At 29.4% G+C, this 288,358-nt stretch overlaps 7 protein-coding genes across 7 annotated transcripts in view; 2 read left to right on the top strand and 5 right to left on the bottom strand.

Annotated features, from left to right (window-relative positions):
* Positions 1–53,441: 53,441 nt before the first annotated feature.
* LOC113385504 lies at positions 53,442–101,767 on the bottom strand. Its single transcript, XM_026623358.1, has 19 exons — positions 101,732–101,767; positions 73,709–73,766; positions 71,349–71,534; positions 70,870–71,129; positions 70,494–70,618; positions 69,923–70,052; positions 69,034–69,219; positions 68,558–68,826; positions 68,219–68,335; positions 67,937–68,094; positions 67,556–67,678; positions 65,423–65,631; positions 64,103–64,205; positions 63,038–63,172; positions 62,757–62,926; positions 61,293–61,555; positions 60,700–60,803; positions 59,188–60,538; positions 53,442–59,094 (listed from the first exon to the last, which is right to left on the bottom strand). Exons 1-19 carry the CDS (start codon positions 101,765–101,767, stop codon positions 53,442–53,444), a joined length of 9,636 nt encoding a protein of 3,211 aa, XP_026479143.1.
* Positions 101,768–103,351: 1,584 nt separating this feature from the next.
* LOC113385505 lies at positions 103,352–193,918 on the top strand. The gene is made up of 6 exons (XM_026623360.1): positions 103,352–103,824; positions 104,017–104,697; positions 104,752–105,038; positions 105,852–106,117; positions 106,187–106,442; positions 193,854–193,918. The coding sequence occupies exons 1-6, from the start codon at positions 103,352–103,354 to the stop codon at positions 193,916–193,918; spliced, it is 2,028 nt and encodes a 675-aa protein (XP_026479145.1).
* A 1,436-nt stretch (positions 193,919–195,354) lies between these two features.
* LOC113385506 (zinc finger protein 260-like) lies at positions 195,355–197,336 on the bottom strand. The gene has a single exon (XM_026623361.1). The coding sequence runs from the start codon at positions 197,143–197,145 to the stop codon at positions 195,355–195,357; it is 1,791 nt and encodes a 596-aa protein (XP_026479146.1). The 5' UTR covers positions 197,146–197,336.
* Positions 197,337–198,760: 1,424 nt separating this feature from the next.
* Positions 198,761–201,590, top strand: LOC113385002 (DNA-(apurinic or apyrimidinic site) lyase-like). Its single transcript, XM_026622800.1, has 7 exons — positions 198,761–198,954; positions 199,191–199,296; positions 199,360–199,854; positions 200,165–200,355; positions 200,688–200,856; positions 200,945–201,317; positions 201,396–201,590. Exons 1-7 carry the CDS (start codon positions 198,937–198,939, stop codon positions 201,550–201,552), a joined length of 1,509 nt encoding a protein of 502 aa, XP_026478585.1. The 5' UTR covers positions 198,761–198,936; the 3' UTR covers positions 201,553–201,590.
* Positions 201,591–209,969: 8,379 nt separating this feature from the next.
* LOC113385507 lies at positions 209,970–218,842 on the bottom strand. The gene is made up of 4 exons (XM_026623362.1): positions 218,596–218,842; positions 216,634–218,274; positions 211,883–212,074; positions 209,970–210,236 (listed from the first exon to the last, which is right to left on the bottom strand). The coding sequence occupies exons 1-4, from the start codon at positions 218,668–218,670 to the stop codon at positions 209,970–209,972; spliced, it is 2,175 nt and encodes a 724-aa protein (XP_026479147.1). The 5' UTR covers positions 218,671–218,842.
* A 15,471-nt stretch (positions 218,843–234,313) lies between these two features.
* Positions 234,314–235,225, bottom strand: LOC113385508. The gene has a single exon (XM_026623363.1). It carries the CDS (start codon positions 235,223–235,225, stop codon positions 234,314–234,316), a length of 912 nt encoding a protein of 303 aa, XP_026479148.1.
* A 21,723-nt stretch (positions 235,226–256,948) lies between these two features.
* The window catches only part of LOC113384651 (inositol hexakisphosphate and diphosphoinositol-pentakisphosphate kinase), a 70,413-nt gene continuing 39,003 nt past the window's right edge, over positions 256,949–288,358 (bottom strand). The window contains exons 12-29 of the mRNA XM_026622401.1: positions 277,101–277,216; positions 275,328–275,468; positions 275,011–275,245; positions 272,016–272,224; positions 271,408–271,634; positions 271,208–271,344; positions 270,983–271,097; positions 270,761–270,888; positions 270,560–270,677; positions 270,152–270,259; positions 269,745–269,836; positions 269,586–269,670; positions 268,648–268,723; positions 264,017–264,265; positions 259,331–259,540; positions 258,113–258,269; positions 257,894–258,018; positions 256,949–257,148 (exon numbers count right to left, since the gene is read on the bottom strand). Of these exons, the coding sequence (XP_026478186.1) occupies positions 257,024–257,148; positions 257,894–258,018; positions 258,113–258,269; positions 259,331–259,540; positions 264,017–264,265; positions 268,648–268,723; positions 269,586–269,670; positions 269,745–269,836; positions 270,152–270,259; positions 270,560–270,677; positions 270,761–270,888; positions 270,983–271,097; positions 271,208–271,344; positions 271,408–271,634; positions 272,016–272,224; positions 275,011–275,245; positions 275,328–275,468; positions 277,101–277,216 (2,653 nt within the window). The 3' untranslated portion in view covers positions 256,949–257,023. The remainder of the gene's footprint in view (positions 257,149–257,893; positions 258,019–258,112; positions 258,270–259,330; positions 259,541–264,016; positions 264,266–268,647; positions 268,724–269,585; positions 269,671–269,744; positions 269,837–270,151; positions 270,260–270,559; positions 270,678–270,760; positions 270,889–270,982; positions 271,098–271,207; positions 271,345–271,407; positions 271,635–272,015; positions 272,225–275,010; positions 275,246–275,327; positions 275,469–277,100; positions 277,217–288,358) is intronic.

Below are 288,358 nucleotides of genomic sequence, written 5' to 3' on the forward strand. Positions count from 1 at the left end.
TTCACGGCGAGACCGATTTCAGGAATTTAAAAGCCATTTGATGTAACTCGATGAGGACTATTTGTGCGACGATCTGCCAAGCCGTTTCTTTGTAATTTGAAAATGAGTGTTAAACTTTTCAACCACATTTAAGCTCATACTGCCGAATCGATTTTAAAAAATCAAAAACTGTTCGAAAGATATTAGTTGGGAATGATACTGATTAGTTTTAGGTGAAAATCTACCGATCCGTTTTCTTGTAATTAACTTTTGAAAAAAAATTTAAGTCGATTTTTATGGAACTTTTTTTTTGCGATATATACCATGGTCTTATAGAACTTACTAAATTATTACGACCTTACGACAAGTAGCTTAAGTTTAACAATTTATCAAAGTTTGAGAAAATGAGTAGTTTTTTTTGACGTTAGTTAAAATTAAAATTAGGCGTTTTACTTGGTATAATGATAGATTACCTGGTCTTATTAAACATACTAAACTATTGAAGTTCTACGGAAACTGGTTTAAATATAAAAATTGTTAATTTTGGAAAATTTGCTTTTAGAAAATACTCCGAGTTAACGTGTTCGTTCGTTTTCAGTTATGTGTTATAAATCCACTCGGAATACTTTTAATCACTCCTAAATTAATTTATTTTTTATTGATTAAGTAGATTATTTTACACATATCGGGAAGTTCATGTAACTTGTCTCAAGGCAAAATACCAAAACCAACTAGTTACATAAGCGATTGACTTCAAACTTTGATATAAAATGTTGAAAAATTCATAGCATTAATGCTAACTGGACTCACTCGTGTGTGGCTGGTGCGACTCGATCAGAATCAGAGGTCCCCGGTTCGCAGTAGACTCGTTCGTTTTTACTTGGAAATATATAGATAGTGATATGTTTTCATGAGCAAATAGTCCTCATCCGGCATCAATAAGAATATTCACCCTGATACAAAAATATGTAATAAATAGAATAATAAATGTTAAATGTGATAATAAAATTTATCACACAGAGATGAGACAACTGTTTGGGTTGCCATCTGTAAAACTGATGTAGTCAAACTGGCCCAAAAGCTTACATAAACATTTAGGTTATGATTTGTATTAAAAAAAAAAAACTAATTGTTGTCGTAAATTTGTAATCGCAGTAATAGATTTTATTTATACAATTTTGATTTTGATAAACTTTCTTTGTTTTGAAATTTAGATCTGGCATAAACCTATGTACAAAAACGCCAAATTCAGGTGGTGGCTTATTTGGCAAACAATGCTAATTAATTTCCTTTTTTTATACAGTTTAGATGCACTAAACTTGATCTATTATCATGTAGTTGTGTATACAATCAAATCGATAACAAAAAAAATCATGTCCCTCGAAACTCGATAGTAAATTTTTTCTATCGTCTGAAAAATCTCAAGATATTCACCTATTTTTAACAAAGCTTTGTTATTCTGTCTTTCATGTAACAATAACTTATATCATTGTTGTTTGATTGCTATTTAAGGAATAAAAAAAAATATAATCATTTACAATATTGGGCTCGCCCGTAGGTAAGCGGTTAAGAGCGACGGGACTTGTTTCAGAGGTCCCGGGTTTGATACCCACTTCGAGCAGTCTGTTGTCAGGCAGCAGTGACAACGATTTTCACTTGAAAATATAGATAGCAATATGTTTCCAAGTGAAAATAGCCCTTGCCCGGCATTGCTGCACCAATAAAATGTCAGCCCTATTAGATTAATTCTAATAATAAAAAATCATTAAATATGGATGGATTAACCATTGGGTCACCATCTAAAAAAACGAAGTAAGAAGAAGTTTCAGCCCAACAGCTCATAGGACGTAAGGTTCTGATTGCTGTTCAATAATAATAATACAAAAAATTACAATATTAAAAACATTACCTCACACTATTAAATACAGTCACAATATTAAAAGCATTATTCTTATAGTTAATGTGAATTGCATTTCATGATATTATTGTTAAACTTTATTGTTATCGTTTATGTTTCGTTATTCACTATAATTATTTTAATTAGTATAATTTGTGTAGCTGCAATAATTCTAATCCTATACCCAAAATATATGATCAGTAAATAATAAATATAAAGGTCAACATCAGGATTTTGGTAAAGATGACAAAGCGTACAATAAAATTAGAAGCTGTGATTTGTATATGTATTATAATAAAATTGCAAGTCTTCCAAATGAACAATAATATATATATATTTATATAAACAATAGTAAAACTCATCTGAAAATCGGAACTCCGCATGCCGATCCACGAGTTCATATGCAAACAATCAATTAAATGCAACAGCTCGATTTTTCTTTAAAAAGTCAACTATAGCTGTACTTCCATCATGATATAGAACAAGGGCGAGCAACCTTTTTAGCCCACGGGCCAATTTACATTTTCAAATTTTTTGGCGGGCCGCACGTAATTTATATATATATACCAGCTGACCCGGCAAACGTTTAGCCACAGGAAATATTTTTAGAAAATCATTAGTATTAGTAATGACTTCTTCAAATATTTATATATTCAGAATACCAATTCTGAATGTATAAATATTATTACATTGATAATTTACCCACAGCAACGCTAAAATACTAACATTCATATTGTAATTATGTTGTATTCTGAAAAAAAAAATCCAGTCCTCTCAAAAACAGTTTTATCTCCTGATTTTAAAATTAAATTTCTAATTTTTTTGCTGAAATAGCTCCTTTTGTGAGACATTCAAAATTTATGTACTTCTTATGTACATCGGGAAATATTTGTACAATAGGATTAGCTTGCAAATCAGTTAGTTTTATCGGAGGTAACCATTTTGTTGCCATTTTTAAAATGTTGCAGCGGATGATGTGGATAAGTTTAAGCTTTTTTATAAGCTCAGAAAAATCTTGATCGAATTTCAATTAAAAACATTCACAAAAAAGGCGATAATAGTTAGTTGATCAATTACCGAGCTATACAAAAAATGTTCATTATAAAATAATAAAAATTTGGAGTTGTATGTAGTTTTTTCCATTTTGCATTAAAGAACAAAATTTAAAAAAAATTGTTATGGCCGTACAAGCCATGATGAAAATAAATTGTTTTTTTTTAATAAAATTGAAGCTTTTTCATAAACTCTGATAAAAGTCTGATCTAAAATTAAGTCAAAAGATTTATTGACTGAGTGCGGGAATAATGTATTTGCAACACAATTACAAAATTGCCACAAGAAGAGAACAAAAATATAAAATTGAACAAAGTATATATTTTATATAATAAGTGTTTATAAATATTAATATAAAATGAAAACAAATAATATTGAAAAGAAAAACAATTTTACTTGATACCTCTAATAAAAAAAATGGCACTGCATTTTTTACATAAGTTGGTCAATATCAGCCGTTTTTTTAGATTTTGTTCTTTATTTTAATTTTTTTAATGCGGAACGTAGCAACGCGTATGCAGCTTTGACATGTTTTACTCAGTTTTGATAGGTGCTAATTTTCTATGAATTTTATGGTTGAAATTAACACAGGTCCACAAAAAAGAGTTGTCTGAATTGGGTGTGTGACATATATATGTCTTCCAATGTACCTTTTACCGCTGAAGATAAATCTATAGTCAAAATTGGGGCACAAAAAATTGAAAAACATTTAAAAACTGGCACAATCTTTGTTCTAGATTTTTTTCTAAATGAATTAATTATTTTCCAGCGACTTTTCTTTTGTGGACTTGTGTAATTGTTCGCGCACATATGTACTTCCAAAAAAGAATTTGAATCGTAATTTGATTTACCTTTTTTTCAACAGCGAAAATTTCTCAGGGCTGACATAAGATTTATAAAAAAAATTCGATGTTCACTGAAAAAATGAATTTTTTAAATCTGTAAGGTTAAATGGCGAAGAAAACATTTACATGAAAACAGCTGTCTTGTTAGCTTTGAACATTTAGAATCACAATTAAAATTTGTTCATATTTTCTTTTTTTCAATATGAAAAGTGAAACACAAGATTCTGCAAAAGATATTCTGTATTACCAAAGAACGAAAAGTTATAACAAAGGAAATTATAATTATTATTTCATAGAAATTATAATTATTATTTTTATAGAAATTATAATTATTATTTCATATCCAAAAACAATTGTAATTCGCTATTTGAGTCGTCTACTCCTTAAAGCATTGCATCACTATGGAGATAACGTACTTTATTGAAAATCGACATGTTTACGAACTAAATTGCCAGAAAGTCTTTAAATTTACAATAATTTAACCCTTGCGACTTTATAAGATTTACTTATTTAAATATTTTAAATTTAGAAATGCGTTGTTGCTATGTTCTCGGACAAGTTCCCATTTTTTTGCAATATTGAAGCTTGTTAAACAATATGTAAATAAATTAATATATATTTCATCAGGAAATTCTATTTCCTAGAACAACAGTTTTTACCAGAATTTGTCTGACGAAAAAATTAGCTTCTACAGCCGTATTTGATAAAATATCTAGAAAAATAATCAGTTGTTGAGAAATGCTTGGCGGGCCGCAGAAAAACACTCGGCGGGCCGCATGCGGCCCGCGGGCCGCGGGTTGCTCATCCTTGATATATAACATATATTTCTAAATACACATTTCTAAAAATCTCACTTTTTACACTAATAGTGATATTAATTCCCGCCATGTCACAAATTACTTCGGTAATACTTGACACTTAAAACGCTCAAGAACCACGTACCTTCCCGCCGGTTGAATTTAGACTGAAGTTTGGACAAATATTTTTGTATTAAATCAACTAGTGTCGATAACTTAGAAAACTACAATTAATTATAACAATGCAACATTGATGCCAAACTCAAGGTCTCAGAAACATTTTATTCACATTTAACCCTCTATAATTGTAATTGTCTAAAGATCAAAAATTTAAGTAAACAAACACGGAGTGGTAAATATATTGTTAGAGATTAATATTGATAATAACTTGCGTTGACTAATTTTTTGATACAATCGTCTAAGCCGTTTTTTTAACTTCCCACAGGGTAGTTATAGTAATGGGCCGAAAATCGAAAATATTTTTTTTCGCATTTCTCGACGTTTTGAAGGCTTCTGAACATTCTGGCATACATCAGAAAAAATGGATGAGTGTGTGTGTGTGTGTGTTTTGTGTGTCCGGGCGCACGGATCAACCGATGTAAATGGTTAAAAAAATATTCGACTCCTATTGATAGGGAGATATAACAATTAGTTTTTGGCAAAGGCAGGTCCAGCCATTAAGGAGATAAAGAGCAAAGAGTGCAGAAAACAGAAATCGAAATTTTGAGAGAACGGAGCATCCGAATTGAATGATCTAAAAATCATTCAATTGGTAATGGTTGGGAGAAATGGTTATTAGTTTTTGGCAAAGACAGGCGCAGCTATTTCGAAGATACAAAGATAAATATACAAAAAATAGCAGTTTTTGAGAGAAATAAGCATCCGAATTGAATGATTTAAAAAAAATCAGCTTGTGTTGACAAAACAATTGCTTTTGGAAAAAAAAATTTTCGTCAATTTTTTTTTGTATATTGAAAATGATTAAGATTTCAATTTTAATTCTGGATAACGTTTCATAGCTCACTTATATACTTTAAATAAATAACTTTAACTTTGTAATTCAGTTTATATGATTCTTACAAATAAGAATGTTAGACAAATGTTACAGTATTTATAATAATCTATTTGAAAACATTTAATATTAATTGAACATTTCGTTACGGCATAGAAAATTCCAGCAATTTGCCTTAAGGCACGATGCCATACACCACTAGTTTTAATTTTTACAAAAGTAAAAAATTTTATTCGGAAAGTCTTGAATCGATTTTGAACATTCAAACAATATTCGAAATCTTTTGGAAATCGTGATAACTAGTCTTTAACAGAGATAGGCCAGGCTATTTCTTGTTGTTTATTTTGTTTATTTATTGTTTATTTCTTATTTTAATATATTGGTAAAATATTTACCTCGACGAATTTAATGAATTTTTGTATGGCAAACGAGTGCATGGTTTTAATGAAAATGCTAAAATATTATAGCCCTATAAAAAGTAGTTCAATTGTAAGAACTAATATAAATTTGAATTAATCAGCTGCGCATTTAGATATTTTCAATAATGTGCAATGAACAAATAGAATGATCTGCAATAAGTTTCACACATTATGTTGCTCTATACGAATTCGGTATTCTTATAAATCTAGAATAGACACATGTCTATTATTTACACATGTCGAAAAGTCCATGCAAGTTGCCTCAGGGAAAAATGCCACTTACAGCTAGTTTACTAGCATTTTTTAGTGTTTCTATAATACGAAACATATCGAAGGTGCATTTAAATGATGGTATAAATAAATTAGCATTAAAATAGATATAGAGTACGGAATGAAACGTGATAATTTCTTGTCCAAAATCACTTTCGGTTTGAATTTTTTTACAAAAATTCCATAAAACATTTGGTTTTGAAAATATTTTCAGAAGCTGTACAAAAACCAATCTGTAAGGAAATAGTTACATTCATGTTTCAAGACTTCCTGAACAATTTGACATTTAAAAAGTTATAGAATTCGCAAAAAAACTCGAAAATATTTTTTTTTTATATACCATTACGTTTCAAAGGTTTCTGAACATTTTGGCATACCTTAGAAAAAATCGATTTGTGTGCATGTGTGTAGTACGTGTGTGTGCGTATTCGAATATGTGTATGAGCGGATACAATTTTTCGCCGACAATTTCGAAAGGACCGCTTAACAGATTTGAATGATTCAGAAAAGATTCGCTTCGTACTAAACACGTAATGGATTAATTTATGTGGAAGACAGGTCCAGCTATCTTGGAAGTACGTGCAAAGAGTACAAAACTGGTCATGTAGTTTTTGAGAGAACGGATCATTGTTTAGAATAACTCAAAAAATATTTTGTTTGTGTTGACGGTATGCAAAAAATAATTAGTTAAGTTAAATAATTAGACGAAGAATCCGGCTGTATTGAAATTTTGAAAAATTATAAACATATTTTAATTTTCGAAATTATTTTCTAAATTTCAAATACTTTTATATTATTTTTATTAAGTTTTGTAGTTGTATACACTGTACTGAGAGTCAAACTGAGACTCAAAACTTACGACAGATTTATTAATTATTTTTAGACGACTTAGTTTTTTTATTTAGATGGATGTCTGTGTAAAATCGTTTTGTTCATAATTGTATATAATAAAAATAATTATTATATAATTTTAATAAAAAAATCTTTATTAAAAATAAATATATCCACATACATAAATAACATGTATTAAAGTATTTTGTATGGCTAATCCGTGATACCAATGGTCAATTTAAGTACATACAAATAAATTCCAAATTACTTATGATTTCGATTAAAAACTAAAAATATCATAATAAAAAATATTGCTTAAAATTAATATTATTTTCTCATCTAAAATATATTTTAATATACCTTTGGCTCCAATTAGTGCCTTGAACGTTGCCTATGATAATAGACGTGTTCATGATATATGAAATTTTCTTATTTATGAAATTATATACATATGTAATCTTATGTTGTTTAATGATAGATGAATTAAAATGAACTACGATCTTAATTATTGACTATAGTAGGTTATACTCTAAATGCATATATATTCAAAATAATAGTTGTTTAAATAATATTAAACAGAGGGGACAATTTTTCGGTAAAATTTAGCGTTTCCAAAATAACACCATAAGGGCCGTTCAAGTATTACGTAAGCACTATAGGGGGGCGGGGGGTTGTTGATTTGCTTATTTTGGGTTGTCATTGGGGGCAGGTGAGTCTGGATGATGATTACGTGATAGGTAGTGTTTTTATTTTTTTACATTAATACAAAATGTTTACGTAAGCATGGGGGTAGGGGGTAATAGCTTCGCTTACTTTTGACAAGAAGGATGGGGGGGGTGAATAATTGTAATAAATCTGCTTACGTAGTACTTGAACGATCTCATATTGCCATTTTCTTTATATAAAATGGTACTAAAAACTGTCGAAACGATATGTGTTTTCTGTGAAGGAGAATGTTGTCATAACTGCATCTTTATGATGTGCATTCAACACATCTGTGAACTTAGGTTTTATATGTAAAACGCCATTTTGACATTCTTAGTACCATTTTATATAAACAAAGCGTTGCCATAACAACGGTATGTTATGGTCCATTTAACCGAAGAATTGGCCCGGCAATCGGAATAAAATCATTCTGATGTACGAACCTTACCGAATGATTACATGCGTTTGCGGATAGAGGACGGCATGTGTTTACATTGATGTAATTCAGTCGAAAAATGTATGAAATGAAGGAAATTCTTATGAATCTTATGGTAAAATTATAGAAATCTATGTAAATATCATTCTGGCAAAATATTATATCTGTTTGAGTAACATATCGTACATACAAACTTCGAGCAATATTTATTTTGAACAACTGAAACGCTAATGACACACGTTACGTTATATTTGTTTGTTTTGTGAAGAAAATTAAATTAAGATTAACAAATTTCAATAACTACAAATATTATAAAAGACAAAATTTACAGGGTGTCCCAGAACTCAATGCCAAGCCGAAACAGAATTAATTTAAAAGCTTTGAACAAACAAAAATTAATTTTATATTAACAAAATATTTTGGAAAATTTATTAAGCCCATAGTCTGAGTCAATAATATAAAATAACTATGCGAATTTCAATTAATTATTATAATTTGTAATTCAAAAGTAAAATAACTTATATCTAAAAAAGAGTGTTAGTAACGAAAATAACTATAATGAAATAAATAAAATAAAAAAAATATCTCACGTAGTTGTGAGCTTTTAAGTGCAACTCAGAGCTTTGGTCAAACTGTGACTATTTATCGATTATTGCGATAAATTTTGTTCATTTAAGCTTCGGATCCTGACTCTGGTTCTAAAAATGTTATTAACGATTACAGATTCAAACATTAAATAAACAAAAATTATAAAAATTAACCATAATAATCCAAAAATTATCAAAGTTTTACCCAAGCTCTAGGTTGCACGCGAAAGCTCATAAGTTTCAAACTACTTTGATTTTCTTTTTTTATAATAGTTCCTATCAATAAAATCACTCTGTATATTTCGTCTTTTTAATGTGGTAATTTAAAGTTTTCGATTTAAGTTAATTTTTTTTCAATATTAAAACATTTTGTTCACAAAACACACAAAAAGACTTTAAAGTAGTGTTAACAAAATTAATTCTGACTTTTATGAAATAGTAAATTATTTTTCTTATAAAACACACAAAAGGCTTTTAAAGTAGTTTCGAACAAATTAATTCGAATTTTTATAAGAAAATATGTTTTTAACAAAACACACTAAAAGACTGTAAAGTAGTGTTGATCAAATTAGTTCAGATTTTCATAAAAAGTGAATCGCAAAGTGAAAGTCAGCTCACAAAATACTTTTTTTATGAGATTTTTATGAAAAAGTGAACTATGTTACTCACAAAACACTCCAAAAGTCTTTGAAGTAATAGTGGAGTAAATTAGCTCCAATTAAGATTAAGTGTGTCATAACCTTTTATATATAAACAAAAAAGTGTATCAAAAATGTCTAATAAAATCATCATTAAATTGCAAAGTATTGATTTTTAATGAAATTTGCCTATCAACAAATTCAAATTATATCAAAACATTAATAAAAGTGTTGAAAGCACTACCGTCAAATTGAACAAAGAAATTGTTTATGGATATTCTCCCCAAATATATAATTAGTTAAGTTGTTGAATATAATTTTTGATATCAAAATGTTTAAAAAATGTAGTCTAACAAAATAGCAAAATTTTAATATGCAAAAACTTAATACGTACGTTTAATACTCTACTGAAAAAAATTAATATGTCCGTATTAGATATACTTGGAAGCATTTTTAATAAAAAAATGTCTAGTAGAATTCAGAGTAATGTTAAAAAAATTAAATAGGTTCTTATAAAAAGTAAAATTATTTTGCACACAAAAAATCTTCAATCACATTTTCAAAATAATTGTTCAGTTACAAAGGTTCGATACGTGTATGAGTTTTATCTAATAAATTTGTTTTCAAATTCATTCTGCTCACATAAGTAATAAAAAACATGCAACATTCACTCTCATTTTCTCGGTAAATTAATCCTTACAACCTAATCCTGCAGCCCAATTACAAATTCCTCCAACTGGATCGTAGCTTAATCCTTTAGGACATGTGTATTGCCAACCGACCAAAGGACCTGTTGGAGGATAATAAATCGTGAATATATTGCTTGGAAAAAATATATATATAAGTACTATATTTAGTATTTTTATAATTTTGTTGTTTTGTGATATTGTTATCAATAATATTCTTATTTTTGTCATGATTTACTGCTCAGCTTACATCGAGGTGGTAGAGTATTTACTTACTGATCATAAAAACTCGACAAAAGTGGTAACATAAAAGATCATGAATTAGTTTTACTGATAAAATAGGAAAATAAATTTGTAAAGTTATTAAAGTTTGTATAAAGTATAGGTTTATCGTTACTAATATTTGTATAAAGCACAGCTAAAGTTACTAAAGTTTGTATAAAGTTATCAATGCATAACAGTTATAGTTTTCGGTTTGTAGATCTAGTTTTTCCAATAGATCCAAGTAGATCCAAGTTCCAATTGAATCAATTAGCAAAGAATTATCAATTATTTACCTCTTTGCATCCTGGAGCAGACCACAAATCTCCTGCAACTGGCTGGATGAGGAAACGTCCCCTGGTCGAGACATTCCAGAGCACCAGTTGAATGGACAAGTACTCCATTTCTCAACCCTTTGAATTGTGGTTGAGAATGTTCAAAACGAATTGGATGTATATCTGGATAATCATAATCGTAAACTGGACGCCTGGTAAAATATTTAATTAATTGAATTAATTTTGTAAAAATTGAGTGATTATGTCATAGATGCGCATGTACGATCTTATAAATTATATTGTTCTTTGTGGTGTAAGAATGAATTTTGGTGTGTTGTGATACGGTAATACTCCAGATTATATAAAATTAAGTATAAACATATTGTAATGCCCAAGAATGTATTAGTAAATCGTATTAAAATATATTATATCTATCGATTGGAATACAAAAAAAAAAAAATTTTATTCACAATTGTTTAATGATATTACTTAAACTTGAGAAAATATTTAAAACTCGGGGTAAGTGAAAGTTTTGCTTAAGACCGATATGTGTAAATCGACTCAAGGGCCAATTCGGCTAAAACTCGATATAATACTTGTATTTGAATTACGTAGTTATGCACTCTATTAAAACTCTCCTTCTCCTTCGTTAATTCAGGTTGTTGGGTTATAATTTAACCCTTGCAGCTGTGGATTGTATTCAACACTGATTTGTTGTTATATTATGTATTTTTTGCAGTTCTTATTACAATCACGGATTTGTCACTAAGTTATGATAAAAGAAGATATATTGATTTATTATTTATTAAACATGTTGTTTCGCGGACTTCACTTTTAAAAGTAAACAATTAGCTCCATCAAAACACTCTGCTACCCCCTCTACCAGGAATAGCAACCATTCCATGTAAAAGCTCAATGCCATGAGGGTTGTCACTTTCATGGCCAATATAATAAAACGAAAATACGTCCGAACAATACTAATTTCAAGTATATGGGATGAATGCAAATTAGAAGGATGTAGTTATAATAACATTCATTTTTTCGCGATTATTTGTACTAAATACTTAGCGTTTTGTCAGTTTTTACTGCCAATTTATAGGAAAAAAGGTACGTAACATAGCGTTGTTATGGCAACACAATGTTACGGTCTATTCAATCGAAATATTGGTTCCTTCATCACTGATACTTCATATTTTGCAACTTTGACGACACAATTTTTTTTTACAATAACTAACCAATGCGATTTGCAAATAATAACTTTGAATCAAACCTATATATATAGTATATATGTAATTGTTTTAAATAAATTTGGCTCATTTAATGCATTTCATTCTACCTCCATTCTATAAATGTAGTTTAGGTAAATACTTGGTAAGTATCAACAGTGTTCAGAACAAAGATAAAAAATATACTGTATATGCTATATGGTATAAAAGCGTTTCAATAAAATATTTAAAATAATTAACAAATATAATTAATACACTCTACATAACCCTATAATATTTTGCGTTGTTCGTTTAGACAAAGTTTATTTAGAATCTTCAACAATTAATCACAAAGAAACATTCCGGCCGATCTTTACCCAAAATTAATCAGCACAATTGCAAACGCAATTTTTTCTACTAATTTTTCAATGACTTGATTCTTAATTATATATAATCATTACAATCAATCAAATCGAATACAAATTTCAGAATGAGTAATCAAAATTCTATAGATGCGACTTACATTTATAGCATATAATTTCAAGATGAGATAATGTGATGAAAATATAGGTGCAAAATTTGTTTGTCGTGTATAATGATGGACATTTAACATATTTGCATATGTTATATTTTTTCATATTAGTAAAGATTTAGTCATTTTAGTGACAAACATTTAGTTAGATGATGTCATCACATTTTTTTTTTAAATACTATCAGGTCAGCCTGATGAACAAAATTTCTTAAAAATGGTTTTGATGTATGATGATTAACAAATTATTGTATCTAGGCTACTGAATAAAATTAAATAATATTCAATTATGAAAATTATGTAACATTACATACCAAAAAATGTTAAAACACATTGCTTGTTAACAGCATTTTCAAATCATATGTAAATTGATATATATTTTTCATCAGAAAATTCTTAGTCATTTTTACATTGTATTAAAGTAAGCATACGTACCTTTCCAAAACCAAGTTCATTAATCATTATTTCTTTTTCATAACATACATAAAGTTATTAATTCCAAGTCATCCACCCAAAATAGTTAGTAGTGTTAAATATTACTCACTGAGCTATATACCTCGGTGTGCTGGGTGTTAGTGAAAAAGGTTGGGGTTCTCTGTAATAAATACTCGATTCCAGTGGCGTCCTCATTATTGGCCTAGCAGTTGTTGAAAACTTTAAGACGGCTAAAAGAGAAATGGATTTTTCAAATCGGTAGAATTTATTTGAAAGTAATTAATCTAAATATAAATAAATAAATAATTAAATTTTTATGTACGCAAATGGAGTAAAAAAGATATATTTTTTGAAAAAAAAATTAAACGTAATATAATTTATGCATAATCTGCGTTACTCTTTACATACGCAATGAAGACATTTGCATTATAAAAAATATATTTTAATTTGAAAAAATAAATATGCGTATTAATAGAGTTTTAAGTATAAAATAATTAATTGATATACAGAAAATGAGAGACATATTTTCGGGATAAAGTAAATTATATTTACACAGGTAGTGGTAGTCACAAGCACAACCTGTCAAAAAGCTATGTCTTTGCTGTTTGTTCGACGGTTTAGATAACCTAACCTCCAAATGGCAGAAATGGCAATTAACTATGTTCTCAAAAATGCAAAATGTATTGTCACTTATAATAGCAATAGTGTGAAGTCGAATTGAAAATGGCAGTCATATTCTGAAGTTTGTGCCATTTTGAGGTTAGTTTTTAGAAGTTAATGTTGTGTAAAACGCTTTATCAAATAGCAAAGTAGTTAGTTAGTTTTTTATTAGTTTGTTACTGCCAACTAATGTGATTATCTGTTAACATAACATAACTATTTTATCCCGAGAATTGGTTTCTCATTTTCGATAAAAAAACAGGTAACATAACAATTATTTTATCCGAAAATTGGACCCTGAGTTTGAAAAACAAATGCATCGATGTCTGTAATAAGCAATTGTGTGGTTGGCTGTAACAATAAATTTTATAAAACAGTTTCATGAAAATGTTCTTCAAAAAGTGATATTTGTCTCAAATTTAATTTTGGAGCCTAGTTAATAGTTTAAAAGTATTTGCTTACTGGGAAGATTATAATTATTTTAAGAACTTTCTTTTAAAAGAACGCGACTTTAAAACTTGAACAATTTTGAGTGGAAGTAACAAATTAATCGATATAGACAATAAAATGAGTTTGAAAAATGCGTCGACAATCATCATAAAGTTCCTTAGCAATGTGCTTTAGAAAAGTATATACGAGTATTTCTCTAAATAAGTTTATTTCAAAATTAATTTAAACCACCAGTAAATTATTTAATTGTTTGCTTTCTGTGAATATTTTAATTGTTTTGATAATTTTTCTTTGACAAATTTTGATACTCATACTATAACGTGAATTTAAAAGTGTATGTATTGATGAATTTGATAATCAATCGTGTAGTTTCATTCGTTAATGTCATTGTCTTAGAAAAATGGTATATTTCTTTCAAAAAGTTTAATTTTAACCAGTATAGTTAATTGTTTATATATTTGTTTATGATTATGCTATAAATTCAAATTTAATAGAAAGCGATCATGCATATAATTATGAAAAAATGCATATTATAAAAATCTTTGTTTTTTTTTAGTTTTACAGCTTTTTCTGAAAAAACCTTAGCATTACTGAGCCTGTTTTCACCTAACATCAATAAGTTTTGCACATAAACATAATTTTTCTGTGGAATGTCAAAGTTAAAAACATGTCGTATTATGCAAAGATATCAAATTATTTTATTAACTTAAGTAAATTAAGTTCTTAAAATTCTATTATTCTTCAAAGCTTTAAAGAATTTAAAGCTTTCTGTGAACATTTCAAATTTTTGATACAAAAATTTTCACTAATTTTCCTTATGGCACGATGCCATACACCATTAGTTTTAAATTTTATTGCAACCTTAATATATAAATCTGCAAAAAATATATCTGTAGTATATGCATATTATATATGAAATCGAAAGACGCTACATAAGCATATTTTAAATAAAACGATAATAACATAACAACGAAGAATTCAGAAAACCAATTTGAGTTTGCATAAGTTTAAATTTACGGCTCAGTTTCATAGAACTGTTAAAAGGGTCATTACACCCTCTTAGTCGTATGAGCAACCTAAGTAAATATGTGCATCAGAAACACGTTAGAAAAAAAGAAGAAATATAAACTATGCACTCTATATGCAATTATCATAGGTATGTTAACAAATTCAATATTACCTGGAATGTTAGCAGGTTCTTGTATACCATAATTCACTCGGTTAATTTTGCTGTAGCTCGGTGTGGTCAGTACACTGTCTTCAAGGAATTTACTTGGAGGTAATGGGGCATGAACAAGTCGTCTTATGGCCATCGCTATTACTCCTTCGGCGCTGTCAATATCTAATAAATGGTAAAATCTCAGTATTATGAAAATTGTATATTTTATTTGCAAACCTATTCTTATCAACATCTCTCAGTTAATTGCAAAATCTCGGAATATAAATATCTTTGTGTTTTCAAGTTTTCAACTACAGTAATGGCAATAGTATATAAAGTTAGGTAGGAAAGCTAGGGGCTTTTTGTAACAAAGGTAAGTAGTAATAATTGTTTTTCAATAGGATCTTAATTGATATTAAAATATATATTTGTCTCGATCGGACATATAAAGTAGTAAAGTATACAAAAAATATATTTGAAATAACAAATACCATAAAAATGTAAATATATCTTTATTTTTACACAGAAATACTAAGTTTTAAGTGATACCTTTATTATTCTTTTATCCTTTTATATATTATTTTTGGGTCTACATGTATATGTTTTTTCGCTTCTAATTTTTGCATAATTTTCTTCGAAATTTTTCTTTACTTCTTGAAAACTCGGGACAAAAGATTTAAAACCGAGACAAATATTGCTTCTAGAAAAACACTGGACTGGGACGTATGATCACCATACTATAAATGATATTTATAAATTGTTATAAGTATCAAGCAGTGCCAAATACAGCTTATGGAACATGTAATATCTATAACTATCTATAAATATATGTATGTAAATATATAAATATATATGTATCTACGTCATTTTTGGCAGGTAATATAAAATTGTGCTATCACATTGCATTGTTATTATCAATTAATTTTAAATTTTATATTCCTTATTTCATTTCAACTTTATCACGATATCACGATAACGTGTAATAATTTTTGAGATTTCTATATTTTTTAAATTGCTATATTGATTAATATAAAAAAATACACCTGGTGCTAGTTGTAATAAAATCTTGGGGCAAGTTGTAACATGTTACGATAAGCCCCAAGAGATTATGTATGTAACCAAAAGCTCCAAGAAAGTTTTAAATCAAATCGAAATTATAAACGAATCAACTTCGAGTTGAAAAAATTTTTGATGTAGTACCGGAAAAATCGGTTGCATTTACAATAGAAAAACTAGTAGGGCGCATGGCATCGTGCCTTAAAGCAAATTGCTGGAACTTCCCGTACCAAAATTTTTCTTTTAAAGATTAACATTTTTGATAAAAATTTTCTCTGAAAAATTAGATTTTTGGGAAAATTTATTTTTTTGAAAAAAAGACTTTTTGAAAAAAAAGTATATTTTGAAATATTTTGGAAATTCTGAACTTTTTGTCAAAGCAATCGTACTGCTTTAACTGCATAGAGACAAAATATCGAAGCGCGTAAGCGCCGCGCCACCATCTAACTGAAATATCTGATAATTTGGTGTGCATTTGTCTAATGATCATTTTTGACTGCCAGATGGCATTTTTTTTTTACTTTTTTCACTAGATCTTCGAAACCGCTAGACCTGCCTTCATGAAAGTTCGATCAGTTCTTCATCTTGTTAATACAAGAATTATTCAAATCGGACGGTCCGTTCTCTTAAAAACTAAGTTACCGTTTCTGGCACTTTTTGCCTCGTATCTTCAGAACGGCTAGACCTGCCTTCGCCAAAAACTAATCAGCACGTCTTCTTATCAATACGAATCAAATGTTTTTTTTAATTATTCAAATCGGTTGATCGGTGTTCCCGAAATCGTCGACGAAAATTTGTATCCGCACACACACACACTGAGATATAACAAATTTTTGCTAATAAACGCTTTTATACAACCACATGGTCGCCTTTCTAATTGAGATATTTTAGGAATGCCTAGAGGTATATTGCAGCTTGACATTATGCAAGACAGGTGCCAAACTTTGAACATTAGATTGAAGCCCCATAACCATGAACTTTTGCTTTAAAAAATAAAAAAAATATTTTTTTGTTATTTTACATCAATCAGAACTATCACATGTTTCATAAGCTGTAATTGCACTTTTTAATACTAATAACAATATCATCTTAAAATTATCGATTGCGCTACTTGTATTTTTTTTATATTTGAATTACTTGCGCACGCCCATAGCTCAATGCCGTATGTCCACATTGGGATAATTATTGTTTTATATATCAAAGGAGTTTGTTTTCATAGCACATATTTGAACTCCTGCCAATTAGCCAATACAACTTCTTCTCCATCTGTTTTCTTTTCATTTTGAAATGAGATTTCAAAATGAATTGATATTTCAGCAATGCCCAGAGGTATATTGCTGTTTGACATCAAGCAAAACGGATGCCTGAGACCGGTATCAAACTTTGAACATTTGATTGAAACCCCATAGCCACAAACTTTTGCTTTATCACTTAACGACTACTTGTTTTACTATCACTAATTACAAAAAATATCATTATATACCTTCACCTCTTTGCCTTAATAAATTATCCAGCGTGTCATCGGGTCTGAGTTTTTGTTTTCTGATGTCGCTCTCCGAATCCTCGATGGACTCCGCCTCCCTAAGACTGGTCAGCGCTTGCTGGTCGTGAACCGGGGTCGTCAGGGTAATCGCGGGTGGTGTCACGCTCACCTGGGGAATCAGCGTGGTTTCCGGAACAATGGATGTTGTTGGAAGACGCTTGCGGAATTGTACTTTACGTGGAGGTGCTAGAATTAATCTGCGTATTTAGTAATAATATTCTCTTTAATATTCTATGTAGGTTTGATAGCACATAAATTATCTGTTTACTAAATTGACCATTCGGCTCGAATAGATCGAAAAGTATGTTGTTAAGAGATAGATTAAAAGTGTGTAAGAAGTCCGTGATCTACCGAGATGCTGCCGAACTCTATTAAAACACTTGCACTTTATTTATATTGTCGAAGGACCAGATATACTTAGACAGTGGCTATATCAGACCGAATAAAAGAATAATAATAAATGTTTAATTATTGTATATTTGAATGAAAGATTAAGATTTATAGATGATATGTTAGATGATTGCTTTGAATGTTGATTTAAGACTTGTTGCTTAGTTGAGTATTAGTTTAAGACTGACGTTAACTAGATGATATTGAAGTTAATACTAACTATAAAGATTTTACAATTTTATATATTTTTCTGATTGGCCCATTTTGTGGAATTAACGACATTCCCTTACAATTTTGGATCCAATCAGTGGCTGTTACATTCATCAACCGATCAGGTATTGGTCGGTGATTGCATGATACGTAGAATTAAAACAGGGTACAGGTAATCCGAGTTTCTTAGAAATATAGATTAATTGCAGGATGATATATTTAGGGACAGGTGATTAAGTTTCTTAGAAAAGTGGATTAATAGTATGATGATAGATTTAGGGACAGGATGCGTGACATAGAAAAAGATTATTTTATAGTTCTAAATTATATAATAAGGGATGAGGGTTTATTATCGCTATCCTGTCTGACGGTAATAAAATATATAATTAGACCAGGGTTGAGTAAGGCGTTAACATTATCTATCACTTGTTTTATATTAAAAATCTATATCAGATTCAATTTTCAGTCCATTTAGAGCGCCTATAGGTATGTCTGACTGACTTTTCAATTGTGAATACGTATGTATTTATTTAACTATTGTTCGTAAAATATATGGTTTGTGCTGATTGCTGTTCATAAATAAACTAGTTGAAAGTTGCATTTAGCCTTGAAGCAAGTTGCATGGACTTTCCGAAATGTGTAAGAATTGACCTAATCAACCGAAATTGAGATTTATATATTTAGATGAAATTTTCAACTATTTATTTCGAAAATGAAGTTATCGCTATCAATTAAATCTAAACGATTTCTAATAGAATTTTCTCAAACACATTCAAATTATCTGTAATTATATTAATTATATTACAGAGACTAGTGCTTGTATGTCCTAAAAATGTAGCTCATTATTTTAAATTTTAATAAATTGATAATGTTTGACTCATCACATTCCGAAAGCAATTTTTGACACAAATTTTGACTATAATGTTTTTTTCAATCTTTGGTGGATTTTTAAAATTAAACTACTTTTCGTAAAAACGTAAAATTTTAGTATATTCTTCAAGACTATAATATCTTTAACCATAAGAAGTTTCATCAAAACAATTTTTTCTGCAGTTAATTACGAGTTTACGACTCGTCCGATCTTTGTCCAAAACTAACAGACACGGCTCTCAAATAATATCTTTCGAATAGTTTTTGAATTTTTAAAATCGATTCAGAATTTTTGGCTAAAACGTGGACAGAAAATTTTTCACTTTTCTGCTAATTACAAAAAACGGCTCAGCCGATCGTATCAATAATCAAACCGACGCGGGTGCTTATCAAGTTTCATTGAATGATTTTTAAGTTTTTAATATCGACTCAACTGTTTTTGAGAATACGTTGGTTTATGGTAAAAAATATGTTCACATACACGCACACACATGCACATACTTTTTTCAAATTTGGTCTCATTCGATTCAGAATGGCTTGAACCGTCGAGAAAATATAGATTTAGCGAATCAAATTCTTTGGTGAAAACAAACTTCTACAGCGGGAAGTTAATAATTAAAGAAACTAATTTAATTTAATTAATTTTAAATTGTTAATTTGCTAGTTTTATTTATTATTTATATATTTCAATTCGTTTTTCGTGCACCAAAAACGATGTTTACTATAATGTATAATTTATACGACGTTTTTGAAGCTCAAATTTTGCATTAACTGCATATTTGAAAATTAAATAGAATTAAATTGTGCAGTATTGCCATAAATTTATCAAAGTGATTTTAAATTTTCTGAATTTAGATTTGAAACTATATCATGCTAACATAATTATTTCTGTGTAGCTTTGAATATAATTTTTTAGAAATCTCTTATATACAGGATGATATTTAAAATAGAATTTGTTTTCAAGGAAAATATCAATGTTTTTTATAATAAAGGATATTTTATAAGAATAAAATTATCATTCCATAGATTTTAATAATTTTTTGTGGCTATTCAAAAGCTCAAGATAATATTTACCTTCCGTAGGACTGGCAACGTTATTGGAAAGCGCAGTTGTGGTTTCCTGACTGACTGTTGTTGAGGTAGATTGCTTTCTTCTGAATAAGTTTCTTCGTCTGTAAATTAAAATAATTTATAAATTATCGTTAAGATAAAAATTCTAATTGATAACCTTGTTTCACAAATTTGTCTGGACAAAACTTTTAGCTTAATTGTAACATAACGTAACGTAACATAACGTAATTGATTGATTGATTGAGGAGACGTGCTGATTAGTTTTTGGCAGAGGCAAGTCTAGCCGGTTCGAAGATACGGGGCAAAAAGTGCCAAAAACGTTCACTTAGTTTTTAGGAGAACAAAGTGTCCGATTTTAATAATTCAAAAAAAATTTCTTGTATTAAAAAGATGAACAACTGATTGAGTTTTTGGGAAAGTAGATCTAGCGGTTTAGGAGATCTAGTAGAAAAAGTAAAAAAAGCCATTTGGCGAGCAAAAATGATCATGAGACATATGCACATCAAAGTTTATAAAGTGTAACGAGCAATGCAAATTCTGTATGTTAGTTATCATATAAAAAAATATTTAGTCAGATTCGTAACAGACTTGTTTTTTAACTTTTCTTAGGGTAAAATCAAAAAGTCCAAAAATAGCAATTGTTGAGAGAAACACCATTTGAGTAGAATATTTAAAAAAAATCGATTTATTTAGATGAAGAGTCGTGCTGATTAGTTTTTGGCAAAGGCAGGTCCAGCCATTTCAGAGATATGGAGAAAAATGTGTAAAGAATATCAGTTTTTGAGAGAACGGAGTATCCGATTAGAATGAGTCAAAAACATGTTTTTCGTGTTGACGGTGTAAAGAAATTATTAGTTCGGCAAATTTTAAAATTTAAAAAATTTCAAAATTTTCAAAAAAAATATTTATTTTTCATTTTTAAAATATTTAAAAATTTACATAATAGTAAAAAAAATGCATATTATCAATAAAAAAATTAATTTCTTAACATCAGGTTTTATTAACATTTTTGAAAACACATAATCTTGAAATAACTTTGAAAAACGAAATAATTTTGAAAAACAAATATTGTGAAAAAAAAAATTTTTTTGCTGAGTAAAATACCAAAAACAATGATTTTTTGCAATTTTTGTATGGGAGACCTCTAAGGGAAGGTCTCAGAGGTTGAACGATGGGCATGGATGATTCGGCCTTTCGATGTTAGCGGGGCATGGGTCATACATTTGAACGCGATTGGGGCACTCTAAATAGGCCGAAACGGCATTTTTCAAAACATACAGATTTTTTCTAAAGATTTTAGTAATTATTTTTAAATTCCATTATATAGTATAATAATAATTTTAATTTAGCTTTAAAATGTTTAACTTATATGATCTATTATATGACCAATTATTTGAAAATATTCAAAACAATTGTTAGTACTTTTTGATCAATTCTTATTTATTGTGGATTAGTTTTAATCATCTAGGTTTCAGTTACATTTAGCAAATTGCCTTAAGGCACAATGCCATGCACCACTAGTTTCAAAATAAATTAACAATTAATGCAACTAATAATTCAACATAATTAGTAAACAATCAAAAATTGTCATCATTTGTCACTCACCTGTTAGTCAGTGTGCTTTTGTTCTGCTCGCTCTTGCTGCCGAAGTCGCTTCCATCTCGACTTCGCGATGTGCTCGAAGTTATATAGGTAGGCGACGCGCTCGAGCCAGCTTCAGTAGTCAATCGGTACCTGAGGAGAAAAGTGCATGTGTTAATAATTAATAATTAATAAAAGTTTAAATTAAAATGTATAATATATAAATTTTGATTAAACCTTGATCCTTAACATCTGTAATAAAACTACAAGTTAATTGATATAACCTATAATTAATAATAATAAATAAAAATTTAATTAATATAATACATAAATTATTTATTCAAGGTATGATATTCTTTTTAAATTTTGACATATTGCAGTATTTATTGTTTATTTTTTTAAAAAAATATTTTTTTAATAAACATTATAATGTAAAAAAATATTTTCGAGTTAAAAAAAATATTTTTTATTACATTACAATGTTTTTTAATTAGAATATAAAATATTTAGATATATTTCCAAAAAAAAATTATATACTGAAAAAATGTGTTTGTGTTTTCAAAAATTCTGGATATACTTCGAATTTGTGAGAAAATGTTCAAGAAAATTCCAGGAATAAGTACCGCGTGCAAGTATTATGGATAAATCTGGTATCAATAAAATAGTTTGAAATAGTAATAATACATTCAAGGCTATATATATATATATATATATATATATATATATATACGGGCAGTCCCAGAACTCAACGTCAAACCTTAACAAAGCTTGAAAAGAAATTAAGAGCTTTTAAGTGCATTCTAAAGCTTTGATGAAATTGTGATCATTATTCTTTTTTGGTTATGTTTTATTGATTTTTTGCTTTTTTAAATGTTGGAATCATAACCTAACATGAATATTTACATACTGTACATATTTTCTGAAATTTACTGTGTAATAGATCTACATGATACAAAGTAACATCATGTATTATACGGCATATGATACAAGGCCTTAATTGATGATTGCTATTTGAAAATGAATAAATTGTAAAATAAAATTTGTAACTTTTTTTATTTTGTTTCAGTTAACTTTTTGTGATAAAAGAACTTCATAATGTAAAAAAATACATGCTTAAATTGTTGTAATTATTTAATTAGAAATATTTATATATATATATATATATATATATATATATCGTATATGTAGTCAATTCAAGTACATCCCTAATAATTTTTTTTTTAAACTCAGAGTTGCAAGTTTTGAAATACCTGATATATTACGTATAGCTCGTGTAATCTTTGCATAATATTCCAATAAATCTGGCTACAAAAGATGACACAGAATAAAAAATTATCAAAACGAAATCTGATATTTGCGTAATCCGAAATTCTTCGACATTCGACATTCAACATTTGTTATTCCTAAGTATTAGTAGTTTTTGAGAAACTGGTTTTAAAATTTGTCGATTCGAATGCATTGCAGCACATTTTATGGAGATTTTGTGAATATTTATGTGTGAGGTGTCCGATCACGATTTATTGTTGGTTTTATGTGACGCGCATTTTACGTTTTAGGAAGTTTTTCGTGTGGGATTTGTTGAATTCTAATAGAATTTTCTTCCATAGAAATAGAAAGTCACGTTTGTGAAGAAAAGGAAGGTCGTAAATGATTGAATAGGATGAATATTTTTAGTTATATATATATATATATACGAGGTGTGTTCAAAAAGTACCCGGAATTACTAATAATTAAATTTCGCGGGTCTGGAGTGCCTGATTGTCAAAATTTTTTTTTATTGTGTTGGTATACATGCCCCTAAAGTATGATGAAATTTTCAGCTATATTCACTGTTTACTTTGTCTGTGGTAGTCGCTAAGGTTCGACGTGTTTTTCTGAGCTCGGCGATTTTTACAATGGAAGAATTGAAAAGTCAAAGAATTTGTATTAAATTTTGCGTAAAAAATGAAATAAAGTGTTGCAAAGTGCAAAAATTCACCAGATATGGCTCCGTGTGACTTTTTCCTATTCCCAAAGTTGAAGAGACCCATGAAAGGACGGCGGTTTTCCTCGATTGAAGAAAATCGCTGAGAGTGCTCAAGGACATATCAAAAAGTGAATATCAAGGGTGCTTCGAAAATTGGAAAAAACGCTGGCATAAGTGTATTATATCTGGGGGGGACTACTTTGAAGGGGACCACATTAATGTAGACGAATAAATAAATATTTTTTTGAAAAAACGAAAATTCCGGGTACTTTTTGAACAGACCTCGTATATATATATATATATATATATATATATATAACTGTCCTTAAAATTGACATTTTCGAATTTCCTTGCTCCCAGGGGCTCAAATGGTTCCAAATTGATAAAAAACAATTCTCTGAAAGTTTTAGTTCTTAATATTAACGTTTAGATAGAGCGCAATACAATCAAACTTCGTATGAAAAGAGCACAGAAAAAATTTTGAAAATTAAAAAAAAAAGTTTTAGGTTTATCTTAGCGATAAATGAATGAGTTTTATTCATTCATTTGGTCGCTAAATTACATCTAAAAAACATTTTTCAATTTTTTTTAAATTTTTCCATGTTATTTCCATACAAAACTTTGATTGCATTGTGCTCTATCTAAACGTTAATATTAAGAGCTAAAACTTTCAGAGTATTGTTTTTTATCTATTTGGAACCATTTGAGCCCCTGGGAGCAAGAAAATTCGAAAATGACCATTTTAAGGACCACCCTAATATATATGCGTGCGTGTGTGAAGTATTAATATTAAATCGACTTGAATTCACTTTTAAATTAAATATACTATAAATCGGGTACAAATGTTATAATTTTAGTACATTTTCTATAAAACATCACAAAAATCAAATTAAATTTTCTTAATTAAATAATAATAACTATTTTATTATGTATTTTTTACCATTATTAAGTTTTTCACTATTAATACACGTTTTTTCAGTTAATACAATAATTTAAAAACCAAAAAATTAACTAAAACAAAATAAAATAAAAGTTATTAATTTTATTCTGATATAATTTTTACTAAAAATTTAGTAACGTTTTATGCATTGTTCGAATCAGAATCATCAGTTATGACTTTGTATCGTATGCCACATAATACATGATTTTACTTTGTATCATCAAGTTTCAGATAATATATACTTTATGTAAACTACCTGCTCCTTAGCTTCGTAGACCTTCTGGAAGAGACCTCTACGCTTTCGGAGGTCACCTTGGGTGACTCTATGGTTACGGTTGTGCCGGTGGATGGCGCAGAAGTAGAGAGGACTGCAGGTCGCTTGCGCTCGGAGGAACGAAATCGATCCTTTGTCTGAAACAAGAGTAATTATTATATAAAACTTTATTATAAATGAATATGTATATTTTATGAAAATCGATATATTTCACAAATAAGACTTCAGTCATTACAAGGAATTTTATTTTTTCATTATAAATAGATTAATATATTTTATAAAATTTGATTAATGTTCGATAAATAGGCTGGATGAATCGGTTGTCGTTGAATACAATTTTCACATCACTCTAGCCATTCTCAAGAATTTTAATTTATATTAGAAATAGAAATGCATATTTTATAAAATTTGATAAACGTTTGATACATAGGCTGAACGAGCCGGTTATGGTAGATTTTTTTTAAAAATAACTTCAGTTATTCTAGAGAATTATCTTATTTTAATATAAATAAAAATATAAATTATATAAAATTCAATAGATTCTATAAATAGTCAATATGAACCAATCGTAGTGGAATTAATTTGTAAAATCCTCTCAGTCATTCCAAAGAATTTTAATATTTTATTATAAATAAAAATGTAGATAGATGAATCTGTAGTAGAAGGGATTTTTAAAATTAATCCATTATATTATATAGAATTTTAATATTTTATTACAAATAAAAGTGATTATATTATATAAAAATCAATAGATTCGATAAATAAGCTTGATGAACCGATTGTGATAGATTTTTTTTTTAAATGACTCCAGTCATTCTAAACAATTTTCTTATTTTGTTGTAAATAAAAATGTAGATTATATAAAATTTAATATGTTCTATAATAAATAGGCAAGATGAACCGATTGTGGTGAAATAAATTTTTAAAATCCCTTCAGTCATTCCAAAGAATTTCAATATTTTTTTATAAATAAAAATGTAGATTATATAAAATCAATAGTTTCGAAAAACAGGCTAGATAAATCGGTTGTGGTAGAAGAAGTTTTCAAACTCACTCCAGTCATTATATAAAATTTTAATATTTTATTATAAACAAAAGTGATTATATTATAGAAAAATCAATAGGTACGATAAATAGACTTGATAATTCGATAGATAGATAGATAGGCTAAATAAATCGATTGTGGTTGCACAAAATTTTAAAACCATTTTAGTCATTCTATAGAGTTTTCTAAATATCGAAATATCCCTGCGTACTTATTTTGTTACTGATAATGATATTTCAAGAAATTAAAAACATTGTGAAGGAATATTATTCTAAGTATTATTATTTTCATTGATTTAATGAATTGTAGATATTAATTCATGAAATTTGTTTTAATATTAGATTTATTAATTAACGTAATTGTCACTTTTTTAATAGCCTATCATTTATAGTAGTTTAACAAACCACTAGTAATATATCCTATAAACTTTATACAGTTGCAAATATATATTGAAATTTTTGTTTATCAACAAATTACAGTTAAATTTATTTATTAATCGATAAACTATTGTTATATTAATATTGAATTTTATATTGTTAATACGCTATAAATATTATAATATATCATGTTTTTGCTTCTGTCGTTATTATTTCAAAATATTTTAAACTAGTACGAAATTGTTCGAGCAAATTTTATTTTAATGAAAAGTTTCAGTTAATAAAATAGTTAGTTGACAGATATACCAAAATCATAGAACTCTAAAACAAATCCTGATTAATTTACTCTTAATGTTGATGAGGTTTTACATTACTAAAGATTGTAATGGCATAATTGAATGTAACTTCAATTAGAAAATCAATAACTAACAGAAATATTCCTTAGTAATGATTTTGTCTAAACAAAATTTCGTAAAATATAATATTTTAAATCTATGAAAAATTAAACAAAATGACTAAAGAATAATACATAATCATATAGATTATCTATATATACATCTTATGAATGTTGAGTTATCAACAATTATTATGAAAAAATTACTACAATTTTGGACAATATAAGCTCGAAAAGTTTACGAAGATAAAAATCAAAATCGACGTTTTTGAAAATGCATAGTATCACTGTAAAAATATATTTGAACGTATATTGAAGTTTATTTAATTACTTTTAAATGAGTGAAAACTTACTTATTTTTTGTTATATCAATAAAAAATTTAAATTATCATCAGTTGAAAAATATTTTCTCTTCACCAATTGTTTAAATTATTCATCCAAAGTATTATTTATACATAATTATTGACAAAATTTAAAATTATACCTTTAAAACCGGACATCAGCAAGTAATTACATGTATGTTGTGTAAGAAATATTATCGAAAGTCTGTAAGAGCACGCATGCCAAACAAATGAACTTTAACCGCATTTATGAATACAATTTACAAGTCATGCAGAAGTTTTTATGGTCCTGATTGCTCTTTGAAAAATGAGCATAATTATTAATAGAGCCGGACAGAAAAAAACATAAGTCAAAGTTTACGAAAGATTGTTATTAATTACTTTAAAAAACTGATTATCGTACGCTCGTTAGATTTTTTGAATAGTAACAGCGGGTGGTCTAAGCGTTTGATATTTTTCATATGGAATATTTTACTATATTACTTTTTGTTAAATATTGTAATATGAATTACTACTAATTGCTTTCATATATTACACCTACCTTCTAGTTTTTAATGATATTTTCATATTTTAAATCATATATTTTAATACGATTTATTTTTATTTGCTCATAAAAATGATAAATGCTACTAAAATAATTCATGAAGCAAGTTGAAATTTATATAGAGAATTCATACTATCAATTAAATTAAATTTAAATTTGCATTAGAACGATTTCTATCCAAACTAAGTTTTGCTTAGTTAGAACAAAAATACACTTTGTATTATATCAAAAAACATTTTTACATTCCTTTAATAGATATTTCTTCAATGATTACAAAATTTAAAAAATATGGTAAATTTAAATATTTAGTAGTAGCAGTATGAAATAGTTAAAGTAAATAAAGTTGAATTCTAGTTAAATTATAATTTAAAGCACAGGTATTGTAAATATTTAAGATTTATCACGAAGTTAAAATATTATTCCTTCTACAAATTGTATGAATAAACTACTTTCTAACTTCCCGTAGGATAAGTTATAGTAACCGGAAAAAAACGAAAATATATTTTTAGCATATCTTCACGTTTTGTGAGTTTCTGAACATACTGGCGTACCTAAGAAAAATGGATGTTTGTGTGTGTGCGGATACAAATTTTTCTTGATTTCGGGAACACGGAACAACCAATTTGAATAATACACTAATTAGCACGTCTGCCTATCAATAGGAATCGAATGTTTTTTAAACCATTTAAATCGGATGATTCGTGCGCCCGAAAACGTGGACGAAAAATTGTATTCATACATTCATAAACACACACATCCATTTTGTCTGAGGTATGCCAAAATGTTCAGAAACCCTCAAAACGTGAAGAAATGTAAAAATTTACCCTACAGAAAGATAAAAAAATAAAAATTTTCAAAGAAGAAATGTTTTCAAAACAATATTAAGTTTCTAAAAAGTCTAATTTTTTCGAAGATTTCAAAAAAAAATATTTTTGATGCCATGCACCACTAGTTCAATTATAAATAAATATTAAAATATCTTCTCATTACCGATTCGGTCCCAAAAATATACATACACTCACAATAATCGTGTTATGACGTGTATTTTTTACCTTTGAAGCGACTTTCGCGTTATTTTTTGTCAAAAGTCGATTGCACAATGCCAATCAGAATTTATGAATGCGGTTAGCCTCACGCCGTGGGCGTTCGTTATTCATATGGATATGAATGTGAATAAATTTTGTATGCTCAAAAAAACGAAAAAAAGATCCATACAAGATTACTGAATAACTAACATTCAAAAAAATATTCGGGATTGACAAATAGGTTAAGGTGAACTAATGTTTTTGTAGAGACACAATTTGGATTTGGTTTTTATGATAAAACTGTCATAAGTTTTGGGGATAGTTATCTTTAGATACTCAGGATAAAGAGTGGTTTTCTCTAATTTTTTATTAACTCAGAATAAAATAATTTTGTAGTAATTGAATTAAAACTATTCGTTATATAAATGTATATAGACAGTACCCAAACTGATGGTGACCCCGAAGTCGTGACTAAATATTTAGAGATAAATAAATTTACCTAATATGTTTAATCAAAAACATAAAATAGAATGCATTGAATTGCTGCTACATGCACTATACGAGTATGTGGTAATCGATATTACATTACATTATATAATATATAAGTAGGATGTATGAAAATACAAGAAAGAGTAAAAAGACGCTAGTACTGCTTTAGTATTTAATCGTTATTATTTTTATAATTCAGTTTACTATTTTTATTGTTTATATATTTTTATTATCTTTATTTAAATATTTGATTAAATTATTATTCCATAATCAAGAATCTAGTTTTTGAACGCCTTCCTTACTTACAAGCTTGTAATTAGAATTAAAAATCAAATATAGTTATTCATAATTAAATATATGAAGAATGAATTGTATCAGATTTGCAAGCGAAATTCAATAAGAAGTTGTGATGGCATTTTTCCTTGGGGTCAGTTGCATAAACTTCCTTAGCTACCTGTATACCTGTCACCCTGACTTCCAATATATTTGTCTACCTTTCTACTTTATCTTTGTCTTCCCTGCTTGTCTACCTAGACATAGACCACATGTCTATGCATCTATTTTTCTATCTGTCTACCTGGAAACCTATCTAACTTCCTATATATCTATCTGTCTACTTGATTACCTGTCTACCTGACTTTATGTCCATCTCTTTGTATATCCATCTGTCTATATATTTACTTATCTAGCTGTCTACCTGTCTACTTCTCTATTTGTAGAGATATAACTATATATTTATCCATCTATTCACCTGATTGACTGTCTACATATCTATTTAACTACCTAAATACCATTTACCTATCTATTTGTCTACCTGTCTTTCTGTCTTTCTATCTACCTATCTACAAAAAATTCTGTTTGTATTTGAACTCATAATAATGATTTTGACTACCAAATGTCAATATTTTAACTTTTTTTCCTACAACTTCAAAACTACTGTACTTGCTAAAATCTAAAAAAATAATTCATTGCGTCAATACAAGTAAAATGTTGTTTGAATCATTCGAATCAGATGCTCCTGTTAATTTTATGCTAAGTATCTCCAAAACGGTTAGACCTGTCTTATCCAGAATCAGGCCCACATGACTATCAAGGGGAATCAAATCTTTTTTTAACAAAAATTTGTGTTCACACAAAACACATACTACATGCACAAATACACAAACTCGTCAATTTTTTATGAGGTATTTTAATATGTTCAGAAGGCTTTGAAATTTAAAGATATGCAATATACTTTCACTTTCGATTTTTTGCTTTTATTATAATTTAAGGGAAGTTAATATCAACTTATCCAATTTGCCTAAAAATTGTTTATAAAACCAAGCCTATGCAATGACAATAAATGTAGTTTATTACTAGTGCATCCATGTGTGCGATTTTCTTCGATTGATGCAATTTCATTCAATATCATACGCAGTATTCAAATTAAAAATCTATATTGAGCAAGTTGTGTATAAATTACAACATTTTCAAGTCAAGTCCCATATTGCATTAATCGAACAACTTTCGGTTTCATTTTTAAGAATTGACATATTTCAGACTTGGACGTTAAACTTAATTGCAATGCCTATATATGTAAAGGAATGGTAGCAAAATGATTAAAAAGCAAGTAATCGAAAATAAAATGTCAGTAGTGTAAAATGAATATTGCTGTTTATTTTGCATCTCTATAAAAAACTGAATCTTTAAGTTTAAAGTAAACGTCGAAATGTTGTTTTGTTTCTTTAGAATTACTAAAAAAGTGCAACATTTTTCTTCCACGATTTTGCAAATGATCCTAAAAATCCAAAAACTCGTTCAAATGGTATGAGTTGGGAATCGTGCAGATTAAGTATTTCAAAATTAAGATAAACAAAAAATATCTCATATAGATTTTATAACCTAGATTCTTTAGAAAGACTCCATAACATAGTGCTTGGTACGAAGAAGATTCTATATTTATCTCAAAGCATCATCATCGATAATAATTACTAAGGCATGTCTTGTCATACACTTTCAATTTCACCCACGTAAAGAATTAATTTTATTGATATGCAACATGTTTACGATTAGAATTTTATTTCTTTATCAATTATTCATAAGATGTTATTGTTTTTATTAGAGATAAACCATGATCTTTTAGTAATACATCGCATATCTAATAGATAATTGCATATAATTAAATATTACGTTGTTTTTTATACCAACTTACGAAGACTTTTACAAGTAAATCTTAACCGAAATTATATCATGAAGGAGCAATGTTACGAAGGCTGCACCGAATATGTTTGTAAAATTATATTTTCTTAAATAAATAATTAAATAACTATAAGTCATTAAATAGTAATTGAACTTTTTGTTACAGTTATTTGGTGCTCATTTGTATTAGACTTATAATTATAAAATCGTTAGATGTATTGAAGTTTTTTTGCGAACATTCTTTCACTTTCTTAAAAGTAAACATCTGCAATTTTCAATGTCGTAAGAAATAATAATTTCTGTTAAAAGATATATTTCTGTTAAAAAAAAAATTATTGTTAGACGAATATAAAAAAAGTAAATCGTGTATTATAGTGGCAAATAAAAAAACAATTTTTGTATGTTATAAAAAGTAATGTTTCATAATGGATAAAGGACCAATGTTTTTTCAATGGTTATTTGATTTAATTTTGAAGGACCAAATTTGTTATAAACACTTTAATTCGTAAATTTATGTTTTTATTTTTATATACCCCCTAATACTCCTCCTATATATAATATAGTTGTTTACCCCCTAATATATTTTAAATTTTGGGAACAATATCCTCGGTTTTGTTCCTTTTTAATGCGAAATTGAAAAATACATACAACTCTAAATTTTCATATTTCTACTTATCTCATAATAGTAATTTTAGTAGTCCAATCGTTTTTCATGTAACTTGATAATTGATCAATTCAAATTATCATCTATATTTTTTATTAACATTTTGGTCAATATTTTTCTTAACTTATGGAAAAGCTTAATTTTTTTTTCATATATATACCACAAACTTCGTAATTTAAATCAGATATTTATTCTTAAAATCATCTAGAAATATATTTTAAAATGTTAACCGGGTCATCTAATATATATATATATATATATATATGGCGCTAGTGGGCCATATATTATTAATTAATTAATTCTTGAATGAAATCGCAATAATTTTATTTCAACTCGATAATGACTGTTTATTAATGTCTCAATTGATAAAGATGTTGATATTACATTAAATCAAATCTAAATTTCGATCACGAGAAAACGCTCATTGGCAAAAAACTCGATACAATATTTTCGATCGCTTTAAAAAGCGCGACAATAAAATTTGATCGTATAAAAACAATCAGATCGTTATAGCTTGCTTGATGCCAGATCCGAATCAACGTAGCCCAATATAATTTAGTTTTGTCATCAACTGACGTTATTCAACTGACATCTGTCATATGGTGTTCATTCCGCCATTGTCATCAATTGACGTCCTTCAACTTCATATGGTGTTCATTCCGCCATATAACTCCCCTTCAAAAGAAAAAGAGGTATCCGGTAGAAATAAATGAATTTGATTATTAAAGTTTGAAGGAGACTTTTTTAGGCTTCATCTTTTTTGGAGGGTCAATCGATAACTCCAAGTTATGTGATTTAAATTCTTGAGATGAGCTTGGTTGACTGTTATCTATTTTAACTGTGTATGCTGGTTTTAGTCTGTCAACCGATATGTTCTTATCAGTACCATCCATAGAAATTTTGAACACTTTGTCTGAAATTCTTTCTATAATTTCATATGGTCCACTATATGGAGGCTCAAGTGGTTTTCTAATATGATCAGATCTTACAAATACATGAGTGCATGTATTTATGTCCTTAAGCACAAACATATTGGCTTTATTATGATGAGCTGTGGCTGTAGGTTTAATATCCCGCATTATTCTTCTGTGGTAGTCCAGAAATGCTTGTGGATCGGATGACAGTTCTTTAGTTGTGAAAAACTCGCCTGGTAGTCTTAATGTGGTTCCATAAACCATCTCAGCAGGAGATGCTTTAAGGTCTTCTTTGTATGAAGAACGTAAACCTAGTAAGACTACAGGTAATACTTCGATCCAAGGCTCAGGAGAGCACATTAAAGCTGCTTTCAGAGTTCTATGCCAGCGTTCAACTAGACCATTGGACTGAGGGTGATATGCCGTTGTCCGTATTTTCTTAGCACCTATTGCATTCATTAGTGATTTGAATATAGCTGATTCAAACTGGCATCCTTGGTCGGATGTTATCACACATGGTGTACCAAATCTTGATATCCAGTTTGAAAATAGGGCTTGGACAATCGTGTCTGCAGAAATGTCCTTTAGAGGAACAGCTTCTGGCCACCTTGTAAATCTGTCGATGATTGTTAGGCAATAAGGATATCCATTAATATTAGGCAATTTGATTATGTCAATGTGAATATGCGAAAATCTGTTTTCAGGAATAGGAATATGGATAGGAGTGAGGTGATTATGTTTATGAATTTTGGATTTTTGGCAAGGAATGCATTGACGTGCCCACATGGTGACGTCTTTACCAATCCCAGGCCACACATACCTTCTTCGCAACTCCCTTGAAGTAATCCTTATGCTTGGGTGTGCATTTCCATGTACAATGTCAAAAGCAATTCTGCGAAGACTTTGTGGAAGGTAGGGCTTCACACAATTATCTTGCCTGTTGCAATAAACTGGATACCCCCCTAATGTCAATTTTTGAAGATTAATAGAGGTGTTGCCGTTCAATATAGTTTGCATTTCAACGTCCTTACTCTGTTCTTGCGAAATTTCCTCTTCGGTTAGCTTTGATGGCATTTGAATGGCATTGATCCTGGACAACGCATCAGCAACAACGTTCTGATCACCCTTCACATATATAATATCAGTGGAAAACTGTGATATGTATTCTAGCTGCCGTCGCTGACGATCTGATGCTTTCTCCAGTTTTTGTTGAAATGCGTGTGTGATTGGCTTGTGGTCTGTCTTGATTATAAAGTGCCTTCCTTCTAATAGATATTCAAAATACTTTAAAGCCGCAAAGATGGCTAGTAGCTCGCGATCGTAAGTTGAATATCGCTGTTCAGTAGCTGTGAGCTTTCTGGAAAAGAAACCTATAGGGTGCCATGCACCATTTTCTTCCTGCTCCAGAGTTGCTCCAATGGCTGTTGTGGATGCATCTGTAATTAAATTAATATTTGCTATACTTGAAGGAAAATGAAGAAGAGTTGCATTTGCTAGAGCTTCCTTCAGCTTGCTAAATGCTGATAATGAATTGTCATTCCATTCAATTTTAGTCTTGTCGTTTTTAACTGAGGACTTCACATACTCATAAAGAGGTGCTTGTATATTTGCTGCCTTGGGTATTGATTTACGATAATAGTTTACCATTCCCAAAAATCTTCTGAGTTCTATAACTGTCGAAGGTTTTGGATAATTAATAATTTTCTCTACTCGGTCTGGTGAAGGAGAATATCCTGCAGCACTCAGTTTGTAACCGAGGAAGTTAACTTCATCTTTTCCAAAGGCACATTTCTCTAAGTTTATTGTAAGAGAATATTCCTGTAGCCTCTCAAAAACCAATTGAAGATGACGACGGTGCTCATTCATATCAGTCGACATTACCAGGATGTCGTCTATATAAATGAAAACAAAATTAAAATCTTGGAATATGTGATTGATGAACCTCTGGAATGTCTGGGCAGCGTTTTTGAGTCCAAATGGCATACGTAGATACTCGAAGAGTCCCCATGGTGTGATAATTGCAGTCTTTTGTATATCCTCTTCATGCATGGGTACTTGGTGGTAAGCTTTACTAAATCTATTGTAGAAAATACTTCTTTTTGATGAAGATTATTGAATACATCTTGTATTAATGGTGGAGGATACCTGTCGGGCAGCGTGTTTGCGTTCAGCCTCCTGTAGTCTCCACACATTCTGAATGTGCCATTCTTTTTGGGAACCATGTGAATAGGGCTTGCCCATGGACTGTTGGAAGGCCTCAAAATGCCCCTATTCAGGAGATCTTGTATCTCGGACCTGGCTGCAACAGCCTTTTCTCCGAAGATCTTCCTGAATCTGGAAGCTAATGGTGGACCTGTTGTGGTTATCCTGTGGGCAAAAAGAGATGATTTATTATTGGTGGTTACCTGTGGCTTTGTTATTGCGATGTATTGTGCCAGTAAATCCTTGAAGGGCTCTGCCGGGTTGACAGTGGAGATGTTAACTTGCTGTGCCTTGAGTACCTTTCCATCAGAGGTAAGGCCTGTAGTCGAATCAATCAATCTTCTACCCTTCAAGTCTATTAATAAATTGTAGTTGCTTAGGAAATCAGCTCCTATTATGGCTGTGGCTACATCGGCAACAACAAACTGCCAGCTAAAGCTTCTGCGTAAAGATAAATCCAGCTCCAGAGTTCTCTTTCCATACGTGGATATTCTGCTAGAGTTTGCTGCAAATAGAACTAACTCTTCCTTAGGATGACCATCGGCAAACTTCTGAGCTGGTAAAATGGATATAACTGATCCTGAATCTATAAGAAATTGGATTGCCGTCTTTCTGTCTGATATATGAAGACGGAGCTCAGAGCAGACAGAATTTACTTCACCGTCATGGCAAGCTCCACTTAATGACGGTGAAGTAAGTTTTTTGACTGGTTTAGAGATTTAAGCAGGCAGGGCTCTTCACACTTTGTGGCCTTCTCCCCATATCTGTAATGATAGTAGCAAACCGATCCACGTGAAGGTGTCCTGGACCTATGTCGAGAACCACTTCTAGAACTTGACTGATTGAGTTGTTCACTTCTTGATCTTGACTGGTTGAGTTGTGATTCTTGCTGATCATTTCTCTGTCTTTCAGTGTTCAACATTGCCTTTAGTTCCTTGATTTCCTGGACGCATGACATAAGAAGAGTTTCGTGGCGGTCCAGTCTCTGTTCTACTGAAGACTTGTGTGTTGTGGACATCACATGTGATGTGGGGCTACAGTGATCGACTAAAATATCGGCAACTTCCGCCAGGGCTTCCGGACCAAGATGGCGAGAAACTATTAATTGTGGCCGAATATGGTGTGGCAGGCGTTCTGACCACAATTTAATTATGATGTCTTCACTGACCTCTCCCTTAGCCAAATTCATCATTTCTCGTAGGAGCTGTGATGGTTTCTTCTCTCCTAGAGTTAAGTTTTTTAATAGCTTGTCAATTTGCTTACCTCTAGATTCAGACATTCTGCTTAATATAGTGTTTTTGATATATTCGTATTTGCCTGTCATTGGTGGATTACGGAGGACATCCTGGATGAGGCGCAGTGTCTCGAAGTCTAGGGCTTTGAGTACTGCTGTGTACTTAGTATTGTCACTCCTGATCCTAGCAGACTGAAACTCATGTTCAATAACTAAAAACCATAAGTCTGGAGAATCTCCATTGAATGGAGTGAGACGGTGATTGTTAAATGCTGCTATATTGTATTGATCAGCATAACTGTCATGTTCATGTTCAGAAACACGAGGACTGCTCGTGTTAAAGATCGCCTCGTGATCCAGATCGATCAGAGATCTGTTGAGCGCTGTTTCGTCATTGACGGACGTAGATCGAGTCGACATGTTGATAAAAATTGGTATAATTTACCTTTATTAATTTACTTGTATTTGACAAGTGTTTTTCTTTCTCCGTCTGACGTCACCAATTATGGGTACTAAGACGTTGAGAATGTCTCTTGCTTAATGATTTCACTTACACGTTCGGAGTCACCAATTATGGCGCTAGTGGGCCATATATTATTAATTAATTAATTCTTGAATGAAATCGCAATAATTTTATTTCAACTCGATAATGACTGTTTATTAATGTCTCAATTGATAAAGATGTTGATATTACATTAAATCAAATCTAAATTTCGATCACGAGAAAACGCTCATTGGCAAAAAACTCGATACAATATTTTCGATCGCTTTAAAAAGCGCGACAATAAAATTCGATCGTATAAAAACAATCAGATCGTTATAGCTTGCTTGATGCCAGATCCGAATCAACGTAGCCCAATATAATTTAGTTTTGTCATCAACTGACGTTATTCAACTGACATCTGTCATATGGTGTTCATTCCGCCATTGTCATCAATTGACGTCCTTCAACTTCATATGGTGTTCATTCCGCCATATATATATATATATACTATATAGTTGAGATCTTGAATATATAGAATTATTACAGAGTTTACATAAATAAATAGATAAGTAAAAACTAGAAGATGAATTACGCATGTACAAAACGTATTGAGATAACTTTCTCGGTAAACGTTTCGAATATAACATACAAATAAGCTATTGAAAATTTTCTATTTTCACCTATTACCTCGAAGAAGTCGTTATGTAAGGTGACTGTGAATATTAATTTTATATTTGGTTACATCGACCACATGATAAATGTATTGATAGCTGATAGATGATCAGATTTATTAATCACTATATTGCGGTAATTATAAAGATCTTGCTTTTTACTCAAAACAAATCTACACGATGCCCAAAACTTATATCTATCATATAAACCATATAATATCTGTAATTGTATTAATTAAACTTAATTTATTTTTAAAAACGTTTCATTTTAATTCGTGTTCTAAGAATTATTTTCATTTTATGTAAGTGGAGCGTCAAGGGTAAAATGTACAAAAAACAGAATTTTTATAATTAAACCACATGTTTAGACAAGTGAGTCCCAAAATGATTCATATCGACCTCCGTGTTTTCTTGAGGTCACATGTTAGTCACAAAATACCATAACAAAATATATTTACTTATATTATATTATCTATAATAAAAAGTCATATACAATATTCATAAGTGGACAAAACAGTAAAAAAATATATATAGTACGTTTGTATGCTGACTATTGAAAGGCTTATACTTGGCAATATTATTTGAGACAGTTATAGTATTTCTGGACACTAAAGATCAAAGTTTAAAAAAAGTTTTAATAATTATAATTCTATTTCTACTTTTTAGTAGCAAAGAGGTTTAATCTTAAGTGTATGAACTTAACATATATTTTTCTTTAACTGTTTTATATGGCCCTTTAGTACACGTAGATATTTATAAAAAAAAACTCGACGTCGGGTAAATAGAAGGCAAAGACCAAGGGGTCCACAACATGAAAAAGTTTGGAAAATTTTAGTTTAGAGTCTAAACTTTAGATCATAAACTCTATTACTGTGCAAAGTTTCCTTAAAATTACAAAAAATAATAGGTTGCTAAAAAATATCCGACCAATCTTTCCTAAAACAAACAGTAACTGATATTTTTCAAAGAGTTTTTGACTTCAAAAAATTTATTAAGTATTTTTGACAAAAAAATTTGCATCATGTGCAAATAATTTTTAAGGGCTCAGAATCGTTATCGATAGTTGGCTTCCAAACTTTTGAAATCGATGACAAATCAACAATAGAATATCAAATTATCGCTTGATTACACCTGTTTAAAAACCTATTTTGAAACACATATTTTTTACAATTTTGCTGTCAAATGAGTAAGATTGACTTGAATAGTCAAGAAAACTTAAAAACAAATATATTACAATATTAACAAATCGATTTTTCTGACAAAAACATAGACTACTCCATAAGAGAGTGAACGAAACTTTTATCACTTATTTGAATAAAATTTACGATGTCATTGCAAACTGAAATTTAATGTAGCTTATAAATTTATTATATTATTGATACAGTAACCTATAATTTTCAATAATTATTATTGTGATTACCTATAATTATAGACTCGCTATGCAAAACAGCGTACAAAAAATGCAAACATTTCCTTTAACGTTGACTTAATGTTGATGATTTATAACGGTTATTATGGTTACGAGGTAATATAAAATTAATTAATTACTCGGTAATAATTAATAATCCTGAAAGTGACGTAAGGTGCTGCAAGTTGTTACTTGTAACAAGTCGCATAGTTTCCTATTGACGTAATTTTTTTTTAAATTAACTGTAAAATAAATGCTCAAATGATCTAGGTGTAGGTGGCATTTTATCTTGATGAATCGATCAACAAAAATGAAATCTGTAAAGTTATGAAAAGACAGGGATAAAATATATAAATATAAATCTACCTGTAAATATAATAAATAAACTAAATCTATAGACAGCAATAGTGTAATTAAAAGTTATTATTAAATGATTAAGAGATCAATGTGTTTTGAGACGGCCAGACTTCACAAACTTGAAACATTTTTGGCAACCGTGGAAAAGGTTTGACGATAATCACCAAAAATTATGCAACACAATTTCAATTGGTATTTTTCAAATGAACTCTGAATTTTTTTATGGGTTTATAAATTTTAGTAGAAGAGTTTTGCAGCTCTGACTAATTAAGGTACTTGATGATAATACCCAAAAATTTATATTGTACTGAAAGTAACTTCTTGGAACATTGTCTAAAGAAGATCTGCTTTCAAGCAAAGTACCTTGAGTATAAGCCCTATTGTATAATCAAAAGAGATGGAAAACAGGTTCCAAGAAAAACCACCTTCCCTTTTCGATTTGAGATTGATTACAAAATTTCCCGAAGTGAATGTATATAAAATCCGTCATCTCGTGCCGATTGCAAAAACAAGTATCATTAAAATGCGATGTAGGCATAAGATGGCTCATCTTCAGAAATAAATAAGTAACTTGTTCTGGAACTGGTTTGGCCCGAGGTCTTCACATATGAAAACAAGAAAAAAATATTCACAAAGATACTCAACTTCTCCACGAATGTTTTTCTTATTTTATGAATGTGTGAAAGCTAAATGTCAAACGATAATGGTAACCGCTCATTAAAGCATTATATTGCGTAAACACGGTAGCATTTTTATATTTGCTCAATTGATTAGTGAAAAATTTGCATTTTAAAAATACGGTATGTGGTTATATGTCCATTAGAAATCTTAGTGACAGTGAAAATAAATATTGCTAATTTGCTGTTTATTTGTATTGCTTGTGGAATTGTTCAGTGAATATTTGGTATTCAGATTTGAGTTTGTAGTAGACATGTTCCAAACCAATTGATCAAGGAGTCTCAACAAAAAAACTATACTTCTCTTCATGGAATTAAATCGTAATTATTCTTTCCTATTCCAACTTACACTTTTTTAAGTATAATTTAGGATATAGTGTATATCGATTGTCATTAAGTAAATCAAAAACGGCTTCTAAGTCATATACACCCTTTTCCAAAAAAAGTGATACAAATATTTTCTGCCCAAGAATTCAATTTGAGACAGATAAAAAAATGCACAAAATTATAACATAGCAATTTGGAGATTTCGATTAGTAAATAAGATTAAAAATGAGGATTCTTGATAAATATAGAAATACTTGGTGTAAGTGGCATTTTGCTTTTTGGCAATATTAATCCTATAAAATCCTATTAATCAATAAAAATAAATTGAAGAAACAACTTTTAAAATTGTGGCGATAAAAGTTTGAAAGAGGGCCCTGCTGTTCAGATTTTGACATTTTTTATATTATTAATTTTAAACTTAAAAAATAAGATTCAAAATTCAGCTATTAAGGTAAAATATTCAACTGTACATTTCAAAAATTACATTTCATGCATTTGCATAAAATTAACAATTACGATTTTCGAATGATGTTTTCAAACATACATATGTAATTGTACAAATTCAAATAATTTGTTTAACACATTTTTTTAACCTAATGTGTGTTCTAAATATCTCGAGTATAAACGTCAACTGTAATCAGTAGCTGCTTCAAAACACGGAACATACATATGCTTTGGCATTTGATGAGAATCGCTTAAGCGGGAGGCGCAATTTCAAACTTTGATGAATATTTATAATTCAACCGCTTGTCTATAATATTTTAGTACGTTATTTCAGACTTCAAAATCTATCGTCGTACAAAGTTTCATCAAAATCGTCAAAAGTTTTTTTTTTAACATTTAATTACGACCCGGACAATCCCAACCTAACGACCCGGACGCAAAAACTTACCAACGCGATTTCTAACCAATATATTTCGGACAGTTTTTGGTTTTTATAAATCGGTTCAAGATTGTATGCTATATGATTCGATATATCAATTTTACACTTTTTACACTCAGCTAATTACAAAGAAACGGCTTGGCCGATCGTCACCCAAAAATGGCAAACGTTGGTATTCATCGGAATACATTGAATGTCTTTTAAATTTTTGCTGGAAATCACTAATCACAATAGAAAATAAACTACTAATATACAAGACAATTATTAAGCCAATATGGTCCTACGGCCTACAACTATGGGGTGCGGCTAGTAAATCGAATATAACTATTTTAAGGTTCCAAAATAAAATTTTGAAAGAAATCGTGAACGCTCCAAAATACGTTCCCAATTGGTTGATACATCAAGATCTCAGAATTCGAACTATAGAAGAAGAAATTAATCTTTACTGCACCAGATACAAAGCTCGTCTAAGTCGTCATCCAAACGAATTAGCGTTAGATCTGCTCAAGCCTTTACCACCAAAGCGTTTCAAAAAAAGAATCTGCAATGATTTACTACAAAATATCACATAACATCTAGGAAGGTGCTATCGCAGAATAGCGATCCTTCTCACGCAGTCAAATAATATATACCTGTAACAATATATAGCTGAATGCACTTTGTATAGCTTCCTATGAAAAATAAATAAAAAAAAATATGAAATCGGTCCAGTCGACACACAAAAATTGGCACACATACACAAGACATATACATGTTTTTTTCCAAATTTGGTCTCATTCAAATCAAAACGACTCGAAACGTCGAGAAAACATAACATTAGGAGATCGGATTTTTTTGGCGAAAACAAACTTCTCCATCGGAAAGTTACAAAATAATAAAAAATTAAATTTTAATATATCATTTATCCAGAAATGTCCTTGACAATTGGTTTTCATGATAAATATTTCACCGATGATTTTATCTTCGATCTTCTGCGTCGGCAACGAAATGCCATTGAGATATATATATATACGAGTATACGAGTTCCCGTCGTCCGTCCTTCGCGTGCAAATGCTCATTTCAATTTCAAGGTAAATCCATTATTAAACTATAAGACTCACTTCCCACATCAACAAGTGAAAACATAATCGTATACTGAAGAAGATATAATACTACATCAACAATGAAAAGTTATTAATTATTTATTAACGGCTTTGTATAACGGAATTGTTTCGAGTTGCGAATAATTTATAAACTTGTCAGTCATTAGTCATACAAGTGGTGACGCTAATATAATCGTCCAAAAATTAAATTTTGTTTTCAATTTATCTGTTGTCTGTTGAAACTAAAAGCATGTTTTCTAAACACTTACGAATACATTTTGTAGCATTTAAATTTTGTTTGTAAATAATTTCGGTAGTCGATTTATGTGCATTTTCAACTTCCCGTAGAGTAAGTTATAGCAATCGCAAAAAATCAAAAATATTTTTTTTGCATATCTTTACGTTCCTAAGATTTCTGAACATTTTGGCATACCCTTAAAAACATTTGTGTGTGTGGGGGGGGGGGACTGCGTATACACATTTTTGTCAACGATTTCGGAAACACGGATCAAGTATATGAAAAATTCTGAAAATATTCTATATATTGATGGGGTAAAGTGTTGTATAGTTCTTAGCACAGACAGGTCTAGCCGCTCCGAAGATATTGGGCAAAAAGTGCCAAAAATTCAGATTTCAAAATTCTTAGTATTTGAGAGAAAGATGCGTCCAGTTTGAATGATTCAAAAAATATTTTGAATTTATTTTAGTTTGAATCATCAAACCAGTGCTTTTGATAACTAAGCGGTCAAAATTGATCATTAGACTTGTGCACATCAAATTATCAGCTATTTTATAGAGATTTTAATAATATGATTTTCAACTTTTAATAATATGATTTGAAACTTTTTAAATTATAACTTTTTGGTACAGTAAGTTCCAGACATTTGTCTTTAGATACGATGCCATGCACCACTTGTTCTGATTTTTTTTTTAAATACTGAAGATATACACAAATGCTGAAGTTGGAAAATTTTATAGCATAAAAATATTTATAATCGTTAATTTATAATAGGAGAAAAAAGTATAATATTCAGCTATTCATTATATTAAATATTTTATCACCGCTATATTTATCGTAGAAAACTCTGTGAAATTTAATGATGCCAAAGTTTCAAAACGCCAATATTATTTGTTTTTTTTAACTTGATCAAAATTATAAAGCTATTTATTGCTATTTAATTATATTTTATTAAACAAGATTGCAAACTTTGCCATAAATATCGTTTTTGTAATTTAATTCTAAAAGAAGAAGTTATAATTTTTTCAAACATATTTAAGGGGATCAATAATTGTGTGAAACCGTTATATATTTTCAGTAAGTATCAGTAAATTATATAGATAATAAACATATTTTTTATCATAAATTGTGAGAAAATAATGGTAAAATGCATATGGTAAATATCAATGTCACAGGTAAGTGAAAAATCAGGACAAACTATTAAAAATCTACAGGAACTAGTGGAACAAAACTCAAGTTTCATATAACTTTTTTTAATAAAAATGTCAGACATTTATCATATTTAGGTTATATTAAAAAGATTGGAATTTGGAATCAACGTTGTAAACTCATAAAAGAGGTATTATGTATATACTTTTATAAAATTCGTTTTGATCATTAATTAATAGTAATCACTAATTAATAGAACATCAAAATTAGGTGTGATTACAAGCAAAATTTTCTTATTCGTTCGTCATTTAATACATCTCTATGAGTTATTTCAAGAACAAAAAAATAATACTGTTATTGTATATAAAAATAATAATAAAATAATCTACTATAATAATACTATAGCCACTATAATATGGAACGATTTAGTGTATTTCACTAAATAATATCGCATTTCTACTGATAAATTGGAAGTAGAAAGTAGAAATAAGTTTTCCGAAAATAAATATTTTAAGCTTATATTACTTATTATACTGGCGTTATTTTGAACTGAGTAAAGTACAATAAATTAACTATGTATTAGCGTTGAAAACATGTAAAATAAATTAAAAGTGAATAAAAAATGCAAAAAATCTCTTAATTTACTTTAGGTAATAATATCTGGCGTACACAATACCAGTAATAAAGGTAAGTGATCACCAATTTGTTTCAACTAAATATTAATATAATACAAGTTAATATTGGAAATCAAGAATTAATGAGTATCTTGGTAATTCATTTTTTTCTAATTTTCATATAATGTTTTAAAATTTGATCTAAAAAATATTTTGTCAAGCACCATATATATATATATATATATATATATATATATATATATATATATATATACTTCTTAGCCTTATATAGCATTTTCATATTTATGCATTTTTTTACCAATTGTAATTACTAATAAAGTTTTGTTATTTTTTGTTTATTATATTAATTCGTATTTTCTCTCAATTGCAATCTGTTCCCCAAAACAACGATTTTTAAATTAATTTTATATTATAATTTCGTAATTATTTTCAAACAATTTATTTGGCATTTATATCTACCATATTACATGTATCCATTTTTATGAATGTTTTGAAAGAACAATAAAATTAGAAACATGAGGACAAAGTGAGAGACAACAATGTTTGTTATACACATTCAAATAGTGAATGCAATATTGCATATGAAATACAATCCGCTGCACAAAGACTTTTAATTCTATATTTTACATTCTAAATTTTAATAATAATGAATAGGCTTTGACATATTTACTGCCTCATGAACATGACGTTATGTCAAAGCAAAACATGACGTAGTATTCCAAGACAATTTAGTACTAAATTGTTGTTGCAAAATTTAATGATTTATATTCGTCCTTAGTGAATTTAAAGTGATTAATGTAATTTTAGAACCGCTAATTAGTGTCAATACCAAGTTCAAAGCAATGTTCTGCTCTGACAATCAATAATTCAATGAAAGTTGTTTATATCCTGCTTCTTTAATTTTATAGGCTAGTGAACTTCAATGTACACTTATAAATGGAAATGGTTTAAGTAAAAAAGTATTTCAATTTTTTTAATTCTGCTTCAAAGTTTCCCAACACCAGAATGCTTTATCTGAATCTAGCAGAAATTCTGAGAAACTTTATTTATTAACTTCCCGTAGGGTAAGTTATAGTAATCGCAAAAAAATCGAAAATGAAAATTTTTATATATCTTTACGTTTCAGAGGTTTCTGAACATTTTGGCATACCTTAGAAAAAATGGATGTATGTGTGTGTGTGTGTGTGTGTGTGTGTGTGTATGTATGTATGTGTGTGTATGTATGTGCGGATACAAATTTTCGTCGACGATTTCGGGAACACGGATCAACCGATTTGAATAATTCAAAAAGCATTCGATTCGTATTGATAAGGAGACGTGCTGATTAGTTTTTGGCGAAGGCAGGTCTAGCCGTTCCGAAGATACGGGGCAAAAAGTGCCGAAAACGGTAACTCAGTTTTTAAGAGAACGGAGCGTCCGATTTTAATAATTCAAAAAACATTTTACTTGTATTGACAAGGTGAAGAATTGATCAAATTTTCATGGAGGCAGGTCTAGCGGTTTCGGAGATCTAACGAAAAAAGTAAAAAAAAATGCCATTTCGCGGTCAAAAATGATCATTAGACATATGCACATCAAATTATCAGATATTTTATAGAGATTTTAACAATAAGTATGAATTTTGTTTACATTCCTATGGGTTCCGTACCAATGTTTATCCGTTAGACAGCGACGCGGCGCTTACGCGCTTTATATTTTGTTTCTATGCAGTTGCGGCAGTACGATTGCTTTGAAAAAAAGTTCAGATCTTCCAAAATATGTCAAAATAAAGAAAACATTTTTTTTTCAAAAAAAAAAAAAAAATTAAAAAATTTTTTTTAGAATTTTTTTTTTTTTTAATTTTTTTTTCAAGAAAAAGTAATTCTTTGTCCAATTTATAGTTTCTCAAAAATCTTATTTTTGCAAAGTAAAATTTTTTCAAAAATGTTAATCGTTTTTAAAAAAATAATAATTTTTGGTACGGGAAGTTCCAGCAATTTGCCTTAAGGCACGATGCCCTAATTGCCTTAAGACAGAATTCCACTTACAGCTAGTTTATTGGAATAAAATCCAAAAAATTGAGAATTTCTTTATTTGTTTGTATAAATTCAAAAGCTTTGAGAATTTTGCTATGGAATCCAATATTTTGAAATTTTTTATATTTGTTCCTACAACACTAAAGAGTTTTATTTAAATCTAGCAAAAATTCTGAGAATCCTTATCTATTGAAACAGAATCCATAAATTTCAAAATTTCTTTATTTGCTTGTATAAACAAATGTTTGTTTCGAGAATTTTATTTGTTTGTTGCTATGGGATCCAAAATTTTGAGAATATTTTATATTTGTTCCTACAACCCTAGAGAGTTTTATTTGAAACTAGCAAAAATTCTGAGAAACTTTATTTATTAGAAAAGAATAAAAAATTTGAGAATTTCTTTATTTGCTTGTATAGAATCAACAGCTTCGAGAAAGTTTTTATTTGTTGCTAGTGATAGAATCCAAAATATTGAGAATTTTTATATTTGTTCTTACAACACTAGACGGTTGATCCGAATATAGCAAAAATTATGATAAACTTTATTTATTGGAATAAATTTGTGCATTTTCTTGTTTGTATAGAATCAAAAGCTTTTTAGATTTTTTTAACTTCCCGAAGGAGAAGATTATGTTTTCATAAAAAAATCCGAATCGCTAATATCATGTTTTCCCGACGTTTCAAGCCATTATGAATTGAATGAGACCAAATTTAGAAAAAGTATGTGTGTATGGGAGTATGTGTGTGCGTGTGCGTGAATAAATTTTTGTTGTTGTCATAGAATCCTTCATTTTTTAAAAAAATATGTTGGTATGAAATCCAAAATTTTTGTGAATTTGTTTATTCAAAATTTTGAGATTTTCTATATGCTAGTATAGAATCCAAAATTTTGTTATGGTAGCAACACATTATGATTGAAAGGTCTGTGAAATAACTGGTACTTCAATAAAAATGTTTATACTCTTAAAGTATAAAATTAAATTAATTCTTCTTCAATTTCTATAATATTATGTCCCATTTACAGACAATTGTTACACAGTACCTTATAATATAACTATATTACAAAAGGTGAAAGTTAATTTGGATTCATTTAAATTTAATAGCTTGTTCTGACGCCAATTCAATTTGCCATTAGCGATTTGTGGATATAAAGCATTTGCACCAAGGACGAGTTTTAAATTATTATTGAATGAAATTTTATTTCATCAACTTTTATAATGGTTTGACATAAATTGTAACAATTTCTTGATAAAAGATACTGGAAAGTAGTAGTTAGTATTTCGTAAATTTATTATGTAAGGGAGCTAAAGACTTTCTGTAACGCGGGTAACTGGTAAAAGGCGTTTTTCAATAGGATCTTAAACTATATTGAAAATGTCTCCTTTGGACATGTAAACCATCCTGCATTATATTGTTATAGCTACAGCCAAAGAAACAGAACTCTGCAGGTCCGTCATTTCTGACAGGTAATATAAAACTGAACTATCATAAAATTTAGATTTGCGTTTTATTATCGACTAAAATTAAATTTTATACATCTTACTTCAATTCAATTTTATCTATATTTGATGTGCAACAAATTTTGTGGTTGCTAAATTGTATAAATAGTTATCTTGATTAATGTAAAAAAAATAATTATTATATTATGATCAATTTAAAAAACTTGGGGTTAGTTGAAACAAAACCTTGGTACTAGTTATAACATACAATAATTATATACAGATTCAAGTGAAGAAAATAGGATGGAATGTATAGTTACAGGAGACACTATAGCTTTTATTGGTATTATGATATTAATTGTAGTTTACGTTGATATATGATTAAAATTTATATCCTAGCAGACATTATATATTTTATTTGTATTAATTACAATTTCATTGATTATGAAAAAACATACTTAGAACAAGTGAATTTTCTTAAAAAATGTGTAAATAATAAACTATCATGGGCATTATTGTCATTTTTATATGCTCTGGTAAATATTACAACTAGCCCCAAATACGAAGTAAATTGTAACACCGTAATTTTTCTAGAAATTTATTATTTGTAAATTAATGGAGTTGTAGAATTATTAACTTGCCGAAAGAGAAGTTTATGTTTTCGTCCAGAATTCAGATTTGCTAATTATATGTTTTCTCGACATTGAAAATTTTATCTAAATATCTAAATCCCAATTTTGATTGATTAAGTCAATTATTACACCTATCGGAAAGTTTTTGCGATTTGTGTTAGGGCAAAATGCTACTTTTATTAACTTCCCGTGGGGTAAGTTATAGTAATCGCCAAAAAATCGAAAATGAAAATTTTTATATATCTTGACGTTTCAGATGTTTCTGAACATTTCTGAAAAAAATGGATGTGTGTGTGTGTGCGGATACAAATTTTCGTCGACGATTTGGGGAACAAGATTCATCCGATTTTAATTATTCAAAAAGCAATCGATTTCCATTAATAAGGAGACGTGCTGATTAGTTTTTCGCAAATGCAGGTCTAGCCGTTTCGAAGATACGAGACAAAAAGTGCCAAAAACGATAGCTAAGTTTTTAAGAGAACGGAGCGTCCGATTTTAATAGTTCAGATAACATTTTACTTGTATTGACAAGATGAAAAACTGATTAAATTTTTAAAGACAGGTCTAGTGTTAAATGATTACACATCAGATTACCAGATATTTTATGGAGATTTTAATAATAGGCTTAAATTTTGTTTACATTTCTATTGTGTTTGTATTGTATTTCATAACATGGTTTATTCGTTAGACGTCGACGCGGCGCATACGCGCTTCTATATTTCGTCTCTATCCAGTTAAAGCAGTGTTGTTTTGAAAAAAGTTCAAAATTTCCAAAATATTTCAATTTCAATATAAAGTTTTTTTTTTTTTTAAAGTTTTTTTTTCTAAAATAATTTATGGTACGGGAAATTCCAGCAATTTGCCTTAAGGCACGATGCCATGCATCACTAATCTATTTTCTACTTGATACGGTGGAAAAATAGTTACAGTAACGATCAATTTTTATATAATACAAATATAATCACTGGACCTCAAGATATATTTATTATAAAAAACTGTTACAACATGCCCATAGCTTCCCTACTATAATAATGACTTAATTGGTAAATTATTCATAACTTTTTAACCAAGAAATTAATCATTTCTCTGAAATTTTATATTGTCCAGACATTCAAATCTTACGTTATTAATATATGGTAAATCTTTTCCCTAATATGAATTGTAATGATTGAAAAATACTTTGTGTAAGTAGTTATTATAAGTTAAAAAAATTACTTGAATTTCAGGGTTAACGACATTGTTACTTATCAAATATCTGACAACCTTGCACTCAATTTTTATACAACAAACACCTTGCACTCAATTTTTATACTGAATCAGCTACAAATTAATACATTTGACAACGATACATACGTTTCGTTTCGGTTCTACTACTAAAGAAAATATTCAGATATAAGAAATCGGCATAATTATGAATATTTAATTATATGATCAATTCACAACCATGTAAATTTAAGTTTGATTATTGTTAATTTAATTGTTGATAAAGCCATAAAATGAATATGTACCTTCAGCAACACTATTAATCTCAACAAAAAAGCAATAACTTTATAATGATTCATTTGTCGATAATAAATTGCATATTATCATTGTTCATCATATAATTAGCACCTTTTATATTTGCTAAATGAAAATTTCATTTAATGGAGTCATAAAATAGTCAAATTATAATATACGATACAAAAACGTATCCGCATCAAGAAAGTAATATTTGTTTCGAAATTTCTGTTTTTCTTGCGCCAATAAAATGGAAAGGAAATTGTATGCATATAATACATATTGGATAAGATGAAAGTCTTACAGATGCAAATTGTTAACAAATCACCGGTAATGCGATTCTTGGTAATAGAATAATAATGAAAATTTTTAAAATTGTAAGTATTGTAATTGTATTTTTATACAGATATAAATTAAGAATCAAGGTTTTTGTCCAAAAAAACACATGAGTGGTGCCATGATTGGTTTTCTCCAACATGATATGATAATTGTATTTAATCTTAATATACTTAGTATATATTAATAATCAGTATTCAGCATTTTCTAGTAAGTCATTCAATAATGACAATGACAAATATTTTAGATAAACAATTTTCTAATATCCAAATGATTCTATTCCATGTATATCTTTAAACATACAAAAATATCTAAATAAGAATGAATTTTAGATAATTTAAAAAAAAAATTCAACATGATCTTGACCCAACAAGGTTTACCGTGATTTTTGAAACTAATTTTTGTAAAACTCCAAAGATAGATATTGCTTATATACAAACAATAGATTTTAGTATCATTATTAAGGTATTATTAATTTAGAAAGCATTATCATAAATGTTGGATGTTATTTTGGTGCCAATGTACTGAAGAAAATTCGATTATTTTATACAAATTTTGATTGAATTTTAAATTTTCATGATCGAATATCCATATTTTATGTAGATAAATATTAGATATTTATCTGATAATCACACATAAATATTTAGTGTACATTATTTTAAAAGAGCTCGTTAATTAATTTTACTCAAAGTTAAAAATATCATTACCCAATAAATACCCAATCATGTCCAATAAATTTAACGATTACTATAAAATAAATAAATGGAGGTACCTTCATTTTTAATGTTATTCATCTCATTTTTTATTTCTTTACTTCTTAATGTTACACTTGTAACATTCTATCGTAAACTAATAAGGATAATTTACAGACGATTATCGTAAAAAACATTTTAGATTTTTTATGTTTATCAATATATAAGATATCAATTATCCAAAAATCGAAAATGAGAATTTTTACATATCTTTACGTCTCATGGTTTATCCACATTATGCCGTAACTTGAACAAAATAGATCTATGTATATGTGTGTGTGAATAAAATTTTTCGTCCACGATTTCGGAAGCGCGGATCAACCGATTTGAATTATACCTTATTTAAAAAATACTGAAAAATAGCCGAAAAAAGTTTTTTTCAGACTCCTCGAGCATGTAGAAACTTCAAATAAGAATCAGATGAGTTGTCATATGTGGGTAAGAATAGCGACTGGAAAACTAAATGATTCAAACACCATTCGATTCGTACTGACGAGGATACGTGCCGATTAGATTTTTCACAAAAGCAGGTCTTGCCGTTTGAGAGGTACGGAGCAAAAATTGCAAATACCAGCAGTTTTTGAGAGAATGGATCATCTGATTAGAATGAATCAAAAGAGCATTTGACTTGTGTTGACAGTGTTTTCATTAGTTTAGATTGTTCGGGAAGACAAGAAAAATCTTTTTATTTCAAAATTTCAGAAAATTTCAAAAATTCATGAAAAATATAGTTTCTAAAGCTCATTTATGAACTTAAACTTAATAATTTTTTTTGCAATTCAGTTCATATAACTCTCAAAAATAAATAAATGATTAAGAATGAATTTTTCATTCATGACTAAAGAATGTTTCATTTAGATAAGAAAAGTTCGAGCAATTTGTCTTAAAGCACAATGCCCACTAGTTAAAATTAAGTTTAGAATATTTCCAAATGATATTCACAGACACACTCATTCAAATACTATTAGCTTACAAAACCATGAAAAATTAAACCATTAAAAATTAGACGGCAGATAAAACAACATATCTGTATATACATTGACTATTCTCCATCATAATATTAATTATAAATTGTTGTAGCACCATTTGCATGTAAATATTATATAATCATATATCACCTGCAAAATGTATGCATATAAAGTTGATTATAATTTATATTATTTGTGATTATTATGATATCAACAAATTAATGAAAATTTAAATTATGATGTTTCATTTTCGACAATTCGATCAATTTACATGATAAAGATGATGGAATGATCGTGCATCATGATTATATACAACAAACTTCTAATTTCAATTGATCTGTTTATTCTAATAACAACATCGAAACTTATAAACTAATGATAATAACATTTTAAAAATACTTGTCAAGTTTCTGAGATAGCTGAAATACACAAGTGTAAAACATACAGGTAATATCTTATAGAAATAATATTTATTAGATAGAAATCTTAGAACTAATGTTAGTAACTTATTTGACTATATGTACAAACATGCTAGAAAATCTGTTAAGGTTTATTCTAAAATATAGAAAATTGTAGTGGCAATTGCCAAATCTTTTGTTAATTCCAGATTTAATTTTGCATTTTTTTTTTGGACTGTATGGTAATATTTTGTTAGAGAACTGATCCAAAGGCATTAGACAAGGAATTAATTAGAACAACAAGTATATACAAGACAAAATATTCTATGTATTTTTTTATCTGCAATAAATCATTTTATATCTGGGATATATATAAAAAAGTACATTTTCGTACAAAATGGTTTTAAACTTTTAAATTAGTTGAGGTGTGACAGCTACAGGAAGAATCAATTGCATTATACCGTTTTAATGACGTCTATATGAAAACAATACAACAATACTGCATACAATACTTATTATGTTGTATGAATATATTAAATTAATTATCTGTATCTTGAATATAAATTGTTAGGATATTCGATATTTCATCACTAGTATGTGTCGAAAAAGCGATTCAAATCAGTTCCAAACATGATAACCGAAAGTCAATCCTTAACTTAATTTGAATAACAAAAAATTGAATAACTTTGTTTTTCCGCTTTTAAATGATTTTCGATCAATAAATCAATTATATCCCAATCTATTATAACGACGCTTTTTGGAATATATAAAATAGCAGTACGATTATATAATGTTAGATGCAAATAAGTCCAAATATTTTCAGTAAATGTTGAATTTTATACCGAATACTTGTCGTTAAATATGGCCAGCACGAAGACTAGTAAATTATTTCGAATTAAATACTTAACTAAATTTAGAAAAAATATATCAAATAATTTTCATTTTCTTTAAATTTAAAACAAAATGATCTCGAGAGCCAATAAACTTATATAATTGCCAGTCATATCTTATATAATACTTGTTCTAAAATAATAGTGTTAATTTAATTCATTTCAGCTACGTGTTAGCAGTATTTATTACCGTTTTAACAATTTTGCTCTGTGAAGTCACCACAGAAGGTCCAGCATTTACCTCAACAGACCTCACCACAGGCTGGTGGTCATTCAGAACTGTAAAGGCAACCTTTTCTACTCCTTGATTATCCTTTACTGTAGAAAATTGTTTTCCAGGATCCACCACATGCTTTTTAAGATGCTTCCTTAATATTCTCATAGAACTTTGAGTTTCGCTATAACTAGTTTCCTTATGAACAATTGGTCTTGGTGATATCAAAGTCACATGACTGTCGACATCAATATTTAGCTCAGGGTCACTCAAAGTTCGCACTTGAGCTTGCACTTTTTCAATTTTTACGGGAGGTCCTTTTTGTAAAAGAACTTTATCCAAGTTGAATATGGATATGACAATAGGCGAACTATCTGGAGGTGTCACCTCCTTGACTGATCCAACTGATTCAATATTTCTTTGTTCTTGTGAAGATTTTGTAACTGTTTCATACGTGGGTGTAGTGTATGCTTGCGTAGTTGATGGAACATATACAGGCATAGGACTTGAAGATTTTTTACCTTTAACGGACTTTCCATATGCTAATTCCTCGTTTTTAAAGAGGCCTTCTAATGTTATAGTAGATCTTTCGGTACTAGATGTGAAAGGTTCAACAAACAGATGATTGCTTATATAGTTTTGCTTATTGAAGTCAATTGCTCGAGCTTTTTCTGAAGAGTTTTCATAATAAGTAGTATCAGTTGCTGGAAAATCTGTTGTTACAGTTTCACCATTGACCACTTTTATGAGAGTCAAGCGATTAATTTCCGTACGTTTATCAAGCTTAGGCATTTGTTCAGATTGCAAATCTGTAGAACTTACTAGAACTACTGGCTTGGACTCATAAGTAATATTGCTTAATTTTAATTTTTCTTCTTTAGATTTAACTTCTGAAATTAAGTTGATTTCTACAAGTTTTTCCAATTTTTCCGTAGTTGCATCTTCATCCGTAGTTTGAACTTCTGTAGATGAATCAATTGCAAAAATATGGTGTGGATAAGTTGATAAGTCTTCGATATCAGACGTTTCAGTAGATGTATTTTGAGAACTAGCTGAACTCTTAGAAATTGTAATATTAAACTCATTATATTCAGATACAGTATTTGTTTGTTCATGTATACTTATTTGGAAAGGATTCTCTGTCTGTGAATGGTCTTGACTTGTATATTTAATTAAATTATTGTCCAAAGAACTATTTTCAACACGTATAATAAATTCAGGACTTGCATTAATTTCCGAACTGGCAATTGTCGGAGCTTGTGTCGTTATTGGTTTTGCTGTTAGCGGTTTTTTGTGGCTGTCAAATATCTTTTTATTTCTAGCATTTAATGCATCAATATTCAAGTCTTCCAAACCAGTATCAACTGGAAGTTCAGTAGTTGTTGTTGTTATTACATATTTCCTAGTATATGCTCTACTTGCTGGATGAATAAATTCAGTTGTCCGGCTCAATAACGGAGAGGGTTCTGTATGCAAATCTACGGTATATTTTGGTACAGGTGTAGTTCTTAGACTTGCAGGATGTACAAACTCTTTTGTTGATGGTCGATTGTAATATCTAGATGTTGTTGGTTTTGGTGTATATAGAGGCACGTCATTTTTCTTGCCTAGTGATATTGGAAAACGTAATATAGGTTGATCATCTTCTTCTAAGCTCTTACTTTGTTCTTCATTGTATTCTTCCACAGACTCATCGTCATATGTATCTTCATACAAATCATCAGAGATTGGATTATCGAAAAATTTGTTATGTGGTTCTTGACTATCATCAACGTAGTCATCAATATTTAATTCTTTTGGACGTACGGTGCTGGTACGTTCGAGTAAAGTATAAATTAAAGGCCTATTTTTTACTTGGGATACTTCATCCTCGTAATACTCATCATCAACTTCCTCATCATCAGGCTTAGGTGAAAATCCAGTTCGTCCAAACTTTCGATCTTTAGCAGTAAAGAGTCTAATCGGTGGGACAGTAACTGGTTCAATACCTGGAAATTCTTCAATATTTACTGTTTTAATATCCTCAGGAATTGTTTGGGGTTTATCCGCATATTTGAAGTACTTTCTTTGATAATTACGAGTTTGTTTAGATAGACTTGCTGTTGTAGATGGTTGAGCAGTAGTTGTCACCCGTTTTGGAGGTTTATAAGCAGGTTTCCTTACTGCTAGCAAACGATTAATATACTGCGGTGTTGAAGGCGTAACTTCTGTGGTAGAAGACGTTGTTGTTATCTCATATTGATAAGTAGTCGGTTCTTCTAACATTTCTGTGGTATCAGACTCTATTTCATTTGCGTTATCAGTAGTTTCTACAACTTCTTCGTCAATGTCTGATATTGTAGTAATCTCTACATCATCCGTTTCCTCGTCTGTGACGCGTCTGGTAACCGGAACAACGACTGGATGTAGCTTCATTTGGTATATAGAGGCTCTGTCTAAACCGGTTAGTATAGACTTTCCATTAAATGTTTCATCATCACTTACTTTAGAATTCTGTTCTAATTCAGATCCTTCTTCAGAATCTTTGAAACGGATTATAATATCATTATCGGATTCTTTCTCTAAACTTGTGTCAGTATTATTTACATCATCGAATTTGATAATAACGTCATCTTCTATCGCTTTGGGTTTATATTTTCGTATAATTTTTCGGTATTTAGGTTTTTCTGTGAGTGGCAACTCTTCATTATTTGCAGAATTCTCTGTTGTTGAAGAGGGTCGCCGTAAAATGACTTTACGTCTTCTGGTTGTATTATTGTCTGAAAAATTGTTATTCTCAATATCATCAGTTTTCTCGTTAACATTTAGATTATGCGAAGGGCGAATTCTACGTATTATCTTTTTCCTTCTTTGTGATCTATTATCAGAATTATTTTCTTCTGAATCTATAACTTTGTTATCCCCAGAAAATGACGAGTTATCAAGATTATGTACTTTTCGTGCCTGTAATGTAAGATTTATATCATCATCAGTAATTGTGGAATTATGTTCGGCTTCTGTTTTATTGGTTAATAGCTCAACACCAATGGTGTCAGTGTTGTTAACTATTAATTCCACATTATCTAAAGATGTTAAATTCATTATTAAACCACTATTAGTATCATGCTCCATATCTCCATCTAACGATACTGTTAAATTAGTCTGATCTACAGATTCTTCTAAACCTTTTTCTTCTAATAAAATACTACTATTATCTTCTTTGATAGTTTCAGTTACATTTTTGCTAATTGTATTTCTACCAATTCCAAACTTTTGTCTATTTATATTTCTACTACCTAAATACGTTTTCTGTACATTACTTAGTAAAGAATTTCTCGTTCTTTCCAATGTATTATTTATTTTTGATGAGTAATTATTATCTCCTCTGTATATAGCAGGAGTAGGCCTATTGGTTCTACTTAACTTAAGCCTAAAATTATTATTACGCAAAGCGTTCGATTCCTTCGCATCATTTGTTGAAAAACTTGCTTTATTTTGTTCTTGTAAATCGAAAAGTGTTGGCAGTAATTTACGTTTTTCCTCATCTTTATCTGCACCAGATGATTTAATATCCGTAATTCCTTTTCTCTGATTATTAAATCTTTGTCTAAATCCTAAAACTCTAGGTGTTGTCAAATTTATAGCAGTTGTTGTTTCTGTAGAATTTAGATTTGTACCATTGTCAATAGGTTCAGTACTTGCAATGTTAATCAAGCTATCATTATTGATTTTGGTTGTCAATGTAATATTTTCTGTTACTACAATTTCGGAATCATCATTTTCGGAATCTTCTAAATTAGTAATTTCTGTAGGAGTGCCTATATTCAAGCTGTCTTCAGTTGCCAGTTCTTCGCTCGTATTTGCATCAGTGGAATCTCCGGTTTCATTTTTTTCTGATTCCTCTATAAAACCGTTTGTAATATTTTTGTCCATAAGTGATTCTGTATTCACTTCCAAATTTAATAAAGATTCATCGTATTCGGTAGAAATTGTTGATTCTGTAAGTAGATCGCTCTGAGAAACCATTTCAGTAATATCCTTAAGCTCAATACTCTGTTCTTCTTCTAAACTAGCAATATTCTCGTTAGACTTATTACTATCGTTTTCAATATCTTTGGATACTTCACTTTCCAATTCTTCATCAAGTGCTTCACCGGAATATTCAGCATCCTCTGCGGATTCAATTTTTTCTACGTTTGTTATGTTCTTATCAGTTTTGCTAGAAGACGGATTTCTATTTCTGAGCAAATAGTTTCTTGGTCGCGTATTATAAGAGCGATTATTTGTGAGATCTTTTTCAACAGTCAGAGTATTTTTGTAAGTGGTCTTACCACGACTACGTATTCTATTAGGATTCGTAGATAATTTTTCTGTGGTTGAAGATGATTCGGTTGTAGGTCTTCCTCTTCTACGAATGTTAGATAATACGGTTGTAGAAAACTGAGTAGTAGTTTCGATGTGATCTTGATTTTGTTCAAAACCCAAATTCATGTCTTCAGTAGTAGCATAATTTGAAGATGTTTCAATATCCTCGAATAAACTTTGGTCTGAAGAATTTTCTTGAACAAGTTGAGTGATAAGTTCTTCAGATTCTGATACTTGACTGATATTACTATGTGATGTTGAGTTTTCTTCATCTGAATTCTTGTCCGTTACATTTTCAATATTTTCTGACACTTCATCTGTCGTAGTTTGTTCTAATGTGTCATGATCTTCATGTGATGATAAGTCAAATAATGTACTCTCATAAGAAAGTGTGGTAATGTCTACAGAGATGCTTGGCGGCGTCATACCATTTTGCTCGTCATGTTCTTCAGAAGGAGATTTGTAGTAGCTGTTTGCAGAGTTTTCTATAATTTCTTCATCATCAGTTGAAAAATCAGCAGTTGTTGATTCTGTTCTCAAACTATTTTCAGGTTTTTTGTTCCTAGCTATAGGAGTGTGTTTTCTCCTTAGTGTAGATACTGAATCTAGACGTATATTACTGTCAGTATCAGAACGTTCTGAAGTCGGAGCAGTAGTAAATGGTCTACCTTTACTAAATTTATTTTTTAACTCAGCTGAATTACGGTCTGCTGCAGAATCCAAGTTTTCTGTCTTTTCTGAAGAATCAATATTCTGAGATCCATTCTGTCTATATTTATATCGTAGAGGCCTCTCAACATTTTTGTTGTAATCAAATCCCACTATAACTGTCCCTGGCCTAAATCGTCCAGCGTTGACATATTTTTCCTCTTCATTATTTTGCTCTTTAAAATTAATATTGATATTATTATTTGAAACTAATCGATTTCTATTCCGATTAGATATGAATGCTTCCGAATCTTCTGATGGAATTTCAATCGATGTAGAAACTCGATCACCACGACCAAAATTTCTTGTTTTAAGTACTTTTATCCGAAGCCTATTTTCGGGCTGGTTGTTCTCATTCTGGTCGAATGTGAAGTCTCTGGCTCCAGAATTTGTTGCCGTATCATTATTAGATTCGGCTTTGGTTCTGAATCTTCGTCTATTTAAACCAGAAATAACAGTTTTGTTATCATCGCTGACATATTCTGTAAGAGATGCACCAGCATCTGAATCTGCTGCAGCCACAGTTGGTTTAATTCTTCTTATAATTTTATATCTATTACCGGTTTTAAGATTGATATCATTTGCTGCTTTAGTATTAGGCGAATTATCAACATTTGTATTAAGTTTTATATTATCAGTATTATACTCAGAAATATTTTGATTAGAATGTTCCACATCAACTGATTTTGAAGAAACTTCTTCGGTGGTATTAAAATTTTCAGAAGATTCTTGTTCTTCGGGAGAAACTTCAGCACTTAAATTTAATTTATTTTCTAATTTTGTAGATACATTTTCATCATCTTTTTGCAAAGTTATTGTATTTTCTGTTGTCGTCGACTGACTTTTGTAAAGTCGTGCTTTGAATCCAACATTTCGGGACGTTGTGGATGAAACTACGCTGTCCGAATTGTAATCCTCAATAGATTTATCATTTCTCAATTTTGAATCTTTATCATATCCATAGTCAACTGTATTAGGTTTAACGGTACTAAATTTACCTAAGAAAAATGGTTTAATTGGTTTTCTGAAGCCATTGTTACTAGCAGATACTTCCACATTAGAAATTGAGTTTGGTGTAGTTGATCGTACAAAGCTTTTTGGACGACTTTCAATACGTGATCTACTATTCTCATCTTTAGTAAAATCTGTTTTATCATTCTCGATATCAGGAACTGGTGTGGAAGGTCGCGTACGCTTGGCAAAATTACGACCGCGGTGATTTGGGTTGAAAGAACTATGCTTACCACCAAAATCGAATGACGTCAAGGAAGATAAATCTGTTAAAAATTGTGGTCTGTGTTTACGTTCAATTTGTTCGGCTGGCTTATATGTTTGTTCTTCAGAATAATCAATTTCTGAAGGGGTAGTTAATCTGGGACGGAATCTTCGTGCTGGTGTTACCCTAGTAACCGTACTGCTATAGGTGGATTCATCATTTGGATTTTCTGTGGTTGCACGTAATCTAAAACGCCCGCGTGATCTAACCCTAGTAATTTTGGTATCACCTTCAACGTTTTGCAAATTTTCTGTTACGTTAGACTGTTCTACTTCTGCACTACCATTATCTACATTATTATTTCTAAATCTATTACTACTATCTCTGAAACTTACCTGTGACTGATACAACCGCTTCGTGAATGGATATGGCCGTTGAGTTGATTTTGATGGTGTTGTAGCATCTTGCGTTGTTGTTCTGGCGGTAGATGTGACTTGTGAATAGCCTGATTTTGAAGTCAGACCTCCAAGTCTTGTAACAATGGTAACTGGAATATTCTCAGGCTTGGTCGTCAAGGATGGGGTTGTCTGCTCTATTGCTGCTGGAGTTTCGCTGGATATGATGTTTATAGTAGTTTTTGGAGGTACTAAGGTAGTAACTTCTGGACTACTAGAAGGCAGAGAAGTTGTGGCATCTAAAGCAACAGTGCTTTGTATATCATCATTTGATAAAACTGTTAAGGCTTGTGGAATTGGACGCAAACGCTCAACGGATTTTATACCTGAAATAAAATTATAGAAATCAAATATTATCTAACATTTATTAAACTTTTAAATTAGAAACAATAATGAACCGTGTTAGTTTTTAGGATTAACGCAATATGAGAATTTTAAAAAATTTTGTCATACCTGCCACTAGTTGTAGAAATGATGGACTCATCACCAAAATCTTTCTCATTTCCTATATGCGATATATCTAATTCTTCTAAAGTATCTTCTCTTGCAACAGGTTCATACTTAATCGTTGTTGATGGTATATACACAGGCCTAAAAATGCAATTTTATAAATTAATAAACAATATTATAATAGCATTGATTACAAAATGGACACCATCATCTGAAAAAACCATGACACTGTGCAATGCCGTTGTTTATTCATGTCTGCTGAATTAAGAGAATTGATTTCGTAATCTTACATTGAAAGTGAACGAATATAATATCTACATTTCCAAATATTTCAAATCTGTGCAAAAATTCACAGTTATATTTAGAATAGAAACTTAGAATGCCAATCATTTTTAGACTATTTTCTATTTCTAAATGAATGTTACACAAAAGCTTACAGATCACAATTGTTGAAAACTATTTTCCTTTATTGTGGTACTACACAAAAGGTATTAAATTTTGGAATCTAATGTTTTTATTTATAACATAATTGCCTCATTGGATATAAGTGATATCGAAGCAAGATAATCAATAAATGCTTGTACATTATATTATTACAACCATCCATATTAGTAGATTTGTTTGGTTTACCTTCTGGATATCGTTGGGACATATTCCGTAGTTGTTGTTGGAGCTTCTATAATTACTTTAGTAGTCGTAGTTGATTTGGGTCTGGTGGTTATTTCTACTACATTCTCTTCAGTTGTGGGTCTGGCCCTCCTGATATTCACATATTGTTGAGTACCATGCGAAGGTGCTTGTGTTGACCTGCGAGGTTGCTCTTGTGTATGTTCTTCGGAAAAGTCATCCACAAAGCTAATGCTATCGCCGGCTAGTACTTCCTGGGAATATTTCTAAGTAAAACAAAGTAATCATTACAGATAATATTTAGAATATAAATTTAAAATAAATTGCGATATTTTTGTTTAATATTCAACTATACGAGACATTAAATTCTATCACCAATGAACAATATTTATAATAATTATTACTGATGTAGTCAGTTTATACATTTTTTCACATTAATCAAATATTTTCTGTTGTATATTCTGAATATTTATTATATTTTTGGTGGCAAGTTTGTGTTTACGCCAAAAAATCCTATTGAATAAATTTATGTTTTCTCGACGTTTCAAGTCATTACGAATCATAATTGAAAAAAAAACTTACGATTTCTCAAAAACATTTGCATAGATTTCAAAAATTCAAAAGCAGTCGATAAAACTATATAGACACGCATTGATTTGCTTTTGTCCAAAAATCCTGAACAGATTTTACAAACTTAAATACCGGTCTAAAGACTTCAATTGAGAATCATACCTATTTTTTTGTAATTATCTGAAAAATTTGCTTTGACGACTTCGGTGGAATTGGTATAATGGAGTTCGTGGTCTTAACATACGAGGTGTGTTCAAAAAGTACCCGGAATTACTAATAATTAAATTTCGCGGGTCTGGAGTGTCTGATTGTCAAATTTTTTATTGTGTTGGTATACATGCCCCTAAAGTATGATGAAATTTTCAGCTATATTCACTGTTTACTTTGTCTGTGGTAGTCGCTAAGGTTCGACGTGTTTTTCTGAGCTCGGCGATTTTTACAATGGAAGAATTGAAAAAGTCAAAGAATTTGTATTAAATTTTGCGTAAAAAATGAAATAAAGTGTTGCAAAGTGCAAAAATTCACCAGATATGGCTCCGTGTGACTTTTTCCTATTCCCAAAGTTGAAGAGACCCATGAAAGGACGGCGGTTTTCCTCGATTGAAGAAAATCGCCGAGAGTGCTCAAGGACATATCAAAAAGTGAATATCAAGGGTGCTTCGAAAATTGGAAAAAACGCTGGCATAAGTGTATTATATCTGGGGGAGACTACTTTGAAGGGGACCACATTAATGTAGACGAATAAATAAATATTTTTTTGAAAAAACGAAAATTCCGGGTACTTTTTGAACAGACCTCGTATTTAAGCATTTTATAAAAAAATTATGTATTTATCAAATTTCATAACTGAATCCTTATAAGAAAAGATCAATGTAGATATAAATTAAGAATACTTACCACAGATGAATCCTCATCAGGTTCTTGACCATGTGGTCTATTACGTTGTATTGTAACGTATTGAGGTCGACCTCGGCTAGAACTTCTACCTTCCTCCTCCTTGGAATCGCCACCAGAAAATTGTGGAACTTTTCTATTAAATGACGTATACCTAAGATAATTGATCAGTTAGTTTTATGAACTGTATTTGATTGCCAGGAAATTTAAAAAATAATATCACAGCTAGTTAATATTTTACTTGTTATTTGCAGATCCTCTGTTTGCAGCATCGGCACCTTTTCTGTGAGTCGCTTTGCTGAGTACTCGTTCATACAAAGATCGGCTAATCGTAGCCGGAGTTGTTGATGATCCAGAACTGCTTTCGGATTGAAGACCATCGATGCCATCTAACTGTTTTTCCAATTTTTCAATACCACCTGAATATATAAATACATTTTTATTTATATAAAATATTTGTTATAAATATGTGGCGCGCACATCGAACAGCGCGCACAGTTTTGTGTCGTGTGAATCGAAGTCATGAGAAATATATTTGTCAATCAGAAGGTAAGTTGCGCTGGTAAGATTTCAGTTGAACTAGTGGTGCATGGCATCGTGCAATAAGTCAAATTGCTGGAACTTCCCTGCCCAAAAATTAAAATTTTTAAAAATCATTTATTTTTCTTTTAGAACGCTGAGAAAAATCCATATTTGAGATTTTTTAAATTTTTCAAAACAATATTTTATTGGATCTCCTAAACACCTAGAGCTGCCTTCCCAAAAATTCAGTTCTTCATTTCGTCAATACAAATAAAATGTGTTTTTGAATCATACAAATCTGACACTTGTTCTTAAAAAAAATCAGTTACCATTTTTGGCACTTTTTGCCCCGTATCTCTGAAACGGTTCGACCTGCCTTTGCTAAAAATCAGCATGTCTCCTCATCAATACGTATCGAACGTTTTTTTAATTATTCCAATCGGTTGACCCGTGTTTTCGTCGACGAAAATTTGTATCCGCACACACGCACGCATGCATACACATACACATACATACACACACATACATTTATTTTTTCTAAGGTATGCCAAAATATTCAGAAACCTTAGGAACGTAATGATATACATATGAAAAAAAATCTATTTTTTGCGCTTACTATAACGCTTACCCTACGGGAAGTAAAAATATGGGTTTATTTTAAAAAATTGAAGAGTTTTGTCACTACATTTTACTTCTTTGTTGACAAACAGTTGTCAATTCAGGATGTATATTCAATATTTTCATTGAGCTATTAAAATAATGATCAACATCAATAAATAAGTTTTTATGTAAACTATAATTTTTATAAGTTAAAATTAAATACGCACCGACTTTCCGAATGAGATCTATCAATTCTTTAATCACTCTAGGATCTTCTTCTGAATCTAATGTATGATCTTTTTCATCACTCACATCTTCATATTCGTACTCCTAAAAATAAAAAAATAATATACAATATAACCCTTAAAGTAAATATCCAGTTTAATTATTTCTGTTCATGGTTTCATATTTTTTATTGTTACTATTGTATATATATCCACATTAATTTATAATTTTGAATCCATTGGAATTTTACAGAAAATTGTTTCAAAATTACGTTAGTAAATTAAACACCAAAAAAGTCAAACAAAAATGTATTTTAAACCAAAAATATGGAAAGGAACAAATTTTATTAATTTACTAAAATTTATTAATTAATAATTTTATTAATTCACTAAAATTTTATTAATTAATAGTGAGTTATTATGATTATAATTTATACTTTAAGTAAGTGCAATCTGAGTTAATTTTTATGAAAGTATTATAATTTTATTTCTTCATATTAAATGTTATAGCATTTTATGTTATTTTAATATTTATATTAAGAAAATAAATAAAATATTTTTAATATTTTGCAGTCAAATTATTTAGAACTATTTAAGTCTGCTGGAAGCTATTGGGGAAGTACGAATTTGAATTCAACTACAATAGATACTAAGCTATTGGGGAAGTACGAATTTGAATTCAACTACAATAGGTACTAATTAAACTGCTAATAAGTATTATAATTCAAAAAATATGGAAATATAAATTAAACACATTAAATCTGTAATTCATAGATCAATTCATTGCTCATAAATTCACAGTTCGATAAAATATATACATAGTAGATATCAACGTCAAGACAAAACTGAGTGTTATTACTGTTCGTAGATATCATGAAAAATATCAGAATTTAAATTTATTTTAAAAAAATAATGTATACCATGTTATTTGAAAATTATTTGCTTTCAAGTGTAACCTAAGTCTTTGGCAAGACAGATGCAATTTTTCAGATATTGTAGTCATTTTTTAGTAATTTTGTACACTTAAGCTCTGGATCCGTAATCGTAAATAATAATTCTAGAACCCTAGTCAAAATTTATGACACAATTACACCAAGGTTTTTAGAAGTATGACTATTTGTTAAACCATGAATTGAAAATTTTGAAAATTGAACCTGTTTGAAAACCTTCAAAAAATTGTGTTGTAGTATGCTAGCCAATTCGCATTTAATCAGGATTAAAAATTAATAGTTTTATAAAAAAATCAAGCAAAATGATAAAAACCTAATAACATGATTTAAAAAATGTAATATATAAATATATATTATATTTTTATGTTATTACCTCATATTCTGGAGCACTGGTAGTAGTGGTCGTAGTGCGTGCCGTTGTCCTTAATGTGACCCGAGAGATTCTAGGAGGTTTTGTGCTTGGTTTTTGGGTTGTGGTTGTGGTTGTACTACTACTAACCTCTGCTGGAGGATCTTTCTTAGTTTTACAATGTACATTTCTGGCGTAATCACATGAATCTGCAGCTTTGTTGAACAAGAGACCTAAGACAAAAAGAACAATAGTATTAAGATACAACTAGCTGTAAGAGGAATTCTGTCTTAAGGCAATTAAGGCATCGTGCCTTAAGGCAAATTGCTGGAACTTCCCGTACCAAAAATTATTATTTTTTTAAAAACGATTAACATTTTTGAAAAAAAAATTACTTCAAAAAATTAGATTTTTGATTTTTGACAAAAAATTACTTTTTTCGAAAACGAAATTTTTTTGAAAAGAAAAATGTTTTCTTCATTTTGACATATTTTGGAAATTCTGAACTTTTTTTCAAAGCAATCGTATTGCTTTATCTGCATAGAGACGAAATGTCAAAGCACGCAAGTGCCGCGCCGCCGTCTAACGGATAAGCATTGGTACGGAACCCATAGAAATGTAAAAAAAATTATACTTATTGTTAAAATCTCTATAAAATATCTGATAATTTGATGTGCATATGTTTAATGATCATTTTTGACCGCCAAATGGCATTTTTTTTACTTTTATCATTAGATCTCCAAAACCGCTAGACCTGCCTTTATGAAAGTTTGATCAATTCTTCATCTTCGCTCCGTTCTCTTAAAAACTGAGTTACCATTTTCGGCAAGTTTGCCCCGTATCGTCGGAACGGCTAGACCTGCCTTCGCCAAAAACTAATCAGTACGTCTCCTTATCAATACGAATCGAATGTTTTTTGAATTGGTCAAATCGGTTGATCCGTGTTCCCGAAATCGTCGACGAAAATTTGTATCCGCACATACATACACACACGTACATACACACACACACACATACATCCATTTTTTCTAAAGTATGCCAAAATGTTCAGAAACCTTTGAAACGTAAAGATATATAAAAATTTTCATTTTCGATTATTTTGCGATTACTATAACTTGCCCTTCGGGAAGTTAATGATATAAGATATTTCCAAATACAAAAATACAAAACTCAATACAGGTGTGAGTCTGTTATTATAATCGATTGAGTACAAGTCTATTAGAAATGCAAAATAATTTTAAAATATTCAAAAATATCCAATATTTGTAGCAAAACGCTTGATGGCAGATAATGAAAAAAAAATTCACTGCTAAGAAATAATGCATAATTCCTAATACACCCAGGCCTCGTTATACGGCCGCTCTTTATACGGCCTTTCGCTATAACGGCCCTCTTTAATTAAGGAACGTTTTCGATATACGGCCTAAAATGTTTCGCTATAACGGCTTTTTTTTCTCTATGTCGGTATATTGCGCAATCTCGGTTTTGAAGATTTAAAAGGATCTGATGTGCTGGATCTACTTGCAGCTGATAGGGAACCCCTTTCATATGAGGTACTCATTCAGTTGCAAGCAGAGTCGACAATTGATGAAGATACAGAACCTGTTGTATCCAAACAGCGCAAATCATGTCGAGCGCTTTTTCATATTTTGAACAAGGAATAAACATCTTCCTTGAAAACGATCCTGACATCGAACGTAGCGCTTATGTGTATCGAGGAATTAACTCAGCCATTAACTGTTATAAATCACTAAAGGAAGATATAGACAAGAAGGCAAAACAAACAAGACAAATTTTTCAACCCACCAGCGCAAAATAATGGTGACAGTGATCTGTAGGTTTTAGTTGTTTCATTTTTATTTGAAAATTATGTAATGTTTTTGAAGTTTTTTATTTTATGTAAAATTTATGTTCTTGTAAGATATGTTTATAATTTAAACAAAATAAAAAAATAAAATGCATTTTGATTGATAAACCATATTATATATTTATTAAATTTGGAACCGATCCCATTGAATTTGTATGAATACGTATTAGAATAATTGATTCGTTATACGGCTTTTCGCTTTACGGCCAAGTTTTGCGGAACGTATCTAGGCCGTAAAGCGAGGCCCCAGTGTATTATTATTTATTATTTAAAGCATGTTTCAAAATTACCTGAAGGACAAGAAAATTGATGCGCTACAATTCCAAGATTTGATGGTCCACTGTCTAAACACCAGAAATATTTTTTGCAATCTCTTGGGTGAGGGAAGAAACCTTCGTCTTCACATTTGAAATCTGAGAACAAAATCACATAACTTACTCTTTTTGCACTAGATTAATATTTTGTAAAATTAAGAATATAAATAAATGTACTTAGTATATTAAATCTCAATAAATGTAATCTTATTAATTATTAAATTAATTAATTGATGGATAGTAAAAAAAACTTCCACACTAAATTACTGGTGAATAAAAAAATTATAGTAATTTCAAATAAAAGCATTGCTCTAATCTAAGCTAAAAATATTAATATTAAAAACAATTCATATTTACCGCTTCCTGGATCTGGTGTAGTTGGTGGTGCTGGAGTCGTAGTTCTTCCTCCAATATACAAAGAACTTCCACTTTCGTCTGACAATACTACTGGTTCTTCTGTTGTTGATGTCGTAGTAGATGTCTTACGACGAGAGCTGATTCGCCGATTTGTTGGTCTGATAAAACCAAAATTATTTACAAATATTAAAAATGTAAGTCGATACTCAATATTATAATATAAAAAATCAAGTTTATACAGTCATGGAAAAAATAGATTTTGAATCAAAGTTTTGGTTTTACCTTGCTGTTACCGCTGTCGATTTAACGCTGGAAGATGTTTTAACTTGAGGTCTTCTCCTTGTAGATGGTTTCTTAGTTGGATTACGAACTGGAGCATCTACATCGTTACCCTTAATACTGAAAAATAAATGTAAATGATTAATATATGAAAAACTAAAATATTATTACTTTATAATATAAAGAATTAAATATGTAGATCTATATGTGTGTAGTATGAACTGAGCATAAAAATACCGAATATGATAAAAAATAACTCACACAAAATAAACTCTTTCGATCTATTATTAGAATGTGTCAGGTTATGCGATTGATATAATATAATTAGAATTCTGGCCTTACCCACTCAATCCTTCTAATAATGATTCTTTAGCAGCTTCTATGAGAGGGTATGGTTTGCCATGGCAAGTTCCTCTAAAATCATCATTGTCTATTGCCCAAAACATAATTCCACCAAGTCCTTGTTCTACAACATATTGAGCCTTCTTACGCACCATTGCTTCATCATCGTAACCTACCCATTGGTCACCACGATAGGCGTATGGACCCATCGCGTCCTGGTTGGGTTGAACCACTGTCCAGGAGTCGTCACTTTTTAGACTTTCGCAAATCTTAATAGAGTAAAGAATGCGTAAACTATATAATTGCATTATGAATTAATTATAATATTTCAAATGAAATATTTTAAACAAGATTTATTATTTTCTATTTAATTGCAAATCATGTGTCCAGTAGATTGGTTAGAAAAATAAGTTTACGATATTTGATAACTAGTAACTGATCTTAGAAATATAGCAAATGTAATAAATTGTAATTACCTCGTAATAGGCCAAGTATCCCTTCTCCCTGGTGGCATCACCTTGTTCACCAGGACCATCTGATGGAGCACCAATTTCGTTTGCTTCTGGGTTTATCAAAGTATAAGATCGTCCATAAGTTGGTATTCCCAATACTAACTTATGTCTTTCGGCACCAGCTGCTAAGTAGTGCTTTATTGTATGATGCTGAAAAATAATATTTCTTGAATACTTGTCAATGTAAATCGTGATATATTGACGTAAAATAAACCATATTGATTATTTCAAACAGAAATCGTACAGAAATTAGTAACTTGAACCAGTAACTTAAACCAGTCTTGATTATTTATCTTGTCACATTCAAACTTTATTATCTCCAAAATAGTCAATTATTAAATTTGACTTAAGTTCTTAGTCACATTACTTAGTTCCATAACAGAAATGAAGTATTCCTCAAAATATTAATTGAAAAGTAAATATTATTATCGGCTCCAAAATATGCATATGTTTTTGGCTCATAGATCTCAAATTGTCCGATTCATATAAATAAAGTGTTAAATAAAAATTTTCAGGATTGGATAATTTACAATTTAAATGCTAAATATTAAAACATAACCCTTGCGCTATGTTTTAGTTCCATCTATTGATACAATATAATATGAAAAGGGCGTTAAAAAATAATTCTTCCTCCAAAGTTTCTGACATCGAAAGCCTTTTTGAAAACTGACTAAATTCAAAACAAATAGTTTACAATGAAACTTGAAAAAATAATGGTACAATAAGGCATTTTATATCATAAACTAAAAATAATTTTAAAACATACAAAGTAATGATATATTTATAACTATAATAATTATTGGTCAATTAGTTTAACAATAATTTTCATATTCATATTATTAGGTCTACTTACAATATTGAGTTCAGCATCATAATTATATTCAGATTCTTCTTCCAAAGAATATAGAGGAGCATGGTGATTAACGGCTGGTTCAAATGATGAGTGATAATCATATGTCAATAAATTCATCCAGTCCAAATATCTGAAACGAAAAAATATAGATAATTATATTTCTACACAAAAATTTATTGCCCCTTGCATATAAAATATAATTAAAATTTAAGGGACAAATTATTAACTAGCACATATTTTTCAACACATAGACCAAAATTATTACACCGGCATTACATGCATTTTACAAATTTCGATCGAGCTTGAAAATTTTTCAAAGTGTATTTTTGCATCAAAATCTCATAAACAAAAAATGTGATAAAGTTTTTGAGACTTCTATATTTTTAATGCTTCCTTGTTCCTGCAAAATCTCAAAGCATTTATTAAATTAATAAGAAATAGCATTCGACTAATTCTTGTCCCCAATAGTTTTTTTAATGATTTATCAAAGGTTACTATATTCATATATTTTTAATTGTTCAATAGTTACAAATAAGATATTGAGTAAAGTATGTATTGAATTTTTACTTACTTATTTAGTTTTGGTACATCATAACCTTTGTCGACATATTCCAAACCTGCTGGAACTGCCATTGTTAAGAGCAAACGGGTCCTTCCAGTTTTTGAAGATTCTTTCTCAAATTCTTCACGAAGTTCCTATAAAATAATAAATAAAATCAAAATGTTAAAATACAAAGCAGTATAGATGGATCAAATACTATCCTGATAAGGTATAAGTAGACTTATTTTCAACACACAATCAGAAATAATTAACAATTAGAATAAAGAACTTCAGGTGATTAATAATAGTAATAAAACATAAATCTATGATCTGAAAGCTGATCAGCAGATTATGGTTTCTCATACAAGACTGTAATAACATTTAGAATATGGCTAGGTATCTATACCTGAACAAATTGAGCATAATTATCGCGATCTCTAGGTTTGCCTCCATCTCTGAAACTAGGATATTCCCAATCCAGATCGAGACCATCAAATTTGTTTTGTCTTAAGAATTTCACAGCGTTTTTGACAAAAATGCCTCTTCTCGTCGCATTGGCCACCATTGGCGAAAACCTCGTGGATCCCTCGTTCCATCCGCCGAGGGCGAGCATCGTCTTCAAATTCTTGTTGTATGTCTTCAAACCCACGAATTTCGCATATCCACCTGGGTAATAAAAATAATAATTAACAATGGTAAAAACTTCAAATTATGTACATCAAAAATAATTTCGATTAGTCTAGAAATTCCAATGCAATATTGAAAATCTCAGATAATTGTTAATCAAATTCACAATATTCTTCATTCTAGTATTATAGCATTACATTTTACCAATTAATTAAAAATGATTAAGTGTATAATTCTTTTACTTTTGCCAATTGTTACCTTTTTCAACATCCTGATATTTATCAAATGGCTTCAGCGTGTTCTCCTTAGTAAATCCGCCGAACGCGTAGATCAAATGCGTACACAGGTACGGATTTATGTTAAGTGGGTTGAAGGTGGCCGTACCGGGCCTATACACACTCCAGTTGGTGTAGTAGCATACCACACGGGGCTCGTGTTGTACACCTGGACAGAAAAAATAAATATTAAATATTTTACAAACATGGAATTCATAAGATAAAATTTTATTCCCTTGTAAAAACAGTTAGTGCCTAAATATTTGGAAAAGTTTCGTTATAACTTTGTCTCTAATATTAGTATTTTTTATGTGCTGAAGACAAATCGAGAAGATAAAGTGAACAGACGAGAAAACAAATGAATAAGTCCTAATTAGGGTTTATACAAAAACCGATATTTCTGGGAACCATTGCAGACTGATAAGATATCAAATGCTATGATTTCAAGAACCAAAACGCTTGCCGACTAGCGACTAGCCCTAGTCCTAATAAAAGTGAGCGAGGAAAGGGCACTACTGAGCACAAACCTGAAAAGAAGAGGAAACTGGATCGGACCAGTTCTGCAAAAAGAGTGCCTCCTGCATTAGTGAAGCCGTAGTTTGGAAAAAATGGGGAATAAAAATAGTGGAAATGGGAATGATAGACGACGAAGGATGAGGGAATCATTTATTTGTGGTGTCTCTCTTACAATTAACCTGCCTTCGGGCAGACTACCATTTATTATTATTATCATTAGTATTTACAAAGATCCTAATAGTAGAAAAAATAACAAATTGTCATATGTGGACAAAATGACATACTGCCCTTATTTAAAAATTGGATAGTTTTAGTATCATTTCTGCAACACGTCTTCAAAAAAGTTTTTTTCATTAATTTCTGGAACCTATTTATTGTTGTTTGTTATTATTTCTATTAAAATCAATGAATTCATGCCAGCACTAGTAAATTAGATGAATTTTATTACTAGTGTCATATTACAGGTGTTTTAGTTTTTTTCTTATTATTTACACTTTCGGACAAAATGACATATTTATCTATACAAGAAGCAGTACAGGATGGTTTATTCGAGACCAAGGAAACAGAAAATTGATGTCTACCAGAGGTGACTGATTTTTAATTTCTACTCTAACTATTTGTTAAACCAGACCAAAGTATTCATGGGAAAAAAGAAGAGCATTTGTTGGAAAATACTCTTTTCTGATTTTAAGCCCGTCGAATATGATGATTTGTTCCTTCGGGCTTATGTTATATTTGATGATGATCCAAAAAGTACTAAACGATTCATTTACAAAATTCCTTATTAAAAATTAGTATCTCTGTATGTCTTCACCTTATATGTCATTATGTCCATAGTATATGGGCAAAAGTATTTCTACAATAAGTTTCACCAATTTTTAATATATATTATTAGTTCCTAATAAGATAACTATATCACAGATAGTCAATGAATCTTAGTTGAGTAAAAACGATTGAGACTGTTTATAATATTATTAAAAAAATAAAACACCATGTCATTTTGTTGGTACTTCCCCTATTTATACCTTGCTGTATTAGATAAATAACAATATTATTTTCATGTTTTTAAATATTTTAATATACTATATTAAAATATATGTAGCAGTTTTGGAATTATAGTAAATTATAGTCGACTTTAATCGCAATTCCGCATTCAAAGCATTTTAAAATTGAACTTGGGTTTTTCTTACTAATATTTAAGAGCAAATGCAATTCTGATAAATCAATATAAATCATTGTACCATTATACACATTTGTATTAATAATAAGTATATAGCATTTATAAACTATTACAACTTTATTTAAACTTTTGATCTCCAGTTATAGCACAAGAAAAAATATGATAAAAATACAAATTCCTGTAGCTAACTTACAAATGCTTTGTTTGTATGATATATTACTTTCAGTAATATATAATATATTTATTTAATTCATAAATAAGTTAATATTAAACATATCAATATTGTACTATTGAGAGTTTACTAAAAGAAATTCTTTTTCGAATATTCACAATTATTTAAAAACTAGTTTGAGAAAATAAGCATTTTTTGTATTAGCATATAAATTTATAAACTTAGCAAAAAATGTCGCATTATAATTTAAAATACCATATGAATTGCAAACTTAAGTCATTCACCTTATTTTAATTCATTGTGATTAATAATTATCAATGTCAAATTATAAAAAATTATATCATTCATTAAATTCCAATTAATAATACTAAAATATAAATTCATTTATAAGTAATTTCTATGTAAATATTTTGATGATCTATAAAGAGGTTATTTGAATATTTCGATAGCTATATGTTAAATGCTGGAGACTCACCTGATACAGCCGACAGTGATAATAAAGCTCCTAGGAGCCATATACACACCCCGAGCCACTAAAATAAATGAAAAATAAATTAATATCAATTAAGAAAATATGTAAATAATAGATAATAATTTGTGAATGAATAAGATTCATTTTAATGCTCAGAATAACTTGCTAGTATAATTTCAGAATAATTTGCTAGTAAAATTTTTGCGAAGCTTCTCGCTCCAAAAAAAGGCCTTTTTAACACTTTTTTTTTAAATAGCTGCCATTTTTTTCCTTCTTGCTTTTTTTCTTTCATTTTGGTAGGGGGGCTGGATTCAAACTTCTTCTTGAACGTAATTTCTTTTTTTTTTTGTTTCGGGCGATGCGCAACGGATTTATCTGTGGCACCGCAAAAGAGATCGATTTTGCAAAGCCGACTTTGGCGCCCCCTGGTTAAAAAATGACGGCAAGAAAAAGATAATTTTGTAATATTCTATGAATTTGTAATTTTTGTTTAAGAAAACAGCATGTTTCTATGATATATACACTTCGAGAAAAACAAAAACAAAAACCTTGCATTTTTTGTAAAAAAAACGAACAACCCCCTTAAATATATTTAGTATTTTATTTTATTATGTTGCATTATGTCTGTATTCTGCAGCTCTCGAAGGAGGTTCCAGGGGGTAAAGCATAGACATAGGTGGATCGACCTTCCAAAGTTAGTTAGGGTCGGTCATACATTTGGATGCGATTAGGGCTCTCTAAATTGTTCCGAATGGAATTTTTCAAAATTCAACTCCTGGAATTCCTTTTAAAGACATGGTTTCTTCGGCAAAGTATCTTATTTTGATCTCTAGTATCCAAAAATCATATATGCCTAAGTCATTTCAAATCCACTTGAAACTATTCTGTGGGCTAGGATATGTAATAAAATAAATGAATAAATAAATAAATAATGAATAACTTTGTTTAGACTTTACGTACGAATTATCAAGTCAAAAGCTGTTCTTATGATAAAGTTGTAATTTGACATTTGTGAATTTTGGAGGTTAGGTTTTATGTGTAAAACAAATGATTGCATAGCAAACACCTAGATTTTTGACACTGGTGACTACAAACTCATACAATTATAGACCTGTAACGAAACATTTATGTTTGACCCCTAAATGACATTAAATTATGCCTCTTTTATGTTTGTTTTTATCATAATATCGTATCTTATAAATTAAATCGAAGAACAACAATAGTGCACATCGTTAATTACCTAACAAATTAAAATTTCATTCAGCGATCCATTCAAATTCAAATTTAAATTCAAATTCTAATCGTGTTACCAGATGGCGGATAATATTTCGCAACAAACAAAAGAACAATGAACGATGGTACTGTACTCATACGTTACCCACATGTATCAGATAGTTTAAAATTACAAAATCGCCATAAAATACATGTAACTCATAATAAAATAAGAAACCGTTGTTTCTTATTTCTCGAAGGAAGTGCAATTAACGAATGCAAGCGGCGATTTCCGTTACGACCTTGAACGGAAACGGATACAGAAACAATGGCGGTGACAATGGTGACAAATGTGCCGCCAACTTCAAATCGTTGGTGATATATGGTCTTTATAGTCAGTGACAAGGTCCGAATTAAGATGAGGTGCGAAGGTTTTTTTATGAACAATGTGTCATTTTTTCTCGCGTTCGTGTAAAATTCTAAACAGTTGAGGAATTTGCATTGACATTCCGTGTATTTTAATATGAGGTTTTATTTTAAACGATAGAGAGGTCGGGTTTTTTAAAGTTTCTGAAGACGAAGTTTATGATTTTGCCAAAAAATCCGTAGTGTAAATTTACTATAAGAAATATAATATTCCAAGAGTGTTAATACATCATTATAGTGTAGAATAGATATTTATTACTGAACATGTTATAAACATTTTAAGTATCTAGAAATGTTTTTTACATATATCTTTATATGCATCAATCACAACAATAATAAAGAGTAAATAAGGGTCAATATTTTTATGTAAGTGAAAAGCTATGGATAATATTGAAACCCACTATGAGAAACACTGACAAAATGATACATTTGGAAAAATGACCCAGTGAACCAATTTAAAAATTAAGTAATATTAGTAACGTTTCCACGATCGTATAACTTGAAATAAGTTCTAATCATAATCATGACAGATGTAGAGCGTCATTGTCACAGTTTTGTTGCAGGAATCAGTTAAATGTGTATCGCGCCTTTAAGTGCATATTGTTGTTTTTTCATATTTCTTTGGGAACTCATTGATTGTTATTTGTAATTAGTTTTTTATAATTATTGAACTTATGCCAGTACTAGTAATATCGATCAGTTTTCTATGAATTTATCAGTTGTTTAATGGAGTTTTGATTATTTATTAATTTTAAAGGTAATTCTTTCGACGACTAAGTTATGACTTCTTTCCTTTAGGCTTTAGCGTCATTTGTGCTAATGCCCGAAGGAGCACCATATGATTTTTATTGTGAACTGCTATATTCTGTTTGTAGTATATGGATCAAATGGTTTTTGGATTTATTTTGTAATATAAACTATAATTCTTACTTAATTAAAACATTGTGTTAATGGTAGTCAACGAATCTAAGATGAGTAAAAACGTTGTAGAATGATTATAGTATCATTAAACAGGTATATATATATATATATATATATATATATATATATATATATATATATATATATCGAAGTAATTATGTCAGTGCTTGCCCTACTAGATATAGTCCTTTTTTATTTTCATAGGATCGAAATTTAAAAATATTGCTTAAGCAAATTCTGTTTACTAGCGTTTCAAGTCATTCTAAATCGTTTGACTCTACTAATAAGATTAATGGAAGATGTATATTTGTGTATGTGCGTACTAGGTTGAGAACAAGTAAACCAAAATTTGATCTTTCTTTGACGTTCTTTCAAAAATGATCGCTGCAATTTCACATCTTTTTTTTAAGTTATCGGATGGAAATCGTGCTGTTTAGTTTTTGATAATGATCATAAAGGCGGTTTCATTGTAATAAATTGTTAGAAAACTAGACTATGCAAATTTGCCATAAAAAAGTCGTGATTTTAACATTGTTTAATTGATTAAGTTATAATTATTTATCAAAATAAATAAAAAAACAAGAGCATACCTTGTGTATGTATCTGGCGTGACATTAAAACTAAAATAGCAGTTTTAGCAAATTTGTATAAAATTAAAAAAAATTACAAAAATTAACTAATTAATTAAAAATTACAAAAAGTAAAAGGTCCTATAGCAAACTATAAAGTACTGCTGCTATAAATCTACTTATAATCAATTCAATTCATATATTAACTGATTAAGATATCAAGTTACATGATACAATTTGCATAAAAGCTACGCCACTAAACATAGTTTTTTAAACAAAAATCGGAGCTACTAGGACTATATAGTCAGTTTTTATGATACTTCTTAATTTCTTTAGATAATAATTGGTTGTCGTTGGTGTTATATATATATATATATATATATATATATATATATATATATTTGAATTAAAAATAAACCTACTAATTGCAAATTTTTTTATAAATATTATAAATTATACTTTAACTTGCTACAGAATTGTTAGGAATGACTATTCCACTTGAAATTGAATACATTATAAATACCATAGAAGTCTACATATCAAGGTTCAATTGAAGGAATTGTATTGAAATCTAACATTGTACAATTGCAATGTATCTTTCACCATTTCCTGATATTTCCTCGCTCGATTTTAATAGCTCCGGGTTTCATAATGAGTAGCGGCTTTTTTCAATAAGTGTCCTTTATGTTCGAAAGCGCCAAGTTGTGCAAATAACAAGAATTAGTAATACCTGCACATACTGAATGGTAATGTGCTGAATTAGCATCTAGAAACAACACTTGCATTCTACGTAGGCGAAATGCATACGAGTTCGCATGCATTCCTGAAGATCTTACTTGAATGCTAAGTGGACTGAGACAGACCCTAGTGCGAGGGCCTCCGGACTAAAAAGATAATTGTAGTAAAACAAAATTGTATATTATATTATGAACTAATGGTGGCATGGCATCGTGCCTTAAGGCAAATTGCTGGAACTTCCCGTATTTTTTTTATCTTAAAAATTTTTTCAAAACTATGAGAAATCAGGTATTTTAGAATTTGGATTCTTCTTTTAAATTTAACCAAATTATTGAAATTATTTTGTGGATAAATGGCAAATGCAAAATTGGAAGTTTTGGGTTTTTTGTGCTATTTAAAACAATTAAATATTCAAAAAAAATCTATAAAAAAACATTATCCGTTATATATATTACAAAATAATTGTTAATATGAATAATACGGAATTTATAAAAATGTTAATTTCCTAGTATTATTAAACCAAATAAAATTTTTAGACAAATTGCAAATACTAAAAGTCATAGATAGTTACTAGGTAGACAATAAATAATATTTTTTTGTGTTGTTTTGAACATTATGATAAACCAATTAAAATTTTTTACAAACAAATCATCATGAGTTTTATATATACATCCATATAATAAAAGTCAAAATAATTACTGAATGTCCTAAGTGTAATATATTGCAATTAAAATATATAAAAAAATTGAAAAAAGTTGTATATATTACGCTTTTTGAAAAATATATAATTTGAACCCAAATTTTTTTTTAGCTAAGAATGATTAATTTTCAGAATTGATCTAGAAAAGTAAACTAAACACTTCCTTATTTTCCGATTTTCTTCTTTACCACTAATTGTTGTTTTCTCTATAATTTGATATGATTGTTTGCAATGCGATGCATGCAAAAAATGCGGGCGCACGCCTTAGGGGGCGCCAAAACGAGATTCGGGATTGAAATTTATAATGTTTTTTTTCAATATCATTCAGAAAATATATAATTTCTTTGCATCTTTTACTAATCTTGGACAATATTTTTTAAATTTAACTTTAAAACCCTTCGGTCTTTACTATATCAATTAGAAGTTTACGATGGAATTTTAGATATTTTAAATGATGAAAAATTAAATTAATATTTAATAATGAGAAGATAGAAGTTTTTTGCTCTCTATGATTTGCTCAATAGAATAAGCCGCAAAAAATCTCCAAAATAAATAAGTAAATTGTTTCAAAAACCAAATATTAATTTTACACATGCGTTAGAAATAAAAGAAAATTTAAAAATTTTCTTGCAAGCAATAATGAACATACTGAAATTTTTTGATGTCCAAAAAAGTTTGGATTGGAAATAAGAATTTAAAAATAGTTCGGAAGTGCGACAACGATAGAAAAGGCACTAAAATTGATTCTGAGCACCCGCAAATCGCCTAGATGATGATCTTAACATTAAAAATCAATGTATTTTATGCGCATTTAGATTATATCAATTTTTTGTGTACTAAATCCAGATTTATTAAAAATTAGTTTAAAAAAATAACGTAAATTCTTATATAATTTTAATAATAGACTGTTCAAAAAGTTAAAACAAAAAGGGGGAGGGGCGATAGGAAAAAATTGGCATGCGGGCACTGAGTACCCCAGGACCGGCTCTGGTTATATGTGTGTTTATGTTATACCAAATTGAATTGACAAATAGAGTATAATTTTACAAATACAATATAAATTACAAAATTTTAAGTTTTAATTTGAAAAAATATCTGATTTTTTTTTATTGGAAAGTGGAAAAAATGCTATTTTGAACAATTTAATATGCCAAGGAAAAGTTTCTGTAAAAAAATATCACAATTTATATTAAAATGTTTGTATATAACATATGACTATTTTTTCTCACATAAATGCTATATTGAAAAAAATAAAAATGATCCATAAATAATGAAAATTAATCCACAAATTTTAATTGGATTCTTACAGTTCCTCAGGGTTATTTTTTGCTTTGTTGAGGGGTTCAAAATTGCATTATAAAATCAATTAATTTGATTTTTATATTTTTACTTTTCTACTTTAATAAATAAAATAAATAAATTGCTGGAACTTCCCGTACCGTAACGAAATGATCGAGGAATTTTAAATGTTTTAAATTAGATTATTATAAATATTGTAACACTGTCGAATATTTATATGAATTATAAAAACTAAATTGGAAAGTTGAAATTATTTGTTTAAAGTATATTAGAACAGAATTAAAATAAAAATCAATTATTTTCGATATACAAAAAAAATAATTTTTGGAATTTTTTTTTCCAAAATCAATTATTGTGTTAAAACAAGCAGAACGTTTTTGGAATAATTCAAATCGGACGCTTAGTTCTCTCAAAAACTGCCATTTTTTGCTTATTTAGCTCTGTATCTCCGAAACCACTGGACCTGCCTTTGCCAAAAACTAATCAGCAAATCTCCCTATCAATAGGAATCGAATGTTTTTTGAACCATTCAAGTCGGTTGATCCGTGCGCCCGAAAACGTGGACGAAAAATTGTATCCATACATACATACACACTCACAAACACACATCCTTATTTTCTGAGGTATGTCAAAATGTTCAGAAACCTTCAAAACGTTGAGAAATGTAAAAATTTTCAATTTCGATTTTCGACCCATTCCAATAACTTACCCTACGGGAAGTTAATAAATAAATTTAATTAATAAATAAATAGGTCTAAGTTATATTGAAATTGTTAAAATTATATACAAGTGCTTCAACAAAATATTATTTTTAACACAAACTACAAAATTTAAAATACAAGTTCACGTCTAATTGAATCTTAGATCCGCGATGAAAATTAATTGCTTTGAAAAGTTCTAAATGAAAATTTGTATTAATTGTATGTGCGTCGTTTCTCAAAAAATTATTTCTTTTAAAACATGCTAAAAGTAAAAAAAAGTTAAATTATGACCATTTTTAGCACGAGCTATAAATAACTTTAAATGACAGAATAATTAACTTCCCGTAGGGCAAGTTATAGTAATCGCAAAAAAATCAAAAATGAAAATTTTTATATATCTTTACGTTTCAGAGGTTTCTGAACATTTTGGCATACCTTAGAAAACTAGTGGGGCGCATGATCCCGATTCCCGAAATCGTCGACGAAAATTTGTATCTGAACACACACAAATGCACGCACACACACACATACACACACATACATCAATTTTCTCTAAGGTATGCCAATATATTCAGAAACCTTTGAAACGTAAAGTTATATAAAAATTTTCATTTTCGATTTTTGTGCGATTACTATAACTTACCCTACGGAAAGTTAATTAAAAATAAATCAATTTATCACCTCCAGAACATTAACAATCGTCATTTCATTTCGAATCAAATTTCAAAAAAAAAAAATAGTTGCCAAATTTCCACAAAATTGAAAAAGCTCCAGCATAGTCACAGTCTAAACGCATTTGCAAATAATTCTGTGCGATATTTTCACTTATACTGTGCTCAGCTTGGCGGCATTTTCACATTTTTCAATAATTTTCACAAAATTGGAAAAGTGCTCCAGTACACAAACAGTCTAAACGCACTTGGGTAAACATTTGTACCAGAGTGGCGCTTAGACTGTGCTTAGCTTGGGTGATTTTTTGAATTTTTAGTCCAAAATTACAAAAAAATTTTTTTGAAAAAAAATTAGAATCAAAAAATTTTTTTTTCCAAAATCAATTGTTTTGTTGAAAAAAGCAGAAAGTTCTTTGAATCATTTAAATCGGACGCTTAGTTCTCTCAAAAACAGCCATTTTTTTTAAATTTAGCTCTGTAACTCCGAAACCTCTGGGCCTACCTTTGCCAAAAACTAATCAGCACATCTCCCTATCAATAGGAATCGAATGTTTTTTAAACCATTCAAATCGGTTGATCCGTTCTCTCAAAAATTCGCTTTCTATTTTTTGCACTCTTTGCTCCATATCTCCGTAACGGCTAGACCTGCCTTTGCCAAAAACTAATCAGCACATCTCCCTATCAATAGGAATCGAATGTTTTTTAAACCATTCAAATCGGTTGATCCGTGCGCCCGAAAACGTGGACGAAAAAAAGCGGACATACAAAACACACACACACACACACACACACACACACGCACACATCCATTTTTTCTGAAGTATGCCAAAATGTTCAAAAACCTTCAAAACGTCGAGAAATGTAAAAATTTTTGATTTCGATTTTTGGACGATTACTATAACTTACCCTACGGGAAGTTAAAAATGGATGTATGTGTGTGTGTGTGTGTGTATGTATGTATGTATGTATGTATGTAAGAATGTATGTATGTGTGTGTATGTATGTGCGGATACAAATTTTCGTCGACGATTTCGGGAACACGGATCAACCGATTTGAATAATTCAAGAAACATTCGATTTGTATTGATAAGGAGACGTGCTGATTAGTTTTTGGCGAAGGCAGGTCCAGCCGTTCCGAAGATACGGGGCAAAAAGTACCGAAAACGGTAACTCAGTTTTTAAGAGAACGGAGCGTCCGATTTGAATAATTCAAAAAACATTTCACTTGTATTGACAAGATGAAGAATCGATAAAATTTTCATGAAGGTAGGTCTAGCGGTTTCGGAGATATGGAGAAAAAAGTAAAAAAATGAGCCATTTGGCGGTCAAAAATGATCATTAGACATATGCACATCAAATAATCAGATATTTTATAGAGATTTTAACAATAAGTATACATTTTGTTAACATTCCTATAGGTTCCGTACCAATGCTTATGCGTTAGACATTGACGCGGGGCTTACGCGCTTTATATTTTGTCCCTATGCAGTTTAAGCAGTACGATTGCTTTGAAAAGAAAGTTCAGATCTTCCACGATATGTCAAAATAAAGAAAAAAATTTTTTTTTTCAAAAAAAAAAATATTAAAAAAAAAAAAATATTTTTTTTTAAAAATTTTTTGTTCAAAAAAAGTAATTTTTTGTCCAATTTATAGTTTCTCAAAAATCTTATTTTTTAAAGTAATTTTTATTCAAAAATGATAATCGTTTTTAAAAAAATAATAATTTTTGGTACGGGAAGTTCCAGCAATTTGCCTTAAGGCACGATGCTTTAATTGCCTTAAGACAGAATTCCACTTACAGCTAGTTAAATTTAATTTTCTTCCAGCTAACTGGTAAATTAACAAAATTATGGCTGATCAAAAAAAGTGGCATAACCTTAACCGGTCTTTCCTAATGTTTTTCAAACCATTAAATTTTCAATAGTAAACTAGCTGTAAGTGAAATTCTGTCTTAAGGCAATTAGGGCATCGTGCCTTAAGGCAAATTGCTGGAACTTCCCGTACCAAAAATTATTATTTTTTTTTAAAACGATTAATTTTTACATTTCTATGGGTTCCGTACCAATGCTTATGCGTTAGACGGCGGCGCGGCACTTGCGAGCTTTGACATTTTGTCTCTACGGAGCTCAAGCAGTGCGATTGCTTTGAAAAAAGTTCAGAATTTCCAAAATATGTCAAAATGAAGAAAATTTCAAATAAATTTTTTTTTTCAAAAAAAAGTAATTTTTTATCAAATTTATAGTTTCTCAAAAATCTATTTTTTTCGAAGTAATTTTTTTTCAAAAATGTTAATCGTTTTTAAAAAAATAATAATTTTTGGTACGGGAAGTTCGAGCAATTTGCCTTAAGGCACGATGCCCTAATTGCCTTAAGACAGAATTCCACTTACAGCTAGTTTTTATATTACATTTGGTTTTCGTGGTATTACAATTTTTGTCTTTCCAATAATCCATATATGACACAAACGCATATATGTGATAGACAAACAAGATCAATTTCAAATTAACAAATTAGTACTCAAATTCAAATAAACTGACCTTTTTTCAGTTATCTTTATTACCACTTATATATCTCTTGATATGTCACTACAGCACTCCAACAATGTGTTTTGCAATCATATCGGAAGAGCAAATACGATTGCATAATATGAGCAAATACTAAGTGACACCATGTAAATATGTGCTTCCGAAGATTTCTTTTTAGAAATTTGAATCTCTAGTTCATCGAACTTCCTTGCTTAAGCCAATACAATAGGCAGTTCGGCATATCTCGAAGAAAATAAAAGAAATTAAACGAAAACATGCCTTTGTCCAAGATTTATAAATTATGTATTCCGAACAGGCAAAGTTAAAATGACAAGGAATTGGAATTCAACATATCGTGTTACGTGCATCCGACACTCTTTACAGGGGACAATATTATCAAAACTAGCTTTAGGGGAGAGGAGGGTTTAAAGGTCCGTCACTATTATGTCAACAAGTGAAGTATAAATTTAGTTAACAATATTATTTCAAATCTACAGGGGGTGCATGGCATCGTGCCTTGAGGGACGAACTGCTGGAACTTCCCGTACCAAAAATTATTTTTTTCAAAAAGATTAAAATTTTTTAAAAAAATTTACTTTGAAAAAATTAGATTTTTGAGAAACTATAAATTTAAAAAAAAAAATATATTTTTTTGGAAAAAAGACTTTTTGAAAAAAATGTTTTCTTTATTTTGTAATATTTTGGAAGTTCTGAACTTTTTTTCAAAGCAATCGTACTGCTTTAACTGCATAGAGACAAAATATCAAAGCGCGTAAGCGCCGCCTTGCCGTCTAACGTATGAACATTTGTACGAAATCCATGGAAATGTAAACATAATTTGCTCTTATAATTAAAACACATATAAAATATCTGCAAATTTGTCTAATGTCTAATAATCATTTTTGTTCGCCAAAATGTCATTTTTTTCAATTTTTTTTTATTAAATCTCCAAAACCGCTAGACCTGCCTTTTCAAAAAGTTTATCAGTTCTTCATTTACTAAATACAAATGAAATGTTTTTTGAATCATACAAATCAGACACTACGCTCTCCGAGAAATTGAATTTTCATTTTTGGCACTTTTTGCCCCGAATCTTTAGAACGGCTATACCTGCCTTTGCCAAAAACTAATTAACACGTTTCCCTAGTGGCAAAGTTGAAAATACATTTGGAGCCATGGAAAAAATAATTCCCATACGAAAAAACGTGTTGTTCTTGGTAAAGTAATATGTCATCATGTATTGGACAAATCAACAATCTGGTCTTAAAATGTTAAGGTCACTCAGTTACAACCAGTTTCCAATTTATCTTTAATAAATTTATAAACAGCGTAAGAATTTCCTGGGAGCTGCATTTTTATCAGATATCGTCATTTTACAGTAATGCGGCCCTCTAATAACTGTATTTTGATGAATAATTAATTAGGTTAATAAATAAATAGGCATTGGAAATAATTACATGCAACATGATAAAATGATATTATAGTACTAATATTTTTATAACTTTATAATAATACTTAGGATTGAAAATTTATAATATAATCTACACTCATCTCATAGACCTGTCCACTTGTAATAACCTATTCCTAAAAGTAAACTACTGGTTTTCAAAAATTTATGTAAATAGCAAATCGGATTTTCTGCCAATAATATAAACTTTTCTGACGAGAAGTTAAAAAATGTTGTAAAGGTTTTACAATAGTTTTGAACAATTTTATGAATTTTTGAAGTCTTTGTCGAGTTATACTGAAAGATTAAAAATGTTTACTTTTAAATTTTACATGCAGACAGTTTTGAGAAAAAATAGCAGGTTTTGAGAGAACTGAACAATATATTTTTTATGGGTAGTTAATAAGAAATCTAAATTAATATATAACTTGAATAATGGAACAAATGGGCCATGGCATAAAAAAACTGTGATATAATTTACAAATTATTTTCTAACTTTTCACAGAAAAGAGAGCTAAATGAAGTGTGAGGCTAATTTAGCCTTAATAAATTCATTGGGCAATTCTTTAAGAGCTATGTTATACCTATATGTTTAATTTATGGATAGTCAATACAAACATATTTGTCATAATAAATTTGCAAACCAAATTTTTACCAGCACTTATTTTAAACGAAAGTTTTGAACGTTAGAAAGTGCTATTCGGATACATAAGGAATTACGATTATGCAGTGCGTATGCTAATAGTTGTGTACAATACAAATCACGTATAATTAAACAATAAACATATATCTTTGAATAGAAATCTGCAAACAATTTATTTCTGGTAGGTACTAGTGAAGATAATATTAGTGTAATGTGATGACATCTTATTCCTGCAAAACCTTGATGAATAAATTTAATCACCAGGCCAGACACTTCTACTTGAATGAGATATACAAAGTGTATTATAATTAAAAATTTTAAAAATCATTACAGACACTAATGAAAATACTGAGTCTAAAAGTAGAGTAATTAAGTTATCAAGTATTAAGGTAACACATGTAGTTATTTTTAAACAGAAAAATTCCACATTGTCTTGATTTAAAGCCATAAATATATAAAAGTATCAAATTAAAATTTTTAAAAAGTCAACAGTAATCTTACGGTTCATAACTTAATAAAAACAAAGACATCTGAAACTGAAAAAAAAAATTCTGTACATTATTACTGAATCTATTTCAAATTTCTGGTCTTACAGCCAACAAAATCCTAAGTATGTTAACTACATAGTATAAATGCATTACAAAACTGCAGATAGTGAAATTATTTATATATTTCCTTACTTAGACAAATATTTTCTTTTTACTCGAAGATATTTAAAAAATTGCCATGCAATCTAAAACGAAATGTCAAAAATGACATCTTATTGGCATCTAAGACATCTTATTGGAGATAAACTCTTCAAAGGCATACATACCAGCATATTCATAAAATTCATTTCATTAAATTTAAACGATTTTTCTTTGCGAAATTCTTGGCGAAGTCAGCAACTTAATTGAAAATAAAAAATTAGGAAATATTAATAAACCATTATTCAAAAAGTATTTAGGTGTTTATTCACATTTAATTGAAATATTTATAATACTAATAATAAGATTATAAATAATATTTGAAAGTTGTTATTATTTTTACTGTGGCATCAATAGCTCTTTATTAATAATTATTAACTTTACTGATATTTTTACTGGTTACTTTTGCATTAATGATCTTGAACCCCTAAAACTACTTTTATAATTTTCCCACAGGATCACAGAACTTAGACTTCAAGAGGTCAGCTAACTCAATCAGATAATCTTATTGTGTTTTATTGTCTTTTCAGACAATTTGCAATACTTTTGGAAAGTTCACAATAATTTCAATAAATCTACATTTTCAGACAATTCCAAATTTTTTCCATTTATTTTCAAACACTATAAAATTTTCATGTGGTTTACTACATTTTCAGAAAATTTACAGTCTATACAATTTTCAGGTAATCCGCTAAAGTAATTTACGATATTTTACAAAAAAATATGGCATTGACAGACAGTCCTCACAAGTTTCAGATAATTCGCAACTTTTTTTTCAGAAAATTTACAATATTTTCAAACAACCTACAAGATTTTCAAGTACTTACTAAGACGCAAATTCAGAAAAATTTGCAATACTTACAGACAGTCCATAAAATTTGCAGATAATCCATAACATTTTCTGATAATTTACAATATTTTCAAATCATCTACATATCGTCGGGTAATCAACTAAAGTTTATTGCTATGGCCAGGAAACGAGGAAAATTATAAGATTTAATCATCATGGAGAAGATTTTCTATCGTTATTTTCTATTTTTCTCCGTTTTTTGCAGTTTGGCCCCCAATATCGACTTATTTATCACTCATAGATAAACAAGTATAAATGGTCTCACCCCCGATACAGATAACCATTTCTATTTTGTGAACGTGTATTATTTATAGATTATTTTATTTAATCAGTAACATTGGCAGATATTTTATCCTAATTTATTTAGTTATATGTTAGCTTTTTAATTTTTCAAAATTACAATCATCAGTAATGATTAAAAGATCTCCAAAAACATGAGAAAGACCAAAAGTGTTGAATTAGCCCAAGAAATGAATTGTCCAGCAAATAGTAAACAAAAAAATTCCAATAAAGTTAATACAAAAACTGAAAATAATTTAAAAAAATGCTTTGTTAAATTCTACGCGAACGGAATAGCAGAAGCAGGTACAGCTCTTTTTTGAAATTGGTATAAAATCTACTAACTATTTTCTAATTTTTTTTTTCAAATTTCCTGATAAAAATTGAAATAACTTAGTTACAAAAAATTATTTGTGAGAAAATAGTTAAGATTATATCATTATCATTAAAATATTGTTAATATTATAACGAATGGAAAAACAACCATTGAGTTGTTTTTCCAACATGTCAATATAGTATGCAATGTCCATTTTCGGCTGACAATTTTAAATTCCCTGAATTTACTAAATATGCTTAACTGGACAGTTGTAAATAAAATAGAGAATAAAAAAAATCTTTTCGATTTGGAAATACAAGTAATAGAAATAGTTTTTTATACAGAATACTTAGTAATAAGAAAATAACTTCATTCAAATGATTGCCTCGGCTGACCATGCGGTAACCTACACGATTAAAAATTTGAAAAAAAAAAGTTAGATGGGGTCGATGGAGAATCCTTAATTATCAGATTAGTATTTTAGATTAGTATCTAAATTTTGGATCATAGATAAGGAGCTAGATCTTCTATCCGCTGATGATGAAGACTCGGCAATTTGTATTGTTTGTACTTCCTCCGCTACTACGTGTGCAGTCTAATTATTGGAATTGAAATCAATTAAATTCGTTTAACGCGCGTTAGCCATAATAATCAATGGGATACACCAAACACCGTACACCATATATCTATCTATAATATCCTCAATAAATACTTTCACTTTTCGGTCACGCCGTTTTTACGAATTGAATGTGTAAATATTTGGTGTGCAGATCGTGAATACGTGAATACGTGGACGCGGTCGTTTGCACAACGAGTCGCCGGCAAGTGGCATTCTTTTTACTTTTGTTTAGTCAACCGGTCATATGCGGAGAATTCGCTGTTAGGCTCGGTTTACATTATCATATTTATAATATGATACCCTAATGATTAGACAAAGTTTAAAATTACCATTTAATTTATTTTTCACCCAGCTAACTGGTAAATTAACGAAACTATTGCTGATCGAACCCATCATATTTCGTAGGACATTTTTTAAAAATCAACAATTTTTATAATTGTATCTGTTTTCGTAGAACTTTAATAGTTTAGTTTATGTTCATTAAGACCAAGTACTCTATCGTTATGAATCGTGTAATTTTAATTTTAACAAACGACAAAAAAACTACTCATATTCTCAAAGTTTGATGATTTTTTAAAATTAAATTACTTGTCGTGAGGTAGTAATATTTCAGTAAGTTCTATAAGACCATGATATATATATCGCCAAAAAAGTTCCATAAAAAACGGCTTTATTTTTTTTCAACAGTTAATTACAAGAAAACGGCTCGGTAGATTTTTATCTAAAACTAATCAGTATCATATCGATTGAGTGGACTCTAATCCATGTCCTTTTCCATCACCAGGAGGGGAGACAGGGTACAACGGTGCCATTTTTTGAAGAAAAACTTCTTCAGACGCGACTAGGGTGTAAATCCGTACAAATGCAACGGAAGTGCGTTACGGCAAATAAGATAAGATGAGAGTCGAGAGCCAATGATTCGTCATTCGCTCTCGATGATATCATTTCTATACGAGTTGATTGTGATTAGTCGTCGCGTATGTGAATAGAGATCTGTCGTTGTATGCGTATCGGCGTCAACGTTGTATGCGTACCGATATCAAAAAGCAAATCAACATAGATAAATAAACATTTTAAAATTACATCGTAGTACAAATCTTGATTTAATGAAAAATGCCTGAATCAGAAAAATATTTTACCCTTTTTCTTAGAAATTATTTTTATATTATACGTAGTTTCTATAAATCTTTAAAGTTATTAAAATGGAAAATATTTTTTAGGCAAGACAGATATTACAGCTGTTCAAAGAATGAGATTATACCGCGTAAAAAAAAAAATACAAGCAGTCAATGAATGTATGTTAATTTTAATTACATGAAGTTCTTCAAACACAATTATATGATGAGTGAAGTTGCAAAAACAATTTGTTTAGTCGTTGTTTAACATAATCCACTGTGTGAACGAATATTATAAAAGTTATTAATCAGCAATTACTTTATTTCTCTAATGAAGGCTCATTTCCAAATGCTAATTACAATGACAAACCGATCATGTCATATTTGAAGTATGACTTTGATTACATTATTGTTTTTAAATATTATACATATTTTTAATGCTATTATAAATATATAATTTATAATTTATCATTATATAAATGTGTATAATGGTTGACATTAATATATATGTGCATCACGAGTGTTACCATATTATTATTAAATATTATTCAAAAAAAATATTATATGATGTATTTATTTTTACTTTAATGTCATCCTGTACAGTAGCAAATAAGTTTTACTTCAATCGCGTGTGAATCTTACGCGCACTCTTTTTTTGATTAGCAATAATATTGGTAATCTATCAGTCAGCTAAGAGAAAAGTGAATTAAATGTTAAATGATAATTACAACATTTGCCTACATGAAAACACCTGATACTATCCTCAAATACAATCGATTAGTCATAAAATTATATCAGACGAAAAAGAGCGAGTGGCATAGCCGTCCACACCCCAGAACAGTTATCACAGACATAAATATAGTTTAAAGAAAAATATTTATTATTATGAAATTGACAGAAATATGTAACACACCACAACTTGATCTTTTTTTTTTTTTTTTTAATTTATGATTTATTGGCTTTATAAACTAGTACATTAGCCATATACTAAATTACATAATATCTACACTATCTTACGTATATATCATTGTTTTATGTATATTTCATTTATAGTTTTATATTAACTTGATCATTTAAACAGAGCTTATATTATGAATATAATATAACAATACATATATAATAAAACATATTTTTTTAAATTAAGTTAACAAGAAATTTTTGTGATATAGCCTTTTTTTCTTGTATTGAATTTTCCTTTCTCTTTCTCTTTCGTATTTTGTCTTAGTTAAGATCGATTTTTCTTCATCTATTTAATCGTCATTCGAACTTTCAATCTTTATATTTTATAATAATCAGTAGGTTTACATGACATGGAGTTCGAACAAAAGTAACAGACGATCTAAAGGAATAAATATATATATAGTTCAATACCGTTATACTGCTTGATATCAGGTTGCCCGAGGCGAGTATCGAATGTATGACCTATGATTAAAATCCCATGAGTATAACCACTAATGCGCGGGGAGCTCGGTTGGTCTTAGTAGAAAATTACAAAAATTCAAAATTAAAGCGGAAACCATATTTGAGATAAACAAAATTAATTTTAATTTTACATAGAAAAACAGTACTGCTAGTATATTTGTGTTACATTCTGTGTTTATATGTTTGTAACATAAAAATGTTAAAGTGAATGGATAACTAGTGGTGCATGGCATTGTGTCTTATCGCAAATTGCTGGAACATACCGTGAAAATAATTAGAAAAAAAAATTACAAAAAAAAACAAAAATTATTAAATAATTAATAATAAAAAGGACATAACCTGCCTTCGCAAAAATGTAACCAATTATTTACTCAGTCTATTGAAATCGAATGTTTGTTGAATCATTCTAATCGGATGCGCAGTTCTCTCAAAAATTCATAGTTTGCACCTTTTGCCGTATCTTTATATATTCATCCTCTATTCATCTTTCATTTAATAGTCAAGATACCTGTTAATGTAATCCAAGCCTTATAAATTCTAGCAATTCTTGCAATATATTTAACTTTGAGAAATTAAATGATGATTATGCGCAAATTGTTATATAATGCCTCTAGTTGCAATTATGTAAATTGCACCGGTAAAAGCATGTAAGATTTGGAAATCAAAATTTATTGCTCCTTGTTTAGAGATCTAGAGATTAATACTTTTTGGTGAAAATAGGTAAATTTGAAGTGTTGTATAATGTTATTTATAGAGCTATAAAAGTAAATGAGGCGGATAATGAATTCATGTAAAATTGTAATAAAAAGTAAAAATTAAGTAGAAAAAATTATTTTAAACTGTGATATTCCTGTTGGACGTATTTCGTAATATAAAATAATGCTTAAGTGAATTCAGAGATCTCTGAAATTTTCTCAAGATTTCGTGTCTGATGTTAAATAGTATATAACACACATATGATTAAAATTCATAATTACCAGAATTCGAACCCGAACTAATGGTATGCTGGTTACTTATTTAAGTTTTAGTTCATTTATTGTCGATATTTAGAAAAGTTTACTCATAAATTAATTAAACAATTTTAGGAAGTTTATATCATTAAAAATAGATAATGATAGAGCCAATCAGTTGAACAAAAATAAATGATATTTACGTCTGTAATTAATTATGCAAATTTATCATATATGCGCAATATTGATATTGACAAATTTTGCACATAACATGTCGTAGATATCTATAAAAATATGAAGATGTCTAGATTATATCACCGTATGACCTTTTACACGAATGAATCAGTCAAATATGTACGTTAAAAATATGCGTATTAGTTCTTCGGTTGAATTCGTATATAAATTCTTATATATTACAATGAATATTCTTTCAATGACTCATCAATTTTCAGATAAAGATGAATCAATAAAGAAACTTACCATTTTAATTTCTCTTTTAATTTAATTTTTTAATTTTCCAATTATATTATTTAGTTTCTTTTACTTTATTTACACAGATAATGACCATGAATAATTTGGGTCTTACCAGTTCAGATGGTTACTGATTTTTAAATAGGCATTAATTATGTATAGGCAATGAGAGAGTAAAAAAAAACGCATCCTATATGAAAAATTCAAAATACATAGAGTTTCATAAGCCACTGAAAACAAAGATTTTATGGTATAGAACTTTAGAGAGGAATGTGCACAAAATAAGATTTAAAGTTTATTTTTGATATAGATGTTGATAATTTTCAGAAATCGTGCATTAATTAGAATATTTATGGTTAAGGATATTTTAAATTATCCTTTCATATTAAACAAATCATTTATATTATATGATAGAGCTAAGAACCAGTCTCAGAAATAAATTTCTTTGCTAAGATAACAATAGCAAAATAAATAATTAATAGTTAAAAGTAGTTCATACTAATAAGTGTAAATTATTTTGTTCAGTTTTTTGTATAATGAAAAAGATATTTCTAAACTATTAAGTGTCGGTTAGCCTTTTTACATATCTAAAACTAAGTTTAAATATACCATCTCTATTATTTCATTCTAAGCAATTAGAAATGAATTATATTTTGAGAAAATACGCAGGACATACTTTGGTGTTATAAATAATATATAATACTTATATATATATATAAGGGTGGTCCTTAATATCGACATTTTTGGATTTCCTTGCTCCCAAGGGCTCAAATGGTTCCAAATTGATAAAAAACAATTCTTAGCTCTTCAATTGCGCAATTCAATCAAACTTCGTATGGAAATAGCATCTAAAAAAATTTGAAAATTGAAAAAAAATTAGGTATAACTTAGTGATAAATAAAAAGTGAAAATTCGTGTAATTTTTTATTGAAAATCTGACACTCTGTAAAATTTTTGAATTTTTTTTCATGCTACTCTCATACAAAACTTTGGTTGAATTGCGCTCTATCTAAAAGACAATATTAAGAACTATTAAAAGCTTTCAGAGAATTATTTTTTATCAATTTAGAACCATTTGGACCCTTGGGAGCAAAGAAGTTCAAAAATGTCCATAGTAAATGAAATGCAGTTGAGAAAATCGTGTTATTTTTAGGCTTTTATTATTTACTGGATTTTTTTATTGTGATACTATTATGCGAATTTGCTTATACTTTAGTAAAAATTAAAAAAAATTTAATGTCAAAAATTGGAAAAAACTTATTTTTATAGAGTAACAAATAGTAATTCTCGAAAACTTGGAGTAGTTGTGCCAAAATTTTTGACAGTGGTGCTAAAATTTTTAATCGGTTTTTAGTTAATCGGTTGCAGTTCCAAAATTTAAATGAACAAAATTCATAAACATTAACTACAATAACCAAAACATGATAACACTTTGATCTAAGTTCTAGACTGTATTTAAATGTTCGTAATTTTCGAACTAAATGAATTTCTTTTTTTAATATTTTTATGATAGTAATTATCAATATCATCATGATAAGTTCACCTATCCTGATCCTGATAAGTTCAATGAAAGTTACTTTATATACTTATATTCGATGTAAATATTATAATAATCAATCATTCCTCATTAAAACAGAAAAAGAAACGTCTATAACAAATAGACGGCGTAGACGTGTAACCTTAAGGTAAACGCGTGCTAGGCCGTTCCAGTTCTGAGCAGAACAATTTAATATTATTATATAATTCAGGTATATACCTGATATAGCAATTGCAATATGCATTCGAAAAGTTTGTAAAGTCCACGCCGGACTGATCATTTTCCTTGATCTATATGGCAATATATACTTCATTGACGGCAATTCTTACTTTCTAAATATAACACTGAAATTGGTTAATGAAGTTTAGTTTTTGAACATAAAATGGAAGTCAATTGCCAAAATAATAATTTTATCAAAAGTTCTGCACGAATATTTGTTGAAATTAGAACCAACTCCATAAACACTTGGTGAAATCAATTTAGAGTTCACTAAGCATTCACTATATTTTGCATTTTAAAATTACTATTTATACATGTATGTTACTGAATATAAGAGAACACACTAATTATTCATTATTACAAATATTATACGTTATTCGTTAGTATAATTTATTGAAGTGATAATTACTCATACATTTCCAAAAATAAATATAATTTTTATTAATCGTATAAATGATTCCAAAAAGCTTGATTTTATTCTATGGTGTAATCTATTTACATTTTAAATCTTAAATAGCTTTATTTTATTCAAAATCAATCATTTTCATTGGAATTAACCATGATACCAAAAACTACTGGTCAATATTCAAATTTCGGTCATTATCAGATCTTTCACTAATATAAATGATTATATCTATATAGAGAAACTAGGGCTTATTGTAACAGGGGTAAGTAGTAACATGAAGTTTTTTTTAACTAAGAAGTCTAACACTTTGCACATATTTGTAAAATATATAATACATTTATAATTAACAAAATAAAAACGATTTACATTGCTCAAAAATTATTCTGTCCATATAAAAATAGTCATCTCTTCCAAATTTTTTTATAAAACCTTTAATTAAACTTTCACATACTGATATAAACCATTGGGCTATTAAAAGATGATCGTAGTAGAAATTGGAGTAAACTTCCAGCTTAACGAAACTAATCAAACATTTAATTAACACATTGAACATGTAAAAAAGCAACTGCAACATAATAGTTCCTACAAGATAAATCAAAATCGCGATGGAATTCAAAAATCCAAATTTCGATCAATTCGACAAATCGATCTCAAAAAATACTTGTATGATTTCAGAATCAAAATAAATCATAAAGCACAATGCACTGAACGTATATCTTACTAAAAACAACACTATGAATTGCAAGGAAAGGCAAAACTTTCAGGTCTCACGCACCATATGCGTGCACAGCAGTGAATGGGATCTTAAACTATATTCAAATATTTTATTGTCTCGTCTACCTATCCCCTACTCTATGGAAATTAGTAGTTACTCTATATTATCCTACTATATTGAAATAAAAAATGTGGCGATACCGATTTAGAAGGTGGACTAGCACCAATTAGTCCCGGGTTCGCTGGTTCGATTCCCGCTACCGCCGTAGCCCGACATCAGGCAACTTTGATGTCAAATTTCCACTTGAGGGTATAGTGAAAATCGCCTCTCGTGGGTATATTTGCATATATAATAAAAATATCAGCAAATACTGACAGTATTTGATAATTATTCATAACTGGACTGGACAACTACTGGGTTGCCATCCATTCAAGTAAGAATAGTCAAAACAATTACTGAATGTCCTAAGTGTGACAGATTGTAATAAAAATTTAAAAAAATGTTGACATAAACTTTATATAGCCAATAGATGTCGTGTGGACGGGGTCGTGAGTTACCGCTCTGGACAACCTGACATCGTGCAGCACTTGAAAATATGGATCAAAAATATGTTTACAATTGAAAATAGCCCATTTCGAGTACTGCGATGTGAAGTGGCAATGGGAAATATTTCACACTATTCTTCCCTGAATCGAGGTGGAGTTTAATTCAACTCACGAACCTTTCCCAGGGTAGTACTACCCATTATTATATATATGTACATAATATAATTATTATATGTATATGATGTGTACAACACACATTCATAAATCTGTAAATCCATCCATCATCCAAAATTAACCACAAAGTAATTAAATAATACAGAAACCATAATTGAATGAAACTAGTGAAAGAATCAAAAGTGAAAACAATAGAGCAATAAAACATTCCCAGGGCTTATGTTTATGCTGAATTATATAAAAAACGAGTTCAGTATGAATTAATCGCGCCAATATACTATTATTTGAATAATTTATTAACTTGCTTAAAGCAGAAAACTTTGGAATTTTATTAAAATTAATAGATCTACATCCAATTAATGAAAAATGAATTTGACTTTAAGATTGTTAATCGACGCTTATCTTGATAGTTTATTTCTATAAATAAACTGATGGTGCATGGCATCGTACTTTAAGGCAAATTGCTGAAACTTTCCGTACCGCGATTTAAGCTCAGAAAAGATTAATTTTTGAGAGCTTCATTACTTTCGATCATTTTTGATAATTTGGAGAATGTTGGAAAAACTTGAATATTGAAAATAATAAAAAATTTTTTTTGAAAATTATGATTTAAAAAAAAAATAATTTTTTGAAAAATTTTTGGAAACTCTTTTTAATTAATTTTTTTAATTTTGAAATTTATTAAAAGTTTTAGATCCAGTATCACCGAAATGACTGTACCAACCTTTCCCAAAGCTAATCAGCAAATCTTTCAGTCAACAAGTATAGATTGCTTTTTGAATCATTCAAACCAGTTAATCCGTGTTCACGGAAGTGTCAACAAAAATTTGTATTTACGCACTTACATACACAGACGCACACACCTCCATTTTTTTTCAAAATACGTACACGTACACACAGACACACATTCATTTTTTCTAAGGTATGCCAAAATTTTCAGAAATCTTCGAAATGTAAAGATATGCTAAATTTTTTATTTTCGATTTTTGGACGATTACAATAAATGCCCTTGCCCCGTATCATCGAAACGGCTGGACCAACCTTTACCAAAAACTAATCAGCACGTCTCCTCATCAATATGAATCGAATGCTATTTGAATTATTCAAATCGGTTGATCCGTGTTCACAAAAGTGTCAACAAAAATTTGTATCCGCACATATATACACAGACACATTATTCACAGATATACACATCAGCCAAAATGTTCAGAAACCTTTGAAACGTAAAAATAAATAAAAATTTTCATTTTCGATTTTTTTGCGGGAAATTAATACGTTTAGTTAATAAGTTCATATATTTAAAAATTGAAATACATTTTTAAGCTTGAATGCAGATTTCGAGCAGTTGATAAAATACAATTTGCTATCAAATAAATACTAGCCATTTAACGTTAGATGCAGTGGTGTAATGATTAAGGATGTGGTTATGTGAAAACTAGTTTCATTTCGAGTTCAATCACAACATTGAACAGGTTGATATTAAGTAGTATGATATCAAATTTCTACTAACACTATTAAATATACTTATCTAATATATGCAGTCTACACTTAAATTAAAAGCGTGGTTGACCGGGCAGCCAAACAAAGGTAAATATAGCTTATAGAACACATAGTTTGCTATTAGTAGAAATGATGCGAGATACAAACAATTAATAAAGTTGTTAATTGATCACTTATTTCCCAACCTATGGTCTTCAAAGGCATAAATTTTCAGTTGGCGTCTATGAATGTGAAGCATTTGCATTTTCCGCAATCTGATAGTATAAGTTTCATGAGAAAATGGAAAGGCGTGCCGCCTCAGCGCAGAATTCTGTTCCAATTCTGAACGACTGGTCTAGAATAGTTTATATTCCGCTCAAAGTGCAAATGCCAATTCGAACTTTTCATGTCCATGTCCATACCTCCACCTTGCTACACATCGATCATATCAAAGGTGCCATAATGCAGAAACCAAACATATGCAATGGATTTGTTTCAAAACGTACTTATATCGAAAATAAGAATCTTTTGAAGTAAAAGTTACGAAAAATCTGGGTTTTATGCACTTATTTGTTGGTGTTGGATAATATCTATATTTAGGTGCAAACATATATGTACTTTGTTACAAAATCTTTCAACTATTTTTTTTAAAAAAAGGCTTATACTAATGTGTATAAATAAAAACAGTTTGACAAATTTCTATTAATGGAGGCCTTCGTGGCAGAGTGGTTAGTGTATACATTGGCAATCAGGCGGGTCGTGGTTTCAATCTCCGTCATAAGCAACCTAACCCTGATATCAAGCAGAAGCAAAATCAATTTTCAAAAATTTTACCTGGGGCTAGTTTTGGAGGATAGTTGTAAGTTGTAACAAAATTTTGAGGGATAGTTGCAAGACCGAAATTTTCCTAGAAAATAATTAATTGCAAAATAATGAGAAATATTAATTAATCAAATTACTGGATTCGGTAGAGGATATAATATATAATAGATGATAAGCTGTGTAGATATATAATCCGTGGATCTCAAGATGTAATTGTTACGAATGGGGGGTTGGTCAGAGCCCTTCGGAATAGCTAATTGAATTTGACTCAATAGCTAATCCGAGGATTTTGTATATCTAAATATATTAAGGAAAAATACTCGTTGTTCTCTGCTTGGTCGGCGGCCCAGTCGATTGGTGGCTTGAAGTCTGGAATTCTCGGATCGCTATAAGGAATGGATACTGAGGTAGGAATGGACTAGAGAAGCACAATAAGAAACACTGGCTGCGATTAATAACGTATTTATTTACACAAATAACATCGAACACACGGAAAATACAACAAAACTCATACAGAAAACAAGTGAAATGGCGTACATGTGACAAGCGAGACGGCGAGACCCAGTTCACCCGCATGATTAGCGATTATATCCAAAATCTTTAGGGATTGCCAGAGAATAAAGCATTGTCTGATTCTTGCAAATGTCATCTGGCGATATGTAACAAGATTCTGGCGCAAAAAAGTGTTACAACAAGCCCCTAGCTTCCTTACAGATTGTAGCTTATACATAAACAGTTACTAGAAAATTAGTGATTAAATTAAAATATAATATAAATTAGAGTAAAAGACTTAAATACTCCCAAAACGGATTGAATAAACACTTTTTGTCCAATTCTGTATATCAAATTCATTTTAGGGTTGAATATTAATTTTATATTGAAAACTATTAGTTTTGCAAAATTAAGTTAAACTTTTATATTTTTAATGTTTAGAAATATAGAAAACATATACGTTCTCAATGAACTTGAACGACTTGACAATATAATGTTCATAACAAAATTAACTTCTTATACGAATTTATAATTAATTTATTAATAATTATTTCTACACTTTATGAAGCACTGCAGTAAAACCTAGAAGGCATATATAGAATAGTTAAAAATAACTATGAATAAATTATGTTTTATTTACAACTTACACTAATATGTTTTAGAGAATAGAAAGTAGAAGCGTTATAATGTGAATATGAACAATACATCATACATATTGTAATTATACAAATCGAAAGCGATAGCTTGCTTTCGATATCGCACTCAAAATCATCCAATCAGTACAAAATAATCCATTAATATAAAAAATTAAGCATTTGTTAAATGTTATTTTAAAAATCATTTGCAAGTGCCAATTTCAGTAGTAATAAAAAATTGATTGTTTTTTATTGTATCCAAGCAGATATAGGTTGATGGTATAAGGCGAATATATATTTTTTTATTTTTACAATGAATAAATGAAGGCATACAAAATTTTGTTTCATTTAGTTATTGGAATAAAATGTGTTAAACGAGAAAATAAGAATTTATTCAGGACTTCATGTTTGACGAAACAAATCTAAGCCTCTTACATATATAAACAAATTTGTTAGCAATCTAGAACACTACAAATATTAAACATAAATTAAAGGGAGTCTTTTTGCTCATATTTAGGAATATGATAAATATATCATAAAAATATAATAACATTTTTGAACTTAAATTTAAAAATTCTAAATTCAAAATCATAAATATTCATACTAACTGAATTACAAAATCATCGTTCATATTCAAATCAGATCAATTCAATCAAGAATTCTTTCTTTATATTTGTAATGTTCCAAAGTAATGTTATATTATTAGTAATATATTTATTTGATTCCTTATTAAAATATTGTAAGAATAATTATAGTTGTATATTCAAAGTTTCAACTGACATGATTTTTCAATTTTTTTATTTTGATATAATAAAGTAATATCATGATCAGAAACAAGTTTTTCTTGCAATGCTATAATATATTTATAATAAAATAATCCAATTAAGAATCTACTGTGATCTAAACTAATTCTGATTTAAGCAATTCTAAATAATATAATAATGAAAAAAAATGAATAATATTTTTAAAATTTAAATATGTATTACTAATTAAGAAATATTTTATTTCATTTGCAAATGCATATCGTGTTTTTCAAGAAATATATATGGATAATATAATGTAACAATTTTTTTTAACTCTGTTTTATCCAGCAATCCGAAATACATGATGATTCCTATAAGCTAAATTGACAATATTTGAGAGCGATGTCTATGAAGAACTCTAGTGAGATCTTCTTAGCTTAACAAATGAAAAGATAATGTTATTTTGAAGCTAATCTAAGACTAAATCTAAAGGCCTATTGATGGGTTTGAATGCTATTCCAGTTTACGTTTGTATTTTTCATTAAATTCTTTGAACGTTAGTTGCACCGTTTTCATGTTGAGGTCGCTGTGAATGGTTTCATTTAGTAAGCACATCCCCAGAGCTCAATTCCGTAGCTCCAGATTGGTTTAGACTATAGAGCTTAGACTTTCTACGCAGTAGCCAATCAAATTCTTTCATTTTGATCATTATTTGCTGCTTTTTTGTTTTTATGTGGCTTTTCCAAGTAAGTCTGCTGTCTAAATGGAGGCTAAGATATTTCAATATGTTCTGTTTCGGAATCTGGACGTTATTTAAATAAATTGGAGGACACGTACCCTCTCTCAGGGTAAATGTGATATGAGCTGATTTGGTTTCATTTATGCAAACCTTTCATTTGGCAAGCCACATTTGAAGTTTATTGATATGTTCTTGCATTTGTCGGGAAGCTTCAGCTTGTGATTACTGCTTAGTATGGCAATATCGTCAGCGAATGTAGCAAGTGTCAGATTTTCAAGTAATGGGAGGTCCTTTATGTACAAAACATGAAAGAAAGAACCAAAAATACTACCTTCTCTGATCTCCTGACATTATTTTGTGGAAATCAGATGTTACTTGATTTACTTTTATTTGAAAAATTATTCTACAACAAATATTTTTATTTATAAAATATGCCATTAAAATCTGGTGTAGTTGGTACTTGTAAATTTGTTATTTTTCATATTTTATAAAATGTTTTATACTTGTTTGTATAAAATGTTACTAATAAATTTTAAAAAAATTATATTTTATAAAATATGCCATTGTATTCTGAATTATTTGTTACTTGTAACTTTGCAGTTTTTTGGTATCTTATGCCATTGTACTCTGAATTAGTTGTTACTTGTGAATTTGCAGATTTTTATATTTTATAAAATATGCCATTGTACACTGAATTAGTTGTTACTTGTGAACTTGTTGCAAATTACAACTTCAAATCATATAAGTTCTTCCTTTGCATTCACATACAAACAATTGTTTCATTGACTAAATGCACAACAAAAAGATATTATAAAGATTGCACAGACTTAAAATCATAAAAAATGCATATTGTCCATTGTGTCGAAATCTCTTAGCCGACGTCGGTATATATTAGACTGCAACATATAAGTATTTAGGAATTCAAAAGCGATAAAATAAAGCTTTTACAATATATTTTACGATCGCAACCGGTTCACGATGCATAATGAGTTCCATTGTTTTAGTGATTCATATCCAAAGGAATTGCAAGGAGAGCATTTTGTTCTGTCGTCGTAAAACTTACTTAAGAAGCTGTCAGAATGACTGATGGCCGAGGCGAATTCGATGTCTAGTCGAAGAGCGACCAGAGAAATTTCAATTGTTTTTATCTATTTCTACACTACATAGATAATAGATATATTCAGATATATATGGTAATGTGCTGGAGGTATGGTCACGTACAGGCCCAATGTAAAAGTAAAATACGTTGTAAAAAGTGTGCAGAGGAACATAAAATGGAGGTATGTAAAAGTGAATTAGTGATATGCGGTCTATGTTATCGAAATCATCTAGCGGATGATAAAGGCTGTGAGGTTTACTTAAAAAATAAAAAAATTAAAGAGATTATGGCAATGCAGAATATAACATATTCCGAAACAAGAAAGATAGTGCAAAACAATGGATACGCTGAAGCAGTTGGTAACACCAATCAGTTTAAAACATATGAAAGTAGTTACCCAGAAATCATTAATACCACTGCACGGAATTCAAGTACATCAAGTAGTAATAGGTATCAAATACTATCAAATTGGAAGGAAAAAGAAGAATATTATGACAAAGAAGTGTTAATGAGAATAAATAAGCCATATAATAGGAATAATATGAGAAATTTTTACAACAGAAATTTTGAACATCGGTCAGGGGTAGATTTAGTAGAAAGAAATGATAGTACTAACTCAAACAGAAGGAATAAAAGAAATGAGATTAGAGAAATATCAACTGCACGGAGGATACAATTGAGAAGTGATATTATGAATATAATTAAAAAACTAGAGGATCAGAGATATGGGATAGATGTAAATAAAGAAGATAATATGAATTTGATAAAAACAAAATTAGAATTAGTTTTAGAAAGTTTAGGTAAAGGTAGTGAAAAAAAATCATTAGAAATGGTTTATTCTGAAGGAATTGATTAATTATTTATTTAGCAAAGATTAATGTGTGAGTATGTAGGTATAAATTTAAAATTTAAAATTTAAAAATAATATATATATATATATATATATATATATAAATATATATTGAAAAAGAAATAATAAGAAGATAGTTAAGGTTCTATTGTATTTATTTGTTTATTTGGTTAAGTAATGTTAAATTAATTAATTAATTATTGTTATTATTTTTTATATATATAAGGATTAAATTATGAGAATAATGCAATGGAATATTAGATCGTTTTATGCAAATAAAGAAAGTTTAGAAGATTGGTTATATAATAAACAATTAGATATAATAGCATTATCAGAAACCTGGTTCAATAAGAATAGGCAGTATAATCTAAAAAATTTTAATTGTATAAGAAAAGATAGGAACGATAATAAAGGAGGGTCGGCATTATTTATAAATAAAAATATAGATAGTAGGGAATATGAAATAAATTTTGAATCAGTCGAAGATAATAATTGTCAAATGTGTGCAGCAGAAGTTAACGTTAATAAGGAAAAAATTTATTTGATATCATTGTATGTTGTTCCCAAAACGAATATTTCAAAAGAGCAATGGAATAGATTATTCTGTAAAATCCCAAAACCTTGTATCATTATGGGAGATTTTAATGTTCACCATTATGCGTGGGGTTGCTCATATAGTGATAGATATGGTAATGAACTATTGGAATCAATTGAAGAAAACAATTTATATTTAGTGAACAATGGAAGTCCGACTCTGGTATTCAAAAATACAAAAACGGTGGTTGATATAACTTTATGTTCATCAGAAATAATAAATAAGATAAAGTGGGAAGTGCAAAAGGAGTCACTAGGATCTGATCATTTTCCAATCCATGTTGAACTTAATGTGAAAAATGACAAATATATAAATACATCAGTAAGAAAATGGAATTGTAAACGAGCAGACTGGGATAAATATAAATCCGTTATAGAAGAAAAATGCGAAATAATAGATAATTCTACAACAGAAGTTAGTTATAGTGAATTATTAGATTGGATTGATAGTGCAGCTAACAGCAGTATACAAATTAATAAGGTGAGGAATAAAACCAGAAGACCAATGTGGTTTGATAATGAGTGCTTGGATTTAATTAAAAAACGAAGAGAAATAGAAGCAAAATACAGAAATAATGCAAACTGGGAAAACTTTATGGAATGTAATAGATTCAAGGCAAAAGTAAGAAGAATTTTCAAATTGAAAAAAAGAGAAAGCTGGAATAATTATATAAATAATATAAAACCTAAAACGCCCGCTAGGAAAGTTTTCAAAATGGTAAGATCTATGCTAAATATGGGTGAATCGGGAAATGTATCAAAATGTAGTGATGATGTATTAGATGTTCTAGTAGACAAAATAGCACCACCAGGAGTTAGTTACAATATTGATGAAGATTTAAATGGGTATGCGGAAATGGAAAATGATTTATTAAGTAAACCGTTTACAAAATGGGAACTAGAAAAAACCTGGAATAAAAGAACGGATACAGCGCCTGGATTGAATAATATTCAATATTCAATGTTAAGAAACCTTCCAGAGAAAGGTAAACAAATATTACTAAAGATAATTAATAAATATTGGAAGAGGCCTGAATTAATTGATGACTGGCATATTAATAAAGTGATTTTGTTAAGAAAACCAAATATAAATAGAAATGAAATAGATGCCTATAGACCAATAACTTTAAGCTCGTGCATAGCCAAGATAAAAGATAGATTGATAAAGAGGAGGCTAGAATGGTGGTTGGAACATAATAAAATATTCCCAAGAACTCAATTTGGTTTCAGAAGAAAACATAGTACAATGGATAATTTAAGTATATTTATTAGTGACATAAATTTGGCATTTTCTAAAAATACATATGTTGTAGCACTATTTAGTGATATAAAGGGAGCTTATGACAATGTAATACCTAATATTTTAATGGATAAATTATTAAAGTTAGGTTTGCCATTAATTTTTGTACGAAGTATAATTTATAATGTTTTCCAAAGAAAAATAGTTTTAGAGATGAATGATAGAAAATATGAAAGATACTTATACAAAGGACTTCCGCAAGGGGGTATACTGAGTCCTTTATTATATGCTTTATATGCTTATGACTTAGAAAAAATTTGGGTACCTGGAACAAAGATCTTACAATATGCTGATGATGTTGTGATTTATGTAGAAAGGAAAACATTAAAAGATGCTTTGGAGATTATGACAAACAATATTGATTTATACAATTTATGGTTGAGCAAAAATGGTTTAACATTATCAGAAGAAAAAAGTACGATTGGTATATTCACTAGACATAATAAAAGAAATTTCCCAACAAGCCAAAAATTATAATATAAAAGTTCAAGAAATAAATAAATTTTTAGGAATTTATCTAGATCAAAAGTTGGCATTCAAGACACATATAGAAAGTATTAAAAAAAAGACAGAAAAAAGTATAAATATATTGAGAATGTTAAATAAAACTTGGAATGGTTTACATCCAAGTTCAGCATTAAACCTATATAGAGTATTAATTCGACCAAAATTAGATTATGGCTCTTGGATATTTAGTAATAGTAGAAAAATTCAAGATTTAGACAAGATTCAATATCGATGTCTTAGAATATGTATAGGAGCAATGAAGTCAACGCCAACAAATGTATTATTATTGGAAAGTGGAGAAATGCCATTAGAAATAAGACGAAAGCTCTTATGTGATAAATATATTTTGAAAAACATAATAAATAATGAATCTGTGTTGAATTACAAACTGATGGAAATATGGAGATGTATAGACAGGAGCACATATTGGATAAACAAAAAAGTACCAGACATTCTAAGCAGTTTTCAATTTTTAAAGGATTATAGGAAATTTAACGTAGTCCATGGAGTTCATCCATATTATGAAAAACTGTATTATAATAAAAGAACGATTGTAGTCAAAAAAGAGTATAAAAAGTGGATAGAACACGATGGACCAATAGTATAATTTTATATACGGATGGGTCGAGAAATAATGTTTCACATAGAGTTGGATGTGCAATATGGATTGAAAAGGAAAAAATACCAATATGTTATAAACTCCCGGAGTTTATTTCTATTTATTCGGCAGAACTAATAGCTATTCGTGAAGCTGTTAGAATAGCTAAAATGAATAAGTATAAAAAAACTATGATTTTAACAGATAGTTTAAGTTGTGTAAATAAATTAGAGAAGTTCATGAATACAATAGAATTTGAAGAAAAAATATATTTTGAAATATTGAATGATATAGAGATAATTACAGGGATTGGAAATAACATAAATATTGGATGGGTACAAGGTCATATAGGTGTGGAAGGAAACGAAAAGGCTGATGAACTGGCAAAAATAGCAAGTGTAAGCGGACAAGAATATAATAAATGCTTATATGGTGACATAATTAAGAAAATTAAAATTAAATCATAGGAGAGATGGAAAGAAGTATGGAGAGAAACATCGCAAAGAAAAGGAAGGCATTACAAATTATATAATGACTGTTTATCGTTTAAACCATGGTTTGAAGAGTTTAAAAATGAAGAAAGAAGTTTTATTGTCACCATCAGTAGGATAAGAACCAAACACGGAAGCTATGCAAAACACTTGCATAGAATAAAAGTGATAAATTCAGATATATGTAAATGTGGAGAGGAAGAAGGTACTCTGGAACATATAATTCTGGAATGTAAAAAATATGAAGAAAACAGAAAAAGAATGTTAAATTATATATATAGAAATTTAGATATCAAACCGTTTAACTTAGATCTATTAATTTGTAATAAGAATAGCTATAGAGTAATATATGAATTTTTAGTTAGATCAAAAATTAAAATATAAATATGTATATTTAAAATTATATAGAAAATATTTAAGTTAAAATGTATGTTATATGGCTAATTGTATAATAAGAGGAAGCCAATAAAAATAAAAATAAAAATAAATAAATATATGGTAATGTATACATAAACTAGGTGTAAGTGGCATTTTGATAATTGACTTAAATAGACGAAATTGAGTTTTAGCTAAATTTTTCAAATGTTTATTTCAAAAATAAATTTCTTAAAATTGTAAATTTATTAAGTAAAAGTTACTAAGTAAATAAATTCTCAAAAATTGAACATTACGATTAACAATTGATATAAATCACACAAACACATTTAAAACGTCTGTGATTATATTAATCATGTGATTGCATTGGGTATGTCCTGAAAGTATCCATTATTCCAAATCTTAATGAATTTATATAATTCAGACAATTTTCGTATGACTGTTTAGTGCCATGTTAAATTTCATTTCAAGTAAAACTACTTTAGGCGCGACTACGCCCGAACTGTTCGTCATTTGCTCTCGATGAGATCATTTCTATACGGGTCGATTGTGATTAGCCGTCGTGTACGTAAATAGAGATCTGTCGTTGTATGCGTACCGGCATCAAGGTTGTATGTGTACCGATATCAACAAGGAAATCGAGTAGATAAATAAACATTTTAAAGTTACATCGTAGTACAAATCTTGATTTAATGAGAAATGCCCAAATCAGAAAAATATTTTACCCTGTTCCTTGAAAATAAACAAATTAAACATTTAGGCCGTGTACTAAACGTAAGTTTATTGATAAGAAATTATTTCTATGTTATTCGTAGTTTCTATAAACCTTTGATAAATTTAAATCTTTATTAAAATGTAAAATATTTTTTAGGCAAGACAGATATTACAGCTGTTCAAAGAATGAGATCATATCGCCAGCAAAAAATTAAAAAAAATACAAGCAGTCAATGAATGTATGTTATTTTTAATTACATGAAGTTTTTCAAACACAATTACATGCTGAGTAAAGTTGCAAAAACAATATTTGTTTAGGTGTTGTTTAACATAATCCACCGTGTAAACGAATTATTAATCAGCAATTACTTCATTTCTCTAATGAAGGTTCATTTCTAAATGCTAATTACAATGACAAACCGATCATGTCATATTTGAAGTATGACTTTAATTATATTATTGTTTTTAAATATTATACATATTTTTAATGCTATTATAAATATATAATTTATATTGTATCATTATATAAATGTGTATAATGGTGTACACTAATAAATGTGTGAATCACGAGTGTTACCATATTAATAATAAACATTATTCAAAATTGTTATATGATGTATTTATTTTTACTTAAATGCCATCTTATACAGTAGCAAATAAGTTTCACTTAAATCGCGTGTAAACCTTATGCGCACTCTCTTTTTTAAGTATATTGATAAATTATTTGGTGATATATTAAGCATCTGCTAAAACATAATAGTGGCATGATCATTTAAGAACTCCTTGATATTATTTAATTTTTTACACGCAGAGAAGTTTCGTAAACTGCTCATGTTAATTGAGACAGATATAAAGAATCTTTTTTAAATAATTATTAATTAATTTCTGTAAACAAAGCACAAATCAAGATAGCAAGATTCTTTGCAAGAACAGGTACAAAAAATAACATTTTGCTGGGTTTTAAACTTGTAAAATTTGTTCAGCCGCGTTTGAGGAATCGTCAAAAAGATTCAAATTTTGATTCATGACATCACAAAAGCGAATTTTGATACAAATTTTGGCAAATTTTTCATATTTTTTCAAACATTCATGATTTTTTTAAAATAATAAGATAATACAGTTGATTATAAAATGTAATTATTTTCAAGAGCAAATACTTGAATAGAGATTTGAATTTAGCAATTCCAGAATATTTTATTGATTTAAAAATATTTCGATAATACAATAGCAAAGAAGTGCTATATAAATATAACTACATACTATCAAATATCATATTTGTTTCATTCACAAATTGTACTGGTCTGTAATATTCTTATGTTATAAGTGCATTCGCACCTGTTTTATTTATTTCGATCAAGACGTTGAAAGTGAATCTAAATCAACTTTTACACATGTTATTCAAAGATATGTAGGTCAGTGTATCTTTATTGTTCTCTACAATAGCACGTATGCACATTATAACCACGATATATAACGATAATTAGTCCGAGAGGCAATGACACCATCGAAATTGAGAAAAATCGGAAAATGTAAAATTGAGAATGTGACATAATATAATGAAAAAATGTTGATTAATGAAAGAACTTACATATACTAGTTAATATACTAATACAGACGCTACAACTAGTGAGGTAAAATTAAAGAACCCTCTAATCGAAATCTAATTTATGGGTCAAATTGTAGAGAGCTGAAAACATACATCGGGGCTCATCTCGATTATGTATCTATAAGTGATTTCAATCAACTTTTCCGAAGAAACCTTAGCTTTGAAGTTTTTCGTCAACATATTTAAATATCAATTTGCATGTTAATATGTTTGGAAAATTGATGATTTTTTTTTATTGTGTTTTAAAATACAAAGAATATTGTAACGAATTTGCATTAAGTATGTCGTCGCCCCTCTGACTGAAGTCTTTATAAAATAATAACACAACGAGCCTACATATCTATAAACAATATCTTGGCATATAAACAATTGTAAATGACGTGCAAATGTAATCGAAAGTATAAAAGAATTGTTTTTTTTTATAATAACAAAAAAAATTCTCACATAAAACTAAAAAAATGTAATTAGTCAAATGTAAAGTAGTCTAAATGTAGTAGTCAAAATATTTAATTAAACTTATTTTTTTTAAATAGCAAAAGTTCTATACATAATTGTGAGGACAGTATTTTCATCCATCATTAGTACAAAAAACTAAAAGTAATAACATAAATAGGTAATGATTATGCATAAACATAATGGCAACTTGATGCAAAAATAATTCTAGAAGTAAAAATATAACTTAATTCTTGGAGAACTTCCAAATACTTATAATTAATACGGATTAATATTTAAATGCTTTTTTAGCTGGACTAAAGGCAGGTTTATTATATGACTAGCATTATATTTTGCTTTATTTTTAAAAATCTCCAATAAATATTTATCCATCAACCATCTACATAATGCATATTATAAAATATCTGAAAAGAAAAATTTTATCATTTGGGTAAATTCTAAAACTAATGACAAAAATACAAATTCGTTTTCTCGACGTTATCATTACTATTATTTTAACTATGTCACCTAAGACTGGTCCATTATTAAATCAGCATTATTTTTTAATTCATATGTTTTTTTTTTCAAATTAAGTTTTAGATTGTTAGTTGTATGATTGAGTAATCAACAGTGTTAAATTTAGATACTTTAAACAAGCACATTGTGGACGAAGATTTTATCTAATACTTTTTTCTCAAGAAATAAACGTCTTATATATGTATATTTGTGTCTTTAGAAGTTAAAGAAATAGTTAATTGGAATAAACGCAATACAAAATTGCAACATGTCATAGTAAAAGGTGTTAAATACAGTAAGAAAATTGCGTCAATGAAGGAAACAAATGTTTTTGTCAAGTCCAACAGAGTAATTAAAATAACACGGATTTGCTCGTTGGGCGCAAAATTGCGCAGCACACAGTTGTTTAAATTGTTTGGAGTTATTCTTACAAAACATTGGCATTGTTAAAATACTCTAAACATCTATTAAGGAATAATAAGATTTCGAAATACTTTCAGTTCGTCCTTTCCCACCTTGGTTTTACTCATATAATCTTCATCTAACTAATCTGCATGACGCTTGTTAGCCATGATAATCTTGATACTTTATTAGCGATTTATTTGCTTAATGAGTTTTCTTCAGATTTATATTGTAATTATTTAAATATTAAGTTGGTAGTTGAAAGTACAAAACTACTAATATGTCTCATGCTATCCAGATTATCATTCGTCACAAACAATACAACTTTGGCAATTTGTATACACTGGAAATAATAATTCTTATCAGGAGTAATATATTTTTAAGTTTTTATTAGTTATTTTATCAAAGGAAATTTTTTCATCAGCATGATGTTCGAGATCCACCTGTCTTCAGATCATCTACACTTCCAGTAATCTTCAAATCATACAGATAATTCCATTGTTATAATTAAAATCCTAAACTTAAAATACTACTAATAGTGCATGGCATCGTGCCTTAGGGAAAATTGCTGGAACTTCCCATTCCGCAAATTAAAATTTTTAAAAAACCTTTAAAATTATTTGAAAATCGTGAAAAAATGAAATTTTTGAGAATTTTGGAATTAATATTAAATTTTTTTTTCATAATTCGAAATTTTTTTTTATACTTTGAATTTTTCTAGAAATGTTTTTTAAAAGCTATAGTGCTGCGTGGCGGTTTTACAGAAGAAATATCAAAGCGCTTATGCACCGCATCGCAGTCTATTGGATAAACATTGGTACGGAACCCATAAAAACGTAAACGAAATGCATACTGTTTATTGAAATCTCTATGAAGTATCTGATAATTTGAAACTCATATGTCTAATGATCATTTTTGACCGTCAAATGACAACTTTTTTCACTCGATCTCTTAAACCTCTAGAATTGCTTTCGCAAAAATTCAAACGGTGCTTCAATTTGTCAATACAAATAAAATGTTTATTGAATTATTCAAATTGAACGCTCCGTTCTCTCAAAAACTGAATTACTATTTTTGGCTTATTTTGTCCCGTATCCTCGAAATTAGCCAGACCTGCCATTGCCAAAAACTAATCAGCAAAATTTGATTGCTATAAAAAAACAGTTTTGGAGCAAGCGTAACAACACTAGAAACCGGTTTAAATAAATCAAAAAATATTTTACTTATGACGACGGTATGAAGAATTGATTTTTGCGAAAGCAGGTCCATCAGTTTTGGTAAAGAGGTTACATATCTTTACAAATCATTATTATTGATTCCTATACAGATGAAATTATCAGTAAATAGGAAAGCAGACAGGTAAAGATGTGAACAGGTAGAAAAGTAGAAATGGAAAAAGTAAACAGGTAAGCAGATTGGCAGCTAGACAGGAAGACAGGTAAACAAGTAAACAGGTTCACTTGTGGACAAGTAATCAAGGAGTAAATTAGGAAGAAAACAGATAAATAATCTTGCAGAATAATAGAAATGTAGACAAATATGCAGGTAAATACATGAGCAGGTATACGGAAAAAAATGGGCAAGTCGACAGGTAAATATGTGAACAAGTAGATTAAATAAAATGTGAACATATGGACAAATAATTAGGTTGGCAGGTAAGCAAGTAGATAGGTAGACAGGTAAACAGCGTTTTTGCAAATGGAATAATGCTGATTAGTTTAGTATTAAATTTAGTTTTTGAAAGTTGTAGAAATGACAGTGCCGTCGGTTTTTACTAAGAAACATAAATAGCAAAATGTTTACAATTGAAAATAGCCTTTGCCCAGCATTGTTACATCAATAAAAAAAAAATCATAATTATTAAAGTGTTAATGAATTTATCAAATAGAGATAGACCAACTGTTAAATTTCTTTCTAAAAATCGACGTAGTTTTGTGAAATCATCACAACAGAAGCCTTAAGTTCTGATCGCAGGTTTTGAAATCCAAAACCAAATAATAAACAGTATTTATCATTATTATTATATCAGATCATTTTCCGTGGCGGCACATTTCAATGGAATTGTCGGTCAGCCAATGTGCATGTAACGATTTGTACGCTCTGACAAACATATAATCAAGATACTTACATTAGAGAATATATATCTCAATACATACTTTGAATTCAAAAAACAATACAAAAACAAGTGCAACCAGTAACAATTTAATCACTGGAGCGACTTGCATACCGACACAAATATGTAACTATTATATCGACTAGTCACTTTGTGGTCTAGATTTGCGGTCGATAACCGCTACGAAATAGAGAAAAATATAAAAATACTTACATAAAGAATTATAAAAAAATAATAAAAATTAAATTAAAATCGACTGCTGATATAAGATCCACATCTTATATTTTAACATATTTTAACATATTTTACACATATTTGATATTAAATATTAAAACCGGTATGACGAGCATTATATTTAAAAATAAGTGCGCATAATGTTCATACGCGATTGAAGGTGAACTTATTTACTATTGTACGAGATGGCAATTAAATTCAAAATTAGTTGTAAGTTGTATTTGGTCATGAAGCAAATTGGTCTACTTGCTAACCTGTTCATCTGACTACGCTTACACCTGTTTACCTGTATGCATGTGCATATGCATCTGTCTTACTCCCTACATGTTCATATATCTCTATATCTACTTATCTACCTTTCTACCAATCTTTGTATTTGTGACCCCATCTACCTGTTTACTTGTCAACATGTTTACCTGTCAACCTGACTATGACTCTGTACGGTTACTTGTCTATCTTCCTTAATAGAGTATAGAAATACAAGACAAGATTGGACAACCATCCCAATAAACTTGCGAAACACCTGCTCTCTACAAATAATATTAAAAGAATATGAAGTTTAAACCCATTAGATCTAGCATAGTTAATTTGCAATTTAGATTTATATTAATTTTATGTATATAATTTACAAACTTAAATGACTACCACTGGGAAGTATTTTAAAATATTATTCTACACTTTAGTCATAATAATTACTGAATACCTTATGGACAGTTATAATTGGATGGAAATAAAATAAATTAAAAAAAACTATCTATCTTCCTATTTGTCCTCCTTGTCTATCTATTTACCTTGTTTTCTATCTACCTGTTTACCATAAGCCATCACTTACGTCAAAACTTGTCGTTATAATAACCCTTCTGTATCAATAACTTATTTTTTATGGAATTGCTGACGAACGTATGATTCTTGATCAGCTGACTGACAACCTATATACCTATCTGTAGTAGTAGACACTACTTTGTGATATTTGTTCTGCCAATAAAAATATTTTTCATTGTATTTATTTTAACATATAAAGTTGTTCGGAAAGTCACTTCGTTTTTTTACCACCAGAATTTAACTATATTTTTTTAACCTAACATCACACTTAAGTCTTATAATTAATATATGATTCCCATGACCACTCAAAAGGTCTGGGATTTTCCTGGAAACTCATTGTATAGTTCTCATAGGAGGAAACGTGTGACGTCGCACTAGCATCCGAGATTAGATTCTGAAAAGTCCTGAAAATTATCAGGTTTTGAAACGAATTGTCACTAAGTATGTCCAATGGGATGTAAAGAATACAATACACACTATTGCCCTTTAAACAAAAAAGAAGAACCTGCTCAAAACAGGAGCAAAGCTAAAAATTTCCAGAAGAAGATGACGCAGTATGTTTGGTAAGATTTTAAAGGAGTAGCCCATTTCTCAGCTTTTTCAGGATAACATAACGGTTAGTTTCGATGCTTTATGTCATCAGCTGAATAAACTAAATGATATACTTCAATAGAAAAGACCAGAATTAACCCACAAACAAGGTAGAGACCTGTATCAAGACGACGAAAGTACTCACATAAATTTGGTCAATAACCAAAAGCTTTTGTAGCTTGAATCGGACCCAATGACACATTCATCATTTTTCCGGACCTGCCACCATCGAACCATTATTTGTTCCGGCCACTAAAAAAAATTTTAGGCGGTAAAACCAATACCTCAAATCAGCATGTCAAAAAGCACTTTGATCAGTTTTTTTGCCAATAACGACCAAAAAATTTATGATCTTGGAATTATGCTAATACCAGTAATATGACAAAAGATGCTCGATCAAAACTGCCAATATATTATTTAATAAAGTAATTGTTTATTGTACGAAAATCGCGTACCAAAATGTCTATAAAAAACGAAGTTACTTTCCGAACAACTTGCCAACTATGAAGATACTTGAGATTCATGCATAAGTTGAACAAATATTTGATAAACTTCAAATTTCCAGGTGATTCTCTACTTTGAAATAAAACAATATATTTGTTAAATTATGTCATTCAATCTTTTTATATCATTAAATAATTTAAACATAGTTAAGAATTTTCTAATCTGAATTCCTTTACGATAGTAAAAACTGTTATGTGGACCAACAACTATTGTATGGACTAAGTACCTACGATCTCGTGGACATTAAGTAGCTGCTTATTCATTAATCACATATTTGAAGTCAGTCAATGGAGCGGCAAGCATTTGGCAGTAACAATCAATATGTCAATTTCAATGCACAATTTTATAGTAAGTAAAGTCATTGTCGTTTTTGCTCTGGTTCTCAGCATACCATTAGTGTTTTTGCTTGTAACGTAAGACCTTTATCGAATGTATGCATAGAAAATAGGATGATATAGAGATTTATATCCCAAACTAATGTATTTTTTTACAGATTTCACAATAAAATAACTTATCAAGTTATAAAATTTTTAACATTCAACAGATGCTATGTTTGAAGTAAGCCGATAAACTTAAATATAATATTGCAAAATCTTTAATGAAACCTGGATTTATATCCATGATAATTTGTTTCACTATGAGATTGGTTGACGATGAAGAATGGCCTTTAGAATTGAAGCACTTTGTTTTTCAGTTGTCTAACGCAGTACCTAATATTACGCAATTTTCTCAGAGAACATTCATAAATCTATGCGAGATCTAGAGTAATCATTATCCCATTGAGCTTATTGTTAGACATATGACGGCTGAACTTATACAAGCGTTGGTAGTATTATTGTCACAAGTAATTTGGGAGATAATTTCTGGACATGACAAAATAGTTATACAACAAGATGAATTAGAATATAACAAATTTTGTTTTAATTTACTTAAAAAGTAAATTAAAACTAAATCAAAAATTAGGTAACACATTAACGTTGAAATGTACTTTAATGTTTTAATTTTTATAACTGTGCATAATAGCTAAAACAACAAAAAATCTAAATTTATTGAAAAATGGGTTTCATCATAATCAGGCCACTCACATCGAAAATTAATTGGATGATCTTATGACTCCATCTAATAGCATCTCTTTCGATATGATGATAAAGATGTTGGCATATTTTATGAATTGGATTACGATGTTTATACATGAAAATCAAATAAACAAAACTTAACTACCCGAAATTAGAATGAAGAATATCTAATATTTATAAGAATTATATGAACTGAATTTCAAAGTTAAAATTATTTAAAGTATATAAGTGAGCTTTAACATATTAGTTGGGATTGAAATTAAAATCTGAATCATTTTAAATATTTCAATATAAAAATATTTATTGGATTTTTTAAAATTATGGAATAATAAATTTTTTACTTCTCCCAAATGCTAATCATTTCTTCACACTCACAACACAAGCAAAATGTTATTTTTTTAAATCATTCGAATCGAATGTTCCGTCTTCTCAAAAACTGGTAAAGATGTTGACATCGATATTTTCTGGGCTATTATAAAAAAAATTAAATAAATCAATCAAACAATAAAACTTCAATAACCTATTTCTCTAACGATGTTCTTTTTAATAAAAGAATTAAATTTTTCTCCCATATTTTGATTTTGCAGTGATCTTACGGAATTGAGACATGCTATGATTTGAGAAATCAGCATTATTGCAACCGAGAGAAGTAAAAGTTATGATTGTGATAAAAACAATTGTAACTGTAGGATGTTCCTTGTTTTAGATAACAACTGTTATACAATATATAAATTATATTTGAAAACTCGTAGTTCCAATGCATTTTCTTCAATGAAAACCATAACTAGTGCAGAACATGTGCTTCCTTATATAATACCTAAGATGAGTATGTAACAAATTGTCTACAGATTTGCATTAAGTTGATTTGACATAAGAACAATTTTATAGTTATGGAAAAAATTTTAATTCACTGTTCCATAATGGTTGTGGAAGTTGTAAAAAATTTACGAGCGTTCTTAGATTACTCAACGTTATTTTAAATACGATTATTTGAGATGAAGCCATAAATTTTATTTTCATTTTATAGGATTATCGTTTTACTATTTTTCCTATAAGTTTTATTGAATGCTTTATTTCCGTGATTTTAGCAATTCACTAAAAGTAAAAAGTACATATAATACAATTACTAATAAAAACAAATTCACCAGCACCAGTTCTAAATGATTAAAAAATAAAAGTTCGATAATACTACAAGTCCGTAATCGATACGTTTCAGAATGACTGAATTGCCAAAAATATAAAATTATAAAATTGAATTATCTGGTAAAATAACTTTTGTTGTATGCGTACCGATATCATAAAGAAAATCGGCATGGTTAAATAAACATTTTAAAGTTACATCGTAGTACAAATCTTGATTTAATGAAAAATGCCTAAATCAGAATAATATTTTACCCTGTTCCTCGATATTTTACCCTGTTTCTTAGAAATTATTTCTTATTATTCGTAGTTTCTATGAATCATTGAACTTTTTAAAATGGAAAATATTTTTTTAGGCAAGACAGATATTAAAGCTTTTCAAAAAATGATTTGTTTAGGCGTTGTTTAACATAATCCACTGTGTGAACAAATATTATTAATAAATTCTATAATTATAGAAATTATTAATCAGCAAATACTACATTTCTCTGATAAAGGTTCATTTCTAAATGCTAATTACAATGACAAACCGATCATGTCATATTTGAAGTATGACTTTAATTACATTATTGTTTTTGAATATAATACATATTTTTAATGCTATTATAAATATATAATTTATAATTTATAATTATATAAATGCGTATAAAATGGTTGACACTAATATATATGTGCATCACGAGTGTTACCATATTACTAATAAACATTATTCAAAATTGTTATATGATGTATATTTTTACTTAAATGCGACCTTGTACAGTGACAAATAAGTTTTACCTCTGAATCAGGCCCAGTCGCTCTAACCACCTACATGTGAGCCCTAAACATATTTAAAACCATTTCTTATTAAACCTGCTAAAGTTATCTAATAAATATTTATATTTTTTAACCTGCTGATGAATACACCTAATCTCAGCACCGTTCTCAACCTTTTACCTCTGCCTCATTATACAATCGGTATGACACGACAAATCATAATTTATCTGATCAATTACATCTTCTTACAATAATATTTTTTTCATGGATCTTCCCATAATGATAATACCATTGACCTCCGTATTTTTTCTTATCCTTAACTTTTACAAAACGATAAGTAATAAATCTTGAGAGTACTTTGAACGATCGGGCACTTTCACCACACAAGTCACAATAATTGTGCACGCGCGTTGGCATGCCGAATGGTTTGAGTTCGAGAGCAGGAAACACGGACATTTTATCATTATTATAAACGATTAGCTTTTATTGTTTTTTGGTTTGAAAATTCAATTTTATTGTGAACACTAATTTCTCATGATGATTCCTGGAATAATATCTTATGACGCCGATGGGAACGTAAGATGGCATATCTTCCATTTGTCGTTTCTTATATATATTTCTATACTTTGTATAGAAATATATATAATAAATGTATTATGCCAAGCAAATCATTTACAGAACAATCCAAATATGTTTTCATTTATATAACATTTTTTATAATTTTTGTAAATTGAGTTTTTCCATCTCTATTAACCAGCCAACTGTAGAGCTCACATCAAAAAGCGCAGTAAATAACGCTGCAAAAATATCAGATGAACTAGTTGTAAGTGGCATTTCGCCCTGTGGTAAGTTACGCAAACCGATATCTATAATTAATCGTTAATCAACAATATTTTTATCTTCCCCCGTAGGATAAGTTATAGTAACCGCTAGAAAATCGAAAATGACAATTTTTGCATATCTTCATACGTTTCGAAGGTTTCTTTCTTCTTTTGGCATACCTTAGAAAAATTGTCGCATGTGTGTGTGTATGTATGTTTGGATACAATTTTTTGTCCACAATTTCGGGAACACGAATCAACCGATTTGAATAATTCAAATAACATTCGATTTTTACTGACCTGCTGATTAGTTTTTGACGAAGGTCTAGCCGTTTCGAAGATAAGAGACAAAAAGTGCCAAAATTGGTAATTCAGTTTTTGAGGTAACGAAGCGCCCGATTTGAAAGATTCAAAAAACACTTTACTTGTATTTATGAAATGAAGAATTGATTTAATTTTTGGGAAGGCAGGTCTGGATTCTAAAGATACAGAGAAAATGTAAAAAAATGATATTTGGCAGTCTAAAATGGTTATTTGACATATGCACATCAAATTATCAGATATTTTATAGAGATTTTAAACACGACTTGAGTACTGAGTTTGTACTGAATTTGTTAGAATTTTTTTGGGTTTCGTGCCAAGATTTTTAATTTTTAGAAGTCACTTATACGGTTCAAAGTTTGATTCAAACATTCAGAAAAAAAATTCAAAAATATACAAAGTATTATCTTTTAAATATAAATTTTAAACTTACAATTCATTTAAAAAATGTATATATTTTATATGCGTTATTCTACTCGTCTTCAATTCATTTAAAAAATGGATATATTTCATATGCGTTATTTTACTCGTAAGAAATATATCCTCAGATGGATTCAATCGGCACCTCTTCTTAATGTAATGTATTTTTAAGTGGTTTGAGCGATAAGATCGTCATTGTATATTATATGAACAAATAAATATATAGTAGTTATAATCATCTATTTGAAAATATTCAAAACAATTGTTATTAATCGTTGATCAATATATATTGATAATTAATTCGTTTTACTCAATAATTTAATTGTGGTACGGGAAGTTCCAGCAATTTGTCTTAAGGCACGATGCCATGCATTACCAGTTAAATTTATATACCTGTTCATCTGTCCACCTATCTGCCTGTTCACCTGCCTACTTTTATAAGTTTATTTTCGTCTACCAGTTTACCTCTTTACCTGTCTGCCTCTTTACCTGCCTTTGCACCCGTCTGTTTGTCTAACTGCTCACCTGTCTACGTATCAACGTGGTTACCTGTCTAACTAACTGTCTAACTGTCTACCAGTCTACCAGCTATAACTGCCAACCTGATTTTCTGTCTAGTTTTTTTATTTTCTACTTTTCTACCTTTTTACCTGTCTACTTGTTTACTTATATACCTGTCTACCTATTTACAAACACAATCAATAATAATGATTTTTTCTGACCAACGAATATCAATTTTTGTTAATGTTTTTCTGCATCTCCAAAATCACTGGACCTGACTTTTGAAAAAATGTAATCAATTCTGCATTCCTCCAACTCTTTACTTAAGTAAATGTTTTATTTTATTTATGTATTCAACTAAAAAACAAATTAAACTCAATGTGAGGAAGTGAGAATAGTTTCAATACTATTTTCGAAATAAGTAATAAAAACTATTATTGAAGTATCTAAATTCTATTCGTATTGATTGGGTATATTATTACCACATTTTGGGAAGTTCATTCAACTGGACATAAAGTAAAATGCTACCGTTTTATTTAGTAATAGCCTCAAAATATTTAACAACTTTTCATTAAAGATTTTTTCAACAATTTCAATTTAAATGGCAAACGCGTGACAAATATAATCGTCAATACCTACATATCAGCTACTGCTCCATAGAGAGTATAATCGTCAACCACAGATAGTATTAACAAGTATAAAAAGGATTAATAACTAATTTTGTCTGCAGAAAAAAAAAATTACATAAAATCCGATTTCCTGTAAATATGTTTACTCGACGTTTTAAGCTTTTCTGAATGGTTTGAGCTCAAAATTGAGAAAATTGAAAATAGTATGTATAATATATATATAGGTAAACCAAAATATTATTCTCGTCTATGCTTTTTAAAAAAATAACTGGGATTTCAAAAATTTAGAATCATAAAAATTTAATAAAATTTGTAATAATGCGCGAAGTCGAAATTTCTGAATTTCATCGTGGCGGTTATAAAAGTTGTTAAAAATAAAAAATTTTGCGGTTCTAGTCGATTATTTACACAAATTAGGGAATTCATGCAACTCAAAACAAAGTACCATGTACATCTAGTTGTATTTAATAATTGACTTTGAATAAAATATAACTAGACAAAAATTAAAGTCCTTCTTTTAAGTAAGTTGTTAATCAAAAATTGTACATTGTGATATAAAGTACATTTTTTATATTCAATAATAATGTAGTCTAAAGAATGTGCAACTAATTTTATGGCTATGGAAAAAATTATAGAAAACTGAATAAAATGACAAAGCTTTTTTAAAAAAAAAAATTGACGGGTAGATCACAAAGAAAAAAGTTAAAAGAAGTTTTCAACCTTTTTGCTATTTTGTAGACGCATTATATGGATGATATTTTTTAAATAATATTTGCATTAGTATAATAATTATGTAAATAAATATAGATTATAATTCGAGTAATCTGGAAACTGTCCTAGGTTGCTAATTGCTACTATAATACTACAAACAATAAATATTTTACATATCTATTTTATATTGACTAAAGAAAAATTTAATAAATCTATAAATGATAATCAATCTTAAAATTATGTGTATCACTACTAATTTCCATCATACTAATGTTTAACTCTTCGTACACTATCATTTTATTATCTAATTACATGTTGTTACGCACTTCACCTCAAAGTAATGTTGTGATATAAATTAATAAACCTACTTTTCATTTTAAATAGTTTTAAAACTATTTTTAGATAGACATATTTCAAACTAGTTTCTGTAAAAAGAAACGCGGAAGAATTCATATGTCTCCGGCATATTAAATTTTATTCAGTATCGGTTGTGAAATCTGCAGAATTAATTAGGTCAATGGTAAATTTCACATTAAAAATGTGATAGATATAAAACTTGATAAAATCGTGATGATATAATATAAAGATATATTTCTGATATAATGTAATAGAGGTTTGAAAGGGTAATTGATTAATTTTATCCAGAGTAGAGATCTTTAGTGAAAATTGTTCTTTGTAATAAAAAATATTTTTGTTTTAATGCTTTTGTTTTGTGGAAAAAGCGTATCGATTTAGTACATATAACAATTCTAGTTAATTTTAAAAATATTTCAGAAGTTTTGAAAATAGAATATCATATCCTATATTATACCAAAGAACAATTCATAGTAAAACGACTGATTCGCAATTATTGGTGTGATCATGAATCCTTTACAATCATTTTTCAAACTACTTGATATTTGAATTAGTTTTATATAATAGAATGAATTCATAATATTTTCAATCAACATATAACCCTGTATAGAAATTCAAAATTATTCACACTAGCTTTTAAATAAGTGAAATGAGCCAATTACAAGTTACAAGAACAATTATTTTTTACTTTGATTATTGAAACAATTATATTGATATAACTAGTGGGGCACATGGCATCGTGCCTTAAGGAAATTGCTGGAACTTCCCGTACAAAAATATTTTTTTTTAAAGATTAACATTCTTGAAAAAAATAGATTTTTGAGAAACTATAAATTTTTGACAAAGATTTACTTTTTTTTTAAAAAAAAATGACTTTTTGAAAAAAATGCTGTAACTGCATGGAGACGAAATATCAAAGCGCGCAAGCGCCGCGCCGCTATCTAACGGATAAATATTGGTGCGGAACCCATAGGAATGTAAACAAAATTTATACTCATTGTTAAAATCTCTATAAAATATCTAAAAATTTGATGTGCATATGTCTAATGATCATTTTTGACGGCCACGTGGCATTTTTTTTTACTGTTTTTACTAGATCTCCAAAACCGCTAGACCTGCCTTCATGAAAATTTGATCAGTTCTTCATCTTGTTAATACAAGTCTCTTAAAAACTGGGTTACCGTTTTTGGCACTTTTTACCTCATATCTTCGGAACGGCTAGACCTGCCTTCGCCAAAAACTGATCAGCACGTCCCCTTATCAATACGAAGCGAATGTTTTTTTAATTATACAAATCGCTTTATCCGTGTTCCCGAAATCGTCGACGAAAATTTGTATCCGAACATACGCACACAACGCACACACACACACACATATACACTGTGTATATGTGTGTCACACACATACATCCATTTTTTCTAAAGTATGCCAAAATATTCAGAAACCTTTAAAACGTGAAGATATATAAAACTTTTCATTTTCGATTTTTTTGCGATTACTATAACTTGCCTTACGGGAAGTTAAAAAAGTTAAGATAAAACGACTTGGAATTTAGCAACTTATAACATTGTTTATTAAAATGTTATTCATTAGCAATTTGGTAAAATTCAAAATTAACTTTAAATATACTTCATTTAAAATTCAAAACATACATTCTGACATTGGTATGTCATTCATTCATTCATTCATTGGTATGTCATTCATCATTTTTTAGACAATTTGATCTAAAATTATGATATTTAAACATTCAACTTAAATAAACAAAAGCTTCTTTGGTTAAAAAATAGTTTTTAATTGATATGATAACAATAAAAAATTATACAAATTAAAAAATTAGATATTCTTAGTGTATTTGGAGTTAATTTATTACATCCTATTTATATTATATTCTGAATATGAAGTTATAGTTGTAAGATATAATCTTGCTTTTTCCGTTTAAAATAAAAACTAATGGTGCATAGTACATTAAAATTCCTACTTATTATCAAAATCTCTATAAAATATCTGACAATTTTATGTGCATATGCCTAATGATCGTTTTTGACTACTAAATAAAATTTGTTTTTATTCTTTATATTGGCTTTTTGCAAATGCTGGACCTGTCTTTCTAAAAATTTAATCGTATAGTATCTTCGAGACAGCTCGACTTGCCTTTGCCAAAAACTAATCAGCATGTCTCCCCATCAATACAAATCAAATATTTTTAATGTTTTTCCAATTGGTTGATTCATGATTGGTTGTGCACAAAATCGTCGGCAAAAATTTGTGTCCGCACTTACATACACACGCATGCGCGCACACATTAATTCAATTTCTCTAAGGTATGCCAAAATGTTCAGAAACCTTTCAAATTTAAATAAGGAAGACATAAAAATTTTCATTTTGATTATTTTGCGATTACTATACCTTGCTCTACAAAAATTTAATAATTCGATTAAAGCTGTGCGTTTATTACAACAATAACTATTATCAACCTAGAATGAAATGCTTAAATAATGTTATTTAGTTTTATTGCAAAGACGGATAAAGTTGAATATATATAATATTAAAGATTATTACAAAATTAGAATCTGCAATTTTGCAAAGAATTTAATTAGTTGATTTGTGAACAGGTAATAAAATAAATACATTTTTAAGGAATTCATTCCAATATTGCTCGAACAGTAGTGTGTTTACGTGATATATCAGAAATTATAAACAAGTCGCCGTAGTTTATGACTCGATAAATGTTATTAATTCCAGTGGAATAGCGGCACATCAGGTTTTATGTTTGAGTTGATTTGCATATCAGGAGGTTTCACTTTTGCAAGATTAACTCTCGCTTACGAAGAATCAACATGCATAATCGAACGAATTTATATATGTATATATATATATATATATATATATATATAAATATATATTATGAAAGTTAATATAATATTAGTTTCACTAACAACCCTCTAAGGGTTAAGTAAAAACCCTTTCCGGTCACATCCAACTGTTTCAAAATTTTATCAAATAATTATGGTTTTTTTCGTGAGATCTTAATTCTATATCATTATCAATTGATAATGTGTTAAGGCAACCTATAATAATAATAATAATAAATGATGGTCTACCACCCAAAGGCAGGTCCATGATGCGGGAGCCACCACAAATAAATGATTCACTTACTCTTCGTCGTTTATCATTCCCATTCCGACCATTCCTTCCCCACTTCCTTTTTACACTTTTTGTTTTTTTCATGTATTTGATCATGTATTTTCCTTTCCGAAGTTTTGCTTCAATGCTTCTTGATCCTGCGTTTTGGTTTCAGTTTCCTGTATTTTTTCTTCTCGAGTAAGTCGTCAGTCATTTGCATTCTTCTTCCCATTTCTTTTTGTCCTTCTGTTTTATCCTCGACGACGTCGTGCAGGAGGCACTTTTTTTGCAGAACGAGCCCGACCCAGTTTCCTTTTTTTTTCAGGATTGTGCTCAGTCGAGTTCTTTCTTCGCCCACTCTGTTCACTTTATCTTCTCCATTCGCCTAATATATTACAACCTATTATCTTATAAGACAACCTATAGTATATTAATATTTATGACTTTTGACAGGCTTATCAACCTGAAATAATATTTTCATATACAGAAGTGCGAACGTTACAGACCGCTGAGACATGGCTGAGACTTAAGTCACATAAGCTATTTATACAAAAAACGTTTAAACTGAATTTTTTGTTCTTCATTTGCATATACAGGTCCATAATTACTGATTTTGTGTACCCCATTTTTTTTTAACCAAATCCTGTGACTAGTCTAATAATGTGATTATTTCTACAATATATAATGACAAAATGTTGTTTTACTGCAAACTTGAGAAATACTGATAGTTAATAATACACTTAAATTAATTATTATGATAAAGTATAGTTTTGGATGGTTTGTACAAATATTAATAAATCATTGATTTTATGAAAAATTTGAAATTTATGGAAAAAATTAATAACAAATAAAATGTTGTTTAACAAAAACAGTAAAAACTGGAGAAATAATAATAGTAAATATTCCATTAAAGTTGATTATAATGTAGGACTATAGTTGTGAATTTTATAAACAAATTTGAGATGAGCAATTTTTGCGAGAAAATTAAATTTTATGAAAAAAATTAATAAGACAAAAATGATGATGTTTTAGTTAAGTAATAGTTCAAGTATTGGTACGTACATCTTGAAAAATTTTGCTATAATAAACAAATGTCCTAAAGTTAAAAATAAAATTTCATAAAGAATTTGGCTACTAAAATTAATCAGTTGTGTGTTTAATTAACCAGTAAAGGGTTCTAATGATATCGATTTATAAATTTCACTAAAATTTTATTAGTTCCTAAACTTACATAAATATTGAATTTAAATAAATTAAAACGAATCACAAATTATATTTACAGTAAAATTAATTTGCTGAAAAATAACTCAAGTCGATTTTTAAATATGACAAAAATAAAAGTGTTATGTTTTTCAAAATACGCATTTTTGTTACATTTTCTCCCTAAATTTCAAATTATTCGATAAATATAAAGTAAATTATATAAACCATTTTATTGGTATTAATAGTTTCTCTTCTTACTACCGTCAATTACTAAAAAAATTACATCCAAGTCACTAAATAGAAATATATGTATATTATTTATTCATATTCACATTATTAGTTATTTAACCTAGATTAACTATTATTTAAATTATGATCTATTTGCAAAGAATTTGAATAAAATAACAAACTAATAATAAATTAGTTGCATGCATGTCCCACTTTTTACATACCGCTCATGTGATAAATGTTAATTGAAGATGTAAAGTTTAATTAGAATCTATTATGATTTTATATAAAATGCTAATTTGCGCATTCTTGTAAATTGTATAAAATCAAGCAAATTTGAAAAAATATAATATGAGAAAATATATGTCGAATAACATATTGAACTTGTATTTTTCAAGTAACACCTAAAAAGTTATGTGTATTAGAGCATTTGTAGTTGTGGAAACTGAGAGTTTAAAGAAAAGAATTCAAAGTTACAAAGTTCAGAAAAAATATCATAATTTTGGAAATTGGTAAAACTAGCCGTTGGTGACGCAAAATAGGAATTAACCATAAATCATGTAAGAACAATGAATATGTATATTTATATATTATTGCAATTTTCTGATTATGTATTCTTTTTAGCTAAATTAGATTTAAGCAATAAATTTTCATCTTAACAATATAATTCCAAAATATTTGGTAATACCACTTATCAAGTTAATTACAACTATTTAGCAACAAATGACTTATTAAAGCAATAATGTTAAATCCCATGCTGACAGTAATATGTTTATGTGTAATTATACTGAAATGGGGCAATAAACGGTAATTATAGTGAAAATACATGTAATTCAACAATTAATGATGTATTTTTAAACTAATTTGTATGCCAATATGTCAAAACCCATTCTAAACTAATTGGTCAAAAACAAAAGTAACTAGTGGAGTGGGTGGCATCGTGCCTTAAGGCAAAATGCTGGAACTTCCCGTACCGTAACGAAATGTTCGAGGAATACTGAATGTTTTCAAATAGATTATTATAAATATTGTAACATTGTCTAATATTTATAAGAAGTATATAAACTGAATTGCAAATTTAAAATTATTTGTTTAAGTTATATTAGAACTTTAGTCAGAATAAAAATAAAATCTGAATTATTTTCGAGATACAAGAAAAAAAAAATATACAAATTTTTTTTTCCAAAATCAATTCTTTTGTTGAGATAAGCAGACAGATCTTTGAATCATTTAAATCGGACGCTTAGTTCTCTCAAAAACTGCCATTTTTTACATATTTAGCTCTGTATCTTCGAAATGGCTCGGCCTGCCTTTGCCAGAAACTAATAAACGCTTTTCCCAATCATTACTATTTGAATGTTTTTTAGATCATTCAAATCGGATACTCCGTTCTCTCAAAAAGTCGATTTCTATTTTCTGCACTCTTTGCTCCGTATCTCCGAAACGGCTGGACCTGTCTCCGCCAAAAAATAATCAGCTCTTTTCCCTATCAATAGGAATCGAATGTTTTTTGAACCATTCAAATCGGTTGATCCGTGCGCCCGAAAACGTGACTGGAAATTTGTATCCATACATACATACACACACACACACACACATCCATTTTTTTGAGGTATGCCAAAACGTTCAGAAACCTTCAAAACGTCGAGAAATGTAAAAATTTTCAATTTCGATTTTCGGCCCATTACAATAACTTACCCTACGGGAAGTTAATAAACTGTAGGAAAATCATAAGCTAAAAATAATAAGAAATATTTAGTTTTATGCAAAAGTTATCGAATAAGACTTTTATAAATCATTGATAAATTATATTTAAATTTTGAGTTTGAGAAACTATTAAATAATATTCAGGTGGAAGCGCTCTAATGTAAGGAAGTTGTATGACTTTTCCAATATGTAAATAATCGATTTAATCAATAAATATTTGGTTTGTATATGATCTACCTGTCCAACATTTTACTTATCTACCCGTTTAAGTTTAAGTCTAAATTGTCCACAATGTCTACCTATCTGCCTGTCCACCCGTTTACCTGTCTACCTGTATACGTGCATACATGTCTCTATGTTCATATTCCTATTTGTCTACTTATCTACATGCCCACCTGCCCACCTGTCTATCTGACCACCTATCATCTGTGTATCATTAACTTTACATCTATATGTAAATATAATTAATAATAATGATTTTTACTAATCACTTCAGACTGCAAAATGTCAATTTTATATTGTTTTTGCTGCAACTCTAAAACCGTTGGACCTGCCTTCGAAAAATTGTAATCGGTTTTTCACTTTACCAATACAAGTAATATGTTGTTTAAATAATTTTAAGGATTCTTTTTTGAAGGATTGGTAAAAAAGCAATTAATGTAAAACTTCCTAATAAAAATCTAAATAAAAATATTTACTAAAAACAACATACCATGTAAATAATCATAATCTAGTAAAAGTTATAGAAACGTGTTCTGAGGCACAAAAATCGATCAGAAGTCTTCAGAATTAGATATATCGAAAAAAACGATAATAATCAATTTATTCGAAAACATCCAAAATTAATAATCAATTTTTTAATTATTTTATCACTTAGAATAAATTTAGCAAGAAGTTGAATATGAAAAACATATGCATTCACAATTTTCATTTAATAATAATTTTTTACTCGAAATTCACATATTTTACTCTATTATCAGTTCATTTGCTAGCAAAATGGTAGTGTGATATATTTCACACCGATTGACTTTCAAAATATGTCGAAATATAATTTTCAAATCAATCATTCACGATACCTCCCACTTAACATACACCATAACCAATCTAATTAGCATATAATTTTACTCATTAGCAATTATCAAATCAAACACGTTTATATCATATGCTCTATATTCTCATGATGTATAATATAAGCCTTCAAAAGATCTTGTGAAATAAACACATATGGAATAGAAAGTGGTTTTCAGAATAGGATGGCTGAACCAGTTGCATACCTTAGCGCAGGGTCATTAAGGATCATATAAAATATAGATGAATCATTAGTCACAGCATGCTACTGGAATTGTTTTTTTGTTCTATTCGAAATAAAGATTCTTAAAGTGTAAATCATTTAAAGGTAAATAATCAAGTGATAAAATAAAAATTAAGATGTATTAAAATAAAACACTATTTGTGTACAGCAAATTGCTGAACTTCCTATTTAAAAAACAATAGTATTCCATAAAATGAATTGGTAAATAGACTAAAATTGAACCAAAGCAAAAAATGAGATTTGAAAGTCTTTGAAAATATGTAGTCCTTATTTTTAAATCACTTGAAATTTTTTAAAAAAACTCTTTTATAATTTGACTAATTCTTTTTAAATTGTGACCTTCTTACTTGTCTACTTTTTTCCTTTTTTGCCTATCTACCTGTTTACCTTTCTACTTGTCAACCTGTCTATCTTTCTATTTGTCTATCTTCCTATTTGTCTACGTGTCTCCTGTCTACCTGCCCACTACCTATTATCGGTGTACCAATATTTCTGCATTTATATAAATCATTTGTAATAAACATTTTAGACCACCAAATGTGACTTTTTTAACTGTTTTTCCTACCAAAGATACCACCAGTGACTACGGCGAATATTATATTAGAAATAAAATATTTGTCCCTGAATTTGAAAAATAGAAGAAAGTCTTAGATAACTGAAGTGATTTTTGTAAGTAAGTTATGTAATTACGTAATTGCTGACACGAGAAAATGAGGAATAAAATTTTCAGTACAAGAGCTTTTAAATAGTTATAACATCAATACCGACTATGGATTAAGTAATAAATTAATGCGTATTTTATTAATTTCACAATAGAACGAAAGATCCATATAACTAACATAACTAACTAATATGTAATTGTAATATTTGCTGAGAATGATCCTTAAGTTCCTTAAGTCTTTAATATTAATCACATGATTCTTTAAAAATGCTATAGTTAATAAATCTTATTATTGCTGTAAATAAGTCAAAAATCATCGTTGAAGTTAGTATCAGTATCCTGTCATTGATTTTCATAAAAATTTTAGGAGAAAAAAATCCAAACGATTGTGTTCTACTTAACAAATATTTTAGTATTCTTGTTTTATATTAATATTTTTCTAAATTTTAATATGAGCGTGTATGATAATTATTATTAATTCTCATATAATTAATTCAAACCTCTTTCTATAGCAAATTCCAAGAAACAGATGAATGAAATATGGAGATTCGGCACTTACCTGAAAGAGAAAAAAATAGTATTGAAGCATATATTGCATATTTGTTTTATTTTATATTATATATATATACAACATATTAAGGTATTATATTTATATGTATTTAATATCTATGTTCATTTATGTCCAACTTTCCAACAAAAAATATTTCTGTGAAAACCAAGCTGTTATCAAATTTATCAAATATTGTTGAGATTTTAAACTTATTTAATGAATCTGCAATATTACAATAAAATAATTGTACAATTTCAATATTGTATATATATATATATCTTCTTATATATAAAAATGGATCGCAAAATGTGTTGGTAAGCGCATAACTCAACAACGCCTGGACCAATTTGGCCAATTCTTTTTTTAAAATATTCGTTGAAGTCCAAGGATGGTTGTTACGGCGAGAAAAAAACGAATAATTGCCGGGAAAACCCTAAAAACAGCCCTTTTCTTCTTTAATCGAGTAGGCAACGCAATTTGTAAAAAAACAATGATCTACGTCATGACATTTTGTGTAGTTTTTGATAAACTAATTTTAAATATTTGTATATAAACATAGAAATATCTTTCTATTAATTAACGAACTATATTGGCAGCCAAAAACATTGATGTAAATTAATTAAATTTCAAAATTCAAGAACAAATTACAGGCGAATCAGTTGATTCGGCAACTAACCAAGACGATCCACCGGAGTTTTTAAACTTGCTGGATTTGCTAGGATTTTCACCTCACAATCTTCAATTAAAGGTTGGATCGGCAATTATAATGTTGCGAAATATCGACCAACTATATTCAAAGGATAGTATAAAGCAGAAGATGTTCTCGCACCATGCATCCTAATGATTCCGACTGATGTGCCATTTGAGATTAAACGACTACAGTTTCCAGTGCGTTTATGGTATCATTAAGTGTTTGTGGTATTAATTTAGAAAACCCATGTTTCTCACATGGAAAATTGTATGTTGTTTGTTCCCGTATTGGAAAACTATCAGATTTATTTGTCTATGCGCCAGGTAATCAAACAAAAAACATCGTTTATCACAAAGCACTACAATGAAAACTGAACTGATTTTTGAATTATGAGTTACATTATTAAAATTACTTCTTTTTAAATGCTTATAGTGTTTTATTTAATTATTTTAAATTCACAGCGAATTATTACCAAGGTGACGGTTCTGTTCAAAATAATTTTTTGCAAAGAGTAGAAAAAAGATACGCACAAAACACCGCCACCTTACAATTTTTTTTTGGCAGGACGAAGTCTGTCGGGCCGGCTAGTATATATATATATATATATATATATATAGATAGATATATATATATATATATATATATATATATATATATATTTATATATATCAGTATATTGAGAACCGTAACATGTAATTGTTTTTTGTCAAATGTAGAATATTCTAATAAGATGTTTTGAGTTACAGGCGAAAGGTGTAGACCTTCTACCATTGATATAATCCGCTCTACATCCGATTTGTCATCTAATGAATCACTTGCAATGTTAAGTGGCAATAAACTAGAATTTTATTATATTTACTAACTTAAGGCGTTATTTAAGACTTGGTTATTATAACTACTTTTTGTCATGCCATTCTGATCAAATTGCAATGATATTGGGTAGTACTGTACTGATGCAGATCCGTGAGTTGAGTTAAATTCCATCTCGGTTCAGGGAAAAATAGTGTGAGAGATTTTCTATTGTCATTTCAAACCACAGTGCCCTAATTGGGCTAATTTCAATTGAAGGCATATTTTTTATCTACATCAACAGAAGAAAATGAACATCATTACTGTACGATATCTGGTTATTCTGAGCGAGGGTTCGAACTCATGACCCCGTCCACACGAGGCAGGTTTACGGGTTTCAAAACCTGAACGTATGTTTGAATACAATTTGTTGTCAACGATTTCGAGAGCAAGGATCACCCGATTCGAATGATTCAAAAATAATTAGAAGATGTGCTGATTAGTTTCAGGAAAATCTAGTAGTTCCAGAGATACAGAGCAAAAAGTGCAAAAAATGTTAGTTTTTGAGAGGACGGATCATCCGATTAGAATGATTCAAAATAGATATGGTTTGTACTGATGGTGTGAAATATGATATGAGGAAGAGGATTTTATGTTACATCTATACAATGAAGTAATTTGCGAATGATGGAATTTACATTATAATAAATTTTTGAAAATATTTGAAGTATTTCTTATTAATTATTGATAAATTTTAAATTGATGATTAATTATTTTATACATCGAATATTCAATTAAGATACAGAAAGTTCCTGCAGTTTGCCCTAAGACACAATGCCCTTTACCACTAGTTTTTAAAAAGTGTAGTACATTTTAAACTCTTTATTTACTTGAACTACTTGAAAGAAACCGTTTATTATAATATCAAAATTTATGCAATATCAAAAAAAAGGCTCTTAACCATTACTACAAACATAAATGTGCATTTTAGCTGTATGAAATGACGTAGTAGCCGACCTTCCTTCCTCGATTTAATAAAAGAAAATTAAGAGAAAGACATTAAGTAAGGTTATTCATTGAAGGCTATATGATTACTTTACATTGAAAATTGCCAATAAAAGTTTAGCATTAATAATTATGACTTTAACAAAGTTTATAAACTTCTTAATTACGTAAAAGCAATTCACGATATCAGCTAATCAGAATAATATATCAGAATAACATTAAACGAGTAGATTGTTATTCTAATAATAATATCGCATATCGTTATTCTAATTTTAAAAAGAAACATTTATGTTTGTTGTTTTAACTCGAGTATGAATATATTATCGTAATTATATATAATTTGCTTACAATATGAACGCTTGTAAATTATTAGTCATTGAAAGGAATCTTTCAACTATATATATAGCGAAACAAAAATAGTATGTTATTTGAAAAGTCAATATTAAAGTAAGTTGGTATTTTAAAGTAAACGTTTGTATTATTGCACATAAATGGACAAATTAGTGGTGCATAGCATCGTGTCTTAAGGCAAATTGCTGGTACTTTCCGTGCCAAAAACTAAAATTTTTAAAAAAGCTTTAATTTTTTTTGAATACTTTAAAAAAATAGATTTTTGAGGATTTTGCAAAAAATGACTTTGTTGAAAATTTTGAAATTTCTTTCAAAGCAATCGCGCTGAGTAGCTGTTTTATTTTAATATCTAAGATTCTAAGAGTTTGTTCTAAATATCTAAAATTCTGATAATTTGATGTAAATATGTCTAATGATAATTTTTGACCCCAAAAAGGCATTTTTTCGTGTTTTTTTATTGAATCACCGTAACCGCTGCATCTTATCAAAAATTTAAACAGCTTTTAACTTCCCATAGGGAAAGTTATAGTAATCGCAAAAAAATCGAGAATGAATATTTTTATATATATTTATGTTTCAAAAGTTCCTCAATATTTTGGCATACCTGAGAAAAAATGGAGTTGTGGGTGTGTGTATATATGTGTGTGTGCGGATACAAATTTTTGTCGACGATTTCAGAAACACCGATCAACCGATTTGAATAATTCAACAAACATTCGATTCGTATTGATAAGGAGACGTGCTGATTAGTTTTTGGCGAAGGCAGATCTAGCCGTTCCGTAGATACGAGGCAAAATTGCCAAAAACGGTAACTCAGTTTTTAAGAGAACAGAACTTCCGATTTTAATAATTCAAAAAATATTTTACTTGTATGGCATCAAATTTTTATGAGGGCAGCTCTAGCGGTTTCGGAGATCTAATGAAAAAAGTAAAAAAATGCCATTTGGCGGTCAAAAATGATCATTAGACATATGCACATCAAATTATCAGATATTTTATAGAGATTTTAACAATAAGTATAAATTTTGTTTACATTCCTGTGGGTTCTGTACCAATGTTTATCTGTTAGACGGCGACGCGGCGCTTACGCGCTGTGACATTTCGTCTCTATGCAGTTGAAGCAGTACGATTGCTTTGAAAAAAAGTTTAGATTTTCAAAATATGTCAAAAAAAAGTTATTTTTTGTCAAATTTATAGTTTCTCAAAAATCTAATTTTTTCGAAGTAATTTTTTTTCAAAAATGTTAATCGTTTTTAAAAAAACAATAATTTTTGATACGGGAAATTCCAGCAATTTGCCTTAAGGCACGATGCCTTGCGCCTCACTAGTTTGTGTATATAAATATATTTAAAATTATTCAAATCAGACACTCCATTCAAAAACTGAATTACCATTTTTGGATATTTTTGCCCCGTATATTCAAAACGGATAGATCTACCTTTGCCAGAAACTAATCCGCAAGTCTCCTTAACAATACGATTCGTTGATACACGCACATACACCCATTTTTTCTAAGGTATGTCAAATTGTTCAGAAACCTTTGAAACGTAAAGATATATAAAAAAAATATTTTTAATTTTTATATGATTACAATAATATACCATACATGTAGTTAATAATCAGATAAATAATCATCTCAATAATCTATATAGTTGTCAAGAAGTTAGTTTAGGTCATCGACCATTTTAATATTTAAATGAAACTTGAAATTGTGAGAAAATCAACTGAATCATGAAAGTAAAGTATTTATTTCTCATAAAGTGTGACAAAAATGATTATTACAGCGCCTTGAAAATGTCTCAATATTTAATCTCGAATTTCATATTTAGCAATTTTATTGTCCGCGTAATTGTGGGAAAACGTTCCATAACTTGTCAGCATTTAAACTAATACAACAAGATAAATATGTTTGGCTTTCCACTGTCTTCGGAACAATGTAATTCAATTTGTAACTCTTGTAAAAAGGAAAAGTTGGAATTTAATGATGACAATTTTGTAAGATGATTTAACATAAGAAAAGAAATAATAAAAATAATTCTAGTAAAGAGATTGAAAATAATGCAGTTACTAGCAAGATATTAGTTGTGCATAGGATTGTGCCTTAAGGCAAATTTGTGAAACTTACCGTACAGAAAAGTAAAATATTTAAAAAAGTTTAGAATTTTTTTGAAAACTGTCCAAAAAATTGATATTTGACAACCATAAAATTTTTGTAAAAAAATGTTTTGGTTTTAATATTTTGAAATTGTTTGAAAATTTTGATCTTTTGATCGCGCTGAGTAGCATCTCAGTCTAACGGATAAACATTATTCCACAACCCATAAGATTGTAAACAAAATCTCTACAAAATATCTGATAAATTAATGTGAATACGTCTTATAATCATGTTTTACCACCAAACTGCATTTTTTAGTTTTTTATGGAATCTTCAAAACCGCTAGGCCTGTACACATAAAATGTTTTTTAAATCATTCGAATCGGGCGCTCCGTCATCTCAAAAACTGAATTGCCATTTTTGGCACCTTTTGTCCCCGTATCTATGTTTTGAGAGCAAAATGATTCATTTTTTTATGAATCGTAACGGACAGAATATTTAAATTAGAGTACTTCATTTAACAGTAACCTGAGTATATCCTTGTAAGTTATAATTTTTGACTAATCATTCTCTAATTACAGCTTTGTATGTAAATTTAATTGTATTTCGTTAGTTATTTATTGAGTATTTCTAGGTGGAAATAGCTCTTACTCTTCATTGCTAAATCCAATGAAAATCATCTGTATTAGAGTTATTCTAATAATAAATTTCTTAAAGAATTAAGAAGTCATCACAACGAGCTTATAAGATGATCTAATATAACAAAAATGTATTGCATCATTGGTTCATACAGATTTTTGATTAACTATTTACGCTAGTTGATAAAAATTTGCAGAATATCCCATCTGGAACACTTGACGTAAAAAATTCACCACATTTTGAAAAGTCGATTAATATTTATGAAAAGTATAAAATTGAGCTTTGCTATAAGCTCAAAAATATCTCAATCTAAATTCAATCAAATACGTCAAAAATCGTGGAGAAAAATGATGTAATTGCAATAATATTTTTTATTAAATAAGGGTTTGTGAAAAGAGGGTGAAAATTAAAGGTTACATGTTTTGAAAAATGATTAGTTTTTTGAGTAAAGCAAAGCGTGCAGAAAATGAAAATCGAGTTTTTGAGAGAACGAAGCATCTGATTTGACAAAACCAAAAAACATTCACTCTGTAATGATGGGGAGAACTAATGATTAGTTTTTGGCAAAGGCAGGTCCAGCCATTTCGGAGACACGGAGCTTAATGTGCAAAGTTCTAAAGCTCACTCATATACTTTAAATAAATAATTTTTACTTCGCAATTCTGTTTATATAATTCTTAAAGATTCTAGACAAAGTCCTTCATTTTAAATCCGATTGATCAAGTTTTATTTGTTTACTTTTCTGTAATACATATATAAACGTTGTCGTCCAATTCATAATCATCGCTCTTATATTTTGTCTATAAATTAAGAATGATGAAAGTTGTTGTTTTTATAATAATCTATTTGAAAACATTTAATATTCCTCGAATATATCGTTACGGTACTGGAAGTTCCAGCAATTTGCCTTAAAGCACGATGCCATACACCACTGGTTCATATATATAGTGAATAAAACATTTTTTTAAATCTTCTCTAGATTATAAAATAAACTATTTTTAGCCCATTATTTTTCTGTGCATATAGAACGTAGCACGTAATATGCAATTGCCATATAAAACAATAACTTCTCCTTCGGGAAGTTAAAAATTGGTTTATAATGTAGGTAATAATAAGATTTCTACCTGACTGTTATTAGTCGTGCATATATGAGATATCGCGAATAAAAAACTACAATCATCACAATTGATGTGAACATCTATTTGCATTTTTTTGCGTTACGTAATAAAGTTATTCATTTGCTGGAAAGAACTAACCATGCAGGTCAGTTAATTAGAAACCGCTAAGCAAAAACTATTTTATAGTTCGTTTTCTTATTAACTCAATATAAAACAAAACATTCGCTTAATGTGCAATGCAATTCGTCAGGCATTAACTAACTTTAACATTAACATTAAGCAACAATCTTCGGAGGAAATAAAACAACATCCGTATAATGACCGATTCATGTCTATAATTTAACCGGTTGCACCACACTTAACCACCGACTCGGTTAAACACTCGCCTTGGACGAATTCCGCAAATTGAATGCTTAAATCGTTAAAACGCTTTTTAAATTTTCCAAAATTTTATCTGGAAATGCTAAAACGCCTTTCGGTCGTGCTACTGATGAAGGTTAGTAGTAAACTCGAAATGGCAAGTTGCTTATCAAGGCGCTGTTTAAAATTATACGATTTGGAACTTTTAAATGGGAAAATCTCAGCATATCATTTCATGGTAGTGGATGGACTTTACTTAGGTTAGAAGAGATATGTTCACATATAATACATTTCTTTAAATGTTCGGAATCGGAATTATTTTAAGATTTCCTAATCTATTGTCCACACTTTAGAAAAAAGTTAATGTATTGGTGTATATGTAGTAAAAAAAGCTAAATCGCTCGGTTCGTACTTCTAATTCATAGAATATTAATTTCTTATTATGAGGTTACAAAATGGGTAGTTGATAAATGTGTAATAAATTAGCACATTTTTCATAGACTGTAAATAATAATTAACTAGTAGTGCATGGCATCGAGCCTTAAGACAAATTGCTGGAACTTACTATACTGCAATAAAATATTAGAAAAATTTTAAATGTTTTTAATCTTAATTGAAATCAAAATTAGTATCAATTGGATATTTAAATTTTTTTGAAGGTTTAAAAAAATTACGTTTGCCAGAAACTGTTCACACTATTAACACAAGCGAAATGTTTTTTGAATTATCATTATCATTAAAATCGGATGCCCCGTTCTCGCGAAAACTGAATTGCCATTTTGAACTTTTTGCACCGTTTGGAACGGCTGGGCCTACTTTTCCTAAAAGTAATCATCCCGCCTCCTTATAAACAGGATAAGAATGTTTTTTGAATAATTCAAATCGGTTGATCCATGCTTTTAAAATCGTAGACAAAAATTTGTATTTAAACATACATACATACACACATGTTTATCAATTTTTGAAAAGTGAAAATATTTAAAAAAAACTTTTTCAATTTGTTGACGATTACTATAGCTTACCCTACCGAAAGTTAATAAATACTAAATCCTTCAATAAAAATTTAAATTTTCAACAAAAATTTAAAAAAATAATATTTTTTATTACTAAAAACTATCTAAAAAATGGGAAGTTTCACAAACTTGCTTTGAAAATTCAGTAGCATTTATTCAAGTCGTTCAAAATATTTAATGCCAAAAAGCAAGTTTGTATATTACCACAGAAAAAGCAAAAATTATAAAATTACTGAAAAGAATTTGAATGAATGAAAGCATTGGAAATTTTGTTTAATTCATATTAAATTGAGAACTATTTCTATATTAAATTAACTTGAAAAAGTTAACTCTTTTTGTTTTAAAATATTGAATTGGAAATAATCACCCTATTGCCAAGATATTCAAGGTACTAAGAAAAATGTGAATATATGTATTCAAAGTGATATTAAAAACATCCGGATTTTTTTTCAGATTTTGCAATCGCCAGTAGTTATTATTGAATGTTTTACTGCGTCGGATTTAATAAAAGAGCGCTTAAGATCAACTGATGGCCTTCAAGACTAAACAAAACTTTAAACAAAAGGTAGAGAAAAGTTCAGAGGCAACTGAACTCTTGCTATTTTATTTATATCCCAATTATATCGGTGCATTTTAATTAATTGGCGAACAAAGCATTCAATTTTGTAATAGATTTCAATAACCTGAATTAGCAAGTTTAGTAGTAATTTTGCCCGATATAAATTAAAATCAGTCAATAGGCTATTAACAATAGCATTGTTAGAACATATTTTTCTATACCCTACTTTTCGTAGGGTAATCTAATAAATAGTAAATAACTAGTTGGTTTGGTATTTATCCTTGAGGCAAGTTATATGAACTTCCCGTTATGTGTTATTAATCGGCTTAATCAAAAAAAAATGTGTAAATAATATACTTCATCAATTCTACTTTAAAAAAAACGATAATAATTTTATCAAAGTTTGACGAATTTTTAAAATTGAACTACTTGTCGTAAGGCCGTAATATTACAGTAAGTTCTATAAGACCATCATGTATATCGCCAAAAAAAAATCCATGAAAATCGGCTTAAATTTTTTTTTCAACAGTTCATTACAAGAAAACGGCTCGGTAGATTTTCACCTAAAATTAATCAGTACCAGTCCCAACTAATATCTTTCGAACAGTTTTTGCTTTTTTAAAATCGGTTCGGTAGGATGAGCTTAAATGTGGACGAAAAGTTTAACACTTTTTTTTAAATTGCAAAGAAACGGCTTGGCAGATCGTCGCACAAAACTGACAAAGATAGTCCTCACCGAAATACATCAAATGACTTTTAAATTTCTAAAATCGGTTCAGGCGTTTTTGAGAAAACGTCGATGAAAAGTCTAATTTTGACAAATGCCAAAAAAACGATACAAATTTTTGAAAACTTTGACGAATATTTAAAGCTAAACCAGTTGTCGTAGGGCCGTAATATTTTAGTATGATCTAGAAGACTATGGTATCTACCGTCAAAAAAATAATCATAAAAATCGTCGAATTTTTTTTTTTAAACTTTATTACAAGAAAACGGTCCGGCCGATCTCTACCAAAAACTAATCAGCACGATTCCCAACCAATATCTTTCGAACGGTTTTTGAATTTTCAAAATCGATTTAGAATTGCGGGCTAAAACGTAGACGAAAAATTTTTCACTTTTCTGCGATTTATAAAGAAACGGCTTGGCCGATCGTCGCACAAAACTGACAAACAATAGTTCTCGTCGAGATACATCGAATGGCTTTTAAATTTTTGAAATCGGCCCAGCCGTTTTCGAGATAACGGCGATTTACGGCAAAAAATCTGTTCACACACACACACACACATACTTTTTCCAAATTTGGTCTCATTCGATTCAGAATGGCTTGAAACGTCGAGAAAACATAAAATTATAGAATCGGATTTTTTGACGAAAACATAAACTTCTCCTTCTGGAAGTTAATAATTGTACTCGTCCAAAAATCTAAATTAAAAATTTTTGCATAACTTTACGTTTTGAAATTTTTTGAACATTTTGGCATACCTCAGAAAAAATGGATGTGTGTGTGTGAGTGCACCGATTTGAATAATTCAAATTCCTATTAAAGGGAGATGTGCTGTTTTTGGTAAAGGTCGATCCGTCGTTATAAAAGATACGAGGCAAAGAGTGCAGAAAATTGAAACTCAATTTTTGCGAAAACCAGGCATCTGATTGAAATGATTCAAGAAACATTCAATTTGTAATGATGGATAGAAGTGGTGATTAGTTTTTGACAATGAAAGGTCCAGCTGTTTTAGAGATAAATGTGTAAAAAATGGTAGTTTTTGAGAGAACGTAGCATCCGATATGAATGATTCAAAAAACTTTTTGACAAAAAAATTGTTTTTAGCAAAAACAAATTTTTTTTTAAATTTTGAAAATTGTTCGAATTTTAAATTTAATCTTAGCAAAAATACTTAAAATAAATAATTTTAATTTTCCAATTCAGTTTAAGTAATTCTTAGAAATACGGGACAAGATTCTTCATTCTAACTCTCCTTCGAAAAGGATCAGTAAGTTTTCTTTATTTACTTCTAATGTACTTTTTTAAACATCACTGTCCACTTAATAAGCTCTTATATTTTGTTCATAAAATATGAATAATAAAAGTTACAGTATTTGTTTTTTAGAATGATTGTGATTGCTTGCCTTATGAAGGACCAATTGTAAATACTTTGATTATAACTGTATATATTTATTTTATATTAATAACAAGTTATAAGTGTATTTACAATAATTTTAATACTGTTTTTGATTACATTCTGATTGATTGATTGATTTGTATGATTTTTTATTGATGATTTTTTGTTTATATATCAATATAGCCGCATGCTTTGATTGGCGCGAACAGTATTTATAGTAATATATTTGAAAACATTGAATTTTCTCCGAATACTTTATCACAGTACAAAATGTTCTAGCAATTTGCTTTACGTTACGATGCCATATACTACTAGTTTAAATAAAAGCTTGAAACGTGTTTCAAATCTCAGCCTTAATTATTTCTTAATGCATGTTCATATAAACCTAGTTTATGTAATATTGGTTTAACGATGTAATAAATGTCTTTATAACGTGAATGGCTTAAATAGTAATTCCAATACTTGAATTTAATATGGACATCAATATTCAATCTTGACTCACTTAATCGATTTAAATGCTCTCGTAAATATCGCATATCTCTTAAATAGCACATACCCAGTTTATAAAACGTTGTTAATAAAGTATTTTCACACGATTTCAATTCGATAAAACAAGATCAAGAAATCTAGTTGTTAAAACCCGATCCTAAATTATTTAAACCTAAATCAGCTTCTAATAATAATATGTAATAAATAAATACATTAAATGATCAATCGATCAATGAAATAATTTAATAGCTATTTCAACATAAACTGAGTCATCGTATGGTGAATACAAGGTGTAAAACCTACAATCAATTGCAACTTAGGCAACTCAAAACAATGAATAAATAAATAAATATATATATATATATATATATATATATATATATATATATATATATATAATAAGTAAAATCCCTTAACTTTTGCTTTTATTCATCACTAAAAGAACAGCATCCTTCAAAGTAATTTTTTAATCCTTTTTTGCCTAATTGACAATTTATGAACAATGAACAATTTATTTCATGTCCTAAATAAACATTGATCTTCAAAGATAACTGAAAATTTGGGTTTGCTTCAAATAAACTTTATGAAATTATTTTTTATATTTTCATAACGCTTATTAAATACCTTTAACAATAATGTATTGATATCATAATAACAATAATCTTAAATAATAACTATAATTCTCACGTAATGCAGGAAAATTACGATTGTGGCACGTGATTCTTTAAATGAAATCTTGAAACATAAAACTATAGTGAAACAGCTAGAAGAAAGAACCAAGAAATATTCGAAAAACACTTGCGCAAATTAATAGAAGAAAACTAATATAGTTTATATTAGTATCAAAAACATTATGATATTTTAAGTAAGACTAATTTCATCAATTTTTATATAAAATTGCCTGCTCATTAAATCATAATATGACAATTATGGATTTTGATACGAATCTGAATTCTATTGCATTGTACGTATTACATAGTTTCAAGAAAAAACTAGTTGTGTATTGCAAACTGCTGGAACTTCCGGTACCGTAACGAAATGTTCGAGGAATATTAAATGTTTTGAAATAGATTATTATAAACACTATTACACTATTATAAATATATATTATAAACACTATTATAAACACATATTTGTAAGAATTATATAAACTGAATTAAAAGTTAAAATTATTTATTTAAAGTATATGAGTGAGCTGTAGAACTTTATCCAGAATTAAAATTAAAATCTGAATTATTTACAATATATTTTTAAAAAAATTGAAAAAATCATTTTAAAATATTTTTTTAACTTCCCGTAGGGTAAGTTATTGTAATGGGCCGAAAATCGGAATTTAAAATTTTTACATTTCTCGACGTTTTGAAGGTTTCTGAACGTTTTGGCATACCTCAGAAAAAATGGATGTGTGTGTGTGTGTGTGTATGTATGTGTGGATACAAATTTCCAGTCACGTTTTAGGGCACACGGATCAACCGATTTGAATGGTTCAAAAAGCATCCGATTCCTATTGATAGGGAAAAGAGCTGATTAGTTTTTGGCAAAGGCAGGTCCAGCCGTTTCGGAGATACGGAGCAAAGAGTGCAGAAAATAAAAATCATATTTTTGAGAGAACGGAGTATCCGATTTGAATGATCTAAAAAACATTCAATTAGTAATGATTGGGAGAAGTGTTTATTAGTTTTTGGCAAAGGCAGGCCCAGCCATTTTGAAGATACGGAGCTAAATATGTAATAAATGGCAGTTTTTGAGAGAACTAAGCGTCCGATTTAAATGATTCAAAGAACTTTCTGCTTGTCTTAACAAAATAATCGATTTTGGAAAAAAAAAATTGTCTCATTTTTTTTTTTTTTTTAGTTTTTTGTATATTGAAAATATTTATTTTTAATTCTGACTATAGTTCTAATATATTTTACAAATAATTTCAACTCTGCAATTCAGTTTATATAATATTTATAAATATTAGACAATGTTACAATATTTATAATAATCTATTTGAAAATATTCAGTAATCCTCGAACAATTCGTTACGGTGCGGGAAGTTCCAGCAATTTGCCTTAAGGCACGATGCCACCCACCCCACTAGTTCCACGAGCAATTATTTTGTCAAAGCAAGCAAAAAGTTTTTTGAAACATTCAAATCGGCTGCTTAGTTCTCTCAAAAACTGCCATTTTTTGCACAATTAGCTCGGTATCTCCAAAACAGCTGGACTTTCTTTTGCCAAAAACTAAACACAACTTCTCCCAATCATCACAAATTAAATGATTTTTGGATTATTCAAATCGGATACTCCGTTCTCTCAAAACCTCGATTTTTATTTTCTGCACTCTTTGCTCTTTATCACCGCAACGGCTGGACCTGCCTTTGCCAAAAACTAATCAACACATTTCCCTATCAATAGGAATCGAATGTTTTTTGAACCATTCAAATCGGTTGATCCGTGCGCCCGAAAACGTGAGCGAAAAATTGTATCCATACATACACACACACACTTGCAAAAATTTTTATTTTAGATTTTCGGCCCATCACTATAACTACCCTACGGGAAATTAATAAATTAGTGTATTAGTGTAAAGAAGTACAGGATTCATTTTGAAATGAAAAAAAAAATTCTTACACAACGAGTATTTTTTTAACTTATTGTGCCAAACTGAAATAGTTGAATCAGTAGAGAAAATATAACCGACTTAAAATAGTTACAGCACATGAGGGTTTTATCCAAGAAGTTTGAAAATTGAAAAGAGTGGGACTTAAGAGAGCATTATGATATAAAAAAGTAACCGAAATTATTACTATCTTTTTTATTTAATTTGATTAAATTATGGGGAGTATAAAAAATTTGCCCTTTTCAATACCCATGATATAGGCCCCCCGAGTAGAATAATATAAAAATAATGTCAGAGTCGTATTAACTATAGGCAAGTTGAAAAAATATTTTTTCACAAAACAGCAAGTGTCTAAACAAAAAACTAGTGGGGTGGGTGGCATCGTGCCTTAAGGCAAATTGCTGGAACTTCCCGTACCGTAACGAAATGTTCGAGGAATACTGAATGTTTTCAAATAGATTATTATAAATATTGTAACATTGTCTAATATTTATAAGAATTATATAAACTGAATTGCAGAGTTGAAATTATTTGTTTAAAGTATATTAGAACTATAGTCAGAATTAAAAATAAAATCTGAATTATTTTCGATATACAAAAAATTAAAAAAAAAATTGAAACTAGCTGTAAGTGGAATTCTGTCTTGAGGCAATTATGGCATCGTGCCTTAAGGCAAATTGCTGGAACTTCCCGCACCGTAACGAAATGTTCGAGGAATACTGAATGTTTTCAAATAGATTATTATAAATATTGTAACATTGTGTAATATTTATAAGAATTATATAAACCGAATTGCAGAGTTGAAATTATTTGTAAAGTATATTAGAACTATAGTCAGAATTAAAAATAAAATCTGAAATATTTTCGATATACAAAATACTAAAAAAAAAAAATTGAACAAAATTTTTTTTTCCAAAATCAATTATTTTGTTAAGACAAGCAGAAAGTTCTTTGAATCATTTAAATCGGACGGTTAGTTCTCTCAAAAACTGCCATTTTTTACATATTTAGCTCCGTATCTTCGAAATGGCTGGGCCTGCCTTTGCCAAAAACTAATAAACACTTCTCCCAATCATTACTAATTGAATGTTTTTTAGATCATTCAAATCGGATACTCCGTTCGCTCAAAAATTCGATTTCTATTTTCTGCACTCTTTGCTCCGTATCTCCGAAACGGCTGGACCTGCCTTTGCCAAAAACTAATCAGCTCTTTTTCCTATCGATAGGAATCGAATACTTTTTGAACCATTCAAATCGGTCACTTACCCTACGGGAAGTTAAAAATTACAATTTATTTTATATTCTCGAACTTTTAAAAAATAGTTAAAATCTCAATTTGAGGATGAGCAGTATAGATACATTCAGTACATTCAGTATATATACATTCAGTCTAATTCATACTAAAGAGAAATCCATACTAAAGAGAAATCGTGGGTTAAACGGGTTTGAAGTTTTGCAGTGGAAGGATCTGTTTCCTTCATGGGTTATCATGGTTAAACTGTTATATATCTGAGAATAATTTAACTTTTAAATAATTTTACGTGTACGTATTCTTGAAAAGTTAAACATTGAAAATAAATATTGAAAAAATAAAATCGATTTTATGAAAATTCTAGAGCATAACTGCAGAATACCCTCGTAAGTGGAAAGTAGTAATTTTTCACTATGAACTATTTCAAAACTCACATGTAACAACAATGATCTAATATATACCTGTCAAACCTTTTTCATATAATATATCATGCATTAATAATCTATCAATTTATCTATGAACCTGTCACATTGTTTGAATTTCTGGCACTCACAGAATTCATCATTCAGCATTAAACATGTAATGCAATTATTTGCAAAAATATCATTTGCTCCAAATAGCAAGTGCCCACAACGCACGCACTGCGTTCCTAACATTACTGGAATTTGTTATAATAGTCATTAGTAGAGTAGGCTTGTCCACATAGAAATTGCATTATGAAACATCTATATTATATTGCAATCACATAAACTCGACTTCTTGATCGTTCCCGGATCGAGCTACTCTCTAATGTCCACAGAAATGTTATATATTTTATTTATAAATATTACATCGAAGGCGTTATTAATTCTGCTATTATATCATAATGTACTAAAATTATATAATCGTGTTAGAAAGAGATCTAATGGATGTTTGGGTCTCTATTTTGGTCTCATTAGGTTTATCGAGATTTGTAGTTTGGTTTTGGTATTGAATGGTTATCTTCTTGCTCTTGTTCGATTTATTCAGAATGTGTCAATGTTCTTTTGGATTATCTCCTTTATTACAGTAAGATGAGTATATTTTATCTTAAAACTAAGACGGAAACTTGAAGCAGGCGAAAGTCAACTAGTGGTGTATGGCATCGTGCCATACAAGGCAAATTGCTGGGACTTCCCGAACCAAAAAATTAAATTTCTTTTAAACTTATAAATCATATTCTTATTATTAAAATCTCTATAAACTGTCTGACAATTTGATATGCATATGCCTAATGATCATTTTTCACCGCCAATGGCATATTTTTATACATTTTTTATTGGATCTTTCAAACCGTTAGACCTGCCTTTGAAAATTAGATCAGTTCTCTATTTCGTCAATACAAATAAATCGAACGCTCTATTTTCATAAAAACTGAATTGCCATTTTTGGACCTTTTTGCTCCGTTTCTTCAAAACGACTGGATCTACCTTTGCCAAAAACTAATCAGCATGTCTCCTTATTAATACCAATAAAAGGCTTTATAAATTATTCAAATCTGTATCCACACACACACACATACATACATTTTTTTCAAGGTATGCCAAAATGTTCAGAAATTTTTGAAACGTAAAGATATATAAAAAATTTCAGTTTAGATTTTTTTGCGATTACTATAACTAGGGGAAGTTAAATTATTCAAATATTATATAATTATTACTATTTAAGGATATAAATAGTTTTTAAATTAATTATTTTTTTAAAATAATATATTATATAATTTTTATAAATCATTGACTTTTTCGCTTTTCTTGATTGTAATTCTGAACAAAGAATATGTTTCTTTTTTTTTTCCTAGTTATCTTTAGTTTGTGATGCGATGTTTTTTTATTATATATGTGAAATCTAATCGATATTTATTTATAATCAGTATTAAACTGAAGAACAATTTGAAACAAAAATCTAAGCCCGAAAATAATATTGTTTCTAGAAAAATCTATTATCTATTATATAGTGTTAAAAAAGCAATGAATTTATCGCAGGTTTAGATCTTTTTTCTCAGGTTGTCCCGGGGTTTCAAAAAGTAAAGGTCTATATTGAATCTTTGCTCTTACTTGATAATAAAATTACAACTACCCATCAAATAGCTTATATAAAGAAGTAGCTTATATGAAAAGTAGTAGTAGCCTATATTAAAAAGGAGTGTTGAAATAGACTCTCACATTCATGATTTTGAACTTTTATTTTCAATTTTGCATAAATTAACAAAAATTATAAAAATAAACTTCCTGAATACATGAAATAAGGGCTAACTATTTTTAAATTTATTTTTATTTATTTTAACTATTTTAAAATTATTATGAAAGAAATTAAACAAAATTTTTTAAGTTTGGAAGCGCAAAAACATATAGATCCAAAAATATAAAATTAAATGTAACATATAATCGAATAATAAAGTTGTTAGTTCTGATTTAAAAAAAAACTCATTTAAAAAAGGCGGATTTTTATTGCATTCTCAAATAGTATTTCTTATTTTAAAAGCATAGAATACATTTGAGCATTCAAAAACTTTGAAATCGGTTCAGGCGATTTTGAGCAAACGTCGATGAAAATTCAAATTTTGACAAACGCCAAAAAAACGATACTAATTTATGCAAATTTTGACAAATTTTTAAAATTAAAAGAATGGCTTTTAAATTTTTTAAATCGGTCCAGCCGTTTTTGGGAGAACGTCGATTTACGGCAAAAAATCTGTTCACACACACACACACACACACACACATACTTTTTCCAAATTTAGTTTCATTCGTTTCATAATGGCTTCACGTCGAAAAAACATAAAATTAGTGAATAGGATTTTTTATGGAAACATAAACTTCTCCTTCGGGAAGTTACATTTGATAATACTTTTACAATAGTTTCAGTTTTATTTGAAACGCTTGTTAATTGTGTGTGTATAAAATATTTTTTATATCAGTTGTTCAAAGGTGTACTATAATCTATAACTATATATATTTGTTTATCTATATACGCGTGCATGTGTATATTTACAATTAACTGAACAAATTAAATTGTTTCTGTCACGCTGGTAGTTATAATAATGAAATAACAATAATTATAATAATTATAATATAATAATAATTATTATTATTAATTATACATTATAATTATAATAATTATTATAATGTAATTTCATCGCTTGAAAAGCTAGAAGCGCCGAGATTGAGATTTATAATTGAAGCCGAAGCTTATATTACTATGAAGAAACAAATTACTCTATTCATCTATTCAGAACAGAATGCCATCAAAAGCGACATTATGATCGGTTTTCAGCAAAAAATAGCGATTTTACACAAATGAAAATAAATAGTAATGCAACAGAACTTGATAACTATTGTATGTAAATATGTTATTTAAATAACAATGAAAATACTACATAAACATTTTTTTATATTACTATACAAATACAATATATTTTTATATATAAGAGTTAATCAAAACCTAAAAGCAATATTGGTAAATAAAGGTTAAGTTGAAATTGTTAGTGATATTAAAATATTGATATGCTATAAATTGGGTAGCATTTCACACACTTTCTGATTGTTATATAGAAGTCGTACTTGTAGTGTAAAAAGAAAATTTGATATAAGAAGATTTCTCTTGCATATTTTTCATAAAATAATAGTTTAAAAACATTTGACACAATCTTTAGATGGTGATTTAATTAATTTTTCGTGGGGTAAATTATAGTAATTGCAAAACAATCGAAAATGAAAATATTTACATATCTTCACGTTTAATTGTCTTATGAACATTTTAACATACCTTAGAAAAAATGAAAGTATGTATGAGTGTATGTGTATGGATACAGTAGTTCGTGAAAGTTTTTGAGAGCACGGATCAGCCGATTTGAATTATTCAAAAAGCATTCGATTCCTATTGATAAGGAGATATGGTGATCAGTTCTTGGATAGGAGGACTAACGGTTTCAGAGAAAAACAGCAAGTAGACAGTTAAATAAGTAGACATGTAAATAGGTAAACAGGTAAGCAAGTAGACAGTTAAATATGTAGCAAAGTGAAGTAGTACAAAAGAAGACAGGTAGGCGGGTAGGTAGGTGGACAAGTGTACAAATGGATACATAGATCGTAGACAAATGGATAGATAGATCGTATGTAAATCAAATTATTAACTTCCCGTAGGGTAACATTTTAGCAAAATTTTCTGAACATTTTGGCATACCTCAGAATAAATGGATGTGTGTGTGTCCAATGTGCAAAAAATGGCAGAGAACTAAGCGTCCTATTTGAATGATTCAAAGAACTTTCTGCTTGTTTTAACAAAATAATCGCTTTTTGGGGAAAAAAATTTGTTTCAATTTTTTATCAAAAATTTTTTTTTTTCAAATTTTTTTTTGTATATCGAAAATAATTCAGATTTTAATTGTAATTCTGACTTAAGTTCTAATATACTTTAAACAAATATTTTCAACTTTGAATTCAGTTTACATAATTCTTATAAATATTAGACAATGTTACAATATTCATTATAATCTATTTGAAAACACTTAATATTTTTCGTACATTTCGTTACGGTACGGTTAGTTCCAGCAATTTGCCTTTAGGCACTATGCCATACACCATACACCACTAGTTATTTATTAAATCGAGTAGTTACACATATTGTGAAGTTTGTTCAAATTGACTCATTATTAGTGCATAATGTCACTTATATCTAGTTCCAGATTATGTTAAAAATATAAATATATTTATATATGTTATGCGTACATAGTATCTTCTAATTAACCTATATTGATAACGTAACAAGCTAATCTGAAATTGTTGTAACAGAAATCAAGAGCTTCTTACCAATATATAAATAAAATCTATGTTAATAATCTAAAGTAGAGTGTGCTTGATTTGTATGTATCACATTTGACTTAGAAAAATAATTTACAAGATTATGGCTTAGTAGATCCGCCAATTAAATTAAAGTAAAAAATCCTTGAAATAAATTTATGAAACCAGTACCTACAAATTTCAATCATTATGTTTTATTCCAATCATTATATTTTAAGTTTAATACTTATATTATCTATGTAGCTAAACAATATTGAACTTTGATTTTATTTGATTCGATCATGATTAATTCGTTTTCTCGCGTTATACGCTATTTTTCGATGGTTGCACCTTGAAAATTGTCTTAAAGGAGTTTTGCTGTAGTTTAATATTATATCAATGCTAATATTGATTCAAGTACTTATTTGTTCTGTTTGACTAATTATTTAACCAATTAAGAGTGATAAGTGGCAAAATTTCTTCTATTGCCGAGTATATTCGTCATACGTTTAAAGATTGACCATTTGCTAATTGAATTCCTTTTTTTAAAACACATAATATACATTTAGAAATATGAAGTTCTGAATCTATAACTGCATAAAATAAGTAGTTGTAATTAGCATTTGACCTGAAAGCAATTTGCATATGGAAATATGGAAATAACATACTTAATCAATAAGATATTAGATTTTGGTCTTTAAATAACATTTTTGTGGTATATTTTAAGGATAGTTTTTAATTTGAATATTTGTTTTTAATTATGCATACGTAAACAAAGATGTTAAACTTGGCAATAACATTTTTCAATTTTGTAGACGCATTTTTTTTATTTGATATTTCACCAGACTTAAAAATTTAGCTCGCTTTAATGGTTATTTTACGAATTATTAACCATCGTTAGTATCTTCAACATGCCATAAAATTATTTTACTCCAACTACATCAATGACTATAAAAACGCTCCTCTGTGAGAATTTAAATTCAAATAGCTAAAAATAAAACTCAAGCGAGTAGAAATTCATAAATTGGTACTTTCAACTTTCATAACTATCATTTTATATCAATTGTGTGCGAGCAATTGTTCGTAGTCGATAATTATGTCTAATATTATGTTATGATAGAATAACTTAACAATAATATTCGATTGTATACCAACTAGATTTTCTACAGATTCAACGTACTTGTTGCAATTTTGTTGCATCAAATCGTTGTTACTTTGTTGCATAAAATAGATATATAAACTATACGAATAATGGTTGCGGAATAAGTAGTTATTATCTACATATTATAGAAAAGTTCTACACAATATATTATATATATATATATATATATATATATATATATAATCTAACTCGTATTGACTATATATATTTTATGTCTTCATAAAATACGTTAATATTATCTTTTGCACATGTAGTGTATTATATAATCCTAACATAAGCTTAAAGATTTTGATGTTAGCAATTTGGATACACATATAACTATTGATTTGTAAAAAACTGGAACATAAATTTCATCTATAATCCAAATAAAACTTACTAACTGATCTATAAAGTCAGTCTTTAATTCCTTCTATAAATGAATTTTCATAAACATATAATTCTCGAACAAACATAATTTCAATATATTTGAAGCATATATAAGTACATGTTTTAAATGTTTGAGCCAATTCTTCCATAAAATAAAACACTGCTACTGCAACACTATGTTACGCAGTTTTTTTCGTATAAAATGGTACTAACCGCTGTCAAAATGCTATGTATTTGCTGTGAAATCAGGCGTTTTACACACAAATTCTAACTTTAATTCTAACTCTAAATTCTCGTGTATGTTATTATGGCACACCGCAAAGATGCACTTATGATAAGATTCTTTTTTACGTTTGTGTGTTTTTTAGGTTAGATTTTACATCTAAAACGCCTTATTGTACAGAAAATATATAACACTTTGGCAGTTTCTTGTACTATTTTATATAAAAAAAGCTGCGTAACATAGCGTTGCCATAAAATTGGTCCAATAATCGCCAGAAACTCCTATATCGATTTCATAATTTCAAATGTACTGTACTAATAGGCAAAGAAAAAGTTTTTTTCAGCAACTTGTTTGAATATTCATCAAAACGTGAATAATATTTGAAAAATTACTCTATTATTACGGTGTATAAAATATTGCAGGCCCATTTTTGAGGTACAATAGTTATGTTATGTTGCCAGTCCTTTAAGTTAAATAATAAATCGAGTTGGTAGTCATAAACTGTCAAAAAACTATGTATTTGCAGTTCGAACCAACCTTTTTCTCACTGCTTCTAAGATCTAACCTCCAAATGGTATAAATGTTAAATAACCATGTTATCATAAGTTCAACTTCTTGTTTTAACTCATGATAAAACACGAATGAAGTCGAACAATTATATATTCTGAAATTTGTGCCGTTTTGAGTATAGGGTTTAGAAATAGATATACAGGCCAATTCACAATACAAGTCTATGTTACGCCGCATTTTAAATATGATATGGTTTTAAGATATAAACCCTAACGTAAAAAAACGCATAAACGTCAAAAACAGTTTTTAGTACCATTTTATATGCGTAACATAGCCTTGTCATAACATTGGCCTATTTTTATTATACGGCAAAATTGACCCGATGGTGTAAAACGCATCGTGCCTTAAGGCAAATTGCTAGAACTTACCGTACCGTAATTAAAAATCTTGGTACGGAACCCAAAAGAAATTACACAAAATGTGTACACATTATGAAAATCTCTATAAATATTTGATGTGCATAATTTGATGTGCATAAGTTCGTTAAACATTTTTGACGGCAAAATAACATTTTTTTAACCTATTTTTATTGGGAGTCCATAACCGCTAGACCTGCCTTGCCAAAAATTTAATCAGTTTTTCATCTTGTCAATACAAGTAAAATGTTTTTTGAAATATTAAAATCGGACGTTCTCTTAAAAACTGAGTTACCGTTTTTGGCACTTTTTGCCCCGTATCTTCGGAACGGCTAGACTTGCCTTCTAACTAATCAGCACGTCTCCTTATCAATACGAGTCGAATGTTTTTTGAATCATTTAAATCGGTTGATCCGTGTTCCTGAAATCGTTAACAAAAATTTGTATCCGCACACACACACACACACATACACCATTTTTTTCTAAAGTATGCCAAAATGTTCAGAAACCTTTGAAACGTAAAGATATATAAAAATTTACTATAACTTGCCCTACGGGTAGTTAATCAACTTTGAAAATAATAAACTAGTAAGTAAGTAAAACTGTGGTGCGGTGCGTTGTCGACTCTATAATGAGCGTAGATAAATAAGTATAAAATGATAATGAGTCTAAAATGGCATCCTAATGAAGTAATATCGAGTGGCCCATTTTGGCCCATTTAAAAATTAGCAACTTGCCTGTAGGCCACACCGTGCGAATTCGAAGTTGCGATATATGAGAAAAAATCTAAGAATTTTAAGACCTTTCTAACAATGTATAATACTTTATATGTATTATTTACAGAAATATCTAAACCCTAAGAACACTAGATCACTAGAGCCACTAGATGGACCACCCTATATTTAGTCATTTTGGTCATATTTTTTAATTTACTGGTACTCAAATGAGTTCCATAATCATTGCAATCTGATGATTCGAAACATGTGCGTCAATGGTACATAAAATTTTATGACATTACACTCATCAAATGCGTAAACCGATTACAATCATAAAACAAAGACTGGAAAGAAATAGAAATCCATTCCAACATTATCGAACCTCTTACCGCTGTTATGCCTGTAAGAATACTGGCAACATATTCCATATTATATATTGCAGACGGTGTATATTATATATGTCTTGTCTTGTCTTGAATAGTTTTGCTCTCAATTAGAAAGTCTCTTTAGATATGATATTCCGCGCTGCTGGGAACGTGCTCGATGGCGATGCCAACTCAGGTGTAAACAAATAAACAAGCCATCGGACCAGTTCATGAAACCAGGGGACCGCGTGTGATATATGAAGCAGGACAGGTGATAAGAATCGAAAGGTTACAGTAGACAGAACTTAGTAATTTAGATAGTTTTTTTTTTTTATATAATTTACATCTGTCCAATGGACATTAGGTAAATTAGTAATTTAGATAGTAATTTTCGATAGTGTATAGTGCATCAGTGGTTAAACGTCCGACTTTGTTGAAGCCTCCGTTTTAAGTTTCAGACTGCATATTATCCTGCTGATTAAGATTTCAACATCTCTATAATCAATACGAACTCTTTCGGGGTAAAAGTTAACAATCCTAAACGCTTATAAATATATAAGAATTTTTATATATAAAGTCTATCAAGACATTGAGTCATAGATTTTATTTAGGAATAATTAAATAGCAATCAGAAAATAACTAGTTGAAAGTGCCATTTAGCCTTAAGGCAAGTTTCATGAACTTCCCGACATGAGTAAAAATTAACTCCATCAATCGAAATTCAAATTTAGATTTTTAGATAAAATTTTCAACTGTTTATTTAAAACATAAAATTATCGCTTTCAATTAAATCTAAACATTGCGATTTCCGATTGAATTTTCTCAAACACATTTAAATTGACTTTAATTATATTAATTATATTGCACAGACACGTGCTTATAGGTCCTAAAATTGTAATTGATATTCCAAATTTTAATAAATTTAACAATGTGTAACTCATCACATGACAAAAGCAACTTTTGACACAAATTTTGACTATAATATTTTCTCAAACTTTGATGAATTTTTAACGTTAAACTATTTGTCGTAGAGCCGTATCATTTCAGTATATTTCATAAGACCCTGATAACTATTGGCAAAAAAGGTTCATACAATTTTTTTCACTTTTCTGCTATTTACAATGAAACGGCTCAGCCGATCGTTGTACAGAACTGAGAAAAGATAATCCACATCGAAATACATCGATTGGCTAATAAATTTTTGAAATCGATTCAGGCGTTTTTGAGCAAATTAAATTTACTTACAAACTTAAATTTGTCTAATTTTGACAAATGCCAAAACAACGATATTGATTTTTGCAAACTTTGTATGGCCGTAATATTTTAGTATGATCTTTAACACTGTGGCCTGGTCGTTTCTTGATCTTTACCAATTAACCAGCACGATTCACACATCTCACACTCACATACACATACACTAAATTTGGTCTCATTCGATTCAGAATGGCTTGGAAGTTTAAAAAAAATCTATAAACTATTGTACTAGATTTTAAAACTCCAGTAATATTACTGAAGTTCTACATGCATGGCGTGATGGAGATCACCCCAATGGGTTACTCAATTTTAATACATTAGGGATTATTTTTAGATGGGTGGTGCTTCTTCTTCAATTTTCTAATAGCTGAATGTTATAATATCGTTGTATAGTATTTGGTTACTAATATACTGCATTTGCAATACACCTCAGGATTTTTTATTCGTCATTTAATGGATGAAACTTTCGGTCTACTGGTGCAACCCCACAACTCAACGCCATAGGTCCAGATCGGTTGTATTATCGCTTTATATAGTAGTATTCTGTTTACTAATGATAATTTTGAATTACCTCTAATTACTTGTAATGCTAGTAAAACAAATCGGCTCTTTCGCGCACATGTACGCATATACGTTTTCCAAAATTGATCTAAATCGCTTAATATTGACTTGAAAGGTCGAATAAACTAAATTAGCAAGTCTGATTTTCGGTGTAAACATACTTTTCTTTCGGGAAGTTAATAATCAAGGATTACATGTAAAAGTTTTCAATAATAATAAATAGACGATTTTCTAATCTATTTTATTTAATATTTTAGTTTAAAATTAACAAGATTATAAGGCTCACTCTGTTAAAATCGTTAATAAAAATAATTATAAACTGTAAAAAAATGACATTTACTATTTGTATAAAAAATATGTCATTGTAAATTGTTTAAGAGCCGAAACAAGTGGCCACCTTAGTGACCTCTTCGGAATGCTCTGACATAGATTTTAAACCGTATAAAAAGCGAGACAAATTGTTGCGCAACTAATTAATGAATATTATTTGTATATCGTATATATTGGGCCGGAGTTACTGCGTCCGTATTACGCATGGGAATAAGATCAACAAGTTACCCAGACGAGATAACGATGCAAACAAAACTGGATTCTGTTATTAAGATCTTCTGAATAAATGTTATGCAATGTATTTAAGAATTTATTTTTTTGTTATATAACTAAATAGATGTTAAAATTGTTGCATGTGAATCTTCGAGTGTCATAAATATATGTTATATGATTAGATACCAAGAACATATTTTTATAGCTAGCTTTTAGCAATCGAAATTAAACATAGATTACTATGAGCTAACACTAACTAGACATTAATAAAAGAGAGATATCTGAGAAGAACTCGAATAAAATCTTCATAGTTTTTACATGAATGCTCATTACTAATTCCTGAAATTAACTACAAACGGTTAAGTGATGCCTCCTATTCATACATTCGTATGTGAACCAAGTTTGACTTCATTCAATAAATGGTAAATCTTTTATTAGAATATTTTTATTGAAAAGAAATTTTCTTTTTTACTATTGCTTATGTATATTCAATTTGTAACGTTACTTTCTGTTTTTTTTTTTTTTTAAATTGTAGAACCACTGAAGATGACGTAGAATTTTACGTCGAAACGTATGGAAGAATAAAGATGTTTTGAAATAAATCTTTACTTTACTTATTTTTCACTTGATGTTACGCCCTCCAAGGAATCAATCATACATATCAACATCAAATTTAAACATTTTCAACATATATATATATATATATATATATATATATATGTTAATATATATAAATATATATTGCAAAAATTTAACTTTACATCTGAATGGAGATGCCAGGTTATATTAGTTACCCAAAGATGTTGACTCGACTTATAGCTAAATCACACATGTCAAGGAAAATGTCAAATGGTTGTTTGGATCACAGACTTGTCAAACAACTAATTTTATTTCTTATCAAGAATATCTCATGTAAATAAGCAAAAAATAGAGACTATGACACTAAAATGTTACTTCTTTCATGATTCAACTATTATCGGTATGAAATAAAAAATTTAATAAACCTCAATTTAAGCATATTGATTTTGGCTATGGTGGTCTATAGGTGACCATAACTAGTCCTGTATAATTATTCCAAATTGAATAAAAGCAATAACAAATAAGCTGAAATGAAGATTGAAGTCTAAATATTTGTTACATCTACTGTCTGTTAACTTATTAAATAAATGAAATAATTTCCTAATTAGAAACTGCCAATAGTAAAACATGTTTACCTTGCAGGAAGTGTCAAAACGCGACACATTTGAATTTTTTGTACGTGTTTGATAACAGATTTGAAAATGTGAAAGTGATATTACTGCATAACTGGTTAAATCATATTTGTTTACTTTTATTAATTGTATTAATGAATAATTTTACCTATTATATATGGTAATGCATATCGTAACGCTACTTATGCAAAACCCTCTGTAGTGTTAGAAAAATTATTATGTTATACCAGCATTATACAATTTGAGATATAGAAGTTAATGCTCTAAAAAAATATATAATCAAAACAACTTAGAAACAACAAAAATAGCTGGAAATCATACAAATGAAGAAAGCTCATAGCTTAAAATCCATTACTGCAAGAGCCATTACGTTGGGTATATGTCCTTATAAAATTTTATCATAAAATTCTATTAACATAAAGCAAATTAATTTAAAATTTAATGATTTTCATTTTGAGTCACTAGTTTCAATATTTCATGATTAAAGATTATTACCATGTCGATAAATCATGTGAGGGAGAAAGGGGTCTAGTAAGGTATCAGGTGTAAGGAAAGTCCCCGAGTGCCGGACACCTAAGGTTATTTATAAATAAATCAAAAAATCTTTTACGAAATGTTTATTAAATTATAACTTATGTTAGATAACAAAGTTAGAAATCAAACTAAATTAACAAAAACGCAATCTTTGCTAAAAAATAATTAATACTATCAATCAAAATTTGGTAATAAAAAATATGATTTTACAAAGTGGCACCTAATACCGGACATTTCAAAATAACCAGCATTGAACACATATGTAGCCATCTCTACACTCTGAAATGTCTGCACATGTGTGTTTGACGAATATTCTTAAAAAATGCAAAAAAATCACTATTTGTCCACACCGGCTGTGCCACACCGATGCTCTGGAGCATTTATCAAAAGATTTTCATTCTTTGACTAGGAAATACGAAAAATGGGGGTATGTAGTGACCGTTAGCACTCATAAAGAACAAAATTAAACAATTAGAATAGATTACCATAATTATCACAAGAAATATCAATATGTTTACTGTCCGGCGCTAAGGGACGACTTAGTGTCCGGTGCCAAGGGACAGGCATGTTCATTTGGTGGTACCTACTAAAATTGTTTAAAATATCTAATAATATTCTACCATTTTACGAATAACAATTAAGTACTACTTTTATCTTCGAATGACACTCAAATGTAAATGCATAAATACACTAGAATTATTTCCATTGATATTTAGGTGACGCCGTAATTTTGCGTCTAAAACAGCAAAGGGTTCCTCCCGCGGTGGCCGTGTGAGTCAAGGTGAGTCTTGGCGCCTGATTCTGCACCTGTGTGCTCCCCCATGCCCCTTTTACTTGTATTTAAAAAAAAAAAGATTTATACTCGCTTAAATAATACGTGTTAAATAGAGTGTACGGTGGTAGGTGCCGTCCGGCGTTACGGGACTTCCTCCTATTTATTTTTTACTTAGATTTTACAAAAAAACTAAAATTTTACGTTTGATCGGTAAATTCAAAAAATTCGGTCGGAAAATTTTACGTAACTAAAACACACGTGATGTTTGGTGGGGGAAAGGGGATAATCCCTAAAAAATCGATCGCGTGATAAATGGACCCCCAATCTATTTGGTATAGAGAATTAAATTTATCGATTAACTACATTAAACTCTATTAGATACATATTTTGTTTTATGTGCGCACCAACATGATTGCATATGTTGAAAAACAAAGAATATTATTAAATAATTTTATAGCGATGTTAATAAATATAGTTATTTTATTATCAGGTAATAAATGTCAAACTTTTTTGTGACAGATTTGTTCGCATGTTATAATATATATTTATGCATATACATATGAATACTGATATAAATATCATATATGTGTGTATTTGTATGGAAGAGTAAGTATTTGAGTAGAAAGTTGTTAACGCCGTAAGATCAAAAACCGGTAAGGTAAATAAAAAGTATATAATATATAAGACATAAATCTGTATAACTCCGACGCCAAAAGGATAAAAATAAAGTGAAAATTAATATAGGTAATTCCTCTCAAACGGCTGTTACATAAATGCGAAACTTATTCGAAGAAATTATGCTCTCAAGGCAATTGTGAACTATATGAGTATAGAGGAAACATTCTTGATTAGAGTTATTTGATACGAACGCATATAAAATGTATTGCGAAATTCAAAAACTATATAGACTTCTAATGCATTTATATCTTTATTTTGCTATAGGTTAAAACTTTTATATTCAAGTTTTTATTTTAACAAAATACATTAAAAATGTTCGAATTAAACTTGGTTTTAATACCGCTATGAAATGGAAAATTCAAAAGATATGGGCAAAGCCATCCTACTATAGAGTATGCCAGTTTTTTTTAAAAAATAAAATAAAAATAAACTACTGAATATTTTCTTTTTTTTTGTTTGTAAGTACAATTCTTCTGCTTAATATTGGAAAATAATTCCATTAAAATGGCTGCCAAAAAATGTTAGATTGCTTTTTTTTAATACAATGCTATAAAATAACTACTTTCGATTCTAACCTATTTTTGAAAATGCTACATTTTTTTTTTGTTGAAAATTAATTTAAACAAAATATTACAACAAGCCTCCTAGCTCCTCTACTCAAGTTATAACTTTGTAATTCAAAGTTAATAAAAGGGCACAAAATTTTAAAAAAAAATTAATCAAATGCACAAATTCTATCTATTCCTTCAGTTAAACATTCAGTCTCAACAAAAAACAATCTCTAAGAAAATGAAGACTATTATACGACTTATATCTTATTATCAAAAGTATATGTAATAATTAAAAAATGATATATCTTGTTCAAAATGTATTTCTACATATTAAAATTATCTCTAAGACTTTCAAGGGTGTAATTTAAACCGATAGTGAATAACTTCGAGCTTTGTTTTCTACAGCATTCACATATCGAAATAATAAAATAAATCAATCATTTATAATACATTGAGAAATTGCGGCTTTCAATAAACCGATAAAACTTGCAATAAAATTAAATAATATATAAATAAATGAAATTTAAGCCGTAAGTGCATTTGGCCGCGCCCGCCTTTATTGAAGAGATTGCACTATTGTCTGAATCAAATGAATTGGAATTGGATCGAAGATCAATAATATTCTGACATTTATTATTTATCTTAGAAAGCATAATCTTACTATACTGGTAATAAATAAAATATCTCAAATTTATCTATTTATAGAATTAATATTTTTGAAGTTCGAAAAAAAGTACAATCGCTGAGTATAGAGCATTTAATAGTTAGACTCTTTAAGTATTATATTATTTTTATACATAAAAATTGGTAAGAAAAGTGCTAGAAATAAAAGTAAAACATTCTGTGATATTTTTAATTGACCGGTAATTGGTTATTCAATTTATTTGTAAATAATAGTATTTGTTTCGTGTTCAATTCAAGTATTTACAAAATACATAAGCAATAAATTAAATAATACTAAAAAAGATTTAAATCATTTTTATTTATTCCGCAATATTTTTTGGTTAGCTTTTTTTAAATAAATTATTTATATTCACTATTTAATTTCCAACAAAGAAGAACAAAATTTAATGAATTCGAACAATACAAAAAAATATTTTTAGTTTAAAATTAAATTATTTGAATCTTATTATTTTTATCACACCATTTTGTTTTAAATTTTTGAGAATTTTTTAATGATTTGAGCAACTACATTTATTTCAATAATAATTTTCTTTATATGCAACTTGTTTGATATACTTGAAATTATTCTAATTTATGGCCTTAGTATTTAATACTAAACTAATTATCTATCATTTATCACAATAGCACGGCACAATTTATAGCATTTATTCTTTCAAAGTTTAGAAAATAATTAGAAACTAATACAGTTTTTAATAAACCATGAAATACACTCTGCTATTCATACATAATTCAATTATTAAAATATAATTTAAATAAAATAATTTAATTATTGAAAAGATACCATGAAATCATTAAAATCAGCAAAAGGTCAGAAAAATAAAAGCTATTATCAAGATCAAATATTTGCAATGCAATTGAAGTTTCCTTGAACTATATTTTGCTACAGTGCATGCTAATTTAAACTCTAAATCATAAAAAATGTAATGTAAATTAACATTAATAAAACTTTTCTTGCATTTGCTATTTGTCACAATCTTTATTATTCTCGTAATTGCAAAAAAGTGACTATGGTTGAACTTTAACCTGTATTGATACTCGATAATGATGCAATTGACATAGTGATTAGTTATTATAATTACATCACTATTTTCATCACTGTCTATAAATTGTCATATTTTTTAATATTATTATCATTAGCGGGATATATCGTATAACAAAAATTTCATAATATAGTAGCTGCTATATAAACGACAATTTTAAACAGATATATAAATAAAACTTTGTCGCCGTGCATCATATTAATTTATTATAGTTATAAACATTTTCGGTAAATTAAATTAATCTTTTAAGAAATAAGTAATAGTTGATCTATCTAATAGTGATAATATATTTTAATATTACAAACTAGAAATCATTTATAAATAATCTTGAAATGTTTATTTGAAGCCAAATAAAAAGCACTAGATAATTAAACTATTCATTATGTACGTTTCGACACTGTATGCGTATCATCATCCAAGCAAGTTAACAAATTCAAACCAAGACGAAACACACACAGTAGTAAACACATTGTTTAATTAAACAAACAACACTTAAAATAAAATAAAATGATAAATAAAAAGTTAATAATAAAATTATATAGTTAGCTACGTAACTACTAAATTGCAAATGGAAAAAACATTTTTTACATGCTAGGGAATCCCGGTTCGAGTCCTAGCATTGACAAAAAATTTGTATTGTTGAAATTAAATATACAATATTCAAATAGTTGAGTTCAATTAGGAGTAAAAAGAAAAGAAGATACAAAGAAGACGCAAGAATAAAAAAATGGAAGAAGATGGAAGTTAGAAGATAAAGAATATATTTAGAAGCTAGAAGATAAAGAAGATTAGAAGAGCAAGAAGAATGAGGAAGTGGCAAATGTTCCTAGCTAAGTAAAATGTGAATTGTAGATTTGAGTTAGAATGAAATTAGAAGTTAGAAAAAAAAGCAAGGTTAGAAGAAAAAAGGAGAATGAAGAAGTCAATTATAAAGAAAAATAAATACTATAGGATAGAATAATATGAATATATAGGATATATATATATATATATATATATATATATATATATATACATATATGATATAATAAAGATAGTATAAAATGTAAAAAGACTGTTGTAGGTATGGCTAAATGCTAGTAAACTAATAAGCGAGACAAATTTTAACTTTAGAAATATAATCTGATCTATATTTTCAAGTAAACATGTGAGTAAACGCGGAAATATGCACCAGCCAGCAGATACTACACTTGATGAAAAATAAAAAGCTTAAAATACATAAAAATGATAAAAAAAAGCTTAAAGTACATTATTAAATATAGCAATAGAAAATATATTACAAATAATATATTACTAAAATAGATATGGTAAAAATTTAAAAAAAAAAAGTTAACAAATTGTTACAACAACAAAGTGAACTTAATAGCACACTTTTTTGAACCAAATATAATCAATTATTTACATGCTTCAGTCGTTTAGAGTTTCTTTCAGTTTTTTTTTATAAATTCGTTCAAATGTTAAATGGGGCAAATCAAATCATCAATTATCTAAACGAATCTGATAATAAATCATGGTGTAAAAAATTCCATAAAATAAAAAAATTGGATAAATATATTAAATAAAAATAAAATTAGAAATATTTGAGAAATTAAAAATAAACCATGAAAACAGTTTCTATGTTTTCTAATACAATGCTAAAATCATTAAATATTTAATTTGAAATCGAAAATATATATAAGAAAAATCGAAAATATTTTTTTGTGATATTCAAATTATTATCTGGCAAACCTTGTCACATTAAAACATAATTCAAGATTTTGATGTTTTTTTTTTGCAAAAGATAAGCTTCCAAGGTAGTATATTTTCAAATGTGAATTTAAAATACAATAAGATGACAAAAACAAAAAACATACAAAAAACTAATTTATATTTATAATTTTTCCATTCTGAGAATTATGATAATTTCAATGTTCTTTATAACCAGATATTCATATCGGTTCATTCCAATGTTAAAAACAATGAACTTTCATTTCTTATATACAAAACCGTATGACCAACAATTAAAATAATCATATTTGGTATGGCATAAGATTTCTAAAATATTAAACGTATTAAATATATGGAATAACTTAATTATCAAGTGCTATTCTAATTCGGACGATGAATTTTTTGTTACAGATGTTGTAATTTTGATATTATAAAAATTCGTAAAATGAAAATTGTATGCAAAAACAAATCAAAATGTCAATTGAAAATTAATATTATATGGTACAAAATAGATTGATTCTTGTAATCATCGATATTTTTTGTTAATTTTACAATATTTTAAAAGTTACGTAATTCAATCCATAAACTTCAAAATACTTTCAACTCAAGTATGTGGGTAATAAAAATACACAAATGCGTCACGAAAATTTGGTAATCTTTAAAAATTGCTATATTATTCTGCATCTTTAATTTAAAAGCTTACTGGTTTCAAAATAAGTAAGTACAGAATTCTTCCGAAATTTTTATCCTCATCGTGAAAAAGATTGCAAATTATATAGAATGAAGATAAACTTGATAAACAATCTTAGAAAAAAAATGTAATTGATTTCGTGTATGTAGTTTTTCATCTGCTGCAAAAATATTAGAAAGTTGAACAATACAAACTAAATTACTCTATATGAAATTAAAATGAAATGATAATTGACAGGAATAATTACTTGGTGAAAAAACTTCAGTCATTAGATGAAGAAGATTTATTTATTTTTAATTTTAGTTTTATTTATAATTTATTCAAAAAAATATATTGTATAAATCGACTTATGTGCTCTTAACAAATAACTTTTAATTTTAAATAACATATGTGAATAAGCAACACAACAAAAAAAATGTTAAGAATGGCCAGTGCTGGATTTACAGTAGGGGCAATCGGGGCTACTGCCCAGGGCGGCAAATTTTGGGGGGCGGCAAAATTTGGATAGTGAGAAAAAAATTCTATACAATATAATCAACTTTTTTTCAACAACATTTTTTATTTCAAGAAATATAATTAACAAAACATAATACGATTGCAAAATTTGGGTTGAAATAACCGATAACTAAAATTTATTATTTTGCCTTGCCTCCTTCTCCTCTCCGAACGTAAATTATCAAATTGGTTAATAAGTTATCAATTTGGCAATTTGACTAATATAAAGAACCGTAAACAAGCTGAAAGTTTAAGAAAAATATATTCTTCAGTTCTCGAGTTCTCTTAAAATGACGAATTTGTGCAAGCTTATAGCGTTGAAGAAAAATTAACCTGAAACATTCCGTATATAAAATTACATTTTATAAAGAGCTTTAAATTTTTTTGAAAAATGAAAAAACAAAGAGACTCAAAGACACATTTTTTGTATTTTGAAATTTTTCGAAAATTATGAACTTTTTGCAAAGCAATCGCGCTGCGTAGCTGTTTCAGCGAGGAAATATCGAAACTTATTTACCATTTTTTGTAATTGCCTGTGTCAAAAGCTAATCAGCACGTCTCCCCATCAATACAAATCTAATATTTTTTCATTATTCAAGTCGATTTCGAGAACACCGATCAACCCATTTAAATGATTCAATTCCTATTGGTAAGGAGACGTGCTGATTAGTTATTGGCCAAGGCAGGTCCAACTGTTTTGAAGATACGGGCCAAGATGCGAAAAATGTAATTCAGTTTTTGAGAAAAAAAAGCGTCCAATACCATTCAAAAAAAATTACAGAATAAATAACTGCTTAAATTTGTGGGGGCAGGTTTAGCGGTTTCGATGATCCAATAAAAAAATTTGAAAAAGAAACATTTGGCGGACGAAAGTGATCATAAGACATATTCTCATTAAAATATCAGATATTTTAAAGATATTTATAATAATAAGTATAAATTTTGTTTACATTTATATGCGTTCTGTATCATTGTTTATCCGTTAGATCGCGACGCGGCGCTTACGCGCTTCTATAATTTGTTACTGAAGCTCCGCGATTGCTTTAAAAAAGGTTGAAAGTTTGTAAAATTTCAGGGATGGGGCGGCATTTTTGTCATTGCCCCGGGGCGCCAAATTTCTAAATCCGGCCCTGAGAATGGCTATAAATGTTCTAAAGTCTATAGAATAAAGTTTTTTTTATATTAAGTAAGGCGGTTTGGGGCTTATCATAACAGGGGTAAATAGAAACAGGCTTTCTTTAATAGGATCCTAAACGATAGAAAAATAATCCTCTACGCATCATAATGTCAAAGCTACTGTCCCGCAGGCCGACGAAGTATACAAAAGTGTGCAGCTGCGTCATTTTTGACAATTAATATAAAATTGTACTATCACAAAATTTTGGTTTGCCCTACTATTGTCGATAAATTTTAAGTTTTAACATATTATTATTTGCAAATTTATATATCTTTAATAATTTGTAACAATTTATGTGATATTTAAGGGGGTTGTTCTTTTTTCGTTACAAAAAATGCAAGGTATTTGTTTTTGTTTTTTCTCGAAATGTATTTATCATAGAGACATGCGGTTTTTTTTAAACAAAAGTTACAAAATCATAAAATATTACGTGATTTTCTTCTTTTCTTTTTGCGCCGTCATTTTTTAACCAGGGCGCGCCAAAGTCGGTCTTGCGAAATCGATCTCTTTTGCGGTGCCACAGATAAATCCGTTGCGCATCGCCCGAAACAAAAAAAAAAAGAAATTACGTTGAAGAAGAAGTTTGTTTCCAGTCCCCCTACCAAAATAAAAGAAAAAAAGCAAGAAGTAAAAAAATGGCAGCTATTTTAAAAAAAAGTGTCAAAAAAGGCCTTTTTTTGGGGCGAGAAGCTTCGCAAAATTTTTTTGCGTAATGTTATCAAGTTGTTTGAGGTAGGGGGACTCGGTATTGCAGTGGTGAACAAATTAAAAAAAAATGCAAGTCGATCCGACTTGTAGTTTTTGTTTAATTTGTGGCACCGCATTGAAAAAAGTCAATTTGAGAAAAACGTATTTAAAGTTCTTAATATAATGTACTGAATACACCATTTAATTTAATGTACTAAATACATCACGGTGTTCAAAGATGCTGACACATTAAAAAGGTCATGTGCATGAGGTATTATAATGAAAAAGAGGAATCTGGCATACAATAGCTCGCGGAGCGATAAAAAAACGCTTTCAGAGGATCATACATATAGAGATATATATATCTATAACTTCCTCAATAAAATAGATATTGATATGATTTTTTTTTTTAAATGATTCTAAGGTTTTTATCTTTCACAATATCAAAAAATCTCAAAACCGAAACAAAGAAAAATAAAAAAAGAACAACCCCCTTAAAATATATAATTAGTTATCTTAATTCATATAAAAAAAATCACACCCAGGGTTAGTTATATTGTCAGTTATGATAGTAAAGCCTATACACAGGTAAGTGAATGAATATTGAATGTAATGATTAGTTTGTAAGATGTGGGCACATGTAAAATTATATATGATTTGGATTAATTTCAGTTTACGTTGATTTATGATAAAAAGTTCCATTACAGTAAAAACTCCATTTGTATGAATTAAAGGAACCGATTCTGAAATAAAATAGACAATTGTTACGTAGTGGCTATGTTACGTAACGCTCTCATACAAAATGGTACTAAATACTATTAAACCATCATGTATTTGTCATAGTTTACATTGATTTATAAGAAGAATTACTCACAAACAAGTCAATCTTCTTAAAAATGGGTAAAAAATAAATTATCAGAATTATTATACTCGTTACAACTGCCCGGGGTAAATGTTACAACTAGCCCCAACCAAATACGGGGTAATAAACATAAATTGTAAAGTTTTTTTTTTCTTTAATTTTATTTTGCCTCGCTTACTCTCATCTACAACATTTTTATTTTATTTACATTTTATACTAATTTTTATATTATATTCAATCTATGTATATCCTATTCTATATGTTCTTCTAAGTTTTAATTCTTCTTATTTTCTTCAATTCTTGCTTTTTTGTATCAAATTTCTAATTCTATTCAACTTCTATCTTCATTCTATTTTTTTCTTCAGTCTTCTTTTTAAAATCGGCAAATTCTAATATTTTTCCTTCTTACTCTTAATACAATTCAGTTATTCGAATTCTGTAATCTCCATTTTTTCTTATTTTTTTATTCAATATCTACTTAGCAAATACAATTTCATTTAATTTCAAATTATCTACATATATTTTTCTCATCAGAGCACGCCCGTAGTTAAGCGGTTAAGAGCGACGGGACTTGTTTCAGAGGTCCCGGGTTCGATACCCACTTCGAGCAGCCTGTTGTCAGGCAGCAGTGACAACGATTTTCACTTGAAAATATAGATAGCAATATGTTTCCAAGTGAAAATAGCCCTTGCCCGGCATTGCTGCACCAATAAAATGTCAGCCCTATTAGATTAATTCTAATAACAAAAAATCATCAAATATGGATGGATTAACTGTTGAGTTACCAGTTACCATCTAAAAAATACGAAGTAAGGAGAAGTTTCAGCCCAAAAACTCATAGGACGTAAGGTTCTGATTATTGTTCAAAAAATAATAAAAAAAAAATTATAAATTCTAAGTTATTGACAGGCTACTAAGTGAGCTATGCTCGCCAAAATTGTAGAAGTTATATTTCTTGAAAATGATTAATTCTGAAATAATAAACAATAGTTATAGAATTATTTTTACTTGACTCAGTATTTATAGCATCTATCCATCTTCCTTTCATGGAAATATTAGCAGTGCATTTCACGATATATTAATGTCAGTAAAAACTATTACAACAAATCTTGCTCCTCTATATGCGCAGTCTTTGTTGAGCTTCCATTTCAAGCAAATGAACCATTATTAGATTAGGATAGTAATAAGTGGCCAGTGTTAGCATAATTGGTAGAAGGCTAGTAGTAAATTTTGCTGGATGTCTGATGTCCTCTTTGATGGCAACCGTTGCAAAAGGGATGTCAAGGACATTGTATATAAATTTTTTACAAACAACCACGAGTGATCAAGAATTGTTCCTGAAGTTTTGGATATGTGCATTGGATTAAACCCGCACTTGATTTACTACACCATCCTTACAGATGAATCTCATATGTCTATGTAGATTTACCTGTAGTCTTATATAACTATCAGATACAAGCAGAACTATGAGTATAATATTAGTCACAGCCAAAATAAGAATCCTGCCTTAACAAGTACGTATAGAAGTTTAATTCTGGTATCACTTTCATTTTCCATAAACGACTGTCCGACCATCGAAGTCGAGAATCTCGCGCCTCGGGCAATAAATCCACTTGCCATAAACCGATCGCACACACGCACTGACAATGAGCGAAAAACATGAAATTAGTCCGGTGTACTAACACAAATTATAGACGGGAAATCGATAAAAACTATATTCGAATCGGTAAACATTAAATCACACATAACTGGATCTTAAATTATATTCAGTTATACAATTGTATGGTAATAAAAGTATAAAACTCACAAGAAAGGATTGTTTTTGCCCTTGCGTATTTAGCAACATATTGTTTTTATAATTCTATCAATAGAATCAAAATTACAAAAAAATATAATAATAAATTTATTACAAGTGGCGGGAATAGCTCACTCAGTAGCGTTCTCGACTCACACGCTGAAGAAATTCTGTTCGAATCTCCAGCAATACCAGTATTATAAATATAAAATATTAATGTAGATTAAGAATTGTTAATTTGTAGAATACAAGAAATATTGTATTAGAAGTAAGAAGGAAAAAAGAAGTTTAGTTTAGAAGATGAGAAGAACATATTGAGAAACAAGAAGAAGAATGAAAATTTAATGGAATTGAAGAAAGAAAATTGAATGGAAGATTAGGATATAAGAAGAGATAGTATATATATGATAAATGTGTAAGAAATATATACGTAATAATTGTATAGAATATAATGAAAAATAATATGAATAATGTAGATGGCTAAAATAATGTAAAGCGGAGGCCAATAAAAAAAAAAATAAAAAAATACCACAGAGATTAGACAACTGTTTGAAATGATATCTATAAATTCACTTTCGTTTAAGCGAGTATGCTGGTCTAGAAGTAAAAAAGCAAACAATATTATACTATATTTTTCTACAAGTTGCTTATTAATGTTTTGAGAATATAAGAAAGAGTATTATCATCAAAATTAGTCATAAAGTTTCATTTCTAGAAAGTGATGATATGTGAGGTCTCAAAAAATTTGCACCTGACCATACCCATGATTTCATCCCCCGACCAATTAATCTGAAGAAAAAAATATTGTATATACATTATTATTCTAGAATAATGTCGCAATAAAATGAACCTTGGACAAGCAAGAATAACTTTCTTTTTACGAAAAAGTGACTGCCTGAAAAAAGCCTTTGCAATTCTATTTTATATTCCAGAATGTATATATAATGTATTCATTTACATACTTTTTTTCAGTACGGTCATTGTAAAACATATTAATAAATTAACCTCAATGATATATTCATTATTATCACTAATGTATTATCGTTATGTATTCAGTTTTTATATTCAGATATATATCTACTTTGGCCAGCTTGATATCAAGCAGAAATGATATCAGTTTTTACTTGAAATTATAGATCTAAAATATGATATCAACTAGAACTAGCTTTACTGGTCATTGTAGCAATATATTTATTTTATCATTTTTAGAAAGAATCTAATAATAATCTTTTCAGAAAAAGAATGTTCAGCCAGTATTTACCAATATTGCTAATTTAAAAATTACCAGCGTCATGAAAGTGCAACTTTTGCAAAAAAAATCATTTTACTAACTTCTATAATCTACAAATTGATAACAACAATAAGTACGTGTAAAAAAATGTTGTATAAATCAAGTATTTCATGATCGAGTATGATTTTAAAATCATAGCTTTCGCTTTAGTAGCATTTAGCTTTCTGGACTATAAGAATAACTTTTTAACTTCCCGTGAGGCAGAAAAATCAAAAATAAAAATTGATATACCTTTCAGTCTTCTGAACATTTTAGGATACTTCAGAAAAAATTTATGTATGTGTGTATGTTTGGATACAATTTATCGTTCACGATTTTGAGAGCACGGGTCAACCGATTTGAATGATTCAAAAAACATTCGATTCGTATTGACGGGAAGACGTTATGATTAGTTTCTATAAAAAAAATTACCAAAAATAACAATATCGAGAGAATGGAGTGTCTGATTAGCATGATTCAAAAACATATCACTTGAAGAATTGGTTAAATTTTTAGAATGACGAGTCCAGCGATTTTTGAGGTCCAATAAAACCATTTTGAAAAGTGTCATTTGGCGGTCAAAAATTATTATTACACATATGCACATTAATTTAGATATTTTATAGAGATTTTAAAGAATAAATACAAGTCTTGATTACATTTCTGTGCGTTCCGTACCAAGATTTATAAGGGTAAACCGTTAGCCTGCGATTTGATATTTCGTCTCTAAAACGTCTCTACGCAGCACGATTGAAAAACAATCAAAATTTTCAAAAAAATTAAATGGCACAATGTCATGCACCACTAGTTACATATCATTTTACTTATCAAAATAGTTAGAAGTTTTGAGTATCAAAAATATTCTTGAGTAAGCAAATTCACCAGCGATATTTCTAAAACGATATTACGCAGTGTCTCAATCGTTTAAGTATTCTTATACCCGGATATACCCAGGAGGCAAATTGTTGTGTCGATAGGTGTCTCGAACAATATCAGAAGTGGGATGCGTACGTAAGCCCCGAAACGTTTCTGATGTAATCGAACTGATCGAAAGTTGAAATTAGGTCAATCTCATTGAAACCAAAAAAAACTAAAGTCGTTTTTAATCAGGAGGTACGACTGTGCTAAATGGTTTCGTGACTTTTATAGGTTAAAAATCATTTAATTATTATAAATTCATTCATACGCAAGAGGTACATTTAGCAAGTTCAAATTTAACGAGCTACACAGACCTTACACGATAGATGATCTGATATGAATTGAACGTTAAATAGCATTTCAAAAGAAAAAAAAAATTAGTACGAATAGATAGATTACAAAGATGTTTTGTAATATTGACTTTCATAAGCATTTTCCTCCTCTGGAGGTCCAAAATTTATTACGAAGCCTCATCTCAAATTTATTAACTTTCCTAAGGAGTACTAATAATGATTTCTCAAAAAAATTCGATTTGCTAATTTTCTGTTTTCAAATGACACCAAATTTAAAAAGTCTGTATGTGAATGTATGTAAGCTAATTTTTGACCTTTTGTGACCTTCTTATTTGGTCGAAGTTTTCTCAATAAAAGCTGAAACACTTTCTACAGTTTAAGAGCCATGTACCTCGATGAGGACTATTGTTGGTCAGCTTAATGATAAGGACTTTCATTTATAATTCCATTTCTAAAAGCGAAACATCGTTTACCTTTTAGCCCAAAATTTGAAACCAATTTGAAAAATTCAAAAACTAATTCGATATATATCGGTAGAGAACCGCGTCGATTAGTTTTTGATGAAATTTTGTATGACGATAGATATCGTAGTATGAAATAATATTAATTACAAAAAATCATCAAACACGTACCGCGATTAAGCAATTCTAATCTGATAGCTACCAGTAGCTACTAATTACAGTTTATGTCCACTTGGATAAAATGAATTTGATTAAACAAATGAATTTACTTTGTACAATTACAAATTTTATAAGTATGTTTGAAAAATGTCTATTAAAAATCGCATTGATTATTTTTAGTGAAAGCGATAAATTTAGTTTCGAAATTGAACTTTTCAAATTTTACCTAAATATCTGAATCTCAATACGTATTAATTGAGTTGATATGTATATGTATCGAGAAGTTCATACAACTTGCCACAAGGCAGAAATACCAATTATAACTAAATTCAGTTTTAATTTATTATGCATATTCTTTTGCAAAATCAGTTTAATCAAAAAAATTATATATTAGTTTTAATTATTTTCGTGTTTACTTTGATAACTGGAATCATTTTATAGTTTATTTTGAAGAAATAAATTATTAGATCATAACTAAATATATTAATTTTTATCTTGTGCTGTCTTTAGTCGCGTTCAAAAGAGTCGTAATAAATTAATATACTATGATGTACAATAAATCTCTTCTTATAGTTTATGGTCAATATGGTCATATTTTTTGCAAATCGGTATATAAACGTTATAAAGTCATATTATTCTTCGTAATATCTAAAGTATCATTAGATGAATAATGTATCATTAAAATTATGAGAAATCTTCACATATATAAGGTAATAAACATGACATTAGACATTAAGAAGTTGCATCTGTATGATTGCAAGATGTGGAACCATTCACACGGGACTTTCTCAGATTCCTTAGCAAAATTATGGTTTAATAACATTCATAATATATAATTTAAAACAAAATAATAAAAATACTTTTTTAATTACATATCGCCATAATATAAATTATTCAATTGATATGTATAGGCATTATTACTTGCTATCAATCATAATTTAAAAACAACCATAAAGAATTTTTGAATGTACGTTATTTTATTTTTAAGTAAATTATATTTGAAAATTTCTAGTTCATAACTTTTTAAAATAATTCCAATTCAGTGTATTATAAAATTATACCAAATATTTTAAAAGCATTATGCATATGAGTACACAGTTTCTATAAATTCTCTCTGTCATGTGTAGGTACTAAAAAATCTCGTTTTGAGTTTTTATATAATCTTTGTACAACGTGTATATTATTTAATTTAATTGCAAGAAATGATATGTGCATAAATTTATAGAAATTTGCATAGGTCATGGGATACAGCATGTCGTCTTCTTTATATGTCACATATGTGCATGTCTGTACAGTTAAACAGGTATTTGCATTTGATAACTATTGTAAATGTTATGACTATTGATGAAAACAGAGGAACATTAAAAATAATAGTTTAGCTGAAATTATCTTTAGTTATTTAATTAATGTTTAAAGATTGCAATAACGATGCAACAACTTTCACAATACGAAATGTGTACTTATTTTTTAACTTAACCACTGATATCTTTATTAACGTAAAAGCTAACTAGATGAATGTGGCTGAAAACTATTTGTATAACAACTTATTAATAATAAGATAATTGAATTAATAAATAAGAATTCATCTACCAAATTGCTTTTGAATTTACAAAATTACCCAAAAATGATTTTAGCTTTTTCCAATTTCCAATTGATAAACCAATAAATTTAAAATAACAACATAACCTCCCGTATGGTAGGTTACAATAGTCGTAAAAACCAAAAATATTTTCATATATTTCTAAGTATCAAAACCTAAAGATTTTGCCATACCTTTAAAAATATGAATGTATGTGTCTATGTATCTGTGTAGAGTAAATACTTTTTGTCCACGATTTCAAAAGCACGGACCAACCGATTTGAATGATTCAGAAAACATTTTGCCTTTGTTAACGGTGTGAAGAAATGATTAGTTTTTGGGGAACGTAAGTCGATTTAGAAAAGATAGAAGTAAAAGTTCCAAAAGCAGATACTTAAAATTAGACAAAGCTCACATACATATATTAAAAAACAATTTAATAGTAATTATATATTATTAATTTCTTGTAAAGTTATAGTAATAGTCTAAAAATCGCAAATATTTTTTTACATATATTTACGTAACAAAGGTTTCCGAACATTTAGCATACCTTAGAAATAATGGATGCGCTTGGTGTGTATGTATGTATGGATACAATTTTCGGACACATTTCTGCAAGTGAACGTAATAAAGAATTGAATAAGTTTTTGCAATGGTGAGTCCAGGGATACAGAAAAAATGTCATTTAGTCCAAAATTAGATATTTTCGCAAGATGGATCAACCGACATGAATGGGTTTCAAAAATTTTATAAAAAATTCAAAATTTTCAAACATTTTCAAATTTTTCAAAAATAATCATAATTGAAAAGGGTAATTTTTTCAATGATTTCTATGTTCTAATTTTTCAAATGTTTCCAAACCTTCTAAAAATTATAAAAAAACTCAAAATTCTTGAAGCAAATCTAAAATTTTTTGCGAAGTTAAAGGACGATTAAGGTACTGCAAGTTCTATGAATTTGCCATAAGGCACGATGCCATGCACCCATAGTTTCCTTAGATAGCAGGAAAAACTATTTGATATGAAAATCTTTTTTCGATCTACAAACAAAATTTGAAAGTTCAAATTGAAACGTATCGAACTCGTTGGCAAGCTCTCCTCTTACCTATCGAAGGTGAGATTGAAATGTCAATGAGTGTCGCCTAACACGAATAGTTGCTCGTTGTAGTTGTCATCATGGTTTTCCGCCGCGTAACGCGATAATGTTTCTATTGTTAAAACAAATTGATAACTCCGGCAACACATTCACTATTTATATTTTATTATTTACTTATCGTGCGATGACGACGACGATGACGTGACGAGATTGAACTTTCGTACAATGCACGAGGGAGATTTTTATAAAAACCACTAGTAAACTTCTAAGAAGCACCATAAGTCATCATAACTAACTAATATTAGGTTGAGAAAAAGAAATCCATTATTTTTATATGAACTTCAGAACATTGTCTGATTTGGTCAAATATGCACCATTTTATTCGTAAATTTGTTTCCATTTTGAAGGTAATGTCAATATGTCTCGCTCATAAACATCCTCGTTCCTACTGGCAAAAAATTGAGACAGTCGAGATTTTTAAAAGCCTCTTTTAAAGTGACCTTTCCACCAGAAAATCTGTTCACCATGGAAAGGAACAGATAGTATACGGTTGGTGACAAGCCCGAACTATAAGATGGATGCATAAAAATCTCTCAATCAAACTTCCTGAGCTTGTTTAGAGAGTCCCTATCGATGTGTGTGTCCTGGCGTTGTCCGGACAGAACACAATTCTTCTCTTATTTGCCAAATCTGGCCACTTCTGCGCGATTGATTCTTTCAGACGGTTCAATGATTGACCGTAAAGTTCCGATTTAAGAGTATTTCCATAGGAGATCAGCTCACAGTAGATAATTCACTACCTATCCCATCAAATCCCGATTATGGCTTTGCCACCATTTCTAGAATATCTAATTAATTTTTTTACTTCACCTAATATTTTGTTAAAGATTATCATTTATAATATTCTCATTCAATTAACAGATGTCATCAGATGTTTAATTATATGCAGCAATACCCGGAAAATGCTATTTTACTTGAAAATATTTTTGATCTATATTTCCACACATAACGTACTGTTCGATCCAATACGAACCTAATCAGACAATTACTAAAGTCTCCTTGAGGATCATTCAAAACCCAAACCTATTTCCCAAAAGTCTGAAGATTTTGTATATATAAAGTCATTTTTTTAATCCTACAGTTTTACTTGTCATTTCAAACAGGTGTAAAAATTCCTATATAGTAAAAAAAATCCAAGTGAAAATGGATACCACTACTGGTAAATATCAGGTCAAAATATAATAATTTTTTGCACAATGTTCAATGCTTTTATTTCAACTAATACAAGTTATAACTAACCTCATGAACAATAATAAAAAATTTACCTACTATAGAATAAAAGCACGTGCAATAACAATTTATTGCTTATCCTCAATCAAAAATATAATTCATTAAGTTCTACAGTATAATCTGATTATACTGTGCAAAGTTCATGAATTAATATGCTTTAGAAAATTTAAGCTTTTTAAAAAAAACAGTTTCAAATGGTATCAATTCAATATTTGCAATGTTTACCTGTGATTATTAATTAGTAATAAAATTCCATAGTTAATTTTATAAAAAAATAGCAAACCCGACGAACTCCGTTTCGCCACCAGATGGTTTCGTGAGAAAGATGAAGAAATTTTTTGTTTGTTTTATATTTGAAAAGGAAAAATTTGATTTTATTATACAACAGTAATGAATTTATTTCGATTACAAAAATGAAGTGTTTTCTAAGTAAATGAAAGTGAATCCGCAAGTTATCCGTTTCATTGAAGTGCTCTTTGGTAAACCACATTTTTTGTTTTTTGGTTTGACGTTAACACAAACAAAGCGGATGGTTTTCCAACTTCAATCTATTTGAAATTTATCCCGCAAACACTAAGCGATTGGCCTTGCGACTTGTTATTGCGAACGCAAGGCGAACTGGAAATTTCAATCGTTTGAAGTCAAACGGAAGACCAGTCGGAATCATTGGTATGTCACCAAATCGCCAGCAATTTTTGATTGAATGGTAAAATTCAATGCGTGTACATCATTATTCTTTGCAGCAAGAATTGCTCGTTGACTTGTCCAAGCATAATTCTGATAATTCTCACTAATGTCATTACTCAAATTTTTAATTACGGTGCGTGAAGTTCCAGCAATTTGCATTAAGGCAACATGCCATTCACCACTAATTTTTTTAGCTATAAACCTTGCGGAGCCCGAGACCTTTCCAACGAATGCAAAATTGTCGAAATCGGTTCGTGCGTTCTGGAGTTAAATCGTCAGGAAGGAAAACCCGACTTATTTTTATATATATAGAAGATAATACATGTATTGAGATAATTGCATATGTGCAAGCAAATCATTTATAAATTTACTATTGGGCTAAATATTTAACTAAATAACCTGCATTTGAAATGTGCTTCAATAACAATCAAAGAGGCAATATTATTAGGTATTATTTGATCAGATTCAGAATTAATTAAAATAAAGTAAAGCAAAGAATATAATAGCTGGAATGAGGAAAGCAATACAAATCAAAATTTTCTTTCCCTCCCTCGTTTACTATTCCGATAACCTAAAAAATAGATATTAATACAATTTCTTATAAAAACTTTAGTTAGCAAGATTATCATATTTTAGTATGACCAAAAAATTTCTTCAACAACAAATAGAGAAACAGACTCCGACTCTCCTTTTTCATTTATTTCACAATTTTTCTGTTTTCTATGTTAGCATACAAAGGCATTTATAATGTCTTAAACATGAACTTGTATCGCGTTTCAGTCATTCAATGGATTTCAGAATTGCTCTAGAAATCGATCAATTTAAGAAATCATTGATGCTTGCATGCCAGTCTAGGTAAACACACCTCATAATTGGATTGTGGACTCTGCATGCATAGTATGATCGTTTGGACACGGTTCGGAATTACCAAGAAAGGTGAACAAACATATAAATGATATAATAGAGTAGAAATTCGAACTAGTGGTGTATGACTTTGCACCTAAGGCATAATGCTAGAAGATCGCACTTAGTGAAAAGAAATTTAGATGCATAAATTTTTGACAAAAAAGAATACACGTGGGGGAGGAAGTAGTATAGTAAGATATCACGTGAATTTATTTTTCAACTGATTTTTTTATAAAATTCAAACATTTTCAAAAAAGAATACAGTAACTAAACTACACGTGATCACGATCACGTAACTAAAAATACACGTGATGTTTCGTGGGGGAGGGGGGTAATTTTGAATATCACCATGTATCACCAAAGGGGAGGGAGGGAAAAAATTCTTAAAAACTTGCTCACGTGATTAATGAACGCCCCCTAAACAAGCTTTTATAATTATTTTTGAGCTAGTTTAACTAATACAATATCAAATAATTTCAAGGTCATATATTTACATTTTATATGTGCATGAATGATACATTTATTTTATAAGATTTGAAGGATTTGAATAAGAGTATTTTAAAAATGGAATCTAGGTAAGTACGATATGTGTAAATAATCACCCGAATCAATAAAAATTGAGAATTAACAACTGTTGATTTTAAACTATACTAAATTTAATTTGTTAGTTTTATTAAGCGGAGACGTCAACGGTAGTCAGTATAAAACACAAGGAAATATACGCGGTGTATTTCATGAAGGCGCAGTCTATTATTTTTCAACTTCGTTGTTTTTTTATAATTAAACCAGTTTTCGAAGGTCTATAATATTTCAGGATATTTAATTTATTGACTATAAACAATAAATCGATAAATTATAGATTCTTCATCAAAAATTATTCAGCATAATTCCGAATGATACCTTTCAAACACTTTTTAAATTGGTTTATAATTTCTTGCAAAAACGTGGACAAATAAATTTTTACTTTTCTGGTAATTAATAAAAAAACAGATTAGCCCATCGTCTCGCAAAATTAATCAACGCGAGTCCTTGCCGAATTTCATCAAATAGCTTTTATATTTTTGTGAAACCAAAAAAAAATTAAGTTATGGCTTGTATCAAATTTAATAAATAGTACACACTTTCCATAAATTAGAAAACTTTATGGGTAGTTCTCAAACAACATTATAGCTATGTAAATTCTCAGAATAATTACTAAATGTACTTTTAATTATAAGACAGCATGCAATTTAAAACATAAACTAGTGGTGTGTATGGCATCGTACCTTAAGGCAAATTGCTGGAATTTCCCGTACCGTAACGAAATGATCGAGGAATATTAAATGTTTTAAAATAGATTATTATAAATATTGTAACTATGTCTATTTATATTTATAAGAATTATATAAACTAAATTGGAAAGTTGAAATTATTTGTTTAAAGTATATTAGAGCAGAATTAAAATAAAAATCTGAATTATTTTCGATATACAAAAAAAAAATTTTTGGAAAAAAAAAATTTGAAGCAAAAAAATTTTTTTTTACAAAATCAATTATTTTGTTAAAACAAGCAGAAAGTTTTTGGAATCATTCAAATCGGACGCTTAGTTCTCTCAAAAACTACCATTTTTTGCACATTTAGCTCTGTATCTCAGAAACCGCTGGACCTGCCTTTGCCAAAAACTAATAACCCTTCTCCCCCTTATTACAAATTGAATGTTTTTGGGATCATTCAAATCGGATGGTCCGATCTCTCAAAAACTCGATTTCTATTTTCTGCACTCTTTGCTCCGTATCTTCTAATCGGCTTGACCTGCCTTTGCCAAAAACTAATCAGCACATCTTCCTATCAATAGGAATCGAATGTTTTTTGAACCATTCCAATCGGTTGATCCGTGCACCCGAAAACGTGGACGAAAAATTGTATCCATACATACACACACAAACATCCTTTTTTTCTGAGGTATGCCAAAATGTTCAAAAACCTTCAAAACGTCGAGAAATGTAAAAATTTTCAATTTCGATTTTTGGCCCATTACAATAACTTACCCTACCGGAAGTTAATAAAGATATGACTTACATTTATACACATACACATACATTTTTCAATGTTAAAGCCAAACTATTTAGAATGACTTAAAACGTTGATTAACTTGAAATTAGCAAATTGGATTTCCTGGATAAAAGTTTCTGTTTTCGATTTATCCTAATGGTTGTTCACTCTCGATGATCATAACATTTTGAAGGTAGAATTAGTCTAACAAGGTAAAAATCAGAAGACTTAAGCAACTGAAGATATCTTCTATTAACTTAATGCAATGATTAAAGAAATAACTATATAATATTCATTACACTCATCTCAAAATTTTATTATCCGGCTCTTTCACTATTATAGTCCATGTCGTTAAAACATTCATCGTTTTCGATTTTCGAGAAAGTTTGCACAAATTAATCTGTCACGAACCTGGTTTGATATCCCAATGAAACTTAATTACGTGTGCAACATTTTCAGTTTTTGTCGAATCCCATCTTGAATGAATAGGTATAACTAAATGTCTAATGTACTTTTTGTTCCCCGAGAAAAAAATCAAATGGCAATAACTGTTAGGCGAGAACTTTCATCTTTGAAATTCGACGGAAGAAATAAAATTGATGGCATCTCTAAGCCATTGGTAATTAATAATTTAATTAAGTCGTTACAATTGGTGGTTATAAATCTTATATAAAAATATTGAACTACTTAGGTGGCGTAATAAGATTATGTCATGTAATAAGATCGACGTTAGTGGTGAGTAAAATTAATGTGACATTATCTAATACATATGATGTGACACACTAATATTTAGAAATCATTTATTCTAAATTGTAAATGTAATTATGTAAAAATACAAAGTGAAAATGCAACATTCTATGTGGTATAAATTTTCAGTTTACAGTTCTAAATTAAATTCTTCTAGAGGTGCATGGCACCATGGGCTTATACTAAATTTCTGGAACTTCCGTGCCGAAATTTATAATTTTTTCAAAGCTTTGAAAAAAATTGATTTCAGTATTTTGAATTTTTTGACTAGTGATGCATGGCATGGTGCCTTAAGTCAAATTGTTGAAACTTCTAGCATCAAAAATTAAATTTTCAAAAATTGACTTTTGAGAACTTTCAAATTTCTGAAAAATAAGGATGTTTTTGAAAACAGCTAATAATTTGATGCGCAATATTCTAATTATCATTTTCGACCGCAGAAGAGGATTGTTTTTCAACTTTTCCATTGGATTTCCGAAACCATTGAAACTATAGTCCCAAAAAATTAATCAGTTCCTCATTTCATCAATACAAGTAAAATTTTTCCCGAATCATTCAAATCGGACGCTCTCAAAAATTTAATTACCATTTTTGGCTGTTTTTGCCCCGTTTCGTCTCCCCATCCATAAAAATCGATTGCCTTTTCAATAATTCAAATCGGTTGATCCGCGTTCTCGAAATCGCCGACAAAAATTAGTATCCGCACACAGACAAACACACGCGCACACTCACACATACATACCTCAATTTTTTCTAATGTATGACGAGAATGTTCAGAAACCTTTGAAATGCAAAAATATTTATTTTCGATTTTTTTATGTCATTCATTCATTTGCGATTACTATAACCCTACGCAAAGTTAAAAATATCTAATGAGTGCGATATATTAGTACAACTTATTCAGACAATCCTGTTCCCAGTTATTATTATTTTGACTATTTGCATTTTGTAATCCTGACAAATCCCAAATCTGAATATAAAAATCTGGCTAGCATTTTATTCAACACTAAATATTTAATATTTGTTATAGACATGTAATTAGTTAATAGAGATTTTTTGTTCATCATCAATATATTCTTTTTAGAAAAGGAAATGCACAATCTTATAAGAATCAGATATTAGGTTCTTTTTTTACTTTGAAGAAATATGTGAAAATAATTAAAGATCTTAAGAATACAAATCATGCATGCTCATCATTTTAAGATCGACTGCCGGTAATTTATAATTAAAAATTAATTTGAAAACCAAGTAAGTATTTTGTTTAAAGTAATTGAAAATCACTTAACTGGAAGGAAGAAATAGCTTTAAACATAAGTTATTGGGGACAACACAAGTTATTTCTATATTTCAGGTGCTTGATCTGTATAACCAATTATCTCAGCAAATCTATTAAACCAGGAATGTCATTCTATTTCAAAATAGTTAAGTAGTTAAGCATAATAATAATTAAAATTATGCTTTTAATTAAATGACGCATAAATAAATTCACTTTCAATTAACCTTCTAGATCTACAGTTATTGAACGCTTTCAATCATGTATTTGTTCTTACAAGATTAATTAGTTTAATTTAATAAGAGAATTAATAACAATTTGTTTTATATTAGTAATTTACTGTATTCCTATTTTTTAGGCATATCAAAATCGACAATAAACTAGTAGTAGGCAGAATTGTACCTTGGAGCAAGTTGCATAAACTGCCCAATAGATATTAAGATAGAATGTTCAAATTTTATTTTGAAAAGAAAGATTTCGCTTTTGACAGAAACAATTTTCAATTTATATCTTTGAAACATACTTACAATATGTAATTGTATAAATCAAAATCATTTGATTGACGCGTTCCATTTTAGTGCAGTAAACGGAGCGTTTTAGGTCTGAATTTTTTACTGTGCTCCGAATTGAATGAAATTTTGGAATTAGGTTCATCTTACCCTCAAGCTCAAAAGTGAAAACAATTCGGGTTGCGCCATCACCCCCCGGGGGGATAACACCCCTTTTCAATTGTGTAATTACATTTTTTCAAAATTATATCGGAAATCGATAGAAGAACTAATTATAAGAAAAAAATGTTTTTTATAGTTTTTCAAAAAACTAATACTTTTCAAGTTACTGGCCACTAAATATTCATATATTTTTGGCGTTTTTCTTCGTTTTTTGCAAATTTCTCCTAAAACATACATTTTAACAAAAATGTATGTGGTTTAATGAGCGCCATTTCCACCAGAATTAAAGTAATTCACATTCCATTTAGAATTCACTTCATTATAGACATCTTGATGGATTTTAGCAGATTCACTACTTTAGTACAAACTATTTTCAGAAAACTCGCGATTTTATAAAAACTTTTTTTTCTAATTTGCGCGACCGCGCGATCTTTAAACATTCATAACTCTGCAAATTTTTGTGTGAAAGAAAAATAATAAAAAACAATAATAAGCTAGAAAGATCCCTTTGATTTTGATCTATATGCTTTTATACGTATCTTTTATTCTTTTTGAGATATAATGAAAATAATTTCGATTTTTAAAAATATTGGAAAAAAAAGTTTTTATAAATTCGTTTTAAATACAACAATTAAATCTTAAACGAAATAAAAAACGACTTTGCTCTTTCAAATCTTGCTTAATATTTTTCCTAGAACACTTTATGTAATACCGATTTTTATTGAAATGTATATTTTAGGAAAAATTTGCAAAAAAACGAAGAAAAACGCCAAAAATATATGAATATTTAGTGGCCAGTAACTTGAAAAGTATTAGTTTTTTTGAAAATTTTTTTCTTATAATTAGTTCTTCTATCGATTTCCGATGTTATTTTAAAAAAATGTAATTACACAATTGAGAAGGGGTGTTATCCCTCCGGGGGGTGATGGCGCAACCCGAATTGTTTTCACTTTTGAACTTGAGGGTAAGATGAACCTAATTCCAAAATTTCATTCAATAAACAGTAAAAAAATTCAGAGGTTATACCCTTTTTTCCTCTCCGTTTACTGCACTATTTCATTCATTTCATGTTTTGAAAATGTATTTTAATTGAGTGTTAAAGTATACTGTAATCAGTAGCTACCTACAAAACACCAAAGAGCGTACTGATACAAAGTGGCAAATAACTTGAAACGTCGAAAAACTTAAAATTAACAAATCGGATTTTTTTGCGAAAACAAACTTTTCCTTCGGGAATTTTCCATCCTTTTCACTCGCATATTCCGGAATTTATATGTATGTATTTTGCCACCGGAGCGAAGGCACCCGAGTGGAGAGGATTAATAAAATTACTAAAACTATGTATGTAAAACGACAAAATTATGTTAAACTAAAGATCGGTATATATAGATGCATTTGCTAAAAATATAGGTGTTTGATAAAAAGGTGTGAATACAAAATCAAAATATTTTTTAGTGATTGCTATGCTTTTACTTCTAACTTTATCTGTGATATGAATAAATAAAAAATCTAGTTGGAACTAATCTAAGCAGATAACAAAAATTAATAATTACATACATAAAATGCATACATAGCGGAATATGAATCACTACAAATTATTCATATTCTCTATCTAAACTTCACTTTATTTTAAATTAATTTAATAACCAGAAGGAATTCATTGAACATGTAAGCTTTTATGAAATTCATCTACTGGTACTCTTTTACGCAATAAAGAAATCTTTAATTAGATATTTCATTTCGTAAGTTTAAATCTTCATATTTTACATGTTTACGTCTTAAGGTAATATTATTTACCGCATTCGCTTCTTGACAGGATTTTGAAATTAGGTAATCGTACATAAAATTCCGATATCTATTCATTTTAACTACATATAATACTGCATAATGATAAATGATAAATGATGGCATTAATTTTACATAGAAGTTTTAGTTTAAATATAGGTTTCGAAATACCAACAGTTTCAGTTTATAGTAGTTTACATAATTATAATTATATTGAATAAAATTTAATACTAGTGGTGCATGGCATCGTGCCTTAAGGCAAATTGCTAAAACTTTCCGTACCCTAATTTATTTTTAACTTCCAGTAGGGTAAGCTATAGTAATCGCAAAAAATCAAAAATAAAAATGTTTATATATTTTTGCTGATTAGTTTTTGGAGAAAGCAGGTCTAGCCGTTTCGAAGATAGGGGGCAAAAAGAACCAAAAATGGTAATTCAGTTTTTGAGAGAGCGACGCGTCCGATTTGAATAATTCAAAAAACATTTTATTTGTATTAGCTAAACAAAGAACTGTTCAAATTTTTGGAAAGGCAGGTGCAGCGGTTGTGGACTCTCAATAAAAATAAGTTAAAAAAATGTCATTTGGCGGTCAAAATTTTTTACATTTAATAATATGTACACATTTTATAATAATATATAACGAATCATTCAAATCGAACGATTCTTACATTCAAGAGCTGAATTGCTATTTTTGCACTTTTTGTATCATCTAAACGGCTGGGCCTTTCGGGAATCGAATATCTTTAGAATCATTCAAATCGGTATGCGCACATTCATCCATATACATACATACACACGTAAAATTTATATTTTTACTAATAAATAAATACAATTATAACATACTATGTATATTATACGTATTCAGCATTCACCAATATTTGTTTTAAAATAACTTTATTAGAAAAAGGATTATATTGATTTGAGATTTCTAAATATGTTATAGTTTTCTAATATATAAATATATTACAAAAATGCTAATTACCTTCATAAATATTATACGCAAGAATAACTTACATTGACTGTTTATTCATAATTTTCATCTAATTATTTATTTACTTTCATCGCTACATGTGATTTATAAAAATAATTTGTTTCATGAAATTCTTTAACATGAGAAAGTAACCATATCGTGCCGAATTGCAATGAAATACTTTTGTATGTATAATACTTTCATACAGATTGGATTATTTTTATATAAATATATGTAAATATAAATAATAAGATGTCAAAATTAATTTGAATTAACAATAGAACAATGTTAAATTAAGAATTAAGAATAAAAAGCAAATTTTTAAGTAAAAATTTAATAAAAATAAAAAAGAGAATATATTCTGAAAGTGTATAATTAAAAGTTTGGAGTGTATTCTCACAAAATATTACGTCTTAATTATTTTTCTTGACAAATTTCATGATTTTATCAATGATTGCTACCATCAAGGCACAAACTAGTGGTACATGGCATAGTGCCTTAATGCAAATTGCTGGAACTTCCCATACCGTAATAAAATATTGAAGGAATTTTAAATGATTTTAAACACATGTGTTATTATAAATACTGTAACTTTTATATTATTCGTATAAATTGTACGAACACGTTCGTATATGTTTACATAAGAAGTAAATAAACAAGTAGATTGAAAGAACCTTATCTCATATAAAAATTCAATTTTTTTCGAAATCTTGTAATTAAAAAACAATTAATTCTCCATGTCTAAAACGGCTGGCCTACCTTTTCCAAAGACTAATCAGCACGTCTTCCCATCAAAAGCAATCGAATGTTTTGAAACTCGTCGACGACATATTGTATCCGCACATACACACGCACATATACATACATACATTCATTTTTTGTAAGGTATGCCAAAAATGTTTCAATTAATATTATCTGTATCTTCTAAATGGCTGGACCTGCTTTGCAAAAAAACTGATAACCACTTATCCCAATCATTACTAATTGAATGTTTTTCAAATCAATCAAATCGGATGCTCCGTTCTCTCAAAAACTCGATTTCTATTTTCTGCATTCTTTGCTCTTTATCTCCGTAACTGCTAGACCTGCCTTTGCCAAAAACTAATCAGCACATCTCCCTATCAATAGAAATCGAATGTTTTTTAAACCATTGAAATCGGTTGATCCGTGCGCCCGAAAACGTGATCGAAAAATTGTATCCATACATACATACACACGCACACACATCCATTTTTTCTGATGTATGCAAAATGTTCAGAAACCTTCAAAACGTCGAAAAATGCAAAAATTTTCAATTTCGATTTTTGGACGATTACAATAACCCTACGCGAAGTTAAAATCATTTTCTATTAATATTGCTTACTTTACAGGAAGTTATAATGAAGTTTATACAGTTAAAACACAGGAAGTTTTGATAAAACTTGCTTCTGAATTCGATTATTATTCCGGAGATATATTTTAACGAATATGTTATCCAAAACAAAAATTTTAATTACAACATTAAAACAATATTTTCACTGTAACAATTACTATAAATTTTATTCATTACATTTGAATCGACTATAACTTTCCAACCTACTGACGACGCTTGGGTTATTATTCGCATTATAGTTTCAGTGTCTAAACATAATATGATGCTATTACTGGTAATGGCATCACTTACTTTCTGACCAACATGCTTATTTTGCATATGCTGTCTATTGTTTTAGAAAATATATTGTTTTCAAACATTTTAAGTATTGTTATTTTCTTGATGCTGTACATTGTAATCTACTCGTATAATGCTGTTCTTTCGGCACGACTACTGGTCTTATAGAAACAAAAACCGTTATTCTTATTTCATCTGCACAATATTGAATAAAAGTGCAACGTGGTTTTTGTTTTCAACTTCCCAAAGGAGAAGATTAGCTTTTCGCCAGAAAATAGAATTTCATAACTTAATTATTTCGAATTTCGACATTTCAAGTCATTCTGAATGAGACCAACTTAGATAAAAAAAACTGTGTGTGAACCGATTATTGACCATTCGTCGTTTTTTTTTTTTCAAAAACGGCTACACCAATTTCAAAGATTTAATAGTAATTCGATGTAACTAGATAATGACTAGCGTTTATCAGTTTTTTGCGACTATCGGCCAAGATACTTTGTAATTATCAAAGTATCAAATATATATAGAGCGGGTCGATTTAAAGGTCACTTAGGCACATATGATTTTGGGATTCTAGGGACCAAAATAAGATACTTTGCTGAAAAAAACATGCCTTTGAAATGAATTTTGATGTCCCGTGCATTGACCCTAGAATAAGGGGAGTCTCAAGGTTGAACCAGGGGCATAGGTGAATCGGCCTTCCAGAATTAGTGGGGGTCGGCCATACATTTCGAAGCAATTGAGAGACTCTAAATGGGTCAAAATACAATTTTTCAAATTTCAACCCTTATTTTGGGTCATTGCACGGGACGTAAGAATTCATGTCGGCAAAGTATCTTATTTTGATCCCTAGTATCCGAAAATCATTTGTTTCGAGTTTTTTTACCCATACAAATTGGCTCGCTCTAATATATATATATATATATATATATATATATATATATATAATATATTTATTTGTTTATCAAAATTTATTAGATAAAAACTAAATTAAAATTTTAAAGTAGATGAAAAAAAATGCAATATATATGGCTATAATAAGTTAAATTATTATTCATATTAATAAAAAACATTATATTTCAAACTTACCGTAGTCATATTGTTATCACTTTCAAAACTTTACTGCATGCACTGTTTATATCATCTCACTATCCAGTCAGATTTTTAATATACTTTTCACAAAATCACCAATTTGTTTAAAAAAAATGTCCAAACCACTTTTATAATGTCAGATAACACTGCTGTAAAAATAAATGTTGTATAAATCACTTGGTAACTGCCGGAGAAATTTTGATGTTTAAAATTTCATTCATGTCGCGTATTGTTTTGATTCTTCAACGTAATTTTATTATGTAGGTGCGACACTTGCACATTAGTGAGATAGCTAGGGTACAATAAAAATCCTAATAAAAACTAAAAATGATTATTTCAAAGTAATTTCCATATCTCGAAAACCTCATTTTGTGTTGTATTAAAGCATTAAATAATTCTTCCTATGAATTAGTAGTAAACACTATCAAAAAGCTATGTATTTGCTGTGCGATCAGGCCAATTACACATAATGCTTAACTTCACGTAAGTGTTCTCAATGATACATCAAAAAAGGGCACTCATAATAAAATTGCTATTATAAATAATTAAAAAATAAATAAATATAAATAATTCCAAAACATAAAAACTATTTATGTATTTAAAACGCTGCTTATTATTAAATTTTAAGTTATTTAAAGATCTATTTGTGAATATAAAGAATTACTCAAAAATATAAAATAAATTTATTTAAGACCATTTTATTCTCATAATTGTAAGACTAGAGATTGATTGAACTTACATTCAGTCAATTTTCAATTGTCAATTTAAAAATCTGTCATTCAATAACTGTTAAGGCTAATGAAAAATATAGTATTTAACAATGGCTCAAACTTGTACGTTAAAATTAAATATTTGTTTATAAAATTGTAAAATAAAAAAATTTTGCTCTCTCAAATGTATACCAGCAATTTCACTATTTTGCAATATTGAAGATATTCATTTAACCGTTTTGCTATTACTGTTATTTCCATAATATTACAATCACGTTTCTGAATGCTTTTTCAAGTTCTAGGTAAATGTTATTCGAATAAATAATTTGGTAAGTGAAAATCCTAGCTTTTTAGCAATTGATTAGAAATGATATAAAATTGATTTCATTGAATGAATAAAATAAATTTGATAAAAAATAATTTGCACTCCTGAAAGGTAAATTCTATTCATTCACTTTCTGTAACTTCATTTATTTACTATATAAAATTAAATCAGAGTAGAATAAAATTGCAAAAACAAAACTATTAATGATAAAAAACGTTCATTTCATTTCATGTTGAACATCCATAATGTTCATACTTTGCAGATTTAGAATTTATTACTTATTGTTAGAATTTAAAAAAATGTATATATCAGTAAGAATAGAAATTACAGAATTTGAATGAAGAAGAATGAAGAATAAAATAGGAGGAAACATAAGAATGAAGAATAAAATAGGAGGAAGATAGGAGTTGAATAGAATCAGTAATTTGAAATAAAAGAGCAAAAATTGAAGAGAGAAAATGAAGAAATCAAAATTGAAAAAAAAAGATAAAAATTCAAGAAAAAAAATAATAGAACAATAAAAAATATAGAACAGGATATAAGATTGAATATGATATAAAATGTAAATAATTGATTGATAAAATAATATAAAATGTAAATAAATTAAATTTATTAAGTGGCTAAATGCTCAGAGTAAGCGAGGCCAAATAAAATTAAAAAGAAAAAAGATCAATGAAATGTGTAGAATATTGTTTACAATGTTCGTACTTTGCCAATTCTTATTTTAATATGGATTAACGTTTGCTAAAACATCCGTACTCACTGTATTTTAATAATTTTATACTGATAAAACATTTACGAAATAAATTTTACGAAAGGTAAAACAATATCTAATAAAAAAGTATCTAAAGAAAAAAATAATTTCAAGAAAGCATCTAAAAAGATAATTTCAAAAAAAAATGAAATTTAATAGCCAATTGAAGAAAGGCTTACGTAGAATCACAACGATCGGTCCAGATTTGTTTTAGAAGTTACAAGTACAAAATGCTTCATCGACCTTTTTGCCAAAAATCCTGAATCGAATTTGATAATTCAGAAACTGTATGAAAGATATCACACAAAATCGTATGAATTAGTTTTTCGTGAAAAGCGAAAACTTAATTTTCGAAATAAATAATTGAAATATTTGGTCACAATTGTAGGGAGTACGCTACAGAAAATACTTGTTCAGATAAACCAAGTTATATAAGAAAGTATATACGAATTAATTAATATGAGAAATAATTAAAAAAGAATCAACACTTTTTTTACAGCATTCAAATTAATAAACTCTAGGGTGTCACATAAATAGTACTTATACTGTAAATAAAGCAAATAGTAATAAATAAAATGTATTGACAGTAATATAAAAAAAAAAACTAATTTAGTCGAAGAATCAAGAACAAACGCTTAAAGAATGCATGCAACGAAAAATGAATGCATATATTACATATAATGGTTTTAAAAATAATGTTAATTCGGATCAATTATGTTTATAAATATAAATTATTTAAACCCACGTTTATTAAATCCAACTATCACAATTTTAAACTGGTCCTCACGAATGCAATAACGTAACTCACGCAACTAAACCAAAGATAAACAAAAGCGAGTGCTTCGGCGCCGGCTTCTTGCTGAAGACTGACATCGGGCTCACCTTCGCTTTTTCAGTGAAAGGTATTTCGTATTTCGTATTTCAAACAAAAGCAAACTTGTATTTTCTCAAACAGGGTGGGGAAACATGACGATATTAACTGATACAAATAGTTATACAGCCGACCCTCCTATAACGCGGTTTGTGCGTACCGTGTAATGTGGAAAGCGCGTTATAAAAAGAAAACTCGGATTAACCCTCCGTCAGTCGGACATTTATTTACCTTGGAACGGTCGGAGTAGTCTGGCTGGACCACCATTCATTTTAAATGCATTTATATGGGATAAATGAGTTTTTGGTGTCTTATATATTAACGATTATTAGAAGTAAATATTTATACTTTTGATTTTTTCTTTTTCTTACCGTATTTTGCATGTTTTGAGCTTGCTTATAATGAAAATATTGTATATTATATTATATTATATTTAAAAAAATCGTTGCTTTTTTTGTTAATTTTTCTGTTTTATATCAATGAAAAACAAATGAAAACGAAATGAGGTTCGTCGCCTTTGAAATGAGCTGTAAAACTCAAAGTGAAAATATAATTTCACTACAGGTTTGCCAAAAATTTTTTTGAAGTCAGTACGGGTAGAAAAATTGTTGATAATGTGCGCATTACTCATACGATTTTCAATGTTTGCGATTACCAATTTTGGAAGATTTTCAAGGAACTCTCGTCGTGAAAATACTAACATTCATATTACGGCACATAGCAAAGAATATATAAAACGCAGTTTGAATAGAAAATACCAGAAAAAATACTGGTTTACATACATCATAAAGCGTATATTTCATACAAAATGTATGGGTGGTCTAGACAGACCACTTCGACCGTTCGAAGTACTCGTATAAAAAAGTTAATATTCTTATAATTATGCTTCTGTACATTTTTTCGTCCTGATTCTTTGATTGATCGACAGCTAATGAAATTTTAGGAAAAGTCAAGAAATTTCAAGAAGATAGGATTACTAGAACTATTTTTTTTTAATTGAAGTCGAAAAAGATCTGACCAGACCACTCCGACCGACAGAGTTAAACAAGCGAATCAGGTTAATTCGTATAGTGATCTATATAAACCGCCGGATATCGCGTTGTATGGAAACCGTGCTATAAAAACTCAGAATTAGTACAAATCATCATTCGTACCGCGTTAAATGGATATCATTCAATAAAAACTTTAGAATAAATTATAGATTCATTTTCACGATTTCTTTTTAGGGCTAATATAACAAAGAACTTTTGACTTTATTCCTGGTTTCAAACAGATTTGCACTAAAGAATGTATTAAAAAAATTTAAAAATTGGCCTATAAATGTTAATTTCAGGAAAAAACAACTAACAACCTAACTTACTAAATAAAATAACATATAAATAATTGATCAATTTCAATGAAAATTTGAATATTAAACGCAAATGTATTGGAGTTTAATTACTATTATATTAAAAGCAAAAAAAGTAAAAATGTTAATAGTTTGAATGGAAAAAAGCTATATTTATAAGATATAAGAATGTATATAATATTATTAAAAAGTCTTGAATAACGTCGAGTACAGCTAGATAAGAAACATCTTTTCTAAAATAAAAATAGCCTAAGTTACCCCACTACCTACCAAAAAAAGTTCCGTTAAAATCGGTCCAGCTGCTTCAGAATTAGCCTAAAAAGATCAAGTCAATACTATCACTTTGTTTCGGCTTGATGTCAAGGTCTGAGACACCCTGTACAGTAAAACCAAAACGTCCTTATCATTCGCGGGAAATACGTTCCATAAAATAATTTTGCAAAAATTTCATTAAATAATAAATAAGGTTGTTTTCATTCTATTGGTTAATATTTTTAAAAACGAAGGCGGGTTATGTCATACTTTTCTTTATTAGTTCAAAATGACGGCATTTATAAAGGACTTTGGGTTCGATACATATTGGAATCCGCGAATAACGAAGTTTTTAGCTGCGAATATAGGAACTTCCACTGCCCTTTTTCACTATTTCACTTCACATCTTTTCCTATTACAATTAAAGAAAGGTTGAATTGCTAAATGCGTAAAAACTATCAAATTTAAATCGTTTTTATGATAAGTTTCAATGAATTTTGATTTAAAATTTACCAGAAAAAGCACATTAAATAAAGCGAAAATATATATACATGAATCAGCAAATGAATCAGCACTCGACAGTTTTAATTTCGGAGGTCTTAACTATCATTTTTATGCAATCTTTTCTATTATACAAAATTGTCTACTATATAAAGATGAGTTTAAACTCATCTTTAATTAAAATCTCAATTTTAATTAAAATTTTGAAATAATTTAGGAAAGTTTATTTTATTATCTTCGAGGAAATAGGCAAAAGACTACAGAATAATTGTTAAGTGATTATTTTTGCCATCTATAACTTCAAGTGGAAATTTGATTATGGTGCCTGATATCGTGCTGCCCAAGATTGGGATTGATTTCGGGATTATTTTGTGATAGCCCACTTCCTTAACCTTATATTCGCATACGGTTCACACTTCTTCGACTTGTTCCTCAAAGAAATTTTTAGTTGCAAGTTGCAATATTTAAACAATATTTTTAGATGTTATGTGCATTTACTGCTCTTCAGAAATATTTTATTCATATTTATTTTTATAAAAATTATGTAGGCTCCATAATTACAATAGTAATTAATTAGTGTAGATAAGTGAAAACAATAAGTCCAAGCTATTAATATTTCCTCTTAGAACACTACAATAAACCTTTTGTAAAAATATACTTCTAAAAGATTTTGTGCGCAGCTTTTCACTGAAAAATTAGGTGCCTAAAGAAATTCATAATGATTGTTAAAATATTCAAATGCGAAAACATATTATTATATAAAAATATAATATTTATTCATTGTAATCAAATCAATCATCAATATATTGAGATGCTAACATGTCTAAACTTATAATAAAATTAACTATCCCTAAAAAATTCTAAATTTTTTTATACACTTTTGTATAACAATGAGAATTATTTTTGCACCAACGTTATATTAAGAACCATGCAATTAATAAATTAATTACAATAAGGATGGTGTCTTAATAGAAAATGATGAATGTAATATTTTACCATTCTTTCGCCATACTCAACTGCCTTTACTTTTGTTTGGAACAGACAAAAAATAAAATAAATGCTTTGAAAATAAAAAAAAAGAAATAAATGCGTTTTTATTTCGGATCTCGGAAATATGAGGATTAGTGTAAATCCAAGGTACATTATTGAATTTTGTATACAAAGTACTTGAAGTATACATTTAACAAAATGCAATAAATTTGCTTAATAATACAAGAAAAATGATTGGAATTAGATTGCAACACAAGTTTTAAATCGGCGAAATCACTTCAAAATGATTCGATTACATTTTTTCCAAAGGTCAAAATGTGAAAAATAGTGATGAAATTACTGGAACTGAATTTGGATTAACAAACATTGCATGAATAAATTTTTCAAGCCAATAAAAATATGAAATCTACAGAAATTAGATTTTTTTGAAACAAATGTGTTTATTAAAATTTGTCAATTTTAATAAATTTAAAAAAATCTCAATAAGATTGTGTTTTCAACCTAAATGATTATTTATAACTCAGAAGCAAATACAAACATACAAACCATGAAACTAATAATGCCCATATGTTATAATTTTTAAATAATGAATGAAAAATAACATGTACTTAATCATTAATTGCAATAACATATGAAACAGTAAAGATGTTGTAAGGTACGCCTTCTGAGAATTTAATTGTATATATGTGTATTATATATATATATATATATATATATATATATTTATATATAAATATAATTAAAATTCATTTAAAATTTAAAATCTAAAAGATGGAAATCTCCAGTACTTCTACTTCAGTAGAAGGAACAACTTGTAACGGATTACACATAATGCTAATTTAGATTTCCATATTTTAGATTTTAAATTATAACACACTGATGATAAGACAAACCTAGTCTCAAAACGTTTGTAATATTATTATTTAATAAATTAGTGTAAAAAAGAGTGTTGTTTTTTCATATTTCTAAATTAATATCTATCCACTCAGAATATATTTGTTATATATATTGGTATATATATATATATATATATATATATATATATATATATATATATATACATTAGGGTGGTCCTTAAAATGGATGTTTTCGAACTTCCTTGCTCTCAGAGGCTCAAATGCTTTGAAATTGATACAAACAAAATTGCTGAAAGTTTTAGCTCTTATTATTAAATTTAAGACAGTGCGCAATTCAACCAAAGTTTCTTGGTTCTTTTTCCTAAGTAAATACTTATTTCATAAAATAAATCAAATTTTTATTATTTATATAAATAATAAAATAAATAATAATTTTTTTATTTATGATCAAAATAAGCAAATACAATATAATTCTCAAAATTTTAATAATCCTGTCGCTAAATTGATATAGAATTCTAAAAAAAACTAATGGAATTTTACCCATGATATTCCCATAAGAAACTTTGGTTAGAGTGCGGACTATCTTAAAGTTAATATTAGGAGCTAAAAGTTTCAGGGCATTGTTTTGTATCAATTGGAAGCGTTTGAGCCCTGGGAGGAAGAAGATTCGAAAACATCCATATTAGGGACCACCCCATGTATATTATACATAATAATAAATAGTCGCCCGAAGGCAGGTCCATGGTGCGAGAGCCACCATCTATTGTGCGATAAATATATATATTTGTATAAGCAAATAGGTATATTGTAAAATGGTCAATTCAATGAAAAAAATAACTTAATAATTTAATAATTATATAATTAGGTATCTATTGACTTTAATTTATATAGTTATATAGAAAAATTATTTTGATTTAGAAACATAACATAACATATAATATTTATATTAATATTTAAAACTGATTAATTGAATGTAACTTAGCAATATGTTTTGTCAAACATGCTTTGCTCATAAATCTCTTATCGCATGTAGCACATTTATAAGGCCTAATTCCAGAATGAACCCGCATATGAACTTGCAAATCACGTTTCATCACAAAAGCTTTGTTACAAATAGTACACTGGTGGGGCCTTATGCCAGTATGCCATCGTTTGTGTAAGAGCAATCCACAGCTATAAGCAAAACTCTTTCCGCACACATCACAGGAATAAGGCTTTTCACCACTGTGGCCCCTTATATGAATATTTAAATTATACTTAAGTTTAAAGCGTCTACCACATAAATCACATAGATATGGTCTGTCAACAGAGTGCATTTTCATATGTGTAGCTAAGTATCTTCGGAGTGCAAAAATTCTACCACAAGTTTCACATTCATAAGAGCCCCTATCTTCATGGTAAGACTTATGTGCTGCCAAATCAGCCTGATTATAAAAGCCTTTACCACACATAGGGCACTTGCATGTAATAACACCATTATGCCTAGTCATGTGACGAGCAAAAGTCATTTCATCATGGAAAACTTTTCCACAAATTTCACAATTCCTTCGGGATTCTCCAGTATGCCTTCGCATATGAATGGCCAAACCAGACTCTCTAGCAAATGTTTTTTCACATATCTCACACCTAGGTTTGAATTTTCTTGTATGTAATTTCATATGATGTAATAAAGTACTTTTAAACTTATAACTTTTACCACAAATTGTACATTGAAATGGACGTTCAGAACTATGTATTTTCATATGAGCTCTTAGCTCCCAATTTGTACAGTATGATTTATCACATAAATTACACATAAATTTTCGTATTCTTTTGTGTATTTTTTTATGCTTAGTGAAGTCATTAATATTTTCAAAATATTTACCACAGACTATGCAATTGAAAATTGATTCCGAGTTATGCCTTGTCATATGTTTTCGTAAATGTAAAGGACTTACAAAGCACAAATCACAAACAAGGCATTTATATATTCTTTTTAAAGTATGACTTATCATATGTGTATTTAGAAAAGCTGCAGTTGAAAATTTTTTGCTGCAAACGGTACAAGTATGTGATTTTATTTCACGATGGGTAACAATATGTTTTGCTAAACCTACTGCAGAGCTAAAAGTTCTGTCACATTTATCACATTTCAAAATATGCTTGACACCATGTTCCTGAATATGTTTCTGAAGATATCCGCTTACTGCATAACTCTGGTCACAATAAGGGCATTTGTAAGGATTTTCTATTAAATGTGTCCCTGTCATATGTGAAGCCCAATCCCGATTAGAGATAAAACATTTTGCACACAAAGTACATTTGAAACGATCAGTGTGCACAATCATATGGCGTTTCAGAGTAGATTCAGTCCTAAAAGTTCCTTCACATACATTACAAGTAAATGGTCTATCAGCAACATGTACACGCATATGATATTTCAGTGATCTATAAGTCGGCAAGGATTTGTCACATAACTTGCACTTGTTTAAACTAATTGCTATATTTGATGAATCAGTTTTACCCAGTTTTTCGTCGTCATTTTCTAATCGATTACTTTTTGGCTCTAATGAATTGCTCTGTGAAAAACTTTGTGGGCAACTAGTTGGAGTAGAATATAAAGTTCCTACAACGGGCACTAATAGGAACACTTTAGCATTTTTATCAACTATTTGATAATTAGTATCTGATTTTTCTACTGGCACTTTAGGTGCTATCGATCTGATGGGTTTCTTTAATTCAGGTTTTTGTTTCAAAACATTCATGTTGTGATGAGTGTCGGTTATGAACGTTTTGGTTCTAAAATAAATTCATACCTAAATTACTAATGCGATCTATGAGGTTTATGAGAGCTATTTTTATGTTTAATATAGTTTTTTTATTTAAAGAAGCATACGAAAATATAAATGACAGCTTGACATTTGTTTGCTATATTTACACCATAGAACAATGAATATAGAGGACTAATCACTACAAAAATATTTAAATTTTAAATAAGACCAAAGTCGACCAAGGCATAGAAAAAAGAAGAGTGGAGCAAGGCATAGATAAGTAAACAGCAAGGTATGTTTTATCCATAGATAAAAGAAGAGTTTTTAACCATAGATAAATAAACAGAACTTTTTTAACATAATAACACAACATAACGTTTTTAACTTCCCGAAGGAGAAGTTTATGTTTTCAACAAAAAATCCGAATCGCTAATTTTATGTTTTTTCGACGTTTCAAGCTATTTTGAGACCAAATTTGGAAAAAGTATGTGTGTGTGTGCGTGTTTTTGTATGTGTGGAACAGATTTTTTGCCGTAAATCGACGATTTCTCAAAAACGACTCGACCGATTTCAAAAGTTTATGTATCTCGATGAGGACTAGGGTTTATCAACTTTGCCCAACGATCAGCCAAGCCGTTTCTTTGTAAATAGCAGAAAAGTGAAATTTTTTTCATCTACGTTTTAGACCGCAATTCTGAATCGATTTTGAAAATTCAAAAACCGTTTGAAAGATATTGATTGGGAATCAACCTGATTAGTTTTTGGTATAGATCGGCTAAGCCGTTTTCTTGTAATAAAGTTTTATAAAAAAATTCGACGATTTCTATGATTTATTTTTTGGGACGGTAGATACCATAGTCTTACCATACTAAAAGATATATAAAATATAAATATAGACCATACTAAAATATTACCGTCCTACGACAAGTCGTTTATTTTAAAAATTCTTCAAAGTTTGCAAAAATTGGTATCGTTTTTCTGGCATATGTCAAATAGTCTTATTGAACTTACTAAAATATTACGACCTTACAACAGGTAGTTTAATTTTAAAAACTCATCAAAGTTTGAGACAATAAGTAGTTTTTTTGACGTATATTAAAATTAAAATTAGACGATTTTCTTGTGGTATAACAATGTGTTCGTTCGTTTTCAATGATATGTGATAAATCCACTCGAAATACTATTAATTACTCATAAATTAATTTATGTTTTATTGATTAACTTGCCTCAAGGCAAAATACCAATACCTACTAGTTTGGTTTTGGTTTTATCTGAGTTCATTATATTGTTTAAGACAAACGACATGTTATCAACACAAACCTTAAATATTAGTCAAGATGAGTCAAGAGTTCCAGGGTATAACATACAAATGTACATTTTGGTTACATGAGGCAGAAATCATTTTTCGCTAAATTTTAAAATGAATACTGCAGAAATAACAAAATATTATTTAAGAATGATATTGCAATTTCATTACTTTCCTTCAAAAGATCATTTTCGAGTTAAAATATGTAGTCCGCTTCTCGATTCGGATGTCAACCCTGCTTCACATTCATAAAATTTCATTCGGTCAAGTTTTAAACCTGCGGGTGTTAAGCAGCGACACTGTTGAAAGTTTAGTTGGCGGGTTCTCGCATAACCAAATTAGTTTTATTGTTAGTTAGCAAACAGTTGTTTACGATTTAACATTTATTTTAATGTGAATTTTACTGCGAAATAAACTTTTACTAGTAATAAATTGTGATATAGATTAGCTTTTTTCAAATAATAATTTTTAGTGTCATTATGCCTCCAAAAAAGAAGGTAAATTGTGGTTATGAAATAATCACCGGCGTAAAAATTTATTAATAATTATTTCTTTTTAATATATACTTTTTGATACGTCCGGCAACATCTTTTTTAAGATTGAAAATTTAAGTTGCAAACAAGAAGTCTAATTAACAGTTTTACACGCACTTTAACTTTATCATCTTATGATGAATGATAAACTTAAGATAGAGATAAAACTAATATCATTTTCTATTGTTTAATACGTATAGGTGGAACAAAAGCCAGAAAGCATTGTTGAAAGACCTAGTAGATCGGCAAAGAAGAATGTAAACTATGCCGAGTCGCCTTTGGTCAAATTAAATAAGGCAGCTAAAGGTGAATTCATCTCAAATTTATATTTGATAGAATATGAAGCTAATATTAAATTTTTATTTTCAGGCGAAAAAGAACAGATAAAGACAGATAAAGCTAAGAAAGATTCTGAAGTTGATAAAATTAAGGCTCCAAAAGGTGGTAAAAGAAAAATTGATTCAGATGGTACAAAAGAAATAAAAGATTCTGATGATAAAAAAACTACCACTAAAAGAGGTAAAAAAGAAAAAGTTGAGGCGAACTCCGAAAAGTCTACAAAAACTGAAAAACCTGTTGCTAAAAAAGGCGGAAAGAGAAAAGTTGAAGAAAAAAATGATACAAAGCCTACTGAATCCAAAAGGCAGAAAGCAGCAAGCAAAAAGCCAGAAAAAAAAGATGCAAATCTAGCAGAATCAGCGCCAGAAGAAATTAAGACTAAAGTTGAGAAAGATGAAGATAAATTACAGAGTCCCGAAAATGAGACCAAAGAAGTAGAGCAAGATAACAAAAAAACATCGAAAAAAACTGCCACCAAGACCGCAAAAGGCAAGAAGGCTGTAAAGAACAGCAATGAAGTACAAGGTAATTAAAAGGATAATGAGTAGTAGACATCAATGTTGAAGCATAATGCATTGAAATATTTTATATAGAGCATTGTTTCAGTGTAGTGCTGTGTATTATTTATGTTTACTATGATTTTAGAAATTGTGACATTTATTTGAAGTTTTGTTACAAAATTTTGTAAATTTTTTGAAACCATAATAAAAATTATTACCATGATATTTAATGCCTTGTTTTCATTTGTTACATGTATTTTCAAACACAGTAAGTTCCTAATTTTATTGTTAATTTACATATACATATACCACTTACAGAAAGTATTTTCTTTAAGGAACTGATTCCAAAAGTGTCATAGATTCAGTGCCCACACCAGAAATTGTAGATTGCACTAGGCAGTCAGCAAATGGTGATAATTGGAATGTGAAAATATGTTCATGGAATGTAGATGGTATTCGAGCATGGGCAGAGAAAAAGGGTGTCGATTTCTTGAAGATTGAAAATCCAGACATTATATGTCTGCAGGTGAGTTGTTATCGAAATGTAGCTCAAGATGTAAGAAATTAACTGCTTTTTATAAACTACTTATATGCGCATACCTAATTAATTCAAATTCATCAAGAAAACAAATTTAAATTTATCCTGCTACTCTGAGCATATATTAATAATCCCATACTGCACAAAATTGACTAGATTAATTTTCATTACTTGTGGATCAGAAACTGAAATGAAAATAATGTTTCCCATTAGATGTTATCTGCTTTTGTTGGGAATCAAGCCAACTCATTAACTTGTCTTCAAACTAGGCTCCTTATATGGTACAACAAGTTTTTAATAAGAAATTTTCATTTTCTCAGGAAACTAGATGCCCTTTAGATAAATTGCCTAACCTTGATTTGCCAGGATATCACTTATATTGCAAGCCTGGTGAAAATAAAAAAGGATATGCTGGAGTAGCCATTTACACAAAGAAGATGGTGAGGAATATTGAGTACTCAATTGGACTTCAAGAATTTGATGAAGAAGGTATATTAAAACTTATCAAATTTATTTATCTTTATAAACATGCGGTAGAAGGCAAAAGGTGATATATTGATGCCCAATGTTATTATAGATAGGATTGCTGTAGCTGAATATAATACATTCTATCTGGTATGCGTGTACGTTCCGAATGCAGGCAGAGGATTAGTGACACTTCCCAAGCGATTAAAGTGGAACGAAGCATTTGCCGAGTATATAAAGAAACTGGACAATAAAAAACCAGTAATAATATGCGGTGATATGAATGTTGCTCATAATGAAATAGATTTAACAAATCCAAAAACAAATAAGAAAAATGCTGGATTTACCCTGGAAGAAAGGCAGGGTATGACTGATTTTTTGAGCCTAGGTTTCATAGACACATTTAGAAATCTATATCCTAATCAAAAAGATGCATACACTTTCTGGTCTTACATGAAAAACGCCAGAAGCAAAAACATAGGCTGGTGAGAACTCTTTTTGAAATAAAATTAATAATTATTAATCATTAGATATTAATCTTTATCTAACATTGTTATTTTTAGGAGATTGGATTATTTTCTTGTGTCAGAGCGCCTGGGTAAGCACATTTGTGATTCTGTAATTAGGAGCAAAGTAATGGGCAGTGATCATTGCCCAATTACTTTATTTATGTATGACCGAAGCTGGCCCGAACAATTCAAGATGGAAGTCGAGCAATAATGCTGCTTGCTTTTGAAACCTTTGGATCCTTACAACCAGCGTCTAACACATGAGGTGTGTTGAAGTGTAATTAGTCATTATGCATTTATGTTTATGTTTATGTTGTGGATTATTTATTTGTCTTTCATAGAAATGTAAATTGATGTTTCCAAAATTTTTACTAATGACTAAATGTTTACTTTTTAATTTATTGCAAGATTATTTTATATTCAGCTTATATTGAGTTTTTTTATGACTGAAACTTTTAAATTTATTTTAACTTATGTATTTAAAAAAAAAACGAATGAAAATACTAATAGTATTTATAGTATAAACACGTGATATCAAAATTTTATATTAATAAAATATAAATAAAAATGATAAATATGTGTGTTATGAGAATTACTTTCTAATACACATTTTATTGTTACAAAATAAGTTTGATTTGATTTTTTTTGCATATATAATATTTCCTACGATCTATGTAATACTGTTAATTTTCAATTAATTGATTTATTTACAAATGTATTGTAATTTAACAAATCGTTCTGAAAGTTACGATACCAATACGCTCTCCACATAGTATTATCGCCATGGTTTTCGAGTTATAGAATATGACATGGAACGTCGTACATCTTTCTGTGAAGTCTTTTCTGTTATTAAACATAAACATCATTAATGATTAGTATACGACAAAAATACAGTTAGTCTTAATGAATGATTGTTAATTTAATATTATGAAATTATAATTATCATGTATGTATCATTCTTTTAATACAAGTTTATTCTGATATTTTTGAATATTTTCTATATTAATAATTCAATTGTACCACAACTCCCAATGCATTTCTAGAAAATATGTCACCCAGGTCTGATAGCAACTAATAGAGAAAAAAAAGTTAAAATTCAAAATTTTCATGTGTTGCAACTTGAACCTGAATTTTTTTTCAGTACATTTTACATATTAAAACTCTTTATTATATAACAGATGTATATTATACATATTTTACATATAATATAGGATTATTAAGTTATATTTGTATGGTCATAAAAAATAAATAATCAATGAATATAATATTTACTTATTGAATTTAATACAGGATTGGTTAAGGGATAAAATCAAACTTTTACTGATAGCCTTCGGAATATGAAATTGAAAATGTATCCTTCATATATATTATTACTGATCCTTCATATATATTTCAATATATATAAAGCATTTCTTGCATTTTTGCTCGATACGGTTCATTTTGCAATTGAACTAGCAATGTTTTTTCTCTTATCTTTCATTAATACTAGTATAAAAATATGTACGCTAAAATACTTCATTTCATATAAATTAGTTTGAAAATCACAATTCCGTTATTCTAATTCGTTCATTCTTAATTATAAATTTGTTATTCTACATTAAACATATCAAAACTTAAAACAGCCTTAAACTAAAAAAAAATATACTTTGAGAATGAATTATAGAAAATCTAGTTGTTAGGTTGCTACATTTCTCATTCATAAATATGGCCCAATACATTTCTTCGATTCAGGTTTCATTGAATTTTTAAATTTAAATAAGAAGAATCTACTAAGGCAATATTACAAGCAATATTGTAAGTAAGAAAACCTATACAAGAGTTACTAAAAACAAGTACTAATCCAAATAGTATAACGCAATCAATTTGAACTTTATGGTTTGCTTACCACTGAACACAAAAAATAAATTTCAAAATTGGTATATATAATGTTCTTTAGATAAAATACAGTGTTTAATTGGATGTATTTCAGCATTTGAATAGTGTTTTCACAAATTCAAAATTTTTTTGAGAGAAATAGTACACATTGAAGTTTCGATAATTATTACTACTTTCGAATATTCATAATATTTGAGAACAAAACATTTTATACCATTTTTTAACCGACGGAGAAGTTTGTTTTCGCAAAAAAATCCTATTTGCTAATTTTATATTTCTACGATGTTTCAAGTAATTCTGAATCGAATGAAACCAAATTTGAACTATTAGGGCATGGCATTGTGCCTTAAAGCATATTGCTGGAACTTTCCATGAAAAACATTCGTAGATTAAAATTGATAAATAAAGAACAGAAATTATCAATGTAATTTGTTCGTTACATATCAATGATTATTGATGTGTAACGAATGAAAGTAACAATAACAGTAACAATAATAATAACAATTATTTTAGATTTTAGAAGTGTTATACTTTATGCATATATGTGCACAAACAACCACAAATTGTATTGGAATGTAAACAATAAACATACATGAATCGTATCCGATTATAGATAGCATGAAGCCATGAGATCTCGTATTTCTAAGAATTCAATAAAATAATAATAACTAGTGCTGCATGGCATCGTGCCTTAAGGCAAATTGCTGGAATTTTCCGTACCGTAATTTATAATTTTTAAATGCATTAATTTTTTTTTTTTTTTGAAAAGTTTGATTTTTTTAAAAGCAATTGCGTGGCGTAGCTGTTTTAGAAACAAAACACCAAAGCGCGGCACATCGCATCGCAGTCTAAAATTACAAGTAATTATTATTAAAATCTATAAAATATCTAATAATTTGATGTGCATATATCTAATGATTATTTTTGACCGACAAATGGCATTTTTTTAAAACTTATTTCATTGGATCTCCGAAATCGTTGGCCTGTTTTCCCAAAAATTTAATCAACTCTTCATTATATCAATACAAGTTATATGTTATTTGATTCGCATTCAGATCGGACGCTCCGTTCTATCAAAATTGCCATTTTTGTTACTTTTTACCCCGTATCTTCGAAACGGCTGGATCTGCCTTTGGCATAAATTAATCACCACGTCTTCGCATCCATACAAATCGAATCTTTTTTGAATCTGCTTTCGAAATCAAGGACGAAAAATTGTATCCAAACATACACACATACATACTACATACACACAACACACACACATACATCTATTTTTGCTAAGGTATGCCAAAATGTTCAGATGGTTCTGAAACGTAAAGATATAAAAAATTTCATTTTCGATTTTTTTGCGATTGCTATAATTTACGCTACGGGAAGTTAAAAAGATAACAAAATGCTTTAGTTTTATATAATCAATATTGACCTATGAAATCAGTATCATCATTATCGAATTATTAATTTTGTTAGAAAATTTTGTTGAATAAAAAATCGTATTTTTTCCTTAAAGCGTTCTGAAAATTTTAAAATAATTTCATTGTTTTGAGTGTTTAAGAGAGAAAAATTGCGAAAATTTGAAAAAAATATTGAATTTTGAACCTGCCTTCCCCAAAAACTAATCATTTTTTCACACCGCCAACAAGTAAAATGTTTTTCGAAACATTCAAAACGAATGATTCGTTTGATCCGATGATCTCTCAAAAACTGACCATTTTTACGATAACCATTTTATGAAAATTTTATGAAAAATAACTAGTACGTCTCGCTGTCAGTACGAATCGAATGTTTTTCGAATCACTAAAGTCGGTTGATCAATACTGCAAAAATGTTGAGAACATTTCTTTGAAGCATATAAGTGGACTTTAAAATCTTGGTACGAAATCCTTTTTTTTTAAAGAAAATTAGTAATCATTACTAAATTATATGGTTATTTGGTGTGCACAGTGGCGTACCTAGAGGGAGTTTACTTATACATAGTTGTAAAAAGCAACTTATTAATTTCATATTTATCAACTACCGTAGCGTAAGTTATAGTAATGGGCCGAATATCGAAAATGATTTTTTTTGCTTTTCTTCACGTTTTGAAGGTTTCTGAACATTTTGGCATAACTCAGAAAAAATGGAAGTGTGTGTGTTTTGTGTGTCCGCATTTTTTCGTTCACGTTTTCGGGCGCACGTATCAACCGATTTGAATGGTTCAAAACACATTTGATTCCTAATGATAGGGAGATGTGCTGATTAGGTCAGCCGTTGCGGAGATACGAATCAAAGGGTACAGAAAATAGAAATCGAGTTTTTGAGAAAATGAAACATCCGATTTGATTGATCCAAAAAGCTTCAATTTGTAATGATGGTGAGAAGTGGTGATTAGTTTTTGGCAACGGCAGATCCAATCGTTTCGGAGATACCAAGCAAAATGTTCAAAAAATATCTGTTATTGAGAAAACTAAGCATCCGATTTGAATGATTCAAAAAACTTTCTACGTGGATTTTAATTTGAATTCTGTCTAATGTTTAAATGCTTACTTATATACTTGAAACAAATAATTTTAACTTTGTAATTCAGTTTATGTATTTCTTATAAATATTAGAAAATATCCTTTATTTTAAATTTGATTGATTAAATTTGGTTTATTTACTTTTCTGTAAACATATATAAGTTACAGTATTTATAATTATCTATTTGGAAACATTTAATTTTCCTCGAATCTTCCTTACGGTACGGGAAGTTCCAGCAATTTGCCTTAAGTTACAATGCCATACACCACTAGTTTTCTTTCTTGAATCATAAATGATTATTATGATTGTTATTATTGTCAATATTTGATTTATATAAATTATGATTAACTGATGATGATGATGATAATATGATTTAGAATTTTATTCCTCGGTGTATATAAATGTATATTAGTGTAAATTTTGAATTCTAGTTTGAGAACAGGATAATAATTTTATTTTATTGTATCTTTACGATTTTGTTCAGCTATTTTTCCTATTTTTTTTTTATACCAGCTTATAAATGTCATTTCTTTTGAAAAGTTTATATGATTACTTTGAAGTGATATATTAATATTTTTTTAAATCATCAATTTTTCTTTTGAAAATCAGGGCTGGCGAAAGGCGATCTGCTAGGTCTGCAAAGCCTTAGGGCATTATATAAATATGTTAACGAGTGCATATAAATATGTCTAAAAAAATCACTCTGTGTATTAATTAATATTGATTAAATAACTTAATAATTTATTAACTTCGGTAGAGTAAATTATATATAGTAATCGCAAAAAAATCGAAAGTGAAAATTTTTATATATCTATACGTTTCAGAGGTTTCTGAATTTTGGCATCCTATTTGAACAAAACATTCGATTCGTACTGAAAGACGTGCTGATTAGTTTTTGGCAAAGGCAGGTCCAGCCGTTTCAAAGATACGGGACAAAAAAGCCAAAAATTGTAATTTAGTTCTTGAGAGAACAAAGCGTCCGATTTAAATAATTCAAAAAACATTTTATTTGTATTGACTAAACGAAGAACTGTTTTTGGAATGACAGGTCTAGCGGTTACAGAGATTCAATAAGAAAAAGTAAAAAAATGACATTTGGCGGTCCAAAATAATCATTAGACATATTCACGTTAAATTATCTGATATTTTCTAGAGATTTTAATAATAAGAACAAATTTACATTTCTATGGGTTTCGTATCAATGTGTATCCGTTAGACTGCAACGTGACGCTTACGCGCTTCGATATTTCGTCTCTAAAACAGCTGCGCAGCGCAATTGATTTGAAAAAAAAGTTACAACTTTTCAACAAATTTCAAAATATAAAAAAAAAATTTAAATCTTTTTTAAAAATTTTATGTTTCGGTACGGAAAGTGCCAGCAATTTACCTTAAGGCACGATGCCATGCACCACTAGTTTATTTGTATTAATTTATGAAAACTAACTATTTGACTGACTTATAATTGAAAGGGCGGCAATCTGGAGATCGCCCCGAGCGGCAAAAGTTCTAGGTACGCCACTGGGTGTGCATATGTTTAATGATCATTTTTGATAGCTAAGCAAAATGTCATTTTTTTAAAAACTTTTTTTCTGTATCTCCGACACTGCTCGACCTGCCTTCCCAAATTGTAACCAATTTTTGATTTTGTCCATAAAAGTAAAATGTTTTTTTAATCATTGAAATCGGTTTAATCGTGCTGTCGAAAACGACGGCGAGAAATTATATACGTACATACATAAGCAACACACACCGACATCAAATTTGTTTAAGGCATGCCAAAATGTTCAGAAGTCTTGAAATGTAAAGATATCTCGACATCTCTTCAAAAATGGCTAAACCGATTTCAAAAATTTAAAAAGCATTCGATAAAACTTTATCAAATCTTTAGCTAATCGCGTTGTTTTTTTATATGATCAGCATGGCTGTTATTTTGAAGTTTGAATTAAGCGTCTGCGCTTTTAAAAAATACTCCATGGCACTGTGTGTAATAAAAAAATTGTACAAAATTAAATGATCTGCAATAGTTTTTCACATTATGGGCTCTACACCAACTCGGTATACTTATAAATCACTCGCAATTATGTCTGGAAGTTCATGCAACTTGCCTTAAGGAAAAATGACACTTACAACTAGTTTGAGGGGTTAAGGGTACTTGGAATATTTGAAAAATCAATATTTATTTTTTAGCATTTTCGTTAAGTGTAATATCTTGAAAATATTCTTTGAAAATTTCAAGTTTATCCGATGATTACTTTTTGGGTTATTAGGCTCTTACCAACACGCCGAAGCAAGTGGAATGCTTGATACTTATACTCAAGAATATTCTCCCTTACCTTCTGATGTTTTAAAAGCTACTAAACCGATTTACGATGATCTCAGCAATGATAATTTACTTACAAGATGTGTAGTTCAAGATTGAATCCATAATCAGAAAAAAATTGAGAGCTTCAACCAACTAGTGTGAAAAATATGCCCAAAAACCGTGATATATACATATACATAATCATTATTATTGATTATATGACCTAATTGTGGGTATATTTCCTTTTGGTGAAAAATTGGATGCTGCACGTGTGAAAGTGGCAGATCAGCGCGCCAACGAAAATGTTTCGTAGGCAACAGCAAATAGAAATTTTGGAAACTTCCACGATGACTATTAAATGGCCCAGAATTAGATGACTCGGTTTAAGTAATTCAATAATTCGTATTTCTGTACGTAAATCCAATGTGAAAATTTAAACGCGTTTTTCTCAAAACTATTTTTTTGAACTGGTGACAACTGTAACTCAAAAACCGCTTATGTAAATTTTAATTAAATTTATACAGCTTTAGAATACATAACAAACTCGGGCCTGATCGAAGGATTTTTATTTTTTTTAAAAAATTAAACTTTTTAAGACCAATTAACTGTTGATTTTTTTCGAAAAATCAATTTTTTTTCATCTGATGCCACCATCTTAATTTTTGAAAAAATAAGAAAAGCTTCGATCAGGCTCAGGATTATCTATTTATAATACTATTTTTACTTATTCGATTGATTTTAGATAAATCTCCAAGGAGTTATGACTGTCACCGCCAGAACTGTTTTTTAAACTGGGTCAACAAAAATAGCTATAACTCTGGAAATATTTTTTTTTCTGAAATTTTTGTTATTTCATGTCAAAATATTATATGATAATGTCGTATTACTATTATTGTAAAAAACATCGTTTAATAACAAAAAAATACTGAAAATTCTCATTTTTTGTGTCTCTGAATACCCCTAACCACTTAAGGTTTGTATTGATACAGTTTTAACGATATAGATTTTTAGTTTCTAAACTACCAAATGACATTCATAAAATTAACTAGTGGGGTGTATGGCATCGTGCCTTAAGGCAAATTGCTGAAACTTCCCGTACCGTAACGAAATGTTCGAGGAATACTGAATGTTTTCAAATAGATTATTATAAATATTGTAACATTGTCAAATATTTAAAAAATTTTAAAGTTAAAATTATTTGATGAAAGTATATTAGAACTTTAGTCAGGATTAAAATCTGAATTATTTTCGATACAAAAAAAACTAAAAAAACAAAAAAAATGATACAATTTTTTTTTCCAAAATCAATTATTTTGTTGAAACAAGCTGAAAGTTCTTTGAATCATTTAAATTGGACGCTTAGTTCTCTCAAAAACTGCAATTTTTTGCAGATTTAGCTCTGGATCTTCGAAATGGCTGAGCCTGTCATTGTGAAAAACTAATAATCACTTCTCCCAATCATTACTAATTGAATGTTTTTTAGATCATTCAAATCGAATGATCCGTTCACTCAAAAACTCGATTTCTATTTTCTGCATTCTTTGCTCCGTATCTCCGTAACGGCTAGACCTGCCTTTGCCAAAAACTACTCAGCACATCTCCCTATCAATAGAAATCGAATGTTTTTTCAACCATTCAAATCGGTTGATCCGTGCGCCCGAAAACGTGGACGAAAAATTGTATCCATACATACATACACACACACATCCATTTTTTCTGAGGTATGCCAAAATGTTCAGAAACCTTCAAAACGTTGAGAAATGTAAAAATTTTCAATTTCGATTTTCGGCCCATTACAATAACTTACCCTACGGGAATTTAATAAATACTAATAATAAATTTATATCGTATGCACTGATGCTATACGTTCGTAGAATTCGTAAGATTATTGTAAGTAATGAATATTATACTAATATCGCTGGTTAACGACAAATAAGATCATTCGTATTATCTCAAATATCACATTCTATTATCTCACCATAATTGGCCTCACTATGCTTATCCAGCGACCTGGAGCTGGTGTGTCTCGAGTGCTGCCGACAATCCAGGGAATAGTTCCTGTGACGATTGTCGGCACTGTTATTCGACATGGTGCTCCCGGCCCGGTGGTGACGGTAGGAACCAGTCATGATGTCCCTATCGCAGGAAATCATACGCATTCGTTCGGCTACGGTGGTCTTGAAGAAGATGTCGTGCAGCTCGTGGCATGCCGAATTTAACTGAAAGTACCAAAATCAAATTTTGAATTGTTATACAGATTTAAGGATCCTTGATGTGAATGACGTTTTACTTGCTTGCTAGTTGTTGTTGTATCGTTTTTCCGATTTGTATACTTGATTTAATCCAATTATTTACTACCGTACTCGTAACAAATAAATCTAAGAACAAGGACATGCACATGTAGTATATTATGCTACGGGCGTTGGCCATGAAACGAAACATTAACACTTTAGGGAGGGCTGTCCACCTCAGTGGACAAACATACTCTGTGAGGCACAGGCTATTTTATAAACAATGACTCATTTTGCATCGAAAAGTTGAATAAATTACATATAGCAGTGATAAACAGTGTTGTATTTTGAAAATAATTTTAAGTTATTTTAGTAGTATTTTTAGCCTTTTTCTTTGCTATATGGTCTTTTTTTTAATATTTAAAACGACCGAGCGCTTTTAAATATGGCAAAACGACTGGTAAATTTTGTGAATTAAGCAGTAGCGAAGATGGGTTTCAAATAGACATTCTTACAGACAAATTTTACGAAATTACTATTCGCACCGATGATAGTGATGAATGTGATGATGATATTATCCAACCAACAAAAAGAAAAAGAAGTTCGATAAAATAAATGAAGAGCGGAAAGACATTAGCGAATGTGCCGATTCTCCTTCAATAATCGAGTTTGACATACATCAACAAACACCCCGACTACAAATACCAAGCAATATAAGATCCAATAGGTTATTTGCTTTATATTTTACAAATGAATTATTAGACAATATAATAGAAAAAATAAACCATTATGGCAACAAAAAAATAACCAAATATATTGACTAATCAGTGGCATATTCTAAATGCGAGTGAAAGAAAAAGGGATTGTATTGTCTGTTCTGACAGATCAAAAATAAATTAATATTATAAATGTATGTCCTTCAATGACCACAAATTTTTATCAAACAAATTGCATAACATACACAATGAAATCAAGTTTACAGCCGGTAAAGTGGATTGTTTTGAAATCGGTGCCGTCCCAAAAGTGTTAATTTTTTTTATGATTAAAACATTTTCATTTTAAACCCTCACCATTCGGCACTAATTTAAAAGCAATCTACTAGCAACTCGGTGCCGCATTCTGACGAAAACATATGTTTATGCAATTCGTTTGCTATGACTGTGTGAGCATTGGAAGTATTAAGGTCGTGACAGTTTTCTTATCACTGCACAGAAAAGTGTAATATCAAATCAAATTATGTGTAGTATATCATTTTTTATATTTTTGTTTCTATGAAAATATTGCTTTATGAATTATTATTTGGTCATATTACCGTTTTTAGAAAAAAAAGATTATAAAATAATGAAGGTTAAAAAATACTTTGAATATAAATAATAGTGAATTTTGAGAAGAGAATGCTGTATTATCACATATTCTGTAATTTTTTTAAAGTTTATATTCTAATTTATTTTGAATCGTTTGGAAGTAATGTATATGTTGTATGTGAACGCAAATTTTGAATGCTTTCCCGAAAACGAGTACGGCGATTTTGAATATTTGAAAGCAAACTGATACAACGTGCCGAATATATCATTGATTTAAGTTTAAGTTTTGAATTGTTGTTGAAATTAATTAATTAGCAACAGTCGACTGACCTGTTGAATGAGCCTGCGATGCAAATCGGCATCGGTTGTCTTGATTCCGCCTTCGCCGTGCAATTTCAAGGCGCAGAGCAGCGTCTCCCTGATGGCGCGTTTTATCGAACAAACTTTCTGCGTCCTCAGCAGGCGGCGGACGAGGAACGAACGGGCGGCCGCACAAATCACCGTCGAGGCGCGGTCCTTCCTCTAACAATATAACACAGACACATCATAACACAAACGACCAAATTTACATTCATTTCCAAAATATGTTCTATACATAACAAGACAACACGATCTTTCTAACGGAGCAATCTGTTCATATACATTTCTAAATTCCTATTTAACAAAAATGTTAACACTTACTTATATCTATCGGTGTGAAAGAGGGTGGGGAGTATATCGTCCTTCATGGATTGATTGCACAATATTTTTTAATAATTATAGACCAAATATAAAATATGAAACCAATTCTGATATTTAGGTAAAGAATCATGTAGATTTAATATGAGCTATACAAATAATATGCTTGTACTAAATGTATTTACTAAATATATAAATACTACTCATAATATATTTAGTGCAATATTATTCTTTGCATAGAAATTCTATTTGTAAACATGATATCTTGGCTTGGTTTCCTACAAAACACAAAAATTTGAAATACTTGTGACCAGTGCTGGATTTACAATAGGGGCAGTCGTGGCTACTGCCTGGGGTGGCAGTTTTTCGGGGGGGGGGGGCAAAATTTTGATAAGGAGAAAAAAAATGCTATACTAATTTTTTAATAACATTCAAGAAATATAATTAACAAAACATAATACGATTGCAATGCAAAATTTGGGTTCAAACAGCCAATTATTAAAATTTATTATTTTGCTTTGCCTCCCTCTCCGAACGTAAATTATCAAATTGGTTAATAAGTTATTATCAAATTTGGCAATTTGGCAATTTGGATAATATAAAGTTTCGTAAACGAGCTGAAGGTTTAAGAAAAATATGTTCTTCAAATTTCCAGCCCACTTAGGACGACAAATTTATGCACTTCCAAGCTTATAGCGCCGAAAAAAATTTAAGCTAATGACTCATGGCATTGTTCCATTAATTATTGCAAATAACTGGAATTTCTCGTACTGAAAATTACATTGTATAAAGAGCTTTAAAATTTTTAGAAAAATGAAAAAAAGCCCTTTTAAAAACTTTTTTTTATATGTATATTGAAATTTTTTGAAAATTATGAACTTTTTTCAAAGCAATCGCACTGCGTAGCTCAATTTCCAATTTCCGAAACCGCTGGTTCTGTTTGTGCCAAAAACTAATCAGCATGTCTCCCCATCAATACAAATCTAATATTTTTTAATTATTCAAGTCGATTTCGAGAACACGGATCAACCGATTCGAATGATTCGATTTCTATTGATAAGGAGACGTGCTGATTAGTTATTGGCCAAGGCAGGTCCAACTGTTTTGAAGATACAGGCCAAAATGCCAAAAACGGTAATTCCGTCTTTGAGAAACGGAGCGTCCAATATCGTTAAAAAAATTGACATATATTGGCAAAATGAGCGATTGTTTTTAAAAAAGTTCAATATTTCAAAATACAAAAAAACTCAAAATTTTTTAATTTTTCAGTTTTCAATTTTTTTTTATTTTAATTTTAATTTTTGGTACAGGAATAATATATAAAAACAATTTAAGTACAATTTCAGGGATGGGGCGCCATTTTTGTCAGTGCCCCAGGGCGCCAAAATTCTAAATCCGGCCCTGCTTGTGACACACAGTATTTAATGAAACCGAGACATTTGGCATCATAAAATGTTCTTTATGCTATATCAAAGCTGCGTTCACTAGACCATTAATTTTATAAATCAACTCGATTGACTAATATCTGTTAATTCATAATCTATATCTAAGATTCTAAATAAATGTACGATGCATATACACTAACTAGTGGGGTGGGTGGCATCGTGCCTTAAGGCAAATTGCTGGAACTTCCCGTACCGTAACGAAATGTTCGAGGAATATTGAATGTTTTCAAATAGATTATTATAAATATTGTAACATTGTCTAATATTTATAAGAATTATATAAACTGAATTGCAGAGTTGAAATTAATTGTTTAAAGTATATTAGAACTATAGTCAGAATTAAAAATAAAATCTGAATTATTTTCGATATACAAAAAATTAAAAAAAAAAAAAAAAAAAAAAAAAAAAAAAAAAAAAAAAATGGGACAAAATTTTTTTTCCAAAATCAATTATTTTGTTAAGACAAGCAGAAAGTTCTTTGAATCAATTGAATCGGACGCTTAGTTCTCTCAAAAACTGCCATTTTTTGTACATTTAGCTCTGTATCTCCGAAATGGCTGGGCCTGCCTTTGCGAAAAACTAATAACCCCTTCTCCCAATCATTACTAATTGAATGTTTTTTAGATCATTCAAATCGGATACTCCGTTCTCTCAAAAATTCGATTTCTACTTTCTGCACTCTTTGCTCCGTATCTCCGAAACGGCTGGACCTGCCTTTGCCAAAAACTAATCAGCTCTTTTCCCTATCAATAGGAATCGAATGTTTTTTGAACCATTCAAATCGGTTGATCCGTGCGCCCTAAAACGTGACTGGAAATTTGTATCCACACATACATACACACACACACACACACACACACACACACACACACACATCCATTTTTTCTGAGGTATGCCAAAACGTTCAGAAACCTTCAAAACGTCGAGAAATGTAAAAATTTTCAATTCCGATTTTCGGCCCATTACAATAACTTACCCTACGGGAAGTTAAAAATAACAACAATTTCGAATAAAAACCACAAATATTCATTCAATGACATTATAAAGGGTTTGGTCTAAACTCCTGTATGGTTTTTCCATACAGAATTGGCCCCACCCTGATATTAAAATGATTTTGATGTCATTTTATAGCTCTTTTCGAAAAAATCCGATATACAAATTTTCAACTACCTGGCTCATCATTTGGCAGAGATATAACTGAAAATATGCGCAATATGATCATGCAAGCATTCCTAAATAAAAATGAACTAGTTGTGTATGGCATCGTGCCTTGAGGCAAATTGCTGGAACTTCCCATACCGTAACGAAATGTTCGAGAAATATTAAATGTTTTTAAATAGATTATTATAAATACTGTAACATTTGTCTAATATTTATTTATAAGAATTATATAAACTGAATTACAAAGTTAAAGTTGTTTATTTAAAGTATATAAGTGAGCTTTAAACCTTCAGTTAGAATTAAAATTGAAATCTAAATTAGTTTCAATATACAAAAAAAACTCCAAAAGCAATTGTTTTGTAAACACAAGCAGAATTTTTTTGAATCATTCAATTCGGATGCTTATTCCTCTCAAAAACTGCAATTTTTTGTATATATAGCTCTATAGTTTCGAAATGGCTGGACCTGCCTTTGCCAAAAACTGATAACCGTTGCTCCCAAGCATTACTAATTGAATGTTTTTTAAATCATTTAAATCGGATGCTCCGTCCTCTCAAAAACTCGACTTCTATTTTCTGCACACTTTGCTCTTTATCTCCGTAATGGCTCAACCTGCCTTTGCCAAAAACTAATCAGCACATCTCCCTATTAATAGGAATCGAATATTTTTTGAACCATTCAAATCTGTTGATCTGTGCGCCCGAAACACACACATACACACACTAGGCTTGCAACGAATAGTATATTCGGCAAAATGCCGAATACCGAATATTCGACATGCTCCAAAGACCGAATACCGAATATTCGGCAACTATTCTCACTAATAGCTCTTTATTTGGAAATTTTTAGATTTAATATAATGAATGACATTATTGTATAGATACAGCACATGCGTTAAACGCTTGAATGATTCACATTAAATAATATAAACATGTAACAATAAAGTACCTTGTGAATATTCAGAAAAAAGTTGTTCGCGTAATCATTTATAATGTCAAAAATCGATAAAGTTTAAATTATTATATAAACAATTACTAATTCATTTATATTATTATATATCATATTATATATACTAAATACAGATCCATTGCTTTTTTTCGCATAAAAGAAAAGACACCAACACGACTGTCGCTGAGCGGCGGCGGTGCCTTTTATTTTAACTATTCGGTATTCGGCCGAATATTAAAAAAGGTGCCAAATATGCCGAATACCGAATATTAACCGAATATTTGGTGCAAGCCTAACACATACATATCCATTTTTTCTGAGGTATGCCAAAATGTTCAGAAACCCTCAAAACGTCGGAAAATTTTCATTTTCGATTTTTAGCCCATTATTATAACTACCCTACGGGAAGTTAATATATTTATTTTACGCATACAAACATATTAAATATTCAAAATATAAATGTACATTTGGAAAGAGGCCTCTTTCGCATATTTTCAATGATATCTTGGCCAAATGATAAGCTAGGAAGGTGAAAATTTGTATATCGGATTTTTTATAAAAAAGCTATAAAATGGCACGAAAATTTAAATACCAGGGTAGGGTTAAATCTATCTGAAAACAAGACCAAACCCTTTGTAACATGTTTTAAACAAGCATCCTTATGCATTAGTTTTGAAATTTTCAGTAATTAACTGGAATATATTTTTAAAAAACATTGGTCTATTGTTCAGCATGTGAATTTCAAATTATAATTTGTTCATTAATTCAAGTAATAGTTGTATAACAATGTTTAAATAATATGCATTAATAAAATGCTATACACAACCAATTTTGATTACTAAAACTTACCTCCATTTCTGGATCAACAAACTGTTCCTGTTTTACTTCATGGAACACTTCACCTTTCACTCGATGCAAACTAGTACAATAGGAAATTGTTCTGTTGCAAGTTTCCACAGAAATATTTGTTTGACTAGAACCGTCTTGAAGATCACAATCCAACTTTTTACCATAATCACCAGTTTCTTCATTTATGTCTTCAATTTTCAAATCTTCAAAGCATTGCACTGATTTTTTATAATCATCTAATTTTGATTTAATTGGAGTATCAATTGGTGTACAATATTGTTCAGAATCGTCTAAAGTGGAGTTTGGTGTGAATTCTTGTAAATCATTACTGTTCAAGTTATGTGCAACACTTGATGTGATACTAGAAAGACATTCTTGGGAAAGTTTTGCACTTGGATATCGGGATTCCGCATGAGAACCAATGGAAGAGTTTGCACATTTTAATAAATCCTTGGATTCAGAAAGTATAACCTCAGATGACCTAATAAAATCACTGCCATTTTCAGAACATTTATCTTCAAAACCATGAACATTATTATCTCTATTTTGAAGACGCGATATTTCAGGATCAGAATTTTCAGAACTTGCATTACAAAATTTAGGCAATGAATACGATTTATGTATTTCATTTAAAAGAACTGCTTGGTGTTTTTCAAAAGCTTGTTTTAACAATTCTTGATCAACTTTTTGCTGATCTATTAGTTTCTGCATTTGTGCTGTGTGATTATTTTGAATTGTTTCTATTAGATTTTGAATGCTTTTCTGGGCTTCTAAGGGTATTATAATTTCACTTAGACGTGAAGTTTTCTGAGATAAATTTTGTTCTGTAACTGATCCGTTATAAGATTCATTGCAATGGGATGTTTGATATGATTCATCTCTCATTAATGTTTCAGCTTCGATAGTATTTGCTTCTATTGTAGTTTCTAAATCATTAGTTTCTTCGCTAGGGTTTGAAGAGCCAGAATTGGAGGAGACACTGTAAATGCTGCCAGATTGTCTATTCATGGGTTTAGTTTGAGATGAATATATAAATTCAGTAGAGCTTTGATCAGATACATATTCTGTATTCAAATCAGATTCATAAGCAGTTTTGGGCACAATTGAATACCCATTGTAATTTTTTTTATCAGCATATTTCATCGGCAGTTTTCTTTTAATACCTATTTTGGTCTGTCCAATGTTATCACCACATCCTCCCATATGATTATTTTTGGTAACCCATTTATTACCTTTACCATTTTCAAATATTCCTTGTTTCTCTAGTTGGGCTTGCAACAGAGGACTTGGTTCATCAAGTGTATAGGAATTAGATCTGACTAAGACAGGTACTGAAGTAAAATGTTTAACTTCCAAATTATCCTTTACATAAGTACTTTGATTTGGACACGAAGAGGTATAATCTAGTTGCTTATTTTTATTGCAAACATTTTGATCTGTAGTTGTATTAGAAGATAAAGGTTCAGCATAAACTAATTCATAGTTATAGTCTCCACAATGATAAAAATTTGTATTAGCTATTTGTTGCTTGCTGTGACTTGGTGTTTCTGATTTATTTTCCTTCAGTAATCGTATTCTTTCTTCAACTGCTAAAGCTAGTTGTTTGTAATAAGCCATTTCCTTTCTTTTTTCAGGGGTCAACTGAAAAAAGTATAAGCAAAAACTTTAAAAATAACACAAACTACATTAAATTCATTATGTTTTGCACAATCGTTGCACAAAGATAATGAAAAATTAAGTTTGTGTTCATAAGGATGAACAGCACTGCAAAGTAATTGAAAAGCCAACCATCATTTTTCTCTATTATTGCAATTGACTAGGATTCTTTTGTATTAGAGTTTTATAAAAATATTGCTTATTACGGTTATCTGTATAGAATTAAATAACTATCAAAACCTTTAAAACAATACAATTAGGACAATAAAAATTTCATAACTAATATAAATATAAAAAAAAACTCACCAGAGGAGGTAATATTGGAACTCCATCAATTTTAAAACATGAAGTATAATTTGTGGACGGATGTTTTTTAGACATTTTTGGAGCAAATGATCTTTTAATCCGGTAACGACAACATAAAACTTGAACTCTTCTTGAAATATATTATTATAACCACAAGTATTTCATTAATTGTTATTCGTACATCGTTCACTTATAGTACGTCAAACGCACTTATTAAAACAAAATCTTTGTCTAATCTCAAAAAACATATTTCTAGGTTATATTTTGTAACATAACTGACAAATGACAATTGCCACTGACATACAATTGTTTACGTGTGAAGTATGCACAGAAATTAAAATGTAGCTGTCATGGCCATAGAGCATAGATAAAAGAAGAGTTCAATTTTATGAAGTTATCGAAAAGTTATTAAATTAGCCCTTTGAACACTTTGCTTTGAATTCTCTTCTGATGCTGTAAATATATGAATTAATCAAAAAGATATATTTTTAGGTTATGTCTCGACGTTTCTCAGTTGACATTTATGATATGCTTGCGCAAATACTTAAACTTGAGCCGTCTGTTGGCACTGTGAAAATACGCTTGGTTACGCATTCATTCAGTTGCACATGTTACGTCCATAGATAAGTAAACGTCTGTGGCCGGTTTTAAGATTGGTACTAGGGTTTATACAAAAACCGACATTTCAGAAAACCGGTTTTAACCGGTTTTCGAATTTCATATAGAAAATCAATTTTTGCTCGAATATTTTGTAATAACAAAAATTTATACACAAATTCAGTGTGATTTAAAGCAGAATTTGACTGAATTAATTTATTGTTCAATTTTATGAATAGTAAACAAAATTATTTTAATTTTAATTAGTAGAATAAAACAATAATAGTTTATCTGGATTAAATAACTTTAAAAATAACCATTCGTTATTATATATTTATATTTTATGATAGTGGATATATGTTTTTATCATAGTGAAAGGAAAGTTTTCGAATAATTGAAAAAAAATACATTTTTAAATAAAAAACATTTATTAATTAAAACAAACAAAAAATTACATACATTACAACAATGAAATTATTCCGTCCAAAGAATCAATAAAGTATCTCGGCATTCACTTAGATAAGAAACTCAACTGGAAAGTACACATAAAGAACAAAAAACAACAAATAGATCTAATCTTCAAAAAATATTATTGGCTCCTAAACAGAAAATCAGAATTATCAACTTACAACAAATTACTTATATATAAGGCTGTGATCAAACCCGTGTGGACCTACGGATTACAACTTTGGGGTACTGCTAAAAAGAGCAATTTAAACATAATACAACGAGCACAAAACAAATTCCTGCGGCAAATATTAAACGCTCCTCACTACACGCCAACATGGATTCTCCACAAAGACACGGGTATACCTACAATTCAAGAACATATATCAATGTTTGCCTGTAATTATAAGAATATAATTGACGCACATCCAAACCAACTAGCATGCAACTTATACCAGGAAGGCCAGCCGACCAGGCTCAAAAAGAAAATACCTCAAGATTTAATATTTTCTCTTTATTTGTCTTTAGTTTTTTCTTTTTTATATATTAACTAGCAAACCCGACGAACTCCGTTTCGCCACCAGTTGGTTTCGTGAGAAAGATGAAATTTTTTTTTGCTTGTTTTATATTTGAAAAGAGAAAATTAGATTTTGTTATACAACAGTAATGAATTTCGATGACATAAATGAAGTGTTTTAAGTTGAAATTCTTTAAGTAAATGAAAGTGAATCCGCAAATTATCCGTTTCATTGAAGTGCTCTTTGGTAAACCATATTTTTCGTTTTTTGGTCTGACGTTAACACAAACAAAGCAAATGGTTTTTCAACTCGTGAATAGGCAACGTCTAACTGCCCATGTGAAAAACAAAGATTTTCTAAATAATCTAGTTGAAATTTATCCCGCAAACACTAAGCGATTGGCCTTGCGACTTGTTAATTGTCATTGCGGACGCAAGGCGCACTGGAAATTGCAATCGTTTGAAGTCAAACGGAAGACCAGTCGGAATCATTGGTATGTCACCAAATCGCCAGCAATTTCTGATTGAATGGTGAAATTCAGTGCGTGTACATTATTCTTTGCGGCAAGAATTGCTCGTTGACTTAACCAAGCATAATTCTGATAATTCTCACTAATGTCATTACTCGAATTTTTAATTACGGTGCGTGAAGTTCCAGCAATTTGCATTAAGGCACGATGCCATGCAACACTAATTTTCTTAGCTATAAACCTTGCGGAGCCCGAGACCTTTCCAATGAATGCAAAATTCTCAAAATCGATTCGTGCGTTCTGGAGTTATTCCGTCAGGAAGGAAAACCCAACTTATTTTTATATATATAGAAGAAGAAGATAATCTATTTTAAATTATTTAAAACAATTATTGATTATTTTTATCACTCGAATTTTTAATTACGGTGCGTGAAGTTTCAGCAATTTGCATTAGGGCACGATGCCATGCACCACTAATTTTTTTAGCTATAAACCTTGCGGAGCCCGAGACCTTTCGAACAAATGCAAAATTCTCAAAATCGATTCGTGCGTTCTGGAGTTATTTCGTCAGGAAGGAAAACCCGACTTATTTTCATATATATAGAAGACTATAGTAGATACACCACTGGGCGTATCTACTAATTTGTAAACAATCAGTTGTAAATACTTGTCAGCATTCTCTGCTAAATATAATTATTTTTATAGATTGCAGAATAAAAATTAAAAAAAAATAAATAAAAAATGTTGATACATAGTTGTTAATATCAATTGTAGTTTTAAAGACAATTTAAAACATAAAGAAAACCCCGAGTATTTTCTATTCCGAGCAATTCTTATAATTAATTTTAAAAATTCTAATTATTTTTTAAAATATGATTTCAAAAAACTGAGAACATCTATTGATTTGTTACTTAGACGTGTCCTTGTTTGCTCACAAAATTTTCCAAAACAGAAAATACTCTCTTACTTGCGACCGAACTAGACTTAATTGCTTTTAAAGCTTGATATAATAATCCTAAGTTTTTGTTCTTTTATTTGTGGTTTCAAGGGCTAAAAACTCTTTTTTGAAGTTTGAGTAGAGGAAGTTTCTTCTTCAAGAAGTCACACTGATTTAAATTAATATACACGCTGGTATAAAAACTAAATCAATATATACATTAGACAAAAAGATAACACAAAACCTTTCTGGGAACCATAGCAGACTAATAAGATTCCAAATGCTAATCAACCGATATGATTCCAAGAATCAAAACGCTTGAAACTTTGGATATATTTGTCATTTCTCATTTATACAGTGAAAACCGACTTTTTCTACTAAAAAAACAGTTTTCGAATTCCATAATTTTTGTCAGAAAACCGGTTTTTGTAAACCGACAAACCCTAATGGGTACGAATACGAATATTGTCTAGGCAGGGTAAAATCATGAAACAAGTTTCCGGTTTCTGTTTCAATTCACAAGTTGAATAAATGATGTGATGCATCATGACTAAACTAATAGTGTATGGCATCGTACCTTAAGGCATATTGCTGGAATTTCCCGTACCAAAAATTATTTTTTTTAAAAAGGATTAAAAATACTTGCTTTGAAAAAAATTATTTTTGAGAAATTTGAAATTTTGAAAAAATTGACTATTTTGATAAAAAAGATTTCTTTATATTCTGAAATATTTTGGAAATTTTGAACAAAAACATCCATTTTTTCTGAGGTATGCCAAAATGTTAAGAAACCTTTGAAACGTAAAGATATGCAAAAATTTTCCTTACAGGAGTTTAATAAGCATAAGTGATGCACAGCGTCAGAAATTTTTATAAACTATTTAATTCCGTATAAGTTTCTCAAATTTATCTATTATATAAAAATAAGTCGGGTTTTCCTCCCTGACGATATAACTCCAGAACGCACTAACCGATTTCGACGATTTTGCATTCGTTGGAAAGATCTCGGGCTCCGCAAGGTTTATAGCTAAGAAAATTAGTGGTGCATTGCATCGTGCCTTAATGCAAATTGCTGGAACTTCACACACCGTAATTAAAATTTCGAGTAATAAACATAATCAATAATTGTTTTAAATAATTGCAAATATATATAAAAAAATATATATATAAATAAGTCGGGTTTTCCTTCCTGATCAAATTTTTCCTTTTCAAATATAAAACAAACAAAAAATTTCTTCATTTTTCTCACGAAACCATCTGGTGGCGAAACGGAGTTCGTCGGGTTTGCTAGTTATTTATATAGTTCACGAATCGTTCAAACATTATAAATGAAAGAAACATTTTAAGTTATTGCAAGCGCTTTATTTAGTAACTAACTGATATTTATCTTACTTTGCACACACTCATTAATTATAACTAAACAAGATTCAGTATACTTTAGTAATCATTATTGATTCTAGAACAAATTGTATATACAGTTTATATCAGTCATCGTCAAGTTAATATTGTAAATATATAAAAATTGTTATAAATATTTGAAATGTATTAACATTCGTTTATTCGGCTTATATTTTTTATTTAAAATTAAATTTACAAATAAAATTCAATTTACATACCATTTATCCCAGCTATTAATTTTGACATATTTGATAGTAATTGATGAATCAATATATGTTAAGTATTGTAAATATTCTGGATTAGTAGATCTACTTATGAATGAAAATACATTTAAATGTTATGGTCTTATGGATATTTTTTTTTTGTTTATTTTTATTTCTTTACAAATAAACTATAAAATTAGCAGACTGACTTTTATTGTCAGTGCCATATTTTTATAAGTTTCATGATTTAGTATATTATATTTGATGAGCATGCGACATGATGAAATTAATTAAGAATCAAAGGCTCTAAAAAGATTTTTAAAATACTTAGTAAATAACAGTGAATTTTAAAAATACAAAATTTTGATTTATAAAATATTATTATTATTTTTTTTTTTTTTGCATACTTTTATTGTCAATCAAAATTAAATACATTTTTTAAGACAATGTGATGTTGGTTTTAATGCATATAAGAGATTATCTCCTATGAGATATCTCTCTTTTATATTTTTATTTTTGACATTTATTTAAGGTCGAATGGCCATTTTTTTTTCAATCTGCGTGTCGGATATTCCTCGTTTAACTCTTTTAAATAAGTGTTTGGGTGACCTGGTAGTTTTTCATGGTATCTTTTGCTCCTTTCTTTTAACATTTCATTAATAGTTTTTATTTTTAAGTCTTTATGTAGGGTGTCATTTGTAACATACCAGGGTGCGTTCACAATGCATTTTAAAATTTTTGATTGCGCTACTTGTATTTTTTTTATATTTGAATTGCTTGCGCACGCCCATAGCTCAATGCCGTATGTCCAGATTGGGATAATTATTGTTTTATATATAAGGAGTTTGTTTTCATAGCACATATTTGAACTCCTGCCAATTAGCCAATACAACTCTTTGAACTTCTTTTCTATCTGTTTTCTTTTCATTTTGATGTGCGTTGACCAGCTTAATTTTCTATCGAGATGAATCCCAAGGTATTTTACACTCTCATATTTCGGTATTTCTATGTTGTTTATTTTTACGCTTGGGCAGTCTAGGGTTCTTGTTGTGAAGGTTATATGGCTAGATTTTGTTTCATTTATTTTAATCTTCCACTTATTGAGCCACTTTTCAAATTCAGAGACATATTGTTGAACTTTTGACGTTGCGACGGATGCATTTGTATGAGTTCCCATGACAACTGTATCATCGGCAAAAGTTCCAATTATGACATTGCTGTCAGTTGGAATGTCGTGTGTATATATGAGGTATAAAAGTGGCCCTAAAACACTCCCTTGTGGAACCCCCGACTTGATGTTACATAATTCTGTTGTTTCTGTTCCAACTCTAGTTCTGAATAATCTATTTGTTAAGTAACTTTTCAATAGTAAAAATATCTTGTGCGGCAAAGAATTTTTTATCTTGATGAGTAGGCCCTCGTGCCATACTTTATCAAATGCCTGTTTGACATCGATAAAGATTGCTGAACAATATTCATTTCTTTCTATTGCCTTTTGGATGCTATTTACTATCCTATGGCATTGTTGTATTGTGGAGTGCTGGGTTCTAAACCCGAATTGATGATCAGGTATTATATTTAAATACTCTTTTATTCTTACTAATATTAGTTTTTCCAACAATTTTGATAGAATTGGCAGTAAACTAATTGGTCTGTAAGATGTGACATTTGAAGCTGGTTTTCCTGGTTTTAAAATCATTATAACCTCTGAAATTTTAAAACATTTTGGCCAATATCCCAACCTAAAAATTGCATTATAAATATATGTCAGCAGAACAATTGCTTTTCTTGACAATTCTTTTAAGACCCTTCCTTTTATGTTATCTATCTCTGCACTCTTCTTATTGTTTATAAGTTTAATAAACTCTTTTATTTCTTTTGGTGTTACTTTTTTTATAATTGTAGAATCATCATGAATTGCTTTTAGAGCATTCCTTACGTCGTTGTCAATAACGTTATCATTTGGAGTAAACACATCTGATAAATAAATTGCAAACAAATTTGCCTTTTCTTGGTCACTTTTGGCCCATTCGCCTAATGATGGTGATTCCATTCTCATTGGGGCGTTAAAATGGATTGGTTTCTTCAAAGATTTTATTGGATTCCATATCGAATAATCGTATCTACTAAGATTAGTAATGTATTCCGCTACACTGTTGTTCCGCATGACTTTCAGCTTTTGTTTTAGATCATTCGATAAATTGTTGAATACAGTTTTACCCCTGGGATTACGTGATCTTTGCCATATTTTCCTTGCTCGTCTTTTTTTCCTTATTAATATTTTAATTTCCATTGGGATATTAGATGTTGTATTGCTATATGTTATATGTGGAGTTGCATTTTGTACAGATTTTTTCAGAGTATTTATATAAAAATTTAAGTTATTCTCTATATCTGCTTCTGATTTCAATCTTACTTTAAGGTCTAATTTAGCATCGATTTCTTCTCTAAAAGAGTTCCAGTTAGTTTTACTATTAAAAAGACCATTAATTTTTTTCACTCTTATTACTGTGGTGCTAATTGTTGCTATAATAGGTGTATGATCTGATGACAAATCTGAATTATCTTCTATGTTTGTGTATAAATCAGAAATACCATTTATTATATAAAAATCTAGAAGGTCAGGGTGTTTGTTTCTATCCATAGGCCAATAAGTAGGTTTTCCAGTCGATAAGAATAAATAATTTTTTTTTAAAAGCAATTGTGCCAACTGCTTACCTTTAGGAGTGGTAAGTCTAGAGCCCCATAATGTATTTTTGCTATTAAAATCACCACCCACTACAAATCTATGTCCTAATGTATCAAAGAATTTTTCATAATCATCTGTTTTCATCCTGTGACGTGGAGGACAATATACAGAAGAAACAATGATATCATAAGGAAATGTATTAATGCAAATTGTAGATGCTTGCAAGTAATTTTCTTGAAAATTTGTTAGTGAGTAGTGTGAAATGCTGTTTTTAATCAATATACCAGATCCAGCGTGTGCAGTATTGTCTGGATGATTAGTATTATAGAAGGAATAGAAAGGAATCTTGAAATGTAGATTACTTGTTAAATGCGTTTCACTGATTAGCATCACATCAATCATATGTTGTTGTAAAAATATTATTAATTCATTTTTATGGTTTAGAACACCATTTGCATTCCATTGAGCAATCCGAAGAAACTTGGCCATTAATTTTTAACTAATTTGGATAACATGTTCATGACTAACCTGTTTTGCTCCATTAGTTGTTTGAACATGTCTTTAAAATCACTAATTAATGTGATAAGAGCAACGGTTACCTGTGACTGTTCGTTTTCGTTATTTCGTTGTAACTTTAATACTTCTGAGTAGCTTCTATGGTCACTGTAAGAATTAGCTAATGGACGTCTGGTTTCTTCTATTTTCGATGTTTTAACTCTATCCGTGGTTCGTCTTCCTTCTTGAAAGTAGTAATTATGTTGTTTGTAATAATCCTTGTAAAAAAGACAACCTTTGTAGTTTGCCGGGTGAGCACCACCACATAGAATACATGTTGCTGGAGATGATCTTTCTTTCTTACATACGGAAGTATTATGAGGACCACCGCATTTAACGCAGGCAAAAAGTCTGTTGCAATAATTTTTGAAATGTCCATACATTTGACATTTAGTACATTGTATAACACCTTTGTTTTTACGTGGCGGTTCCACCACAATCACATGATTAAGCAATTTTTTTAGTTTATATATTTCGCCATTGTTTTCTGCAGGTTCTAAATCAACAAAAAACATGTTTAAGGGCAATTTGGTTTTGTGTTGTTTCACATTAATTATACACCTTACTTTAAAATTAAGTTTCTCTAATTCATTTTTTATTTCATTGGTGTCATATGTATGGTGTATATTTTTAATCACAACTCTATAAGACCGTTCCTGGTTTATCTGATAAGTGTGATATACAGTAGGCCCTCGCTTTACACGGCACTCTGGGTACACGGTTTCCATACTACACGGAGCTAAAAATCCGACATCCCTCCGACTACACGGACTTCTTATTACACGGTATTTAGTAAACAGCCCATAAGTTCGTTGTGCAAACGGGTATTGATGTAAATTTTGTTATCGACTGTTATCTTTTAGACATGCTTGATTATATAATAGCTGCCTAAGAACACGTTTGAGCTGACTGCTGTGTCGCGCCAATTTTTGAATAAGGTATCAATGTCCTACATGTCATTTCGTCCGTATTACTCCTACTTCAAGTTGTATTCCTTGGTCTCCATACAGCGCGATAAAAATGGTACGATTTGTACCAACTCTGAGTCTTTCATAGCACGGATCCCATACTGCACTATGTAAGGTTCCATAGAACGCACTACGAATTAGCCTGAATTGTATGTTAAATACGAGTTTCTTATAGCACGGTTCCCATACTGCACGGTACGCACTTGCCGCGTAAAGCGAGGGTTTACTGTACTACATTTTCCTTTTTAAAAAACTTGATTACTGCCCTATATTGGTCCGGTAAATTAGTGTTTATTCTAATTATATCATTCGGCATAGATTTAAGTATATAATCATTTTCATCCATGATTTTATTTAAATCACTTCTCATATCCGGAAAGTCTGTAATGCCGTACACAAATATTGGTGGAGGTTTTTGTATTTTAGTGGTGGACGTTGTGATGTTTTTATCCGTTTGATTTACGGCATTGGAATTTGATGTTTCAGTTGTCAAATTTAATATGTCAAATCTATTTGAAACTTTTATTGGATTTTCAAGTGAATTGTTTGATGATGTGCGCCTACGCTTAAAAGTTTTACTTGAACTTACTACTTGCCATGAGACAGACGGCATAGGCGTTGCTTCGGTATCTTCAGTATCAATATTCATCTTAGGATGTTCGGTTATTTGATTGTGTGTTTCCTTTTTCGATTCTGAAGAAGCTGCTGTACCCCCAATCATGGGGGCACATAAACTTTAGTTTAGCCTTTCAGTAAATTAATCTTAGAGCAATAATTACTTAATTTGTAGTAATTTTTTAATTTATTAAAAACTAGGTTGTGTCAAACTTATGTAAAAACAAAAGCTATAAAATATTATGAAATTAATTTTTAATGACAGAATATAGACTTTCATTTTAAACTTTCTTAAAGTTTCTGAAGGGAGTTAAAAAATCTGCATTGTTGAAAGAAAGACTAATTCATGAATACATCTCGACCTCAGCTTTGCTAACTTACAAAAATTAAAACTTGATGTTTACTTTTTATGCTGAATAAATCAATAAGTGTTAACAAGACATTGGACTTCTTAATTCTTTACGAAATTGATATTTTAAATAAATATAACAAATGGTCTACTATTTTCATACAAATGTGATATTTATCATATAATCACTTTGTTAACGCCTCATTCCCAACCCTGGTCTAATTATTATATTTTGTTGCCTTCATGCAGGATAGCGATAATAAACCCTCATCCCTTATTATATAATTTAAAACGATAAAATAATCCCTTTCATTGTCACGCATCCTGTCCCAAAACCTGTCATCATATCAGTAATCCATTTTTCTAAGAATATTAATCTCCTGCCCCTAACTATATCATCCTGCAATTAATATATTTCCAAGAAACTCACATTACCTGTACCCAATTTTAATTCTACGAATCATGCAATCACCGACCAATACCTGATTGGTTGACAAATGTAACAGCTACTGATTGGATCCAAAACTGTAAGGGAATGTCGTTAATTCTACAAAATGGACCAATCAGAAAAATGTATAAAATTGTAAAATCTATATAATTTAGTTAACATCTAACATCTATAAATCTTAACATTTCAAATACACAATAATTAAACAGTTATTCATAATCTTTTATTGATATTATCTTTATTCGGTCTGATATAGCCATCATCTAAGTATATCTGGTCCTTCGACAAAATGCAAGTGGTTTAATATAGTTCGGCAGCATCTCGGTAGATCACGAACTTCTATACACTTTTAATCTATCTTAACAACATACTTTTTGATCCATTCGAACCAAATGATCAATTTTAGTAAACACACTTTTTCCATTCATATTAAATATATTACACTATAACATTTTTAATTCAGCTTTAAATGTATTACAAAAGATGAAAAATATATAATAAAATTTAATACATCTGATTTTATAAAAAAATATTATGATTAATTGTTAAAGCTGAAAAACTAATCTAAACAATTTTTTTTCTATATCATATGAAATATGACTTATCTGATGATGTCTATAAAATACCAATAAAATTCAGTTGATATACCAATGCTTTTAAGATATTTGAAAAACAAGTGATTACAAAAGTTTTATTTACAATGTCGAAAATAATGCTCGATATTGGCAACAGAATGTGTGCTTATTAAATAATACCATTCAATGTGCTTATGTTTAAAAATTACGACATTCTAAAAGATTGTGATGGACTCTGTTAAAATTAACAGTCTGTTAGAAAACATAATACCATATGATTTACACAATAGATTTTCATTGGACTATAAATATCAGGACAACTCTCATTAAATGGACATTCGTTATATCTTTTTTGGTGAAAAATTGATCGTTATGCTACATAGCAAACCATAGCTGGTTTTCCTATTTCAAACAGTTAGAAAATTTCTAGTTTCTCAATTATTAACATAAGCAGTATGCGGAATGTCTATATGTTCTGTTGCCACTTTGGAGCATTTGAACTCTCGCATTATCTTCAAATTGAATCCATGATATGGTAAAAAGTGCTTTTAATAAGTGATTAGTATTAGTATAAATTGCTTGACCTTGATTTGCCATGAAAGTAAGCCTGATAAAAATTTAAAAAGATATGCTCAAGTAGCCATTTACACTAAGAAGATAGTGGGGAAGATATTTGGAAGAAAGATATAAGCTGATTTACCCAATTTTTAACTTCCCGTAGGGCAAGTTATAGTAATCGCAAAAAAATCGAAAATAATTTTTTTTATAGATCTTTACGTTTCAAAACCTTCTGAACATTTTGGCATACCTTAGAAAAAATTGATGTATGTGTGTGTGTGTGCGTGTATGTATGTATGTGCGGATACAAATTTTCGTCGACGATTTCGGTAACCGATTTGAATAATTCAAAAAACATTCGATTCGTATTGATGAGGAGACGTGCTGATTAGTTTTTTGCGAAGGCAGGTCTAGCCGTTCCGAAGATACGGGGCAAAAAGTGCCGAAAACGGTAACTCAGTTTTTAAGAGAACGGAGCGTCCGATTTGAATAATTCAAAAAACATTTGTATTCACGAAATGAAGAACTGTACAAATTTTTGGAAAGGCAGGTCCAACGACTTTGGAGATATGGAGGAAAAAGTAAAAAAATGAGCCATTTGGCGGTCAAAAATGAACATTAGACATATGCACATCAGAATATCAGATATTTTATATAAATTTTAATAATAAATACAAATATTATATTGTTTTAGTGCTACGCGCGCTATCACTTATGCGTATTGATATTTTGTCTCTAGAACAGGTACGAAGCGCGGTCGCGCTGTCATTTTAGTACCAGTTTGTTGGAGCAGAGGGTGCAAAAAAAGATCATGCCGTTTTTGAGTAAGCGAATTATCAGATATTTTATAGAAATTTTAACAATAAGTATAAATTTTGTTTACATTCCTATGGGTTTCGTACTAATGTTTATCCATTAGATGGCGACGCGGCGCTTGCGCGCTTCAATATTTCGTCTTTATGTAGTTAAAGCAGTACGATTGCTTTGAAAAAAAGTTCAGAATTTCCAAAATACTTCAAAATAAATGATTTAAGATAGAACGATTTAATATGATTCGAAATTCTAAAGTTTCAAATCATTGATCAACTCTTATTGATTATTATTGATTATTTTTAATTACTCGAATTTTAAATTGCGGTACGGGAAGTTCCAGCAATTTGCCTTAAGGCACGATGCCTTAATTGGCTTAAGACAGATTTCCACTTACAGCTAGTTGTTCAATTTGATTATAAAAATTATTATAAAATATGACAAATAGCTGTTGCAGAATACAATTCATTCAGTGTATTCATGCAAATACGGCAAAGGAATATTAGTGGCACTTTCCACACTATTGTAGTAAAACAAGGTGTTTGCAGAGTATATAAAGTATCTTGACAAAAGAAAAGCAATATTAATATTGTGTGATGTAAATGTGGCTCATAACGAAGTATATTTATCAAACCCAAAGACAAATAAGAACTAGTTGAAAGCTATACTCTTCTTTTATCTATGGTTTTAGCCTTAAGGCAAGTTGCATGAACTTCCCAAAATGTGTTAATAATATACTTAAATCAATACGACTTTAGAATAAGCAATTTGATCTGTCTTTCACAATATTTTTTCATTCTATAAATTATTAAGAAATATATCACTATCGTTGATTATAAATTTAAAGAAATTATCATTTTTATATTTTTCCAAATTTATAATTTCCCGTAGGGAAATCGAAAATAAAAACTTTTATATATCTTTACGATTCAAAGGTTTCTGAATATTTTGGCATACCTTAGAAAAAATGGATGCATGTGTGTGTGTTTGTGTGTATGTGTGTGTGTGTGCGGATACAAACTTTCGTCGACGATTTCGGAAACACCGATCAACCGATTTGAATAATTCAAAAATCATTCGATTCGACGTGCCGATTAGTTTTTGGCGAAGGCAGGTCTAGCCATTTTGAAGATACGGAGCAAAAAGTGCAAAAAATGGCAGGTTCTGAGAGAACAAATAGTTCGATTTGAATGATTCAATAAACATTCGATTCGTAGTGATGTGGAGACGTACTGATTAGTTTTTGGTATAGGCAGTTCTAGCCGTTTCGAAGATAGAGAGTAAAAAGGGCAGAAATTCTGATTAGATCCGATAGACATCCGCTAATAGTGTTGCGCGTCATATCGGTACAGCTGAGTTGGTTAACGCGTTACTGATCGTTCGCATCAGTAGATAAGAAAGTCAGGACTGACCAAGTTTAACCCTTTCGACTTGGATGCCGCCGGCGGCATAGTCATTTTACCGTTGCGCTCGTTCTAGACTGGTTGCCCAAGTAACTCTTTTTTCTTTGTTTTCTTCATGCGATTGATTGTTTTCAACCAGCCTAGACTTTCCTTGTCATTCTTGCTACAGTAAACGTCTTCTATAGAAATGCTTGTTCTCTCTAACATCGCGCATCTTTCTTTCCAATGCTCAACCGTGTCCTCATCCTTCCCACACAGCTCACACCTTCGTTCTTCAGGGTTCAGCCAGTGTTTGTTATTTTTCTCCATGGTGCCACATCTATACCGCGCAATTAATCTCTGATCGCAACCATTGCTCCAGCCTCTTAGATTCCAGCGGACGTCCACTTGTCATTATTTCTCTTTACTTTCTATTGTATCTGGATCTTTCCAGTTTGTTCCAGTGCTCTTGACTTTGTACCTCGCTTCCTCTCTCCCGCAGTATCTCTCCAACATTCGCTCCGGTTTCACTCAGCTGAACTATGCCCTCCTGGCCTAATCCACATTTGTTTATATATCTTCTCCTTTCATCCAACCTCTCTTTATCTCCTTTATCTCTTCTTCTTTCGCTAAAACACTCCTTCACTACGGCATTCTCTCCTGTCTTTAACTGTTTCTCTTCATAATTAATCGCTCTCTTAGCTAATCTCAGATGTAATTTGTCTCGTTTTACTTCCTCATAGAGTACATAATCTGAAGTACAGGACTCCAGACCAAGTATCTATTTCAAGTATCTCTTCTGTACTCTTTCGAGCTCTGCGATCTCTCTCTAACCCCAAATCTCTGCGCAGTAAGCCAACACTCCGACTACCAAACTGTCAAACATCTTTATTCTTCTGCTGAAGTTATTGTGGAATAATTTTTCGCCGAGGCTCCACGTACTTCTCATTACTGTGTTTGCTTTTTTAGTCAGATTTTTATATTTTCTTTGATTTTTCCACTTTTTGTAAAATGGTACCCCAGATACGTAAACTCTTTAACTTCTTCTATATTGACCCCTTTCCATAGACAGTTTGTACTTTTTTTCTCCCTCCCCCTTTTTTAAAAAACATAACTTTCGACTTTTCCTCATTCAACACCAATTTCCTTTTCTCCAAGTATCGCTCTAGCCGCTTCATTGTTTCCTGTAAGTCTTTTTCGCTTGTTGCCAAAATTGCCAGATCGTCCGCATACGCTAGGCTCCAAAATTTTTCTTGCTAGCGGGTTGATTTGGAAAGGTTTCACAATAAAATGTTGTTCGCCGCCTTCCTCCTGGTTCTTTTCTGTCAGAACAGACAATACAATCTCTTTTTCTGTCTCTCGAATTTAGAACATGCCACTGATTAGACTGTATATTGTCGGAGAACGATGTAGATGGAAATGTTTGAGATTTTCGAAAATCACCTCTCAACTGTTTCACAAGACTTTTTACAAAATTGTGGTGTGACATTGGTTTTTATTTTTTTTCGGAAATAAAAGCTATTTGTCCCAATTTAGACTTTTATTGAAATAATTGTTGCTTCTATATTATTAAGAACGGGGGTAGGAATATGGGTATGTGGGATGTTATTTTTGATAAAAATAGCGGTTCCACGACCTTTGATGTCATCTTTATCGTTCCTGTAATTTTTGTAACCATAAATAGAAAAATTTATATGTGACTTTAAAAACGTTTCGGAAACCAATGCTATGTGTATGTTGTTATGAGTAAGTAATAGTTTAAATTCAGAAGCTTTAGCTTTAATGCTGCGTGCATTCCAGTAAAGTATATTTAATTCGTTATTTTTTAAAATCATTTCCCAAAGATAAAATGTTTAATTAATATATTATCATATTCATTTTCATTTGCTGAATTTAAAGTTTGCGCTAATTTTAAAAATTTTTTCAAGAGATTTAAAAACGTTTCGGAAACCAATGCTATGTGTATGTTGTTATGAGTAAGTAATAGTTTAAATTCAGAAGCTTTAGCTTTAATGCTGCGTGCATTCCAGTAAAGTATATTTAATTCGTTAATTTTTAAAATCATTTCCCAAAGATAAAATGATTAATTAATATATTATCATATTCATTTTCAATTGCTGAATTTAAAGTTTGGGCTAATTTTAAAATTTTTTCAAGAGATAATTTTATTGCCGGTTTTGCAAAAACCTCTTGAATGAATTTAAACGATACCTGATAAATTAAAATTATTGGCCTGCGGTTGTGTACCTGTTTCTTGATCCAGAGCGGCTTGTTGTTGAGGGTGCGGCGATGGAACTGGATTCTGAGGTAAGGGTAGGGTATTTGTCATTCGCTCAGGTAGCGCTGGAAACTCTCCATGTTGTAACACTGCATTGAATTTTCTGGTTAACGGTAGAGGAGCAGGTGCCGGAAAATAGACATTTTGTCTGGCCTTGATTTTCAGTTGTTCTCTTCTAGCTTTGATTTCCAGTAGTTTCGGACAAGATTTGAAATTTGCGGGGTGGTTGCCTAAACAGTTGATGCACTGCGCTGGTTCCGCTCTGGTTTTGGGGCAGCTGAACGCCTCGTGGGGTTTTGTACATTTCACACATCTATTCTGAAGGTTGCAATAAGAGGAAGTGTGACCAAAATTTTGGCAGTTGTAGCACTGTGTAATGTTTCCATTTGATCTATATTTGTCCCATTTGACTGCGTACCCTGCTAAGTGTTTTTTGTTTCTAATACGAGCCATATCCTGTTCATGATGAAAGAAAAGTACGAACACTGGTAGTTTGATTTTTTCACCTAATACGTTGGTTTTAGTCATTTGAATAGCTTTCTCAATTCTGCAGAATTCTATGATCAGTCCTTGATATATTTCATCACTTGTTACGTAAGGTGGAATTCCTGCAGCAACAATTTTTATAAACTCAGATCCCTTCTGTGGAAAAGTGTAAAATTTCTTGATGTCTTGTTTCAAACTTTCGTACACTTTTTTGTAATCCCCTTCGCTGTATGTGGTGATTCTGTAGTGCAGTTTTCCTTTGTATTGCACTTGCAATTTGTTCTTACACTGTTTTGCCAGAAGTTTAACATAATTATTTTTTCCTAAATCATCTAAAACTACAGGCATTGTTTTTTGGGTAAATTGTTCTTCTTTTTGTTTTTTTTGAGGTTTCCGGTTCGGTTGGGTTAGGTTTTTTGCGTTTAGTAGTCACAAATTCATCTTCCATTTCGATTTTACTATTTTCTTCATCTTGTTCAGCACAAGCTAATGGCGCAAATTTGTTTATATGCACAAATCGCCCCGCTGGCAGTACCTCGTTCAGTTGCTGTGCGACACTAATGTTAGAGTCCTGATCCGCAGATATAAGACTTTGGTCATACAAAAAAAGTCATAAAAATCGTCGAATTTTTTTTTAACACTTTATTACAAGAAAACGGCCCGGCCGATCTATGCCAAAATCTAATCAGCACGATTCCCTACCAATATCTTTCGAACGGTATTTGAATTTTCAAAATCGATTCAGAATTGCGAGCTAAAACGTGGACGATTTGTTTTTAAGTAAAACTTCTTTAGGCGCGACATGGATGTGAATCCGTACAAATGCAACGGAACTGAGTTACGGCAAGGTCGCGTGCCATTGATTTGTCATTCGCTCTCGATGATATCACTATACGGGTTCGATTGTGATTGGTCGTATTTGTGCGAGGCTTCTTGGTATGCGTGACTTTATACGTGTGTACGAAAATCGAACCAAAATCGTGAAGCATATTGTTCATTTATCGGTGTTTCATGTCATTACATTTTAAGGTTAAATATTATATTAGTACAAATCTTGAGTTAATAAAAAATGTCTGGATCGGAAGAATATTTTATCCCGTCCCGTATAAATAATTATAGTGCAAATAATAAAGCAAATGAAAAATCTGTGCCGTGTAAGACACGCAAGTTTATTGAAGTACTTTGTATTATTCGTGGTTACTATATATTTTTGAGGTTATTAAAATGAAAATTATTTTTATATGCAAGACAGATACTACAACTGTTCAAAGAATGAAACTGTATCGCCAACGCAATTACACGACAAGTGAAATTGTGAAAACAATATTTATTTAGGCGTAGTTTAACATAAAAATTCTTTGCATTTTTATAGATATTAAAAAATATTAAAGCAGTATAGCTTTATTCTAACATGCCGAAGATACATCTTTTTCAGAATTATATCTCAGACACTTTTAAAATTTTAGAGGAAATCTACATGTTTTTCGTTTATAATGGCTATTAAGTATTACAAATTAGATATAATCTAAAGCGTATAAAATATATTGATTTTAAATTTATTTAGAAAATCTAGGCCATTCGCGGGTTGATTATAATCAAATATTTTTGAATTTTCAATTATTTTTAACGTATTGCATTATTAATATTTGGGTTTTGAAACATTTTACTTATTTATTATGCTATTTATTCTATTGAGCAAACATGCAAAGAAAACTAAAAAAACTAGCTTTTCATTTTCAATCATAACATTCGTATTTCATGTTGGATTTTTTAAATTTTACGTTAATTTAATTTTTCATTATTTACAATATCCAAAATTGCGTCGTAAACTTCACAATTACAAGTAATTTTAGAATATGGACACCACTAGGTATAAAAAAAGCCTTAAGCTTCTCGTTCCAAAGTAAATTTTGCTTTCATTTTTCATATTTGTTCCATTTTCATATCCCTAACCACGCATGTCTTTCAAAGTTCAGCAGATGCGAAACATTTGCAACAAAAACAAAAGTATCCCGATTAGTCATTATCCCGATTATAATTTGTTTATATTTTTAACAAGTTCTGTTTCAACTAAATCAGCTCGCAATTTTTCGTCAATAATGCCCAACAATTAATTTAATCTTTCGCAGGTTTGCGCTTATGGGATTGCACACTAGATAATTTCTTTTTCGATTCCACGGTAGCTTCAAACAAAGAAAAAATTGAATAAGTAGATTAAGCAATAAACAGATCAATTTACTAATTGCACAGTTATTAATCGGTTAATTGTTTCTACTGATATCACATTGCAAAATAAATATGCTTTTTGTGTCTCCGTATCCCTAGTTAAGTTAGATTGTTTATTATAATTTATCAAGTATTCTAGATTTTATATAAATAATAAAAAATATAAATAATATATTATAAATTTAATTTCCAAAACTCGTTTTGGCGCCCCCTAAGGCGTGCGCCCGCATTTTTTGCATGCGTAGTAGAATAGTTCGTGTAGCTGTTTATCATTTATAGTCTAAAAGCCAGTGAACTATTTGACTAACCTGTTTTCACAAAGCCAGAAATTTTTTTAATGATATTTTATTATCGGCCCATTAAGAAAGTACCATTCTGGCAGTCATTCCGCGGTTGCGTCATCATCCCTTCAATTTGTGAAAATGTAAAAAAAAAATTTTTTTTAACTTGCTCGCACAAGGCTCAAATTTTGAGGGTGTCTTCTTTTAACTGTTCAGAAAGCATATGTAAAAAGCCAGCCCATTCTGACGGTTGCAAGGGTCTGCCAGACGAGTACATAATAGTCACGACGCGCAAGGGTGTGGCGCATTGCCATACATAATTGACTAATACCCTTGTATTTGTATTTAATATTATACGCCATTTGAAGGTCATTTTGAAAATATCCGTTATACCAAACTTCAACTTTGTATCTCACCTTATGGCCGAGATGTCATTGAAAATATGCCAAAGTGGCCCCTTTTTCAAACTCAATTTTTGGCGTAACCATAAAAGATATCGAAAAAAAAATTACGTGATTATACTCATACTGGCTTAAACCACATAATGTATAGTAAAATATGCTTAATAATCCTTTATTATTAGCTAAAAAGGATAAAAAATAATTTTCAATAATGTTTTCGGATAGTGCGTTTTGTTAATTACTTTATTATTAGCGTTAATTTAAAAGCTTATTGTTTTCTCTTTTAGTACTGCAAAATGGTTAAAATCAAATTTGTGGAACACATTGAAAAATTGAAGACCCACTAGGTATAAAAAAAGCCTTAAGCTTCTCGTTCCAAAGTAAATTTTTGCTTTCATTTTTCATATTTGTTCCATTTTCATATCCCTAACCACGCATGTCTTTCAAAGTTCAGCAGATGCGAAACGTTTGCAACAAAAACAAAAGTATCCCGATTAGTCATTATCCCGATTATAATTTGTTTATATTTTTAACAAGTTCTGTTTCAACTAAATCAGCTCGCAATTTTTCGTCAATAATCCCAACAATTAATTTAATCTTTCGCAGGTTTGCGCTTATGGGATTGAACACTAGATAATTTCTTTTCGATTCCACGGTAACTTCAAACAAAGAAAAAATGAATAAGTAGATTAAGCAATAAACAGATCAATTTACTAATTGCACAGTTATTAATCGGTTAATTGTTTCTACTGATATCACATTGCAAAATAAATATGCTTTTTGTGTCTCCGTATCCCTAGTTAAGTTAGATTGTTTATTATAATTTATCAAGTATTCCAGATTTTATATAAATAATAAAAAATATAAATAATATATTATAATTTAATTTCCAAACTCGTTTTGGCGCCCCCTAAGGCGTGCGCCCGCATTTTTTGTATGCGTAGTAGAATAGTTCTGTAGCTGTTTATCATTTATATACAGATATACTTTATAATTTAGTTTTTTTTTAGAAAACGTCGATTTACGGCAAAAAATCTGTTCACACACACACATACACATACTTTTTCCAAATTTGGTCTCATTCGATTCAGAATGGCTTGAAACGTCGAGAAAACATAAAATTAGCGAATCGGATTTTTTGATGAAAACAAACCCTTCCTTCGGGAAGTTAAAAATGCTGGATATATCCTAGAAGAAAGACTGGGTACAGTTGGGTATGACTGATTTTTTGAGCCGAGAATTCATAGACACGTTCGGATACTTGTATCCTAATCAGAAGGAAGGTTACAATTTCCGGTCATGTAGGTTGCGTGAAAAATGTCACTGTATGTATATCAGTACGATTTATTGTATTGATATTGTATACGATATATTGTATTTTATACGATATATGGTATTTTAGTAATTTCAGAGCTGGCCTGATCAATTCAAGAGAGAAGTCGTGCACTGCTTGCTTTTTAAAAAAGTGTTACATCTTAATACATAAGTAATATTATGATTAAGATGAAGCAACAATAAATTTTTTTTTTTTAATATGTACGTTGTAGAAATTACAAATCTAATACACATTTAATTGTTTCAAAATAAATTTATTGTTTTCGATTTTTTTGGCATATATTAATATATTTCTGCGATCTTGATTAATTTACAAATGTTTTGTAATTTAACAAATCGTTCTGAAAGTTACAATACCAATACGCTCTCCACATAGTATTATCGCCATGGTTTTCGAGTTATTGAATATGACATAGAACGTCGTACATCTTTCCGCGAAGTCTTTTCTATTTTTAAACATAAACAACATTAATGAAGAATATACAAAAATATGTTTCTTGGTGTGTTCTAAAGGTTTAATCAAAATAGTTTCTCAAATATCTATACTTGGTTCGATTTTTTTTATATTATTTTCATATTAAAACTATTAATTATATAATAAATTAGGTATATGTTAATCCTAACTTATTCTACAAATAATTTGATTATAAAGCCGTATTTTTCACTATAATTATATTGTCAGAAAATAAATAATATAGTTCGTTATCTAATTTAAGGATAAAGATTTTTATGAGATAAAAAAGTGCATTTTTGCTTGATGTACTTGGTTCATTTTGCAATTGCAGTTCCAATTTTTTAGATAACCTTTAAGTAATACAAGTATAAAAATATGTTGTACGTAAAATTCCACTTAAATATCTTTCATATATAATAGTTTAAAAGTCACAATTACATTATTCTAATTCGTAATTAATTCTAAATTTATTGCCATTACATGTTATTCTACATTGAATGTAGATACTTATAACCAGAACTACAATCTGTAGTTCTCTAGTCTACAGATATATACTTTGAGAATACATTATATAAAATTTATTTTCTATTTATAAATAAGATCCCATCAAATTTCTTTGATTCAAGTTTCATTGAAGTTTTCAATAGACAAAAATAAAAATGAGTAATAACTATTAAATGAATATTGCTTACATTGTAAGTAAAAAAAATCTAATGCAAAATTTAGCAAAAAATAGTGCTAATTAAAATAGTATTTTTACCTCAAAATATACTGGTTAACGACAAATAAGATAATTCGTATTATCTCAAATATCACATTCTATTATCTCACCATAATTGGCCTCACTATGCTTATCCAGCGACCTGGAGCTGGTGTGTCTCGAGTGCTGCCGACAATCCAGGGAATAGTTCCTGTGACGATTGTCGGCACTGTTATTCGACATGGTGCTTCCGGCCCGGTGGTGACGGTAGGAACCAGTCATGATGTCCCTATCGCAGGAAATCATACGCATTCGTTCGGCTACGGTGGTCTTGAAGAAGATGTCGTGCAGCTCGTGGCATGCCGAATTTAACTGAAAGTCACAAAATCAAATATTGAATTGTTATACAGATTCAAGGATCCTTGATGTAAATGACGTTTTACTTGCTTGCTAGTTGGAAAATTATTGTTGAATAAAAAAAATCGGCTACAAATAAATTTGTATCATCTTTCCAATTCTTTACTACCGTACTCGTAACAAATAAATCTAAGAACAAGGACATGCACATGTAGCATAATATGCTACGGGCGTTGGCCATGAAACGAAACATTAACACTCACTTTAGGGACGGCTGTCCACCTCAGTGGACAAACATACTCTGTGAGGCACAGGCTATTTTATAAACAATGACTCATTTTGCATCGAAAAGTTGAATAAATTACATATAGCAGTGATAAACAGTGTTGTATTTTGAAAATAATTTTAAGTTATTTTAGTAGTATTTTTAGCCTTTCTCTTTGCTATATGGTCTTTTTTTTAATATTTAAAACGACCGAGCGCTTTTAAATATGGCAAAACGACCGGTAAATTTTGTGAATTAAGCAGTAGTGAAGATGGGTTTCAAATAGACATTCTTACAGACAAATTTTACAAAATTACTATTCGCACCGATGATAGTGATGAATGTGATGATGATATTATCCAACCAACAAAAAGAAGAAGAAGTTTGATAAAATAAATGAAGAGCGGAAAGACATTAGCGAATGTGCCGATTCTCCTTCAATAATCGAGTTTGACATACATTAACAAACACCTCGGCTACAAATACCAAGCAATATAAGATCCAATAGGTTATTTGCTTTATATTTTATAAATGAATTATTAGACAATATAATAGAAAAAATAAACCATTATGGCAACAAAAAAATAACCAAATATACTGACTAATCAGTGGCATATTCTAAATGCGAGTGAAAGAAAAAGGGATTGTATTGTCTGTTCTGACAGAAGGCGGCGAACAACATTTTATTGTAAAACATGTGAAAATCAACCAGCTATGCATTTTGGAAATTGTTTTGAACGTCACCATTCTTTATAAAAGGATCAAAAATAAATTAATATTATAAATGTATGTCCTTCAATAACCACAAATTTTTATCAAACAAATTGCATAACATACACAATGAAATCAAGCCGGTAAAGTGGATTGTTTTGAAATCGGTGCCGTCCCAAAAGTGTTAATTTTTGTTATGATTAAAACATTTTCATTTTAAACCCTCACCATTCGGCACTAATTTAAAAGCAATCTACTAGCAACTCGGTGCCGCATTCTGACGAAAACATATGTTTATGCAATTCGTTTGCTATGACTGTGTGAGCATTGGCAGTATTAAGGTCGTGACAGTTTTCTTATCACTGCACAGAAAAGTGTAATATCAAATCAAATTATGTGTAGTATATCGTTTTTTATATTTTTGTTTCTATGAAAATATTGCTTTATGAATTATTATTTGGTCATATTACCGTTTTTAGAAAAAAAAGATTATAAAATAATGAAGGTTAAAAAATACTTTGAATATAAATAATAGTGAATTTTGAGAAGAGAATGCTGTATTATCACATATTCTATAATTTTTTTAAAGTTTATATTCTAATTTATTTTGAATCGTTTGGAAGTAATGTATATGTTGTATGTGAACGCAAATTTTGAATGCTTTCCCGAAAACGAGTACGGCGATTTCAAATATTTGAAAGCAAATTGATACAACGTGCCGAATATATCATTGATTTAAGTTTAAGTTTTGAATTGTTGTTGAAATTAATTAATTAGCAATAGTCGACTGACCTGTTGAATGAGCCTGCGATGCAAATCGGCATCGGTTGTCTTGATTCCGCCTTCGCCGTGCAATTTCAAAGCGCAGAGCAGCGTCTCCCTGATGGCGCGTTTTATCGAACAAACTTTCTGCGTCCTCAGCAGGCGGCGGACGAGGAACGAACGGGCAGCCGCACAAATCACCGTCGAGGCGCGGTCCTTCCTCTAACAATATAACACAGACACATCATGACACGAACGACCAAATTTACATTCATTTCCAAAATATGTTCTATACATAACAAGACACCACGATCTTTCTAACGGAGCAATCTGTTCATATACATTTCTAAATTCCTATTTAACAAAAATGTTAACACTTATATCTATCGGTGTGAAAGAGGGTGGGGAGTATATCGTCCTTCATGGATTGATTGCATAATATTTTTTAATAAAAATAATATATTGAACACTTAATACTATAGTAAATAAAATATTTTTAAAAGTAGGCTATTGTTAAAACAAAATTTTGCGAGTACGCCATAAACCGATTATGAATCAAATATAAAATATAAAAAACAATATCTAGGTAAAGAATCATGTAGATTTAATATGAGCTATAAAAATAATATGCTTGTATTTAATGTATAAATACTACTCATAATATATTTGGTGCAATCTTATTATTTGCATATAAATTATATTTGTAAACATAATTTCTATCATGACTTGGTTTGCTTCAAAACACAAAAAATCTTTGGAGACGGCTGTCCACCACAACGTACTCTATCTGTGAGGCACAGGCTATTTTATAAACAATGACTCAGTTTGCATCGAAACGTTGAATAGATTACATATAGCAGTGATAAATAGTGTTGTATATTGAAAATAATTATTAGTTATTTTAGAAGCATTTTTAGCCTTTTTCTTTGCTATATATAATGGTATTTTTTAAATATGGCAAAACAGCCAAGTGCTTTTAAATATGGCAAAATGATTGGTAAACTTTGTGAAGTAAGAAGTAGTGAACATGAGTTTCAAATAGACATTTATACAGACAATTTTTAGGAAATAACTATTCGCACCAAAGATAGTGATGAATGTGATGATGATATTATCTAACGAACAAAAAGAAAAAGAAGTTTGACAAATAGTTGAATCGATACAAGTAGTGAAACAGAAAATATCGCTATAAATGGCAAATTAAATGAAGAGTGGAAAGACATTAGCGAAAGTGCCAATTCTCCTTCAATAATTGAGTTTGACATACATCAGAATACACCCGGACCACAAATACCAAGCAATATAAGACATCCAATAGATTATTTTATTTTATATTTTACAAATGAATTAATAGACAATATAATAGAAAAAATCAAACCATTATGCCAACAAATGAATGAACAAAATTATCAAGAGGCAACAAGAGGCATGAAGTTACCAAGCTAATTTTTTTAGCTTTTATCGAATATTGGTATACTGATTCCATTAGAAAAATTCCTTACGATTTCCTTAGATACGCAAAGCGATTACACAATCGAAACTTGTAACCAAAAGGTCAGCAATTAATTAGAATATGTAAATTCTAACTTTAGTAAATATTTCTTACCATACAAAGCAATTTGTGTCGACAAATCAGTGAAAAAAAATCAAAAGAAGAGTATCATTTCTCAAGATATAATCCAAATAAGTCAACTAAGTCGGGTATACGGATATATGCATTAACTGATGCAAAAACTGGATATTCATTTTCAAACCTTCCTTATTTTGGCGGCCATACATCCAAAAGTATCTCCCACGCAGATCTTTCTGAGAATTCTATTGCATTTACAGTAAACCCTCGCTTTACGCGGCAAGTGCGTACCGTGCAGTATAGGAACCGTGCTATAAGAAACTCGTATTTAACATACAATTCAGGCTAATTCGTAGTGCGTTCTATGGAACCTTACATAGTGCAGTATGGGAACCGTGTTATGAGAGACTCAGAGTTGGTACAAATCGCACCATTTTTATCGCGTTGTATGGAGACCAAGAAATACAACTTGAAGTAGGAGAAATACGGACGAAATGACGTGTAGGACATTGACACCTTATTCAAAAATTGGCGCGACGCAGTAGTCAGCTCAAACGTGTTCTTAGGCGGCTATTATACAATCAGGCATGTCTAAAAGATAAAAGTCGATAACAAATTTTACATCAATACCCTTTTGCATAACGAACTTATGGGCTGTTGACCAAATACCGCGTAATAAGAAGTCCGTGTAGTCGGAGGGATGTCGGATTTTTAGCTCCGTGTAGTATGGGAACCGTGTACCCAGAGTGCCGTGTAAAGCGAGGGCCTACTGTATATCAAACGTTATGAAACACAGTTCATGATGCTCAGGGATACCACATGTATACCGATAAATATACCAGAATTCTTCTAGCAGACTAATTGCTGAAGATGAAATGCCATCTCACTGGCACGACAATAGTTAACCAAAATTTTCAAAAGAAAAAACTGTACCATATAGAAAAAAATATTACACTTCTTACGTAGAAAGACAAAAAAAAACACCATAATGCTGAGCAATTATACACATGCGGAAACGGTGGTGGAAATATTATATTCATTGATAAGCCTCAAATGGTCATAGATTATACTAGAAATATGGGTGGTGTCAATCTTGCAGATCAATATGCCTCCATGTATTGCTTTATGAAAAAATCCTTGAAATGGCGAAGAAAATGATTTTTTTGGGGATTGGAAATGTGCGTTATAAATTCCTAGATACTTTACCGAATATCAGAAGAAGAAAAACAACAAAACCCAAGTCACACCATAATTTTGTGAAAAAGTCTTGTAAAACAGTTGAGAGGTGATTTTCGAAAATCACAAACATTTCCATCTCCATACAATATACTGACTAATAAGTGGCATGTTCTAAATGTGAGAGGAACAAAAGGGAATTGTATTGCCTGTTCTGACAGAAAAAGCGGCCCGCTATGCATGTTGGAAATTATTTTAAACGTTACCATTATTTATAAAATGATAAAAAATAAATTGATATTATAAAAGAATGTCCTTCAATGACCACAAATTTTTATTAAACAAATTGCATAACATACACAATGAAATCAAGTTTACAGTCAGCCGGTACAGTAGATTGTTTTGAAATCGGTGCCGTCCCGTAAGGATTAAAATTACTTGCGACAAATAGTATTTAAGGAAAACAAGACATGTGACATCCTAAAATAATCTTTGTGCAATATCAAAGCTATGTTCACTACACCCAGGCCTGGATTTAGAAATTTGGCGCACTGGGGCACTGGCAAAAATGCCACCCCTTCCCTAAAATTTTACTTAAGTAGTTTTTGTGACATTTTTCTAAAATTGAAATAACTATTTGATTACAGAAAATTTGATACGAATAGCATATTAAAACTAGTTGTGCAAGGCATCGTGCCTTAGAGCAAAAAACTATTTTTTTTAAAAAAACCTTTAAATTTTTTTCAAAACTTTGAAAAAGGAAATAGATTTTTGAGAATTTTGAATTTTTTTCAAATATTTGCCTCTTTGAAATTTTTTTTATTTTGTGAATTTTTTTGAAAATTTTGAACATTTTTCTACAGCAATCGCGCTGCATAGCTGTATTAAAATCGAAATATCGAAGCGCGTAAGCGCCGCGTCGTATTCTAACGTGATAACTGATATAAATGTACACAAAATTTGCACTTATTATTAAAACCTCTATAAAATATCTGAAAATATTATATGCATATTTCTAATGATCATTTTTGACCGCCAAATGGCATTATTTTTTACTTTTTTTATTGGATCTCCGGAAATCCTAGACCTGCCTTGTCAAAAATTTCACCAGTTGTTCATTTCGTCAGTACAAGTAAAATGTTTTTTAAATTATTCAAATCAAACACTCTTTTTCTCTTAAAAACTGAAATATCACTTTTTGCTCCATATTTTCGGCTAGACCTGCGTTTGACAAAAACTAATCAGCACGTCTCCTTATCGATTGGAATCGAATGTTTTTTGAATTATTCAAAATCGGTTGATCGGTTTTCCCGAAATCATCGATGAAAAATTGTATCAGCACATACATCATTTGTTTTCTAAGGTATGCCAAAATGTTCAGAAACCTTTGAAAAGTAAAGATACATGTATATAGAAATTTTCATTTGCGATTTTTTGCGATCACTATAACTTACCCTACGGGAAGTTAGCTAAGTGGTGCATGGCATCGTGCCTTAGGGCAAATTGCCAAAACTTCACTTACCGAAAATTACATTTTTCAAAAAGCTTTAAAATTTTTTGAAAACTGAAAAAGCTACATTCGACGAACTTTTTAACTTGCCGTAGTATAAGGTCTAAAGAACATATTTTTCCTAAATTTTTCAGCTCGTTTAGGAATCTATTAGGCAAATTTGATAGCTTAATAACTATAATTGGATAATTTACTTTCAGAGAGGAAGCGAAGGGCGTTTAAATATCTCTCGGCAAGCCCGCCCATTCATAACGCATTCAAATAACGAAAAATTTGAAATAAAAAATAATGAATTTTAATAACCGATTATTATTTAACTTAAATTTATGAACCGTCTCCATAATCATAAAAGAATAATAGATGATGCTAACTTTTATTCTATGAATGAAGCTATAATTTATTAAATTTGTTTGATGTCAAATATATTATTATTTATTTTTCATTCAATGATTCATCACATTAAGAACTGACAAAATGGGGTTTTACAATGATTTTTGTTCAGCACGGTTTTTCCATGTAAAAGTGCATTTTTTGAGTTACATGTTTTTTTATAAAATCTATCTTCTGTTAAATGGGAGATAAGTGTATGTTTTACACATGCATCTTTATCATGTATGAATTTGTTTTCAAGTTTTCATTCGATGAACATTGTTTTATTATTCTAAATATAGCATCACATTAGCATGTAAATTTAAATTATGATTTGTCGATTACTTCAAATACTATTTGTATAACAGAATGTTTAAATAATATGCATTGAGGCACAATGCCATACACAACAAATTTTAATTAATAATAATTACTTACCTCTATTTCTGGATCAACAAACTGTTCCTGTTTTACTTCATGGAACAATTCACCTTTCACTCGATGCAAACTAGTACAATAAGATATTGTTTCGGTGCAAGTTTCCACAGAAATATTTGTTTGACTAGCATCGTCTTGAGGATCACAAATCAATTCTTTATCACAATCACCAGTTTCTTCATTTATGTCTTTAATTTTCAAATCTTTAAAACATTGCACTGAATTGTTGTAATCATTATTTAATTTTGATTTAACTGGGGTATCAATTGGTGTACAATATAGTTCAGAATCGTCTAAAGTGGTGCTTGGTGTGATTTCTTGTAAATCATTGTTGTTCAAATTACATGCAACACTTGATGTGACGCTAGAAAGACATTCGCGGGAAAGATTTGCACTAGGATGATGGGATTCTACATAAGAATCAATAGAAGACTTTGCACGTTTTAATAAATCTTTGGATTCAGAAAGTACAGTTTGAGATGCCCTAATGAATTCACTGCCATTTTCACAACATTTGTCTTCAACGGCATAAACATTATTATCTATATTTTGAAAATGTGGTATTTCAGGATCAGGATTATTATTAGAAGAATTTTCAGAGTGTGCTTTGCAAAATTTAGACAATGAATATGATTTATGTATCTCATTCAAAAGAACTGCTTGTTGTTTTTCAAAAGCTTGTTTTAATAATTCTTGATCGGCTTTTTGCTGATCTATTAGTTTCTGCATTTGTGCTGTATGATTATTTTGAATTGTTTCAAATAGATTTTGAATGCTTTTCTGGGCTTCTAAGGGTATTATAACTTCATTCAAATGTGAAGTTTTCTGAGATAAATTTTGTTCTGTAACTGACTCGTTATAAGATTCATTGCAATGGGATGTTTGATATGATTTATCTCTCATTATTGTTTCAGCTTCGATAGTATTTGCTTCTATTGTAGTTTCTAAATCATTAGTTTCTTCGCTAGGGTTTGAAGAGCCAGTATTTGATGAGACACTGTAAATGCTGCCAGATTGTCTATTCATGGGTTTAGTTTGAGATGAATATATAAATTCAGTAGAGCTTTGATCAGATACATATTCTGTATTCAAATCAGATTCATAAGCAGTTTTGGGCACAATTGAGTACCCATTGTAATTCTTTTTATCAGCATATTTCATAGGCAATTTTCTTTTAATACCAATTTTGGTCTGCTCAATGTTATCGCCACAGCCTCCCATATGATTTGGTATATTATTTTTGGTAACCCATTTAGTACCTTTACCATTTTCAAATATTCCTTGTTTCTCAAGTTGGGCTTGCAACAGAGGACTTGGTTCATCAAGTGTATAAGAATTAGATCTGACCAAGACAGGTACTGAAGTAAAATGTTTAACTTCCAAACTATCTTTTAGTTGAACACAATGACTTGGACATGATGCTGTATAATCTAAGTGCTTGTTATTTTTGCAAACATTTTGATCTGTAATTGTATTAGAAGATAAAGGTTCAGCATAAACTAATTCATAGTTATTATCTCCACAATTATAAATATTTGTATTAGATATTTGTTGCTTGCTATGTTCTGGGGTTTTTGATTTATTTCCCTTCAGTAATTGTATTCTTTCTTCGACTGCTAGAGCTAGTTGTTTGTAATAAGCGATTTCCTTTCTTCTATTAGGAGTCAACTAAAAAATGTATGAGCATAACTTTAAAAATGATAATACTATGTTCTGCACAATCGTTGCATAAAAATAATGAAAAATTAAGTTTGTGTTCATAAGGATAAAGAGAACTGCAAAGTAATTGAAAAGCCAACCATCATTATTTAGCTAGTTTTTGATTGCTATTGACTTGTATTAGAGTTTTATAAAGATATTGCTTACTACGTTATCTGTTTAGAACTAAATAATTATCAATACCTTTAAAACAATACATTTCAGGCTAAATTTCATAACTAATATAAATACAAAAAAAAACTCACCAAAGGAGGTAATATTGGAACTCCATCAATTTTAAAACAAGAAGTATAATTTGTGGACGGATGTTTTTTAGACATTTTTGGAGTAAATGATCTTTTAATTCCATAAAGACAACATAAAACTTGAATTCAAAACGTATTATTGTAACCACAAGTATTTCATTAATTGTTATTCGTACATCGTTCACTTATAGTTAGTCAAACGCACTTATTAAAACAAAATCTTTGACTAATCTCAAAAAAACATATTTCTAGGTTATATTTTGTAACATAACTGACAAATGACAATTGCCACTGACATGCAATTGTTTACATGTGAAGTATGCAGGGAAACATAAAATTGAGTTGTCATTCTCGCGATATTTTGGTTCATAGAATTAATTATTACTGCGGGCGCTGCATTGCTATGGCGCTTCAGTCGCATATCACTCGCCATTCAAATTAAAGCTCCAAACATAGATAAATAAGCAAAATTTGGAATAAAAATATTGGTACTTTAAAGAAAATTTATTAAAAAAAATTATAATTTTAAAAATAATTTATTAGAATTTGAATTTTGCATTACAATTGTATTAAAACTTGTAAAAATATAATAATAAATAAAAATAAATAATAACAACATTTCAATCAAGGAAATGCATTTACGCATCCCATACTAGGTCTTATGCCTGGGTATGTCTGACTCAACAAATAATACCAACTGAAACCATGGCTCCATTATCAGGAAAGGTTTCAGTTGGTATTATTTGTTGAGTCCGACATACCCAGGTACATGATTGCAGTCATGTATGTGATAACTTCAACATGCAATAAACTGCTACTTTCTTCTTCTAATGTAAATTCATGAGAATTCACATTAGACAATGTTAGAATATCTTCATTCAAGCTAAACTCACACATAACATTCATTGAAGCATTACTCAATAATAATGTTTTGAATGAATCAATAGCTCCTTCAGTTTTGTCAAGAATGAAACTTATTGACAACAAGGCTTCTGTAGGATCCGATTAATGCACTGCAAGTAGGATTGCAATTATTAACACCATGACTTTTATGCTACCAAAAAAATTTCTAGAAGGTCTGGGTTAAAATTGCAAGTTGATAAAAATTTTATCTCAGGAGATTTTATTTTATTTTAATATATTCAAAACCCTCTAGAGTTTTAAATGTTCAGACTTATCTGTGAGAGCACAGCGTAGAGCTTTATATATATAAAGCTATTATATAGCACTACTGGGTCTTCTGCATTCCTGAAATTTGTGGATGAACTCTTTGACAGTATATGTAAATGGGACAGCTTGCAATTCTACTAGAGACTATAGTCTCTAGCAGAACTGCAAGCAATAATCAATTTCATACAATTTAATTATATGATTGTAGGATGCCCTTTCTGTTGATTTTGTTACATGAAACTTACGTCATATGATGAAAAACTGTTTCATAAACATTTCAGCATATGTGGACATATTGTGGTACAATTTCTTGATCTCCAACTAAAAACCTTGGAATTTGCAAATTCGATCATCTCTATGAGACTGTGGACTTGTCTCATTAAGCAATATGTTTATATTGCAGCTACAATTGCATCAGCATGTTTATCGCACACAGTAGCTACAAAATTGATTCCAATTTGCTGCAGGTTTGAAATAACATCTTTGATGCAGACCTTTAGTTCAGGACTTCTAACACTGCTTTCCACAATATAAAAATGCCACTAAAGTTTTAAAATAGCCATAAATGGTTTTAATCATAAACACCAAAGCATGATCAGCAAACTTGCTGATCTTACTTGCTTCATATTCAATACCTGCTGCAATGCTAATTTCATCGAACATGAGGACACATTTCTATTAAGAGAATCCATTTTTTTTGCATAGTATTATTGTCAATATAATTGATAGGAATTGTTGCCCAATGACCTAGAAACAGTACTTTCAGAAGCTAGAGCCAAAAAGGATCTCCAATATTTATAGCTTGTTGGGCTCTGCTTATATAAAGATGCGTCCACATCTAACGAACGAACATGAACAAGCAAGAATTGCGTACCAGAACGAACGGCAACGAGCATAGTGTGGCGCCACAACGAACACGAACGAATACAAACAAACATGGCGAGCAATGTTCAGGTGGTCCACACCTAACGAACGAACACGAACGAACATGATGAATAAAGGTGCGTCCACACCTAACGAACGAACACGAACGAACATAAAAGAACGTACCAGAACGAACGGCAACAGCATAGTGTGGACGCCACAACGATCACGAACGAACATAAACAAACATAGCGAGCAATGTTCCGCAACTTATCGGTACATCAAAGGGAATTGTTCGTTCATGTTTGAACTCGTATGTGCAGTGTGGACGCTACCACGAATGTAGACAAACATTTTTCTTTTTTGATGTTAAAATGTGCAGTCCTGCATTAGTTTATGCTGTGTTTATTATAAGATATTGCTGTTATTGACAAATTTTGTAAATTTGATGACTTTAAATAATTTTGCTCTTTCCCGCCACTTTAAATAATAAATCTGACGTTTCACGGTACATCCTCGAACAAAAAGATTCAAGCCCTCACTGCTTTGAGGCGTTCGTTTGGAATTTTTTGCGTTCATTCGTGTTCCTGTTCGTTCTTCTTTGTATTTTCTTGTTCGACATGTTCGTTCGTGTTCGTTCGTTAGGTGTGGACGCACCTTAACATGCGCAGATTAAAAATTTCAAACAAAAGCGAACCATGCGCATGTCAAACGCCATGTTCGTTCGTGCTCGTTCGCTAGGTGTGGCGGCACCTTCCGGCAATGCTATTCCAAGGGCCTTTTCATCAAGATTATATTTTCTACCTTAAGACTGCCTTGTCTGATTCCTCATCTGGCCTTTTATTAATGTTGCAGTGAATGAATTCACAACATTTTCTAAATTCTGCATGCTTCCTTCAGCTCTGCTCTGGCAATTTCATTATTTTTCATAAGTCTTCTGGCCTATTTTCTCCATCTCATGATTATGTCGTGATATTGACTGAAGTAAGTTGCCTGCAATGCCTTAATTATTAATACATGTATCATATTCTAATATTGCCTAGGGATGGAAATAAATGGATTTCTCACTGTTGCAAGTTAAAACCATTATATTATAAGTTACTATTATATTGTCTAGAGTTAAAACTAAACGAACTTAACCAACATAAAAAAACATAACAACATAAAACTTTTAGAATTACATGAGCACTACCAACCTGTTAGACCTGACATCAGCTCACTGGGGCAAATTTGAAAATTTTAATTTAAAAAAAAATTGACTTTTAAATTTAAACTATAAGCATTATAAGTGAAATAAAATATAGATTATTTCACCTATAATGTTTATAGTTTAACCCTTTCGACTCGGATGCCGCCGCTCCGGCATATATATACGTGTAATAGAAAAAATAACGATATTATTGGGGTTGTTCTTAACACAATATACGGGCACGATAACCGTATCTACTCTCCAAGAATATTGTCTTTTTAATTTTTTTTATTTAGTTTTTATTCAGAATATATTTGATATAATTTTTATTAATTAATTTTAACAAACATCTGTTGTAAAAACGATTTTTTAAACAATAACATGGTTATTATAACTTTTTTTTTTCAAACTTTCTGTTTTATTATCATACTAACTGTATTTAAAAGCAATATTACCACATTTTAAAAAAATCCGATACAACAAAAAATTCCGGGTTGAGAGGTATGTATAGCACTATACGTACACCGAGCGCAGCGCAACGTCGAGCAGTCAGGCTACCGAGTGGAAAGTGTTAAATTTCAAATTTTCAACAAATATTAAAGCATATGCCAATCAACAAACTATTATTGTGTTATATTTAGAAACTTTGTTTTATGAGATTCAATCTAACCATGAATGAAAATACATTTAATTTTCATATAGATATTTTATTTTATTTAATACTTTCTTAGATAGCTGATTCCATCTAAATTTTCTTATATTTAAATAAACTATAAAATTAGCAAACTGTGATATTTGTAAGTCACTTACATACATAAATATTATTGTCTGTGCCATATATTCATTAGATAACTTTCCGATTCTATAAATTCTGATGACTATATAATATTTGAAAAATACCATATAATAAAGTTAAGTAAGAATTAAAGGCTCTTATATATACATACATACATACATGTATATATGTTTATATATATATATATATATATATATATATATATATACAGGGCCGGTCCTGCCTTGCATTTGATGCATGCAAAAAATGCGGGCGCAAGCCTTAGGGGGCGCCAAAACGAGTTTCGGAAATTATATTTATGATATAATATTTATATTTTTTTATATAAAATCTAGAATTAGTTATTTAAAATCTAGAATACTTAATAAATTATAATAAATAATTCAACTTAACTAGGGATACGGAGACACAAAAAGCATATTTATTTTGCAATGTGATATCAGTAGAAACAATTAACCGATTAATACTTCTGCGAATTATTAAATAACAACTCTGTTTATTGCTTAATCTACTTATTCAATTTTTTCTTTATTTGAAGTTACCGTGGAATCGAAAAAGAAATTATCTAGTGTTCAATCCCATAAGCGCAAACCTGCGAAAGATTAAATTAAGTGTTGGGCATTATTGACGAAAAATTGCGAGCTGATTTAGGTGAATCGGAACTTGTTAAAAAATATAAATAATTTATAAAAAATGGGGAGTCAGTGCTTAGAAAATGACATGTTTATTTCGAGAAATTGAATTGTAACTTTTGCTTTTGTTGCAAATGTTTCGCATCTGTTGAACGTTGAATGTTGAAGACATGCGTGGAACAAATATGAAAAATGGAAGCAAAATTTACTTTGGAACGAAAATCTTAAGGCTTGTTTATATATAACTAGTGGTGTCCATACTCTAAATTTAATAATTATTAACTATGCAGAAATATTACATATCCAACATAATAAGTTTTTTTTTTCAATATTGTTCAAAAAATTTGTAATTTCTTTGCATTTTTTACTGATTTTTGAACAATACTTCTAAAATACGTTAAAAATTTAACTTTAAAACAACAAGCTGATACTCTGAATATGACGGCTCTTACGATATCAATAAGGAGGAGTTTACGACGCAATTTTGGATATTATAAATGATGAAAAATTAAATTAAATTAAAATTTAAAAAATCCAACATGAAATACGAGTTTTATGTTTAAAAATTAAATGCTAGTTTGTTTAAATATTAACATTGTACATACGTTAAAAATAATTGAAAATTTCAAAATACTTGATTATAACCAACCCCCGAATCGCCTCGATTTTCTAAATAAATTTAATATCAATATATTTTATACGCTTTTAGATTATATCTAATTTTTTGTGCACTAATCCCAGAATAATTAAAAATTAATTTATTTATTTCACTTAATATTTTTGTTAAATTAAAATTATAGAATTTAAGAAATGCATTTCAGAAATAGTATTTATTATTTTGATATCAAGATCTTTATATCAAAATAATAAATACTATTTCTGAAATGCATTTCTTAAATTCTATAACTTTAACAAAAATATTAATTCTTTTGCTATGGTAGTCGAACTTACATCCTTAACCAATTTACTACATATTGAATATTACTAAAATGTGAAATAAATAAATTTAAAATCAATATATTTTATACCTTTCTAGATTATAATCTATTTTTGTGTACTAAATCCAGAATAATTAAAAATTAATTTTTAAAAAATATGTAAATATTTATATAATTTTAATGATAAACTGTTAAAACGGTGAATATTAATAGGGGGGGGGGGGGGCGCTAGAAAAAAAGTTGTATGCGGGCGCCAAGGACCCCAGGACCGGCCCTGTATATATATATATATATATATATATATATATATATACGGTAATAAGTAAGAATTAAAGACTCTTATATATACATACATACATACATACATACATACATACATACATGTATATATATGTTTATATATATATATATATATATATATATATATATATATATGTAAAAATTTTTTACTATGTTCCTACTGCGCATGATCGTTGAGAAAATCTTCGTAATATGGAACCACCAAAATTCTCTCTATCCCGTTCTCTCACCAATGACGATACAGTTTCCAGTATTTTCCGCAAACACGTTCGCACACATTTTACTCTCGTACACACTCGTAATACAACTTCCAAACCAACAACATGTTCGTTTGGAATAAGCTTTTTTATAATAAAATATATCATTCATTTTAATTTTACAATTTTTTTTAAAATTTTTCATAACTCGACGTTTCATCAATTTTTTATTTCACTTTTATTTATTTTTCGTGCAATTTTGTGTTTTTGTGTTGTTTTTCAAAGTTTATTTGTATGGTGAGTTTCTTTACATTGTTTATTTTATGGTTGTTTTTCATATATACTTTTCATATACATTGTTTTACTTATTTCTGTCTGTTAATTATGTATTTTTTTATATTGTTTTAATTTGTAACCCTGAATTATTTAATTGTAGCACTGAAGATGGGTCAAATCCAGACCCGAAACGTATGTTCTCTATAAATAAAAACATTTTTCATTAAAACTGTTTTTTAATTACTGGATGGATGCCCAAGAAACAATTTATTATATTATTTCACCATCTGAAGAAAAACCTCTCGCTTTATATATATATATATATATACATATTTATAGTAATGAAACATCTCTAGATCATAATTAAAACTTTTAAAATTTGCTTTTAAAATATCCACTTGGAGCCTATTTTTCTTGGGCATTTAAAAATTATTTATGCTGCTACTTATTTTTTATGCTGTAACAATCAAGTGATATGTAAATACTGATTTTTCATCACAAAATTGATATTTTAAATGATTATAATAACAAATAGTCATTAATACTATTTTCATACAGATGTGATCATTAAATTGCTTTTTCTAGTCATAACAAAGAAATTAATCTTCAGCTTTAAATGTATGGAACAGCATTGGTTTTATGAAAAATATTCAATTTTTTTAAACTGAATATGGCTACTGAAGCTGTTTTTCTATGATCAATTAGTCCAACTTATTTAGTGATGTCAATAAAGTTTAAATTAAATATTGCTGGTATATCAAGGCTATAAGTTATTTCAACATACTACATAACTCAACGAAATTGATTTTAATGATTTTAATGATGTTTTATTTATAAAGTCAAAACTAATGGCAAAATAAATTTGTGCCTTTATCAAATATGGCACTAATAGTGTGTTCTTGTTAAAACATCGCGACATTTTTGTGGATTGTGATGGATATTAATTTTTCTAATTATAATTAACAGTCTATTTGAAAACATAATTCCATGTACTACAATTTTCACAGCAGATGTTTAAAAATAACAACAATAATGTTTATTGAAGAATAAACATTGTAACAACTTATACTATAAACTATCTATTAAAATTTACTATGAAGAATATGCAAATGCTATAAAATTCAACCACTTTGCTACATAGTTGACCATTACTGTATTTATTATTTCAAACATAAGCGTACATTACCCTGATCTAAAAATGGCAGTTGAAAATTGTTACACAAATCACCATTTTCTAAAAAAACAACAATTTTCTAAAATTTCAATTATTCATTTTTAAGGTCAGTAGAAAGTGGAATGTCTGTGTCTGTAGTCATTGTTGTATCATTTGTATTGAACTCCCATTCTGACCCGGTTGAGACTGGTGTTAAATCCCCACTGTCTTCACCAACTATTGATAAAGAATAGAAGATCGAAAAATAAAATATACGGAAACAATGGAAAACAATGGAATAAAAAACAAATTGGTTATGTAGGCAATATAACAAATAAAATTTTTCTATTGTGTTAGTAGACCATTTTAATAAAAATATTTATCACAATTGATGAGGAAGTCATGGGAAAAAAGGGCAAAATTCGTTGATAGTTTTGTTTAAATATAAGTAGGTGGAATTAAAACAATTTTTAAACTGAGAGATTGAAATGATCTTTAAAATGGTAATTACATCATTTGAACACTAGATTGGGGCTGATTTTGTATGGCTATATATATATATATATATATATATATATATATATATATATATATATATATATATATATATATATATATATATATATATATATATATATATATATATATATAGATATATAGATATATATAGATATATATATATATATATATATATATATATATAAATATATTTCTTTGTTTGATGTATCGCCCTCAAGAACTCACTCATAAATATATATATATATATATATATATATATATATATATAAATATATATATATATATATATATATCAAATGATATATAATAATTAAATATATTAAAATCAAAATATATTTAACAACTCATCTAACATTATTCTAGACAAAGTTTGAAAATGATCAAAAGAAGCAAAAATATCACATCTTCAAGGCGTCAAACCATCAAACCATCAAAGAAAAAGAAAAAATGTCTAGTTACTAACCAGCTAGAGGAGCATCTGGAGTCGGACAGGTATTACCATCTAGACGTAATCCTACGTTACCTAAGTCACCACCGACAGCAGGAAATAAACCAGATATGGATGGAGCAGTAGTTAATGCCATATACCTAAAATATTAGTTTGAAAACAGAATTTTCCAAATTCTCTGTCCTCCAAATGTGCACAGGGATGAAACTAATTTCTAATGATAAAATTGCTTACCCATCACTACTTATAGCAGACAAATCACTGCTTCCTCTAGAATAGTAATCGGAAGGTCCATTGGGTGAAGATGGTCCGCCACTAGATTCTGTGCTTGCTGGACAAATTGAACTGCATATGCTAGATGCCCCTGAAGCACCGTTCCAATTTGATGATCCTTAAATACAACAATAACCATATTAGAGTATAGATAGTTATTTATAATATTATAACTACGAATGCTCAACCAGCAAAAAATAGCAGTTTTGGAGAGAATGGAATATCCAACTAGAATGTTTAAAAAAAAAAAAACAATTTAATTTAGGACTGATAACATTTTTAGGGAGTTTAAAAAAGATTAAAAAATTCCCATTTCTTGGTCAAAAATGGTCAATACATCATTAGATCATTAGACCTATAAAATACGAATCATCAATATCATCTCAAGTATTTATAATAATTATTCGAAAATATTTAGAAAAAACTGTTATTAATTCTTGTTATTTATTTATTGATTATTAATTATTTTTATTTCTCGAATGTTTAATTACAGTATGGTACGGAAATTTCCAGCAATTTGCTTTCACACGTTGACTGCGGTATGGGTAGGAATTGGTTGCTTCTATTATGCCAGTGGTTCCCAACCTTTTCAATGTCACTACCCCTAGCTAATTTAAAATAATTAAAACCACACAAATTTGAACGAAAATATGTTTATTATTCAACTCCATTCACAGCCAAAGCGAAATGGTGTATCAGGCCATTTTCCTCAATAAACTCTTTTAGCGTTTGAAATACGTCTTCGCCGCGGGTAGTAGTGGATAAAGACTTGCAGAACAAATATTCCTCCTTTACATCGTCATTTTTAAAGTATCGTGTAAACATCAATAATTGTGAACACGAAACAACATCTGTGGACTCGTCCACTTGTAGCGCAAACATAGGACTTTCCTTTATTTTGTTTATCCCACTATTATTTTGTTTATTGATGTTTTAATACTATTTCGTGCCATCCCTTGTTACCCCTTTAGAATCTCCGTTTTACCCCTACGGGGGTAATTACCCACAGGTTGAGAACCACTGTACTATGCTGACTATTTCGGGATAGATTTAAAATAGATATGGGACCGTCGACAGTGTGTTGACAGCCGCACCAGGAAAGAAGGGAGGGATGTCGACACTTTGTCATGCACTGCTAGTTTAAACATTTAAAGTATTAAATAATGAGTAAATCCTTACGACTGTTATTTCCTGGTGATATTTCACCTCGGTCATCACGTGTACATGCGGCTAAAGTTGGTGTTCCCGAAGCAGTTTGCGATGGCGTTCTCGGGGCCTGATTTGAACCCGTAACACGCTGCAGAAACCTATCCAACTGGCGCAAAGATAAAGCATTATGTAAAGTCTCCAAAGGTCGGATAGGCGGAACGCCTCCAAAACCTTCTAATGCTGTAAAATAATATAAAATCATTATAGTAAAATGTATACATGGACATGGTAGATAATATAAGATCATTATAGTAAACAAAGTAAATATTGTTTTAATTGAATATTTTCAAATCTTATTAGATTTTAGTGCCTTGCAAACGCAAGGTCTCGAGCTCACATCACTAATGATATCCCGTTTCATTCGTATGTATAGATCAAAATACATATGGTGAATATAGCAAAAAAAAGTTAAAATAAATCTAAACGTTACCATTAAAAAGAACAATAAATGAAATGAAATTTGAAATGAAAAAAAGATGAAATGAAATTTATAAAAAATATATAGATTAATGATAATAAACAAAACTAATGATAATACATTTTCTTCGCTACAAATTAGGTATAAAATTTATAGAAAAACAGAAACTTCACATTCGAGAGGTTAAATATATAGTAAATAAAAATAATGACGCATATATTTTCCAAATATCCTATTTCTAGGTCTAATGTTCTCTTAAATTGTTCTGTGGTACACTGATATCTTGTAACTTTTATTCAATTGAAAGTGGCATTTAGCCTTATGGCAAGTTGCATGAACTTCCCGAAATTTGTAAGAATTGACTTAATTAATCAAAATTGAAAGTTAGATAAAATTTTCAACTGGTTATTTCAAAAATAAAGTTATCGCTTACAATTAAATCTGAACATTTCGATTTTGAATAGAATTTTCTCAAACACGTTAAAATTAACTGTAATTATGTTTATTGCATAGACACGTGCTTGTATGCAAATTTTGATGAATTTTTAACATTGAACTATTTGTCGTAGTGTCGTAACATTTTAGTATATTTTATAAGACCAAGATATTTATTGCCAAAAAAAGGTTCATAAAAATCGGCAAAAACAATTTCAAAAAAATGGCCCGATAGATTTTCACCTAAAACTAATCAGTATCATTTCCAACCAATTGTTCAAACAGCTTTTGATTTTTTAAAATCGATTTAAAATTGAAAGGTAAAATGTGAAAAAAATTTCACTTTTCTGCTATTTACAAAGAAACGGCTTGGGTGATCGGCGCGCAAAATTCGTCGAATCGAATGGCTTTTAAATTTTTAAAATTGGTCCTGCCATTTTTGAGAAAACGTCGATTCACGGCAAAAAACCTGTTCACATACACACACACATATTTTTTTTTCAAATTTGGTCTCATTCGATTCAGAATGGCTTGAAATGTCGAGAAAACATAAAATTTGCATATCGGATCACAAAATGTTACACTTCAACAATGAATAATCAACATTACAAGTTAATTATTATCATCTTTCATTTATAAGATACTAGTTGCACCCGATCATGCGTTGGTGTGTTATGAATTTAATTAAAAACCTTAACTAAATCGCAGAGTTATTACATCTAACACAATTATTATGATAGAACATAGCAAATGTGCGTTGTATTAAATTGATTTGATTGATTGAATTGTATTAAAAGAACAGCGAGTTAATTATTCTAATCAGCATCGTTTGGTGAAACATAGAATTTCTGACAGGCCTCAGAAAATGTAACACACGTAGGGCTTACAATACCGGGATTTCGGGCAATTTTTGTCCGGTATTCAATATCTGTATTGATACAATAATACCGGTATTTCGGGATTACCAAAATTTTTTAAAAAATTTAACTTACGCAATACACATACACAGTTTCTGCTGTGTATATGCTTGCCGGCTCGGCTCATCCACGTATGACACATCTTCTCGATGACGACAAGATAAAGCGCAATAAAGCGATTGTTTATATATTATATGCGACCTAATGAATGAAACTCATTTATAAAAATTATTAGTCGTCCATATGCACGTAACTAAAAATATTACTAGTAAATTTTTCATTAATAATACCGGTATTAATACTTACAAATTTCAAATATCGAATACCGCTATTCAGATTTTAGTACGGTATTGGAAGCTCTAAACACACGCATGGATACTGACTGTCAAGGATCAATAGAAATATTAGGTAAAATATAATTATGGTCAGATGTGCTTTTATATACGCATTAGAAAATTTGAAAAAAAATGCCCAAAAAATAAAAAAAAATCTTAAGGGTTGCAATGAAAATATGCGTAAGCTTTTGTGCGGCGCATAGGCAAGCAGAAACACAGAGAAATTGGTTTTTAAATATATAGATATCATTATGTATTCAGTATAATTGTATTTAACAATTTAACTCGTTGTATTTTCGAACCCTTCTGGAGCTACTATATGAGCTATGTAATAAGATAAATAAAATAGTAATATGAATAATGAAATAATAGTAATATGAAATGACGCTCTCTTTTAACCTTCCCGTAGAAGTTTGTTTTCATCCTAAAATCATATTTGCCTTTTATGACGTTTTAAGCCAGTCTGATTCAAATGATTTGGAAAAGGTATGTGTTTGTGCGCGCGTGTGTGCATGTGAGTCGATTTTTGACGATTTTTATGAAACTTTTTTTGACGATAGATATCATGGTCCTATAGAACATACGAAAATATTACGGCCCTACGACAAACCGTTTAATTTTAAATATTCATATAAGTTTGGAAAAATAATAGCGTTTATATAAAATATATTTCGGCGATAAACTTTATGCACCAAACAGTTCTACAATTAGTGAGGTGCATGGCATCGTGCCTTAAGGCAAATTGCTGGAACTTCCCGTATCAAAAATTATTTCTTTTTTTAAAAACGATTAACATTTTTGAAAAAAAAAATTACTTCGAAAAAAATAGATTTTTGAGAAACTATAAATTTGACAAAAAATTACTTTTTTTTTGGACAAAAAAAAAATTGAAAAAAAAGTTTTCTTTATTTTGACATATTTTTGAAATTCTGAACTATTTTTCAAAGCAATCGTACTGCTTTATCTGCATAGAGACGAACTATAAAGCGCGTAAGCGCCGCGTCGCCGTCTAATGGATAAACATTGGTACGGAACCCATAGAAATGTAAACAAAATTTATACTTATTGTTAAAATCTCTCTAAAATATCTGATAATTTGATTTGCATATGTCTAATGATCATTTTTGACTGCCAAATGGCTTTTTTTACTTCTTTCGTTAAATCTCCGAAACCGCTAGACCTGCCTTTATGAAAATTTGATCAATTCTTCATCTTGTTAATACAAAAAAATGTTTTTTGAATTATTAAAATCGGACGCTCCGTTCTGTAAAAAAACGAGTTACCGTTTTTGGCACTTTTTGCTCCGAAACGGCTGGACCTGCCTTCGCCAAAAACTAATCAGTACGTCTCCTTATCAATACAAATCGAATGCTTTTTGAATTATTCAAATCGGTTGGTCAGTGTTCCCGAAATCCTCGACGAAAATTTGTATCCGCGCGCACACACACACACGCACACACACACATACATCCATTTTTTCTAAGGTATGCCAAAATATTCAGAAATCTTTGAAACGTAAATGGGAAGTTAATAATTTTAAATGGGAAGTTAAAAATTTTCCCGTACCGCAAATCAAAATTCGAGTAATTAAAAATAATCAATAATAATAATCAATAAAAGTTGATCATTGATTTGAAACTTTTGATAGAATTTCGAACCATATTAAATCATTCTATCTTAAATCAATTATTTTGAAATATTTTGGAAATTCTGAACTTTTTTTCAAAGCAATCGTACTGCTTTAACTGCATAAAGACGAAATATCAAAGCACGTAAGCGCCGCGTTGCCGTCTAACGCGTAAACATTGGTACGGAACCCATAGGAATGTAAACAAAATTTATAGTTATTGTTAAAATCTCTATAAAAAATCTGATAATTTGATGTGCATATGTCTAATGATCATTTTTGACCGCCAAATGGCTCATTTTTTTATTTTTTCCACCATATCTACAAAGTCGTAGGACCTGACTTTCCAAAAATTTGAACAGTTCTTCATTTAGTCAATACAAATAAAATGTTTTTTGAATTATTCAAATCGGTTGATCCATGTTCCCGAAATCGTCGACGAAAATTTGTATCCGAACATACATACATACACGCACACACACACATACACACACACAACCATTTTTTCTAATAATAAGGTATGCCAAAATGTTCAGAAGGTTTTGAAACGTAAAGATCTATAAAAATTTTCATTTTCGATTTTTTTGCGATCACTATAACTTGCCCTACGGGAAGTTAATTAAAATTTGGGATAATAAGCTACAATTTTAGGACGTATGCGTGCCTGCACATTATAATTAATATAAATACAGATAATTTAAATATATTTGAGAAATATCAAAAGGAAATAGCGATGTTTAAAATAAAAGTGAAAACTTTTATCTAAATATCTAAATCTTTATTTTGGTTGATTAAGTCAATTATTATACATTTCGGGAAGTTCATATAACTTGCTTTAAGGCAAAATGCCACTTTCAACTAGTTACTTAAATGGCATTTCGGTAAATGTGATCAATAAAATAACATTTTAATCTATTATCTTACCAGATGGCGAAGCCGTACTAGCAATCATATCTCTCAGATTTGGCGCCGACGAACTTCCGCTAATCACAGCTGTGCTGAACAATCCTCCTGCAGCTGCTGCAGTTCCGCCAGTGGAGGCCATTTTCTTGCCGAAACCGAAACCTAACATCTTGAAGTAGCTCATCTGTCCCGCAATACTGTGTCGCTGCGACCGTCTTGGCGACCGACGGGACGTCGAAGCGACCGACGTTGCCGCATCGCCAGTAACGTCTAACGTTTGTAAACGTGACGCATGTTTGTTTGTCGATTGATGGTAGGAATGATGGTGACGGGAGGAGGAGGCATGGACTTTATTGCTGTTGTTGGTAGCTTGATTTACAATTGGAATAATCGTAGTGACATTTGAGGGTAATGGATATTGCGAGGGCGTGACTAGTGGATCCGATAAGGAACGTTGCGCTCGTAAAGGACTAATGGAAGGAACTCTATCTTCTGTGTCATTAAACGTAATGGTGTTGCCAATTTTTGAAATGTCTACACACTCTGAAATGCTGGTGCTCATAACGCCATCACCACATTGAGGAGCACTAGCGCTTTTGAATGTGTCGTCACATTTCTGAGTGTTGCTACACTCAATAATCTCGTCATAAATGGGACTCGAAAAGGCTACGTCGTCTTCTTGAATTTGTGGCAAAGGATTATCTAGGGATATAGCAGGAATAGTGCAAAGTGCCAAGAGAGTAAGTGCGTAGTGCATATATGAAAGAAGAAAAAATAAACAAAAATTAATATTGTTCGAAAATCGTACGCCCGCATCCACCTGAAGCAACTTTAGATTAAGCAGATGTTTCATCAATGTAAAGAATTTAATGAAAGCGGCAAATATGGCTTTTTAATACAAACTTGGTAGAATATAAACTTATTTTATTCGAAGAACGCTTTAAAATTATCATTTTATTACATATCTCAATTTTTATTAACAAAGTAACTTGTTACTGAATTCGCAATATAATTGGTAAAATTTAGCCAATGACTATAAATTAAAACTTGCAAATATTTGTTTTTCTCAAATCTTATTTATTTAGTATCTTCATGCGGATTTTTTCTTTTTCTTTTATTAGATATTCACACACGGGATCAAGAGCTACTAATAACATGAACCTTTTGAATAATGACGTGTCTGAAAAACTAAAAATATTTGTGCTGATATTCTTAGCATTGCTCATTGTCAGTACGAAAACCATCGTCTGAAAGATTTTAGCGCTGCACATCAAAATCCCACAGGAATTTGAAGATACTTACAAAAATCTGAAAATTCCTATAAGCTTCAAATTATTATTCGATTTTATTGATGCATTGGAAAGAAGTTCATAAAAGAAATTGTCAGACGATTTCAACTTGCACAAGCAAATTAAATCAATTTTGACCATAATTTAAAAATTAATTTTATCCAAATAAAATTTACATCTATGATATGAATTTTTACGGTATCTTAATAGATTATTTGCACTCCCGCCATAGCATATTTTTCTTCGCCAGGAAAGGGCTTTTGCAGTCCAGAATTGCCTGGCATTACACATACCTTTTTAAAATCGCATAGACTCCTTAGACAAACAAATATATAAATTTTAAGCTTTAAGCTTATTATAATGCATAATCGTTTTGCTCATAAAAGTGAACTTTCGACACGCCGGGCAGGTTGAAACCGCCTGGCAAATCGTTTTTTCAACTTCTCAATAAATAAATAAAATCGTATAAAGATTTTAAGTTTGAACGATTAAAGTTGATGTGCCGGGCTGAAACCTGCCAGTCGATGATTTTTGTACTTAGCATGCTAAGAATGGTCAGTATAAAAATTTTCAGCCCTACAGAAACACCGTTATTCATAAGGTTCAGTAGCTCTTCGCTTATACATAATTGATTCTTTTTTATAAATAATATGCCACGACATAGTGATCAGAACGCATTATTAAAAAATGATATACCTTAGGGGGCGTCCATTAATCACGTGAGCGAGTTTTTAAGGATTTTTAGACCCCCCCTCCCCCTTTGTGATATTTGGTGATATTCAAAATTACCCCCCCTCCCCCACCAAACATCACGTGTATTTTTAGTTACGTGAAAAAACTGTATAATTTTTAAATTTTTTTAAAAATGTTTGAACTTTTTTATAAAAAATAGTAAAAATAATAAATGCACGTGATATCTTGCTATACCCCTCCCTCCCCCACGTGATATTTCGTGATTTTTTGTCAAACCCCCCCTCCCCCTAAAAACCTCACGTGATTAATGGACGCCCCCTTATGAAATGCCACAGTACAAAGTGTAATAACTTTTGAAGTATACATTATATATAGTTGTTGACATAGAATTTTTAGGATAAAATTGATAGAGTATATTTATTGATTTTTATTCAAAATTTAGAAATATTAAATTTTTAGAACAAATTGTTATGAAAAATCATGCATGTTTAAAAATGCCGCTTATTTTCACATTAGAAAACCTTTTTAGTATCAAAATTGTTAATACAACAGACAAAGTTGCTAATAACGCAACCGTAAATTTTAAATATCTTTAATTAGCCTTGATGCTTCATTGCTGTATATTTGACTATAATAAAACGACATTTAATTGGTCAGTGTGTAACAATATATTAGTATATGCCAGTCTTTTTCATAATAAATAATAATTAAAAGAAAACGTAATACGTTAATTACCAAACTCATATATGTGCAGATAATTTTGGCAACACATTTTGTCAGAGTTATATTATAGTGCAACCAAGACAAACCAACAAAAACAGCAGAAATGGTACTGAAGTTTGGTATCAGAAGTAAGATCAACGACCAAAAGTTGATTTTGTATATGGAAAGGAGTTAGGAGGATTTCAAGATAGGAAAGCAAAAATCACAAAATGTCTCACAAATTTCATACGTTTTTAGAACTATTATATCATTATTAACCGAAATTATTCTTCATTATTACAGTGTAATTACGAAATGTGATTTGAACTAACTAATGATCGTGCTATATATAAAATGAGGAAACCGAACCATTTAACATATTTCAATGACTAATTTAGTTTAGAACTATATATTTATGAAATGTAAAATTGATCACGAATTTATTATCAGTAGCTGACAAACCAATTAACTATTATTTAAATACTTATAATACAAATGTTAAAAATGCACATGATGTGCTGTTCTTCAGAATTCACAAAAAGGCAATTATGAAAATCAAATTAACCTTGGACGCTTCATGTAGTATTCATTTAGCAAACTTTGAATAATTAAATAAAATGACTGCGAGAAATATTACTTAAAGTATATTTTTACATCTTTTTTCAATAACTACAGTTTTATTATAATCAGAATTTATTGCCAAAACTAGCTGTCTAAAAAAAATTATTTATATGTGTTAATAAAAATAAAATAATAATATCGTATGTATATTATTTCTAACAGAATAAAATATTTTTATATAATCTTAGGAATTTGCAAGACATTTTGTATAGCGGGAGGAATGATTGACAATGTTTGATGCACTATTAATATACCAACAAATTAATCATAATTAAATTTTAATTAAAACATTATTCTATATGTAACAAATAAAGACAAATATACGATTACATAATTTGCACATGCTACTAAGGAATTTAATTACGGTTATTATTTGTTGGTTTTAATAGTACAAAAGACATCGTTTTGCAAAATCGACAGTTACACAAATTATAACGATACAGATGAGCTATATTATTTATTCCACTTGCAATTAACTAAATTTCTCTTCAATAATAATAAATTTTAATTATATGCAGTAATGAGTTATATAAATTAATTTTTAATAAAAACTCTAAATAATATTTAACCTTCCGCTATTTTTAACGTGAATATTTGTAACAAGACTACACGTGTCGGACTGTCTGTTTTTTTGTTTTCTCAACTTTAAGTTTTTCAACTTTTCAAACAAAAAGAGGTATTAGTAATTATTTATATTTCATCTACATTGTTATTAACGCAAGCTGAACACGTAAAAGAACATTTACAAGGGATTTTTGAAGACATTTGTGCATTAAAAATGACGCCAAAATTTGTTCTTCGTGCGGACTGAGAGTTCGCAAATATGTAAGGAAGGTTTGAAAAAACTTTTTGTTTTTGTACATAATTTGGAATTGAAATTTAGTTAATTGCAAATCAGAGTTATGTGAATCAGCGCCAATGCCGTGAGCTCCGAATCAAATATGCAAATAAACAAAACATTAGCTATAAATATACCTGACAACAATAATAGCAGTAAAATAATCAATTGTCTACTATTATTATTTTATTATTTGCAAAACTAATTAGTATTTTAGTATATTATTATTTTATGCGTATAAAGAAAAATCTTTGTAATAATAAGATTTATATTTTATAAAAAAAACATTGTAATCTTGTCATTTGATGATATATTTTTCGTTTTTGTGATAAATATATGATAACGCATTGCATATATAAATATAAATATGTGCAAGTAATAATAGATTTTGTACTGCCATAACAAGATTTTCATATTATTTTCATATATTGATCGCAAAAATAATATTTTTAAGAAGTATTGGCAATGTTATAAAAACAAATAAAAAAGCGATTTAGAAGAAAACTCACCCTCGTGCCTGTGGTGGTCGTAACTCTTAGCCCGCATTGCACATTCCGGACTCATTGCACGATTAGAACCATGAGGCTGATTTTAAAAACAAAATTATAGTAAATAATTGTATAAAAATCAAAAGTTTTCATGAAAGGATTTATGCACATCTATTCGAAATTCTAATTCGCTATTTGAAAGGCAAAGAAAAAATACTTGCAAGTGGCATTTTCTTTAAGTTGCATAAAAAATCCCGACATTTGTAAATAATCTTTATCAATTTTATTACAAATTATTGATAAATGAATACGCACGGAGTGATTTCTAAAAGTGATTCATTCATTTCATTCATTTCATTTTAATTAATTAATTAATTTTTATAATATAACCACCTTTCGTAGATCTATAATCTTTTAGTATGTTAACACGAGATACTCTATTGTTATACAAACATGGCCTGACAGATCTTTGTCAATCACCAGCTAATTAACTAATCAGCGCAATTTTCAAATGATATCCTTCGAATAGTTTTTGAATTTTCAAGATCAATTCATGATTTTGGGGTAAAACGCTGACAAAAAAAATTGCAAAATGAATTTTTCAAATTAAACTATCGCAAATTACATCAAATGAACTTTAAAATGCCACTTACACCTTGTTTAAATATAGTACTTCAATTATTTAATTTTTGAAAATTTTAATTATTTTGTAATATTTTTATGTAACTGAATCATCAAAAAATGAAATCGTTTTTTATTTAAAAGTGATAACACTCTTTATATGTAAAACTTAAGTACAAAATATTTTCTGAAATCGATTCATTCATAAATGTAATTTATTATTTCATAATAAAATTATTTTCAGCGTATTTATTTTTATAAAGAAAATATGTTTAATTTTATTCACATAAAACAATAAAAGTATTATAATTTACAAATAATTGAAATTTAAAAAATACCTGCTTTTGCTGCTGGTTTGATAGCTCAGCACTCAATAATTTAGCAAGATCAGAAGCTTCATGGCCACTAACGGTATGACAATTCCTATAGGTGATAAAAAATAAATAGAATATGAAATGTAAAATATTTGTTGATTGTAAATTTCTTCATAAACTGACCCAATAGCAATCGGTTCTGAAATGGTATGTACTCTTGGCTTATGTAAAGCCATATCGGCTCTTGTAGAATCAACATCCATCATGACGTCCTTCTAAAAAAAAAAATAATATTTGTTAGCTCTCATCAGTATATTTAAAATATAAAATATAAAAAGATAATGGTTAGCATATGTGTAGTAATAAAATATTAATACTTATTAAATTATGTGATAAGTATTATTAAAAAATATGAACTGATATGACTGATTTTTTATTTAATTTTAATAACTACTCAGATATATAAATTGATGTGTTTTGAATATTTTCTTCATTTTCCAATTATTACATGAAAGCTTATGGCTTGAGGAAGAGGAAATGTGTTCACTTAACAAAATCATATGTTCTGTTATCTTATTCCGTTAACTTACAACTGTAGATGCATTAGATGTAGTTGTAGATCCAGTATTAGAATTATCTTCATCCATGGCAATTTCTGCCTCTTCTTCAATTCTAGATGGAGCCTCCTCATCGCCGCTCTAAACATGAAATTTGTTACAAAACAAAATACCTTATATTTAATATATACAGCAAAGTAATACTGCGCCATTACAAAAATGGTATGATAAGTAAATAATACTGCTAAACCTTCAATTGAAACCTGATAAACATAAAAAATCGCAAAAATGGAACAATCCATACCAGATAGTGATGAGATTTATTTCAGAACACTTAAATTTATTATTTTTATCATTTAACTTTTAGTTATTATTTATAACTTTTAGTTTTTATTTGGCCATACCGTATAATTTTACTATATATACTTAAAACCAACATACCGTTGTCCTACTAGTCACAGAATCATTTCTGCTGTGTGGTCTAAATCCAGGGCCAGGAGGTAAATTTTTCTGAACACAACAATTTACACCAGGGCTAAAGTGCAACTCCACATGGAACCTAAAAACATATAAATTAAAAATTGATTGAAAAACAAAATATTTTAATAACTTTATTATAATGTAAATGATTAGCTTCTTTACCTCTCTTCAGAGAACAATTCCTTGGTAGGATCTTCATAAAGCATCACGACAATTTGCGCCATATAGTTTAATTCAGAAACCATTGATACATATTCCATTGCTCTACGCCACTGCTCGTCGCATAATACCTGAAAATTAAATTATAGAAGTGATTAAAATAACACAAATGAACAGGTAAATATTCAATGCAATTTAATTTATAATGCTGTATAATGAACTCACATCAAGCAATCCTCCATGTCTTAGTACAGTTAACAAGGAGTGAACATGACTCTCACTTGTAAAGTATAATCTAGTTCTAACATGACGACCAGGACTAGAGACACCATGACTATATCTGTAGTCATTTAAAATAAGTTAATTAAAAATAAGCACTCAAATGAAATAATATCCAATGTATTGTGTGCTTTTCAATTATTAACTTAATAAATGTTTATTTATGCTCACCTGGGATTTAGTCTATTAACAGTTTCATCGCCTGTTTCTTCTATATTTCTTTGTAAATCTGCGCGGATTTTTTTCAGTAAGGGTGTGCAGATTCCTTGGCCAATTGTAAGCTTTTCTTGCATCGTTAATCCATATTCCTGTAAATCAAATACAAAATAAAGTAGTTGAATATATGGAAAAAGAGAGCCATTCGATATTACCTGTGGTATAACGATGTCTGCCAAATATTTTGAATAGGTATATAATTCTTCAGCTTGTTCAAACTGCAGAGTGTGCTGATTATGTTGTAGATCATATTTAATGCAGTCATATATATCAGGAATTTTCGAAATATCGAAAGTTTTATTTTTCTGGCAAAAGTCTTTTTCAATTTTACCCCATCTTCTACCCATTAGTTCCCATGTTTCACCGTGATATAAATTTGCATCTATAATAATACATAATAAATGTATGACTGAATAACACATGTTTTCGCATAAATAACATATATAAATTTCTTAATAATAACAAATATTATAATTTTAGTTTTCGTAGAGCTTCTCTATGAAAAGATAATCATCTATTCAATCATCAAACCCATATTTTTGTGTGAGTAAATATTATTTATTATGTTCGAAATATTCTTAAGACAAGAAATTTTCATTAATTTCTATATTATTAAAATTATCAATTTTATGCTATTACATTTATCCAAGTCCACAATGATTATACAATGACTAAACTGGTTTCAAGTACAAAGTATACAACCAAACGCGATTGTTTGTTTTCATAAACTTCATTTATAAACTGTATTATACATGTATAATACCTTTGGTTTTTATATCGTCTTTCTTAAGTTGTACAATTTCTATAAGTTGCTGTATAAGCTTCTGAACATGTGCACAGCACTTTACAGGATTCTTGACAAAATCTAAAGCCTGGTTAATACTCAAGGCATTTCCTGGATTGATGCGCATTCGATCTTCGACTGTGAACTCTCGATCCTGCTGCATTAGTTCATGAAGTCGAGATTTCGCACTGAAAGAATGGTTAATCAAAAACTAATATATTACAATGTTATGAAAATTTTCTGTCGACTATTGTTATTGTAAAAATTAAATCGAATATTGAGTAACATTTGAGCAGCTAAAAATGTTTGAAACTCGTGTTGATTAAAAAATATTTTTGTACAAATATTATCGAACATTAGAAATTCCAGTTTGAATATATATATATATATATATATATATATATATATATATATATATACGAGGTCTGTTCAAAAAGTACCCGGAATTTTCGTTTTTTCAAAAAAATATTTATTTATTCGTCTACATTAATGTGGTCCCCTTCAAAGTAGTCCCCCCCAGATATAATACACTTATGCCAGCGTTTTTTCCAATTTTCGAAGCACCCTTGATATTCACTTTTTTGATATGTCCTTGAGCACTCTCAGCGATTCGGCCTTTATTTCTTCAATCGAGGAAAACCGCCGTCATTTCATGGGTCTCTTCAACTTTGGGAATAGGAAAAAGTCACACGGAGCCATATCTGGTGAATATGGAAGTTGGGGCATGACTACGGTATTGTTTTTGGCCAAAAAATTACGAACAAGCAACGACGAGTGAGCAGGTGCGTTATCGTGGTGCAACAGCCATGAATTGTTTTTTCCATAAATCGGAGCGTTTTTTTCGGATTGCTTCACGCAAACGTCGCATCACTTCAAGGTAATACTCCTTATTACCGTACGACCTTGTGGTAAGAACTCTTGATGCACTATGCCGTTATAATCAAAGAAAACAGTAAGCAAAACCTTGACATTCGATCGAACTTGACGTGCTTTTTTCGGTCTTGGCTCACCTGGGCTCTTCCATTGGGACGATTGGGCTTTGGTTTCGACATCATAACCGTACACCCATGTTTCATCACCAGTTATGACCCTTTCAAGCAAACTTGGATCGTTGTTGACGTCATTTAACAGCTCTTGAGCGATGTTCATGCGATTGCTTTTTTGGTCAAAATTTAGCAGTTTTGGAATGAATTTTGCTGCCACTCGTTTCATGCCCAAAACATTTGAAAAAATGTTATGACATGAGCCAATTGATATGCCAACTTCATCAGCAACTTCTCTAATTGTGATTCGGCGATCATTCATAACCATTTTTTCCACTTCTTTCACATTTTCATCGTTTGTTGACGTGCTGGGTCGACCGGAGCGTTCGTCATCTTCAACGTCTTCGCGGCCATCTTGGAAACGCTTATACCACTCGTAAACACTTGTTTTTTTCATAGCAGACTCACCATAGGCTTTTTGTAACATTTCACACACTTTGTTACACTTTATTTCATTTTTTACGCAAAATTTAATACAAATTCTTTGACTTTTCAATTCTTCCATTGTAAAAATCGCCGAGCTCAGAAAAACACGTCGAACCTTAGCGACTACCACAGACAAAGTAAACAGTGAATATAGCTGAAAATTTCATCATACTTTAGGGGCATGTATACCAACACAATAAAAAAAAAAATTTTGACAATCAGACACTCCAGACCCGCGAAATTTAAAAATTCCGGGTACTTTTTGAACACACCTCGTATATATATATATATACAGGGCCGGTCCTGCCTTGCATGCGATGCATGCAAAAAATACGTGCGCAAACCTACGAAAGTTTAAATTATTGGGCATTATTGACGAAAAACTACGAGCTGATTTAGTTTGAACGAAACTTGTTAAAACAATAGATACAAATTATAATAGAAAAACATGGAAAAATCGGAAGTCAGTGCATAGAAAATGGCTTATTAAGACCGTGAAACTGAATAGTAACTTTTGTTTTTGTTGAAAATGTTTCGAATCTGATGAACTTTGATACGTGGTTAGATTTATAGAAATGGAACAAATATGAAAAATGGAAGCAAAATGTACTAGAAACAAAAATCTTGAGCTTTTCTTATACCTATTGGTGTCCTAATTTTAATTATTAACTAAGCAGAAATAATACAGATACAAATATAATTGTGTTTTGTTTTCAATATAGTTAAGAAAATATGTAATTTCTTTACATCTTTTAATAAAATACGTTAAAAATTTAACTTTAAAACAACAATCTGATATTCTGAATCAGATGGGAAAGTAAATATGAATACAATTCGGTCCTTACGATATCAATAAGGAGAAGTTTACAATGCAATTTTGGATATTGCAAATAATGAAAAAAAAATTAAAACAAAATTTATAAAATCCAACATGAAAAAACAGTGTTCTGTTTAAAAATGAAACAAGGAAAATGTTTCAAAATCCAAATATTAATATTACACATACGTTAAAAATACTTGAAAATGTAAAATATTTGATTATGGTCAATCCGCAAACCACTTCGATTTTCTAAATAAAATTAGAATCAATGTATTTTATAAGCTTTTAGATTATATTTATTTTTTGTGTACTAAATCCAGAATGATTAACCCCTTTGACTCGGATGCCGAAAATTCGCGAGTGGAAAGTGTTAAAAATCAATTTAAATATTCATATAATTTTAATAATAAATGTTAAAACAGTTAAAATTATTGAGGGGGGGGGCGCTAGAACAAATCTTGCATGCGGGCGCTGAAGACCCCAGGACCGGCCCTGTATATATATATATATATATATATATATATATATATATACATTTTAAAAATATGTACTAAGTATGTTTTTAGAAAACCCATCATTCTTACACACTTGACTTATCACAAATTGGAAACCACATTTAAACAAACAAAATAATTAAAAAAAAATATTTATTTGATGAATTAGCAAACTAATAATTCTTACTCACATATTCTGGTATTTACTAGAATCACAATCATTATCCAATAAACCATTTGTGTTTGCACTCTTCACCATCTGAACTAATATTGGTGTGAGTTCGCCTTCCAGGGCTAGTAAACCTTTCGCAAAAGCAGCTGCGGTCATCTGAACTCGTCCTTCATCAGAAGCGTATATCTTCAAATCATGCCGGAATGTGGAATGCAAACGTAATAGTCCTAAACCTTGAGCTCCGCCGGATTCACCTTTTGTCAAATATGTTCGTATAATAGTGTTGAATAAAAATTTTTAGAGAAAAGAAACCATATTATTTGGGAAACTAATCACCGTTCAGTTGCCTGCTCTGCCCTCCTGGATACATGCACCGGAACATCCGTCCAAGCTCTTCTGCCTGTATTCTACCAGCAGGAGTTAATTCGCCGCCCCATTTCAATATTAGAACCAGAGATGGCTCTTTAGGTTCTCCAGCTAAATAATATATGTATAATTTAATAACAAATACTAAAAAAGAATATAACAGGAAATGAAACATACTATTATCATTAAAAGTAATAATTAACATTATTATATTAGAATTATATCATTAAAGTTTTTGGTACCAAAAAACTGAAGTATAACGATAAGTTATACTGGTCATTGTCATACTATATAGGGTTTCATCTGGTCATTATATGTGAAATTGATTTCATTAAAACCCAAAATAAGTAATAAATTGAATAATTGTCTCAATACCATGCCTAATATTATTAAAATCGTGTTATAATAATGACTATATCGTTTATGAGCGTGATGAAAGGGATAATGTTTGCAAACTAAATCTTGCAGAAATGTGTAAAATCATACTTTGAAAATAAATTCTACAGAAGTGTATGTGAATACAGTTTTTCGTCGACGATATCAAGAATACGGATCAACCGATTTGTATGATTCAAAAAACAATCAATTTCTATTCATAAGGAGACGTGTTGATTAGTTTTTGGCTAAATGCAGGTATAGCCGTTTCAAATATACGGGGCAAAATGTGCCAAAAATGATAAATCAATTTTTAAGAAAACGGATGAATTTCAATGATTTAAAAAAAAAACATTTTACTTGTATTGACAAAATGAAAAACTGATTTTTTGGAGGGCAGGTTAATACGATATTTTATAGAGATTATAAAGAACAAATTTTGTTTATACTTCTATAAGTTCTGTACCAAGATTTACAATGACTAATAATAGGTAGACAGCAGAGCGGCGCGAACGCGCTTTGATATTTCGCTACTAATACTAAAATGGCTATGCAGTGCGAATGCTACGAAACTAAATTTTCAAATTATTTTAGAATAAATATTATATAATAAAAATTTTAAAATTCTCACAAATCTTATTTTTCAAAGTTTCCGAAAATTTCAAAGCATTTAAATTGCGATACTAAAAGTGCCAGCATTTTACTCAACAAGACACAATGCCATGCAGCATTAGTTGATTCAAAATTTTTGAGTTCAATAAATACGATTTCCAAAATTTGATTAGATTAACTATAATTTCGGAAAAAAGATCAAATCCTTCGGGTTGATCAGAATGTTTAATGGTGATAATTATTTAATGTAACAATAAATTATGAACAGTAGCACTCAATTTGTTTGTCGAAATTTATTTTTAAATACCTATATCGTAACAATGATTAATTATAACATATTCGGCAGATAAGATTACACTTAAAAGGTCCAACAAAAATATGTTACAGTATAATTTTCAAATAAAAGGATAAAAACTACTGACTGGTGTCTTACATAATGTTACCCGAATAATCAGTAAGTATTATTATGTAGTTAGTTTATGCCAGCAAAATAATGTATTGCATCAATAGTTTAAGTATGGAACCAACCGTGTTACTCGTACAAATCCAACAATTCAAAAGTTGCTTCAATAAATATTTCGATCACATTATTTTTTATATTACCGATTATGTCGAAGCTGAAATCTTAGAAGTACTTTTACAATTAAAGGTGCATTCATTAATTTTTCTATTGCAAACATAAGATTACAAAGAAAATAAGAAACATAATAAATATATCATAAATGATATAAAATAAGCAAAGCAAAAACTTCATACTCGTGCTGTTAGTGTGTGATGAACTGTTACCATCATCTGAACTTGATCCTCTGGGACGTCCACGAGGTTGGTATTTCATTTGAACTTTACGATTTATGCCAGAAAAATGACCGTACCTGTAAAAGAATTAAAGTATAAATAAAATAGTGTTACTTTGATTATACTGTTAAACCAAATTATAAGCATAATCGTAGAAAATAAATATTAAAAAGTATTTAATAGCAAGAAATATCCATACAGTTATCTTTGAAGACTTGCTCCAACGTCCTTATAAAAAATAGTAGGTATATACAAATCATCGTTACAAAATGAATAAGTTGATCATAAAAAATACCAATTTATCGTTTGATTTCCTTTTAAAATCTCTCAGATTCAAGTATTATAGTATCTCTGATAGAATCTAAAATACAAACAAAAGCTTAATCTTTTTGTTCATATAAATTGAACACACATTATGAGTTGAGTGTTTAATTCTGGAAGAACATATACGGTTTTTAGTTTCTAAATTATATATCATTCTCACACAAATAACTAGTTGGTATTGGTATTTTGCCTTGAGGCAAGTTACATGAACTTCCCGATATGAGTAAATAATCGACTTAATCAATAAAATATAAATTAATTTATAAGTGATTAAAAGTATTCCGAGTGGATTTATTACACCTAGTAATTGAAAACGAACGAATACGTTAACTCGGAGTATTTTCTAAAAGCAAATTTTCAAAAATCAACAATTTTTATAATTAAACCAGTTTCCGTAGAACTTTAATAGTTTTGTATATTCATTAAGACCAAGTACTCTATCATTATACCAAGTAAATCGTCTAATTTTAATTTTAACAAACATAAAGAAAAACTGAAAACTGAATTTTTAAATTTAAACTACTTGTCGTAAGGCCGTAATATTTCAGTAAGCTCTATAAGACCATGATATATATCGCCAAAAAAAGTTTCATAAAAATCGGCTTAATTTTTTTTCAAGAGTTAATTACAAGAAAACGACTCGGTAGATTTTCATTTATCATTCCCAACTAACATCTTTCGAACAGTTTTTGATTTTTGAAAATCGACTCGGTAGTATAAGCTTAAATATGGAGAAAAGTTTAACAAAAACGGCTTGGCAGATCGTTACACAAAACTGACAAACGATAGTCCTCATTGAGATACATCAAATCGCTTTTAAATTTCTGAAATCGGTTCAGGCGTTTTTGAGAAAACGTCGATCAAAGGTCTAATTTTGACAAATGCCAAAAAAATCATACAAATTTTTGCAAACTTTGACGAATTTTTAAAGTTAAAGGAGTTGTCGTAGGGCCGTAATATTTTAGTATCATCTATAAGACTATGGTATGTACAATCAAAAAAAAGTCATAAAAATTGTCGAAAAAAAAATTTTTAACACTTTATTACAAGAAAATAGCCCGGCCGATCTTTACCAAAAACTAATCAGGTCGATTCCCACCCAATATCTTTCGAACGGTTTTTGAATTTTTAAAATCGATTCAGAATTGCGGGCTAAAAAGTGGACGAAATTTTTTTCACTTTTCTGCTATTTACAAAGAGACGGCTTGGCTGATCGTCGCGCAAAATTGATAACCGCTAGTCCTCATCGAGATACATCGTACGGCTTTTAAATATTTGAAATCGGTCCCGTCGTTTTTGAGAAAACATCGATTTACGGCAAAAATATGTTCACGTACACGCGCGCACGCGCACACACACATACATACTTTTTTTAAATTTGGTCTCATTCGATTCAGAATGACTTGAAACGTCGAGAAAACATAAAATTAGCGAATCGGATTTTTTGATGAAAATAAACTTCTTCGGGAAGTTAAAAATAAGCTAGTGAATAACATAAATGATTTAAGTAAATCTATCATCAGATATATTAAATTAAATTAAATTCCAGATATAAAATTTCTCCGACCAATCGTTTTCAGACCAATTTCATGAACTATATAATATAATACATGACACGGTAAGCTTTTAAAAATTGCAGGGAACTTAGTCAACAAACTAAATTTCATTTAACTTTATTTTTATAATTGTTTATATTTAATCAGAAATACATTCTATTTTGTTCAAATTTATCAATTCCATTTGTGTCTGCAAATGTCACATATTTGAACAAGTGATGATTACCAAGTAATTATATAGAAAATAACATGTACGCAGAATATCAAACAAGTATCGTCTAGTCCTTGCACACCTAATATAAAAACTTATCTTATTATAAAAAATTAATTTAATTTAAAAAGAGAAGATACATGACATATATATAATAACCGATTTTCCAATATTGAATTTATAATTAAATTATAATCAAAACATAGTTAGTTGCTAAAAATGGATTTCATATCTTCACCTTGTCCTGGACATACTACAGGACCCGCTGGTCAATTATTTACATTGCTTATGCAATCAGTAATGGCTGCTCCTTGTAATCTATCCAATCCTGATATTTGGCCAGAAGATAAAGGCGATCAGATAGATCAAGGTGAGAAAACATATTTAAAACAGAACTTATTTCACAATAATTTTTAATAACTTGGTAGAATCAAATATTTTTCAGTAAGTTATTTATAAACATGATCGTAAGGTTGTAGCTACAAAAATACGAGTCAAGTCAGATACAATATTTTATGAATTAAACATAAAATCTGATTAACTTAGTAACGTTGACTTATTCACGAATGTTTATATTGAAAAATAATATTTAAACTAATTCGTTTTAAAATCTATGAAAACAAATTCCATATGTAATAAACGAATGTATACTGCTACACTATTCCAAATTAAATATATAAAATTAATTATAAATATATAAAATATCATTAATTATGCGTATTTTGTAGCATTTACAGTTTAATCTTTTTTATTAATCATAATTTGCATGATTATTAATAATAAAGAGTATATTTTCGTTAGATCACAGCTTTCGATAGCCAATGATAATGATGGTTATTCGAAGCAGTTAATATTTTTTACTGATTCCTAAATTCTTTTTACAGATTCCTTGGTATATGATTTTATAGTTGTTGGTGCTGGTTCAGCAGGATCTGTGGTTGCTAATCGATTAAGTGAAAACCCTAACTGGAGAATACTTCTCATAGAAGCTGGCGGAAATCCTACAACTTCAACAGAGGTTTTATTCTTGCCTTATTTATTTATTTTACCAAACTAGTGATTTTTTTTTTCAAATTTATTTATTAATATTTATAATTTTACAGATACCTGCACTATTCTTCAATCTACAGAGAACAGAAATCGATTGGGGCTACTACACAGAACCGGATCCTCGATATTGTTTAGGTTATAAAAACCAGCAATGTTATTGGCCACGGGGTAAGCTTTTAGGAGGCACATCTAACATGAATGGAATGGTATATTTTCGCGGGAATAAAAAAGATTACAATGATTGGCAAGACATGGGAAATCCTGGATGGTCTTTTGAAGAGGTTTTACCTTATTTCAAGAAATCGGAAGATCTAAGGGCGCCTCAAGTGCTAGAGATAGATCACGGTCAATACCATGGCATTGGTGGTAGATTAAAAGTAGATAATTTTTTCGATGAATTGCCTTTAAAAGATATTTTTCTGAAAGCAGCGGAAGAACTAGGTTATGAAAACTTGACGGATACAAATGCATCAAAATATATTGGTTTTGGGTTAGTTCAAGGTACTATAGACAAAGGCACAAGATGTAGTACCGCAAAAGCATTTTTAACCAATACTGCTAATAATCTGCATGTGGTAAAACATTCAATTGTTACAGAAATTATTTTGGATGATCGTAAGCAAGCAGTTGCTGTTAAATTTAGCAGAAAAGGGCAAGTCTATGAAGCAAGATGCACAAAAGAAATCATTGTAAGTTGCGGAACAATAAACTCTCCTCAATTATTGATGCTGAGTGGAATTGGTCCAACAGAACATTTAGAAGAAATAGGAATTACGACAAAAATAGATCTGCCTGTAGGTAAACATTTAGAAGATCATATGTTTATTCCAACTTGGATCAAGTTAAATCAACACACTTCCAAAAGTGTGTCACGTGAAGAATTTCTAGATCAAATATATCAAATGTTTCTTCATCATGATGGTCCTCTGTCTGGTATAGGTCTAACAAATATAGTTGGATTTATCAACACACTTGATGAAAAAGAATTATATCCAAATACGCAAATACATTTTGTTTATTTTCCTAAAAACGATACTCAATCTCTACCTGTAGTGACGAAAGTCTTAGGTTTTCTGGAAGAAACTAGAACATCAATAATTAAATCAAATTTGGAAACCGATATTATTATGATTATGCCAAATATTCTAAATCCACTATCAAATGGCGAAATTAAACTGAAGAGTAAAGATCCATTAGATAAACCCTTGATTATCCCAAATTATTTTTATGAATCACAGGATATGAAAGTTGGTTTAAATGCGATACACTTTTTTGAAAAATTTTTAAGGACTAAAAACATGAAAGACATTCAAGCTGAGTTTATCAAACTAGACTTGCCAAACTGTAGACACACAGAATATTTCACTGATGATTTTTGGGAATGCATGATAAGAAATATTGGAACCTCTGAGTATCATATTACAGGAACTGTTAAAATGGGATCGGTATATGATTCGACATCGGTTGTCGATGCCAGACTAAAGGTTCACGGAATAAGAGGTTTGAGAGTTATAGATGCAAGTATAATGCCTAAAATAACAAGTAGCAATACAAATGCGCCTACAATTATGATTGGAGAGAAAGGAGCGGACATGATAAAACACGACTGGTCATATTACAATAAATAGATTCTTCTCATTTCAACATAATCATAAGTTTAACACACTATATGTACAACAGGTTTTTCAGTACATGAGCATGATATAATGCATGATTGTAATATATATTACAATAATTAAATCTTATTTGTAAATTATGAAAATAAAGTCATATTGCCAATTTCCATATTTAAGGTGAAGAAGAACTGTGTTTTTTATTTGCACTTTTCATATATTGGCAACATTTAGATCTATTCTGACCATTATAGAGACTCTTTTGATGGTCAGTGCAAAAATAATTCGTACATCCACCAGGCCATCATCGCCACAAAACAACTTCTTCAAGATAATAAGCTAATAAGCAACAATTGATGTATGCAAGGGAGATGAAAAGAATATTTCAGTGGTTTTGTTGACAGAAGATTATGAGAGGGAAGCAAGAAAGATTCTCATCCCAATAACTATCACCATAGACAGGTTTTCAAATATATAAATTTATTAGAGAAAAAGGGACATATCAATAACACCATATCATTAAAATTAAAAGCACAATACCCATTAAACCAAAAGTTTTATAGCCGTCCAAAGATCTATAAACCCAATTGTTCCTTTAGAAACCATACGTAGATTCGCCATATTAATTTTCATCAAAATGTTTTTCAATTAATAGAACACATAAAAAATAAAATAATTCTTCCTGATTGTTCCTTTATGTTCCTTTTTGACGTTCTAGATAGTTAGATTTTATAGATGTAATCTAATTATTACGTCTATAAAAAAGAGATGAGTACAAATAGTGGAATTTACATGTTTACTTATAAGATTGAATTTATCTCCTGTTTTAGCCGATTTGATATAGCAAGATTTGGAAAGCCATTTTTTAAACTCAGTACTTCCTAAATCATTCGTTTATTTCAGATATGTCGATGACACCTTACTATTATTTATTAATAAAGATATAGATAACGCTTTTTTAAAAAAAATAATGACTACAATCCGTTTTTAAATTCACACAAGAACTGGAACCTGATTTCTCTTTACATTCTCTGGACGTAAAACTCCTCAATAAAGAAGGTATTTGTTTTACAGATTGGTATAGAAAGATAGTTGGTTCGGGAAGTATATCAATACTTCCCTAAAACACTTGAACTTTCTGATAAGAAACCAGAGGAAGCAAAAACTATTTTCGTTAATTTTCCATATCTCGACAACAATTTTAACCAATTATCGAAAATAGCTTCTTATATTATATTATATTATATTATATATATATATATATATATATATATATTATATATATATGCCGTCATAAGATTATACATTAAGTAATGTCTACATTACGATTGCCGAAAAGCTGCTGAGATGTGCCAGAAATTAATATAATATAAAATACAGTATACGAGGTCTGTTCAAAAAGTTTTCGTAATTTTCGTTTTTTCAAAAAAATATTTATTTATTCGTCTACATTAATGTGGTCCCCTTCAAAGTAGTCCCCCCCAGATATAATACACTTATGCCAGCGTTTTTTCCAATTTTCGAAGCACCCTTGATATTCACTTTTTGATATGTCCTTGAGCACTCTCGGCGATTTTCTTCAATCGAGGAAAACCGCCGTCCTTTCATGGGTCTCTTCAACTTTGGGAATAGGAAAAAGTCACACGGAGCCATATCTGGTGAATTTTTGCACTTTGCAACACTTTATTTCATTTTTTACGCAAAATTTAATACAAATTCTTTGACTTTTTCAATTCTTCCATTGTAAAAATCGCCGAGCTCAGAAAAACACGTCGAACCTTAGCGACCACCACAGACAAAGTAAACAGTGAATATAGCTGAAAATTTCATCATACTTTAGGGGCATGTATACCAACACAATAAAAAAAAATTTGACAATCAGACACTCCAGACCCGCGAAATTTAATTATTAGTAATTCCGGGTACTTTTTGAACAGACCATGTATATTTGGCAGATAAAGTTATATAAGTTATGCATGTGGTATTTTGCCTTACTTTACTAAATTATTTCACAATACAAAAAAATAAATTTACTTATTCAAACAATTATTAAGAAGATTCAATGTGTCAAAAATTCTTTTGTTTGACATTGGATATTAAATATTAGTTTAGGATTTGACAAATTAATTCACTTAAAATATAAAATTAAGTAATAATCAGGTCCGATACTACTTTGGATGCGATGCATGCGAAAAATGCGAGCGCACGCCTTAGGGGGCGCCAACACAAGATTCGGATATGAAATTTTTAATATAGTTTTTTTTTTCAATATCATTCAAAAAATATATAATTTCTTTGCATCTTTTACTAATCTTTGCACAATATTTTTAAAATACGTTAAACATTTCACTTTAAAACAACAATTCGGCCCTTACGATATCAATTAGGATAAGCTTAAGATAAAATTTTCGATATCTTAAATAATAAAAAAATTAATTTAAAACTAGTGGGGTGCATGACATCGTGCCTTAAGGCAAATTATTAGTGGAACTTCCCGTGCCGTAATCAAAAAAAATTTACACAGAATGTGTACACACTATTAAAATCTCTATAAAAAATCTGATAATTTGATGTACATATGTGCAATAACCATTTTTGACTGCCAAATGACATTTTTTACAATTATTTTTATTGAGGGTCTATAACCGCTGGACCTGCCTACCCGAAAATTTAATCAGTTTTTTATCTTGTCAATTAATGTAAAATGTTTTATAAATTATTGAAATCGGACGCTCGTTCTCTTAAAAACTAAGTTACCGTTTTTTTAGCACTTTTTGCCCCGTATCTTCGGAACGGCCAAAGACCTGCCTTCGCCAAAAACTAATCAGCATGTCTCCTTAACAATATGAATGGAATATTTTTTGAATTACTCAAATCGATTGATCGGTGTTCCCGAAATCGTCGACGAAAATTTGTACCCGCACGCACGCACGCACACACACATACATCCATTTTTTCTAAGGTATGCCAAAATATTCAGAAACCTTTGAAACGTAAAGCTATATAAAAATTTTCATTTTTTATTTTTTTGCGATTGCTAACTTAACCTACGGGAAGTTAATAACCCAAAACCCCAATCAGTGTTATGTTATGGTTATATTTGATAGCGAAAGGCTAGATTTTTTTTTGCTCTATATGATTTGCTCAACAGAATAAATCGCATAAAATGCCCAAAGTAAATAAGTACTGAAATTTTTGGATGTCCTAAAAAGTTTGAATTGAAAATAAGAAATTAAAAATAGTTCGGTAGTGCGGCAATGATAGAAGACGCAACAATTTGATTATGAGCACCCTCGAATCGCCTCGATCTTCTAAATACATTTAAAACTAGCTGTAAGTGGAATTCTGTCTTAAGGCTATTAAGGCATCGTGCCTTAAGGCAAATTGCTGGAACTTCCCGTGCCAAAAATTATTATTTTTTTAAAAACGATTAACATTTTTGAAAAAATTATACTTCGAAAAAATAAGATTTTTTAGAAATTTTAAATTGGACGAAAAATTACTTTTTTTTGAAAAAAAATTTTTTTTTAAAAAAAAATTTTTAAACAATTTTTTTTTATAAAAATTTTTTTTTGGAAAAAATGTTATCTTCATTTTGACATATTTTGGAAGATCTGAACTTTATTTCAAAGCAATCGTACTGCTTTAACTGCATAAAGACAAAATATAAAGCGCGTAAGCGCCGCGTCGCTGTCTAACGGAAAAACATTGGTACGGAACCCATAGGAATGTAAACAAAACTTATACTTATTGTTAAAATCTCAATAAATATCTGATAATTTGATATGCATATGTCTAATGTCTAATGATTATTGTTGACCGCCAAATGTTATTTTTTTTAGTTTTTTTTACTAGATCTCCGAAACCGCTAGACTATCATTCATGAAAATTTGATCAAATCTTCATCTTGTTAATACAAGTAAAATGTTTTTTGAACTATACAAATCGGACGCTCCGTTCTCTTAAAAACTGAGTTACCGTTTTTGGCCCTTTTTGCCCCATATCTTCGGAACGGCTAGACCTGCCTTGACAAAAACTAATCAGCACGTCTCCTTATCAATACGAATCGAATGTTTTTTTAATTATTCAATTGCTTCATCCTGTTCCAAAATCGTCGACGAAAATTTGTAACACCCACACATGCAGCACACACACACACACCACACACACACACACACACACATCATCAATTTTCTCCAAGGTATGCCAACATATTCAGAAAACCTCTGAAACGTGAAGATATATAAAAAATTTCATTTTCGATTTTTTTGCGATTACTTACCCTATGGAAAGTTAATTATAAATAATCAATTTAATATCTCCAGAACATTAACAATCGTCATTTCATTTCGAATCAAATTCAAAAAAAAAATATGTTGCCAAATTTACACAAAATTGAAAAAGTGCTCCCGCATAGTCACAGTCTAAACGCATTTGCAAATAATTCTGTGCGACATTTTCACTTATACTGTGCTCAGCTTGGCGGCATTTTCACATTTTTCAATAATTTTCACAAAATTGGAAAAGTGCTCCAGTACACAAACAGTCTAAACGCAATTGGGTAAACATTTGTACGAGAGTGGCGCTTAGACTGTGCTTAGCTTGGGTGATTTTTGAATTTTTAATCCAAAATTACAAAAAAATTTTTTTGAAAAAAAATTAGAAACAAAAATTTTTTTTTTTCCAAAATCAATTATTTTGTTGAAAAAAGCAGAAAGTTCTTTCAATCATCTAAATCGGACGCTTAGTTCTCTCAAAAACAGCCATTTTTTTTAAATTTAGCTCTGTATCTCTGAAACCTCTGGGCCTACCTTTGCCAAAAACTAATCAGCACATCTCCCTATCAATAGGAATCGAATGTTTTTTAAAACCATTCAAATCGGTTGATCCGTTCTCTCAAAAACTCGCTTTCTATTTTTTCACTCTTTGCTCCATATCTCCATAACGGCTGGACCTGCCTTTGCCCAAAAACTAATCAGCACATCTCCCTATCAATAGGAATCGAATGTTTTTTAAACCATTCAAATCGGTTGATCCGTGCGGCCCGAAAACGTGGACGAAAAAACGCGGACATACAAAACACCACACACACACCCACACACACACACACACAACACACACACCACACACCACACATCCATTTTTTCTGAGGTATGCCAAATGTTCAGAAACCTTCAAAACGTCGAGAAATGTAAAAATTTTTGATTTCGATTTTTGGACGATTACTATAACTTACCCTACGGGAAGTTAACTAGCTGTAAGTGGAATTCTGTCTTAAGGCAATTAGGGCATCGTGCCTTAAGGCAAATTGCTGGAACTTCCCGTACAAAAAATATTATTTTTTTAAAAAAACGATTAACATTTTTGAAAAAATTTTACTTCGAAAAAATAAGATTTTTGACAAACTATAAATTGGACAAAAAATTACTTTTTTTTTTAAAAAAAATTTTTTTTTAAATTTTTTTAAAAAAAAAAATTTTTTTTTTAATTTTTTTTTTTTTGAAAAAAAAATGTTTTCTTTATTTTGACATATTTTGGAAGATCTGAACTTGTTTTTCAAAGCAATCGCACTGCTTTTAACTGCATAGAGACAAAATATAAAGCGCGTAAGCGCGGCGTCGCTGTCTAACGGGTAAACATTGATACGGAACTCATAGGAAAATAAACAAAATTCATACTTATTATTAAAATCTCTATAAATATCTGAAAATTTGATGTGCATATGTCTAATGATCATTTTTGACCGCCAAATGGCATTTTTTTTACTTTTTCGTTTATATCTCCGAAACCGCTAGACCTGCCTTTATGAAAATTTGATCAATTCTTTATCTTGTCAATACAAGTAAAATGTTTTTGAATTATTAAAATCGGACGCTCCGTTCTCTTAAAAACTGAGTTACCGTTTCCGTCACTTTTTGCCCGTATCTCCGAAACGGCTAGACTGCCTTCGCCAAAAACTAATCAGCACGTCTCTTATCAATACGAATCGAATGTTTTTTGAATTATTCAAATCGGTTGATCCGTGTTCCCGAAATCGTCGACGAAAATTTGTATCCGCACATACATACACACACGCACACACACACACACACACACACACACATACATCCATTTTTTCTAAGGTATGCCAAAATGTTCAGAAACCTCTGAAACGTGAAGATATATAAAAATTTTCATTTTCGATTTTTTTGCGATTACTATAACTTACCCTACGGGAAGTTAATAAATATATTTTATGCATTTTTAGATTATACCTAATTGTATACTAATTGCAGAATTATTTGAAAAAATCAACGTAAATATTTATATAATTTTAACGATAAACTGTTAAAACAGGTAAAATAATAGGGCCCCCCGCTAGAAAAAAAGGCATGTGGGCGCTGAGGACCCCAGGAGCGTCCTTGGTAATAATGTATATTAAATTTGTAGGGAAATCAAGCAGGCTAGTATTGAGAGGAGAAAAAC

The sequence above is a fragment of the Ctenocephalides felis genome, unplaced genomic scaffold, assembly GCF_003426905.1.
Source record: "Ctenocephalides felis isolate EL2017-DRISC unplaced genomic scaffold, ASM342690v1 CF-g0.4_SCAFFOLD_03571, whole genome shotgun sequence".
NCBI classification, from domain to species: Eukaryota; Metazoa; Arthropoda; class Insecta; order Siphonaptera; family Pulicidae; genus Ctenocephalides; species Ctenocephalides felis.

Bases quoted from the DNA above. Each gene is read 5' to 3' on its own strand.
- LOC113385507 (XM_026623362.1), bottom strand. From the start codon at position 218,670: ATGTCTAAAAAACATCCGTCCACAAATTATACTTCATGTTTTAAAATT. The intron at 212,075-216,633 runs GTAAGTTTTAGT...TTATATTGTTAG, and splicing joins TTGTTGATCCAGAAATGGAG to AGGAAGGACCGCGCCTCGAC. The intron at 210,237-211,882 runs GTCAGTCGACTG...TGGTACTTTCAG, and splicing joins ATCGCAGGCTCATTCAACAG to TTAAATTCGGCATGCCACGA.
- LOC113385505 (XM_026623360.1), top strand. From the start codon at position 103,352: ATGGGAGATTTTAATGTTCACCATTATGCGTGGGGTTGCTCATATAGT. The intron at 103,825-104,016 runs GTTTGATAATGA...AACGCCCGCTAG, and splicing joins AAAACCAGAAGACCAATGTG to GAAAGTTTTCAAAATGGTAA. The intron at 106,118-106,186 runs GTAAGCGGACAA...ATTAAATCATAG, and splicing joins AACTGGCAAAAATAGCAAGT to GAGAGATGGAAAGAAGTATG.
- LOC113385002 (XM_026622800.1), top strand. The intron at 200,356-200,687 runs GTGAGTTGTTAT...TCATTTTCTCAG, and splicing joins CAGACATTATATGTCTGCAG to GAAACTAGATGCCCTTTAGA. The intron at 201,318-201,395 runs GTGAGAACTCTT...TGTTATTTTTAG, and splicing joins AGAAGCAAAAACATAGGCTG to GAGATTGGATTATTTTCTTG.
- LOC113385508 (XM_026623363.1), bottom strand. From the start codon at position 235,225: ATGCCTGTAGTTTTAGATGATTTAGGAAAAAATAATTATGTTAAACTT.
- LOC113385504 (XM_026623358.1), bottom strand. From the start codon at position 101,767: ATGGAACTCATTATGCATCGTGAACCGGTTGCGATC. The intron at 71,130-71,348 runs GTAACAATTGGC...TTTATTACCCAG, and splicing joins ATATCAGGATGTTGAAAAAG to GTGGATATGCGAAATTCGTG. The intron at 61,556-62,756 runs GTAAGTATTCTT...TGTTTTACTTAG, and splicing joins CTGATGAGGATTCATCTGTG to AAATATTCCCAGGAAGTACT.
- LOC113385506 (XM_026623361.1), bottom strand. From the start codon at position 197,145: ATGAATGTTTTGAAACAAAAACCTGAATTAAAGAAACCCATCAGATCG.